The following is a 239,843-nucleotide window of genomic DNA, read 5'->3' as shown; positions in this document are numbered from 1 at the left end:
GGCAATCTTGGTAACATGATTAATGTGTGAATTAAAATTCAATTCAGAATCAATAATGACCCCCAGGTTCTTTACTGTACTGTTACTTTCTACAGTCAGCTAGGTTGCCAAGTCTGCTTATTATTGATTCTTTCTGCTCGTCTAGCTTCTCTTTACAGATTATGTTGCGCCTATATGGTCACGTCTTGTGACACGTCACGCCACATCACGCCTCATGACACACTCCATATATGGCTGTCTCCATATGTCGATCTGACATCAACAATATGTCGATCTGACATCTGTCACTCGTGCTTCTCAAACTGTGCCGCATTAAGAAGCTCTGTTGTTACAAGCCTGACAACGTCAATTAAAAAAAGGAAAAAAGAAGAAAAAAAGTCCATATATGGACTATGCCCTATCACAATCCCTGTTATGCCCATATATGGAGATCCCTGATGTCATCACTGTTAAAAGCTGTCAATATGGTCATATTGTGACAGTCTCATGATAACCAGTGTGGTTGCCACAACGTGAGTCACACTTGCAAGTGAAGGTACAACACATGGATCTCCATCTGTGGAGCTGACTATCATCATCTGGCCATACATGGTTGATGGTTTGACATACTAGGGCCAGGCAGCTCTAGGCCTCTGTGTTGGACAATACTATAAATTAGACACATTTGCATATATATACATTACAAATGTGCTATAAATAGGCACAGGCCTATAGGGTTTTGTACTACTGCTCTATGTTATTGCCATGAAATGAACCCTAACCCTCTCCCTGGAGAAAGTATAGGCTATAGCCTAATTGTTTCGTTGCACTGAAGAAATACACCTGCCGGCATATTGTAAACAAGTGTATGTAATGCTTTATGGTGTCGTCCCACAGTTTTTGTATGGAGTTGTGCTTGAAATGTATACGTAATCGTAATGTAATTCTGCAAGCTGTTAATAAATAGCCTACTTCAATGATCAATCGATCAATCAATCCTATAATAAAAAAGAAGAAAAAAACCTCACACCTCACATTGGGCAAAGTGTGACTGTGATATAAAAATCGCAGAGATCATGAAGTTTAAAGTTCGCTAAGGAGATAGGCTATAGCTATTTGACAGAGAATATAGGAGGTGGGGCAGGGAGGAGGCACTGGCACTTGTCCACAAGAGATGCTGATAAGACGCAGCAGGCTAGTTTGAAACTTTTAGCTTTAGTGTAACCATGGGTTCTGTGACTGGTCCCCGGTGGTTGCGTCTGTTGGTAGTCGCATCATGTCTGCTGCTGGTCCCTCCGTTCATCATCAACGCAAACAGGATTATTGTAGAAAAAGCGCACAACATGAAGCCACCTGCTAGCGGTAAGGAAATCAGGTTCGATAGCGGATTTGCGGATATCCTATCTGCAATGCGCTGTCTACTCTAGACTATAGTAAAATATCTGTAACAAACCCTAGACATTGATAGGATGATAGAATATTTCTGCTGTAGAATATTAATAAGTCTGACAAAGTTTAAGTAGCTACGAGCTATAGTGGGAATGATGACTCACTTTGTCATTGTCGAAAAATAAATCCTATAAAATTTGAGGTCTGTCCTGCAGGAGGACTGCAGGACAGACCTTGGCTCAAACTTTAATGGTGTTGACTGAAAACTTGAAAGTGCAATGATCATTGCACTTTCAAGTTTTCAGTCAACACCATTTGTTTAAAATGTACTCTGGAGATTTGTAGTCTTTATTAACACAGTGTCATTTTGTCCTTTTGGTATATAGGGGTTTAGATTAGATTATTGACAAATCAGATTTTTGTATAAAATTCAATTTATCATATGGCTAGGCTATGCACACTATAAGCTTGTGCTGAGGCTTCAGCCTAGACTCCCTTTTGGTAAAAAAAAACCCGACTGAAGACATTGTATAAGGTGTGTTTATTTAAATGACCAATAAACTTGAACTTGAATACATGCACATATAGCCTATATGCGCGTGTGCATGCACACACTAGCCCACATTTGCATTTTGTTGCCATGGGAATTGAAGTGGTCAAGTAATGAACGCCTTCTATTCTATTCTATTCTATTCTAGGGCTTGGGGTGAAGGAGCGCTCTCAAATTGTTGCTCAGCACAATAGACTCCGCAGCCGGGTTGAACCCATGGCAGGTAACATGCAAAAAATGGTTAGTAGCCTTTCTTCAACACGTGACGACGTGTGCGTGTGCTGCTGTGCATGTGTGTGTGTGTGTGTGTGTGTGTGTGTGTGTGTGTGCGTGTGTGTGCACATGTGTGTGCGTGTGTGCGCACTATTCTGAGATAAAATATCTTCTCCATATGAGGCTCTCAATCACTCCTTTCCAAATGGTGACAAGGAAAGCAGTGTTTTTGTCTGTCCTGGACATGCTATCTCGCTATCCCTGTTGACATGCAAGGTACTGTAGTCTGGCTGCTGAAACACACCACTGAGTTTACTGACCAAGGTCACCTGAAACAGCCCCACCAGAAACTGCCTTATCTCTTCTCTTCTTTCCCATGCCACAGTCCCCCTTTCTCTCTTTTGTGTTAATGATGTAAAGGAACTTAAGGACACATGGCAGATGGCTGGACAAAAGAACCTCCTGGCAATCATGACATTTACAAACCAAAGATGTCTCACTTCACTAAACTAAAGCCAGGCAGTGAAAGCGGGTCAATTGATTGTTCTAGACTAGTCATATAGAATTTCAGTACAGAAGGCTGTTTTAGAGGCAAATGCCTGAACGCAATCACACACATTTTAGGAAGAAAAGACACTTTGTCTCAAATAATTAGGCTAAAGTATGGCTGAAAGGTACAGGGTTCCTCTTGGGGTGAAATAAATGATGAAGAGTGTGAAACAGTATAGGCAACTGGTATTATGGACTGTTCGTTCTGCTGTAGCAGGCTGGCTGATAATGTGTCCTAATCACGCTGCCAGGTGCAAAAACACTGCTGTTTTGGGAAACAAACCACTTTCAATTATGTGATGCGATGAGAGCTTTTCTGTCTTGAATAATGGAGTCTGAATGAAAGTGGATTTACTCATGTTTCAAATGTACAAATTTAGCTCACTTTTCCAATGAGTAGAATAACTACTGAGTCATTCTTATATCACCATCAGGGCAAGAAATAGTCTCTATACTGTAGCCTACCTAGAGTCCTACACAATGTGCTACTATACGACAGGTGAAGCCTACTGTAATTATTTAGCCTATATAACGTACAGTATATTAAATATACTGTAAGAACCAGGTATCCTTTTACAAGAGAAGAACCACATAATTTGGGAGCACAATTTGCCTGTAGCGTATGTTGGGGAGTGCCCGTAATGCTGATTGAAATCACCCGTGCTGCGGGTGACAAATCACCCGTGCTGTGGGTTACAAATCACCCGTGCTGTGGGTTACAAATCACCCGTGCTGCGGGTTACAAATCACCCGTGCTGCGGGTTACAAATCACCCGTGCTGTGGGTTACAAATCACCCGTGCTGCGGGTTACAAATCACCCGTGCTGCGGGTTACAAATCACCCGTGCAAGACACTGAACCTCTAACTTCTCATTCCTCTGCCATTGGCATTGGTGTGTGAATGTAATGCACATTGTAAAGCGCTAATTTGGATGAAGGGGTTTGAGCAAAATACAAAACAAGTTGAACTAAACCAACTGCAGTTTTGATGTGCAACACAACAAGTGCTGAGCTGGATAAAAACCCAGGATGTAGCAGTATACCCTATTATGTGGTCAGCAGCACATACCAGTAAAGCTCGGACTCACTTATGGGTCTATGTAAAGAGAAAGTAACCCGCACACTCATATGCTCCAAAGGGTTATTGAACCCAGCACCTCCATGAAGTGATGTGCGTATTCTACCATAGTTTCTAAATAGGCCTATGAACCTTATTTTTAATGCATGAACTCATTAAAAAAGGAAATGAGAAAACAGGCACTGGAGACTCCTGATAATGTGGACCATTTTTATCGTTCTCCAAATCCCGCTGCCTATAAATAAAATCCAGGCAGAAAGCTGTCTGTATCTGATCACAACTTCTTTTTCTCTAGCTACTGTAGCACACTTATCTCTCTTACTTGCATTTGATTATTACCAGAGGTAACGGGATTATGGTACTCACAACACTGACTAATGTACTGTGTATCCTGTGGGCCTATAATTCAAACTGTGTGCCAGTGCCATGCAGAGCCATGCTGTCATTTCTCATAGATTATACATCCTGCATGGCCCTACAGGCTGGGCTCCTTTCTTCCACTGCTCCTTAGCTTTATCCCGTTCTGAACGGGAACCCCTTTTGGTGTTTTTAGCATTAGGTTATTCTTTAGCTATTGAAAAATAGCAGATCTACAAGCTCATAATGCGGCACCGCGCTACGAGCTTGCAGGTCTGCTATTTTCTGAAGAAAATGTGGTGCAAATCTTTGAATGTATATTCTTTCAGAGCGAACGTTTTTTTTATCTCAAATATTTGCTTCTGGAGGGTCCCTGGAACAAGAACAACACATTCTCAGATGGGGTTCGGCGGCCAAAATGTTTTGGGGTCCTTGACATGAAATAGTTTGAGAACGACAGACATAGAAACATGGGTTTTTCATGAAAACTATCAGCATTTAGAAGACTGCAGATTAGCAAGTTTTGCTAAATCTGGTATATTTACACTGCATTTCTTATGTAATGTTCATCAATCTACACTGTCCCGACCAAATAAACGAATAAAGTATAAAGTAAAGGCCTTTGTAGAATCGGCCTCAGTCCAAAATGGGTTAAAGAGCTGTTAAACCTGATAAGGTGGTAATGAGAAAAAGAGGACTAACGTTCTGCATTCAGAGCCGCGGTGTTAGAGGTAATTCTTCTGTGAAATCCCTCTGAGGACTTTTCAGATGTGCTGAAGAGGTATATTAAATAGCTTTGCTGATAAATGGTATAAAGGCTAAGGGCCTTATAGCATGCATTTGTGATTATCTAAAGTATTTCTTTTTTTCCATACAGTAAGTGGTGTGGCAGAAGATTGTGAAGTGATGATTGTGCAGCCTTTCAGGCGTATAGTTTCCTGGATAAAATGCCCAATCATAAGAAATCTCAGTAAAATCAATTCATCTATTTGTACACTCTCAGGGTGTGTTCACACCAAACTTTAATTCTAACTATGCGGTGGATTCTGACAATGCGTTTCAATGGGAACAGAGCGGTTTGTTGCGATTTGCGGATTTCTGAAAAAACAAACAAACAAACAAACAAGAATAAAGCTCCATTCACATTGAAAAGCATTGGCAGCCATTGAGGATTCTTTTCAGCAATATATAAAGCACTGTGCTTTACCAACAAAATATGTTGGTTTTGCTTGAGCCACTCAGCTGGTGACCTTATTCCCCTCTTGGTGGCATCCAAGTGTGTGCTGAATCTGCTGATGACTTTGTCTGGCTGATATCAGATTCAGAGAGCAAACTTGAACACTAGACATAAACCTTTAAGAGGCTTAACGTCTTGACTTTTGAGAAAGTATAGAACAAACATGGGAAAAATCTCATTCTTATTCTTCTATGCGAATTGAATGCACTGCAGGACCACAAAAAGTCCCCAGCACTTTTTTTGTGTTATCCTTTTAGCCTTAGTGTCTGACTGTACCTGGTGCTGTTTACATTCTTGACTAATAAAGTAGTCAATCAAAACAATTAGGTGAACCAATAGGATCCACCGCCTGATTTTCGACCGGCACCCGAGACCAGAAATCAATAAATCATGCAGGCTGGGCCAGGCTAGATATATCTTATTGCTTATATATTATGCTGCTTGTATATGTGGTAAAACTTGTATCTTCTTCTGAAGGAGTGGAATGAAAAACTGGCCCTGCTTGCGGAGGACAGGGCTGCATCCTGCCTCACCATCACCAAGTCTACCCTTCAGGCCTCCCCCTTCCATCACATTGGCTGGAATACACATCTCTCTACACATGGTGTCCCTTCATTCTCGGACGTGATTTCCTCTTGGTTTGAGGAGGGGCGAGACTATCTCTATCTGAGTGGGCAGTGCAGACGGAACGCCACCTGCCGACACTATACACAGGTACGGCAACAATGAACTTTATTCACAAGCTGCTTCAAAACGATGCACTGATGTTGACTGATTATATACACATGATGGTGATTTGAAATTTGGATGCTGAAATGTTTTGTCAGCCAGTCTCCAAATTCAAATTTCTTTTAAAACTCACCATTGGGCTGTGTTTCAATTCTTTCTCTCATCGTACAGCTGGTATGGGCCACTTCCAGTCATGTGGGCTGTGCCAAACAATTGTGTCCAAGAGAAGGGGGTCTCTGGGAGCTGTTTGCGTGTGCATATGGCCCTGGGTGAGGACTAAATCGCATAGGGCTGCCGTGCTGCCATGTCTCCCCAAAATGGAGTTTTGTTGTATTTACTTGCACGTCCCCTCATTGAAACATAACATAACAATCATCAAGAAGTCTTTAGCTGTATTGACACTAATGACAAGACAGATCCAAAATCAAACCACCTAAGAAGAATGTGCATGAGTTTATTTACAGTATATTCCGGTTTTAGGGAATTCTATCATGCATTTCTGACAATAACGATGCAGAGGAATAACAATGATGATGAATTAGGTTATAAATTATATATAGTTTTTACCATCAAATATATGTTTTGTAGAAACGTTTTGAGCTTCAAACTGTTCTGCCACTACACAGCAATACTCTGAGTATTAATTAACCTCCTGCTATATAAATGCACCATTTACCATTTCTTCTAGTAATTTATTGTACGTAGTAAAGTGTTTGTTCTCCCCATACTTTCTACAGTTCTTTAGTAAATGGAGAATTATGGTCAGGATGCCAATATTAGCCAATCAGGAGAGAGACCCCTACAACATTTATCATCATTTTATAGTGTTCTATGCTAATTGTTTGTTTCATCACTTAACCCATTTTGACCTGAGGACAATTCTACAAATATCTTCTAAATCCTACACAGTAGTCTGAAAAACCCTATGTTTCTAATGTCAGTGGTGCTCAATGTTTGTCATTTCAAGGACCCCCCAAATATCTGGATTTGGCCGCCGACCCCCATCTGAAAATATGTTGTTCCAGGGACCTCGCCAGAAGCAAAGATTTGAGTTAAAACGTTCGCTCTGAAAGAATATATATATTCAAACATTTGCGCCACATTTTCACGATTTTTCAAAAATAGAAGATCTACAATCTCGTAGCGCGGCGTCCCACTGATGAAGGCTGGATAGCCGAAACGTTTGTCTCCTGTTCAAAATGCAAGAATAAATGATTGAAATGCAGTCTTGGTGTGTGCGACCCATCATATTTGATATGATTTGAACGGGCAACGGGCAAGTCAGAGCGCAGTGGTCACATGAAGAGTAATTTATTGTTTTATCACTTCCAATTTCACTAGTATATCCGTTATCCTGCATCCTGAGTTCTCTCCTTTTAACGTTTACTAAAGAGCTGGAGAGACCCCTATAGTTACTGAACAAATGTATAGCTATTTAACCTTTACTAAAGAGCTGGAGAGACCCCTAGTTACTGAACAAATGTATAGCTATTTAACATGTATTCAAATCTTACGAATGATCATTCATAATGTAACAGTGTATGTACTGTATGTGTGTGATGTTTGTTGCAGGGGTAATTGGGAAGTGAATGGCCGGCTGGTGGTGCCCTACAAGTCCGGGCTGTCCTGCTCTTTTTGCACCTCTTCCATGTCTGGCTGCTTCAGACTGTGGGATCATGTTGGAGGACTGTGTGGTGAGATAAAAGATAAATACAATAAAAAGACGGAAAGTGCTTTATAACCACCAGAGCCCTTTTTAGTTTTTAGTTTTTACTTAATAAAGTAGGGACACCTGGTTTACTTGAAAGCTGGGTTAAACTTACAAAAAACAGAAACAAGTTCAAAGAACAGTGACCTTGTTGTTGTTGTCGTCGTCGTCGTTCTTGAAAAAAGAAGAAATTAATCAATTGAATTAACGATGCTTCAATGGCTCGCAGCTGTGCACCTCCTCAAGAATGTTCCCTAAAATTTGAAGTGATAGTCAGTGATAGTACAGTACGTGCCATGATTTTTAATGTTAGTACACTGTAGTGTAGATCATGAATTGCTTTACATTTCAGTAACACTATTCTATTGTCTATTATTGTCATTGCATTCTGAATAATATGGTTTTCTGTTTACATGTTTGTTCTTCAGTGTGAATAACGTGAATATAGTGAAATGCAATCTCTGCTGGAACATGTATACTGTAATTGGGAAATGTTGTGAAGATGAATTTTCATTCACGGTTCAACGTTGTACTTTATTGTTACATCTTGTGTACAGGTACATAAGAGTACAAAAAAAATGTTTGGCTTCCTTCAGACAATGCAATCAAAGCATAGATTATAATTAATTAATTAATAATTATGTATCACGAGACTTGTCAAATGTAGTAATGTGTGTGTGTGTGTGTGTGTGTGTGTGTGTGTGTGTGTGTGTGTGTGTGTGTGCGTGCGCGCACGTGCGTGCGTGTGTGCGTGCATGTGTGTGCGTGCGCGCGCGTGTGCTTGCTTCAGAGACTCCAAGGAACCCATGTCGTATGAGCTGTGGTCAGCATGGTCGTCTGAACATCTCATCCTGCAAGTGCCACTGTGAGCCAGGCTTCACTGGACGCTTCTGCCAGGGTACAGGGTACACTACTACAGTGATTATTCTTCTGCCAGGGTACAGGGTACACTACTACAGTGATTATTCTTCTGCCAGGGTACAGGGTACACTACTACAGTGATTATTCTTCTACCAGGGTACAGGGTACACTACTACAGTGATTATTCTTCTGCCAGGGTACAGGGTACACTACTACAGTGATTATTCTTCTGCCAGGGTACAGGGCACACTACTACAGTGATTATTCTTCTACCAGGGTACAGGGTACAGTACTACAGTGATTATTCTTCTGCCAGGATACAGGGTACACTACTACAGTGATTATTCTTCTACCAGGGTACAGGGCACACTACTACAGTGATTATTCTTCTGCCAGGGTACAGGGTACACTACTACAGTGATTATTCTTCTGCCAGGGTACAGGGTACACTACTACAGTGATTATTCTTCTGCCAGGGTACAGGGTACACTACTACAGTGATTATTCTTCTGCCAGGGTACAGGGTACAGTACTACAGTGATTATTCTTCTGCCAGGGTACAGGGTACACTACTACAGTGATTATTCTTCTACCAGGGTACAGGGTACACTACTACAGTGATTATTCTTCTGCCAGGGTACAGGGTACACTACTACAGTGATTATTCTTCTACCAGGGTACAGGGTACACTACTACAGTGATTATTCTTCTGCCAGGGTACAGGGTACACTACTACAGTGATTATTCTTCTACCAGGGTACAGGGTACACTACTACAGTGATTATTCTTCTACCAGGGTACAGGGTACACTACTACAGTGATTATTCTTCTGCCAGGGTACAGGGTACACTACTACAGTGATTATTCTTCTGCCAGGGCACAGGGTACACTACTACAGTGATTATTCTTCTGCCAGGGTACAGGGTACACTACTACAGTGATTATTCTTCTGCCAGGGTACAGGGTACACTACTACAGTGATTATTCTTCTACCAGGGTACAGGGGGCACTACTACAGTGATTATTCTTCTACCAGGGTACAGGGTACACTACTACAGTGATTATTCTTCTGCCAGGGTACAGGGTACACTACTACAGTGATTATTCTTCTACCAGGGTACAGGGGGCACTACTACAGTGATTATTCTTCTGCCAGGGTACAGGGTATACTACTACAGTGATTATTCTTCTACCAGGGTACAGGGTACACTACTACAGTGATTATTCTTCTACCAGGGTACAGGGTACACTACTACAGTGATTATTCTTCTACCAGGGTACAGGGTACACTACTACAGTGATTATTCTTCTGCCAGGGTACACTACTACAGTGATTATTCTTCTGCCAGGGTACAGGGTACACTACTACAGTGATTAGTCTTCTGCCAGGGTACAGGGCGCACTACTACAGTGATTATTCTTCTGCCAGTTTTGGGATTCTGTTGCAAGTGACTGTGGTTTCAGTTGGAACTTGTTGCGTTGTGAATCATTGATGTGGACTGACGGGTCCATTTGGTTCCATTTGTACACTTTGAGAGTGTTGATTGTTTTGTAGTCATCGGGCAGAAACCGTCGATCTGGAACTTCCTTTTCCCTCAAACCCTTAAACGCCAACATGTTTCGACGCAAACAAGTCTTCATCAGGGCAAGTATGAGTAAGACTTGTTGAGTTGAAACATGTTGGCGCTTTAAACTTTAATAAAGTACCCTGATTTTATTTCCGCCCTCTCCTCTTTTTTTTTTAAACCTTTTTGAGTGCTCGGATCGCAGCTCTTTCTTGTGTTATATAACACCTTTGATCCTTGAAGAGCAGCTCTTTCTTGTGTTATATAACACCTTTGATCCTTGATGAGCAGCTCTTTCTTGTGTTATATAACACCTTTGATCCTTGAAGAGCAGCTCTTTCTTGTGTTATATAACACCTTTGATCCTTGAAGAGCAGCTCTTTCTTGTGTTATATAACACCTTTGATCCTTGAAGAGCAGCTCTTTCTTGTGTTATATACCTTTGATCCTTGAAGAGCAGCTCTTTCTTGTGTTATATACCTTTGATCCTTGAATCGTTCTCTATGCACACAGTGGTCCTGATTCTTCAAAAACGAAATGCGCCAGAGTGTAACGGTGACGGAAACAGATATCGTATTTATCCGTCCGATCAAGCTACGTTGAGATGACGTGTTATTCAGAGAGTGGTGTGTACCACAGGTGCGCTGGCGTATCGCAGGTGTATGTCATACTGAAAGCAGCGGGTGCAAAGTGATCGGAAAAGCAACCGACAACCTCATCTGCATTGATCCACGCCCAATTTCATACCATAAAAGGCTTCAAGCATGACTCAGCAGACAGCAGTTTGTCTGAGATCACAGCCGCGGTCACTGCTATCCAAGCTTGCAACGTTGCGTGCTCCGCTGAAGCAATATAATTATAATTTATTTAATTAAGTTCGGGACCAAGGCGGGTGCTCACTCACACCTTTGCAGAGGTAAAACATATCCGATATTTAAAATATCGGATATGTCAATGCAAAAGTCGTCTTTTCAGAGAGAGCGAGAGAGAGAGAGAGAGACGAGAGAGGGAGGGGGGCTGCATGGGCCCTCGACACTGTTGCGCGATAAAGAACAGTAGCCCATACATTCATAAGTAAATATATTATAGGCCTGGGATCCTCTTGTCTGAAGAAATTATAATCCAGTGAGTTTATCCAGTGAGTTAAACTATTCTGTGTGTGGCATCCATGTGATCAATATCAATATACATTATTATAAATTCTGTCTGTCTGTCCGTCATGTTCACGAGTGGAGGTGAGCTGGTTTAAAACTGATATGACTGGCCGACTTTCAAACACGCTGCATTCATTAGGCTATAAATGTGGTCTTCTATTTTTTATATAGGGCTAATTAGCCCTATTCATTTTCCAATGTGAATCGGATCGGCAGCACGCTGCTGTCTGCCCCCCCCCCCCCCCCCCCCCACACACACACACACACACACACACACACACACCGAAACAACGTTAGATTCGTAGGCTACAGTGCAAAATGCAGATAAGTGTAGGCCTATGTTCTTATTATAATTGTGAGTTTGTTTTTTAACATGCAGTCCGCGAGAGCCGATCTACAAGCTCACAACGCGTTGCACTGCGAGTAGCCTAGAGAAGGCTGTCAAGTGAGCAGCGCAATCGCGCATGGCATGCTATAGAAATATCCTAATAAATAAATAAAAAGGTGTCGGGGCTTGCAGGGGCAGTTTCCTTATGGGACTCTATAGGCTAACTTGCCTCTAGAATGCATGCATTTAGGCATACAAGTGCACTCGGCTTTTATATATATAGGCCTATATATATATCGTTTTTTTATGTGCTGATCGACCAATATGTTGGGGGCACATGCCTACATATTTTATCTGAGATTTGGGGACTATTTATTGATTCAGCATGAAGACTAAAGCCTTCTGAATAAATCTATATGCAAGTGTAGCTTCCGCAAATTTCTCCGCCACCTAAAGAGGTGGCGGAGGATTTAGTGGAGTTTCCGACGAACCAAAGACAGCGTCAAGTTCACGGCCATTTTCATGAATTCCAAATTAATGTGGGAAATCCACGTAAATGCCTTTCCGCTAGCGTCACGTCAATATATAAGCGGAAGCGCGTTGAAGAATCAGGACCTGTGTCTTTTCCAGTGCGCTGCAGTGTCCAATGTGTACACGGTCACTACAAGGAAGAAGAGTGCTCCTGCCAGTGTGATGTTGGCTATGGAGGGGCAGAATGTGCAGGTGAGTACAAGAGTGTTGTTGTTCTTGTGTGTGTGTGTGTGTGTGTGTGTGTGTGTGTGTGTGTGTGTGTGTGTGTGTGTGTATGTGGGGCGGAGTTTTTGTATGTTAGCACAACTAACATACAAAACTTACCTATCTGTTTGCAAGTAAATTCTACTCTTGTGTTTATGGGGTCTATGTTTTCATCAATAACTGACTCTCAGTCAAAGTTCTTAGCTTTAATGTGTCTCTGAATGAATTTTGCCGTGGCCAAATGTGTCTTACGAAAAAGAGTCCTGTCTTCTCACTGTGTTCGTGCCAAGATGGATGGTCAGTGTCATTATGCTCAGAGCCCCAGCATGTGTTGCTTTTGGTGTCTACAGAGAAGCGGCAGTTTCCCTTCCACAGCTGTGATGTCAGAATAGATGGAGAGTGCTTCATGGTGTCTCCGGAAGCCGATACATACTATGGAGCCAAGAATCACTGCCAGGTGCGTGTTATCATTTGTCGGACTGGGACGCCATGCATTGTTACTACCTCCAGAAATGTGTGTGTGTGCGGAGACGTGCAGAGAGTGTTAGAGAGGCAGGGAGCTGAAATCCCGAAAAGAGGGCACTTTTTTGACAATAATAGCAGATCTACAAGCTCTCAACGTGTCGTGCTGCGACGCGTTGAGAGCTTGTAGATCAGCTTTTTTTGGGGCACAACCCAGATGATTGAAATTCTTTATTTTGGAATACCCCTTGAGATACAATATCTCGTTTCCGAGAGGGTCCTCACTCCTCACGTATACAGTCAATACAAGGTCATTAACAGAAAGAAAAGAAGGGAAAAACAAAACAAACAGTTACAAAACAACACAAAACAACACGAAAACAGGGTATTACGCTAGACAAGAAAAGTAGCAACAAGATGGATCATTTGTTCCGTCAAATATCATTGTCTACCAGCAGTCTTTATCTACTGGAGATGCAAGGGCAGTTGTTTTAGGGCAGGGGCTGAAGCCCCCTTTGATGTCTATGTGTGCACGTCCCTGTGTGTGTGTGTGTGTGTGTGTGTGTGTGTGTGTGTGTTTAGAAAGAGTGTTTCTGCGTTTCTTCTTTTTTTTTGTTGATTGTTTTTAAATCCCCAGGAACGAGGTGGTGTTCTTGCTCAGATCCACAACCAGAAGGTCCAGGACATTTTGGCGTTCTATCTTTTCCAGCTGGAGGGGAGCAACGAGGTCACCAACTCAGACTTTGAGACGCGCAACTTCTGGATCGGTACGACCGATTGTCTCTGTCACGCCACCGTTGTCCTCCGAATATACGCCATTTGGAATGTTCTTTTATAAAACTGCCTACTCTCCAGAGAATTATTCTACCATCATGATTAATATTATATATTTCTTTTCCTACCATTGCTGTCATGGCCGTACCTATAAAGCTACCTGATTTATGGCAAAATAAATGGTTATGGCAAAACTTAACTTAAATAATAATCACTATTATGGGTCCATAAAACATTTATTCAGCTCTTTTGAATGCATTCATTTCATACACTATTCGGTGATATATTTTCTGCCTATTCGGGCCGAAACCGAATAGGCCGAAAATGCATTTTTTTTAGCCATTTTCTGCTGAATATTTTCCTGCGGCCGAATATTCGGTGCATCACTACTTAAAATAACAAGCTTGTGCATTTCTTCCCCTCAGGTCTTACGTATAAACCTCTGAAAGACTCATTTCGGTGGGATACAGGAGAGATCGCTGGGTTCAGTAGCTTTCGGTGGGATACAGGAGAAATCACTGGGTTCAGTAGTTTTGCTTTTGGACAACCCGACAACCAAGGGTGAGAGACAAATTCACAAACTGACAGACTGCACTACACACTGTACTGATGCACAGAAAGAGCAGCGCCATGTATCTTATTCTCATAAAAAATGTATGTGGCAGACATCTCATTTTTCTCAGAGCAGGTATAGTGAAGAGAAGGTAAAGTAGGTATTAGGAAGTGAGCATTGATTGATGGAAAATGTTATTTCACAGTATGCAATATGGGTACATTTCAAACGAAAAGTACAGGTCCAATACAAAAACTGCTGCTTTGAGGATAGAACCAGAAAAAGCCCAAAGACTTGTTCACATAAGCATCCTGGTATGTATCGGACTTTGAAGCTTAATTATCGGCATCTGATGCACAGCACATTGTGTAGAAGATTATAGGCCCTTGCAAGAGACTGCAGTTGAGGTGGCAGACAGTGGCTCAGGAGGAATCAGTAACGTCTCTGGTACAACCTCGACTCCGGAGAGAGAGAGAGAAAGAGAATGAGGCAGAGAGTGAGAAAGAGAGTGAGAGACTTCCCGAATGCACTTATTTTATGAAACACGCACATTTCTGGTCAAAGAACATCATGAGTAGGCTAATACGATGGCAGGCATTATTTTATGTATAATGCAGTTTCTGTAGCGAGTTTTCTTTCTATAAAAGATTGATATATTTTAGGTGAAAAATATGCCCCATAGTGTAAAATGAGTTATAAATGTTCTGTACGTTCCATAGATTTATATTGAAGTCTGTTTCAGTCGATCGATAAAAGACGTCTTGTGTTAACATACCCTTACACTACCCTTTGTGGAATGATAAGGTCATCCATCACCATAGGTTGAGCTGCAATCATTAATTACACCACCAGATGTCTCTGTGTCTCTCTCTCTCTCCCTCTCTCTCTGCCTCTCCCTCTCTTTGTCTGTCTGTCTGTCGGTCGGTCGGTCGGTCGGTCGCACGCACGCACGCACGCACGCACGCACGCACGCACGCACGCACGCACGCACGCACGCACGCACACACACACACACACACACACACACACACACACACACACACACACACACACACACACACACACATACTTTCTTACACTCCTCTCTTTCTGTCTAGATTTGGGAACTGTGTAGAGCTGCAGGCATCAAGTGCCTTCAACTGGAACGACCAGCGTTGTAAAACACGAAACCGATACATCTGCCAATATGGTAAGGTCCTTCTTCTGGGAATTACTGTATGAAACTGTTGAGGAAGGACATCTATGTTTTGGAGAATGTTATGGCCAATTAAAGAGCAAAATGAAGTAACTAAAATCAGTGATGACCGCCAGCGATTATTAGCACATAATGGTCCGTCTCTGTGAAAATACATGAGGATGAATTGGCAAACAGCAGAGATTTCACAGAAGGTGCAAAGTTGACGCCATAGCACCGCAGGGTGCACATTGGAAAGTGGAAAGACTTCCCAATCCCAGCTGCCTCGGGCTGCACACACATGGTTTTATTGCCACTTTACTAATATGTTGTTGTTTGCTATGGGAATGCATTGGCTGGGGGGTAGGCCTACTGTATGTATTATGTTGCTTTGTGTTACGATATGTTTATGGCTAACACCATCGGCATTAGTAGAGGTAGGCCTATATATGCGCATGCATAAAGTGAGGGGCAAATCGAGTGGCAAAGTGTCCGTATCTGATGATGTCACTTCCGTGTATGATGATGAGGGTAAAATGGTAAATGGTGCATTTATATAGCGCCTTTCTCCAAGGCGCTTTACATAGATTGTGCATTACATTCACACACACGATGGCAGCAGAAACCATGCAAGGCACCAACCAGCACATCAGGAGCAATTAGGGGTTCAGTGTCTTGCTCAAGGACACTTCGACACTAACTCTGGGGGAGCCCGGGTTCGAACTGGCAACCTTGACGGTTGCCATCCAGCCACTCTACCCCTGAGCCACCGCCGCTGCCACCGTGGATATGCTCCCGTCGAAGACATGGTTGTGATAGTTACAAATAAATGAGGCCTACACTCAAGTCAGAAATCCATCTGTCAATTACAGTAATGCACTACACAGAGAATGAACACAATGTTCTATATTGATTAAGTTGTAAATTGCAAATTGCTGCTGATGCACTGCATGGCATGCATGGATTATATTATGTCCATTGCCAAATTAACTTTACCTACACATCCTTTTTAATTTGTCCTTCCTTTACCGTCACCCATCAATTAATCATTAACAACAAAAGGTTATTGCCACCATGTTTACTTCCCTTAATTGGACAACATCAACTGATGTGTCTGCATGTGTTAAAGAGGCTGCTGGCAACACAGTAGGTGTGTCTCATTACGCCACAGAGGCGCACCAAGTCCTGTCCCATTTCACAGGTTCTGCCTGTAGAACGTGGCCTATTCCTGTCCCATTTCACAGGTTCTGCCTGTATAGAACGTGGCCTATTCCTGTCCCATTTCACAGGTTCTGCCTGTATAGAACGTGGCCAAGTCCTGTCCCATTTCACAGGTTCTGCCTGTAGAACGTGGCCTAGTCCTGTCCCATTTCACAGGTTCTGCCTGTAGAGAACGTGGCCTAGTCCTGTCCCATTTCACATGGTTCTGCCTGTAGAACGTGGCCTATACTATACTAGTACCCACCCTGTGAATTGAGACGCAGGAACATGTGTTTTGGGGGATGGAGGCATGTGGTTATCAATAACCTCTCCGTCCAGACCAATATTCGGGGGGGTGGCCGTGACAGGGACCACAGTAATCATGGGGAATTGGCATTGACTGAATTTAATTGTTGGTTGTAAGGCCTTACACTACAGTACATGTCTTTCTGTTCTCCCGTTCTCTGTAATTTACTCACTGGTTTCTGCCTGTTTCAATGACAAATCTACAGTATTGGTCACAGCTGTGGCATCTTTTAGAGACCTATTAAATTACGTTGCACCCCTCGGTGTGCACCTCTGGGTTGTTTTAGATCTTCCTTTATATAGATAGATAGAATACTTATTGGCAGTTTAAGAAAATTACAGAAAATGTAAAAAAACGCCAAATGGACTTAGACACAAAAAAGCCTTTGCTTGTTTCCATTGTGGTCCACTTTGTAACATGAAACTATACACATACATACTGTACAGACAAAACAACCATGGAACATATAATAAATAATCCTTATATATAAGGCTGGGAGCTATATACATAGGACAAGAGGTACCCTGAGAGAATAGTCCTGAGCATGGGAGATGGGCTATCCAGGGTCGGAAGCTAACTATGACCAGTGAGTGTGTAGATGGAGCCATGATTTCAGGTCTTTCCTAAATATTGCAATAGAATGTAGGGATTTCAGGGCTGTAGGGAGTGCATTCCACAGAGTAGTGGCTGCGTAGAAAAAAGCATTTTTTTCCCTTGAGTGTCCTGAAACTGGGGGGGGAACTAGATCACAAGGACTTCCTCTGGTTGAGTACCTGTGAGCATCCCTCACTCTGGGCAGGTAGCCCAGCTGGTACTCTGGAACAGAGGCACCTAGGATCTTGAAGACCAGACACAATGAGAGCTGAGATACACTCTCTCATTTGTAACCTTTTTTATTTGTGTTTGGTTGTTAGAGAGGGTCTTGCAAGATCCCTTTCACAGATTGTTCAGACTTATTGTGGTCTGGACTCTGTAGTGAAGCTTGTCTCCGGTCCAAACAATGAGTGCATTTCAGTTTCTAACATCGACGACGTGTTAAATGTTGCTGGACTGGGAGCACACACAAAGCGACACATCCCACAGGAGATCTTAATACAGCGTTTATGTATGTGCATTTATATAAAGGAGAGACGCATGCCCACTTATTTAAATGAGGCACTCAGTCTGAATCAATGGCACTTTGTGCTTATGGCGAGGAGCCTTTTAGGGGTCGATACTACGTCAGCTCTGTAGTGGTTTTCCGTGTTCAAAACACACAAATCAATCACACATACCAATTAGATTGTTGGGTGTGATTGGGTTTGTGGGAGCTAGCTTTTGTTTGTTTTGGGAGTGTCTTCGCAGGTGGCAGGTCTGTAATATTGTATTGATTGTCCAGAGCAGTTTGAATGGGTTCAGTGTTATACTAAGATGACATCTACTATACTCTACCACACAGCTGGCATTTTGAAGAGCTTATATATTCTCTCTTCTACAAGTCAGCATTCAGTAAATGGCAACTTTTCATTTCCATTTTTTCCGGAGAGAGAGAGGGCCGAGCTCGTTTGTAGCCAAGAGATCATTAAAAGCATAGTCAAGAGGGCCGAGGCATTCCATTCTTTTGTCCAGGCAGGATGACCCGTATGGAGGTTATTGGACAAAGACATTCCGGCTATCTAAAACTGGACATACGGTCCACGTTAATCTTTTTTTTTTTTTTTTAACACAAAGCACTTCAAATAAAAGCAAAGTTTCATTGAGCAACAAAGGATGAGATGAAAGGACATATTAATGGCCCTCACAGGAGGCATTTCAAGCCTGCATCACTGGGTTCGCTTAATTGGCAATAAATTGATAAGTGGAAATCATCCAGCCTGAAGGAGGTACAGTACACACGTGTGTGTGTGTGTGTGTGTGTGTGTGTGTGTGTGTGTGTGTGTGTGTGTGTGTGTGTGTGTGTGTGTGTGTGTGTGTGTGTGTGTGTGTGTGTGTGTGTGTGTGTGTGTGTGTGTGTGTGTGTGTGTGTGTGTGTGTGTGTGTGTGTGTGTGTGTGTGTGTGTGTGTGTGCGTGTGTGTGTGTGTGTGTGTGTCAGTACATATATTCACATTGGTAAATTAAGGCAGACAATTGGCAGCTCAAACATGAGGCATCATGTTCAACTTCTGCTTATCCAACAAAAGCTCTGTTATAATGTCTATGTTATAATAATTATATTTGTCTCAAAAGCCATATCCAAATAGAGCTTATGATGACAAGGGATTTATGGACTCACTCTTCATATCTAGACCAACTGTGGTTAACCCATTCTGACCTGAGATCAGATTCATACGAGGTTTCCACTGGACACACACTGGTCTGATGAACCCATTCTGACCTGAGATCGGATTCTAGAAATGTCAGTCGCTCTTCGATTTTTCAAAAATAGCAGACCTACAAGCTCGTATCGCGCCACTCGGTGGCGCGATATGAGCTTGTAGATCTGCTATTGTGTGTGTGTGTGTGTGTGTGTGTGTGTGTGTGTGTGTGTGTGTGTGTGTGTGTGTGTGTGTGTGTGTGTGTGTAGCTCCAGAGCATATAGCCCAGTGGGAACTGGGTCGGTGATGGACCAGGAGCTAAGGACTACGGCACCAGATGGGTTTTATAATAGGGTCAAACATTATGTGATATATTGAAGTTTTCGCTGTATTGCTGTATATGTTGAATCAATGTATTTAAGTGTAAATATAGGTCTTAGTGTGACACATTCATTTTTTTTGTGTATTTTGGGCGACAGCTCTGGTCCACCTACTGTATAATGTATATGTCGTTGTGATATCCAGAATTCCAATTTGAAACAAAATCATGGAAGTACCACTCCAATAGAAAAGCTGCAGGGTCGTAGCGCTGCGTATGTTATGGAAAGCAGTATTCACCACGGAATTGGAAAGAATTACACGGTATGACTTAAACATGTAAATTGTCAAAAAGCAACTATTTGATACAACAAACGCTATTAAATTGCACCTCTATTTCTAATTCGCTCATGGGCCCCTTTTCAAGAAGATACCTAAACATTTTTTTTTAGTGCCTAAAATTTATATAAAGTATGATTCTGTTTAGTTTTTTCTCCGATTTCATTCTTGCCTGTACAAAAGGCCAACCTTTACATGAACACATTTGACTGTCAAGAGCAATAACTATACTACCACGATCTGTATTAATAGCAGTGACACACTATGTATCAGACATTATTAAAACAATTAATCTTTACCTTCTCCAGTTATAATTTCTTTCTTGCGTTGGTGTGATTTACATAGTTTACCTACTATAATTATGGGAATCTCTTCCAATAGAAATCAATTCAGAAAAGTAAAAATGACACTGCATGGAGGTGCTCACGGCTATTGTGGAATATGGGTCAGGTCATACATTAGCCTGAAAGAGAGCTATGCTTTTCTGGGCATAGAGGGGCAGAACCATCTCCCTTTTCTGGGCATAGAGGGCAGAACCATCTCCCTTTTCTGGGCATAGAGGGGCAGAACCATCTCCCTTTTCTGGGCATAGAGGGGAAGAACCATCTCCCTTTTCTGGGCATAGAGGGCAGAACCATCTCCCTTTTCTGGGCATAGAGGGGCAGAACCATCTCCCTTTTCTGGGCATAGAGGGGCAGAACCATCTCCCTTTTCTGGGCATAGAGGGGCAGAACCATCTCCCTTTTCTGGGCATAGAGGGGCAGAACCATCTCCCTTTTCTGGGCATAGAGGGGCAGAACCATCTCCCTTTTCTGGGCATAGAGGGGCAGAACCATCTCCCTTTTCTGGGCATAGAGGGGCAGAACCATCTCCCTTTTCTGGGCATAGAGGGGCAGAACCATCTCCCTTTTCTGGGCATAGGGGGGCAGAACCATCTCCCTTTTCTGGGCATAGAGGGCAGAACCATCTCCCTTTTCTGGGCATAGAGGGCAGAACCATCTCCCTTTTCTGGTCATAGAGGGCAGAACCATCTCCCTTTTCTGGGCATAGGGGGGCAGAACCATCTCCCTTTTCTGGGCATAGAGGGCAGAACCATCTCCCTTTTCTGGTCATAGAGGGGCAGAACCATCTCCCTTTTCTGGGCATAGAGGGCAGAACCATCTCCCTTTTCTGGTCATAGAGGGCAGAACCATCTCCCTTTTCTGGGCATAGAGGGGCAGAACCATCTCCCTTTTCTGGGCATAGAGGGGCATCTCCCTCCTGCATGAGACCGCCAGGCGACTTCCTATTGGATTCACCAAAATACAGTACTGTATGTGCCAGTGTTGTTTTTGACTAAACAGTCATAGTCTTTGGAATGAAACTGAATTTAGTTTTAGTCACATTTTAGTCACCTGGAATGTTTTAGTTTAGTTTTAGTCGACTAAATATCATAAGACTTTAGTCGACTAAATCACCAGTTGGATTTAGTCGACTAAAATGTATTTTGTCGGGCCTTGATGGCGTCGTAATGACTGATTTTATTATTTATTATTGTCAATATATTTAGTCTTAGTTTTAGTCATCATAGCTTAGTTTTCATTTAGTTTTCGTCAGTGAAAGAAGGTAGTCGACAAACGTTTTTCGTCTTAGTTTTAGTCGACGAAAACAACACTGGTGCGTTCCCTTCTCTCCCCATCTGCTCCCGACTGCACACAGCGGAGAATACCGGCGTCACCACCAGACTCACCACATGCATCTAGGTTAGCAGAAATACCACATATGCCAGTGTTCATGCATGTCTTCGCCCAGATGTTTTTATTTTCCTCTTTTGAAAACAAAACGCCTGTGGTCTCCGAGGCTATGGGTCAAAGTTTAAAGCTGCATGAAGAGATGTCTGTGTTCAGAAGGAACAGTGAGTTGAGGCGTCTGGCAGATCTTGGGGAAACGAGAAGAGACAGACAGACTGAAATAAAGATTACCCAGACCTCCGGTCAGTGTTGTTTTTGGCAGCGAATTTCTATTTGAGTTTAGTCATAGTCTTTGGACTGAAACTTAATTTAGTTTTAGTCATATTTTAGTCACCTGGAATGTTTTAGTATTTTAGTTTTAGACGACTAAATATCAAGATTTTAGTCGACTAAAATTACAGGTGATTTAGTCGACTATTTTGGCGGGCCTTGATGCCGTCGTAGTGACATTTTACATGCCCTACATACCTCCCTCCATCTTTCTTTCTGGAAGCTAAAGCTGGGCCCAGGGGCAGAGCATATGCTGCATTATGTTGCTAAATGACACATTACAATTCGATGTTACATCACATTACATTACAGATTATACAACAAACAAACAAACAAACGCATGCCCACAACTACATGTTGTACCACCCGACTCAATATAAAGTTCTTTATTTTATACATAAAGACTTTCTGACAAAATTTCACATTTGCAAACACTTCAGTGTTGATGTAGAGTCTAAACCAACAGTATAGAGTCTATACTGTTGATTTAGACTGTGGTCTATACTATAGTGCAACAGAGTCATAAACAATTTTAGCACAACACTCGCAACACAACCTAATAATTCAGCACCATGGACAGCGATCATGTCATTTTAGATTTTAGAATCCACTTCAACCAATTATGCTGGAAACCTGCTCGCCCACATGGCGTGCTCGTAGAACCACAAAGCTGGGTCTCAGGCAGGTCAGGTCAGTGACGTCAGTATCACGACCACAAAGCATAGGCGTAAACAGCACTTCCCGCATACTCCGCATACATCACGGTCTATGACTTGGCCACCTGAACTGCGCACGATGTTGTGTGCGCACAACAGGGGACATGGCTATCTCTCGCTCCTGCCATCTACCGCCAAAATGAAGTGTATCCTACGAGTGTATGAAGAAACCATGGAAATGAGGCTGAATTTGAATAGCACATCAAAATCTATCAGCACCATCAGGTTGTTGGATTCGTACCTCTTTTATCATGATATCCAGAGTGATTCTGGAGTAGACGTATAGACAATTATTGTGACTAGGCTTTACGGTTGCAGTTTGGACCAAATCTTTATTATTATTGGGGATGAAAGAGGCATGAATCCCTGTATCCACCAGTGAAAAAGGTATACGTTGATAATATCTTTTTTCTTTTGGAGTTATAAAGGTGTAAATGAATCCTGAGTGTCTATAGGATCTTGGATATTGAAAAAGAAGGTTTAGGCTGCATGCATTCAGTATGTGTCACCTACAGTACAATAGCACAGGGGTCATCGAATATAGATCAACAGAGGACATATAGAATGAATCTATTACTATCACTGTATGCATTGTGTACAGTTATATATGTTAACCCATTCTGAACGGGAACCCATTTTGATGTCAGCATCATGTTATGCTTTAGCTATTTAAAAATAGCAGATCTACAAGCTCATATCGCGCCACCGAGTGGCGCGATACGAGCTTGTAGGTCTGCTATTTTTGAAAAATCTAAGACACTTTTAGAATCTGATCTCAGGTCAGAATGGGTTAAAGTGCACAGTTGTGAGCACTCTGTGAGTTAGAGCCAGGCAACTGTGTACACACGCATGCACGCGTGTATGGATTTGGCAATAATGATGCGTAGAAATACCCTCAGACCTGGTGCTGTAGCATTGCTTCCTGCTGCTCTCTCATGGTGCCCTCTGATAAGCTGCTGCGGTTCAGAACGGAGCTTGTGCCAGTGGAATTAGCCTCCATTGTCATGGTAATGACAGTGATACTCCTGCCCCTGTCCAACTCAGACCAGCTATTGTATGGAAACAGGAATGCAATTTCTTCTGCAGCAGCAGCAGCAAGCGGAAGCCGGATGACAATCCTCTGTGAGAGTGAAAGGTCCCTAAATGACTCTCCATTCAGCTGAGTCTGAAGGGCCAGTAGCCAATTAAAGAGGGAGCTGTGGAACAGTGGCACCCCAAAGACCCCGGGCTTTCTCTGCACGCACATTAAGGACTGCACACACATACATTACACACACACACTTCCAAACACATTAAGGACTACACATGCACGCACGCACGCACACAAACACACACACGTTATGCCCCATCAGCCCTTTTCCCTTTCACTTAAAAACATATCTACAAAGCTTTTTTTTTCTGACAGAGCAGATTCTCTCAGCATTGTAGTTGCTGTATAACTTAGCAGCACAATGTGTCCTGCAGACTCATGATTTGAACAGGTCTAAACTGGTCTAAACATTGGGTTTGGGAACTAAATCCAAATATGAACAAAAGTTGGGGGATTATAGGCCCTCTTTTTTTAAAACATTCTCAAACATTTTGCTGACACTTCCATAAATCAAAGCAGGAACTGCACTAACAGCACTAACAAGTAACACCACGGTTGGAAAATAGGGGGTACATTTATTTCAAGCAGTGCCATTGATAATCACCTCCCACAATGATGCTGATTACTGAGTTTAGCTTCTGACTAAAATATTCTTGATTGCCTCAAGGCAGGTTTCCTTTCCAGCTGTCACATTTTCATCTGTATTCCCCTATACTATGCCCTTGATTGTGGCCCTGAGCTGCTGGCTAGACGCTTTCTGAATCTTGGTCCCCACAGGCTATATATATGACACACCTCTGCCAATCCGCATTCACAAACAGTCCCTTCCTGGAGAGTCTCCTGACTTAAATAATCTCTCCCCGGGCATCTGCCAAATGGCCTGCATTCATACAGTGCCTTTCTCCAAAGCGCTTTGCAATGAATTTCACATCCACCCATTCAGACACCAATGAAATTATGCAAGGCACTGTTTAAGGTTGGCCCAATGCATGGCAAAACAGCATAAGCAGCGAAATGTGCTGTGGTCCTTTTGGACCTGGATATTGGATAGGAGGGCCGACGGCCCAAAAAGGCTTGAGAAGAACCATTGCTCTATAGTCTCTTCAGTCAATTAAAAGCGATAAATATATGCGCAAAACATCCCGGGATAAGGACATACCGTAATTCATTGCTGCAGAGCATAATGCACCCGTAGCTATACAGTATAAAACACCCCCAGTGTAAAACATATATTAATCTCTTTAGACTACCCCCTCTTCTTAATGGAAATATGTCTCTTATCTCATCTGTTCAAGCAGCAGTTACCCAAGGCTGCAATCAGTAGCCAATTAGAGACCTTAAATTTTCACAGAGGGCTCAGAGATACTTATACTGTACAGGCACACTAGGGGTTGAATTCATTCGTCTGGGAGGTAGCCAGTGGTACTTACAGTATATTTGCACCAATCACGAAAGGACTAGCAGCACAGTATAGTCTCAACTTTCACACACTGTCATCTAGGGTATCATTTGAACATCACCTTGAAAAAGTATGACGATTTTCATTGGCATTTTCCTTTAGAATGGTGTTTGGTGGTACATACGTATACCTTTCAAAGACCCTCAACAGTAAGGTGGAGTTATCATTTTTGTTCAAGGCGGTAATTCATTTTCCAGTTATGTTTTGCTGCTCCCTAAAGCATTTGCATAAAACAAACTAAAGGTTTATGAGGAGGAAAGGGAGTCATCAGACACCACTGTCCAATAAGAACAGAGTCGGATGTTATCCTATATAAGCAACATTCTGTCTATTCAGAGAGAGGCATTCAGCTGAGCTCCACTCAGGATTATCTTAAGATCCTTTATCGGCACTATATGTTCCCCTGTCTCTCCTGAGTCTCCTCTCTCTCGGATTCTCCCTCTCCTCTCCTATCACCTGCTTTGTCTTTTCTTCTCATTTGCTCTTTTCAGCACACTCGGTGCTGAGCAGCGCAAAGCATTTGGATGCAAGATGAACTTTGATAAGAGTTAATGAGAAAGTGGCGGCATTGTGCTGGAACAGAATGGCCCTGGCTGCACTCCAGAGCCTCCCCACTGTAGGCAATGGACCAAAGAGAAGACGCCCCCTCTCTAGACTGATACAGGAGAAGGTAGGAAGTCAACTTTATAAATTGCCTTTTTTTAAACAAGAGTCGCTGTACAATAAAAGCACTACATACATTTAAATAAAGTCAAATAAAATAAATACATAGCGAAAGTTAACACACACACACACACACACACACACACACACACACACACACGCACGCACGCATGCACGCACGCACGCACAAACACACACACACACACACACACACACACACACACACACACACACACACACACACACACACACACTAGGGCTGTCCCCGACTAAGGATTTGTATAGTCGACTGATAGATGAATAAATTTGCTGTTAGTCGACTAATAGTCGACTGAGCAACCACCTCAGTCGACTAAGAGGTGGTCAGTCGACTGAGACCCGTTCCGATCGATTAGTCGACTATTCGACTAATCGAGGTCAGCCCTAACACACACACACACACACACACACATACACACACACACACACACACACACACACACACACACACACACACACACAAAAGAGAGAGAGAGAGAGAGTAGAGGAGAGTGTTTGTATGCATTTCAAATTCATTATCATAGCATCCACCACCATAGTTTTTTTCTACGAACAACCAAGGGAATACTCGATTAAATTACACTTGACAAAAGGGAAGAATCTTCAGCAATTCCACAAATTATGCTTATTTCCCTGACATGCATTTTGACCACCAAAACGAATCCTCCTCCTAGCTCCATGCGGTCATTATTAATGTGTCTTGTTCTAGTGAAAGAGTCTCATACAATACATGATGACGGGATAATTGATTTGTCGCGTATCAACATATCGCTGCCAACAGCAACCTGGTGGGAAATCACAGAGGGTTTGTTTTGTTTAAACTGACTGTCGATATGAAGATAGTGTCGGCATTCAGCTCATCTCAAAAACATGAGAGATATTTATGCTGCTCTTCAAACCTCTGATTAGAGGCATTTATCTACAAGGACATGCAGGAGGCGGGGAGGAGAGGACAGAGTAGAGCGGAATATGTTGTTTTACACATGAAGGAGAAAAGGGGATTCATCCACATGGAATTAAAAACAAAGTTGTCATCAAATGTTGGGGTCATGTGTCGTATCTGGGAATCCATAATTATAGGCAATAAGCCATGGTCTTGTGCAAATGTATGTTAGGGCCTATCCTGTCTGTCTTAAAGTCTGCAGGCACTCTGTCTATACAACGCCTGCCTTTGTCATTCAAAAGAAGGGTGTCGAGATGGTTTGTTTACGGTTTACTCTATGTTCCTGCTGCAATTTGTGTAACAATAGAATTGGTGTGGGCACATGGTTGATCAATGGGTCTTCAGAGGAACAGTGAACACGCCTACATTCTCACCTTAGTTTGAGAATCTGTACTTAATACCTGTACTCTGAGTGTAAAGTGGGGTAGTCAGTCGAGGCTGGTCAGTGGTCGCGACTTGTGGCCAGCTGGCTCTGGCTCCTGTGTGAGCTTATGCTATGCTATGCTGCTGCGCTGTGGACTCTGAATAAACAACATCTTGGAAACATCATCTCGTCTGTTTGCCGTTCACATTTCTCTCCTGTATAGTATGAAATATACGACAAGTTGGAGCCTGAATACACGGTGTCGTTGGGGTGGATCATTCCATTCCAGGCACAAAGAACCAGTGGACTTTTGGGGAGTTTTTGTGAACGGCGACGAAGAAGTTCCAGCGGATCCGACTGTGATCTTGTCCATACGCAGCGGGGATGATGACGACGACCACCGCGATGAGGAGTGTTGTGCAACGGGGACCGATACCAGCCGCCGGACGAGTGGGCAGCGGAGCGGTCGACGGGAGCGACAGCCACACGGAGGCCTTGGACATCACGTCGGCGCGGGGACAGCAATCGCGGGCGGAGACGCAGCAGTGGCTTGATTGACCGACACTAAGCGGAGGGCCTTCGCGGACCTGCTCGAGGGGTCTGTGATGAAGATGTTTGCTTTCCTTTTTCGTCCCATCTCTGTTGTGAACAGAGTTGGGAGGGGGGAGAGAAGAGATGATGACGAGGACAGCGGGAAAACAGCAGTGAACTTTTTCTCACCTTCTTGATCCGTGCAGCTGAACGAACATTTCGAGGTAAACTAGAAAGAAGCATACAGAAGAAGTTTCCTTTGTTCGTACAGAGAAAAGATGGACTTTCCTTCTCTCTGTTTGACAAATTGTACGTCGCGTTTGTTTTCAACATGAAATAATATAGGCCTCATGTTGGTATGTGTTTGTCGTATAATTAGATAAGTTGATTCATATAGCCTAATTATGAGTCAATGAGGTATTTTCCTATAGATATGAAGAGATATGTGTTATTATAGTTAAACTCTGGCGCGTCAATGCTTTCTTTTTGGGTATCACCGCACGGGTGATTTTAGTCAGGGTAAGTCCGGAGTGACTTAGCTGATATTGTGTATTTACTGTGTATTGGCATTGGGTAGCAGAGTTTAGTAGTAAAACATGTAGTTATTGCATATCAAAAAAGTGCTCTTGTAACAATAGGAGCGGAAAGCGGCATGTCTTGTTTAAAGGTCAGTTAACTGTAGCCTACTAATCATTTCCCATTATTCATCGTTTGAGATTACTTATTTGTCCAAATAGTGATTAAATTACGAGGCAATTGGCAGCCGAAAATTTACAGTGTTTAAAGAGAGTTTAATTTTACTCTTTGTGGTTTTCTAGGGCTTAAAATGCGAGTTTTCTTATTTTTCTTTGTTTGTGCGCATAGACGTACGAGCTGAGATATTGGTTTTCATGTGGATCTCGAGAAGAGAGGTCCCTGTGAGATGGTTCATTGTCCTGTAACATTTTTAGCCATAAGAGTTTGAAGTAACACAAAGAGAATTCTCCACTGATCCGAAATTGTATACCCACTGTAATGAAAATCATTTATGGCAAGTAATCTTGAATGTCTGTTTGAAAACCATTTTTTGGAAGTTCTGTACTGTAATGCTGTTATTTTTGGTTTCTTGAATGTATTGTCCAGCTGAGTGTCAAGGGGGGTCTAAGATAATTATTGTTCCACATTTTGTATTCAGCAGACGGTAAGTCTGCTGAAAGGGGGGATGTGTCGTATCTGGGAATCCATAATTATAGGCAATAAGCCATGGTCTTGTGCAAATGTATGTTAGGGCCTATCCTGTCTGTCTTAAAGTCTGCAGGCACTCTGTCTATACAACGCCTGCCTTTGTCATTCAAAAGAAGGGTGTCGAGATGGTTTGTTTACGGTTTACTCTATGTTCCTGCTGCAATTTGTGTAACAATAGAATTGGTGTGGGCACATGGTTGATCAATGGGTCTTCAGAGGAACAGTGAACACGCCTACATTCTCACCTTAGTTTGAGAATCTGTACTTAATACCTGTACTCTGAGTGTAAAGGGGGGTAGTCAGTCGAGGCTGGTCAGTGGTCGCGACTTGTGGCCAGCTGGCTCTGGCTCCTGTGTGAGCTTATGCTATGCTATGCTGCTGCGCTGTGGACTCTGAATAAACAACATCTTGGAAACATCATCTCGTCTGTTTGCCGTTCACATTTCTCTCCTGTATAGTATGAAATATACGACACTAGCAAATGAGAGGGTGAGAAAATGAGCAGAGGCCACTGGCGAAAGACAAAAACAGGAGAGATAATGTTGAGTATAGGAGTGCAATCACAGAATTATAGGACTGGGGAATCAGGACAGGAGAGACTAAAGACTGTAGTGTAAGGTCTCACTCACACCTCAGACACACGCAAGACACACTTGTGTCCTGTGTCTTATGTGTGTTATGGCCGCCTCAATGCATTTCCAATGGGAGTCACAACCTTGTTGCATGGGGGGGAGGGCAGAAGACAGCCATGCCAACAAGGTTGTATGTGTCTTCCAACCATGTGACTCCCATTGGAAATGCATTGAGGCGGCCATAACAGAAGACACAGGACACAAGTGAGCCCCAAGTGAGTGAGGCCTAAAGAGACAAGGAATACAATTAGCGATCTGTTCAGAAGCTGTTGACGGTGCAGGCACCGTCGCCCTCATCCACTGATGAGAGCGCCCCCAACACTGAGGGGACGAATAAAAAGAGGAATGAGGCAAAGGAGTGACAAAATATTGAGAAGGATGCTGATAAATGACTAAACACAGGCTTCTCAAGGATGTCATATCTTAATTGAAAATGACAGCTTCAATTAAAAATGTAATCATTCTGTCCGTTTTCCAATTAAAAGTGAAACGGCTGATAGTTTTGTCTCATTAACTTCAAAGAAGGGGTGCAGCGCATGACAGGGGAGGGGGCTTCGTCGTTTGCTGAAAGGAAGAGTATAACCAGAAGAAGAGAAATGGTGCAAAGAAGCAGAGGAATAATTTCCTGTGTGAGGAGGATATACCGTCCAAATCAGCTCCAATGGCATACTGTCAGAGAAGACTTGAAGAGAGAGAGAGAGAGAGAGAGAGAGAGAGAGAGAGAGAGAGCACTAAGTGGATTGCATTTGTTAATTAAGCAATAATAGCCAATAAGGCACAGCAGGAGATAACGTGCATTAGTGGATGGGTCTATAATGCAAAGTGTATAGGACTATAGTTTTACATGCGAGATCACTGCCTCCTGGTCATCGCTGCTTTTACAACCCAACTCCTTTTACAACCCAACTCCTTTTATCCCATTCTTAGACCTGAGAAAAGATTCTATACAAATGCCTTCTAAATCCATGACAGTTATCTGAAAAACCCATGTCGTTCTCAAATATTTTCCTGTCAAGGACCCCCAATATTATATATATGTACTTGGCTGTGGACCCCTATCTGAAAATATGTTGTTCCATTACCGTTTCCTTCTATGACACTGTGAAAAGTACCAGTAGCCAGTAGTGCTGAGCTCAGTGCACAGCTCTTAAAGTTAATGCAAAGTGATAATTCGATTAGTCATGATTGGGCATGACCTACTGATAGTATAGGCCTCCATTCAACCTATTCAACCCATCTCTCCAGTTCGGAAATGTGTACAGTATAATACTCCACCCTTCTCCAGTTTGGGTAAATACAAAATGCCTGTATACCATATCGGCTTGATTTCCTCCATTGATATAGTTGTGTTCAACGTATAGGTTCAGGAATAGAGACCACCTTCTGCTTATCACGGCCACACCCCGTTCTCAATCGCTTCCCCATTAGCCATGGTCACCATTTCATTTCGGTATATGATTCGGGCGGGAGCGGATGATATCGTTACGTCATGTTAGTATTGCTTTGTAGTCGACAGGCAGGAACAACAAAACCGATTTCTCTCAATAAAAGCTACAGGCTACGAGAGCTTTTATTGAGGAAAATCGGTTTGAGGGAAAACTGTACAGTATGTGCTCAAGGCAGAACATTCTGGCCAGCTGCGCCCTGCACTGTGCAATGAGTTCAGAAAAAAAAACACTAAATATAGGCTCAGAGAACAACATAGAAAAAAAGGCTCCATCAACCCATCTAATCTGGCAAGACTCACCTCATTCTCTTTCAGCCAGCTCTCTATAGTGAGAGACTGCTATTATTTGAGGACGAAAGAAGAACCCTGTGGCAAAATAAGCAGGAATGGAGCATAGTTACTGAATGGAGCATAGAGTTAGAACTGTATTAGACGGCATAGTACTGTATTGAACAGAGCATAAATGGTAAATGGTGCATTTATATAGCGCCTTTATCCAAGGCGCTTTACAGAGATTGTGCATTACATTCACCCATTCACACACCCATTCATACACCGATGGCAGCGGAAACCATGCAAGGCACCAACTAGCACATCGGGAGCAATTAGGGGTTCAGTGTCTTGCTCAAGGACACTTTTGACAGTAACTCTGGGGGAGCCCGGGTTCGAACTGGCAACCTTTCGGTTACCATCCAGGCACTCTACCCCTGAGCCACCGCCGCCCTGTGGCAAAATAAGCAGGAATGGAGCATAGTTACTGAATGGGGAGCATAGAGTTAGAACTATTAGACGGCATAGTACTGTATTGAACAGAGCATAGATTTACGGTGACTAAGAGGTCAAAATTAACTTCGAAATGTTGAACTCAATTAACTTTGAGGTGGAGCACTGCAAGGAAGCTCCTAGAGACGAGAGAGCTCCCCTTTGTTCATTTAAAATTCCCAAATATTTTTCTGGAAACAAAATATGACCATGGAAGCCTATTATTTGGGGTCAAATGACTGTGTCTCCCCCTGTGCCCCTATATGCCTGAGCTATTCACATGCCTTGTGAGATCGTGGCACATTTGCATCCATACAGTATATAGATCCTTTTCTAAAGACAGATAATCATTTAACCCATTCTGAACGGGCACACATTTTGGTGTCAGCATCATGTTATGCTTTAGCTATTTAAAAATAGCAGATCTACAAGCTCATATCGCGCCACCGAGTGGCGCGATACGAGCTTGTAGGTCTGCTATTTTTTGAAAAATCGAAGAACGACTGACATTTTTAGAATCTGATCTCAGGTCAGAATGGGTTCATCAGACCAGTGTGTGTCCGGCGGAAACCTCGTATGAATCTGATCTCAGGTCAGAATGGGTTAAGGTTTCCATATAGTTTTGTTTTGCCATTGGACCCATGCAGCCAGTCACTGTACAGAGCATATAGAGTTATACATTACAGTGTAAAACTGAGACATGCATCCCCCTCCCTCCCACTCTGGAGCCCTGCATACCTGCACGCTCTGCAAAAGAAAAACGGTAAAAACCACAAATTGACCTTTACAGTCACATGGGAACCCATGGTAATGCAGAGGTGGAATTAATCACAAACAACGGACAACCACAATCGTGTTTGTGTGTGTGTGTGTGTGTGTGTGTGTGTGTGTGTGTGTTTGTGTGTGTGTTTGGTGGGTGCATGCATGTGTGAGGTTGAACGCACGCACGCACGCACACACACACACACACACACACACACACACACACACACACACACACACACACACGTGTAGAATGTAGATATACTGTAGAAATGTCACGTACACTGCACGCCTGGTCCTAGACATAAATGTCACGATCCACACAATCATCATCATGCCATCTACCGGGACTGATCATAACAACAGAGAGAAAGGGTCACATTTGGTTGTGGAAATAAAGCTGCATTTGAATAATAGTATGTGCGTCTAAAGAAACGAATAATTAGCTCTTGCAGGCTCTTTTGACGCATGAATGTCATCATACAGTATGTGATAATGATAGGGGGGCGGGCACAGAGAGGAGACATGCATGTGATAGGTATTTTTCTTTTGTAGATCTGTTATTTTGGTGGATGACGGTTTTCATGTGATCTATGACTCAGTGTCCCCTATGGTCTTGCAGAATCATGGATTATGCCTAGTAAAGTTGAAATCATTGTGTTTTTTTATTTTCATTGTTCCTGGTGCCATTATGGTTCCATTTTGATCCTTAGTATAAAGTAAAAATGTTCCCCTGAGGATTTGATATTGTCAAAGATCACATGACCCTTCACCCACCAATGCGATGGAGTTGATAGGTATTTTTCTTTTGTAGATCTGTTATTTTGGTGGATGACGGTTTTCATGTGATCTATGACTCAGTGTCCCCTATATGGTCTTGCAGAATCATGGATTATGAATTGCCCTGTGACTGACATTTGATGTCACTCTGTCCCACTGACTTTAAAATAGTAACACGTCTCCCCTAGCCAGCGTTGGTAGATAAGAATTGTTTTGTTTCCGTTTGCCAGCCTCTGTGTTTTTGCCCTTGAAAGTTAGTATTCGCTCTAACAGACTGGTAAACTGCACTCAATGACGTTCTGCCCTGTCACCCGGTTCCACTAACTGATATTCATATCAGGACTATCTCTGCCCCGTGAGATATTTTCTGTATGCAATATTCAGTGACGTCTTGCATTATCTGTCCATTTGTAAACAAATATGTTTTTTGACCTTGTTGTTCAACACATTTTCCGGTGTATTGATTACGGTATGCTATATTAACCATGTTCAATCTGAACATGGTCAGAGATCTTTGTGAAACGCTGTCCGGATTGCATGCCTGTCTTCTCTCCCGAAATAATGGTGAATATATCTGATTGAACCTCCCTCTAAGTTCCGCTTGTCTGAGTTCTCTTACTTGTGTCCGTCAATTCATTCTAAGGTATTTTGGTTAACTCTGTTATACTCTGACTTTTACTCATTATAGCCTAAAAGGTTTTTATAACCCTTTCTGTAAAGTTACAAGCACTCTGCTTCTATTCTGGTAAAGAGTATTTTATGGTACTTAGATTACTACAGTTCCGGTGTTCCGGAGCTCTCCCTAGCTCTAGCTCTCAAGCTATCGATCCTATTATATAGTTATTAATTTATACAGTCCTTAGTCTTATCCAGTATATGGTGGAAAAATACCCATCAGCATGAATGTCATCATATGTGATAATGGGGACGGGCACAGAGAGGAGACATGCATGAATGTCATCATATGTGATAATGATAGGGGACGGGCACAGAAAGGAGACATGCATGAACATGAGGTCATGAAGATGGTCTAACTTCCTTCCAGTGCACTTCCCCACCACAAGCAAGAAAGCTTAGAGAAGGAAAAGACACTACCGTCGTGGTGTCACGTGACTGGACGCCAGGGCTGCGCCATGACACCCCACCACGCCCCCATGTGCAAGAACTCGCAGCGGAAGTTCGATGAATACATTGGAGTGGATGGGAGCCCGCTGGACATCTTGTAAAGAAACATTATTTATGAACGATAGCGACCTTTGTCATATAATCGGTCCAGGAATATAATAGAAGACATATCACAGATTGTTTTCCGACTGGGTGTTTTTCGACTTGCTAACTGTTTCATTTTATTCAGAAATTTAAAGAGCACAGGGTACGTTTCTGGGCTGCATAGGCTTAGCCTGACTCCGCCAGCTGGTGGCAGTATTGGGTTCACATCAAAATCCTGCCTTCAAAAGCCTATATTGTTTTTAATTCATCAACATTACAAACTAAATAACGCTTTAAAAATGTTGAGAATAAAGGATTTTGCAATATTACAAGTCAGTGGTGTTTGATGAAATACTTTTTTTCATATTAACAGTAGCCTTAGGACCAACCCGCCCACCTCCCCCTATTTTCACACCGTGTAAAGTACCGTGCCGAATTCAAATAGCCACTACTTTGCATAACAACAGCTTTAACTGTTTATATACCTGAGCTGACTGTGAGCGCACGTAGCCGGTAAGCATGCCATGCACACTTGACTTAAGTTACAGGAGTGTGACTGCTATGGCTCCAGTAGGCTACTGCTGCTGTGTGGTGTTCTCCTCCATCAAATAACAGTTACAGATATATTCGTCCAAAGCAAACCTTTTAGTTTCGCTAGTGTCCAGTAAGGATGTTTGTCTGACCATTTTAAGTCTACTTTTGTGTTTTAGGCTTAGGCTATAGCCTACAGCTGTTCTGTGTGCATGCCGCGATGCGTGCGTGCGTGCGTGCGCGTCACGTTCCGTGGTACCAGTACAATTTCATTTATCCAGTCATTCATTCATATTTAACTTGAAACAGAATAAGGCAATGTCTGGAGTTGATAGAGCAAGCATTAACTTCTTTAAGGTATGCCTATGCCTACTATATTTTGAGGGACACATGACTCTTAAATCGTTTAATTACCTCTACATTTCACATGCAAATATTATACTTTCACTACAATTATTAGTTATTACTGGACTACTATTAAGTTGTATTGTACTACTTAAAACTACTGTTGTATTATACTAGGTGGGTTGGTCCCAAGGCTACTGTTAATTTGCGTATTTATTCTGAAACTTAACCACTTGTAGAGCATATTACATTGTGATACTGCTAGGCAACTTTTACTTTAGTGAAAAAAAGTATTTCATCAAACACCACTGACTTGTAATATTGCAAAATCCTTTATTCTCAACATTTTTAAAGCGTTATTTAGTTTGTAATGTTGATGAATTAAAAACAATATAGGCTTTTGAAGGCAGGATTGTGATGTGAACCCAATACTGCCACCAGCAGGCTAAGCCCATGCAGCCCAGAAACGTACCCTGTGCTCTTTAAATTTCTGAATAAAATGAAACAGTTAGCAAGTCGAAAAACACCCAGTCGGAAAACAATCTGTGATATGTCTTCTATTATATTCCTGGACCGATTATATGACAAAGGTCGCTATCGTTCATAAATAATGTTTCTTTACAAGATGTCCAGCGGGCTCCCATCCACTCCAATGTATTCATCGAACTTCCGCTGCGAGTTCTTGCACATGGGGGCGTGGTGGGGTGTCATGGCGCAGCCCTGGCGTCCAGTCACGTGACACCATGACGGTGGTGTCTTTTCCTTCTCTAAGCTTTCTTGACCACAAGGAGGGGAAGTGCACCAAAGCATTATGGGCATTGTAGGAATTCAGCAATCCAGTCAAACACACAGACTTCATTATGTTTCTGTCCATAGGATGCACATTTCAAATTGTGCTGCTGTTATCTACTACAAATACTATTAACATTAAGTGACTGCAGTGTCTTCCAGCGGTGAAATGTCCCTTTAAGCCTGAATCTTACCTAACGCTATGACCGTTCCCTATAGTTTTAAGGGGTCTTATCACATATTTTCACAGGGCCTTAATTCTGCCTGAAGACAGTTTAAAGCTTACAATGCGTTACTAACTTGCTATGCAATGCATAGCAAGTCTGGACTGCAGGGAGAGAGAGAGATTGACAGACACGCAGAAAAAGAGTGAATTGGAAGTTAATTAAAAGAATGGCATTATTTTTCACTCACATTCATTGTATGGATCTGTGGAGCACAGCACAGCTGTGGTAGGCCACATCAATTATAGGAGCACAGTACAGGCCATGCATGCACAACATAATTGAACTCCAGTTGAAAAGCCTTGACATTCAAAAGACTAAAAAGGCACATGTTGAGATTTGCTAATTCATTTGATAAAGTTTCTGTATAAGAAACAGCAGGGTAAAAACATCACACAAAAAAGAAAGTCTACTTCACATGAGCAAACCACTGGTTATATTATTTTTTTATTTTTTTATTTAACCTTTATTTAACCAGTAAATACCACATTGAGACTAATGTCTCTTTTACAAGTGTGAACTGGCAACTTAAGACAATAACAGGACAGATATGCAACGTTCATAAATACAGTACCCACAACAGGAACATCTAATAACGCAACCAATAAAGGCTATTATATAAAAACTAAGGCATCGATGTGGTGTTTAACTTGTTGTCCAACCAAATCCCAAGATACCGTATGTATGTACTGTATACAACTCAACCCATTCAATGGGTACTCCATCCAGAGTGGTGATATTTGAGGGGACATTGACTGTAGGCTATATGGAGAAAATAGCATATGGCCGTGGTTTTGTGGCCATTTAGTAGCAGTTTGCTATTTCTTTCTTTACGAAATCTTTTTATTTTCGTTTTATAACAGTATGCGTGTCAAGTCACAGATTCATAGAAACATTAAAATTAAAACATTCGATTTTAGTATCAGTGACTGTGGGGTAAACAAACGTACTGTATAAATCACAGAGATCGTGGGCAGACATATTATTAAGAAGACTGTTATTGTGCAAAACACATGGCCCTTCAAGACAAAAGAAAAACGAAAAACATTTTCTCCCCAATTCAGTATAGCCAATTCCCAATTCCCCAGCCTCTCTACAAGTACTCCATCTCTGCTAACCCCCACAATCAGTCATTGGGAGGGTGAAGAAAGTCTCAGGTGTATAAGGTTCAAGGTAGATGTATTTTGTCTCCCGAGGAAGAAGTTTGTCTCAGACAAGGACCCACAAGCGAGCGTGATCCGTGCCCGTGTCGCCGCAGCAGAGCAGCGCCACTTACATCTGTCTTGCAACATCAAGATGCGACCGCGCCCTCTTCAGAAGCAAGACAAAGACACATACTGTACATGTACACATACATGTCTGCCGCATGTGCAAGTCAGGCAGACAACAGCTGTGCTTTTGAGAACAAGCCATGTTTCTATTAACATGTTTAGTGTGGAAAGGTTTACAGATCTCTAAGGTTTTAACTAAACAATCAGCCTCCTGGAACCTAACTATAGACAGACTGCGAGATTGCCAGCAAATTGATCTTACAAGACTTCATGTCTTCCACCCACTTAGGAAAACAATTTCCCTGATTATTAAATGAGCTTCAATACCCCCCCATCACTGTTCACCGTCCTTCTCTTGCAGAGATGAGAATGAGATAGAGTAAATTAATTGATTTGAGCGAGATGACCATGCAAATCTGACATTCTAGTAATGATGTGTCAGTAGAGTGTGTGCGTGTGCGTGCGTGCGTGCTTGTGTGTGAACGTGCACCCTATCAGTGTGTAAATTACTCGTAAGACTCTCTATACCAGGGGTTCTCAACCCGTGGGTCGTGACCCCTAGGGGGGGTCGCCAAATTATTTTGGGGGGGTCCCCAAATTATTTTCAAGTGAATGACTGGAAAATCGAAATTAAGTTTAAATATAGTACACAGAGTACATACATACACTTTCCTTAATGATTATATCTGGTTTCAGTATTTATTTATGATATATTTTCTCTTATTATTAAGGTTATTTTTGCAGTCAGTTTGTATTGTTGGTGGGGTGGGGTGGGGAGGGGGGGCGGGGGATCCCGAGACATGGCCAAAGCATTTCCGGGGGTCCCCAGCCAAAACCGTTGAGAACCCCTGCTCTATACCACACGCCCCTCATAATCATTCTACCCAGTTACAGTTTAATTATCTGTCCATGTTTCTTAAATGGTGTTGTATGATTGTCATGCCCCGACAATTGGTTTGGAATGTTTTGTTATGCAGGCCCCCTAGACCTCATGTCATTTCACCCACCTTGTACCTGTAAAACTGTGATGTGACAATAAAGATGATTTTTCTTTTTTGCCTTTGCCTTTGCCTTTTCCTTTTTCTGCCAAATGACAGGAAAGAGGGAGAGAGAGAGAAGGGGAGAGACATGCAGCAAAGGTCGTCATGGATGGGACTTGAACACGTGACACGCTGTTAGGCCAGAGCCTATATATGTGGCATGCGCCTGGACCACTAGGCCAGCAGCCACACCACAATAAAGTTGATTCTGATTGCTGTTACTCTTGTATAATGCCAACATCTTGTCATTGTCCAATACGTCGGTCTCACATCAAATTGTGGCTGTGAGACCCTCATCCTCATCACCCTCCCGTCTCAACTTGGAGTCATGTTCAATATAGCCTAAAGCGTGCAGACTCCAGTATGTGAAGATCACAGCTGAAAGGGTTCTCAACACCTCAAACCCTGGCAGGCAACAAAACACATCACCCTCATCCATCAGCTTCCAGTGAAATTCCACAACACATACAATTCAATTCAATTCAATTCAATTCAATTCAATTCAATTCAATTCAATTCAATTCAATTCAATTCAATTCAATTCAATTCAATTCAATTCAAAGGGCTTTATTGGCATGAGAAAACATACGTTTACATTGCCAAAGCAGAAAGAACAATACAACAATACAGCAATACAATCAAAACAAAAATGATGTACACATACAAACACCTCCTCCTCACCTATAACTCTCTCCATGCCCTTGCCCTTGAGCAGTACTTTATGCTCTCAACACCTTCACAGAATCTGGTCCTCAGATACAGGTATCCTATAGCTCCTTTCCACTCCTGCCTCCAGCTTGCACTGCAGTTGCAATCTTTTGGCGACAGAGCTTTCAGTCCCCACTCCCCCCACCCTCTGTTACTCTCTCCTGACAGAGATTCGGAAGGACAACCTTGTGACAACCAGAACCAATTCATGCATGTCCTACATACTGCCGTGAAGTGATTCTGAGTTATGAGTTCGGATCAGGTGAATGCGTAGCATGTGGTGGAATGTTTTCGTCTACTAAAGATTCTTGTATAGAGACAGCTGTGTGTCAAAGTCAAAGAGCGTTCATATTCATGGTGCAGAAAACACTAACACACTGTTTTAGACCTTTTTATAGTAACCACAAGGTGGTTAGTAAAAACAAGAGAGATGTGTTTGGGTGTGCCTGCGGTGAATCTACAACAATCTACTCGGTGGTCAGTGGTCACCTTATGACCTAGAACTGGAGTATGAATAGGCCTCAAGACCTCTTCCTAAAAGAAGTGACTGTTTGACCACCTCCTAAATGCTGTCACAGTCCCTGTGCCTCTGTCATTGTTGGGCAGAAACTAGCCTGGGTTCCAGCCTGACTCGCTGCGTTCCGCGGATCTGAAAATGTCACTGCGCTACTCAGTCTGGACAGTCTCCTATTCTCCACAGGTAGTCGGGACATAGGAAGGTTGAAATGGAACCGTGGCTTCTGATTGGTCTGTGGTGCGGGTTGAGGAAAAACACAGCTACTGCTGTTGTCCTGCAACGTCCCCTTAACATTCACTAAACTCACCCCACACAGCTACTGCTGTTGTCCTGCGACGTCCCCTTATCATTCACTGAACTCACCCCACACAGCTACTGCTGTTGTCCTGCAACGTCCCCTTATCGTTCACTAAACTCACCCCACACAGCTACTGCTGTTGTCCTGCGACGTCCCCCTATCATTCACTAAACTCACCCCACACAGCCGTCATTTTTTTTGTACTATACTGAATCTGACAGTGAGTGTGCTACTGAATCGTTTACTTTTTACAGTAGGTTTTTACTCTCACGTCTTGAAGGGCGCTATTTTTGTCAACAGTGAGAAGCATGGACAGAGTGGCGCTGGATGATGACGTATCAGCAACAACGTGGCTACGTAACAGTTGACGTTCTGAAATGCGAGTCAAGCAGCCTCTGTCCAGACCCAAGCCTGATGTGATGTCTAAGCAAATGTGACTCAATGCCTTGGAATGTGTTCTGAGGGCAGCATTACATTTCATTGGCCCTCGCGAGCGTCCAATCAGCAAGAGTTGGAGGCGGGGCTAATAGTGGGAGGGGGCGGGGCTAAGAGAAGGAGGTGGGAGAGTGGGAGGCGGGGCTAATAGTGGGAGGGGGCGGGGCTAAGAGAAGGAGGCGGTTCAATTCCATTTTGAATTTTGGGCTTGTACATCGGCTAAGATTCATAAAGCATTGAAATATGGAGATACGGTTTCAATGCCCTGCCAGCAACGATATTGGAGCCAGCAAAAAGATCATATATCTTTTTTGGCTGTGGCCTGGGGTTCTCATAAAGTACCTTGGGCTTCGGTCAAATGGGGTACTGGCTATGGATCACTTTTAATCAACCACGCCAAAACATGCTGCTGACACTTTTACCCAATACCCCAGTACCACTAGCAAGAGGAAAATATCAATACGTTTCGCACGCACGCACAGTCGCTGTCGCACACACACGCACACACACGCACACACACACAGAGCTCAGATCCAAAGTCAAACTCTTTGTCTCTGTCCAACTCAGTTTGCAAGCCCAGTACTGGAACATAATGAGGTTTTCACACTGAGACACTCAAGCTAGAGAGTGACACGCACGCACGCACGCACACACACATGAGGGTGGGGTTAGAGTGGTGATTGTGAAAGAAGGAAGGGGGTAAATGAGGAAAAAGCACTCAATGATAATGTATGAGCTGTCTTTGCTGCTCCGCGGTGGGAGGAAAGTGAGCACTGGTGCATTTAAAAAGAAGATTATCATGTCAAGATCCAGGAATGCCTCCTTTACCATTCATTTTCAGTCCGCTTGTTTGAGTATTAGCAAGGCTCTGTCTGTCTGTCTGTCTGTCTGTCTGTCTGTCTGTCTGTCTGTGTGTCTGTCTGTCTGTCTGTCTGTCTGTCTGTGTGTCTGTCTGTTTACTCAAGTAGAATTTGAGGTAGGCTACTTTTACTATGCTCGTGTATACGTCCATTTTGCAATACTTCTCCACATACATCTCAGAATACACATTAGAGGCAAATAACTACGTTTTACTCCAACATACCAATTGACTACTGCATGTTGTAAGTTACTGCAGACAAATACTAAAAGCTAAATGACTTCAGCTATTCCAAAATATACAAAGAACATTTTGCTTCCAAAGAACCAGAGCATTGGATCAGTGGGATCTGGCCTGGGACTATACACTTGTGGCACTAAATTAACGTTTGCATGGAGTATGTGGGATGCATAAGAACATGGAGTATGTGGGATGCATAAGAACATGGAGTATGTTCTGGGATGCATAAGAACATGGAGTATGTGGGATGCATAAGAACATGGAGTATGTGGAATGCATAAGAACATGGAGTATGTGGAATGCATAAGAACATGGAGTATGTGGGATGCATAAGAACATGGAGTATGTGGAATGCATAAGAACATGGAGTATGTGGAATGCATAAGAACATGGAGTATGTGGAATGCATAAGAACATGGAGTATGTGGAATGCATAAGAACATGGAGTATGTGGAATGCATAAGAACATGGAGTATGTTGTGGAATGCATAAGAACATGGGGTATGTGTAATGCATAAGAACATGGAGTATGTGGAATGCATAAGAACATGGAGTATGTTGTGGGATGCATAAGAACATGGAGTATGTTGTGGGATGCATAAGAACATGGAGTATGCTGTGGGATGCATAAGAACATGGAGTATGTGTAATGCATAAGAACATGGAGTATGTGGGATGCATAAGAACATGGAGTATGTTGTGGGATGCATAAGAACATGGAGTATGTTGTGGGATGCATAAGAACATGGAGTATGTGGGATGCATAAGAACATGGAGTATGTGGGATGCATAAGAACATGGAGTATGTGGGATGCATAAGAACATGGAGTATGTGGGATGCATAAGAACATGGAGTATGTTGTGGGATGCATAAGAACATGGAGTATGTGGGATGCATAAGAACTAGAGCTGGGACTCGATTAAAAAAATTAATCTAATTAATCAGAGGCTTTGCGATTAATTAATCTAGATTAATCGCATTTTAATCGCATATCAATATTCAACCCGAGAACAGCGAGAAACCTTTTTTTTAAATGTTTTTTGGTATCCCAGTGAATCAATGAATAGTGACTACAGGATACCACTCATTTTCAAGATTTTACTGTCATTAATATACCTGTTGTGGAAATAATAATAAAAGTCACCCCATTCTGTGTTGCCTAGAACTGGAGGTCTGAAAAAATTTTGTAACAGTAACAAGTACATCTAAGTGACATCACAAAGCTGTACTTACTTCATATTGTTACTGTTTTTTGTCAGACCTCCAGTTCTAGGCAACACAAAATGGGGTGACTTTTTATTATTTCCAGTTTTCAGTACTATAGAAAAGCGCCCAGTGAGAAACGTTCCGCGGTGAAAAAAAAGGTGCGATTAATTTATCTGTAGTTAATTGCGATTAATTTTTCTGTAGTTAATTAATCTAAATTAATCGCAATTAGTCCCGGCCCTAATAAGAACATGGAGTATGTGGGATGCATAAGAACATGGAGTATGTGGGATGCATAAGAACATGGAGTATGCTGTGGGATGCATAAGAACATGGAGTGTGTGGGATGCATAAGAACATGGAGTATGTGGGATGCATAAGAACATGGAGTATGCTGTATGATGCATAAGAACATGGAGTGTGTTGTGGGATGCATAAGAACATGGAGTGTGTGGGATGCATAAGAACATGGAGTATGTTGTGGGATGCATAAGAACATGGAGTATGTTGTGGAATGCATAAGAACATGGAGTATGTGGGATGCATAAGAACATGGAGTATGTTGTGGAATGCATAAGAACATGGAGTATGTGGGATGCATAAGAACATGGAGTATGTTGTGGGATGCATAAGAACATGGAGTATGTGGGATGCATAAGAACATGGAGTATGTTGTGGGATGCATAAGAACATGGAGTATGTGGAATGCATAAGAACATGGAGTATGTGGAATGCATAAGAACATGGAGTATGTTGTGGAATGCATAAGAACATGGAGTATGTTGTGGAATGCATAAGAACATGGAGTATGTTGTGGAATGCATAAGAACATGGAGTATGTGGAATGCATAAGAACATGGAGTATGTGGAATGCATAAGAACATGGAGTATGTTGTGGAATGCATAAGAACATGGAGTATGTTGTGGAATGCATAAGAACATGGAGTATGTGGAATGCATAAGAACATGGAGTATGTGGAATGCATAAGAACATGGAGTATGTGGGATGCATAAGAACATGGAGTATGTGGGATGCATAAGAACATGGAGTATGTGGGATGCATAAGAACATGGAGTATGTGGGATGCATAAGAACATGGAGTATGTGGGATGCATAAGAACATGGAGTATGTGGGATGCATAAGAACATGGAGTATGTGGAATGCATAAGAACATGGAGTATGTTGTGGGATGCATAAGAACATGGAGTATGTGGGATGCATAAGAACATGGAGTATGTTGTGGGATGCATAAGAACATGGAGTATGTGGAATGCATAAGAACATGGAGTATGTGGAATGCATAAGAACATGGAGTATGTGGAATGCATAAGAACATGGAGTATGTGGAATGCATAAGAACATGGAGTATGTTGTGGGATGCATAAGAACATGGAGTATGTTGTGGGATGCATAAGAACATGGAGTATGTGGGATGCATAAGAACATGGAGTATGTTGTGGGATGCATAAGAACATGGAGTATGTTGTGGAATGCATAAGAACATGGAGTATGTGGAATGCATAAGAACATGGAGTATGTGGAATGCATAAGAACATGGAGTATGTGGGATGCATAAGAACATGGAGTATGTGGAATGCATAAGAACATGGAGTATGTTGTGGGATGCATAAGAACATGGAGTATGTGGGATGCATAAGAACATGGAGTATGTTGTGGGATGCATAAGAACATGGAGTATGTTGTGGGATGCATAAGAACATGGAGTATGTTGTGGGATGCATAAGAACATGGAGTATGTTGTGGGATGCATAAGAACATGGAGTATGTTGTGGGATGCATAAGAACATGGAGTATGTTGTGGGATGCATAAGAACATGGAGTATGTGGAATGCATAAGAACATGGAGTATGTGGAATGCATAAGAACATGGAGTATGTTGTGGGATGCATAAGAACATGGAGTATGTTGTGGAATGCATAAGAACATGGAGTATGTGGGATGCATAAGACCACAGAGTATGTTGTGGAATGCATAAGAACATGGAGTATGTTGTGGAATGCATAAGAACATGTAGTATGTGGAATGCATATAAGACCATGGAGTATGTTGTGGAATGCATAAGAACATGGAGTATGTTGTGGAATGCATAAGACCATGGAGTATGTTGTGGGATGCATAAGAACATGGAGTATGTAGAATGCATATAAGAACAAGTAAATGTGTAGATATCACTCCAGCTTTGATCAGTGTGTTTACCTTTCAGTAGTAGCAGAATAATAATAGAAACAATTTTTTTTTTTTTAGCTAGTCATTCCCAGCAGCAAATAAAATATACAATTTTGACAGCAGTTGTAATCTCATCATTTTTTCCATGCAGTAACCATCATATTGCAGCCATCATGTTTTGCAGATCAAAAGCTCCTACTGTACATGTAACTACTAAATCCTCCTGCTGTGTACAGTACAGTACGTATTCCTCACTCTGACTAACCTTTGTTTGCCTGCTGTCTCACCTGGCAGGAGACTCCTGCTACCATGTCCTCACTCTGTCTCATCTCTGCCTCTTCTAGCTGTTTCTGTTTGGCTGTGTCGAATGTCGATCCACTAGACTGCATCAAGTGGAGTTCTGCTCCACTTCCACTGCCTCTGACGCTCTATGTCTGTCTGTCTGTCTGTCTGTCTGTCTGTCTGTCTGTCTGTCTGTCTGTCTGTCTGTCTGTCTGTCTGTCTGTCTGTCTGTCTGTCTGTCTGTCTGTCTGTCTGTCTGTCTGTCTGTCTGTCTATTAAAGTAACATACAATGATTCTTGATTCATGACATCAGACAGACAGACCTTAACAGTGAAAATGTGCTTATGTGGCACACATTTTGATCTATGCTTTAAAAAACAAAAAAAAGAACAAAAAACCTATGCATTACATGAACTAAACATTCATACCGGTATGCATTGTGGGGCTGAGATTCTAACCAGGGCTCATTGGTATGTAGGGTGTATAGGCCCTTATCCTAGAATGAAATTGTGCTGGATTGCAGTTGTCCCTTTGGTTAAGTATGCTGTTAAGAGGGAATGATCATTTTGGTGTGGAATGGTTAATGTCTCACTCTGTTAAAGAAGCTAATTAAACTTTCATGGAAGCCTCTTCTCAGTATAGTCAGGAAGAATAAACACCCTTCTCTAATCAAACCAGTTGCCAAATATCACACAGAAAAAAACAACAATTGGGAGGCACACACAGTTTCACTCGGCACACTCAGTTTCAGTTGGCTTTCAGGTGTAAATTATTTTTACTAACAATAATTGTAAACAAGATCCTAATAATGAAATCATTGTTTTGATACTTATCAGGGCTGTTATAAAAAACTGTTTTGTCTTGTCTGCTTTGTGTCTCGTTACAATTGAGTCCAGTCTTTAAGCTATTTAGGACGGGAACACATATGTGTCGCTTTAGCGTTTAACCTGCACTTTAACCATCCATTACAAGATCTACAAGCTCATAGTGTGGCACGCGCGGTGCCATGGTATGAGCTTGTAGATCTGCTATTTTTGGGAACATTTTGAAAATCCGGCGCAAATCTTTGAATATATGCTTTCACAGCGAACGTTTATAACTGAAATCTTTGCTTCTGTTTTCAGTTGGGGGTCCGGTGGCCAAATACATGTAATATTTGGGGTCCTTGACATAAAAAAGTTTGAGCACCACTGATATAGAAACATGTTTTTCAGAAAACTGTCATGATTTAGAAGACATTTTGTAGAATCTGCATGGTCTATAGGTCTTAATAGATTAATTAGTTTCTTTGTGAGTTTAGTGAGACAGCACCAGTACACCTGCCCCTAGTCTCTTTATCTACCAAGCTTAATTACACTGTTTGTTTGTATGTCTTTGTGCACATCCTCGTTTTTGTGTCTGTGAGTCTAATTACACTTTTATTGTGTGTGTATGTGTGTGCGTGCGTGCGTGCGTGAGAGAGAGTGAGAGAGAGAGAGAAAGTGTGTTGCATGCATTTGTGAATATTATTCTGTCTACAATAAGTGTTAATTCATGCATGCATTATGTTTCTTTCCCCCCTGTTTCAATAAACATAATAGGAGAAATCTTTGGGTCTAGGACTCTAGGTCGTCCTCAGATGAGCCCACCATAGGCACTTCCAGTCCCTTCATCCCAGTTCTCCATACATCTTGAGTACATAATGTACATATGTTAATGTTGGACGTCCTCGTGACCGGTGCCCGTGCACGGAAAATGTTTTTCCATGGCCTCTAGGGAGTGTGCATACATAAGTTGTATAGCAGTTATAGGTACAAACAGGAATTGGCCTGTTATAGCGCCACCGTGAGGCTGATTTGGGGAGGGGGGGGGAATTGTGGCATGTCGTCCTCGGCCTAGTGGAAATGTGTGTGTATAATTTCATGGAAATTGGACACTGTTTGTGATTTGTGGCATTTTGTTCGAAACGGACCAATCATGTGAGCTTTGGAAGCCAATCTTAGCCAATCAGGATGGAAGATGGGAAATTGTGCAGATCCGTGTTGATCACGTGACTATGGAGATAGTGTATAGCGAATTGTGTGATGTATGGATAAAATGTGTACGAGTAATCTACAGAAATGTTTTTTTCCTAAATCGGCCTCATGGTGGCCTATTTTAGGCTAAAATGTGATTACCGGTATATTATAATCACATGTTTACACATTATTATTCTTTAGCCATCTGCTAAATAATTGCTCACCAGCTTTCTTCACCAATGTGTCAGAAACAATGAATTGTCCCTTACCTTTTAATCAATCAAAAATTATATATAGACTATATAATAGCCTATTGTAATTAGCAAATGAAATCATCTGTCCTCCAAAGCACAAGAGCAGGTAGTTTGAAAACACAGCAGCATCAAGAAGTAATAAGCAATCTCTCCTATCGCAGCCAGTAAATCAAAAACGTCCTTGGCTGGACTTTCTCAACCTTGCTTCTTTTCCTTTCAACAGCAGTGCCTTTGTGAAGTTATTATAAAGTAAGATTGTCTTGACATTCTCTTACATTATGAAATTAGTGTTGACAGACAGCTTTGCAGCCTTAATGTCCTTGTTGAGGAAATAAGACTAGAATGCATGCGTTGATAAAATCACACAATCGGATTGGTTGATGGGTGTGATATATTAACCATGGCTATGATGTCGTAGCTATAGGTCACAAACTGAAGCCAACAAACAAAATGATAAGATTTAAGGTGACAATAAAATGACAAAGGGTAATGGAGGGTTTTTGGGGGTCTGTCTCGGGCGAGACTCAGTTAACATATATCTTTTTTGGATCGGCTAGATTGAACTAAAATAGACTAGTTGAGTCCAGATTCCACCTTAAAGGGATTGTGACATAAAAAAAAGTTTTAGTAATATTTTCTTTTTCTTTTTTTTTAGGTTTTCTGAGCTCAATTGCAACCTGAACCTTTTATCAGTATAGATTTTCTGTGGTGTGGGGTTTTCTGGCTCAAACAAGTGCTCTGATTTTCCTGCTGACTGTGATGTGGCAGCCTGCAAATCATATATACCGGTATGACGATGGGATTTGCCAGCAGATGTCACTGTTTTGTTACTGAAATCAGGTTAGCCGATAAGCTTGTTAGCTCAGTCTGTCTCCTTGGATATCACACAGGCGATTTGCAAGCTTCGCAAGAGCTTTGGAAGAGAGCTGAAGCAGCCCAAAATCTGCAACTTATAAAGACATATACGTACGCATTGTAGGTGGATAAGAGGTAAGATTCAGAGCAATGTTTCCTCTATTCAAGTACATGGCTCCATCAAATCATGTTGTATTACTTTATCAATCCAATCATATCCATAAGATAACATTAACTATACTCTTATGGATCACAGAACAAAGATTTAGTAACTCCTGAACAGTAGAAGTATTTATTCAATTCCAGGTAGAAGTGGTGGGCAGCGGTGGCCTAAGGGTTAGACGAGCGCCCTTGTTACCGAAAGGTTGCCGGTTCAATTCCCCGGATGGGCAGGATGAATCTGTGTGGGGAAGTGATCACTCACCCAACACCGCTGAAGTGCCCTTGAGCAAGGCACTGAACCCCCAACTGCTCCCCCTGGAGCTGCTTAGTGGCCAACAGTAAGATGAGTAATAAGAACAGTAATATCTTACAGTAATAACTAAGACTGTGGTTGTCTCCCAGGTCACCTCCCAGGTTTTAATGTGTGTGTGTGTGTGTGTGTGTTATGTGCAGGGCGTTGCTGAAAATGAGCACTTGTGCTCAGCAACTACCCTGGGTAAATAAAGGATAAAAACAAAAAAAATACTAAACTGAGTAACAGGTACAGTGGCCCTTTTCCATCTCGCCCCACTACTCTACCTAGCTGTAAATAACAAACATAATTCATGTTGGTGATTATATAAAAGGTATTATCATATTAATTTATCATTTTTAAGTTCACTCTGTATATCCACGGGCATATAATAGCATGATGATGCCATTACACAACATGGGCTACATATGGAATAAATGTGTTTAATAAAACTGCTAGAAGGTCCTAAATTAACTTAATTGAGCGGTCACCGTCTCTGTCTCATGTTATTCTTTCTTAAATTTTACAGTAGTATAGAGATCGACTACTTGAATCAATCTGTATACAAGATAATTTCAGATTTCAGAGAGGGAGGGAAATTAACTGTTAACTACATTAACACATTTCACGGGGGCGAGTTGGTAAAGGGTCGAGTCGTCTGGTATTCCTAAACTGTACAGTGTACGCAGCGTACTGTTTACATTCAGACTGCTAACTCAATAGCCACAATTATGGAATTCCACATGGCTCAGGCAGTCAATGGCAGAAGAAAGCCGGGCTGGACCAATACCGCATTATCCTTACTGTACAATATGTGATCAGCCCACCTGTGACCTGACAGGCCAGCCAGCAACAATTATAAATACTTATAAATCAGGCTTATTCCTATACTGTTGAAGTTCTTCTTCCTTACTTTTTGAGACTATAATGGTCTTCAATTTGGTTTAGGAGTAAATTATGATGTAATTCGTGGCAGCCAAGTCTATGGACCCAAACATCTGGGTGGCTGCAGGTGAGGCATAATTGACATAATTGAAAATAAAATGTATCGCCATTGCCCACGGCCACATAGTCAATCGGTGGCCAAATTTGTTCAATATTTGTTATGGTCCAATATGGGTACATTTTAATAATTAACAATATTCAGGCCAATCCGGGGCCCTCGCACACATTGGCTCCTATAGGCTGCAGCACGTGTATTCATCTGTGCTTCCTTGTTCTGCATGTCTGATTTGTGACCTTGACCCTTTGACCTTCAGGGGCAGCCTACTAATCATTCTTCCCCAAGTTTCATGAAAATGTGGCTATATCCGTCTTCTATTCATCCTTCACCTTGAATGTGACCTTGACCACTGAACTTTTCAACCCAAAACCCCTATCATCTCAGCCTATTTGATCATTCCTCCAAATTAAGTTTCATGGAAATGTGGCCATCCATTCTCAATCTCAAGTTATCTTGCTAACAAATAAACAAACAAACATACAGACAGACAGACATGACAGACAGACAGACAGACAGACAGACAGACAGACAGACAGACAGACAGACAGACAGGACTCAGGAGTGATTACAAATGCCCTGCCATGCATGTTTCAGTCCCCCAATCATTAGTTATGATCACACTTACACCCTGGTGTCCGTGTTAGTGAGATGCATGTGTGTGTCACTGTGTGTGTTTTTCAGTGCCAGACAGTGCCAGTGTGTGTGACGGTGCTTTTCCAGCCTAAACCTGGGTCTCACTGGGGCTGCTGCTCTGCTGTACGTGTCCTCAGGTTTCGGCTCCACTCAGGCTTAGCGGCACAGATTCAGCTCACTGCCCTGGCACCGCTCTGCTCTGGCACCGCTCTGCCTTCTAGGCCCTCAGCCCTTACATGTGCTTTAACTTATATACACACATCACATGACATCACATGTGTGCACGTGCATGCACACAATGTGCGGATACGCACGCACGCACGCACGCACACATACACAGTTACACACATACACACACACATATACACGTACACACATAATACACACACAGCTTCTCTCCATTGCCTGGGCAGAGATTTCAAGCCCTGAGCTGCAGCCAAGTTCCTGTTGCCGAGGGGAAGCCAGCTGCAGACTCATGCAATCCCCCTGCCAGCTCTAATGGAGCAGTCCAGTGCATCCCCTGTCCACCCCCCCCCCTGCCAGCTCTAATGGAGCAGTCCAGTGCATCCCCTGTCCCCCACCCCCCCCCCTGCCAGCTCTAATGGAGCAGTCCAGTGCATCCCCTGTCCACCCCCCCCCCCCTGCCAGCTCTAATGGAGCAGTCCAGTGCATCCCCTGTCCACCCCCCCCCCCCCTGCCAGCTCTAATGGAGCAGTCCAGTGCTTCCCCTGTCCACCCCCCCCCCCCCCCCGCCAGCTCTAATGGAGCAGTCCAGTGCTTCCCCTGTCTACCCCCCCCCCCCCTTGCCAGCTCTAATGGAGCAGTCCAGTGCATCCCCTGTCCACCCCCCCCCCCCCCCGCCAGCTCTAATGGAGCAGTCCAGTGCTTCCCCTGTCTACCACCACCCCCCCCTGCCAAAGAGAAGCACTTGGTACATCCCATTGGTGCTGCTCTGGCTCGGCTGTCACCTATTCAGTAGTAAGAAGAAGGCTGTTAGACTAACATCAGCCTGCAGTGCACACACACGCACACACACACACACAGAGCAGTAACAACAGTGAGCGCAGAGGAAGGAAGACAGAGAGTTAAGAGAGTAGCAAGGAATCCTTCAAACACCGTCCCTCCTCTAGCCTCAGCCTCCCTACCCGGTTTGGTTTGGTGTCCCTGAATGATATGACCCTCTTTAAGAGTGAACACCGCAGCCCAAGATGTGAGTATTGACGCCGTCTAGTAGTGTTGTGTGTGTGTGTGTGTGTGTGTGTGTGTGTGTGTGTGTGTGTGTGTGTGTGCGCGCGCGCTTGTGTGCGTGTGCGTGTTGCAAAGGCGTTATCCTTGTAGTGGATCCAAAATATGTAAATGATCTTATAGTCTCCCATTGTTGGGGGTTTTATCATGAGGCTTTTCTTTTTTCTAGCTGTTTGATACCCCTTCACTTCACATCTTGTTTTCTCGAATTAATTACTGCTTACTCTATCCTCCCCTTGGGTGCACTTCACAGTGTGTACTTTATAAATGGTCAGACAATGGGGTGGATTTGTTGTTGCACAAAGAGTGTGATTTGTTGTGTGATGAGGTCGAGGATGCTTTACGATGTGGCTTCATGAAAGCTTTAATTGTGACTAGTTTTTATTTATTTTACATTCAATGCTTACAAGTACAACTGCAAAGTAAAGTCTGCATTGTTAATTCTTAGCATGTGAAATTCAAAGTGTACAAAATGTAACCATACCCTTGTGGGTTAACACAATGGTTTTTTTTAATCCTTTATTTACCCAGCTGAGCAGTGAGCACAAGTGCTCATTTTCAGCAACCACTAAGCAGGTTCAGTGCCTTGCTCAAGGGCACTTCAGCGGTGTTTCGTGAGTGATGACAATCACTTCCCCACCCAGATTATTCCTGCCCGTCCGGGGAATCGAACCGGCAACCTTTCGGGCGCTCCTCTAACCCATAGGCCACCGCTGCCCCCAAAGGCTAACTGATATCTACAGTAGACTTTATATACCTCTCAGAGTAGAAGAATTAAGGTACAGATCAACAGTCTCATTAGCATCAGGCAAGTTGTGCTCACGTTCTCTCCCTCGAGTGGACAGCTGAAAAAGCCTGAGTGCTAATTTAACTGTGTGGAAAAATAATGGAACCGAATGGACAATTTTAGGATCCATTTGTGCCCTCTCAGACTCAGACCCATTCTGGACGGGAACCCCTTTTGGTGTTTTAAGCATTATGTTGTACTTAAGCTGTTGCTACGAGCTTGTAGATCTGCTATTTTCGAAACATCGTGAAAATGTGGCCCAAATCACCAAATGTTTGAATATATTCTTTCAGAGCGAACGTTTTTAACTCAAATCTTTGCTTCTGGGGGGGTCCCTGGAACAACATATTTTGAGATGGGGGTCGACGGCCAATTACATATAATTCTGGGGGTCCTTGACAAGACATGAAATAGTTGATATAATTTTAAAATAATAACTGATATAGAAAACTGAAAACTATCATGACATTTGTAGAATCTGGCAGGTCGAAACTGGTTAAATAAACACACTAGAATAAGATCATAGAGTGTGATGGTTTCTATCGAGGCGATGTCCTTCACTTTACAATCATATTAAAATGTCTATTAAATTTATTTCAGTCACAATTATTGGTGTGTGATATAGGCTACTACTACAAATTAGGAATGTGTCATTTTCATTGGTCATGGAAAATAAATAAACTGCTTTTAGGGCGGTAATAAGTGGTAATAATAGGTTTTTGTACATTTGGGTCGCAAGATTATAGCTTCCTAGAAATGTAGTGGAGTCAAAAGTAGTACAATAATTCTGTTTCAAATGTAGCAGAGTGAAAGTATTGTGCTAGCAAAAAGTAAACATACTCAAGTAAAACTCAACTAAATGTATAGTTACTGACTGTCCATCACATCGCATTTAATGTGGCAAAACAAAAAAGCAAAACCAAAGCTTTCCCTGCACTTTTGTATATCCCAGCTGCTCTGACCTATAGGAGCAGATGGGAAGCTTTCACTATGACAGCAGCATGACACAGCGTAGAGGCATGCCATGCAGGTGGGCTATCTACCGTTACAACAACCTTGGACTAACTAGCCTCTCGTGGCGACTGATTTATTGACCGTTCAGGACTAATGTACGAAGCTGTCGGCTGTATATAGGTACGCCTACTTGATGGTGGAATTAACTTGCTGCACATTTGTCTTTGTGACACCGTTACAACCTATAAGTTGATCATCGTGTGTCGGTTTGCTCTATATACGTGTCCAGAACGTACTTGGTGATAAGTGGTGAGCAGTGCGGCTCTCGGTTTGCGCCGACATGATTTTGGACTGACCTACAGACGTACTGACCGACAGACAGAATGTAAAATAGAATATTAACATGCGTGGTCGCAGCAAAAAAAAAAGAGAAAAAAAATACTACTGTATGATAATCAACATGCTTTAAAGACATGGTAATGTTGGAGCAATATCTTTCACATTGAGCACAGACCACTCTCCTCCTGTTTAGTTTCCTGCTCTGGACAGCAGACAGAGCTGGGAGAGACGTCAGGACTGATGCCGGGCGACTGCATTGCTAACTACAGCATCAGCTGACAGCCCTGGCTGGCACACTCACTCTGTTTCCCTAGCCAGCTCTCACAGGGTTTTTATTTCCTCTGTCACTTTGGCAACACTTTCTACTGTATATATGAAGTCCATGTCTATAGTCAGTGCATTATAAAGACTTTCTACTGTATAAAGCCCATTCTATAAAATCACTATAATTGGTCAATCAGTGCTTTAAGTATTTAATGACCACTATCAGTATCGTGATGACAATAGGTAAAGATTTTGTTTGTTGTTGCATAGATGTAACGCTATTGTTTTTTTTTTTAACTTAAAACTCCCCATGATCACTTGGTGGTAAAACGTTTTACTACTTTCCATTGGTTCAATATTTTCGAAACAACACTAAAGAGTGTTCCATAGCACTGATTCATGCCAAAACATAAAAAACCTAAAAAATGGAGTTATGAGGTTTCCTCCCGACAGCAACGATATATAATTACACTGTGATCTTGGCCAAAAGAAAATGTGATTGACCAGTAATTATTAAATATTATGATACTTGACATAAGTCACTATTATAAACTGCTTTATAAATTGTTATTAGTGCTTACGGAGTGTTATTAATATTATGCAGGGTTTAATGTGCTTATACAGTAGAGGCCAATTATATAAATGTAAAGGTTATAAGATGATTATTGTGACCGTATAGGTCGCAGATTACTATGAAAACCTGCAAAACCTGTCAGTCCGTCAGTCTGTCCATCACGCCACCATATATGGGTGTCAGTACGTCACGCCTAGTGACACGCTCCATATATGGCCGTCTCCATATATGAAGATCATGACACTGACCTCATCAAACCCTGGATAGCCATATATGGAGAAGACCTAGATCATATGGAGCCGGTCAACAACTCTACATCTGACCTCAAACCATTAGATCTCCATATATCGAGCTGACCAGTTCTGACATTCCATGTTGATCCTTCCCACCCGTCCTTCCTCTTCGATGTCTCCCTTTTGACTGATTCCTGTCCATTCAAACTCTAGACAGGCCTGCCCCAAAGTTATTAGTGCAGCCGTGCCCGGCAGCCGGCGAAAACTAGAGTTCTCAACAGGCCCGAAAATTTACGCCCGGCCCCACCTGGGCCCTCATCAAACCCTGTACACTCAAGACAGCATTTTTACATTTATTAGCTACAATCACGCAGCTAGTTTAACATTCCGGTCTGGAATGTAGTGTAAAATGACAGCTGGTCACATTTTATGGATCATTACTTGAGTTTGTTAAGCATATGCTCAATAAATGCCACATGTTGTATCGATTAAAAAAGAAAATACTGTATATATTTTTTTAATCCTACACATGCATACATGTGTATAATTTTGTCACCTGCAAACATCTATTTTTTTGTTGCAACCCATTTTTCCACCCAGTGTCAATTATCTAATGTAATCATTGGCACTACATTTCCTCAAGGATTATACCAGCGTCAATGCATGTCTATTCACAGCTCCAGCCATATTGTGCATATATAGAGCTGTCAAAATAACTGAGTTAATTCATTTATGAAATGAATTAGATAAGAAAGTTAATGCGATTAATGCATGATTAGATGACCCGTCCCATATTCCCATCCACTCTAGTGCACTAGTCATCGCTGGTATCTGATGGATCCAAACAAGACTGCATGGGACGCTGTGGGCGCTGGGGGCGTGTTCTCGCCTCCGCGTCATCAGTGCCCATACCTGAGGTGGGGGTTGGCGAAAGGGCCTTTCTGTTTGAGTTTGCATGTTCTCCCCGTGTCCCCCTTGGCCCTATAGGGACACGACATAAGGTCAGTCCGATGCCCTCCCAGGTTGGCAGAGGAAATGTAGTGCCAATGATTACATTAGATAATTGACACTGGGTGGAAAAATGGGTTGCAAAAAAAACAATACACCCCATGGCCCCTCCCACCAGACAGAACCACACCTATATACACGCCATGGCCCCTCCCACCAGACAGAACCACACCTATATACACGCCATGGCCCCTCCCACCAGACAGAACCACACCTATATACACGCCATGGCCCCTCCCACCAGACAGAACCACACCTATATACACGCCATGGCCCCTCCCACCAGACAGAACCACACCTATATACACCCCATGGCCCCTCCCACCAGACAGAACCACACCTATATACACGCCATGGCCCCTCCCACCAGACAGAACCACACCTATATACACCCCATGGCCCCTCCCACCAGACAGAACCACACCTATATACACGCCATGGCCCCTCCCACCAGACAGAACCACACCTATATACACGCCATGGCCCCTCCCACCAGACAGAACCACACCTATATACACCCCATGGCCCCTCCCACCAGACAGAACCACACCTATATACACGCCATGGCCCCTCCCACCAGACAGAACCAAAATAATATGTGATCTACATGATCTGCATGATCTGTCACTTGTTTAGAAAGTAAAAAACGTATTAGGGTATACCATTTCAATTAGTTTAGGCTTGTAGATCTTGCTTCTTCAAAGTCTTGTCAAAGTCCAGTGTCCCGCTGTGACACAAAAACCTTGTCGACAGACAAGGAGTTGGTTTGGCCCATAGAGTAATAAAAGGATAGAGACTGAACCGGAGCGACAGCCCCGCCCCCCCCGCTATTCATTTCAGTGGAAGTTACTCAGTGGCGTATTGAAGCACCCGGAAGAACGCTCTACGTGGACCCTGCCCATGCTCCCTCCATATAGGTGACCTCGTGGCCTCGTGGACCCTGCCCATGCTCCCTCCAGCTAGGTACCCTCGTGGCCGTCGTACAGTCTGAAGCTCTGACCATGAGCAAGCGACTAAGCGGAAGTGATGAAGTGGAAGTGAAGCTTTCCTCCCCACTTCCGTCTTGTCTTTACAGTCGCGCAAATTTATCCTAATAAAAATCTAAATCATCTAAGCATTATAGCTTGCTGCTTCAGCAGAAAATTATATTAAAAATTAAATAATTAATTGTAAGATATAACGGAAATGCTCGTATTTCGGGTGGTGTAGTTCCAGATTCTATATAGCATTTGGAGACTAATCCCTAAGCAGGGCTACGGTGAGAGAGAGCATGTAAAGCACAAAACATTGACAGCGACAGTGTTTGGTCACACTGTCACAATAATAATTGTGGGATGAAGCAAAAAAAAAGCTTATTTTATGTTGGGGTTTGACTTACAATTATAGAATTGACATGAATGGCTATGTATTGTGCGTGTGCACATGCGCGGCGTGTGCGTGCAGGATTTTATTTAACAGCAGCTAGATTACCTGAGGCTTTTCTCCTGTCATGCAAGACAACGGTGCACCGTGCACAGCAGTATGCTTCCCTCTCTCCCCTCTCGGTCTGTCTTTCTCTCTATCTCTCTTGCATTGTAATGGCTTATTGTAATGGCTTTATTGTGCAGTCAATTAGCTCAGCAAATGCATCATGGAATACAGTATTCCTGCTGCCTTGCAAGCTTGTCTGCCCTATGCTAGCAGTGTCAGTGTTGATTTCGTCGACTAAAACGAAGACGACATTTCTTTCGTCGACTACCTTTTTCCACTGACAAAAACTAAATGAAAACGAAGCTACGATGACTAAAACTAAGACTAAATATATTGTCAATTTCGTCAACAAATAAAAACTAGAGTAAAATGTTAGGAAGGGACTAGTCAAGTGGACAAGAGATTCAATATAAGTTAGTTAGCACTTGGTTGCATGCGGAAATTCTTTAGTTGGACATGTGGTGTGCTAGAACATGGCGACAATTACGGATAAACAGTGCGTGGCCTCTAAGGCAAATGTATAGATGGATAGATTGATGGATAGATGGATAGATAGATGGGTCTTCCAGGTGGTGGTTAGTTGAAAACTAGGGCCCAATAATCCCTTATAATGGACACACAAACTTTGTCACCGCAGTGCATTGGTTTGTGCCATGGGAGAGAAAGGTATGCATGCCACACACACACACACACACACACACACCAGATGCTCACATTGATGGCTGTCGTAAGAAAGAATATTTTGCACACTGTTGCTTGCACACATTCATACCCATATTTAATCAATTGTAGCTGCCAGCTATTCAACACTCACAAGTGTGTGTACAGCTGGCTTGGTCACACTCCATTCACCTCCATCTGTCCATGTCAGAATGTCCACCCTTCTCTTCTCTTCTCTTCTCTTCTCTTCTCTTCTCTTCTCTTCTCTTCTCTTCTCTTCTCGTAAATCCACAGTCTACAGTAATCCACAGCAGTGAGAGTTTGGCATGTCATCAAGATGATATGTGTGTGTGCGCGCGTGCTGCGTGCGTCTGGACTCCATGCATGCATGCGTGAGTGTGTGTGTAAGCCAGGGTGGCTACAGTATGTTGTCAGTTGAAATGTAGAAAAAGAGAAGTTGAATTAGTCTTAGTGGGCATGCATGGAACCGAATGTCAAGATTTTTAGCGTCTCTCTCTCTCCAATTTAAGCACAAACAGACTAAAGACAAAGCGCTGGCTCGGCCATTTATTATAAAAACTTAAATGTATAGTGTGATATGTTATGGGTGTTATATGCTGTGTTGTTTCCGAAATGAACAGTGCACAGTAAAAATCAATCAGTGTTAATTTAACTCCCAGTGTTAACTCTCAGTGTTAATTTAACTCCCAGTGTTAACTCTCAGTGTTAACTCAGTGTTAATTTACCTCTCAGTGTTAATTTACCTCTCAGTGACACTTGCAAAAAGATATATGTTAATGATGTTTAGAAGCTTTAGAACACTTTCCTGGAGATCTTTATGTGTAATATGTGGTTTTAGATATTTTAGATTGTAGCAGTGAGCCTGATGTCATGGACACTGGGCTCACTTCCTTCCTGGACTACATGTTGTCTCAGTAAGACAGCTCTCCCCCTATCCACAAGGAGGAGCAGTGCACCAAATAATTATGGGAATTGTAGTCCAGGAAGGTAGTGAGACCAGTGTCCATGACATCAGAGACAACAGGCTCACTGCTACAATCTAAAATACCCCCAGGAAAGTGATCTAAAGCTTCTAAACGTCATTAACATATATATTTTTGCAAAAAGGGTGAAGTGTCCTTTTAACTCAGTGTTAATTTAACTCTCAGTGTTAACTCAGTGTTAATTTACCTCTCAGTGTTAACTCAGTGTTAATTTACCTCTCAGTGTTAACTCAGTGTTAATTTACCTCTCAGTGTTAACTCAGTGTTAATTTAACTCTCAGTGTTAACTCAGTGTTAATTTACCTCTCAGTGTTAACTCAGTGTTAATTTAACTCTCAGTGTTAACTCAGTGTTAATTTACCTCTCAGTGTTAACTCAGTGTTAATTTACCTCTCAGTGTTAACTCAGTGTTAATTTAACTCTCAGTGTTAACGCAGTGTTAATTTACCTCTCAGTGTTAACTCAGTGTTAATTTACCTCTCAGTGTTAACTCAGTGTTAATTTAACTCTTACAGGTCGATTTTGAAGGTGCGGTTTACCAGGTCGTGATACATAAATCGGCCTCGCTCTGCGCACATTCGTATTATGAAAGGCATATCGGCCCGTGTTGAACGCACTCGGCCCGTGTTGAACGCACACACATTTGGCATACCGCGTCCCTGAATATTTTAGCATTGTGGGAGTGTCCATATGTTAATTATTCTCGCTTTGCGCAATTTGCTATTAAGCCCCTTGACCTAAAGACACTCAGCGCATAACGATTAGACGTGGGTCTGACCACCTCATAAACGCAAAAAGCACTGTTTGATTTGACACTTGAGCGGCTCTGGGAGACTGGTAGAGTGTTGCCATGTCTGTTTATTAAAAGCGGCTTATTTTTCTGTAAAGTTGCTTTCTGTGTGATTGCTTTTCTTGTTTCTAAAGTGGTTATTTGGGCTTTTCTCCTAATGTTGTTTAAACCAGTGCAAAACAAGCACATTCCCATGTCAAGGATCCCCAGATGAATGCATTTGCCCAACTAAGGACAGCTAATCCAAAAATTAAATAAAAAGATTACTTTTGAAAATAGCAGATCTATACCAGCTCACAATGCATCACATTCATTCATTAAAACTATGAACTCTGACTGCAGGGGGATATATAATGATCATTATAACAATGTGCAAGAACATATTTAAAAAGAAGGAAGAACTTTATATTTGTGGACAATCAAAATATGTTTTTTTTAATTTATTTTAATGTGGTGTCATTCAAATTAATCTGGATATGGCAGACTCACTATTTAGAAAATAAAAACATGGCACTTCATTTAAAATAGGTTACAGACCCCTGTTATATGCGCTTATTTTTATAGACCCATTTACTTGTTTCTATGAGACATGGCAGTTTTGCGTCTATTTTTAAAAAATGTTGAGATTAGAAACGGCCATAATTCTTTCATTTCTCAACCTTAAAAATAAATAAAAACATCTCCATAATCCGTGGGAGATGTGCTTTCATATGCTGTATCACACCCGATTCAAGTCTTCTTCAATAAAATGCTACGAGCGAACTCAGCGAAGACCATACCATCGGGGCCACAGCATTACAGCACGCATTCAACTCATTCCTTGACTTGAATGAAATAAAATATAATAAACGTTATTTTACTGGTGTTTTTCAATAGAAACAAATAAAGAGCGTGTGTAGGCTACTGTGTGCAAGTGCAACAGTGCATATACATGCATGCACTAGGCTATATTTCTTCCGTGTCGGGATGGTGATTGAGCTCTTCAAGTTCACAGCCCGTTTGGTCTTTCATAAAAAAACGTTGATATTAGCCTATAAACACTCATGGTTCTCTCATTTCTCAACCGTTTTATTAAATGTAAAAATCTCCATATTCCTTATGAATCTTGCTTTCATTCGCTGTATGGTACATGGTTCTATCGTTATCGAATTAATTAATTACGCATGGATTGGCAATTTGCCAATATGCTGCTATCTACTCGCAATTCCATTCCGATCTGAAAGGTGGGTCTGTTCTTTTGAGGCATAAAGGTGACAGCATGCAGTGCAATAGGAATAATTAACCCAAATGTGACAAAGGCATGTCATGTCTTCTATGGTGCCAGCCTGAAGAAATGTCATACCACGACCCCCAAAGTGCGCATTCCGTATGTGACATCAGCTGACTGGTAAAGAGAATAGTACGGACATGTTGATTGGGTACGTCTCAAACACGCCTTAAACACACCCATGACTAATTCAAGGCCGTTTTGCGCACTCCGCGGGGTGTCAAAAGCGCTTCTTAACATGCCCAAAATTGCAATATGACATACTACACGCCCCCAGATCATAATACTGTAATTAGATTAGTAATATAGAAGTAAGTAACATAGAAGTCCTAAATCGACCCCTTAGTGTTAACGCAGTGTTAATTTACCTCTCAGTGTTAACTCAGTGTTAATTTACCTCTCAGTGTTAACTCAGTGTTAATTTAACTCTCAGTGTTAACGCAGTGTTAATTTACCTCTCAGTGTTAACTCAGTGTTAATTTAACTCTTAGTGTTAACGCAGTGTTAATTTAACTCTCAGTGTTAACTCAGTGTTAATTTACCTCTCAGTGTTAACTCAGTGTTAATTTAACTCTCAGTGTTAACGCAGTGTTAATTTACCTCTCAGTGTTAACTCAGTGTTAATTTAACTCTTAGTGTTAACTCAGTGTTAATTTACCTCTCAGTGTTAACTCAGTGTTAATTTAACTCTCAGTGTTAACTCAGTGTTAATTTAACTCTCAGTGTTAACGCAGTGTTAATTTACCTCTCAGTGTTAACTCAGTGTTAATTTAACTCTCAGTGTTAACTTACCTCTCAGTGTTAACTCAGTGTTAATTTACCTCTCAGTGTTAACTCAGTGTTAATTTAACTCTCAGTGTTAACGCAGTGTTAATTTACCTCTCAGTGTTAACTCAGTGTTAATTTAACTCTCAGTGTTAACTCAGTGTTAACTTACCTCTCAGTGTTAACGCAGTGTTAATTTAACTCTCAGTGTTAACTCAGTGTTAATTTAACTCTCAGTGTTAACTCAGTGTTAATTTAACTCTCAGTGTTAACTCAGTGTTAATTTAACTCTCAGTGTTAACTCAGTGTTAACTTACCTCTCAGTGTTAACGCAGTGTTAATTTAACTCTCAGTGTTAACTCAGTGTTAATTTAACTCTCAGTGTTAACGCAGTGTTAATTTAACTCTCAGTGTTAACTCAGTGTTAATTTAACTCTTAGTGTTAACTCAGTGTTAATTTACCTCTCAGTGTTAACTCAGTGTTAATTTAACTCTCAGTGTTAACTCAGTGTTAACTCAGTGTTAATTTAACTCTCAGTGTTAACTCAGTGTTAATTTACCTCTCAGTGTTAACTCAGTGTTAATTTACCTCTCAGTGTTAACTCAGTGTTAATTTACCTCTCAGTGTTAACTCAGTGTTAATTTAACTCTCAGTGTTAACTCAGTGTTAATTTAACTCTCAGTGTTAACTCAGTGTTAATTTACCTGTCAGTGTTAATTTAAAGGACCTATAACATAAAATTCAACTTTTTCAATTTCTTTTGTGTTTTTGAGGCTCCCATATGTGTTTTCTATCCCCACAAATAACCAATTTTTAACAATCAGGCTTTCATATCATATTGGTGCTTTAATGGAAATTGCTCTCAGGAACAGCTCAACTGATTTTGTCCTCATCATGATGTCATCAATGTCACCCTACTTTGTATAATTCCGCCTCCTCTTCGGTCTTCAGTTACATTTATTTGCATTTCCACTTTGTTTACAATGTCCACCATTGTTGATTTTCCAAGCTGGCATGGAATGGAAACAAGCCTGGTTTTATCTAGCATCAGTATTATAATGACTCAAATATTAAATAACCTGCATATCAGCACCCCCACCACCTCAGGACATTGTGGTACTGCAGCTAAAACCGCTTTCAAAGTCCAGAAAGAAATGACAAGGCCTGGTTATCAGAGTGGTGATTGAGGCTCAAACCATTAGAAATAACTTTGAGGGACATGGACAATATGATATTAAATATTAAAAACGGTTTTAAAATGCATGTTATTTGCACTTTAACTCTCAGAGTACACATACCAAAAGGACCCTTTAGGACTCAACATTCTGCTGTTCCTTCCAGACCTGAGCATGAGTGGAGAGTTGAAGCCCAGCCGGTCCAGGACAGCAAGCAAGAGAGCCAGCAGCACCTCCTATGGGTGAGTAGACACACACACACACACACACACACACACACACACACACACACACACACACACACACACACACAAATCCAGTACACTACACATGTACACACGTGGAAGCACAGACATAGGTACATATTGCATCCCCCCAGTCAGAGATTATCGTGTTCAGTGTGCTCCATTATTCACGCTAACTCAGTATTTCAATCAGTGCAGCATTATTTGAGGTTAGCTTTGTCCCTGCTGTGTGTGTGTGTGTGTGTGTGTGTGTGTGTGTGTGTGTGTGTGTGTGTGTGTGTGTGTGTGAACTACTATTGCATTTTGCCAAGAATAACTGTCACTATCGGCCAATGTTTTAATCTGTCTGTGGGTGTAGTAATGTATATGATTGTATATTATTTGATTGGTTGAAATACTAGGTTCTCTCTACAGAATCACGTGGTTTCTGTGCGTACAGTAGTTCACAAGAAAGGTTCCAAGAAATGCAAAGAAAGGGAAGAAGAGAGAGAGAGGGGGGGGGGGGGTATAAGTGGATCAAGGCAGGAAAATATATTAAGTTTGAGTGCTTTTACTACAAAAAGTACAGGTAAAGGGTTTTCTTCTGTGTAGTGCTCAGATATTTACAAGCTTTTGCCACAAACGGTACAACCAAACTGTACAACTGAATCTCTTAACTTTTTCCACAAAATATATTTACACATACGTAGTACCTATATAGCCTACAGGGCGACTGTGGCTCAGGAGGTAGAGCAGGTCGTCCAATGATCCATGGGTCGGCGGTTCGAATCCCGGCTCCTCCTGTCCACATGTGGAAGTGTCCTTGGGCAAGACACTGAACCCTACATTGCCTCCAGTGAGTCGGTGTGAGCTTGCCACCGTCGGTGTGTGAATGTGGGAAGTGAGGACGGTGTGGCGTCGACTGTTCGCCGCCTCACCTCCCAATGTATGAATGAATGAACCTTTGTAAAGCGCTTTGAGCACTTGGAAAAGAGCTATAGAAATGCAATTCATTATTTTTTATTATTATATAAGGTGTGTGAGCATATATAGCAGCCGCTGTGTGTACTACATTATACATATGCTTAAAGGACATTATTATTCAGGTGCAGGGCATTATTCAAGATGATTCTGATGATGCTTCAGCAATCTGACGGCTGTTGGAGGGAAAGTGTTTCTTACCCGTGTTCAAACGAGCATGACAGCACGCCCTAATCAAAATGATCAGACAGAGTCTCGTAGAGCGGCTAGGCTAGCAGTTTGCATGTTTTACATCAATGAGTTGGTAGCTAAATCTGTCAAAGTAAAGATCAAATATCTTAATTATTATACAGTGAGATCGAGCTACTGTAACAGTTATGTTTCACTGCAGTGTGTACAGTTTGGGAAAAGTCGTCTAGTGCTTCAGTGATACTTCTTGCCGATAGTCAAAATAACGCACACCCTCTCTGGTGTAATATTGCTGAATTATTGTATTTTATATACAGAGACATACTTCTACACTGATGTCAGTTAGTTGTGTCCAGCAGGGGTTCTCAATGTTTTTGGCTGGGGACCCCCGGAAATGCTTTGGCCGTGTCTCACAAATGTATAAGTGGAAATCCACTGGATCCACCCTTGTAGCCACAGTTGAAATGTTCTTCTCTCTTTCTCTTTCTCTTTCATATAGCCAGTTATAGGCCTGTATGCACGCACGTGCGCACACGCACACTCACACACAATCAACTCTGCTATCAACTGGCATACCGGTACACGGGGTACAGACATGGATAAAACACTAAATCCTACCGGCACCTCAAACACTTATATTAGCCTTTTAGGCCTTTTTGATCTTCTTATTGTGCATTGATCCAACCCATACGGATACATCTGGTCAGTTATGACATAGAAAACAACACCTTTCTTTCTTTCTTTCTCTCTACTCTCATTCCGTCATTACGTGAAGAAAGAATTGAATGCACTCACTCATGTTGATGTCAAAACAGCGTGTCTCCCCCCGGGGTGTTTTGTTCCAGCGTGACCCTGACAACATAAGGGTTTTAACACAGACTGTGTCACATGAGGTCCCCTTGTAGCCCTGTGAGGCCCAGCTGTGGCATTATAGGGACGGGGAAGTGCTCACGGTCCAGATGCTGCCATCGCTGAGGCCTTGCTCTCCCTGTGCTCCAGTGCACCGATACAAACACTCACTGCACTCTGTGGCCTGATTTAAAGAAGCTCAGGTGGCCCACACTGTGTGTGTGTGTGTGTGTGTGTGTGTGTGTGTGAAAATTAGAAACTATTTGTGTGTGTGCACCCATACATACATGTGTGTGTGCACATGTATGTATCGGTGCACTCGTGTGTGTGTGTGTCATCATGGCTCGCTGTACAGTAGGAGCTAATCAGGAGAACACTGTGTTCATTTAACTGCAAGTGTAAACAATTGACCCGCAAAGCATAATGAATATTAATTGTTTTGTGCAGTAGAGCACCCTCTTTTTCATTATCCTACAGAACCTCATTTCGGCTCACTTTTAATGAAGAGGAAAGGGAATGTTGGCTGCGTGCACGGTGTAATGTTTACTTTCATTCTGGCAAAACTCCATCTGTTGCCTATAGCTCGCTGCAATGTCTTCGTGGCCAGAGGTCTGGGAAAGCTGTGCACACCTGCAAGTACTCATTCTCTGTCTCTGGTCTGTGGTTGTGTTCATTCTCTGTCTCTGGTCTGTGGTTGTGTTCATTCTCTGCCTCTGGTCTGTGGTTGTTTTTCATTCTCTTGTCTGTGGTTGTGTAAAAACAAATGTCCAGCTTGTGTTCTGGTCATTACCTTGACCATTATGTTCTGCTCCATTTAACCCATTCTGAACGGGAACCCATTTTGGTGTTGGCATCATGTTATGCTTTAGCTATTGAAAAATAGCAGATCTACAAGCTCATCGGTGGCGCGCGCTACCAGTGTGTGTTTGCTTCCGTATCGACTCGATCATTTCCACACAAGTGGAAATGATCAGATACAGTATAGGTGAGCAGGTTACTAGTGAGAAGTAACTAAGTGAGAAATTAGATTCAAACATTTGCACAGCTGATGCAGCGGCCAGTGCTGGTCAGTCACTAACGGTTCACATGTCGTTGACTCCTTCCTTTGTATCAATCATTCTGACTGACTGGAAGAGAGATTGGCTACTAAAGACTGATGTTATGCCCCCTGGCGTAGGAGTGCCAGGGGACATGGCAAAAAACAGGGGAGACGCATGTGTTATACTTTAGCTATTTAAAAATAGCAGATCTACAAGCTCGTAGCGCGGCACTACGAGCTTGTAGATCCGCTATTTTTTGAAAAATCAGGAAAATGTGGCACAGATCTTCGAATATATATTCTTTCAGAGCGACGTTTTTAAAGGACAACTTTAGTTTTTTTCAACCGAGGTTCATATTATAGGTTGTCATTAGATCAAGTAAAAGTTGGGTGGTGTTTTTTCTTCATGTACTGCTTTCTTTAGTTTTAGCGATTTCCGCGATTTTTGGACAGGGGGGTGGGGGCATTCGAACAGGGGGCTAAATATGTATTTGTTGACAAAATTTTACGGCGATTTCTTTATTATTATTTACGATAACCCTCCTACACCCTATGAAATTATATCTGACAAATATCACAGGCCTTTTCTTGTGAAAGGGGAGGTGACAAACTGACGCGTTGAGCTGCGACAAGACAACATGGCAGCCTCCAGCAGCGCAGCATTGAATAACAAGACAGAGCTACACCACACGTAAACAGTTTTTGTATATAATATTACCATCGACATGGCATTCGCTCCTAAAGACAATATCGATACTAGTTCGGATGACGAATTCACTTATGACGGTCGTCTGTATTTGTTCGAGCCGCAGCTGTTCAAGTGTATCGGCAACAACAACAGCCTAGGCTTCTGTTCAAGAAGAAAGTAACTTTGGAAAGGAGACAATGAAAGAACGTTCAAAGAAAGAACGTTCAAAGAACACCAGGGGTTATCAGTGGAGGGAACTCCTCACTGTATACATTATTTATCGCACAGCAACCACAGGTACACCAGTCCAAATGTTCCAGTAGAGTTGGAAAGTTACTTTCTTCTTGAACAGAAGCCTAGGCTGTTGTTGTTGTTGTTGCCGATACACTTGAACAGCTGCGGCTCGAACAAATACAGACGACCGTCATAAGTGAATTCGTATTCGTCATCCGAACTAGTATCGATATTGTCTTTAGGAGCGAATGCCATGTCGATGGTAATATTATATACAAAAACTGTTTACGTGTGGTGTAGCTCTGTCTTGTTATTCAATGCTGCGCTGCTGGAGGCTGCCATGTTGTCTTGTCGCAGCTCAACGCGTCAGTTTGTCACCTCCCCTTTCACAAGAAAAGGCCCGTGATATTTGTCAGATATAATTTCATAGGGTGTAGGAGGGTTATCGTAAATAATAATTAAGAAATCACCGTAAAATTTTGTCAACAAATACATATTTAGCCCCCTGTTCGAATGCCCCCGCCCCCCTGTCCAAAAATCGCGGAAATCGCTAAAACTAAAGAAAGCAGTACATGAAGAAAAAACACCACCCAACTTTTACTTGATCTAATAACAACCTAAAAACTAAAGTTGTTCTTTAAGTCAAATCTTTGCTTCTGGGGGTCCCTTGAACTACATATTTTCAGATGGGGGTCGGTGGCCAATTACATATAATTCTGGGGGTCCTTGAAATGAAAAAGGTTGAGCACCACTGACATAGAAACACAGGGTTTTCAGAAAACTGTTAGAAGACATAATATATTTTTTAGAATCGTCCTCAGGTCTAAATGGGTTAAAAAGTAATTTAGATGTTTATTAAATTATCAGAACCAAATAAACAAGCTATGAATCAGTAAAGTCAGTAGTGTAATGCGTGTATGCATAAGTGGATTGTGTAGTGAAGGTCTGTGTCGGGTATTGACAGTTTTAACACAAAATGTTGGAAGGAGTGCATGATGTGGGTGAGATGCAAAAATCAAGGATCTACCTTTCAGCAGGCTTTTTAAAGGGGCGTGAGCACACCTTTAGAAGACCAAAGCAATTACACGACTGAACTCATAACCACATAACCTAAAGTGAAACATCAAGGTGAAATAAATAGAAACTACACATAATGCAGGCAGCCAGTCACAGAGATTATGGGGTTTTCAGGGTTAGCGCAATAATAAATGAATGAAAGATGTTCAAGGTGGCCTATTGATTTGGATTAAATTAACTGGATCATTCTCCACTGCTAACTTTATTCCCCCACATTAAGCCACTATAGCCATGATCTGCAGTGCATGCCCGCTTGGCCAAGACTGATGCTTTACCAAGCAGTGATTTCCTCCAGAGTTGTTCCGATACCGATACTGGTAACGGGTACTCGGGGCCGATACCACCCTCAAGTACTCGTACCCGGTACCACCCTCAAGTACTCGTACCCGGTACCACCCTCAAGTACTCGTACCCGGTACCACCCTCAAGTACTCGTACCCACTACCCAGTACCAAAACAACACTGCAGCAAATCGCCAAAAACAGCCAATCTACAAGTGTAAATGACAACTGTGTAGGCATGACAATTGCAATTAAATGACATGGCAATTAAATTGGAGAAAAAGGGGGTAAAATAAGTGGTAACTCAACAAAAATAAAAAGTACTCCTATCATGAAGGAAGGAGCAGGAGGACATCGGGGATATATCAGCACATCTCTGCTTTACCAGGAAGCACCTCAAACTGTCCCATTAGAATGTATTTTAAATGCAAAGCTGAGCGGTTGGCTTTAATTAATCCTCCCAGTCCTCTCTCGGCTCTGTTAATAAACTGTGCTATTGGCCTGATATCTTTCTAAAAGTATTTGAAGTTATATAGTGAGTCATTTAGTCACTTATTACTGTAGCCTATGCGGTGAAATAACAGAGGGCTGGCTATAATGGGGTCAGATTAAAAGAGAAGTGTAAAAAAAAAACAGGAAAGCGTGCGTGCGTGCGTGTCTATTACATTAATATGAAGAAGGGTTGTCTGCTGCCACGTTAATGCATCGTCCATCACTCATCCACGGTGGACTATTTGAAGAAGACGGCTCCTTCCACGGACCGAAAGAACAAAGGGATTAACATATTATGTAGATAAAGCAAGTACTGCATGTGGTTTAGCTGTGATGGACAGCGCTGACATTTTGCTGAGTCAATCTCGGACTGCGTGGCCGAAGCTGTGAACTGCACACAGTGGCAACATGTGGCTCCTTTCATCCATCTCTGTCTTCAAGTATAATCTGTGTGTGTCCATCTGACCACAGGAACCTTAGTTTCCCCCAATCTGCATGTCATCATAATATCAGTGTTGTTTTAGGCAGCACATTTTGATTTTAGTTTTAGTCGTGGTCTCTTCAATAGTTTTCATTTAGTTTCAGTCACATTTTAGTCACCTGGAATGTTTGTGTGTTGGTCTAGTTTTAGTCGACTAAATATCATAAGGTTTTAGTCGACTGAATCTACAGTTGATTTAGTCGACTAAAATGTGTTTTTGGCGGGCGTTGATGCTGTCGTAATGACTGTTTTTACACTTGCTGAAGAGCTCACAACGCGTTTTGCATGCAATGGTCCGCGTTCAAATGCCAGTATCTCCAAATCGGCGCAATGAATGTCGATTTCTGGTGAAAACTAGGTTTTTCAACGGTCGACAGCAGGCGCTGTGAGTCTCGCGGTCTGGTTTTTTCTGCTGAGCATGTTCAACACAAATTACCTTCATGGCAGAGGCAGCAGAACTTAATGTACAGATGACGTTCACTCCCCAAGGTCACTGCTGCCTAGAATGGAAATTAAAATAACTCCCATAGGAGACGTACTTTAATGTGATCATATGATGCGTGTGCACATGCGTATGTGCGTGCGTGTGTCTTAGTTACTGTATGTGAAGGACATTCGTCAGTATCCAGCTCAGTCTACAGATGTGGACTAGATGGAGTGAAGCTGGATGCGATGCTGTAGAGGTGCTTCAAAATGGTTTTTTTTTGTTGTTGTCCTAAAATATTTTTTATTTAGAACTAACAATAATGCTTACAAATAGGGTTGTCCCGATCAGATCGGGTGATCGGAAATCGGGGCATCCCTGGTATCAAAATTATCCATATGATATTAGACTGGATATGTCTGTGATTTGAGATATTGTACTATTGTGATATGGCATGAATGTGTTCTATAAAATATAAATATCGGATCAGGAAAAATCGGTATCGGCAGGTGCTCAAAATCAAATGACCAGAATCGGATCGGGAGCAAAGCAAGCTGATCAAAAATACACCCAGCAGCATGTCCGAATAAGCCAGACTCAAATCGCGTCTGGCTTTAGCCAGGCTAGCATGTCTGGATTGTAAGATGCCTAAATGGAAACGATTGAAAGGCCTCAGGGGAACCCATGCCTTGGCTGGAGTATGCCAAATCCAGGCATCCTGCATATAGTGGCCTGCTCTTGGACTCTCTTGCTTGTTGTTTTGGTCTCGCTTGTTGCTTTGAGTACGGTGCGTGTTTGGATGTTCTCTGTGGATAGGTACATTATGGAGTATCAAACATATGCATAATTGATAATTCATAGGTTATTTTAAATGAGCGCAAAGAGAGCAAAATATGGACCTATGGACATAGGACCTATGGTCACATATGACCTATGGACATAGGTCCTATGGACATAGGACCTATGGACAGATGTTAAATGAGCCGGAACAAGCGTGCATCTCATATCATATTGCACATACAGTCAGTGCCTCCGATACAGTAGTGCACAATCATTGTGTCATGGTTATCAATATGCTTGTGCAGATAAATGTTGTGTCACTGAGTCAGCTGAGGTCATGAATCATAACGGTTTGTTAAAGAGATCATTTATTCTGTTATTTATTATTGGGTTTTTTTTCTTTTGTAAAGCTGTCCAATTCTGCCTTACATGTTAAACATGGAGAAATAAACTGTGGTGTTTAAAGCCATAAAAGTACAGAACGGATGTCTTACTTGAAATGTGTTTTTTACTCCAGTAAATGTTAAGGTGACCCATAACAGTAGTTAGTTAGTTAGTTAGTTAGTTAACTAAACTAAGACCGGCCCAGGCCGTAGCGTAACGGTCTGGGCACCGGACTGGTGATCCAGTCGCGGTGTGCCGCGGGTTCGACTCCCGAACCCGACACGGCCTTTACCGCATGTCATCCCCCCATCTCTCTCCCGTTTCCTGTCAGCCTACTATCTGTCCCTTAAAAAATCAATAAAAGGCGTAAGCCGCAAAAAAAAAATCTAAAAAAAAAAAAAAAAACTAAACTAAGACCCATAACAAAATCAGTTGGTGTTAAAGTAGTTCAGGTAGCAAAAGTAAAGACCTTTTTCACAGTAGCCTACAAAGAAACAAAACAGCTAGAAATGTTGTCTTCTGCGTCCGGGTGGTGCAGGTTAAAGTTCTTGCCCACTGACGTATATTTCCTAGCAACTTAAGAGAGAAGAGAACCGACGACGGACAGGCCAATGAAAGTTTCCAAGTCCATTTTATTGCAGAGAGTACAAAGACAGCAGATCACAGCCATGGGGCCAGGCCCCATGGATCCTCCTTCAGCCTGCCGGCTTTCCAGAGACTAACACACATTTAGACATTTCAGTAGAGTCTTATACAGGTCAGAACAAAGAGATCAAAGGGAAATGGCAAAAGGTGGTTCCCAAACCCCTACTGTCCCAAATTGTTCCCTTATATGGTAGTGGTCACCAGGAAGGACAACAGGAGCACAGTATAGGTGTAGCTGCTTGCAGCTGCTATCAGCAAGCCATCTTTTAGGGCCCCTAAAAATCCCTCCTGCCCATGGATCCTGTCCAAACATGTTTGTTCTCTCATTTGAACAGAGACAACCTAAAACAGTTATTGTCTCCACCAGCCGAAGGCTAGGGGGAGAGTATGTTTTGCACTCCGTCCGTCCGTCCGTCCGTCCGTCCGTGTGTCCGTGTGTCCGTGACCAGCTAATCTCGGCCACCGTTAACCCGGTCGATGCCAAATCTTGCACACACACTCCCTGGATGCCAACGATGAACCTCTGCCCCAAACTTTCCAGAACGGCCTGTTATAGCGCCACCAGGAGGCCGCTTTGTGCAAAACAAGTTTTTGCACAGTACACCTACAGATTTTGTCCAAACATCACGCAAATTGGTACACAGTCTCTCTAGAGCCATTCGACGAAACCAGTCTTTCAGATTTCCAGAACGGCCTGTTATAGCGCCACCAGGAGGCCGCTTTGTGCAAAACAAACAAAATGCTGCAAATCATGAACACATCGCGTGATTTCCGTGAAATTGTGCACCCACATTCCCACTAGGCCCAGGACAAAATGCCACATGAACAATTTCAACTCAGCCTCAAGGTGGCGCTATAACTGGCAGAAAAGTGTTTTTACCTCTAACTGCACGGATCTGTGGATAACTTTGTATGCCAACTCCCTAGAGGCCAAGGAAAAACCTTTGTCTGGAATTTTTCACATCTGCTCTTTATAGCGCCACCAGGAGCCCGACATATGTAAAACACATTTTCTATTATTACTCCTTCAGATTTTATCCTAATTTCACACAAATCGGTACACATGATCTCCATAGTCATGTGATCAAGACACGTTTGTTTGATTTCTCATATTCCATCCTGATTGACCACGATTGCCTAGCAAATGTAGCAAATGGCCACACCTCCTCAATGCAGCGTCCCATTCATTGCGATGAAACTGTGCACGCATATTCCCACTAGCCTGAGGAAGAATCCTGGTGGAGACCTGTGCCGATTGGCACTTTATCTAGTTTAAGTTATATTATTGTGAATTGTGATTTCCATATACATCACCACCACCATGGAGCTTAAGGCTCATACATAGTCTGGATTTTGGGTGGTGAGGTGACCACCGAACTACAACATGACGTCACTGAGCCACGGTGAAGAGCAAACCACCGCCACCGCTCCAGCCCTTCTCTCTGTTTTTACTCACCACCGCTCAACGTTATTTCAGCTCCGGTGGTCAGCTCACCACCGGATCGGTGGTCACCTCACCACCGAAAATCCAGACTATGAATAGGCCTTTAGTCTTCATGGGGCATACGGCTTGGCCGAGCACTCCAACGAACACAATTGGCCGTGTTCGTGGGTGGGGAAGCTGAATGGGGAGGGCTCATCTTTGTCGCTGCATTGATGATCCCCACAAGTGGTTAGGGCGCCTGTTCAGGGGAGGGAGGAGGTGGGGGGGGGATAGCGTGTACCTCCACATGCGTTACGCCCCCCTAGTGAAACCTTTCACTGTCGGGTGGAAAGAAGATGTTGGCTTGACGGCCCGGGTACCGGAGGAGACCTGAGGCTTTCTTCACCCTCCCAGTGACTGATTGTGGGGGTTAGCAGAGATGGAGTACTGGTAGAGAGGCTGGGGAATTGGGAATTGGCTATACTAAAGTGTTTTTAGTTTTTCTTTTGTCTTGAAGGGCCATGTTTTGCATAATAACAGTCTTTTCATTATGTCTACCCACGATCATACAGTACGTTTGTTTACCCCAGTCACTGATACTAAAATCTGATATATATATATATAATTTTTTTCTATGAATCTGTGACTTGACACCCATACTGTTACAAAACGAAAATAAAAAGATTTTGAAAAGAATGAAATGTTAATTTAGCTTTCAAACACCATTTAGCTGCAGCACATCAACATTAAAGAGCACATGAGTTTGGAGTGCTTTCTAGCCTCACATGCCATCTCTTCTCCATCCATTTGTAGCTGTTTAGTTTTCAGTGGATGTTGCCCAGACCATTACACCAAAGAAATAATTCTACTCCTGCATCCATTAGCTCTTACATTTTTAGTGATGTCCGTCTGTCTGTCTGTCTGCCTGTCAAGGCTACTCCGTGGTGGGAAATAATACAAGTACAAGAGAATGGCAACACGCGACAGTAACTTGTAACTTTAATTTTTGTAGAAGAGGCAAACTAATATTGTTTGTGCCGTTTGCTTTGATTGAATAATTGATTTAACACGTATGTACTATGATTTGATTTGGTTGTGTTCTAAATGAAAGTGTTGGTGTTGATTATCGTGTATTAATGTAATTATAGTACTAACTAATACTAATAAAGATCAAGGGAAAAGAGACCTTTTTACAGTACAATAATGTTTCAAGTTTACACAGGCCAACGGCATAAACAATATTAGTTTGCCTCTTCTACAAAAATTAAAGTTACTGTCGCGCGTGCTAAGCTGTCATTCTCTTGTATATCGTACTTGTATTATTTTTGTATTCCCCACCACAGACTAGTGACCTCGTGGCAGACTATCCAGCTAACTATCTTCCACCTCAGAGGGAACTCTGGTAAGGCCGGCAGTGTCGGTGTAGGCCAATCAGAGGCAGGCGGGGCGTCACCATGTCTATGCTCGGACGTATGTCAGCCCATGGTCGCCCTTGAAACGGGGGGGGGGGGGCGTTCTGGTTGAGTACAGAGTGACACACACACACGCGCGTTGTTTCCCCCCCATTATCCTCCTGTAGTCCTGAGCATGCACAGTTTGCACACCGCTCCGATGGGGTCACAGATACTATATAGCGGGCCCTGGGGCGTGTTGGTGGTTGCACAGAGACACAAATACAACACACACACACACACACACACACACACACACACACACACACACACACACACACAAAATACACAAGTCCCAACTCCCACTCTTCCCACTGCTCAACCCCATTACCCAGCTGTGCTGACGGACAGTTTTTTTTCAAGCTAGGCCAGAGAATAGGGTCTCCCGCTGCCTCCCAAACGCTGACATGCTCAAACACAGACATACCCCCCCCCCCCCCCCACAAACACACACACACACACACACACACACACACACAGTACCCCCTCCACCTCTCACTGTCGGTGTTGCTTTTCCCTCTATCTCCGCGTTGTTATTTGTCTCTCTCTCTCTCTTTCACCAGAATGAACTCGGCATAGTTTTTTTCTCGGTGTTGCAGTGGTCGGCCACGCTCCATTAAAGGTCGCTGTTGGCTTCAATCTGGTGAACCTGCACGGCTGCACGAGGGGAGAGAAAGCTCCACAAAATCCACAATCCCTGCTCAGGCCCACAGACTAGGAGACTGTAATCACAGACTGTGATGAACTGAGGGGCAAAACGAGCAAGGTGTAAAGTAAATGAAGTACAAGTGTTTTGTAACACTGTACAATGCTGTACATTAAGTTGTTCTTGGGACGATCTATACTTTTCTTTAGTTTTTTATATTTCTAAAAGATTGACCTTGACAAAAACAAGAAAAGCTCAAATCACTAAAACAGGCAAAGACGTATTCAGTATTTTAGCCGTGACGTGAGCGCCCCCTCCAGAGATACTTCCGGGTCCTACTTTTGTGTCGCTTTTGTGTCCCCATAGAGTTATACTGTGACGCTCCGTCAGACTAAATCTGAGACGAAAACAACCACGAAAGTCTAATCTTACCGCCTTCCTCGCAACAACAAAGCTGCTGCTCTCCCAAATCTGGCGACAGGCCGTCTGCCCCACACTGGATACTATCGCTATTTTATTTCATTGTGTCAACTAAATCCTCATTAATTGCACACATTCTAAATATGCCCCCGAAATATTGTACTGAGCAAATGGACTGTTACCACCTTCAATAATAATGATAATAATAGTCTATATTGTCTCCACATCATATATTTTCTTTGTCATGCAGGACACTTGTACAAAACATTAATAATTCTACTTGAGTTGGAAGCATTAAAACCCATTTTAACCCTCAATGGCTTCCTTTCTGAAAAATAACGTCATTGTAAAAAGATTCACGCGTTTAGATATTCTATTTACAATGAGATGCGGACGGGAGCTGGTGCCACTTGGACCCGGACGTAACGTAGCACTACAAAATGACGTCGGACTTAAATACAGAATAGCCGAGACTATGTTTTGCACCCTGTCTGTTTGTCTGTCCGCGTGCGTGCGTGCGCCCTTCCCAGGGGGGCAGTCAGACAGATATTTCGTGAAGCCACTAAGGAAATTGGACTTCCTGAAAGTTCATATAATGGCCTGTTGTGGCGCTGTCATAGCTCCATAGAGGCCCATGTATTTGGGCCCAACTTCACCTAAACTGTATTACCTTAATAAACATGGTCATGAATACTTTCTCCAGTCACTAGTTTAAAGTCTCATTTCTCATGTCATAATATTCCTTTTAGAAAATTATGGTCCCATTTATTACAAAAATGACCATAAAGTCGCGTATGTTCTGAGGGGCGTGGCTACCGTTACAGTCTATGAACGGGAGCCACCCCCCCGTTCAGTCAAAATAAAAACCAACGAAGAGTAAGGGGGGGGAAGTCCCGCCTCGTTGTCTGGGCCAGCCAATGGCCAGCTGGGCCCAAACGGAGCCAGCCAATGGCCAGCTGGGCCCAAACGGAACTAGAAATATGGCGACTTACAGTGCAAGGAATTACAGGCTTCATTTTACGTCCACGTTAGACCCGGCTAACGCTTTGTCCATATTTTTTACAGTCTATGGTCCTTCCGTGTATGATCAGCTAATCTCCGGCCCTGTTGGCTTGATGGCAGCAAAACTGTGCACACACACTCCCTGGATGCCAGAGCTGAATCTCTGCCCCACATTTTCCACATGGGCCTGTTGTCGTGTTACCAGGTTTTTATTTTTTTACAGTACTCCTAAAGACTTTGTCAAAACATCAAGCAAATCGGTACACAGTATCTCTATAGTCCTTAAACAAAACCTGACCGGGCGGAGACCTGTGCCCTGAGGAGCATTCTTTCTAGTTGCATAAAACAGTAGAAGGAGTTGTCAGTGCCGGCTCACTGGCTTCTGTGAAGCAGGAGCTGCACTTTTAACCACTTAAAGGGACACTTCACCCTTTTTGCAAAAAAATATATGTTAATGACGTTTAGAAGCTTTAGATCACTTTCCTGGGGGTCTTTATGTGTGTAATATGTGGTTTTAGATATTTTAGATTGTAGCAGTGAGCCTGTTGTCTCTGATGTCATGGACACTGGTCTCACTACCTTTCTGGACTACAATTCCCATAATTATTTGGTGCACTGCTCCTCCTTGTGGATAGGGGGAGAGCTGTCTTACTGAGACAACATGTAGTCCAGGAAGGAAGTGAGCCCAGTGTCCATGACATCAGAGCCAACAGGCTCACTGCTACAATCTAAAATATCTAAAACCACATATTACACACATAAAGACCCCCAGGAAAGTGTTCTAAAGCTTCTAAACGTCATTAACATATATTTTTTTGCAAAAAGGGTGAAGTGTCCCTTTAACCCATTCTGACCGGGCACCCATTTTGGTGTCAGCGTCATGTTATGCTTTAGCTATTGAAAAATAGCAGATCTACAAGCTCGTATCGCGCCACCGAGTGGCGCGATACGAGCTTGTAGGTCTGCTATTTTTGAAAAATCAAAGAACGACTGACATTTTTAGAATCTGATCTCAGGTCAGAATGGGTTCATCAGACCAGTGTGTGTCCGGCGGAAACCTCGTATGAATCTGATCTCAGGTCAGAATGGGCTAAAGCACAGAGTATACAGTATTATGGTATATGGTGGGTGGGAGTATTGATCATCCGTCCTGGGGCCTTTCACAGAGCAATGCGCAGGGAGAGATTAAATGTGTTGTTATGAGTCATTAAGACCTCCATGGCATCGAGTCACACCTGTCCAAACTCGGAGCACGTCGATACACACGTACAGTACCACTCTCGCTAACTTCTTTGAGTTAGTCTCTAGGTGTGAACCAACGCCGGGGCGGTGTATATACGCTAACCTCAATGGACGCTAACCTCAATGTGAGCACTGCACATGCGTGATTGCGTAGTAGGTGATGTGTGTGTGTGGGCGTTACTGCGCATTTTGTATGCCCTTGAAGCCTTACCTCGCCTTCATGCGTGTTCACTGAATATTGCGGGCACGTGTCTGTGTGTTGTCAGTGCAGGGCACATGCATGCCGAGACATTTGAGAAAGTGTGTCTGGACGTGTTTCCGCGTTTGGCGCGCGCCAACGCACGTGATGTGAAGTGGGGTAGGGCGCAGGCTCGTCCTCGTGCTGCCCCGAGGCCTCGGAGCCCATTTCCCGTTGTGCAGTGTGATAAGTTTCCCTGTCAGATCCCCCCCCCCCCCCCAGCACCACTATATTTCTGATAAGCTCCACTGCTAGTTTTCCCGACCTCTGGCACAGAGATCAATTTGAGATTGATTCAAAAATGCCCTGCTGGGGCAAGCTGGAAGATCAATTTGAGATGGATTGTTCACGCCGGGGGGGCGACAGCACCCCCCCCCCCCCCCCCCCAACCCGTCCTCCGTTCTCTCTCCTCAGCTTCCCTTACCTCCCCCTCACGCTACGCTGTTGTTGTCATTTCTCTCTCTTTACGCCTTTTATTATTTCTCTCATATTGTCCCCCCTCTTCTTGTTGTTACTCACTATCCAGTGTTCCCTGTTTCTCTCTCTCTCTCTCTCTCTCTCTCTCTCTCCTCTCTGCATTCATCCCCCGTCGCTGCTTCTCTCCTCTGTTCTTTACTGCGTGCGTCTGCCAGAGATGCAAGCGGTGGGGCTAGTAGGGACGGCTCCATTAGCAGAGGGGCCACAGCCCCTGCAGAGCGATAGGCCTGCAGGAGAGGTGAGATAATTCTTCTGCTTTGGTAATGCACACAGACCACAGAGAATATGGACAGATACCCCCCTAGCCTCTGTCATCGCCATACCCTGTTCCTGTTGCGCGTGCGCACACACGCACGCGCGCGCGCGCGCGCACACACACACACACACACACACACACACACACACACACACACACACACACACACACACACACACACACCCCAAATGGAAATGTATATATATTTTTCTATCAAGTTATGTGATCGTGGTCATCCTGGCTGTCCTGCCCGGAGCTAATGGTGTCACCATCGCCAGCTCACGACCTTATCTCTCCAGTACGAATCATCCTGCCTGCGGTCACCTCATCACTCCTTCCCTCCCTCCATCCCTCTCCCATGTGACTCTCCCTCCCTTCCACACCTCCCCCCCCCCCCCCCAGCAGCCTCTGTTGTTCTCCTATTTTCTGATGGTATCGAACATAGATGCACTGTGAATGCTCTGGGCTGGCCTTCTCCCTGGCGGTGCGTCCACCTAGCATTACCTATACAGTACACTGACCTATGTCTGCAGTACAGCATCCCATCAGCGCTCAGAGTAACTGCCCCTGGACAGCAAAACGTCTGCATCCTCTATGGAGAGGATGCAGACGAGAATGCAGACGGAATATGAAAAATCTTAACAGATCCGTCTTGATCACATGAGAGCTCATGTGTACACATTTGTGTGAAATTTGGATAAAAGTATATATAAAATATAAAAATAAATGTTTTTCATAAGTCCTCAGTGTGCATACAAAATGTACGCAGATCGGTGCAGTTGGAGGTAAAAACATGAATCGGCCTGTTTTAGCGCCACCATGAGGCATCAAGTGGCATTTCTTGCTCTGTCTAGTGGCAATGTGGTGCAAGATTTCACGGCAATCGCACGCTGCGTTCATGATTTAAGGCATCGTTTAAAACCGAGCGCTCCTGCAAACTTTGGAAGCCGATCTTAGGCAATCAGAGAGAATGCAGGCTGAAAAGAAGCTGGGCTGAAACGACACTCTGTTACACATGATAACTGATACAGGGAACAATGTATTCCAGGATTAAGACAAGGCTAATTAGTCATTAGTGGTTATAAGAAGTTATTTTCCATAGAAAAATAGATGTCATTGTCTCACAGTCTGCACTACATTTGCACTATTGGTGGAATTTGGCGGAATTTCTTTATAATAAGCAAAGGTGTGTTGATTAACAGTTTGGACAGCATTTCTGACACCGTCGCTTTGAATTGAAGCCCTTTGAATTCCCTTTGTGTGTGAAACGCAACACACTTTTTACATTGCCTTTCCACCGCATGAGCACCATCGTTAGCGTTCTTTAACATTTTCCATTTCTATCCTGATGAGTTTCTATTAATATGCCTCTCTCTGATTGTGAGCGCTGGCCCCTGATAAGCCTGTAGCTTGCCCCACGCTGTTTATTAGACAGAACATCATCACCCATTGCTCTTGGCAGCTGTGAATTCGTAGCCCATGCTGTGCCCTATCCCTCCATCCCCCTTTTGCCCTTTTGAGCCTATGACAGATGGGTATGCTGTATTATTACCCCGATTCACCCCCCCCCCCCCCCTCCATGGCCTGTACCCCTGTAATTAAAACAGATGACAGAATATTAGAAGAATGGAGTGCAGGCTAAAATTCCTGGGACCAGATGCTCACTCTCCTCTCCTCTCCTCTCCTCTCCTCTCCTCTCCTCTCCTCTCCTCTTATTCACAGTCTGCGTCCCCACTGTGTTTTCAACGGGTTTCTTCAGCACACCCACACATGATCAAAGCTCTTCTCCAAGATGTTTCACAAAGGAATAATGGCTATATGTTCACAATATAATGTACAGTACCCTGCCTCGCGTATATAGGAGAACATTCTCGTGTTGCTAGTTTAACTGAGTCAAGGTGACGTGCCCCATGAAGCAACAAGCAACACTCTTCCCTTGTATTAGTCATGGAACATGACATTCAGCCTGTGTGGACAAAAGTGCATTCCTTTATTTTCACCTCCAGCATTCTCTGGCTAGCTGGCTAATCAAACAGAAGCCAATACCATACTGTTATTATTATGCCACGCCTGGCCCCAGTTGGGCCGAGCTTAGCTGATGGAGACGAGGCTATTGTATCTTGTCTGGAATGTCCACACCCTGACAGCTGTGGGAGACTCTGACTCATTCCTTTTCGTCTGTCTCTGTCCCTACCCCTCTTTTTATTTTGTATTATTCTGTCTGTTCCTGTCCTCACCTCACTTCACACGCCCATGTCTCCAGAAAAGCGACTTGGCAAAGGAGCCAGCAGTGCCACAGTCGCCATGCCATTCAATGTCAAGTGCACCCCTGAGAATTAACCCATTCTGACCTGAGATCAGATTCATACGAGGTTTCCGCCGGACACACACTGGTCTGATGAACCCATTCTGACCTGAGATCAGATTCTAAAAATGTCAGTCGTTCTTCGATTTTTCAAAAAATAGCAGACCTACAAGCTCGTATCGCGCCACTCGGTGGCGCGATATGAGCTTGTAGATCTGCTATTTTTCAATAGCTAAAGCATAACATGATGCCAACACCGAAATGGGTGCCCGGTCAGAATGGGTTAATGATTTGCCCCAGTGAGCAAACGGGCTTGTAATGAACAACTGATCAGGAAAAATGTCTCGTGCGTGTGATGTTCTAGACGAGCTGTATAGTCCTATATATACAGTAGTACACACATGTTTTAATATATTCAAATTAATATATTGTTTCATATTTTAATCACATCAGTAGTTTAAACATAATGTATGTTGTCGGAAAATAAAGTTACGGAGCTTTTATGACTATAGTGGCTCCGATCTCTTAGCTTCCACACAGTACAGCAGCTCCGGCAGACATTATATTAACCATGTGGAAGTATTTGCTCACTCATTGAATCATTGAAGTAATTCGTTGAATCGTCACTGATTAAATCGGATGTGTGTCTTTCTGTAGCCCTTTCTATATGGGCTCACTCTGACCCCATATATAGGTCACTCTGTGTCCAGGGTTGGCATTATAATGAATGTTGTTGCTTAAAGGACCTATAACATAAAATTCAACTTTTTCAATTTCTTTTGTGTTTTTGGGGCTCCCATGTGTGTTTTCTATCCCCACAAATAACCAATTTTGAACAATAAGGCCTTCATGTCATATGGGTGTCTTAATTGAAATTGCTCTCAGGAACAGCTCGGCTGATTTTGTCCTCATCGTGATGTCATCAATGTCACCCTACTTTGTATAATTCCTCCTCTTCTTCAGTATTCAGTTCCAAATTTGCATTTCCACTTTGTTTACAATGTCCACCATTGTTGATTTTCCAAGCTGGCATGGAATGGAAACAAGCCTGGTTTTATCTAGCATGAGTATTATAATGACTCAAATACTAAATAATCTGCATATCAGCACCCCCACCACCTCAGGACAGTGTGGTACTGCAGCTAAAACTGCTTTCAAAGTCCAGAAAGAAATGACAAGGCATGGTTATATCAGAGTGGTGATTGAGGCTCAAACCATTAGAAATAACTTTATAACCATATGATTATTAAATATTAAAAGCAGTTTTAAAATACATGTTATTTGCGCTTTAAGTACTGTATTCTTGCATCCAAGGGAGCGTTGATGACGTGTGCTCCCTCTGTGGATGAAGAAAGAGAGAGACGGAATGAAAAGACAGTGTGAGCCAGACTGAGTTAAGAGGTTCACTGATTAAATCAAACCAAAGAGAGAGAGAGAGAGATTAGCTCAGAGGCTCTCACTGGAGAGGGAGAGCAAGCTGCTCTGAAGATGAAACTGCCGAGTGCCAAACACTCTTCTTGATTCGCCAGCAATGCCTCTCACTTCGCATCTCTCTCTCTCTCTCTCTCTCTCTCTCTCTCTCTCTCTCTCTCTCTCTCTCTCTCCTGTTGGACCGATCAGTTTTTTCGCTGGCTTTTGTTAAGCTTGGCCTCCTATTTACATTAATTCATGAAATATTGGACTATTGGATCAGAAATGAACAATGCAAAAATCTCCATGAATTCATCAAGGCTTCATGGGGTGGGTAATTGAAGAAGGAAAGAAATCACACTCGTGTGAAGTGAGGGGCGCTCTTATCATACATCATCCAAAAAACCACGTCAAATAACCACGTCAAATAACCACATCAATCCACCACGCCAAACCACGTCATACCACCACCGCGTCAAACCACCACGTCAAATAACCACATCAAATAACCAATCAAATACCGGTAATCACATTCTGTGCTACAAACACACAAAGCTGTGCATAGGTGGGCTAGCTCCCCTCAAAAAAGTAATTTTGGGGTGAACTACCCCTTTAAGAGATTGAGAACTTCCTCTGACAGGCAGTTAAATGCAAACAAAAAAAATCTCATCTTTAAGTGGTTAAGAGATCCTTATAAATCTTGTGAACATGTTTTAGAGTGCTCCTTAAAAAGGACAAGATCTGCAACCAGATCTTATTTTAATGATGTTTGGGAGACAAACACTGAGCTTTTTATGTGTTTGTATTAGAAGGTGAAGTTCTGCCCGCACCTTCCTTGGCTACTAGTGGGGCGGGACGAACTACTAGTAGCCGGCGTGGTAAAATGAGCGCTCCTTTCCTGAGCTATCCTAGGAATAAAAAACCTGCGCCCGGCAGCACTGTTTAATGCAATTTATTTGTGCTTGGACATGTTGCAATACTACACTAAACACGTATTAGCCACATAAAAACCCCCAGGAAAGTGTTTCTTGTCTCCCAAACATCATTAAAATAAGATCTGGTTGCAAAAGGGGTGAAGTGTCCCTTTACGGATGACATAGTAACCATTGTGGATATGTACAATTTAATATTGGTGGTTATCTTATCCCTAAAAGACATGGTCAACTCAGTACATTTGGATGAGGATAATGATGATCTGACCTGAGATCAGATTCATACGAGTTTTCCACTGGACACACACTGGTCTGATTAACCCATTCTGACCTGAGATCAGATTCTAAAAATGTCAGTCGTTCTTCGATTTAAAAAAAATTAGCAGATCTACAAGCTCATATCACGCCACTTGGTGGCGTGATATGAGCTTGTAGATCTGCTATTTTTCAATAGCTAAAGCATAACATGATGCCGACACCAAAATGGGTGCCCGGTCAGAATGGGTTAACAGGGCAATAGTGATAGATTACTACCGTATCTATCTGGAAAAATCTATTTAGAAATAATATGCTTGACTGACTGCTTTGACCCTATCAACTTTTCCTTAAAAATATAATACAAGAACTCGCAATGCCTTATGGCAGTTTCTCTTGAGCTGTGCTGTCTCGTCTGCACTTCTCGACTTAACTCTGGGCTTATTTATGACCTCCTTTACCAAGTGGGGTCACAATAGAGTCAATAGATGTCCTCATTTTTGCTGAGGAATTCTCCACCAGATCATCGCGCGAATGGGATAGACGTGGCAGATTCAAAAGAATTTAGCTTTTGTCAATCAAAGCAGCACTGCGGTGGCGGCAGGCCCGGGAGAACGAATAACGGGACACGAGACGGTATCCCGCTACAAAGTTTATTACACAACAGGGAACATGTATAGTGCTGGTCACCAGTGGCGGCCTTATATATGTTTCAATCGTTTCAATTGAAACGGGCCTCGAGTCTGCAGGGGCCTCCCCAAAAAAAAATAAAAAAAAAATAGTAGTAGTAGTAATACGTATAGTGTGTTGTTTGGTTGTAATTGTTCCCACTTCCCAGTGTGTGCACTCACTGCACAAGCAGCGCTGAGAGTTGCGATTGCATCATTGTATAGCCAATGCTGCCTTCCAGTTATGCCTTAAAGTAAAAAAATGTTTAATCAAGTAAGCTGCTTTTGTGTATTTTCTACTTGGCTGTGTATGCTGTTCATGCTTTGAAGTCCGATAATACACACTATTTATTTTTATTATTATTAATTATTAAAATTATGACGTCATGAACGGGGCCTCCCGATCCTTAAGGCCGCCCCTGCTGGTCACAATGACGTGACAATAAGATATGAGACAAAATAACGTGCCTATACTGCAGCAAGGCTGACCTTGCTGCCGCCGAGATGTCTCTCGTAGCCTATGTATAAAGTATGCTACAGTTCAGGCAGTACACAATACATATCGAGTATCTCAAGTTCAAGTACACAGACATGGGCAACTCATGATTAGAACATTATAACGGCCTACATTAACCATTAAAACCAGGGGTGCCCAAAAGGTCGATCACGATCCAGTAGATAAAGGGCCTAAGGCTGTGCAGGTACAGTATAGATCATGGCATGGTCCTAAAAATATATTTCATTTAAATGGCATCTGACACTTGATTTACAAGTTATTATAAAAGTAAATAAACCCTATACCAATTCCATTTTCCCTTCATTTCCCTTTCTAAGTGTTTGTCTAATGTAACGCTAGTGCCGCTATGCCAAAGCCCCAGAGCCCCCATAGGTAAATGTTTAAACACATTTCAGCAATGGGACCCTTTCTTTGGTGGGTAGATCTTGTTGAGCTGGTCATTTTGAAAGTGGCCCTCGTGTCAAAAAAGTGTTGGCACCTCCGATTTAAACCCTATATAAACTGTACTTAGTTGCCCGGGGTCCCCCAGAGGTCTTTACGTCCCCTATCTTTCCCCTCAGTCTATCCCAGATCACTTTGCTGAACATAGCTACAAGCTACATAAGCTGCAACCATATACAGTTATAATATACTGTATCTAGAGAGGGAGGACTGCCCCCCCCCCCCCCCCCCAGCTATTCATTTCAATGGAAGTTGCTCAGTGCCGTAAATCCATTTTGACCTGAGATCAGATTCTAAAAATGTCTTCTAAATCCTGACAGTTTTCTGAAAAAAGCTATGTTTCTATGTCAGTCGTTCTTCTGTTTTTCAAAAATAGCAGACCTACAAGCTCGTAGCGCGCCACTCGGTGGCGCGCTATGAGCTTGTAGATCTGCTATTTTTCAATAGCTAAAGCATGACATAATGCTAACACCAAAAGGGGTTCCCGCCCCATAATGGGTTAAAAGCACCAGGAAGACCGCCGGAAGCACCATTAGAACTCTAGAACTATACCGGTATTACCGGTACGTCTCGAGCGAGTGGAAGTTGAACGCGGTCATTTTTTTAGAGATTCAAATATCTTTTCAGAGATTCAAAACGAATTTTCAGCCTTGCAAAAATATTTTCAGAGATTCAGAACGGATTTTTAGTGTTGCAAAACTATTTTCAGAGATTCAGAACTTGAATTCAGATTCAAGTATTATGGCACTAATCTAATTCTATACATGGTGGCAGTGAACACCCCTCAAACCTGCATGAACCTCCATTGTTGGTCAGCTTCATTAAGATTATGATCATGCAGCTAGAAAATAGAAAATACATTGATTGTTGGGAATTGCAATAAAGCATCTTTTGGGTGGCTTGCACACACACACAACACACAGAAGGTTGATATTTCAACACGATAGCATGGTAATATGAAAAGTTCGATCGAGTCACAAAATGAAAGGCTCTCAGAGTATTACAGAGACTGCAATCAAAAATATTGCCTGTGCTTATACTCCCCCCTCAGCAGGGACGCGCGCACATAGACATCAAAGGGGATTTCAGCCCCTGTCCCTTTTACTCGACTGTAAAACAACTGCCCCTCTCCAGACCACGAATGCAGCGTTTACTACATGGTGAAAGAAATGCAAAATGCCCTCCTCTCCTTTCCATGCTATACCGGAAGTCTCCTGAACTTGAACGCAGCATTTTGCGTTGAACATTTGTTTCCAAATACATGTCGTTACACACCACATCTCCACTATAGTGCTGGGTTGCGCCACGAAAATAGCTGATCTACAAGCTCTCTTGTGAGCTTTTACAACTGCTATTTTCGCTATTTTTCTCAAAAAGTGCCCTCATACCAACAGCAATGATTCCTGTAATGGTTTGGGATGACCTCGTTTAGTCCAGCTTGACCGTCGGCACTACTTTAACCAGGTTTCAGTTAAGATGAGACGATAAGGAAGTTGAGCTCGTAATGGCAAGGCTGAGAGAAGATTGGGAGAACGAAAACACGGCAGAAACGGTAGCAGCAGGAGGTCTGTGTGAAATAACTGGAACTCATTGATTTCCGATACCTTGAGCGCGCTCTGTGCTACGCATGACAGATTACATACAGATCAAATGTACGTGGCTCGGTATCATTATATACCAGTGAGACGCCCTAGAGGGCGAGGTCTGGGAATGCCCATATATATGGACCTTTTTTTCTCTCTCTTTTCTTTTTTAATTGACGTTTTCTGGCCGGGTAGGGCGTAAAATGTGTGCTAATTTGTAATGCCAGACGGGGCCTGTTGAGAACGCTGGTTTTCACCAGCTGCCGGGCACATCTGCGTGCGTCTAGAGTTTAACCCATTCTGACCTGAGATCAGATTCTAAAAATGTCTATTACATCCTGACAGTTTCATTATTAACCCATTCTGACCTGAGATCAGATTCTAAAAGTGTCTTCGATTTTTCAAAAATAGCAGACCTACAAGCTCGTATCGCGCCACTCGGTGGCGCGATATGAGCTTGTAGATCTGCTATTTTTCAATAGCTAAAGCATAACATGATGCGAACACCAAAATGGGTCCCCTGTTCAGAATGGGTTAAATGGACAGGTATCAGTCAAAAGGGAGACATCGAAGAGGAAGGATGGATGGGGAAGGATCAACATGGAATGTCAGAACAGGTCTGCTCCATATATGGAGATCTTAAGGGTTTGAGAGGTCAGATGTAGAGTTGCTGGCCGGCTCCATATTATGCAGATCTAGGTGATGATCCAGTCTTCTCCATGCATGTATGGCTATCCAGGGTTTGATGAGGTCAGTGTCGTGATCTTCATAATATAGAGACGGCCATATATGGTGGAGCGTGTCGCGAGGCGTGACGGACTGACGGACGGACGGACGGTTTTGCAGGTTTTCATACTAATCAATAACAGAGATTTTATGTGTGTGTGTGTGTGATCAGTATATGCATGCCCATATATGAGCATATGGGGGAGATCAGCAGTTCTGGAAAGTCCTTGTGCAGTCAGCGGTAAACGTGGCTGCACTCACACATTCTGTGTGTGTGTGTGTGTGTGTGTGTGTGTGTGTGTGTGTGTGTGTGTGTGTGTGTGTGTGTGTGTGTGTGTGTGTGTGTGTGTGTGTGTGTGTGTGTGTGTGTGTGTGTGTGTGTGTGTGTGTGTGTGTGTGTGTGTGTGTGTGTGTGTGTGTGTGTGTGTGTGTGTGTGTGTGTGTGTGTGTGTGTGTGTGTGTGTGTGTGTGTGAATCCAAGCTGTGGAGAATGTGTGGAGAACTGACTGACTGCGAAGTAGACTGACTTTAATCAAAATGGCAGGTGTGGGAAATTTGCCAATTCAGGCTCAGGCTGGGGTTGTCATGGTCAGTGCCGCCGTCAGCCACACGCATAGTACACACTGCATAGGGGCAGCGCCCCGAGGGGGGCAACAAGACACTGTGCATAGGGGCAACGCCCCGAGGGGGGCAACAAGACACTGTGCATAGGGGCAACACCCAGAGGGGGGCAACAAGACACTGTGCATAGGGGCAACACCCAGAGGGGGGCAACAAGACACTGTGCATAGGGGCAACACCCAGAGGGGGGCAACAAGACACTGTGCATAGGGGCAACACCCAGAGGGGGGCAACAAGACACTGTGCATAGGGGCAACGCCCCGAGGGGGGCAACAAGACACATAGGGGCAACACCCAGAGGGGGGCAACAAGACACATAGGGGCAACACCCTTAGGGGGGCAACAAGACACATAGGGGCAACACCCTTAGGGGGGCAACAAGACACATAGGGGCAACACCCAGAGGGGGGCAACAAGACACATAGGGGCAACACCCTTAGGGGGGCAACAAGACACATAGGGGCAACACCCTTAGGGGGGCAACAAGACACATAGGGGCAACACCCTTAGGGGGGCAACAAGACACATAGGGGCAACACCCTTAGGGGGGCAACAAGACACATAGGGGCAACACCCCGAGGGGGGCAACAAGACACATAGGGGCAACACCCTTAGGGGGGCAACAAGACACATAGGGGCAACACCCCGAGGGGGGCAACAAGACACATAGGGGCAACACCCTTAGGGGGGCAACAAGACACATAGGGGCAACACCCTGAGGGGGGCAACAAGACACATAGGGGCAACACCCTGAGGGGGGCAACAAGACACATAGGGGCAACACCCTTAGGGGGGCAACAAGACACATAGGGGCAACACCCTGAGGGGGGCAACAAGACACATAGGGGCAACACCCTGAGGGGGGCAACAAGACACATAGGGGCAACACCCTTAGGGGGGCAACAAGACACATAGGGGCAACACCCCGAGGGGGGCAACAAGACACATAGGGGCAACACCCAGAGGGGGGCAACAAGACACATAGGGGCAACACCCTGAGGGGGGCAACAAGACACATAGGGGCAACACCCTGAGGGGGGCAACAAGACACATAGGGGCAACACCCTGAGGGGGGCAACAAGACACATAGGGGCAACACCCTGAGGGGGGCAACAAGACACATAGGGGCAACACCCCGAGGGGGGCAACAAGACACATAGGGGCAACACCCCGAGGGGGGCAACAAGACACATAGGGGCAACACCCTGAGGGGGGCAACAAGACACATAGGGGCAACGCCCTGAGGGGGGCAACAAGACACATAGGGGCAACACCCTGAGGGGGGCAACAAGACACATAGGGGCAACGCCCTGAGGGGGGCAACAAGACACATAGGGGCAACACCCTGAGGGGGGGCAACAAGACACATAGGGGCAACACCCTTAGGGGGGCAACAAGACACATAGGGGCAACACCCTTAGGGGGGCAACAAGACACATAGGGGCAACACCCTGAGGGGGGCAACAAGACACATAGGGGCAACACCCTGAGGGGGGCAACAAGACACATAGGGGCAACACACTGAGGGGGGCAACAAGACACATAGGGGCAACACCCTGAGGGGGGCAACAAGACACATAGGGGCAACACCCTGAGGGGGGCAACAAGACACATAGGGGCAACACCCTGAGGGGGGCAACAAGACACATAGGGGCAACACCCTTAGGGGGGCAACAAGACACATAGGGGCAACACACCAAGGGGGGCAACAAGACACATAGGGGCAACACCCTGAGGGGGGCAACAAGACACATAGGGGCAACACCCTGAGGGGGGCAACAAGACACATAGGGGCAACACCCTGAGGGGGGCAACAAGACACATAGGGGCAACACCCTGAGGGGGGCAACAAGACACATAGGGGCAACACCCTGAGGGGGGCAACAAGACACATAGGGGCAACACCCTGAGGGGGGCAACAAGACACATAGGGGCAACACCCTGAGGGGGGCAACAAGACACATAGGGGCAACACCCTGAGGGGGGCAACAAGACACATAGGGGCAACACACTGAGGGGGGCAACAAGACACATAGGGGCAACACACTGAGGGGGGCAACAAGACACATAGGGGCAACACCCTGAGGGGGGCAACAAGACACATAGGGGCAACACCCTGAGGGGGGCAACAAGACACATAGGGGCAACACCCTGAGGGGGGCAACAAGACACATAGGGGCAACACCCTGAGGGGGGCAACAAGACACATAGGGGCAACACCCTGAGGGGGGCAACAAGACACATAGGGGCAACACCCTGAGGGGGGCAACAAGACACATAGGGGCAACACCCTGAGGGGGGCAACAAGACACATAGGGGCAACACACCAAGGGGGGCAACAAGACACATAGGGGCAACACCCTGAGGGGGGCAACAAGACACATAGGGGCAACACCCTGAGGGGGGCAACAAGACACATAGGGGCAACACCCTGAGGGGGGCAACAAGACACTGTGCATAGGGGCAACACACCAAGGGGGGCAACAAGACACTGTGCATAGGGGCAACACCCAGAGGGGGGCAACAAGACACTGTGCATAGGGGCAACACCCAGAGGGGGGCAACAAGACACTGTGCATAGGGGCAACGCCCCGAGGGGGGCAACAAGACACATAGGGGCAACACCCCGAGGGGGGCAACAAGACTATCCTCATAATAATACTTTCACGCTTAACCCATTCTGGGCGGGCACCCATTTTGGTGTCAGCATCATGTCATGCTTTAGCTATTTAAAAAATAGCAGATCTACAAGCTCATATCGCGCCACCGAGTGGCTTGTAGGTCTGCTATTTTTGAAAAATCGAAGAACGACTGACTTTTTCAGAAAACTGTCATTTTCAAACAGACATTTTTAGAATCTGATCTCAGGTCAGAATGGGTTAATAATGAGATTTCAATACCGTGCAGTATAAAGACTATAAAGGGGTCGGCATGCGGTGATACGAATTCAGGAATGGCCAATTTAGGAATAAAACAATTACAGAAACAGAAACGCACAAGAGCATCAAAAGGCTATATTAGGAGCCAAAGCAGAAACGCAGTGACAACATGCTCTACAAACTGGCCAAGAATGAGCATGAGCTAAAGTCCAGTCAAGTGCCAAGCTGACAAGGGAAGTGATAACATGTGAGTAGCTGAAGTAGGCAGGGAATTGCATGGCTAATGACAGAGACAAGACAGGTTAGATTGGCATTTTTATTTTATTTTGAAGTTAATTGCAATATGGCATTAGTTGGACGGGACGGGGGGGGACGGGGAGAAAGCACTTTGACAAGTTAAGAAAGGAATGAATTTACATTTGTAAAATTCCACTTTCGAGCTCAGGAATCACCCTCAAGGAGTTTGTTTAAACACCATTTTTGCTGCTTTAAATACCCAGATAATTATTATTCTAAAATACACTTTACAATCAAATGTATTGTTAATTTGATTTAATTTCCATCTGGATAGATTCTTAGCCACCTAACAAAATAATTGATCTGCATTCATTCATTCGCTCACTCATTCACTCACTCATCGTTACGTTCTAAGGAATGCCACCTGTTTTAGCAGGACTGCATGTTGGAGGAAACCTTTGGCCTGACACACGCGTGTGTGCACGCACACACACACACACACACACACACACACACACAAACACAGACTCTCTCTCTCTCTCTTTCTCCCTCCCTCACTTGCGGTGAGATGATTTATAGCTAGATTCAATTGCTCTGGCATCTGAACAAATTATGAAAAGAAATTAATTAGCCTTTAGTGACCCTGCTGTCCATCTGCCTCTGGCTGTACACTATAGGCTGCCATACACACAAATGTACACCCACTATATCACAGAAATACACGTACAATAGAACTGCACTGGTATACTCACCTTGAAAGTAATTCATATCTAAACAACTTTGCTTACCTGTCAACTGTTCACTAAATAGATTCCACTCCTACAGACATGATCTAACCTTTGACACAGATGTATGAATATACTGTACTATTTCTCAGCTGTGTATCTGGTGCTATGTTAAGAAGACCTTTGTAACACAGCTGGGGTTAGAACACATTAAAGTGAAGGATATTGTTTGTTAAAAGAAACTGCAAACTTCGGCTAAATTACTGCAGCAATTTAACTTGTAGTTAAAGAGGTCCAGGTGTTATTTTGTGCAAAAGCGCATTATTGGCTATTTCCCCTACCATAAGCCCTCAATGAATTGAATTGCATTGAATTGAATGGGGCTATGGGGTGTCGCTCAAAAATATATTTTTTAATACATCCTCTCTTCATAATGTAAATATTTTCCTGGGCTTGACTGTGGCCGACGAGGAGGACCAACATCACCTCTGCCGTGGGGGAAGGCACAGCAACGCCTTTTCTTGTTAAAGGAGAATTCCATACTAAAAGGCTTTCTTACCTTTCTTTGTAGTTGTTACGTCCCCACCAAAGAGGTCCAGGTGTTATTTTGTGCAAAAGCTCCTTATTGGCTATTTCCCCTACCATAAGCCCTCAATGAATTGCATTGAATTGAATGGGAATTGAATGGGGCTATGGGGTGTTGTGCTACTTTGCTTATTTCCATCGCTCAAATTATAATTTCTTTGTATATATCCTCTCTTCATGTAAATAATATCCCAAGCGGCACACTTTACTACTTCTTTCGATGGAAATAAGTTAATTAGCATAACACCCCATAGCCCCATTCAATTCCCATTCAATGCAATGCAATTCATTGAGGGCTTATGGTAGGGAAAATAGCCAATAAGAAGTTTTTGCACAAAAAAACACCTGGACCTCTTTGGTGGGGACGTAACAACTACAAAGAAAGGTAAGAAAGATAAGAAAGCATTCTAGCATGGAATTCTCCTTTAAGGAAACTTAAATGGGCATGGACTTCCACAAGCTCTGTTGATCAACTTCTACCACTGTGCAGTATAGAGAGTGTGCTCACCTATGGGCTACTGGTGTGGTTTACCAGCTGCAACAGGGCAGACAAGGAGGCCATCCACACAACCAACGGACTGTCCAACAGCCTTTACCCACAGGCTGTCAGGCTGCTGAATGAACAACCTGCCCCCCGCCCCCCCCCATCCCCGAGAAATTTACATTGCACCAGCACTATTGCACTTTGGGTTATTGTACAGTATGGTTATTTATTTGTATGCCAGTGGTGAAGCTCTAAACTGAATTATGTTGTTTCATGCAAGCAATGTAGCAATCTATCTATCTATCGTATCCCAAGCGGCACACTTTACTACTTACAGTATTCTGATGGAAATAAGCGAATTGGCACAAAAAACAACCCCCATTGAGGGCTTATATTAGGGGAAATAGCCAACAATGCACTTTTGCACAAAATAATACCTGCAGACCTCTTTGGTGGGGACGTAACAACTACAAATAAAGGTAAGAAAGCCTTAGTCCTAGTATGGAATTCTCCTTTAAGGAATACTTCACCTCCAAAATGACTTGTTTCAGTCAGTCAGTTATACAGTCAGTACAGTTAAATGGTGAATTGCGCATTCCCAAAACGTAACGAAGAAGAAGAAAATAGGGTTCCAGGATTAGAAACACTCAAAGTTATTCACTGTTGTGTTGTGTTGAGTTGAGTTCCTTTGGTGGATATTGGATGATTGCACTCTCCCACAGTAATGCCACAGTAAGGAAAATACAACACACATTGGCCATTTTACATTTGATTAATTTTAAGGGACCTCGGTAGCGTGTGGAGGATCCAATCGCAACCACAACATCTTGGCACCTCCTCCTCATGCCGTTCACCAACCTAGCTAGCCCAAACATTTAGATTCTCGTAGAGGTTTTTTCCGATTCTGACGAATCTCTCTACGAGAGTCTAAAAGATAACCCCGCCCCTAACGTCGAAAAGGAACGTTTGTGCCTCAAAATCACTCTTACCTTGTACAAATGCAAAATCTAAGCTGCTTTAAATGTTGCCCCACTTGTTTGTGAGGTGTTCGCAATCAGATTAACACCGCACATGCTTATTTTTCAATATTTTTTTTATTTTAATCCACTCTGTTTCTGAATCCTCCATTGTAAATGCGGTAAACGGCGCAACAGAATATTGCCCGCGCCCCTAGCGGCCAGGGTTCTCTTGCGCATTTACAATGGAGAGAAAAGCAAGATGGCCGCCAGATTCCGAGACAGAGTTGATTAAAATACCTTTTTTATTGAAAAATAAGCATGTTCCGTGTTTAATCTGATTCCGTACACCTCACAAACAAGTGGGGCAACATTTAAAGCAGCTTAGATTTTGCATTTGTACAAGGTAAGAGTGATTTTGAGGCACAAACGTTCCTTTTCGACGTTAGGGGCGGGGTTATCTTTTAGACTCTCGTAGAGAGATTCGCCAGAATCGAAAAAAAACCTCTACGAGAATCTAAATGTTTGGGCTACAACCTAGCCACATTTAGCTGTGGGATGACATCCCGTTCCTCAACCAGGATGTGGTTCTGCTGTTGGCAAAGAGATTCTGAGAAACACTAATGCCTTTAATTCCAGCAATGAAAACCTATCTTGTTTAGTTCCCCTGCTGTATATTCTGAGATGTTAAACCTATGTTGTATAGTTCCCCTGCTGTATATTCTGAGATGTTAAACCTATGTTGTATAGTTTGTATATTGTATATTCTGATATGTTTATAGAAAAACAAACCACAAGAATCCAATGCTCCCACTGAGAGAGCTGCACTCGTGCACTGGTGTGTCTGAAATCTGGATCCGTGCTCGCACACGCGTGTGCACGCACACGCGTGCGTGCACACGCGTGCGTGCATGCGACACCACTGGCATTAGGGAGAAATGCTGAATGTGATTTCTTTATGCTTTAGCTTCATTAGTTTCCAGTCATTGACTTTATTTCTAGGTATTATAGGTACTGTACATGCATGGCCCAATCGCTCCAGTGACCATATTCACACGCCTGACAATTTGGCATAGTTGATTGGTTGGGTTTCCCATGTTCTGAACATATTGTGACATTTCTTACAGTAAAGTCAGAATATCAATGTTCATTGCATTCCAAATTTCCATCACTCACTCACTCACTCACCCTCTCTAATCTCAGATCCATCTAACACACATTCACTCAAATTTGTCTGTATCTCTCTCTCTCTCTCAGATCTGAGTTTGACCTGGACTATGACAGCTATCAGGAAGACTACTATGACAGGTACTGTATATCTGTTGGAACTCATGCATGCTTTTGGAGTCTTTGTGTGACAGAGAAGGCATATAGCCTACAGTACATTAACAACATGAAAACAGCCAACTGCAATTTGTTCTTGTTCGCTGATGACTCCGCAGTCCCTGGTCTCGGGTGAGGACAAAATGCAACACATTTGGACACATGCATGCTCAAACACACCTACGGTAGGATATACTAAACACATGCTTCCGTTTGTGCTGTGTGGTCATCTTTGAGGATTCAGGCGAGAACTAAGTCTCCAATCATCAGAACCACTTTTAATAACATAAATCTGAGCTACTAAAGCCATCCCAGGTCCTTGGATTTAGAGAGAGAGAGAGAGAGAGAGATGCAACATCTCATTTTAGAGGGGGTCCTCAACAGAGACAAACAGTACATCATACTGTACATACAGTTCATCCATACAGACAAACGGAACAAAAGCTCAAAGATAGCCGCTCCCATGTGGTGCTTATGATGTAGTGTTCAGTGTCAATTTCTGGCTGAACAATCGAGTCAGAGGCTGTTGACAAAAATAATGAATGTCCCACGTCACTGCAAAACAGAGTTGACTCTCATCCATTTATAAAGTCTGATTCTATATTGAAATTGCTGCGGGACCTTTCTATCTCCCCAGGTACTGTGAGGCTTGGAAGCTTCACGCATAAATACAGTGCTCAGCACATCTGAATAAAAGACCGTTTGTCACAGCACACGCTCTCACACAACTTATACACAAACGTAGACACACATACACACCCCAGGCCTTATTTTGTCGCTTTCTGCCTTCTCGCGTACAAATACTGTACCTCTGTGGTTCGTTGCTGTGAGTTTACGCTGTCATTTTTTAATCGCTTTTCTAGTTTTGCCTCCCTCTGCATTTTTCATTCTTTCCTCAAGAGAAAACACTCGCCAATGATTTTCAATTTGCTTTGAGCACGGTGCATGATTATGCCCTGTGTAGCTGGCTAACTCTACTGACAGCTGTGTGTGTGTGTGTGTGTGTGTGTGTGTGTGTGTGTGTGTGTGTGTGTGTGTGTGTGTGTGTGTGTGTGTGTGTGTGTGTGTGTGTGTGTGTGTGTGTGTGTGTGTGTGTGTGTGTGTGTGTGTGTGTGTGTGCGCGTGTATTAGACCACACAGAAATAAGCTGTGTCTCTGCCTGAGCTGTTATACATGTGTGTATGGAGAGAATGTCTCCCAAGTTCACACATAAGGAGCAGAAAAATATACAGTTTGCATAAGCACAAACTCACTGAGAACCCCCTCCACGCTCGCACGCACGCAAAAACACACACACACACACACACACACACACCTCTAATCCTCATAGTCTCTCATTGTCTGAGCCTGAGCTTCCATTCTCCGAAATGACTCTGTCTGCCTCCAACTCCCTCAGCTCTTTGGTCTTGCTGTGTCTCCCCACACAGGCAATACGCAAAGCCTCTCTTATGGTCTCATGGGATTAGATGAATACACCTTGGTGGTGGGTGGCGGGTGCGTGCGTGCGTGCGTGCGTTCGTGCGTGCGTGCGTGCAGCCATCTGTCTGTCCGTCTGCATTCAGATGAAGCGCTCTATGAATCTATGAGCCGAATAGAAGATAAATATTCAAATGGAATCAAATCGGATTTAATTGGATCACAATTCTATTGGATTTATTTTTAATTGGATTGGTTTGTGCAAACATTTGGGCATCCATTCCTAACAGAGATGAGCTGTGGTTAGTGAACACCTCTGTGGGTAAATCCACTTCATATACCCACACTGAGACTAAGAGTGCAGTGTTTACATGGAACATCGGGTGCTTTTCTCTCTCCTCAGCAGTTCGCACTGAGGCTTACTGCTCCATGCGTGGCTATCTCCGTATTGCACATGATGCTGTACCCATTCACCTGCTCGTCAACACAGTCAAATCCTCAGGGTTCATGTAACCCCCGACAGTGTACAATTGTAACCATTTGGTTACATTTGCACACTTTCAGAGTTACAAATAATGGATATATTAGGATTTTTCTGTGAACTACTGTAAGACACAGTATGCTAATGTCTTGCTAATGAGAAAATACAGTAACACTTATACGCTTAAATATTCATAATGCTTTATAACAATAATCATATAATGAATACATCATAAGGCATTTCACAATGCCTTATGTGTCTAGTCTTCCTGTTTTTTTCATAGTTTCCAAACACTCATGGATATTTACTTAAAGCACCCAATGACCTGCACTCCACTGCTCACACTTGGCTTATAATCACGCTACAATGTGAAACCTAATATTCATGATCATTGTCACAAACACAAGCACACACTCACAAAGGCAAGAATGGCACGCACGGTCCACACACACACACACACACACACACACACACACACACACACACACACACACACACACACACACACACAATGTTTTCTTATCTATACCAGATAGGAAGGGCACACTCGCACACTGCCCAGACAAATGTAACGTCGGCATCCAAACACACCAAACACACAATGCTGTCATTTTTGTAACTCCTATCCACCGCATCCAGTGTGAGTGTCATACACCCTTCTGTCACCGTCCCTTCAAGCCTGACTGAGAGTTTTTGATTTGCCACGACAGAAGCAATTAGATTCAGTGGAAGATAGGGATATGAGCTGTCCAGAGCAAGCAAGGGAGAGAGAATGAGGGATGAGAACTGAGGAATTGAATTAGATGAAGAACAAAGATAGAGGAGCATGTTATATGGGTTTATAGCCTACTGTATTTTATCCTTCAAATAACTGAACTTTCCTTAACTCATTTCCTGCGTTGTCAGGTCTTTCCCTCCCTTCCCCTAATTTCGGTTCTATATGTTAACGCTTTTTGTTATGTACTACACTTTACCCTGTTTAAATATTCCATTCGGATCTATAGGTTAATAGTGGTCACGCATCTCAACTTCCTGTGTGTGTGTGTGTGTGTGTGTGTGTGTGTGTGTGTGTGTGTGTGTGTGTGTGTGTGTGTGTGTGTGTGTGTGTGTGTGTGTGTGTGTGTGTGTGTGTGTGTGTGTGTGTGTGTGTGTGTGTGTTGCTGTATACAGTTGGTTGGACAATACTACATAAAAGCGCACATTCATAAACAAATGGAATCATGTAGATCTATGAATCCATATTCATATATGGTAACCGCATGGCTCAATGTGGACCACGTGCTTCACGTTGCCACCTGACCTTGTGACATTTAGTCTATATTATAGTAGTATGACTCAAAGATTTGGCAAGGTTTCAGCCCGATCCAAGACCGATTCCATTATGAACTTCAAAAAACTACAAACAACAAAACATTAGTGGAGGTACTTCTGTCGCCTATACTGGCAGCAGTGTTGTTTTCGTCGACTAAAACTAAGACGAAAAATGTTCGTCGACTACCTATTTTCACTGACAAAAACAAATGGAAACTAAATGAAAACTAAGCTACGATGACTAAAACTAAGACTAAATATACTGACAATTTCGTCGTCAAATAAAAACTAGACTAAAATGTTAGGAAGGGACTAGTGGACAAGAGATCCAGTATTAGTCATTTTACACTTGGTTGCATGTTGAAAATAGCTGATCTACAAGCTGTGTTGTGAGCTTGTAGATCGGCTATTTTCAGCAAGTGTAAAAACACTCATTACGACGGCATCAAGACCCGCCAAAATACATTTTAGTCGACTAAATCAACTGTAGATTTAGTCAACTAAAATCTTATGACATTTAGTCGACTAAAACTAGACTAACACTAAGACATTCCAGGTGACTAAAATGTGACTAAAACGTAATGAAGTTTCAGTCCAAAGACTATGACTAAACTAAAATAGAAATTTGCTGCCAAAAACAACACTGACTGGCAGTCTGCACAAGACACTGGCAAGACACAAGACACTGCATGGTACAGACCAGCGGTTTGCAAGATTATAGCAGACAGACGAGGTAGCCTCTTGCATTGCCAATTGCCGTGCCATACATTTTAAGTCATTACAAACACCCTGTAGTGTATGTCGAAGACTTTCAGTATAGGATACTTGTTTAACCCATTTTGGGACGGGAGCCCCTTTTGGTGTTTTAAACATTAAGGTATAATTTAGCTATTGAAAAATAGCAGATCTACAAGCTCATAGCGCGCCACCGAGTGGCGCGCTGCGAGCTTGTAGGTCTGCTATTTTAGAAAAATCGTAAAAATGTGTCGCAAATCCAGTTTGAATATATATTCTTTCAAAGTGATTGTTTTTGACTCGGGGTCTAACACATGTCATATATGTCTTGCCATTCTAGGGTGTATGACTACCAGCGGGTGCCTGCGTCCCTGCCCGCTCTTTCCCATGAAGGACCCAGCCTGGCCAAGCGCTCGCGCTCCTCCTCTTCCTTCCCCTCTGGTCACAGACGCAGCCGAGACAGAGCTCACGCCAAGAGCTCCAGAGCCCACTCCACCGGCACGACCACGGCCAAGTGTACGTGAGCTAGCCGACAGAGAGGCTCTGATTTATAGATGCGTTTGCCTCTAAGGTCACATTCACACGCCAGAGAGCTTTGCTGCGATTGAAACGAATCCTGCTGCGCATTTTCAGAAAGTGCACTTCGTTTGGCAGTGCTCATTCGAATCCTAACGCGCATCAAAGAACCGCATTCTACTCCGAGCAAAAACGGGGGTTTCGCTTCGCTTCCAATCGCACTTAAGATTCGGTGCAGGTGTGAATGCAATCCGCAGTAAATAAAGGAAATGAAGCAAACAATGTTGTATATGCGTATAGTGAGAGAGCAAGAGAGAGAGAGAGAGCAGTCCTAGACGGCACGACACATGCACGTTATGAGTATAATTTTATCACCATAGATTTCACTGTGTAGTCTAGTTTATGAATGGAACACATTGATAAAGGTCCCCCCTGCTGCGTTTCCAATTGCTGCGGATGACAGTGTGAAGGCAAACCGCAGCAAATTAAATATGCAAGAATCCCAATTTCTCCGCCCATACACATCGAGTCTACTGAAGAATTAGGTGGGAATGTGACCTTAGATGACGTTCTCACGTCACACCTATACAGTACACACGCACTTCAGGTCAAGTTACTATATATAATAATAATATTATTATACGCTGTTGCACATTTTAATTGATACCAGGTATATACTAATACTGGAAAAGCTTCACATTGAGAACAAATAAGTATCCATGGTATATGGATACAGTTGTATTTAGGAGCTAAACCATTTCAAACCTTGTAAATGGTAAAAAAAAAAAAAATCAATTCATGTGTCCCGTAAAAAGGGAATTGCAGTAATCTAAACAGACAAATGCAATGTAACCACATGGATTCAAACCAACCCTGGTCTCATGAGAAACCAAACATCTCGAATTGATTGCATAGGTCCTAAATGGAAACAAGACCTCAAGGACCTTATTTGGTGCTATCCCTTTTGGACTGAGTGTTTGACTGTACTTATGCATTCTGTCTAATAAACCAACCAATCAATCAATCAATCAATACATCCAATTAAGAAGAAAGCCTACTAGGATCCTGGGGTACATGCAGGGCTACTCAGCTACACTACATTTTTTTTATTGCCCGCTAGAAGTGTGCGTGTGTTGACACTTTAAAACAAAATATGAGTGGAAGGTTGCAGGCTTATTCATATCGAGTGATTGCCCACAATCATCGAATTGTGTAGAATGTCATTTAAAGCTCTCCCTGAGATGTTTTCTGTTGCTGTAATTCTCTGCTCTCTGCCTTTTCAGTGCGTATGGAGGAGTTGCAGGTGATTAAGAAGGAACTGACTTTGATAAAGACACAGATCGATGGCCTGCTCGACAGTCTGGATAGGATGGACACAAAGGCAGGGAATGACCACAGAGGTGAGTCCACACGGCTGCCTGGCAAGAGTCAATAATTAATTATTTATGAGAATAAGGAGCATTGTGAAGGCTAGTGGAGAGGTCACTGTTTATTTCTTATTCGTTTGGGCGGCTGTGTGTGGAGCATGCTGAACAGACTGAGATTTGATAGACAATGTCTTATCAGCGACGTCCTTGAAAGAGCTGCTGCTGCTGCCCTCATGTGGCCATTTGCGTGCAATACTGCTTTAATGGAGTCTGCCATTAAAGGTCCACTCAGTCATTCAGCCTGCCAGTAGCTCTAGTCTATTCTATTGTATCTGTTAACCATGGAGCAATTTATTGGTGCCTTGTTTTTACGTCAGTATGCCGAATATAGGCCTATAGCCGTCTAAAACAGGAGGGTTGTCTCTGTTCGTCTCTGTCTGTAGCCTACATGTCTCTGTATCTCTGTCTCCACACAAGTAGACCAATCACAGTTCAACTCATGCTACGTGCATACTAGCCTCGGTCCCAGCCTCCAGTAGACTGTGGATTTGGGATCGTTGGAGATACCGTGTGCGTTGGTTGGTATCTCCAACGATCCCAAATCCACAGTCTACTGGACCCAAGCAAGATCCACGCAGCATGCAGAACATAGGACACAAGGCTCAAGGCTCAAGACACAAGATTCAAGATCAAGAACACCTCAACACATTATGAACCGAGGTGTCTGGCGGCTGGTCTTACAACCCAGACCCCTTCATACCATATACGACTCCTACGCGCCAAGGTATCAGGCTTTACAACCCAGATACCTTGCATAGCTTCACCAAGACCACCATTCCTCATCTGAGAAGAAGCCTGATAACAACCCAACAACCCAGCCTGATAACCACACCAGCTGCAACTCCTTGCAACTACTCGCAACTCCTTGCAACAAAACAAACCGCACCAATGCAACTCCTTGCAACAAAACAAACCGCACCAATGCAACTCCTTGCAACAAAACAAACCGCACCAATGCAACTCCTTGCAACAACACAAACCGCAACAATGCAACTCCTTGCAACAAAACAAAACACACCAATGCAACTCCTTGCAACAAAACAAACCGCACCAATGCAACTCCTTGCAACAAAACAAACCGCACCAATGCAACTCCTTGCAACAAAACAAACCGCACCAATGCAACTCCTTGCAACAAAACAAACCGCACCAGTGCAACTCCTTGCAACAAAACAAACCGCACCAATGCAACTCCTTGCAACAAAACAAACCGCACCAATGCAACTCCTTGCAACAAAACAAACCGCACCAATGCAACTCCTTGCAACAAAACAAACCGCACCAATGCAACTCCTTGCAACAAAACAAACCGCACCAGTGCAACTCCTTGCAACAAAACAAACCGCACCAATGCAACTCCTTGCAACATGCCATTGGAAATAATGGTTGCAAGGAGTTGCATGGCGACCCTCTGGTGTGGTTGGGGCTTTTAAGGCAGAGAGTGGAAGTGTCGGGCCAGAACATCCGTCAGATGTATTTCCCCAGGATACCATATTCTTCGACCAATCCCAACACTTTCACAGAGAATGTAAACTAATTTGTGTCAAAGTGTCAACGTCATTTCCTCGAGCGGTACTTCCACCAAAATCCCTGTGTGTGTGTGTGTGTGTGTGTGTCACAGGGTCTCCTTTGAGGGAGGACAGTCCAGGCGGTTCACCATATCCTGACAGCAGCCCCGAACACTTACTCCCCCCTCTCTCTCCACCCAGTCCTCGCCATCGCATCCAGAGAGAGAGCCCCGAGCTAGGCGAGGCCACGGATGATGACCACCACACGGTAAATTAGCCTGAGCTAATGTGTTAGCCTAGCCCGTTCTGACCTGAGATCAGATTCTAAAAATGTCTCCTACATCCTGACAGTTTTCTGAAAAAGCTGTGTTTCTACGTCAGTCGTTCTTTGATTTTTCAAAAATAGCAGACCTACAAGCTCGTAGATCGAGCTTGTAGATCTGCTATTTTTAAATAGCTAAAGCATAACATAATGCTAACCCCAAAAGGGGTTCCCGCCCCAAATGGGCTAGAGAGGGGCGGGTCGCGGCAGATTTGCGCACGCCTCGATTGGATCTCACCGATATGTCTGTCACCCCCGGTCCCTGAATAATTATGAAACATGACATGTCATTGTTTGCTATAACATCAGATAAAAACATAACTGTAAGAAGAACATTATGTGCACTATGATCTAAAATACTTATTTATTGCAATGTATAAATGAAAACATGTCTGTCTGTCTGTCTTTCACAGATGAGTAACCACAGCTCTGACCTTGAGGATGAAATGTGAGGATGAAATGAGAGAAGAGATGAATTGAGTGCCACTCATGGAGGAAGAGAGAAACAGTCCCTGCACTGATCCAACATACATCCGTATCCGCAGCTCTACTCCCTGCCACACTGTTTATATACCACAATGTCGTAGCCTAGGCTGTTAGCACAATATTTTACACATTTTACAGCTTTTATTTATCTTATTCTTGACATATTGTTTCCTCTACCCTTGCTCTTTGCAATCTATTGGATGGATTATCTATCCGATAAAGGTTCAGCCCAGTGGGGAAGACAATTGCACACTCATTCGCAATACTAGACAGACAGCAATTATATCTGACGGCTAAAACAGATTCAAATATATAATATTGCGTCGTTATGGCATTGCCTGTCATTTTCACGACAGAACACTTGCTACTAGTGGTTGTGGTTATGCTATTTCCCTGGAAAGAGATGTGTGAGCTATGCAAGGTCTATTTAATCTGATTGGAAATCATAAGGAAACTGGAAAAGTATTAACATAATATGGGCTTTGACTGACTCAGAATATTGCCATTTTGAAACAAAGGTCAATGATGGGAATCTTGTGTAGAGAGATGGTGAATACAAAATGACTGGTGTTCATAAAAAGCTATTGTAATTAAATACCTGTTACTTTTTAAGAGAGTTTTCCAATGATGACAGGGTATTTCAGAATCTACTAGTTTTCTTTTCAAATGTATTTGGGACCCGTCTCACAGATGTGACAGTCATGTCCTCGTCATTCAGTAGTGAAGTAACTTATTTTACGTGTGCGTGTGAGTGTGTATAGCGGCCTATTCTTATGTTGTGTCCCTGACCTTGGACAGCTCAGAAAGATATTACACACTTTATCATCTTCTGCTTTGATATGAAGTCTTCTTTTTGCCAATGCGCTTTCCTTGTCTCTTCCACTATGTTCTGGTACTTTAAGCAGGGGAAATGTCGAGGTCAAAGTGTTATATTGTGTATTATTGTAAACTTTCCTGTAACTGGTCAGCTGTATGGTTTTTACCTTGCATTTTGTTTTGGTGTTTTCTTTTTTTTAAGATACTGTTTTTTTTATTACAATTGTATTGGTGTACTTTTGGTTTGCATTAACAACAAAAGTTAAATGGAAGCACTGAATGTCAATGTAGTAAAAGTATTTTCATAATGACTACAAATGCCTGTGGAGTGTTCTTTGCAGTATATCGACAGAGAGAGATATGTAGTGTTCAGTGTCAATTCCTGGCTGAACAATGAGGTCAGAGGCTGTCGACAGAATGTCCCACGTACGTCACTGCAAAACAGAGTTGACTCTCATCCATGAAGAGATAGAATATACTGTGTGGCCGACAATCGCCTGCAATGTTTGCAGTGTCCCGTGCTGACAGTCGAGCATAGTTTCGCAGTAGTCAGCCATAATGTGGACCATTTACCCGAAAGAGAGAAAGAGAGCTGGGTTCTCCATTCACATTATCATCCATACTGGTGCAAATGACCTGAGAACACAAAGTGGCCATGCAAGTTTGTCAAGGAGTGATGTAATATGTGGAGCCTCCTCCACATTACTACCCAGCCAGAGAGTATGCAATCGATGAAGTCAAATGTTTACTTGCCACTAGGCACCCGATCTCACCCTGCACCAGCACAGCCTGTATAACCATGTTGTGTCCTGAATGCAACAGTCCGCACCATTGCAAAGAATCTGAAGGACTCCAAACATGACCACGGCGGACACACCAAGCAATGCCAGGGAGCACATCCTACTGGAGAAACGGAGAGATGCCAGACCCACCCAGACCAACATCAACCTGCTAAAACCATGAGAACACCCTGCTACACCCAGAAGACACACCCGGCTGCAGCCATGGCAGCCGTTTGTGACACATAGACCAACCATGGGTATTAGGATTTTTTTATCGGCCATGCACCTGGAAGGCAGGAGACTTCAATAGACCACTTTGCAAACAGTTATATGCTACAGTACTCAGGATGAGCTACTGTACTTTCAGACTCAAAAAGATAATTAATTACTTAGGGCTGAATGGAAAGTAACTGACATTTGTGAAGTTACTATGCATCCGACCATAAGCTTAACATAACATAATGCATGTTAATTATTTCATATTCAATTCCCCATTGGTTGAATTTGTATTTGAGGCTAGTATGTACAGTATGGCCTTTTATTATACAGTTATATTGTATGGGAAAACAGTTGCAATGTAAATGTGCCATAATAATTAGAAACAACTGCTGAAACCTTGTGCTTCTCTCACTGACAGATTATGTCCCAGAGGTTACAGAATGTTATAGCCTGTAGAGGTCATTGCCACAGCAGTCAAATGTGCTGTACTAAATAAGTCAACAACATAATGAAAGAAAAGTAGCTGCTAAATTACTTTGGTATATATTACATTATCAGCTGAAAGAATCTCTGTCTCAATACAGTTTCGAGTTATTTTGTTAATTCATTGAGTATTGCCTATATTAAAAAATGGAATGGTTGATAAAGGGGTGACTTGCACAACTATACTGTTTGCACAACAACAAAACAGATAAGCAAAGTCCCTTCCATTTCATGTGGCACAGCAGATGACCCAAGACCCTGTGAAAGGACAGTGAGGAAAATCTGAAACTAGTTTGAGTTTTAATCATTTGTGCACATGAGTGTTCAAAGGCTGCAACGTTTAAAGAGTCACATTCTGGCAGAGAATAAGGTAAGCATGGAAAAATGTAACCATATATGCTGGGCAGATATCTAGTCTAGGCCGATATAATTAATTGCTGTTATGGCCGATAACCGATATTACCGATATGATAGCATTCTGTAAAAATGTATAATAATTTTGTCCATTCTGATAAATACATGTAACAGCATATCTGCATTGGAGGCTTAGGCAATAAGTCAGATTTAACTGTAATTCCTTTTTATTTAATATTGTGAGCTTGTAGATCTGTTGAAGAGCTGTTACTTTGGGCTTGTTTATCTGTAAAGACAGACCGATTAATCAGCCCGATTAATTAATCGGTCTGATTGATTAATCGAACCGATGCCGATTAATCTAAAAACAACTAGAATCGGATTAAACTCCCATCACTAATACAGTCCTTCTGCTACATAATCTTTGTGTAGTGTGTAGGCAAATTGACCCATTCTGACCGGGCACCCATTTTGGTGTTGGCATCATGTTATGCTTTACCTATTGAAAAATAGCAGATCTACAAGCTCATATCGCGCCACCGAGTGGCGCGATACGAGCTTGTAGGTCTGCTATTTTTGAAAAATCGAAGAGCGACTGACATTTCTAGAATCTGATCTCAGGTCAGAATGGGTTAATCAGACCAGTGTGTGTCCAGTGGAAACCTCGTATGAATCTGATCTCAGGTCAGAATGGGTTAAGGCTGCTTGCTTGTGTGAAAGCAGAGTAAAGCAGAGAGAGGAATGTTGAGTGGTATTAGATTCAAATGTAGCCTACATCAATATAATATAACCTTAAGTGATATACAGTACTTAATTGTATGAGGAATAGCAAAAATAGCGGATCTACAGTGTGTGTGTGTGTGTGTGTGTGTGTGTGTGCGTGTGTGTGTGTGTGTGTGTCCGTGCATGTGTGTGCGTGCGTGCGTGGCCTACTGTGGTCTTGGTTCCTTATAATTAATTGCATGATAATAAAGCAGATCATTTTACAGTTTCAGCCTAGCTGTGGCATTTTTGTAGAAGATAACAAGTTCCGGTACCCTCTAGGTCAGTGGTTCCCAAACTTATTCATGTCAAGGACCCCCAAATTGACACTAATTAGCCTGCGGAACCTCTTTTTGAAAAGATATGCCAGGGACCCCAATAAGAGAAGATCTTGACGGCTCTTCAGTGATTCTCAACCCGTTTATAATTCAAGGACCCCCAGTTTGACATGTATTAGTCTACAGACCCCCATTTAATGGCATTTGCCGCACTCGTGGGACCCCCAATTTATATTGTAAAATCTATGTTATTTTAACTCTGACAGTGTATACAAATGGAACCAAATGGACCCGTTCCATTTGTACACTCTCTGAGTTACAGACCCATAACCATTTGGTTCCAAACTATCATTTAGCTGGGGACCCCCTGGAACTCCCCCATGCAGGTACCCCACTTTGGGAACCACTGCTCTAGGTTATCTTTTATATTACTTTAATGCATGCTCTGGTGGCTCCCATTAATTGTTGATTTCTAGACTATGGAAATAGCAGTGCCAGGTAGTCCTCTCACCACCCATGTCTTGAACACTGGAATGGGGATCCCAGGGTCCAACATGGGCCTGAGCCTTCATCAACTAGACCCAACCAATGCAGTCTGGAATCTGATCACAAAAGGGTAACACATGAGAAGAACACCACATGTGTATGTGTAATATATATATTATCATGCTCAGAGTTAATTTGTACTTGAAAATTGACACGTTTACCACTCTTTATTGTTATTATAATTATTATCATAGGGCAACTAATGCTGATGGACGTTGCCCAGGAATTATCACGAGAGAAAGGTTCACGACTGGTGTGTACAAGATGCGCTTTGAGACTGGTCAGTACTGGGAGAGTCTCGGAGAGACCGGTTTCTATCCCTACGTGGAGGTGAGCAAATTATGGTTCAGCTTGTTATTTTGACACATAAACATTTTTTTCATTGACTTATATAATTCTTCAGTCCTCCGAGATTTGATTTCAAACTGAATTCATGATGGTGCAGCTTCTGTTGGTTGTGCAAAAGATTGTACCGTACTCTTCTGTGTGCACAAAGGACATCAAATCCATGTATATTTGCTCACAGGTTTTCTCCTCCTGTTGCAGGTTGTCTTCACCATAACTGACCCCAGTCAGAAGTTCCATGTTCCTCTGCTGCTCAGTCGTTTCTCATACAGTACATATAGAGGGAGCTAATGACCTTACAGCAGTGGTTCCCGAACTTTTTCATGCCAAGGACCCCCAAATTGACACTAATTAAATGGGACCCCCATTTGAAAAGATATGCCAGAGGCCCCCATAAGAGAAGATGTTTACGGCTCTAGCAGTGATTCTCAACCCGTTTAATTTCAAGGATCCCCCAGTTTGACATGCATTAGTCTACGGACCCCCATTTAATGGCATTTCTATCTCTGGGACCTCCAATTTATATTGTAAAATCAATGTTATTTTAACCTATCTCTGAGTTACAGACCCATAAGGGTCTAGTTGGTTCCTAAATATCATTTAGCTCATGGGGACCCCCTGGAACTCCCTCAAGTACCCATGGGGGTCCCCGGACCACACTTTGGGAACCACTGGTATAGACTACAGATTAAGTTAAAGATCAAGTGTGATGTCATGTTATAGCCTAATTAATACATTGAATATCAGAGTGCAATTAGTACAATTAGTACAATTTATACTTACTTTACTTAATTATCTTCATGCTAGCTGGCACATAAGGTATTCAGTACAATTAATTTATAGTTATGTCATAAGGAATTATGAACATTGCTTCTGTTCTGAGTAGTCCAACCACAAAGAAGAAGAAATGACAACAATGATACATGAACAGCATAATAATATTTGCATGAACATTGACGATAATCCAGGCCCAGCAGGACATAAATCTGCTGGAAAAGGCCCTTAATTGTCCTTGGGTGTTCTTGTTATGTTTATGTATTAATTTGTAATAAATAACATGATTCACCTTTTGTAGTGATTTATTATTATTTATTCTAATCTGTAGAATAGTCTAGATTCAGAATATTTCCATATAGTAAGCTTTTGACTTGAAGTCACTTTTAACAAAGGTCCCCTTTGCATCTTGACTTGAATTTAAACTTAAAAGTGTAACCACTAATAATGAGAACAATGCATGTGATCTAAGCTCTGTGCTCGACTGCTTTAAACTAGACATTTTCTCTGACGTTGATTGCACTTCCTGGCTGCCTGAACAGAGACACTGGGGCCTGTAGACTAGAGCAGAAACGTGACACAACAAAGTGACAGTTCAGTTTTGGAGCATTCTCTACAGTCATGGCAGACGACGAATTGGCCGCAATTAGACAGCAAAGAATGGCTGAACTGCAGGCAAAACACGGGGTAAGAACGAGCACGTATAGCAGCACCACGACATGATCTATTTAGCTCATATTCCCTGTAGCGTTAGCCTAGTTAGCTAAAGTGTTAGCCAACCCAACAACATGCATCTGACTAGCCTCTGTCTAGACTTGTCTACACATTTAACATGATGCTGTGCCCTTATATGTAGCGTTTATTTATGTTTCATGTGGGTTATTATTATCATTATCCAAACAAACTGATCGGACTCCAGATGTTGCGAGATTTGCGACCTTTTCACATGCCTTTTTGAACGAACGTGATTTGTGCAAAGTGATATACAGACTTTGAATCCTCCGTGTCTTTGTTTTGACGGTTTCCAAGTGCTTGAGTTGTCATGAATGAAAGAAGGGAGAAAACTTAAGGGACAGCCAGGGTCTGGTCTCTGGTGTCTAAGAGCAACGTAGCTCTGGTCCATAGCCTTCTACTGCTTCTACGATTCTGCCCTGCGCAGTAAATGCAAAATTACTAATTAGAGCTATGGATCAGAGCTAAGAGCAACGCTCAGTCACCACTAAACATAGCCATGGTTCATGACTCTCGTATTCATACGAGAGTCATGAAGTAACTGCATCCTGTTTTTGGCGCTCGCTGCATTTACAAAATTTCCGTATATATAAACACTCGGAATTCAAATATAAAGTACTCACAATTTGTCCCACGGGTGTTAGTTAGTTGCTGCTCCAGCGATTATAATTTCTGCATCCCGCGTTGTTTAAAGGTATATTCAGTGATTTCACTTAATTCAAATATCACTTATTTTTTTGTTTTGTTGTGATAATCCTCTCTACTAGAGTGTGCTGACCATATAAGGAGTTCCTCCCTGTCCCCAGTTAACCCCTGGGGGTTTCGTTTTTGGCTCTGTATCCTGATTGGATGAAAGGCTTAGGTCCCAGCCAAAATCGTTTTTGGCTGTGGGACCCAGCCTTTCGTCCAATCAGGATAGAGAGTCAAAAACGAAACCTAAGGTTTTTGGCCCCCAGGGGTTAACTGGGGACAGGGAGGAACTCCTTATATGGTCAGCACACTCTATAGTAGAGAGGATTATCACAACAAAACAAAAAAATAAGTGATATTTGAATTAAGTGAAATCACTGAATATACCTTTAATAAAAAGCATTTTTATCCGAGCTGTTATTTTGCCATTGGCTTTCAACTACGCGCCCCTATCGGTCGGGAGGAGGGTGGCACTCGGTGTGTTCGATATAGGTACGCTGACCGCCCTGCCAATACAGACTAATAGGTGAGTGCGCTCCCGGTGTGCAACTGTGGATTTCCCAAACGAACCCCGTTTGAAAAAAGTAGCCGGGGCGCTCAGTTAAAAAAGCTTTTTATTAAACAACGCAGGATTCTTGGGGTGACGATTCGATTCAAAAACGATCTTTTCGATTTTTCCGATTCTCTATTCAAAAAAGTTTTTTTTCCGATTCTAAAGCAGTTTATTTTTATTAAAAACAATTAAATAGAATTTTAGCATGATCTACTCCAGTCTTCTGGCATGAAAGCAGAGTACATTTAGTAAAAAGCTTGTATAATTGTAAAGGTTTTATCAACTGAATGATTTAAACACACAAAGGTTAAATCCAAGAGTAAGAATTTGAACCAGTACAAAAGTTACAAAATCTCTTCTCACTCAATACCAGAACAATACATTAGTATTAAAACAGGTGTAAAATAAATACAATTGGCAGGCTTAGCTTAGCTGGTAGTAAATGCACTATGCAGAAACCCAGGCCATAATGCATTGCATGCACAGGTAGTACCTGTGCATGTTTTTATTTTTTTTATTTTGCACAAATGTACCTGTCAGGTACAGGTACATTTGTGCAAAAAAAAAAAATAGATTTTTGGAAAATGAGAATCGATTCTGAATCGGACGGCATTAGAATCGCGATTCTAACTCGAATCGATTTTTTTTACAGCCCTAATTACTTTAGACAATATATACTACAGTGCTTATAGCCAATATCATCAACCATTTAAAACACAATGGCCAGTCTTTAAATATGTTATACCTTCATTTGCTGCCCGTACAAGTGACATGAAAGTTGATAAATACATATGTTTTGCTGAATATGAGTTTGTATTTACAACTTTTAAACCTGTTAAACTATATGAATTGTCTTTCAAGCAAACAAACTTAAACGTTGATTTAGACTTTTTGTTTTGGTACTGTTGAGTTTGTAAAATTCTGTGGAAGTCTGGTGACAATCAAATTCAGCTCAAGACTGTGTATTGTTTGATAATTGCTCAACAGATTTAATTTGGCCTTTGTGCGATTGCCAGAGCATCACTGTATGGTCTGCTGGTTTATCCCTTCATTGTTAGGCTATATGTACCATGTTTAGTGGTTCTGAAAAATGTGAAGAACCAAGATTTGTGTTACAAATGTTCACACCTTTTCTAGGTTGTAAATGGTGCATTTATATAGCACTTTCCATAGATTGTGTGTCTCTCACACACACACACACACACACACACACACACACACACACACACACACACACACAGTTCATACACCGATGGCAGAGGAAACAATGCAAGGCACCAACCTGCCCATCAAATTCGGAAGCAATCAGAGGTTCAGTGTCTTGCTCAAGCACACTTCGACACTAACTCTGGGGGAGCCCAGTTTTAAACTGGGAACCTCACTGTTCCCATCCTGTCGCTCTACCGGCCACTCTACCCCCGAGTCTCTGCCACACTGTGGTTGTACTGATTTGGATACTATATTGAGGGACCCCTGGAACCCCCTCAAGGTCCCCTGGGGGTCCCCGGACCTCACTTTGAGAACCACTGTAATAGATGAATACAAGATTATAATAGAGGCCTGACATTCCCTATCCTTTCAGGATCCCGGAATAAATGACCAACAAGGACAACAAGAGAATAAACAGAGGTAATCCTATGCATTTGTGCTCCACTAAGTTTTCATTTTGCCCACTACAATTGTTCTCAAACCAAGGTCATTGAATGTTGTGATTTATTTCTTGATTTAATTATTTTCTTTTTCACAGAGAATCAGAGATGAGAAACTCTATATTGGCTCAAGTTCTCGACCAGTTTGCCCGTGCCAGATGTAAGTGCCTCTCGTTATTTTTGACAGGGTGCAAAGATTTACCTGTACCCGTTATACACTCCACTGGTTAAAATAAAAATCACACCCGTGTGAAGTGAGGGGCGCTTTATCATAATACATCATCTCATTCTGGCCAATCACAATTTGCGTCCTCACTTTTGTCTTCTGGACTGATATATAGATATCTAATCACTGGCGCCGCTACACATAAATCCTCACTGTTCATTTAACTCAGTGGGTCCATTTGGCGTTCAGGGTTAAACCGGACGTGATGATATATAATCCGCTTCTATTTTCAGTGAACAACCTTGCTTTGGTGAAGCCAGATAAAGCCAAAGCAGTGGAGAACTATCTTATACAAATGGCTCGTTATGGACAGCTGGGAGGGAAGGTGAGAGTATGGCCTGTTACTGTCATTTTATATTTCATTGCATGTTTTAACTATATTTTATTGTAAATGTTATGTCAATTTCTGCATTCACTCCCATGTCAGATTTCAGAGACAGGCCTGATTGAGATCCTTGAAAAAGTCAGTCAGCAAACAGACAAACAGACAACTGTCAAAGTAAGTCATCTATCTAGAAATGCACCAAGTCTCTGTGTGTACGTCTGTAAGCCATGTAACTCCAGAACCGCTCGCCCCACCGACTTCAAATGTCTCTGGGCATGCCTGACAAAGAACTCCATATATGGGCATAAAAGGGACACAGACATAACTGGGTGGGGCATTCATTTGCAACTTGCATCGTTCCATTTAGGCCGCTCTGGTATTATTAAAGCATACTACTTCATACAGAAGCTGACTATTCAGTTTGTTTGTCTTTTCTTGTTAATTATATCATTTTATTTGACAAAATGTACTTTTCAGTTCAACAGACGGAAGGTGATGGATTCGGATGAAGAAGAAGATGATTACTGACACTCTAAAGCCAGTCCTGGAGTGAGCCAAGCTGTTTTAACAGCGTGATTTGAGGATGAGGATATGTTTTACTGGGACTCTGTTCATAGAGAGAATTGTTTGACTGGTGGATTTCTCGTAGTTGAGTCCTGGGGTGCCACATCAGGTTTTGTGTGGTTCTGGAATCTACATCATTCTGGTAGTCAGAATTGATGTGCATGACATAGTGCAGTCTTTGACATTTGCAGTCTCATACAATAAAGGACCCATAACCATGCCTTTCACTTGCACTTGCCGCAATTTGCAACTCTAGATTTGTTTTATAATGGGATGAATCTAGAGTTGCAATACCCTCCATTGACTCTCCATTCATCCAATTTGCTTTTGTGATCTGCTTGTATTAAACAACGTTAAACTCGCCAACATTGCAGCTGTAGGCCAAGCTTGAATTACCCTCTTTCAATCTGCCAAGCTTTTGTTTCATAAAAATCCACCGTAGACATGTTATGACCTACTTACTGTCAAGAAATTCTGTGCAGGTGATTATTTTTCTAAGTGTTGGAGTTTAGAAGCGCTCGTCAGAAGTCACTGAACGGCCCTGTGTACCACCTGTTTCCAATTTGCACATAATGCAGGAGGCAGCAGTGCCATCCGTTAATAAAAACGAGTGCTTCCAACCTCCAACACACAAAGAATCACCTGCACAGAATTTCTTGTCAGAAAGTAGGTCATAACATGTCTACGGTGGACTTTTATGAAACAAACGCTTTGCAGAATGTAAGGACAATTCAAGCTTTCCCTATAGCTGCACTATTGGTTTAATGCGGGGTATTGCAACTCTAGATTCATCCCATTTTAAAAACATCTAGAGTTGCAAATTGAGGCTACACTTGCACATGTGTTGCACCTCAATGCTGATGGACCATTCATCATTTTCCTTTTAAAGTTTGATCCTTATAAGCGGTTGTTGAGTTCTCTTCATTTTCCACCATGTTTGACTCAAACACAAGAAGCTGGAGAAATTGCAAAGCAGAGTGCTGTGGATGCATTTTTTATCTAGGCTCTTTTGTGAATGCTGTATAATACATGATGTGCTATTCAGTGTTTGAATAACGTTAACTTTGGTTATAGCACTTTGATATTTACTTTTTTTTTTTTTCACTGGCATGTTACTTACAAGTTTACAGAAAAATAAAAAGCCTTAAATTAAAATGCTTATTTTTTACACTGAAGTAGGCCTATCTGTTACTTTAACCACACAAACCCTAGTGTCCCTATTCTGGGGCAAATGTTCTGTGAATACTGTATAGGGTTTAAGTGGTTTAAGTATTTTAAGAGTGAGTGATCCCTCTTCAAATGTGTTTGTTTTCCTTTATTCATGTTTTTATAGGTAGACTATGAAGGTAAGAAAATAGTCAATCTTGCTCTAAGTGCAGGAGGTTGTTGCTTATTTCTAATTTGATATCACGACTTGAGTTAGAATTAGTCTACTGGATAAATATCTTGCACTTAACTGTCCAAAAAAGTAATAAAGGTTGAGTTGCCAAAGATGTTGTCTACACCAAATTACAAAAATAAATGAATGGCATAAATCACAGAGGAGACCTAATTTATCATCTACTAGACAGCGTGGGGCTGTCATGTGGATTGATTGACATTCGTTACTTCACAGTATGCAAAATGGGTACATTTTAAACAGGTTGATTTCGTCGACTAAAACTACGACGAAAAATGTTCGACTACCTTTTTCCACTGAGGAAAACTAAATAAAAACTAAGCTATGATGACAAACTAAGACTAAATATACTGACAATTTCGTCAACAAATAAAAACTAGACTAAAATGTTAGGGACTATTAGTGGATAAGAGATCCAGCATAAGTCATTTTACACTTTGTTGCATGCTGAAAATAGCTGATCTACAAGCTCACATTGTGCCGCACGTGAGCTTGTAGATCAGCTATTTTATAAGTGTAAAATTACGACATCGAGGCCCGCAAAAATACATTTTAGTCGACTAAATCAACTAGATTTACTCTACTAAAATGTAATGATATTTAGTCGACTAAAACTAGACTAAAACCAAGTGACTAAAATGTGACTACAACTAAATGAAAACTACAGTATTTAAAAGACTGACTAAAACTAAAATCTAAATTTTCTGCCAAAAATAATTTCAGACGAAAGTACAGGTCAAGATAGCTCTGGTCCATAGCTCTAATGCGTTGCATTATGAACCAGGGCTGTCATGGGAGTTTTTTTTCCCGTTTTTTTTCAGATGTACAAGCTCACAAGTTGGATGTGTGAGCTTGTAGATCGGCTGTTTTCGGACCGTCCCCCTACGCCCCACTGTGGTCTGATGGGCACTCATTCGCTATCGAGATTCTACGACGAAGAATGCATAGTTGTGATTGGTGGTGAGCTTAGTCATATGTTGTAACGTCAACCAATAGGATGAGGGGTTAAAAGCGCTACCACTGACTGTGGGAAACATTACTGTAGTTAGCTACAGCAGGAGATTTCATGGCATATGCCTGTACTTCTTGACAAAAACATAAAAAAACCATTTTCTTTTAAGCTGTCATAAGTTATTTTCTATTGGGCTGAAAGAGGCAGTAGTCAACGATGCCAGAGGACAGCCCACACATGGTGACATGCACCGCTCCAGTGAATATAGCTGTCGTCAAATACTGTGAGTAGTAGCCTACACATTGTAGTGTTGTGTTGAACTTTGAATGAATGGATGTGAGGTGATGATGGTCTGAGATATCTTGGATATATTCCTCCCCACTCAACTGTGAGCACATTTACTGTAGGTAACAGAACATCGGAGTAGATTAACTTTGTTTAGACAAAAATGACAATTATGTGCTACCCCATATGGCAACTCATAACTCAGCCATGTAGTTACACTTGCAAGTCCGCAATCAAAGTAAATGGAATGTAAACAATGTAGTATTGGTATTGGTTACATGAAATGCCCTACAAATATAATCAATTAATCATTATGCTGTTGGCCACTGAGCAGCTCCACTGGAGCAGTTCGGTCATCAGTGCCTTGCTCAAGGGCCCTTCAATTGTGTTGAGGCCAGGGCATATTATAGGGCAGATTATATATGTGTATGTGTGTGTGGGTGTGTGTGTTATAAAGTCGAGGGAGGGCTGATAGTTGGTCTTTCACTTCCCGAACCAGATTTGTTCTGCAGGTCTGGGGAATTAAACTGCATGGGAAACCTTTGCTCACCAGTGTTGGGCAGTATTACTCAGGATTTGTTACTTATTATTACTCCTTAAAAAAAGAATACCGGTATTATATTCATTATTACTTGGAATATATAGTATATATTACATTATATATTACTTTTTACTCCCCGTAAAAAAGATGTACAAGAATACAATCTGTTTAGCCAGTTCCTTTTAGAACTGAATCAAAACATGTGAAATAATAAGAATCACCAATCAGCAAAACAAAATCTCTCTTGAACTTTTTTAATGAAATGTTTTCAAAAGGCAGCCAACAATATGTAATATGTACTATTTTTTTAATAATATGACACTACTCGTTATTGGGGAAAAATGATAATATTACAATAAAATATTAAAAGTAACTTGTTACTACATTGCTCACAAGCACACTCCTCTAATCTTTTGACCATCACTGCTTCTCTTATTATCTAAACAAACAACTTAAACTATATATTAAGAACAGATCATTATGTATAGTGTTTGATGTTTATGAATGTATATTTTTAGGGGGGAAGAGAAATGAGGAATTGATCCTGCCAATCAACTCCTCTTTGAGCGTCACACTCCATCAAGACCAGGTACAGAATATTCCACCACTCAGATATTTGTCTCTATTATTAACTTTCAAATTAAGTGCTTCTAATTGGGTCATATTGTTGGAAACATTTTAAATTAAGTTTTTTGTAGAAATTCAGTCAGTCTAAGTTCAGCTCAAAACATACTGTCGGCCCAGGCCGTAGCGTAACGGTCTGGGCACCGGACTGGTGATCCAGTCGCGGTGTGCCGCGGGTTCGACTCCCGGACCCGACACGGCCTTTACCGCATGTCATCCCCCCATCTCTCTCCCGTTTCCTGTCAGCCTACTGTCTGTCCCTTAAAAAAAATCAATAAAAGGCGTAAGCCGCAAAAAAAAAATCTTAAAAAAAAAAAAAAAAAAAAAAAACACTGTCGGCTGGCTAGTGAGGTTTGCATGCTGGTAAAGTTTGTTCCACTCTAGTATTGTATTATTGACAGTCGACTCCTCATGTCGGAGATGCTACAGCGTTGATAAATGATTAAGAAATCATAATAATTTACAATCATAATAATAATCCCCTTTAGTTATTTGGGGGGTATTTGCCCCTGTACATTAAATTGCCCATGTGTGAAATTTGTCCTCTGCATTCACCCATCCTAATTATAAAGCAGTGGGCGCAATACAGTGCCCAGGGAGCAGACAGGGTGTCAGAAAGTGTGTCTTGCTCAAGGACACTTTGCTGAATAGGTAAAGAGGCTGTCTTGGAATCGGAAGTTCTCCAGTGTATAAAGTTTCTCACTGTATTGATCTGTAGTACTACATTCTATATGTTGTCGTGTATTGTTGTGTTGTATATATTATTATATTGTATGTGAGCAAGCAACCAACCCAGTAAAATGTCTTCTAAATGTAGTTAAAAATGTCGATTCTGAAATAGGTGTGTGTTTCCCTCTCTCCATCCATCCAGCTGAAAACGACCACAACAGTTGCTTCCAGCAGATCATTCCAGGAGGATCGCATATGGCTCAACGGTAAAGAGGAGGACATAAACCACCCCAGACTGCAGTCATGTCTGAGAGAGAGTGAGTGTTTTATTTCTATTTCTTCTTAAATAGCAAAAAAAGGTTGATTTGATTAGCCAATATAAATACATATGTATTGACGTATTGTTTTGTGTTGTGCTACCTCAGTTCGCAGACTAGCGAGGAAGAGACGCAGTGATGGGGAGTCCGGTGTGGATGGTATGGGTTTGTCTCATAAAGTCCACATCTGCTCTGTGAACAACTTCCCCACGGCTGCTGGACTTGCCTCCTCTGCAGCTGGCTTTGCTTGTTTAGGTGAAGCCTAATTTATACTCTGTTGTGCAACATCGTTGATCACCTAATATAGCAGATTAGTACAGTTTAAGTGTGTAATGTGTCATGCATATGTGAGATTTATTTACTGTATCATTTCACACCATCAATTTATTGTATCTGCTGAAAACTTAACTTAACCAGTGCATAAGTGAAACAGCGCAGATCACACCATTGGGTAATCACATATCAATGGTTGATTTTAAATACTAGAACAATAATAACATGAAGAGACTCTCAATTCCTTGCTACTAACCTCAGCACAATGTTTTAAGTCTAACCTCAGTCTTAATCGGCCATGTAGGTCGCTAAGTCTAACCTCAGTCTTAACCGGCCACGTAGGTCACTAAGTCTAACCTGTCTTAACCGGCCACCTAAGTCGGACTAACGGGATGTCAGACTTATTTTTCCCCTTTTAGGATAGTCTTTAAACCAAACGTCAACAAAAATGTTTCCTAGGCTCCCCATCTCATTGTTGTACATGTTCCTGTCCCTGTCCCCCCTCCCCTTCCGATTCCGTTTTAGTGTACACACTGGCTCGGGTATTCGGCGTTGAAGGAGAATTGTCTGTGATTGCAAGGCAAGGCTCAGGCAGTGCCTGTAGGAGTATGTATGGTGGATTTGTCCAGTGGATCATGGGATGCAGTGATGATGGCAAGGACAGTTTAGCCCAGCAGGTGGAGCCAGAGAGCCACTGGCCTGAGCTCAGAGTCCTTGTACTTGTGGTAGGTCTTTCTTGTGTTAATAATTTCATTTATATACATTCTAAGATTTGCGCCACATTTTCACGATTAATTTTTTTTAGCAGATCTACAAGCTCTTCATGTTGTTCATCAGATCATCCAACACACTCAAAAATATTTAGTTTAATAAAGGGATATTTCATTTTCAAAAAAAGTTGGGGTCATTTTATCATCTACTGAGGCTTTTGCGAACACCTCGGACAGTTTTTTAAGTTGCTTGATTCAGTATTTAAATATTTGATATTCATTTTAGCAGCCCCTTCCTATTTAAAAAACTCAATTGTTAATCTAATGTTAGATTAATCGATCTTTATGTTTTAAAACTTTATTTATTTATTATCACTTCCAATTTCATCTGTTTAATTTGTATCCTGACTGAGTTCTCTATCCTGATTGGATCAAATTGGTATCCCGGGCGTAAAAATGCATTTTCTGTTTTAATAAAACGTTATATGGAAACTCTTACTGAACAAACATAGCAATGAGTACTATCAGAATATAGAGCTATTTAACACTTATTTTAACAAAAACTAAAATCACTTACCCTACCTTTTTAATCAGAATAATGGGATGTCTGATAGTATCGCCCGATATTTGTCCGATAGTTGGACAATATCGGGATATCGGCAAAAAAGTCAACATCGGACATTCCTAAGAATAATCTTTATTGTCACAGGTTTACAGGTGTAAAGAATTGGGTAAAATATCTTCTTCTCGTTTAGGCTACACATTCTCATTTAATTTCACCTTCATAATGTTTATAATTCCATCACGTGTGGTAATAAAAACACCAGATATATCATATAAGGAAGCTGACGGGGCATTGCAGTGCGTTTGTCAGCTTGTAGAGTAGACCTTCTCTTGACAAGTGACACTGTCGTACTATGGATGTACGGATTTCTTTCCAATGATTCACACATGAACATACATTTACATTCAATCTCATATGTGGGGCAGCGGTGGCCGAACGGTTTGCGGAGCGGTCTTGATACCGGAAGGTCGCCAGTTCGAATCCCCGGACCGGCACGTTAAAATTACCACCGCTGAAGTGCCCTTGAGCAAGGCATTGAACCCCTACCATGAAATGGCAAAGCCAAATGTCTTTGCCAACATAGTTTAAAATGATTTCCTTTGTTTACTAGGCAAGTGCTGAACGGAAGCCTGTGGGCAGCACCCCTGGCATGCAAACCAGTGTAAAAACAAGCCATCTCCTTAAGGTATTTACCATCCAGTATGCATGCATACATTCCTACAACTCACTCTGTCAGATTTCTGTCAATACTGACACTATAAGATAAGATAAACGTTCATTGATCAATGCCATGGCATTAGTCCGACCGTCCATTGTTCCGAAGTACTGTTGATTTGACTATAAACAGTGTATATGATAATTACAGTTTGGCATTACAATTGATCAAAATGCATTTGAATGTGACTTGAGTGTTCTTACTCCGTGAACTCCCTTGTCTATCCAGCACCGGGCTGAGTCTGTGGTCCCTCAAAGAATGGAGGAGATGATCAAAGCAGTACACAGGAAGGACTTTGCCACATTTGCTGAACTAACCATGAAAGACAGCAACCAGTTTCACGCCACCTGCCTGGACACCTACCCTCCGATATTTTACCTTAACACCGTGTCTCGTCAAGTCATCAGTTTGGTCCACCAGTATAACCGGCACCATGGGGAGATAAGGGTGAGATAATGAAACAAGCGTTTCTTGCCCTGACAAAGGGCAAGGTTTTATTTATTTATTCAGGCCTTGTGGTATGACTGGACCATCAAAAATAATCTTCGCTTGGTTTGATAATAAAGCCTACCGGTATATGTATTGTACTTATCAGAGTGAAAACTGTCCATTTCACGAAATGGTTTGCCTGCAAAAGCCCAGACTTGCTTCAAATCCTAAAAAGTACACATTTATGTCAATGATCACTGTCACTGCCATAACGAGGATAAGTCCAAATGTTTAGCAATGTTGTCAATATAGCAGTGTACTGTAAGTATTTACAGTGTACTGTAAGTATTTACAGTACACTACTACTTACAGTGTACTGTCTGTAAGTATTTTTTGACGTAAATTAAAATATGGCTAAGGTTCCGACGACAAAGCACAAATGCACTTTTTCCAGTACAAAGTTACACTACTGTATGTGAGAGATTGATTGCAAGATTTGAGCATTCGACTAATGACATAATGATTAATATTTACACCTTTAATGTTTGTACTGTTGACAAATAATGTCATTGCGATGCATAGCTCAAAGGAAGGTATATATATTTTGTAAAGCTGTAGGTAACTCCCACGGCAAAAGTGTACATGCAGCACTTTATCAAATCAAATCAATTTTATTTGTATAGCACATTTAAAAACGACTCATCGTACCAAAGTGCTTCACAGGTCAAAGAAAACAATATGATACAGTGCAATACAATACATCAGTGAAACAATTAAAAATAATAATAATAATAATAAAAGAAAATGCATAGTTATGGTACAGTAGACAAGAGAGCAGTTAAAAGGGAGTACGGAGAACGTATCCTATAAAGTTCAAGAGTATTAGGGGGACTGGAAGGCTTGGGAGTAGAGGAACGTTTTGAGCCTAGACTTAAAACTCAGTGGAGGGGGCAGATCTAACAGCGAGTGGGATGCTGTTCTAAATTTTAGGGGCTGCGACAGCAAAGGCTTGGTCGCCCCTGAGCCTCTTCCTTGTCGCTGGGACTTCTAGGAGTGGGGAATTACAATGCCGTCTTTCCACACCTGACGTTCCTGTCTGTCCAGATTCAGATTCCCATTCAGATCACAATGTCTAACTGAATAAGTGTACAGTACTGTATATGCAACTGGTTCAACTAGTTCAGTAGGTTTGGATGTGCATGACTGACCAAAATCAAAGATTGTTATTATCGTGCTATTAATTAATAATGATAATTAAATTACGCCGTAGTTAAATGTAGTTACTATCTTTGGATGACAGCCTTAAAAAAGTTAAAGATGGAGTGCCACAATTTTTGTATTTTTCCAGTTTTTCATGTGTCTATGAAGTGACAGTACTTCATTAGACACCCTGGAGTTGTTTTTATGTGCAATTGTGTATTGACTTTGTATTTAGGGTTTCTTCCTGGAGGCTGAACCCTTGACATTCAAACGGGCCAATGAAGTAAACAGTAATATAGTGACACCACACTATCAGCCCCTCCCCTAACCCCTCCCTCTTTATCATACAACTACAGCTGTGGGTGCGGCTTCAGTTCAGGTGGATCACCACCCATCACCACCCACCAGCCAAACCAGGCATACTTAATGAACTGGTGGGCGTGTCCACATAAAAGCATGATTTTCACTGTACACTTTTTGGAAAAAGTTCTTCCCCCTTATATTGTAATAATACCTGATGATCATGTTTTAGGGTGAAAAAAAATGGTGGCACTCCATCTTTAAATTAAAAAAGAATCCTCAAGTGATTACTCAAATATTAAATTATTCCCTCCCATTATGTATGCATTCAGCATTTAATTTGCTGCTGAAAAATGACGACCACTGCCATACAATGGACGGCTCCAGTAAATGGCAGGCAATTGTAACATAATCATTTGCATGACTGTGCATTTTGAAATGTGTTCAGAGATGTGCACAAGTGACTAGATGTTGTAGAAACTTAACAAAGTGTTAATTGCCACAGGAGGAGAGAGAGTGTTATTTCTAGTACAGATGATGTTCCTGATGAGTGGTGTGCATGCACATTCAAAAACCATCATTTCTATATGCAAATGATGATTGATTTCTGAATGAATGGGACAATGGGTTTATGCCAAATGAATGCCCCCTGGTGGGGGTGCTTTTGGCCAGGCCTTTGTAGAACTCTGAAACATATAATTGTAGAACTCTGAAACATATAGATGACATGTGGTGTCATGTCAGGTCAGCAGCCCCTTTCAAAGTGTCACAGTTTACTTTTCACCTCTTCCTTCTTTATCACATGAGTGCAAGCATCCCTATTCTGGGCATGTCACAATAACACAAACATTCTGTGGAAATAGCAGCTCTGCGGGCTCACACAACGCATTGTAACTCATCAATGAAGTATATTGTTTTTACGTTTCTATTTGTCCTGGTGAATGTGTGTGTGTGTGTTTTTTTTAATGTTTCTTTCTTTTTGCATCGTCTTACAATTGGCTGTGGTTTGTGAATAGTTTGACTGACAAAGTCTCTGGCCAAAGCCCGCTAGCATCCTGTAGTGTAGAATAAAGAAATCTAGCTAAAGTCTTGCATATTTACCGTACACTTAAAAACAAATACTATTGAGTGTATTGAATGTAGCTGAGCGCGCACGGGCCAAGGAGGCAGTCGGAGGAAGCGCACCTGCTCTACATTTCAACGTAATTTCCGTTATGGTGTAATGAAGATGTGAAACTTGGTGGGTGTGTTATGAAACTATGATGCAAAGGGAACGTGTGAAACATTTATAATATATGCACTCTTAACCTCCGTATGTTGATTTCCCTCTAGGTGGCCTACACGTTTGATGCCGGGCCAAATGCTGTGATCTACATTCTACAAGAGCATGTTGCCGAGTTTGTACAAGTGGTCCGCCATTTCTTTCCCCCAGAGACCAATGGAGCACCGTGAGTGTTAACTCTCAGTGGACCTTCTGAGCTTTAATAATGTATCTTTCACCCAACTATGGTACTGTAGGACAGTGGTCCTCAAAGTGGGGTTCAGGGACTCCCAGGGGTCATTGATGGGGTTCTAGAGGGACCCCAGCAGAATTTGTTAATATCCCATCAAAATCAATTTAACTACTGTAAACCATATACAACAGCTATTTAATTTGAAAACGGCTCACAACTCATCGCTTTATGAGCTTGTAGATCTGCTATGGGGTCCCATTAAAAGAATACTGTATATTGTACCAATTGTATAACAATTTATAACCTCTTTTTAATTAAAAGAAATATTCATAATATAAATTGGTACATATGTATAATCTACATATTATACATAGGCATACTGTATGTAACATACATACATACATACTGTACATACATACATAACCACACGTTTAACTCAGCATTACAGTTATTTAGCTTGAGCTTTCTTATCTTAACTGCCTCAGTGTTATGTTCATCTCTACAGGTTTCTAAAGGGTCTCCCAGTGGACCCTGTAGTCCTTTCTGAAGAGCTGAAGCAAGCTATTGGTCTAGAGCCCATGTCGAAAGGGATCGGCTACATTATTAGTACCAAGGTACCAACGTTCTGTTCACACATATAATTGTACTTGGATTCTAATCTAATCTTTGGTAGTATTGAGTGAACAGACCTGTATTTAATGTGTTTCAGGTTGGGCCAGGCCCTTGTGTTTTGGAGGATCGCAGTCAGCATTTGCTCGGAGCTGAAGGGTTGCCTAAGAAGAATGAGTGATGCCCTATAAACCACACATCTACATTGAGAATTGGCAGATGGATCAGTCTAAACAAGGTCTTATTAAATGATAGTTCATCTGTAGAGTTAGAGGTTGTTGGTTCCAAATCCAGCCATAATTATGTAACTGACTGAAAGGTGGCATATTGTGTCTACAAGTAGTACCAATTGAGGTCCTTGAAACCCAACCAAACTGCTGCAGGGTTGCAGTTACGGCCTACAGTGAACCGCCATCCAGACCTCTCTGAAGAAATGCATTGATTAAACGTCACAGATATAATCAATTTGATAGTAGCCTAGTAGTGTAGGACTGTACGTTTTAATCGCCACCTTCAAAAGCACATCTGTATATTGTACCTGTATATTTTTTAATAAAGTATGTTTTACTCTATGTAATGGGTGTCATATTTCGTTCTGCAGGGAGACATTTGGTGATACTAAAACACTACTCAGCCTAAAGCCCATGGCAGATGATGGCACACCCAATTCCGACACACTTTGCTGAGCTAGTCTGGGATGGATCAGGGTAGATAAGATAAGAAGACCAGGTTGATGAAATGAAAATGGGATTGGTGTTTAAGATAGTCAAAGGGGAAGTGCCCTTAATACTGTACCATAACTTCTCCGAAGTGACGCCCACAATCTGGTAGGCTACTACCTAAATCTAGAACAAACCAGGAAAATCATTCTACTAGTAGGCCTACTCTGAAATTATGAAATTATAAAAAATCTATCAGGAGACCACAAGGGGAGATGTATTTAATGTGTATGCAATTATGGTGAATATTATGAATCGTTTAGCTGAATGAGAACCCATTCGTGGACCGCTGGGTGTCCCTGCATGGACCTCACACTGAAAAATGAAAAGGAACATTGTTATGTCTCAGGGCAGGTGCACCATGGGTGGGAGGGGGGGGGGTTGCACTGCACTGGCAGAGGGAAATGACGATAGGAATGAGGATTGGCCAACTAAGGCCTGCCTGTTTTGCCCTACCTTTGTGATGAAAAGTAGAAGTATAAGTATGTTAACTTCCTCATTACAGTATAGGCTATAATCACCACCTGCTTTCAGTCGCGTTTGGAGGGTCTTGTCTGCTGTTGGAGACGCGATGGGGCAAATAGAATGGGCCATGTGGGCCAATGAACAGGCTCTGGCGTCGGGATTGAGTGAGTCTGTCCTTATACACAATTTATAAATATGAATTTAGTAATGCTATGTTAAAGTCGGAATTTGAACAGAACAAAATCTTTTAAAGACTTTACTGATTATGAATGATTTAAGTTAAACCGTGTCTCTATGTTTGTCTTACCACTTCCCTTTTCAGTTCTCGTTGCATGTGGAATCGCAGCGGTAGCTGGACAATTCCGTGGCTGGGAATTTGCTGCTTATGCAATGTATCTTTTTCATCTCTGATGTAATTAGGTTTTCTGTCAAATTGTAAACCATACGATAATTTATAAATTAGTTTAATGTCATCATCACTCCAGAGAAGTACAGACAAGACAATTCATCCAACGCATTAATAAACACATTTACAAAGTAGCCTACATGAATAGGCCTATCCTACAAATACACATAGGTCTACACATAGGAATTTAAATACCGGTAATTACAATATGCAGAATAATAATGAAACAAAACACCTCAACAAAGGGTTGACTTTGTGCAGTTACAGAAAACAATAAAATCCTATCTTGAGAGTTTGTCCTTGACAGAAGCTCAGAGCTGCAGGTGCGTTTGTGTGTCTACTGGAGTACCCACGAAGCAAGAGAGTTAGGGGAACTAGTGTGGAGAGAACGTAAGTGATCATCTATGATGAATTGAACATGGTGGAATTGGACCCTCTTGTAAACAAGTGTAATGCTTTATTGGGTCGTCCACTCACAGTTGGCAGTTTTTGTATTGAGTTGTGCTTGAAATGTACTGTAATTCTGCAAACTGTTAATAAATACTTCAATCAATCAATCAATCCATTTAACCCACTGAGTTCTGGCGGTCACCAGGATGTTTAAGTCTAAATGGAATTACTACTGTACTTACTATAACAACCTTTCTATTGTCATCTTAGGGGTCAGCACTGCTTCACTATTGTGGTAAAAGGCTTTGGACCGCTGACCAGGAACTACTATGTCAGAGCATTTTTACATGCAGCGTGAGTAGGCCTAGTATCTTTTTCCTGCTGTGAGTGTTTTCCTTGCCAGGCAGCATTCTTTTCATTCATTCTCTCTCCAAAAAAAGACACAGTTGTGTTATTGTCTCTCGCTTTTTTTTGCTGACATTCCTATTAATCATTACCATTGTGTAAATGTCAATTGATCAATTGATCACTTATTGGTTATTCTAATTGATCAACTTTTCTTTCTTCTTCCACAGACTCTCTGTCCCTTGTGGTTTTATACTCGCTACTGTACTTGGATGTGTCTGCCTCGGCATCGCCAGCCTCATCTACCTACTGGTAAGTTTAAAAGCCAGCACCAGTTCAGAAATCAGACAGCATGTTACTCAACATCAGTGTAAAACAAAGATGTAAACATGCTGAGGTTAGCGCGAATATATTCATTTGCATCCATATATAGTTCATAGGCAGCTATTGGAACGTTACAAAACAGAAAATGCATAAGTAGAAAAAACAAGGAACACAACAAGGGTGGGATATATTCCTCAGCTTAGTAGGAAAGTCTGTGAAAGCTTTCACGTAAATTGCACGCTGCGTTCATGATTTGAGGGTTTTTGTTCAAAACGGGGCAATCCTGCAAACTTTGAAAGCCAATGTTAGCCAATTCGAATGGAATATGAAATATCGGACAGATCCGTCTTGAACACATGACTATAGAGATAGTGTGTAACGATTTGCGGGAACTTTGGACAGAATCTGGAGGAGTAATATCAACAAATGTGTTTTTCAAAAGTCGGCCTCCTGGTGGCGCTATAACAGGCCGTTCTGGAGAATTTGGGGCAGAGGTTCATCGTTGGCATTCAGGGAGTGTGTGTGCAAAATTTGGCATTGACCGGGTTAACAGTGCCGGAGATTAGCTGTACACAGACGGACGGAGGGACACACACACACACGGACGGACGGACCCACCCACACACACACACACACACACACACACACACACACACACACACACACACACACACACACACATGGACGGAGTGCAAAATATACTCTCTCCATGCCTTCGGCCTGGTGGAGACAAAATTATGTATCGTTCAAAAGGATCACAGTTCAATCAAGCATTCTTTCCCGTTGGGAGCACATTTTTACAAAGTTCACCTTATGAATAAGGCAAGTTACTAAAGGTTAATTTGAAACAAGGAAATAGGAACAAGGAAGGGTTCCTGTACTTGTTGGAAGCTCTATTGAGTCATGTATCTTTACGAAACCTTGCCTTTAAGAATGTGACTGGTTAAACTCACAAACATTATTACAAGTGGGTGGCATAATACCAGCTACACAATTTGTATGATTAAGACAAAGTTCAGCTGGATGACATCCATTGTATTACTTAAAATGACTCAGTTAAAACGTAACCATAAGTTTAAGTAACACCTATTCCTCTGTCTGTATTTTTACACTTTGTATTTTTTTAGTTTTTGTTTATTATATTAAATATTATTAATACATAGTAATGCATTTCATTTGTATAGTTCCTTTACGGAGTTCAATGATACTTAAGATAACACATTTATGATTCTTTAAGACCATGTATGCTGTGAGGGGAAAGGGAGCTAGAGGGAAAGTACTAAGTGGTTGGGCCACAGGGTGCAGCAGTCATTCTGTGAACTGAAGGATATGTTTGTGTAGCAGTTAGTGACTTCCTGGTCGTCTTGCTTTATAGGCAGCAATTCGAGGTGAACACTGGGAGCCCATACTTCCAAAGAAGGACACCCGAAAGCCGGAGCGAGACGGTATCAAAAGCCCTCCTCAGAACCCTCCCCCAAGGCCACCCCAAGACATGCGCAGGAAACCGGCGAAAGACCTCGAGGCAGCGGCCTACGACAACCCCATCCCTGTGACTGATGACGAGTACTATAAGAAGTAATGTTATCCCGGCCTGTACTGCACTATCAAGTTCCACGGAACCATAATAGGGATATGTTATGTTACAGTATGTTTATGTTATCCTTCTGTTATTATCCTAATTTGATCCTTCAGTGCCACCTAGTGGTCACCAGTTTAGGCTCTGAGTGCCAGATCTCCCATTATAAAAAAAAGGGCGTTTTAAAAAAAATGTAAAAAAAAAGAAAAAAATTGTAAAAAAAATAAAATAAAAACCTTTTTTTTTTTCTTTTTTTTTAATACGTCTTTACGGGCATGGCACTCAGTGCATAGTTGATTTAGATACGGGATGACGTCCCTGGCACTTAAACAGATAGATTCACAAGGGTTTTGTGAACCGGGCAGGGGTTCCCAAACCTTTTCAGCTCAAGACCCTAAAGGGAAATATGGTGTCTCACCGAGACCCAAACTTATATATACTGCATGTGAATATAAGTTTACCTAAGCCAAAAATAGTAGTCAATCTACCTATGCTCACAACGTGTCGTCAAAATGTATCTTTTTATGTTTCTAAAAGTCTTTCTGAATTGTTTTACATTTTGTTTCCCAAAAAACCTTTTGTTTTTTATGAAAGGTTGTATGAATTGGTTGTGACTATGAGAAACACTGCATATAGAGAGAGGACAAGGGAGAGTAGACTCTTTTAGATATGGCCTCAGACGAATGCATTTGATTTTTTTATTTTTTATTTATATGAACTGAAATATAAAAATGTACAGTAGCCTATGTATTAGTATTTTCATATAAGGCTTAGGATGTAATATCTTCAATTCCATTTTATTTGTTTTAAATAAATACCCTGCATTCCATGCAAAGTATCTGTAATAGTTACTTTTAGACATAGATCTGTGTAATGCTTCTGGTTTTGCAAGTTCTCTCTTATTCACAACTTCCTTCTCTTGTGGTGACTTCTGAGACATTGGACGTGCCCGCTCTCTCACATACACACTAGGCATGTGGATAGAAAAAACTAAAGGCTATAACTTAATACCTCAGATTCAAGTTGTTAGTACATGGTAAATGGTGCATTTATATAGCACCTTTATCCAAGGCGCTTTACATAGATTGTGCATTACATTCACCCACATTCACACACCGACTGTGGCTCAGGAGGTAGAGCAGGTCGTCCAATGATCCATGTGTCGGCGGTTCGAATCCCGGCTCCTCCTGTCTACATGTCGAAGTGTCCTTGGGCAAGACACTGAACCCCAAATGCTGGTTGGTACGTTGCATGGCTTCCGCCGCAATCATATGAATGGGTGAATGTAATGCACAATCTATGTAAAACGCCTTGGATAAAGGCGCTATATAAATGCACCATTTACCATTTTACACACCGATGGCGGCGGAAACCATGCAAGGCACCAACCTGCACATCAGGAGCAATTTGGAGTTCAGAGTCTTCGAACTGGCAACCTTGCAGTTACCATCCAGCCACTACCCCTGAGCCACCGCCGTGTCTTAACTACTTTTTTGTACAAGAATTCCCCAGAATAAGAAATATAATTATATTACAGCTAGTAATTAAGTTACAATGAATTATTCATATTATAAAATTATTTTAGCCACGCCATTGCCATGCCCATGATGAGTACCTTCTCCGCGTTCGTCTTGAGGGTTCTCAACATGGGTTCCAGGGACACCCAAGGGAGGGGGTTCCGGCCTTCAGGGGGTCCTCGGCAAAATTAGGAACAGTTTAAGCACTTACGCACTATTTTATACTTTGTCAAATATGGCTAAAACAGCTGTTCTAAAAGCTCTCAACGTGTGAGCTTGTAGATGGGCCATTGACATAAAAACGACGGTTCACCACACATCAACACAATACTAAATATTATTTTGGATGTAGATTCATTCATTGTTCACATTCATAATACACACATAAAATGACACTAGGTTTGTTTCATTTCACTTCATCTTTATTCATGTCTTGGCAATACATTAACCCTGAGTGTGCCATGCCAAGGGTGAACTGAGGGAGTGGACAACTAAATAAGACGACTTTTCATCTATTATGTTAACAGTAAAATACCTGTAATTTAACTTCCCCATTTTAAAACAAATTTCCTCCATTATATTTGCGACATCTCCATCTTCCCTGTCTGGGCTAGCATTAGCATAATAATATGTGACTAGTTCAGATCCAATCTGTTCCATTCAGTTGTGTTTTGAATGGTTCAGTTGAATAGTTGTTTATGATTGGCCTAACCTCATGACTAAGGCTTCGTCCACACATATACACAGGTATTTTTTATAAACTGAGCTTTTTCGTTTTAGTTTCTGAAAATCTTTGCGTCTACACGGCCCAGTTTACAAAAATCTCTTCATCCACATGACAACCGTAGCTAAAGTGACGTAGCCAGCCAAAAACTAAACAGTTTTTTTTTTTAAATGTACAGTGGCCTGATTTCTTTTAAAGATTATTTTATTTGGCCAAAAATGCATTTGCGTGTGGACAACCCTGCAAACGCATATAAAAAGCTCTGTTTAAAAAAATGTAACTGGCTACGTGTGATGACTAAGTGACTTTTATTCTTAGAGGTCTGACCTCAGAGAATTGGCAATTACAAATTGGGAGGATTTCCAGCTACTTGTGCATTTCTTGCCCAGTCACTTGCATACTAAGCTACTGATTGGCTCCCGACTACAAGTAGAAAGTAAAATGTGACTTAACAATGAGTTATGTAGCAACGCTACTCTGGTCTTTTCCCCCCCGATTATTCAGTCGGATGGAAAAACAAAGAAAAAAACTGCATCAAATACTTTCATAGTGTTGGTGTGTTTCATAATAAAATGTTATACCAGGAAACAAAGATATCACAAATGCACCATTCTTTGTCACATGAGAGCAGATTACCTCTAATACTGCTAACTTGAACAGACATGTTGAATTTGTTCAATGTGAAAACAATTGTACAAAGACTAACAAAGTCATGGAAGTAGAAAAACTAATCTAATGCAACAATTACGTTTGACAATTGTTAACAATTGTTGCTCACAGTGCATTATATTGAATTTAAAGTGCATTTCTCTCTCTAAACAAGAGTTTCATGTATTTCCACACAATCAAATAACGCAGAATTTGTCTCTAGACTACATTGTAGCCTGACAGCCCGTTGCAGGTTTTAGTCCCGATCCCGGGACAATAATTTGTCTCAAATGTATAAAAGGAGTGAAATAAGAGCAAATAAGTCAATACAATAACGAATGAAAAATAATTATAAAGCAGTACCATTCACAAAATTGTCTCAGATCAGTGTTTTTAATCTTCCTCTGATTGTTCATCCTCAGAACATATTATTTGCCAAAGCAAAGTCCCTAACTTCCTGAGGAGTGCGGAGATATGTATCAATCTCACTGTCTGAAATATCCTCATCACCAGTTACCTCCTTCATCACTGGCCTCTCAACTCTCCTGACCTTACAATTCTTCACACAGGGAGGAGCAAACAATGCTCTCTTCCCCCAATGCGATGCCGAGGCCTGCTTTTCCTGACTGGCTGCGACATCGTGCTGCTCAACACTAGTGCAGGGATCTTTTTCCACACAAGATGTGTTCTGCTCCACCTGCAAAGAGATTTGGGAGGGTGGTGCCTCCTCCTCCACATGTATATGGTTTCCAGATGAAGAATCTTCTAAAGTGGGTGGGAGTGTGTTCTCATGTGATCGTAGCGCACTCCTTAACAGAGCATTCCGGTTCTCTAGGATGTCACCCACCAGTCTCATCACATTATTTGGCGTCACATCCTCCACTACCCAAGGAATCTCTCTGCCTAGCTTACAAAGAACATCCTTGATTTCAGTTATTCTTTTCATCGCCGTCACGTTCTTTTTCACCTTGGCCAGCCGACAGAACTTATCCAGTGTATACTTGAGGCGAATTTGAGTGGGCCTCAGGGACTGCCAGGCCAGGAAGATGGCTGCCATCAAGATGGGGAGGGGCTTGCGGCCTGTCACTATCCAGGAATCTCCTGCCAGCTCCGCCAGGGCCACAGCACGCTTTGTCAAGTCCTTGCTGTTCTCAGCAAATTCCTCTGGAACGTCAGAAGGACCAATTTTGAAACTGAAATGAAGAGAACAATTACATGTTTTCAAAACGCACTAACCTCCTTAAAAGGATAGTTCAGGAATATTACCATTTTCAAAAACCACTAGCCTCATTAACAGGATAGTTCAGGAATATTACTATTTATCATATATCATACCCAGAGTTAGGATTTAGAAGATTTATTTTTCGAGGTCATCCGAAATTGATTAAATACCACCTGTTAGTTGATGGTGTTTCTTTTGAGTGTGGTGTCTTTTACCCTGATGTATCTACAATACTTTTCTTGCCATATAACTGTTAAATGTTAAGCTGCTAACTTTTGTGACTGAATTTCCCTTGCAGGATCAATAAAGGTCTTATATAAATGGTTCTCAGTGGGGCCTGGAGACCTTCAGGCCAGGGCTCTCTGTGGGGGTTCCAGTGGGTCCTCGTCATCAACATGAGTTTTGAATTTCACTATCACTTCACCATCTAGGTTAGCGCAATGAGAATGTATTTGGATCAAATACATTAGGTCTAGCATAGCCTGCCCCAGCCTGTGTGATTTCTGGTCTAGAGGGGTGGGTGCCGTGGAAAACAGCCGGTGGATGCTATTGTTTCACTGATCTGCCTTGGTCTTGCATGTTTTTTTTTTTGTTTTTTTTCGGCTTACGCCTTTTATTGGTTTTTTAAGGGACAGATAGTAGGCTGACAGGAAACGGGAGAGAGATGGGGGGATGACATGCGGTAAAGGCCGTGTCGGGTTCGGGAGTCGAACCCGCGGCACACCGCGACTGGATCACCAGTCCGGTGCCCAGACCGTTACGCTATGGCCTGGGCCTTGGTCTTGCATGTTGCATGCTTCTCCTTGCTCTGCTCTTGATTAACTGTCTCACTTTACTCACCTATCAAAGAAATAATGTAAATAATCACACACACACACACACACACACACACACACACACACACACACACACACACACACACACACACACACACACACACACACACACACACACACACACACACACACACACACACACACACACACACACACACACACACACACACACACACACACACACACACTTGTTTTTTATAACAGCCTTGCATTATACTTACTCCTGGACGAAGGTTGCCAGTATGTCAGTGAGACCAGCCGCTGGAGCTTCAATGTGTAGTAACTTGACCATCTCCTGGTACACCACTGACATCACCAAGGGGTCGGCCTCCAGCAGGCCAGCGATGCTTCCCATGGCAATGGGCCAGTTGTACAGTCTGCAGCTGACCAGCACACAGCAGCCAACCAGAGCCTCTTTCTTCAGCAAACTGACTTTGATGAAATGCTGATGTTGATAAGCTTGCTTGTAATACTTCTGTGAGAGATCCTCCGTGTCCTTGTTGAGCCGGAGGACCCGGCATAACGCAGTCACTCGCTGCAGGCCTTAATGAAGCATACAGACATATAAACCCATTCTGACCTGAGATCAGATTCATACGAGGTTTCCGCCGGACACACACTGGTCTGATGAACCCATTCTGACCCTGAGATCAGATTCTAGAAATGTCAGTCGCTCTTCGATTTTTCAAAAATAGCAGACCTACAAGCTCGTATCGCGCCACTCGGTGGCGCGATATGAGCTTGTAGATCTGCTATTTTTAAATAGCTAAAGCATAACATGATGCTGACACCAAAATGGGTGCCCGGTCAGAATGGGTTAGTAGTGCATGAAAATAAGGCGCAAATTCTTGACAGCATCGATTAGATCTTAGATTGATTGGTAAATCTTACCTTTAATCAGATTTTCACAGGGACGTTTCCCAGCTGTACTGTGACTGTATCCGACATCTATGGGTAAAAAAAACAAAACAAAAAACAAGTATGATAATTTTTAAAACATAAATTTACAGACACCTCGACTCAAAGACCATCAGAGAGTAAAGACATCTAGTCTTGTACACATAACTATGTCAAATATCCCATTATTTTATGAAACATGGAACCATGGGGACAACACTAAGATATGGCAGGTTATGGTGAACTGAAAGAGCCTCCACCCTCCGTGTTAATTTATCTATTTGTAATTATGGAGTCAGTGTATACAAACACTGTCACCTTCCTTTATATCTCGGAGTGAGGAGTTTACTGTGTGCAGCACTAGAAAACGTAGTTGTCACTATTGGACTGATTTAGCCCCTTTCGGGACCCTACGTAAAACTTTTCTGATATGTTGTTGAGTTTTACGTTGGGTCCCTGCTCACTACTGTATTTTCGTATGGAAATTCCTATATGCGGAAGTGGAGATTCTCTCTAAAATAGGACCCGCGGCATGTGACGCCATTATTTTCCTTGAGTTATTCTGAATTCGGTAACTTTAAGTAGCTATACATCCAGCTGCGAATATCTCCTGTGGCGCGGAAGCCGTTAAGTATTTTTAATCTTTGTTTGACCGATTTGGTCGCTTTATTTCTTCTTGTTTGTTTACCGTTTATTGTACCGCCTCCCGGTGTGCGGTTGGCTTGTGAGGCTACGTCCCTGCCTCTGATCTGCTGTGTCATAGCTATAGCGCCACTAGCTAGCCAGATAGGCGGTACAATGAGGTGTCAATAAACAAGGAAGGAAAAGAAGAATCCAAGCTTCCAAATCGGGCAAACATATATTAAAAATACTTAACGGCTTCCGCGCCACAGGAGATATTCGCAGCGGCATGTATGGGTACTTATACTTTACATATTCAGAAAGCCTCATACTGAAGAATATCGTCAAAGAGCGCGGGGAGGCGGTAAACATGTAAACATGAGCCAGTAAATGTTTTAATCAGGTGGCATGGACGACGTGGAACAGGACCCAATGCACTGGGTCGAACAAATGTCAGAAACTTCAGTAGCATTTGGGTTCTGCTTGGAGGGCTAGGACTGATTGAGAATTGTATTAACAATTTGTAGAATGGGGGTTGGGTACTATAACTGCTCCTAAACCATCTTTATCCGTGGCAGAAATAAGACACCGTTCCAACTGATCTCACTGAGGGCTTTTTATTTTCCCAAGTGGCAACCGTGAAAAACTGCAACAAAAACATAATATACTTTTAAATACAATGAAACAATGCAATATGAATGTCCTTGTTGAGTGAAGAAACACAATATGTACACAAACACAATGAAATGTAAACAAACAATACAATAGCAATAAAAGCGAGCCTAATTCAACCTGCCCATGAACCAGACAGACCACAAAACCAGAGCACAGTAGATGGCACTATATCACCATGCATTTATTATGTACCCCAAATAAACCTTCATAATGTTCACATATACATTTTCCGAAAGGTAAGCAATAAAATAGAATAGAAAATAGAATAGAAAATAGAAATAGAAAATAGAAATAGAAAATAGAAATAGAAAAGTACAAAATACCCATTGCTGGGACAGTTACAGGTACAGTTCAAGTAAAGTACAGGTCTGGTCAATACAAAATCTGCTTATAAGAGGATAAAACCAGAAAAAGCACAAAGACTTGTTTACATAAGGGTCCTCCTCGTCTCATTTTCAATTCATCAAAACATTTTAAGACATGCATGTCTCAGAAATGCCATACCTGTGCCCTCATTGAAGTCAATTGTGAGAAGTCCTTCATGTAAAACAGAGCCGCAGTCAACGCAGACCTTATGATGCTCGGAATAGAAGCCATCGTCACTGATGTTGGAGGAGCCACAATCCGGACAAGTCGTCATTTTACACTGGCCGATTATTTTATTGCGTGAATATAAAAACTAACTGCTGAAGTTAAGTGACTGACTGAGTACAACCATAGAGTGCAACAAGAAAACAATATCAAATGTTTCAGGAAATGAAGCAAAGCCGAACGACCAATAAACGTTGCCTTAGTGGCGGGCGGGCAAATCGCTCCGTGTAAACACAATTGGCACATTATAGTTCCGTATCGGTCAAACGTTCCGTTATTTCCCCACAGTCTACTCTACGGACGGACGGTCGGTTTTTTCTTTTTAAATGTATTATATGTGTTTTTTATTTTATTTTATGTGATTCTATTCTTGGTCTACGACTACAAGCCAGTAGAGTATAGTACACAAGTCCACAACAGACACACCAAGTCACCAACTACTTTAAGGAAGTGGGGGAGGGAGGGTTGAACATTGAACATACCTTTTGTTATGTAACGTTTTGTGTTTTACAGCTGTAGACATGTGGCAATAATAATAAAACAAAGTGAAGGTGATATTATTAATATATTCGGTATTCTACCATAATACTGATATATCACTGATATTTATATCACTGATATATCTGAATAAATTGAGTATTCCTTGCCTATGGAGGGCAGCACCCACACACCTGCCTGTCCAGGTCCCAACCAATCAATGTTGGGCAGAAGAACTTTTCCACCAATGACCATCCGTCCACCAAGAGTGTAGAGTAGGAGAGTAGCGACACGCTTTGATCTCGCTGTAGTTCCAAACAGTGCTCCTGGAACTATCCCATTGAGATCGAATGAGCACTTCCGCATTCCATTGTTACAATGGGAGTCAACGCTAGTGTCGCCACTCTCTTACTATATCACTCTGTGTCCCCCCCCCCCTAGCTCTGACGGACCGGTGTAAACAGTGTAAATATAGCATTAGCTGTCATGTAGCTAGTGCGCTACTAGACCCTAGCCTCGATCTTGTCATTAAAGTTCTCTGTTAATTCATCTGTGAATAATAACAATCATGTCCAGCCGGGCCCTGCGCAGGCTGCGGGGGAAGCAACGGGGACAAGAAGCTCTGGACCTCGGGGAGGCTGGAGGAGATGAGCCGCAGCAGCAGGAGGAGCAGGGTGCTGCGGAGGGTGTGGAGGACTTCGAGGAGGAATCCGTTCTACATCAGGCTAAGAATAACAGTAGCAGAAAGGCTAAGAAAAACAAGAATCAGAAGAACCTCAGCAATATCTATGAACTGGTAAAGTATGGATGGAATGTATAACATGTTTGGGCCAAAAGTTCGACACGTTACTAATGTCCATAAACTGATAAACAAGGCGAGCTAATTGTTAGCTTAGCCCTTTTGCTTTTGGGTCTACTCTACAATGTTCCATATGTAACTAGTAGTTCCACAAACCATGTGCAACCCAATTCATTTCGCTCCGATGCCACCAAAATGTGTAACGCCCTACCAACGGTCATTAAGACATGTGAATCCCTTGACTCCTTCAAAACTGCTCTCAAAGGGCACCTACGAACGGATGCAATTCGAAACTGGCCCAGGTCAAATCTGAATCCCCCACCCACACACCCCTTTTCCCCCTCATTATGTTTCTTACTTTCTTTTCCCCTTTTACCTCCTTTATGATGATGATTTCCTGTTTTTTGGCTATATAGAAGTGTATATAATTTGTATGTCTCTAAATGTTATAATGAGACATACAAATGACCCTCTTGTAAACAAGTGTAATGCTTTATTGGGTCTCCACTCACAGTTGACAGTTTTTGTATTGAGTTGTGCTTGAAATGTACTGTAATTCTGCAAACTGTTGATAAATACTTCAATCAATCAATCAATCAACCAATCAACACATGTTTAGTGCTAGTGAGAACAGGAAGACATAAGCAAGTAATTCACTGGATACGTTAGACATGGGGTAAAATCAAATGTGCAGCTTTTTATCTGGGTTGCTTGCATAGGTATATTATGCAATATTGCAAACACACGGACTGTGTGTGTGTGTGTGTGCGTTTGCAATCCAACAATATATTTACATGAACCTCAATTATGCCCAATATGCTTGTAGCTTTTCTAATTGAGGATGGGTATTTATCATAAGGTAATATAGAGCATGCACCTCCACTCTAGCCCAGGTGCTGGACAAAAAGGCAGTACAAGAGGAAGAAATAGAGTCCGCAACACTGGTATCAATTTGAATCAATAAACCAGTGGAGCTGACTCTTTCTTCCTATTTATCATAACATCCCATCCCATTATTATTGAGTGGAGCTCAACTCACAACGTTTTGTATATAAGTGACAGGTGTAGCTTATAATGCTACAGTGAGCGCTAGTAGGAATTTAAAACCGTTAACATAATGTCCATCCCCAGGTTGGCTCTAGTATTCAGTGTGCACACTGCAGTAATAATCAGCTAATATATTTGTAAAGTGAAAGCAGAGTGACTGTGACACTTTGGTAGTTGTTTGGGTTATGTAGTTGACTTGCAATGATGTACATCGAAATATTGGAATTGCCTTAAAATAATAGTCCACACTGCATGGCGTATAAGCCAAAAATGAGCCTAGAAAGCTTCGGCGGTCTGCACCATTGGGCATAGCATTTATTATTTCTACAAATTTTCACTAATAATTTCATATAATTTGCTGCATCAGAAGGCAAGCATTATTACCGAAGGATGAGTTCAAGTCCGTTGCTCTCCCCTTGTCCCCCATATATGGGGACTAGGTTGGTGGAGGGTGTGTAGAGCCCAGGATCACATTAGATGATTGACACAGGGGTGAAAAATGGGTTACAAAATCGTGGGATAAAAAATATTAAGAGAAAAAAAGAAGGCAAGCATTATGTAAGCTAGATGGCATCTCACAATCAAACGGCTCATTACAACGGATGTTTTTGTTTTTACGTCCGGACTCCATGTCCAGGACAGGCTTCAGACACGCCTCCTCAGGATTACAACAACAATATAACTAAAACATGACATGGCCCTACGCAAACTAACACCTAATCCTTCATTTCAGAGCTGCAGTTTATTGTCTCCACCAGGCCGAAGGCATGGGGGGAGAGTATGTTTTGCACTCCGTCTGTCCATCCGTCCGTCCGTCCGTGTGTGTGTGTCCGTGAGCAGCTAATCTCGGCCACCGTTAACCTGGTCGATGCCAAATTTTGCACACACACTCCCTGGATGCCAACGATGAACCTCTGCCCCAAACTTTCCAGAACGGCCTGTTATAGCGCCACCAGGAGGCCACTTTGTGCAAAACAAGTTTTTGCACAGTACACCTACAGATTTTGTCCAAACATCACGCAAATTGGTACACAGTCTCTCTAGAGCCATTCAACGAAACCGGTCTTTCAGATTTCTCAGACTCCATCCTGATTGGTTAAGATTGGCTTCCAAAGTTCATTTACTTTTGTTGCCCTTTTATCCAACCACCAGATGAAGGCAAGCTGCAATGTCCTACATTCCTATCCTGGTGGAGACCTGTGCCCAGAAGGGCACTTTTTCTAGTAATAATAATAATAATAGCTCAGCCTCAAATTTATATAGCGCTTTTCTAAATACCCAAAGCGCTTTACAAGAAGACTAGGAACATACTTTATTCAGAAAGAAAACCAAAAAAAAACAAAGCAAAACAGATGCAACATCAGTGCAAGGTTAAAAGGATAAACGAGGGAAGGGGGTTAGGGGGACATCTTGGGAGGCATACTATGATCCGACGGAGCATTGGTCCGAGATGCGCTGGGGGTCGGGAGAGGGTTGGGGTTAGGTTTAGGTGTGCTGCCCCGGAGGAGGTTCAGGTTAGGGTGAGGGTTTGAGGTAGGTTGTCGTTCAAACCAATGCTCCGTCGGACCAAACATATGAACCCGGACATCTTAACCAGACCTCGGCTGGGGAAAGCTATCCTGAAGAGGTGGGTTTTGAGTGAGAGGAGAGAGGGAGCAACTCTGACATGTTTGGGGAGTTCATTCCAGAGGTTTAGATCTGCTTAGGTATGCTTTTCAATTCTCATCATGCACAGCATGTAATTGTTTGAGGGTGACTGTGAAGCGAGCAGTGCACTGATGTAACCTTACTGTATTTTCGTGCTAACAGCTGAAGCTCCTTTTGACAGATCTGTGATGCAGAGAATGAAGCGGAGAAATTGTCAGCCGATGACGACACGGAGAAGGTTGTTGGGAGTGATGAGCCTGGCAATGAAAAGAAGGATAATAGAAACACAGAGAAAATATGTCTAAAGCAAGAAGAGAAGTCTGCAAAGGTGAAATCAAACAAACAAACAAACAAACAAACAAATAAAGTCAATTTGAGTAGGAATAGTCTGTGCTCCATTTTTCTTTAGCATACTTTTTTGCTAATCTATACTTGAATATAATTTAATCTCTTCTTTCTCTCAGTCTGGAGAAGGAAAAAAGAAGAAGAAAAAGAAGAAGAAAAAGATTTCTCCAGGAGACACGCAGGTAAATAAAAACGTCTGGGTTTCCGAGGCTACAGGTAAAGTTACCAGGAAATATTTGCTGTGTGTCAGCTAATAATGAATGTTACTGTAGGTGGACTACTAGTACAGTAAAGGCCTATTCATAGTCTGAATTTCTGGTGGTGAGGTGACCACCGGAGCTGTAATAACGTGGAGCGGTGGTGAGTAAAAACAGAGAGAAGGGCTGGGGAGAGGGGTGGTTTGCTCTTCACAGAGGCTCCGTGTTGTAGTTGCGGTGGTGACCTCACCACCGATAAATCAGACTATGAATAACGCTTAACTTAGTAGTGGGACCACCATGTTTATACAGTACTAGTGTCATTTTACACTTGGTGTCAATTGACTTACTTGGTTTCAGGAGGATGTGGCGGAGGATGATATTGATGCATTGCTGGAGACCATAGAGCGATCCAACGGTCTCACCCTGCAGAATGAGGAGCATCTTGGGGGCTCAGACAGCAAGCCTGTATTATACGTGGAGCACAAGTGAGGAGGCCCTCTGTTGTTCATCTTAGCCATTAAAACACCAGCATCCGTACCACACATCTGCAAGTCACAATACACTGTGAGCTTGTAGTAGGGCTATTTTCTGCAAAGATATTGAATGTAGAGCATAAACATAAAAGACAGACACTAGTATTGAGTCCTATATATAAATATATCTTATTTTTGACACTTTTGCATTTTCACCTTTTACGTTGCAGACAAACTTTTGTTAGTTAAATCTCATTTAGGCCACGTGACGTGCGTGGATGGAGGGAAACTGACAGAATGGTCCAGAATTTGAACTGTCATCCTCTGAAATTGATAGTTAATTTCCTGCATTCAGTAAAATATGTCATACATTTTATAATCTGTTGACGCGTGGAAAACGTGATAATACAAGCAAAGAAAGAGTCTGCACACCAACGTCTGCTCTGATATGCATTATGCTTTATAGTTGACATAGCTAACAGGGCGGGGGGAAAAAAGTTTGACTATGTAAATATAAGTGGCTTGGTAGGAAGCAGAGATTATTTCTGGCCACCACATACAGTATATCAGTAACGGTTAAAGATCAGTGGGTGTTACGATCTTAATATTGACTAGAGGCTAAAAAGAATACAATATCTAAAGTATCGCAAACAAAGATAACTAATAAAGGGTTAATTTATTACCGTAACCGTAACAGGCGGTTGATCAAATTACAATTTTGAACCAAACTGTGCGGTATCACACAATTTGAGATTGATTGGTAATATTATAATGTGCAGCTGTTGTATTGGGCTTTCTATTATTTTCTAGATGTCAGTGATTTGTGTTTGTTTAAGGAATCTGAATCCAGACACGGAGCTCAAGCGGTACTTTGGGGCTCGTGCAGTACTTGGAGATCAAAGGTAAAATGCATTCTTGGAAGTCTGTTTGGGTTTAAACTAAGGGTTCAAGGCCTTCGTACGGTGTGTTTTCATTTATTTCTTTGACTTTGACAGACCTCGCCAGCGACAGCGGCAGTTCCATCGAAGCACCTGGATGACCATTCCTAAAGACACCTGGCCTCGCTTTAGCCGTCCAGGTAGTTGTTATTTACAGTTTTACATTTATAATTTAGCAGACGCTCTTATCCAGAGCGACTTAAAACACGCAAGTATACATCCAATAAATGTAGAGATTGTAGTACATCTACTTCTGTAACTAACGGGTAAACCAAGAACATGCCAGCAGTCTAAACAATATACTATCAAAATAATAATCGCTACATTGAAACTATAGGATACCAGGTAAACAATGAACCTGTGTTGATTTCGTCGACTAAAACTACGATGGAAAAATGTTCGTCGACTACCTTTTTTCACTGACAAACTAAATGGAAACTAAATGAAAACTAAGCTATGATGACTAAAACTAAGACTAAATATATTGACAACTTCGTCAACAAATAAAAACTAGACTAAAATGTTAGGAAGGGACTATTGGAGAAGAGACCCAGTATAAGTCATTTTCCAATTGGTTGCAAGCTTGTAGATCGGCTATAGTGTAACATCAGCCATTACGATCACATCAAGGCCCACCAAAATACATTTTAGTCGACTAAATCAACTGTATATTTAGTCTACTAAAATCGCATGACATTTAGTCGACAAAAACTAAACTAACACTAAAGCATTCCAGGTGACTAAAATAGCACTAAAACAAAATGAAGTTTCATTCCAAAGACTATGACTAAACAAAAATAGAAATTTGCTGCCCAAAACAACACTACAATGAACCTGGCAGCTGTCTAAATAACATTTCCACCTTTGTGTAATTCATGGTTGTCAAGACTAGGTTAATCCGGGCTATGGTGCAGTAGTCTCTGCAGTCTAAGGTTGCCTTCACACCAGGATGCTATACTGCACTTAAAATTAATTGTCGTAAGGTGAGCTTCGTTTGGCAGGTGTGAAGGCTCATTCGAACTGTAGATCTTTAGCTCCTTCTATATACTACTGTACCTGTAGGTGTACACTAGGTCAGGGGTTCTCAACCCGTGGGTCGCGAACCCTCGGGGGGTCCCCAAATTATTTTTGGGGGGGGTCCCCAATTATTTATTTCTTTTAAAGAAGAAAATAAATATAACTTGTTTTTTTTTCAACTGAATGGCTGGAAAATGAAAATAAAGAGTTTACATATAGTACACGTAGTACATGCATATCCTAATCTGCTTTCAGTATTTATTTATGGTGTATTCGCTCTATTATTAAGGTTATTGTAGTAGCAGTCAATTTATATTGGGGGTCGGGAGGGGGTGAGGCGGGGGTCCCGAGACATTTCCAAAGCATTTCCGGGGGTCCCCGGGCCAAAAACGTTGAGAGCCCCTGTTGTAGTGCACTGTGGTCTCTACTGTAGTGTACTCTGTGCCACTTTACTCTGTGCTGTACTCTACTGGCCACTTTAGGTGGTGCAGCTTTCCGTGCTTGGACATAAATGTATACAGACACACATAGCTCCGTAATGGAGCGGAGGCACCGCTAAAGAAATAATGATTGGGTTTTATAAGCTAAATGGTGCATTTCACACACACATTCATGCACCTTTACATAGATTGTGCATTACATTCACCCATTCACACACACATTCACACACTGATGGCGGCGGAAACCATGCAAGGCACCAACCGGCACATCAGGAGCAATTGGGGGTTCAGAGTCTTGCTCAAGGACACTTTGACACTAACTCTGGGGAAGCCCCACAGGGTTCGAACTGGCTAACCTTGCCATCCAGCTACTCTACCCCTGTAAAGCTTTAGCAAAATACATCAACTCTGGAGTATGTCCTGTAGATCTTTAGCTCCTTCCGGGGACCCCCCGGGGACCCCCACGCGGTAACTCTATCATTGTCCGTTTCGGACACGGGGCGGCCTGTTGGAACCCGGGCCGGCACCCTAAGGGTCTGAAATTTAAAGATTTAATTATTATTCGTATTATAGAAATCACCCTAAGGCCTGCAGAAGTGCTTTTTTTTTATAGTGCTGGAAATATGATACATCCTGCATAACATGAATACACACAGAAATGCATTGATTTAGTCTCCCCCCCCCATTAGAAACATGGCAATACAGAAATAGCCTTGGCACTGCGCTGTCTGCTAGCTGTTCTTTATACTGAGAGGGGGCAGTACAACCAATAATTTGTTGGTACTAGCGGAGTGTCGGTATAGCCGCAAGCTGCTTTAACCCATTCTGACCGGGCACCCATTTTGGTGTCAGCATCATGTTATGCTTTAGCTATTTAAAAATAGCAGATCTACAAGCTCATATCGCGCCACCGAGTGGCGCGATACGAGCTTGTAGGTCTGCTATTTTTGAAAATAATCGAAGAACGACTGACATTTTTAGAATCTGATCTCAGGCTAGAATGGGTTCATCAGACCAGTGTGTGTCCGGCGGAAACCTCGTATGAATCTGATCTCAGGTCAGAATGGGTTAATCAGAGATGCATTTATGTCACAACAGAGGCCACATTGATATTACACAGTGTGGGCGTGATGTCATGATGAAGACCAAACCATACTGTTCGATGAAACAAATGTGGTAGCGCTTTCTTCTAGCTGTGTGTGTGTGTGGACTCAAGACTACAATTGCTCTTATCCAGAGTGAAGTGCAAAACCGAAATAAACTGAAATGAACCGCCTTAACCCATTCTGACCTGAGATCAGATTCATACGAGGTTTCCGCCGGACACACACTGGTCCTGATGAACCCATTCTGACCTGAGATCAGATTCTAAAAATGTCAGTTGCTCTTCGATTTTTCAAAAATAGCAGACCTACAAGCTCGTATCGCGCCACTCGGTGGCGCGATATGAGCTTGTAGATCTGCTATTTTTAAATAGCTAAAGCATAACATGATGCTGACACCAAAATGGGTGCCCGGTCAGAATGGTACAACATGCAATCACATTCTTAACCTCTGTGTTCAAAACAACACGAAGCTACAACTTAAACCATGATTAGAGGGTATGCCCATGCATAAAGTGAGTGGCAAATCAAGTGGCAAAGTGTGTTTGAACTTAAAGTTGTTTAATCCGATCAGATCTTCTGTTGAGATGTATGGCAAGGCCATATAAAATCAAATGCACCATTTAAGGCCAGAAAGTAGTTTTTTGCCACTCTGTAGTCGTTCCTATATAATGATATAGATGATGATGTCAAGCACATCACAGCTCTATTAGAAGAAGAAGCGACCAGAATCTACCCGTATTGTAAACTATCATGAAGATAGTTTAAGATAGTTTAGAATCGTGCTCCATGGACAGTGAAGTGCTATAGGGGATTGAGGTGGCGAACGGAAAGATGAGTCTTCACACTACGGCAGTGTGATCCAGCTTTAATGATGCATTGGTTTGTTTGGGAATTAAAAGCCTCATTGGTTTGGGATGTATAGCTCATCAGCCTGACCCATTGTCTCCCTGCAGGCATCTCAATGACACTCCTGCAGTCTCAGGACGGCCTGCAGTACTTCACGTTTGAGCACAGTCGTGACTACCAGCAAGTACAGTTTAAGTTCCTAGATGCAGTGGAGTCCATGGATCCCAACAACATTGTGGTGAGAACATCCATGCTCTTGTTGGTTATGTTGAAAACGCCTAGAGCAGGCGTCTTTTCCCGGGTTTTTAACCCATTCTAGGCGGGAACCCCTTTTGTTTTTTCAAGCATTATGTTATACTTTAGCTATTGAAAAATCAGCAGATCTACAAGCTCATAGCTTGTAGATCTGCTATTTATTCATGTTTATCGTGAAAATGTGGCGCAGAGTTTTGAATATATTCTTTCACAGTGAACGTTTTTAACTCAAATCTTTGCTTCTGGGGGGGTCGCTGGAACTGCATATTTTCAGATGGGGGTCGGCGGCCAAATACATATAATTCTGGGGGTCCTTGACATGAAAAAGGTTGAGCACCACTGGCATAGAAACATAGGGTTTTTCAGAAAACTGACAGGATTTAGAAGACATTTGTAGAATCGTTCCCAGGTCTAAATGGGTTAAATCACAATCCTGCTACTGATTGTGGGATGTTCTCCTTGTGTTCAATGCATTTCTGTGTTTGTCGTGTGGACAGAGGTTTAGATCTCTCCTCCCTCCCTCTCCTTCCTTCCAGGTGCTGCTACAGATGAATCCCTATCACATAGACTCCCTGCTCCAGCTGTCTGATGTCTGCCGTATACAGGAGGATCAGGAGATGGCCCGAGACCTAGTTGGTGAGAATTATGAATAAAATGTCATTGTCATGAAAGGAGCACTGCAAATTTCTTAATGACAAAGTCGTAAACACTTAATTTACCAAGTACAAGAAGCAGTAATGTATGTCAACATGTTTACTCGAATGTATTTGAGCAGTTCTGTGTCCATCTTTCTACATGGTAGGCTGTGGTAAGGCTATTATTCACAGATCTTTTTGACTGGGGATAACCAGTCCAGTCCTGCATTAATTTTAGCGGGTTGAATCAGAATCAGAAGCCTTTATTGCCATACATGTAAAACATGTTAGGAATTTGTTACGGTGAACAGCATAATATTGTGCAGGCACGGAACTTGGGAGCGGGGTGGGGGGTTGGATTTTTGATCTGCAACAAAGTAAAAAAACTCTGATCCTCACACAACACCTCGATAAGAGCGGCTGTCTGACGGCAGGAAAAAAAATTGTTACACTCGGGCAGCAGGTGGTGTCCTTGAAAAGGCGTTTCTTCAAAATGTGAGTGTTTCGTGGGACTTTTGATAATTGGTTCTCTATCGCTTCCCTAGTTCCCATGCTCTGGAGTAGGGCTGAACGATATGTCGTTATCTCGATGTGAACATGCAGGATATCAATATCGCAATGTAATTATATGGGTGATATAAATTGCTTGTCCACTGCTACTGCCAGCAACATCACAGACGATGCAAGGACACGTGAGTTGAGGAGACGTTGTGAGTTGATTTGGAGCGGCTACATGCATCATTCCGCCTTTGCAACATCATGTCGCTGGCTTACAATTACAATGAATGGTAGACTGCATCGTTTAAGCTGCCCGTGTGAATTTGCCAGGCAGCTAAGACGACAGCGTAGCTTGCTCGTTATAGCTGTCACTCGTTAATTTGTTCCACCTGTGTATTCTCAGAAGCGCATTGAAGTGGGCACAGGGCAAAAGCAGAACCTCCGTCACCGTGACCGTTTTGCTTACAATGATCAGACTCATCAGAGTTCACTGCTTTTTGGCAATAGGCTATGTGATGCTAGAGAGCATTATGCTAATGTAATGCGGTTCCCCCTATCAGTGTTCATGCATGTGTGTGTGTGTGTGTGTGTGTGTGTGTGAGAGAGAGAGAGAGAGAGAGAGAGACGTCAGTATACACTGTGTGTGTGTGTGTGCTGTGCGATGATCATGCATGTTCTGTCACTCCCTGGCCGGCGCAAGTTTAAAAAAAACGCGTCTCGCTGAGCTCGAGGTGACCGCCCTGTTTCAGTTTCTGTTTTCAGACTGTTATTACAGTCATAATTGACATTTATGATAATTTGTTTTTGGTTTGATTGATTGAATTCTTTATTGACACGTTTGAATACAGTACGGATAGAGATGCACCCTAATTTGGAAGTTGGATGAATGTCAATGTGCACAGTATGGTTGTGTTTACTTTTCATAGATCACGGTCATGTCAGTTTTGGATCTATATGGTGACTGGTCACAATTAGGTTACATGGAGTTCACAGTTTGTCCTGGCCTGTCTGTCCCAGATTTGTCTCAAATCATGATTTTATACTGCTAAAGCTCTTACAGGGGGGAATGCAGCCCAAACTGCGTTTCTTTTTGTCTGTAAACAGCGTACAGTAGTTGTGAACGTACCTGCTGTGATTGGGAAGAGAGCAGTAGCCGGCCTGCACCCTCGTTCTTTTCTGTCTTCTCCACGTTATTATTATCCCATTCTGAACGGGAATTGGTGTTTTAAGCATTATGTTATACTTGAGCTCTTGAAAAATAGCAGATCTACAAGCTCATAGCATGGCACCGAGTGCATCTTGGAGAGCGTGCGTTTTTAAACTCAAATCTTTGCTTCTGGGGGGGGGGGGGGGGGGGGAGGGTCCCTGGAACATATTTTGAGATGGGGGTTAAATACATATAATTATATAGGGGTCCTTGACATGACATGGGTTGAGCATCAGTGATATAGGCACATAGGTATTTCAGAAAACTTTCAGGATTTAGAAGATTTTTAGATTTTTTTAAATTTCGATGTCTGGCCTAAATGGGTTAACCTACTCTCCACCACACCACCCTCGTCCTCTTCTGTCTTCTCCATGTTGTTATTAACCTACTCTCCACCACACCAGAGCTGTTTGGGGGTAGCAAGGCACTTGTGTGCAAGCAGCAGCCACCAGACATTGGTCAACTCAACTGTCACGGGACGGGTGGGCGAGCCCGGTGGCAACCGTGTTGTCTACAGTGTAGACAACATGATTGCCGCCGGGACCAATGTCAATGTGGTGGAAATATCTCAAGGATACCAATGACTGACGAGGAGTGGAGAGGACTAATCAGAAGCAGGAGGAGGAGAGGAGTGGCAAATAATTCATTAATTCATTCAAGTTGTATTTATTCAGGGATCAGGAAAAGGATGTGAATTACACAAGTTACAAATCGTTATCAAAACGATCTATATACGATCTATATCACATATATGCCTATAGATATAAGCAGTCGCGTTGCATCTCTAATTCGCCAGTGAGTTAATGACCTTAACTCTTCAACGTATCAATTTATTTTATCCTAAAATACTAGAAGGGGAGACTACTTCCAAAGGGCTAAAAGACACCTACATGAACTTTGAGAGTGATGGTGAATGGTGATTCCAGACATAACAGAAAAATATTGCAACTATGGTTTCTTTCTTCTGCTGTTCGTGATTCTATTATCACTAACAACCCTGCCAAACATGTGATTTCACATTCAGCAGCTCCAATTAACTAATTGAACAATTTGATGTTGGGCTTTTGGAATAATTTATCTCGACTGTCTTGTTTCCTGTAACTAAATTTACTTACGTGATGCAAGGAATGGTTTGACTAGGTGTTTCTGCTGAGATTTTGCGACCTGCACTGATCTGATGCTCCCTCTTTACCTAGGTGGTCTTTATACGAGAACGGTGTTCATAGGAAACGGTAAAATAAAGTATCGTTTGCTGGTGTCACTTTAGACGAGAACGGTGTTTTCAGGAGGTGAAAACGCGACAAAGTGAAACCACCTCCCAGAGTGGAAATCTTTGAGAACGCCGTTTCCTATGGTCTCCATATAAACAGGCGAATCCGCAAAACTTATGACATCATGGCTCACGTTGGCTCACAGCGCATATGTTTATTACATTGATGCAGAGCCATATATGATATAATGGAGTTCCTGAACAAGCCTCCCTCCTCGCCTACAAAGCGCTGCTCATCAGCGATGGTGAATGTAAAGCCATGATGTAAATAAAATGCCTTGTGATAGGCGGCGCAGCAACGTTTATGTAGCCTAATGTATTATAAAATATATAACCATCCTGTGGCGCACTCTGCCTGCAGTCTCTGTGCTGCCTGTCAGCCTGTCTGTCACCTCGATGGATGCGTTAGTAGAAAGCAGGCAGCGAGAGACGTCCACAACCACGTTGTGTTCTGGAAGCGTCACCCCGATAGGGTTGCGTGAAGGGGGAGCTACCATAGAGTATAAAGAAGGATAGAGACTGAACCGGAGCGATAGCCCCGCTCCCCCGCTATTCATGTCGGTGGAAGTTGCTCAGTGGCGTTTTGAAGCACCCGGAAGAACCGTCTACTTCCGCCTTTTTTTCATAGAGTATAGAGTATATATGAATAGAGAAGACACCCGAGTTCTCCTCCCATCCACTTGCATTAAGTTGCTCAAAGGCCACTATGTCCATTTCGCCTCAGGGTTTTCTCTGGGTGCCTTCTCTATTCATATTAAGTTGCAGAGGTGCAATCGCACTCAACGTTAAAGCCCAGCTGCATGGGGTTTCCTCGTCATACTTCCACGGGTCCGCCTGCAGTCCCTCCTCTTACCACTAGGGCGCAGTGCTTCAACTGGGCGGGTGTGTATGTATATATATATATATATATATATATATATAGTAAAACGTCTTTGATACCAAACACATTATACTTTTGACAGAGTAAAACTTCTTTGAACCCAATATACTTTTAAAAACACATGACAGCACTCATCAAATAACATTAAATTTGTCAATGCAAAGTAATACTTCTAAATAAAAAAAAGGAGTTGTAAAAACAAGAACAAAAATATTTGCCACAATACAATGGTCTTAAACTTGAGCACTTTTGTACAAAAAATAAATCGTAAAAAAATTGATAAAAAAAGAAAGAAGAAAATATGTTTTGCAAGTTCTGTCTAGTGTGAACCTTGAGCTTGTTTTCCTGAACAAAGAGTTTTTATCCTGGCTGAGACGCTGGACAAACTGACACGGAGCTCCTCATCAACTGCTCTCAGTATCTCTCTGCGTTTGTTTTCTATGCAAGTCAGGCTTGAAAAACTAAACTCACAAAAAAAAAGGGAGCAGCACTGCCATTGCGTCTGTGATGGCTGGATATTCTTTGCCGATAGCCAACCAAAACCTGTCCAGGCTTAGCTCCTTGAATTTCTTTTTCCATTCATAGTCCTCCCGTATGTCCAATAACTGCTCTCGCTCCAGCATTGGGCTGTTCATGTTTGCCACGTTCAATGGGTCACGGACCCAGTCAAAGTCTTTTCGGCGTTAACTGGGGGGAAATAAATTGCAAATTTGTCCTCCTGTTTCCAGGCAGTTGTTTGCAAAACAGGTAATTCTCTCTGATGAAGTCACCATCCGCGTCACAATCAATGAATCTCATGTTTGCCAACAGCTGTGCGTGTCCACTTATATCTGTTGATTCATCCACTTGCAGTGCAAATTTCCCATTTTGCTTATGACAAAACTCTCGATGTCTGCAGACATGTCTTCAATGCGTCGGCCAATTGTGTTATTTGAGAGCGGCACATTTGCTAATTCCTTTGCAAGATCTGGTGGCACCAAGCCCACACCCCCCGCAAATTTGAATGAACTGGCTATTACTGTTTCTGCCAATGTATGTGGCAATTTTAACTTTGCCAACATCTCTGCGATTTGGTAGCTTAATTCCAGTCCTTTTTCAGATGTCTTTGTGGTATTGCGTATCAAGAGACTTGCCTGCTTCGCTGTGTCTTTCTCCTTTTTTTACAGATTTAACTCACAAACACCAAAAATGTCTGGACTAGGAGAACAAACTGTGGTGGTGGATTTACAGTCAAAGCCCTTTTCGAGAAGGAAGGACCCAGTTAGTACCCAGGCCGGCTGGTCGCTGGCTATGCGCTATGGTTGTTGTGAACTTGTGGCTGTTGCTCACTGGCCAAGTCTCTCTCAAACTCAGTCTCAAACTCAGTGCGGCAGTGCCCACTTGGTTGTAATGTGTGGGCTGCGGAGCTCTCTCTCTCTCTCTCTCTCTCTCTCTCTCTCTCTGTCTCTGTGCTTTCGTTGTTCCAGACGTCCAGTATCATAACGTTGATGTGCATTGTTACGCCGTTGTGTGTGTGTGTGTGTGTGAGTGTGTGTGTGTGTGTGTGTGCGCGGGGGGGGGGGGGGGGGGTGTTCGTGCACGCGCGCCCAGGGCTCCAGACTAACTTTTTTCACCAACGTCCCGGAACTGTCCCAAAATACAATTTGAACCGTCCCGAAGTAAATGTATACAGTCCCGGGAAAAAAAAGTACAAAAAAAGCACCACTCAAATTGTGAAATGAATAACTGTATTCCTATTGTAATAGAAATACAATTAAGCCAAACAAATAATGTACTGCATGTATTGAATACATGCAGTACATTATTTGTTTGGCTTCATGTTTCTTCTGTAGATCCACTGATTTAGTCAAAATGCTCCCACATGAAAAATTGGGCTTGGTTAAAAATGTTAATCGAATTAATCAGGCTTTGTAATTAATTAATCTAAATCACATTTTAATCGCATATCAATATTCGACCTGAGAACAGTGATATTTATTTTCAAATGGATTTTGTTTATCAGTGCATCAGTGAATCAATGAATAGTGACTACAGTAGCTTATAAAACTTTGGTGGTAGGCTACTTGATCAAGACCAACAGATAACGTGCAGCAATGCAGGTAGTCTATGAATACTCAAATGTCTATTACATGGGTGGCATGAGAAAACAAATAAAAACAACTTTATTAGGGGGAATCCTAAGATGAAGGAATAAAATTTGTGGAATGAGAGCGTTTTGGGGTGTGCATTCCACAGTGTTGGGGCAGCAATTCCAGAACAATCTGAGCATTAGAAAACATCTGTTGCTTCAGAGGTTACATACCAACATATTATTATGTCGATGCCAGCTAGCAAGCCTAGCATGGAAGTGTGCGTTGTTGTTGTCTGACTGACGGCACTGCAAAAAGTCTTTGCGGCGCTGCTAGTCTCATGCTGCTCATCGCTGCACACGAAATGCGCATTTTCAGTGTAAAAACCTCCTCTCGTCCCGGAACCGTCCCGTATGAGATACATTTAAAGGTATATTCAGTGATTTCACTCAAAAAAACCTTAGGTTTCGTTTTTGGCTGTGGGACCCAGCCTTTCGTCCAATCAGGATAGAGAGTCAAAAACGAAACCTAAGGTTTTTTGATCCCCAGGGGTTAACTGGGGACAGGGAGGAACTCCTTATATGGCCAGCACACTCTATAGTAGGGAGGATTATCACAACAAAACAAAAAAATAAGTGATATTTGAATTAAGTGAAATCACTGAATATACCTTTAAGTCCCAAATAGATATTTTACAGTCCCCGGGACGTCGGGACGCCGTTAATCTCGAGCCCTCGCCGCGGCCGTTCCGCGACCGATTGTAGAAGGCCTAGTTCATTTCAGCACGGACCGCCACTGATGCCAAATAGCACTGAAACCAGTCTTACTGCAATAGGGTGCCAGGGGGGCGCTATAGCAACTTTTTGAAAATGAAACCTTTGAACAGACATAACTCATGCTTTAATTGGCCGAAATTCATGGCACTTGTTTCCACATGTTCCTTGACTCACTGGGAACACATCTTTCACTTTGGCAAGTAAGCGCCACCCTCAAATTTACCGCCATTTTGAGCAGTTTGAAAGATGCTTATATTGCGCAATTTGCGTGAAACATCGTACACACAATCTTTGGACCATTATCTGAAATCCCGGTTGAAGAGAAGTTTGTACGTGAAGACCTGAACATCGAACACACTGTAGAAATAGACAATGACATGCCCAAAATGAGGAAACGCATACATATACTCTTGCCTTCAGACCACAAGGTTGTGTGTTCAAATCCGGGTACTGACAACTCAGCTCGTCAGTCTTATTCGTGCATATTGTTCTTATTGCGTATTGTCGTCTTTCTTGGTCCCGCCTTATCGCTGTTTGCAGCTATATTTATTATTATTATTATTACATCCGGACAGATCCGTGTTGATCACATGACTTCAGAGATGTGTGTGTACTGATTTGCGTGTGTTTTGCAAAAATGTTCCACATGCATGACCCCAAGGCAGGTTCATCTGTAGAATTAGGGGCAGAGGGAGTGGCATCCAGGGAGTGTGTGCACAGTTTGGCAGCAACCGTTCCCACGGTGGGCTGTGGCAGAGATTAGCTGGTTGCAGATGGACACAGGCTGCATGATATTTAGTACTAGTGCACATGCACTTGATGCGTCATGTTATTAGTTGAGCCGTGAAGCACATTAAAGTAATGAGGTGGCTACTGTACATGTATGTTCTTTATTTTACTATATTTCCAATGACTCTACACTTTAACCCACCACACTTTATTATGATGCTATTCTGATATTGGTGTTTTCATATAACACAGTTCCATTCATATAACATGCTAAGCTATGTGTTACGGCTCGATGGACCTAAATTACAAAATCTAAGTGAGTACAGAATAAAGAGTATGCACGTGACATCATCATCATACCCGGAAGTTATGCGGGAATGCCTACTGAGTGGCAAAAAAACGACTTTAATTCCAAACTGATTCCAAACTGATTGCATTAGATTAGACGACTTTGCCACTCGATTTCCCATTCACTTTATGCATGCGCCAGAGGGGGACAATGGGATAACAGACGGTATAACTGTCGCATCAAAGATTTTGGAGGTGAAGAAATGATAGCCTCTGTTCCGTCCACAGAGAGGGCCTTGTACAGCTTCGAGTGCGCCTTCCACCCGCTCTTCAGTCTGACCTCGGGAAGCTGCAGACTGGACTATCTCCGACCGGAGAACAGGTAGGTCTTTTATCCCGCCACAAGAGCTGCACTGTGTGAGGTTATTCTTTCACTTAAGAATCATGTCACTAGTTTGTCTGTCAAAGTGCTGTGATGATGTTGTGATTTCCTATCCGCGCAGGGCATTTTATTTGGCTCTGTATAAGCACATGATGTTCTTGGAGAAGAGGGGATGCCCACGCACGGCCTTGGAGTACTGCAAATTGATCCTGAGGTAAGCAAAGTCCTTTGAGGAAATGTTATCCAAATTAATTAACCCATTCTGACCTGAGATCAGATTCATACGAGGTTTCCACTGGACAACACACACTGGTCTGATGAACCCATTCTGACCTGAGATCAGATTCTAAAAAAATGTCAGTCGTTCTTCGATTTTTCAAAAAATAGCAGACCTACAAGCTCGTATCGCGCCACTCGGTGGCGCGATATGAGCTTGTAGATCTGCTATTTTTCAATAGCTAAAGCATGACATGATGCTGACACCAAAATGGGTGCCCGGTCAGAATGGGTTAATGTTATCTAAACGTAATTTATCATGCTTGGTAACAACCGCAACACTGGAGAACATGCCATGGGATTTAATGTCATGCTTTGTCCTACTGTATGATGCAATCTAATGGAAACCCACAACGGTGTCCTCAATGTTGTAGTGCAGACCTCCCATTCACTTACAACGACCCCTCCCTTTATACTGGCGTCTTCACGTTTGCGGTCTCTACTAAAATGATTAGTTATATATGATTTCCGACCCCGAGCAGTACCAAGCGATCGCGGACCATAACCGTACAAAACCTTTGCACTTTGGGTATTTCCGGGACTCTGTTTTACCCGAAGACCTCATTTTTAGTTTGACCTTTTTCAGCTTGTTGTGCACGAAACAAGTATTAACGGCCGCAAGATGGTTGATTATGTAACCTCAAAATGCACGGTAAGATTGGTTGATTATTTGATCGCGAAAAGCATTGCAGTAGCATTGCACCTCTTAACTCCTTGGATGCTGACGAGATAACAAGATTGATTTAATAATGCACTGAGGTAGCCATAGACGAGAAGACAAGATTTGATAAAAGAGCATTCATCCAGCCTGCTTTTATACCCAAGGGGATAATTGGGACCAGGTGTGACACACCTCAGCAGGCTGGCACTCTCCTCCTACACAGGGACAGAGAACAACAATTAGTATCCAACCAAACCAACCCCACACACACCCCCATGGGAAGGGTCATCACCCCCCCCCCCCCTTCCCCCCATAAGAGAGGAGACCAAACAGTATAATATTAACTTTAATAAATATGACCCATACCAATACCTGACCCATCCCACCAAACACCACCTCACCCCCCCCCCTGCAACCTTGGTACCTGTAGTATAGGAGCATATTTAAGAGGAGAGAGAGACCGCAAGGTGAGACTGATGCGGGCACAAACATAAGGTACTTAAATAAGGCAGACTAGAATGCATGTAATAGGGCCTCAGCCACTACATTTCTAGGGCCTTTGTCATGTTGCCCAAGTCTCAGAGATGGTTTACCAATTCGTACTGAACGAGCGTTGCATGTTTTAATGAAAACAAAACAAACATCCCTTTTCAACCGGGGCCAAAAGTAATTTTGCCGGATGTGCTTGTACACGTCCCTACAACCCATATGCCCAGCTACCTCCTCATATGAGGCCTTCAACACCATGTCCCTGAACTTAGCTGGCACTACAATCTGCTAAATGGGTTTCTCCAGCCCATTCTCGCCCTGTACACCCCACTTACACACAAGAAGACACAGAGTCAAACGGAGACTTAAGAGGCACTTAAGAGGCACAGTTATTGAAAAGGTTTTGGCATCAGCTTTTACTTGTTGACCACACGCTTTCCTTGGACTCATCGTGCACTTTATAGTCTCAGACACCCCTATTTTCAACCTTTCTGAACGTAAAGGCTGCGATTCAGGACCCTGTGTGCCCACAGGTGATTGAGCCTCAGCCCACTTTATCGCCTGCAAGGTCATTGCCAAGGATTATATCAACCCCCTCCACAGGCAACTCATGTTGCTACGTCCACAACCAAGCTTCTTAAGGGGATGGGAGTGCGAGGACAGGCGTTCCGCAAAGCCGTCAAGGCGCTGTCAGAGGCTGCCGGAAGAAGCAGCAGATGGCTATGGATCAAGAGAAAGGACCCCAACTGGGCTGCAAAATGATCATGGAGGGGTAAAAGCTGAGGGGGGCACACCTGGGATGCCAGGTGTCGCCGTTGAGCCCTTTGGAGGTGTCGTGGGCCTATCAATGAAACACCTATGAAGGAGGGTGCCCACCTGATGACCTTAGTGAAGCTTTTACCCCTCCACCCCCCCCACTCGATGCCAAGTTCTGATTATCTAAGGGATTGTACTATCTAGTCCTATAAGCTCAACCAATGACGCACTCCTACCACCACCTCCCCAGAAACCAAACCACAGACTAATCTCAGTCTATGTAAGGGGACGGGGCTGATTTTCATCACCATACCTCGCATTAACATGAAATCACCCGTGTCTGAAACTGAGGAGAATGGAATTACGGCTTGACGGATGTATGTTCGTATAGTGCACCTGTATCTCTCAAGATCTTCACTGCAACTGCCTTTCCACCAGGCAGAGAGACATAACCCTCTGAAATAAATGCAGAATAAACGGCTTCATTTTAAAGGAATGACGTGGGCAGCCAAAGCGACAGGTTTTATCTGTGCACCACCTGACCACTTCTCTTTAGTTTTAATAGCAGGGCAATGCTTTTTCCAATGCCCCTTACTGTGGCAATAATGACAAGTGTCAAGGCTCCCTGAGCCACAACAGGTTTTTCAGTAGGCCTACATCCTGGACCACTGGTCTGGTGCATATACCCCAGTCCTCACCAAATGATTTGTGAGTTAAACAATACTCATCAGCCTACACGGCTGCTTCCTGAGGTGTTTGAACTTTTCTCTCATTTATGTAGGTAGCAATAGTAGCCGGAACACACTATTTAAACTGTTCCAGAGTTATCAAGTCAGACAGCTCTTTAAAGATTTTAACCTCTGACGTCAAACCCCATCGGTTAAACTGGACCAACATCTCTCTCACAAATTCAACATGCGTTTGATCTTCATTTTTACTCACAAAAAAACTGGTCTCTAAACTGCCTCCCCCTGGCCAGCCGGGGCGCCTGATGGAGGGGAAAGGAACTGGTTGGAATAACGTGTTCCTTCCACGCACTACGTCCAACCAGGGAAACTTCCCCCCCTGTCAGGTGTAAAGGAGCAACTTGGACACTCAGGCATGAAAGAAGCATGAGTTCAAGTCCGTTGCTCTCCCCATGTCCCCCATATATGGGGACTAGATTGGCGGAGGGTGTGTAGAGCCCAGGATCACATTTGATAATTGACGCAGGGGTGAAAAATGGGTTACAAAATCGTGGGATAAAAAGATATTAAAAAATAAATAAAGGAGTTAATTGACCTATAGCTAAGCCCCTCCCCAAACTGCAATGGTCCAATCTCAGCTAAGCATAACATGGTTTAGACAAACCTCTCCACCAATAGTTTTCCTATATGATAAAATAAATATGTCACACATATTTTTCCAGTGGCAGCAGGCCTTGTTGACGGATTTGGAAGAGATTTTAAAGGTCTGGTTCCAACAATGAACCAGTATTTTCGTCTTGTTTTTCTGTTCCGCATTTACTATGCTCGTTGACCATATTCTCACGCTTACCATTTTGTCATACTTGAGGGCTGGGAGACGTCAGTCATGGGCAACAATTGTTTCCTCTTGTCTTGTCATGCATTTATCATACATTAATCTCTCGTTCAACCCTCTCTCCCATCTCACTATCAGTTTGGACCCAGATGCTGATCCACTATGCATGCTGCTGCTCGTTGATTTCCTGACACTGCGTTCCAGAGAGTACCACTTGCTTCTCCGCTTGTACCAAGACTGGGAGGTGTGTGTGTGTGTGTGTGTACTGCATGCATCCTTTTAGTGTACAGAAACATTGCTCCTCAGTCAGAACAGTAGGGCTGCAACAGTGCAACTATCGACTATCAACAGTAGGGCTGCAACAGTGCAACTATCGACTATCAACAGTAGGGCTGCAACTATCGACTATCTTGACTATTATTATTACTTTTTCAATAAATTAAGAGATGTTTTCTTATCAGATTAAAATCAGCAAATCTATTAGGTATCCGGAGAACGCGCCAGTTTACCAACTCGCCGCAGTGGAAATTCTTCATCAATGTCTTCATCGTTATGCTAACATGCTGTCTTCATCAGTGTAGTATGTCAAACCCACAGATGTTATAGTTTCATTTCCAAATCAAATTATTTTGTGCAATTAAATGGTCCGCTAGATGATGATAAAACCTACCATTTCAGGATATTGTTTACTAATGAATTACATTACTATATATTATCGGTACTTTGGTGTTTAAACTTTTAGCATTCCTACTTCATCTAGTGTAAACTCTAAACAACTATCCCCTCTCTCTCTCTCTCTCTCTCTCTCTCTCTCTCTCTCTCTCTCAAGTAAAACAAAAATCCACTAAACCGCGGCGAGTCTGTAAACTGGCGAGTTCTCCGGTATCAGTGTTGTTTTTGTCGACTAAAACTAAGACGAAAAATGTTCGTCGACTACCTTTTTCCACTGAAGAAAACTAAATGGAAACTAAATGAAAACTGTGCTATGATGACTAAAACTAAGACTAAATATACTGACAATTTTCGTCAACAAATGAAAACTAGACTAAAAGGGACTAGTGGACAAGAGATCCAGTATAAGTCATTTTACACTTGGTTGCATGCTGAAAATAGCCGATCTACAAGCTCACAACGCGTCGCGCTGCGACACGTTGTGAGCTTTTAGATCGTCCTTACGACGGCATCAATGCCCACCAAAATACATTTTAGTCCACTAAATCAACTGTAGATTTAGTCGACTAAAATCTCATGACATTTAGTCGACTAAAACTAGACTAACACCAACACATTCCAGGTGACTAAAACTAAATGAAAACTATTCAAAAGACTATGACTAAAACTAAAATCAAAATTTGCTACCAAAAACATCTATTAAACTCATCCGTGCAAATCAATCCATGGCCTCGCTTGTTGTTGTTTATTTTCTGCCTCAGGAGCATAGAAATCTGTCCCAGCTGCCAAACTTTGCATTCTCCGTGGCAATGAGCCATTTCCACCTCAGCCAGCAAGAAGACCTGTCGGCAGAGGAGAGAGACAGACAACGACACAAGGCTGACCTTCTCCTACAGAAGGCCCTAATCATGTTCCCTGGAGGTTAGACACACACACACACACACACACACACACACACACACACACTCTTCTACAAACATGCATACCTATCAGTGTTGTTTTTGGCAGCAAATTTCTATTTTAGTTTTAGTCATAGTCTCTTGAATAGTTTTCACTTACGGTAGTTTTAGTCACATTTTAGTCACCTGGAATGTATTAGTGTTAGTCTAGTTTTAGTCGACTAAATGTCATGCAATTTTAGTCGACTAAATCTACAGGTGATTTAGTCGACTAAAATGTGTTTTGGCGGGCCTTGATGCCATCGTAATGGCAGATTTTATACTTGCTGAAAAAAGCCGATCTACAAGCTCACAACGCGTCGCAGCGTGACGCGCTGTGAGCTTGTAGATCGGCTATTCTCAGCATGCAACCATGTGTAAAATGACATATCCTGGATCTCTTGTCCACTAGTATAGTCCCTTTATAACATTTTAGTCTCGTTTTTATTTCATGACGAAATTGTCGATATATTTAGTCTTAGTTGTAGTCGTCATAGCTTAGTTTTCATTTAGTTTCCATTTAGTTTTCGTCAGTGAAAAAAAGGTAGTCGGCGAACATTTGATACCTATACATAAACTGAAATCTTCACCTGTTTTGTATGTTCTGTATTTTTTGTTTATTCTTTGCAGTATTGATGCCTCTATTGGACCGGTGTGCCGTGCAGCCCGATACGACAGTATCGTCACATGAGTTCTTTGGGCCAAAGAGTCAGCTGGGGTAAAATATCACATCCAGCCATTATTTCAGTCAGCCTAATGAAAGCTTCTATTTCCATGAAATCATCCTAGCTTGTTAGCTAGTATAGAATATTTAATTGGAATCAGTCGCTAATCACAATGAATACATTAATTACATTGTTTCGGTACTTTGGTGTTTAAACTTTTAGCATTCCTACTTTCTCTAGTGTAAACTCTAAACAACTATCCCCTCTCTCTCTCTAAAAATCCACAAAAATCCACGAAACCGCGGCGAGTCTGTAAACCGGCGAGTTATCCGGTATCCATTTGAGCATTTGTGCCTGTCATGGACAAGTTCAGTCAGGGAACTTCAGCGCAGTTACTGCTGGCCGTTAATTGGGCCGCCTCCGTCCGCATCACGCTCTCATTCACATGATTCACTCAGCCAATCACACACTCACTCCATCTTCATACCGGCTACTTTAACCGGAGGTTTGCATTCCTCCTCTGCTTCCCTGCTTGCTTGCTGCTGCTGTATCGGCGCGCTGCTGTATACAAACCTGCTGCTCACCCACCTCCACCCCATCTACCACCTGTCGTTTTGGATCTACTGTTTAGGTACGGGGCATTCGGAGTCCCTATGGACGGGACTGATGCGCTTGATCTGAGTACCTAAAAAGCAGATCCAATACATCGCCAAACCATAATAAATATATTGCTCATCTTATATTCAATAAATATATATTCCATCCATTCTTGAGTTGTCCTGACTGAACTATTAAACTCATCCGCGCAAATCAATCCATGGCCTTGCTTGTTGTGAAGGGACTAAAGACCTTCCTCTTTAGCAAGGCATTTTCCTAGTTGGACTTTTAAGCTGCCCCGTGTGCTTCTTTGAACCTTTTAGCTGCTTAGGTGTCCACTAACTAACTGTTTTTATTCTTTTTCTTTTAAATATTTCTGCCTGTAGCACTTTGAGATTTGCTTCAAATGTAAAGTGCGTTATAAATAAAAAGTATTATTATTATGTAGTTAATAGTTAATTCAATGTTTTACTTTTGTTCTCTCCCACCCGCTGCCCCCTTGCCCCTTCCCCAACTATACTGCTTTTTTATCCCTTCCTTATGTCTCTCTCCAGGCAGTCCCCAGCCCTGTCAGAGTTGATTGGTCTTTATGTAGGGAGGACTCATGACTTGTGGCGAGAGGGTGGGGTCCTACTCTGGCTGGAGGAGTGTGTCAAGGAGGTGTTGCGTCGAGTCGATACCAAAGACCCCCTGGTGGAGGACTGCCAAAACAAGTACGAAAATAAGATGTGATCTTCCTCTGGCTCCAAAGTCTCTGTGTAGTTCAGCTGTTTCAGCTTTCATTAAACGTCGAATACACTAGTGGGTAAGCGAGTAAGTCAATGCCATGGTTTTATACGAATCCATGAACCTCTACGCTTAGACAGTATTGCATGCTCCATGTTAGTTATGTCCAAAATAGATCGTAATCTAACCATTTTATTAAATGTCAATTATTGCCGTTGAGATTTGTCCGAATTCAGGATATATAATATTAATCACGTTAACCCTCACTTCACTTTAACCCTTTAAACCCTTCCTATGTCATACTAGGAAAACATTTGAGCAAGATCTACAATGAGTTGTGAGCTTGTAGATCAGCAATTTTCAATGAAGCGAGTTTGGTGTAGAGGGGGGAAAAAAGGAGTTGGCCAAGGATGGACCCATGATGAGAGACCGCAGTATATTGTCCTTTAATTTGATCTGTGTGTGGTTTAAGGTTCTGCATTTATCCATGTCTGTCTTCCTCTCAGCCTTCAAGAGTTGAGTGGATCACCCCTTCTCGATGTCGGCCTTATAGCATGTTTTGTTCCCCCCCCCCCTGTTATTGTCGTAGGAGAAAGCAGAGGTACCAGAGTGCCCCACGGAACATACATCGCCATGTTCTCCTCTCTGAGATCAAAGAAGCAACATCCGCTCTGCCTCTGGTGGGTGACACTAGCCTCTTTGTCTCTAAATGGAATGACATTAACACTAGTGTGCTTTGGATTGAGTAAATGCACCATTAGCTATGTGGTGCGGTGACACTACCGTCTTTGTCTCTAAATGGTGGAAAGACATTAACACTAGTGTGCTTTGGATCGAGTAAATGCACCATGTACTATTTTTAGTCAACACTGGGTCAGTAATAGGAGTCACTAGGACTTTGATTCCAATTACATTTCTTCATCCCTCTGCTATAATATATCATTGTTGATAACAAGTGTTTGTGTGACTGTGTACGATGTACGTACGTATGTACATAAACACAGACACCTCCACAAAACAAAACATAAAAAAAAAAAAAAATCAAGAATTATGATCCCCACCAAGTATTGTATATTATGTTTCAGGGGGAGGTAATGCCAACCACTGATTTTTGGAATGTTTTAATTTAATTTGTTCTACGTGAGAAGTCGGCCACGGACTGCATTTTGTTTCTAAACATTCTATGTCAGGCTTACGGACGGTACACTTGTGTTGAGGACATTATTTAAAACATTAATTTGCAACATTTCCTGACGATAATTTCTAGGCTATTTTGTGTTCGTGGCACAGTAGAACGTTGCATAACGTGTGAGTCCAAATCTTTGGCATTACTTTGGTTTCTGGTATGATGATGACAGGGAGGATGGTGTGAGGACCAATGAAAATGTCTGACTTTGAGGCCTTTCCCACTTGTAGTTTGATGAAGAGGTAGTGAGGTACACATTAAAATTCTATTATGGGGCAGAGCATGGTTTCATTCAACGTGACCTTCACACATTTATATGGGAAATGCCATGGCCCCATAACATTTTGAATACAGTTTATTCAAAGAGTAAACATGACAATGTATTCAAATTTCACAGAGATACATTTTCTCTGTAACAACTTCCTTCCACTCCTCCCCAACCTCCCCATCCACCCACAATCCTTCGCCACGAGGCCAGCTATACAAACAACAATATATATATATATGCATGTATAAAACCAATAAGTTGGCTGCATAATTTAAGACACTAAATTATGTTAAGGGTATAAGTTTCTTAGAAGCATACCCAGCAAGCCAAATGACGTCATGATAACGTAATGACGACGTCCTCCGGTGACTCCGGTGACGTTCAGGACTAGGCCAGATCACAGCCCATATGGGGGATGATCTTTACGTCATTTCCAGGACGTCCTTCAGCTGATTAAATAATATATCTTATTCTGGGCCAGATCTGACTATAGTTATGATATGACTTAAGTTGATCTGGCCATCGATTGGACTCTCTGATTCATCCAGGGACGTCCGTCTTAGTGGGCAGAATTTATGTTGGTTGAAATCAGGGCCAGATGTGACTAGCCCATTCTGACCGGGCACCCATTTTGGTGTCGGCATCATGTTATGCTTTAGCTATTTAAAAATAGCAGATCTACAAGCTCATATCGCGCCACCGAGTGGCGCGATACGAGCTTGTAGGTCTGCTATTTTTGAAAAATCGAAGAGCGACTGACATTTTTAGAATCTGATCTCAGGTCAGAATGGGTTCATCAGACCAGTGTGTGTCCGGCGGAAACCTCGTATGAATCTGATCTCAGGTCAGAATGGGCTAGTCTTGGTTTGACTTGATCTGGCCCCAATGGAGACGTCACTGATTCGTCCAGGTCCTGACCCTGCTTTGCTGGGTAAACCACCATAACCGTGACCATTCGCTCTGGTTCTCAAAGTTTAAAAGATAAGACTAGATTTGTTTTCAAGCTGAGCCTGTTTTTCTAGAATAAATGGAAGTCTGCACACTGTAACTTCTTAAAGGAGAATTCCATGATACTAAAAGGCTTTCTTACTTTTCTTTGTAGTTGTTAGGTCCCCACCAAAGAGGTCCAGGTGTTATTTTGTGCAAAAGCTCCTTATTGGCTATTTCCCCTACCATAAGCCCTAAATGAATTGCATTGAATTGAATGGGAATTGAATGGGGCTATGGGGTGTTAATTCGCTTATTTCCATTGCTCAAAATTATTATTATTTTTGTATATTATATCCTCCCATTCAATTCCCATTCAATGCAATTCATTGAGGGCTTATGGTAGGGGAAATAGCCAATAAGCCAATGGTGGGGACGTAACGACTACAAAGAAAGGTAAAAAAGCCTTCTAGCATGGAATTCTCCTTTAAGAAGCTCCCAGGCATTTATTTGTAGATTAATGTTTCGACACACTGTAACTTCTTAAGAAGCTCCCAGGCAAGCCTTCATTTGTAGATGAACGTTTGTACACAAGGTCTTCTTTGAAGACTTTGTGGACTTCTATTTAGTCTTTCTTATTCCACTGTTGGTCCTGCACCTGCCGTCCAGCTGGATGTGCCAGGGTTTTTTTTCCCTTTTGTTAATTGTTAATTTGAATAATTACCTTTTGATCCAAAATCTTTATATGGCAAATAACCAACATACACTTCGAACCTTTAACCCATTTAGGCCTGACCTCAAAATTTAAAAAGAAATCTTCTAAATACTCCAGTTTTCTGAAATAAATATTTTCAAACGATTCTTTAAAAAGAAAATAGCAGACCTACAAGCTTGTAGCTTGTAGGTCGTAGCTATGAGCTTGTAGATCTGCTCTTTTTCAATAGCTAAATTATAATATAATGTTTAAAACACCAAAAGGGGTTCCCGCCTAGCATGGTAATACAGAGTTCAGTATAACATTGACAGCTGTGTGAACATGATTTTAATGTAACTATTTCCTATTATGGTCAGAATTCACCAAAGATTCATGGTCGGCCCGGACCGCTGGCGTAGCCTGACAACGTTTTCAGGGGTTCGAGCCTTTGCTGTGTGTCACTCCCCATCTCTCTCTCCACATTTCCTGTCAGCCTACTGATAATAAAGGCATAAAAAGCCCCAAATAAATCTTAAAAATATATAATAATTGTGATCAATAAAGAATATATTTCATCTTGTGTCATTAAGTATCTCATAAATTAAACTCGCTCCACCTCTCTCTTTTTCCCAATTTTAATATCAATTTGAACTCATAGCTACAATCCGGGATTCATTTAATTAAGTTTTATTTTTTAGAGACAGTAGGCTGACAGGTAAGGCTGTACCCTAGCCCTTTTTTAGGACTCTAACTTCGGCAGGAATTTTCGAGCGAACATCCGGACCATTTGTTTCTAATTCATTTAAAAAATAACCTTTGAGATATCCGTCTCAATCAGAGCGCAGCGCGTCTCCCCCGCTCTTTATCAATCTCTCTCGTCTCTCCCAACAAACACACAAACACACACACACACACCGTCAAGTGGCTCCGCGAAAACAGCTGATCTGCAAGCTCATGTGAGTTTGCTGGCAGACGACAGCGTAGCTTGCTCGTTAGTTGTCACTCGTTAATTTGTTCCACCTGTGTATTCTCAGAAGCGCATTGAAGTGGGCACAGGGCAAAAGAAGAACCTCCATCACCGTGACCGTTTTGCTTAACAATGATCAGACTCATCAGAGTTCACTGCTTTTTGGCAATAGGCTATGTGATGCTAGAGAGCATATGCTAATATATCATGGCTGCGGTTCCCCCTATCAGCGATCGTGTGTGTGTGTGTGTGTGTGCGTGTGCGTGCGTGTGTGTGTGCGTGCGCATTCTCGCCGAGATATATTTTCGAGTTAATAAAAAAGGGAAAAAATAATAATATAAAAACGAATGGTTCAAGCCCATTAATTAAGATTCAGGTCCCAACCCTAACGAGCGAACATTCGAACCTTGAATGTTTGGGGACAGCCTTACTGACAGGAAATGGGGAGAGAGATGGGGGGGGCATGCAGTAAAGGCCGTCAGGATCGGACTGCCAGACTGGACTGCCAGACAGGATTACCAGACAAGGTGCCTCGACCTCTGCGATGGTTGAAGGAGGTCTTCTTAATTCTTCCACTGACAATTTAAGACCCTGGTGTCGGTTAAGACAACTGCTGGTTAAAGCAGATGGTGCACCAGATTGGACTCTAGATGTAAAAATTTAATTTGATATTTCTCTTCTAAAATATAACATGCAGGTCAGGTAAACGTGTATGAAGTCACATCATTCCGGCGAGCCGCCCCACGTCCGAAACGGTTGAGAAATGACAGTTACCGTGTGGGGGTCCCTCTACTGTACTGGCACACCCGAAATCATCATATATACAGTTAATATGTGCGTGTGTGTTTGTGCGTGTGTTGTTAGGTTGCGCACAGGTGGTGAAAAACAACCATGCTATTTTCGTGCTCATACCCAGCCAGCCAGGCACCCACACACATAGCTCCGTAAGGGAGTGGTTGCACCACTCAAAACAACACGCCAATCTATAGCTATAGGCTATATAGATTGCGTGTGCCAGCCCCACGGATCTACACCGGGAGAAGGCTCCACTGCTCTGCCTCCTATTCTAACGTTGAGAGGACAGACACATTTTAAACACTTAACGAGGTTGGTGGGTTAAATTAGATTAGTTTGGCCCAGTCTACCCTCTGCGACAGCCGCAGAGGGCAGACTGGTCTGGGACACATCTCACAGCTAGGCGGTCTCTTAACCCCTTAAAGTTCAATTCAACCAAATAGTCTTTCACTCCACCGGAATGTGTTTTTGACAACTTCTCTAAACACCCTCCTACTAAATATTAAGGAAACCTCTGTCCGTCAGTCAGTCTGATCATGGGTGGAGCAATCGATCTGCACGTCTTGCACACGGCCACTGACCATTAGCAGACGGTGATGTGGCCTGTTTTTTTCCACTTTTAAGCCGTTTCCTACTGTTTTTGTCAACCCTGTGTACACAGTGACAGCGGTGTCACTGCGCATTCGCAGGCAAACGGACTTTGGCCTTTGTTGCCACTGTTACGGTCCACGTCCATGGCATGCAGCCAATGGGATCGTCATAGCAGTATCGGAGTTAACCCATTCTGACCGGGCACCCATTTTGGTGTTAGCATCATGTTATGCTTTAGCTATTGAAAAATAGCAGATCTACAAGCTCATATCGCGCCACCGAGTGGCGCGATACGAGCTTGTAGGTCTGCTATTTTTGATAAAAATCGAAGAACGACTGACATTTTTTTAATCTCTTCTCAGGTCAGAATGGGTTCATCAGACCAGTGTGTGTCCGGCGGAAACCTCGTATGAATCTGATCTCAGGTCAGAATGGGTTAAAGCAGACATACTGTAGAGTCTACAGTATGTCTGATGTAACTCCGATACTGCTATGGCGATCCCACTGTAGACAGCTGGCCAGTGGCCATATACAGGACCTTGATTGGAGCTGTAGGCATTTATGTCATGTCCATAGCGCGCACATTGATCGTTTATTCCTTCAGGAAGGACGTTGTGTTATTAACCCATTCTGACCTGAGATCAGATTCATACGAGGTTTCCGCTGGACAAACACTGGGTCTGATAAACCCATTCTGACCTGAGATCAGATTCTAAAAATGTCAGTCGTTCTTCAAATTTTCAAAAATAGCAGACCTACAAGCTCGTAGCGCGCCACTCGGTGGCGCGCTATGAGCTTGTAGATCTGCTATTTTTCAATAGCTAAAGCATAACATGATGCTAACACCAAAATGGGATCCCGTTCAGAATGGGTTAACGCAAACATGGACTTCTCGCATTAGGTAAATGACACACGGCCATACTCAAATGAGCAGCCTAAACTAAGCTTGATGTACACATAGGTCTGTCTGTCCGTGTGTCTGTGTTTCATCATGTGCCCCCCTCTGTTATGACTGCCTCTGCATTGGGAAGTTGCGACTACATTGTCTAACTGGGTAACACCTTGGTCTATACACAGTCAATGGCGGTTTTTAAACCAAGCCATCAACACTGAGTGTGAACAACATGAGACACATGTGTTCGTCCCATTCATTTCAAAGGAGCGTGTGCCTAAAGCGTGTGACTAAATGTGCACCTACTGTGACCTTGAACAGCACTGTTCTTGCAAATCTTCCCAATTGCCTTGATGATATTTACGGGCTCTGTTTGTGGTTAAAACCCAAAATATTTCCACAGACGCAGAGTTAACAAGCTAACAATCTCTGAATTTGCTGCTGAATCTGTCTTGAGAGATAACAAGCTAATGAAATGAGCTGAGCTGGCCTTAAAGGGGAAAACCCTTTGAGTGGAAAACCACTCAAGTAAACATTGAAGATGCTTTGCTACAAGCAGAATCTGCTAGAGCTACTTACAGGTGTTGCAAGTTCCTCCTCTTGCTGGTAATCCTAAATATACCCTATAGTCTAGAACTGAAGGTCTAGACTCTAGAACATGGGGTCATGTGATCAGTGACATCACAAAGATGTACTTTTTGGCTTGGAGAGTACTTTGTGATGTCACTGATCACATGAGCCCAAGTAGACCTCCAGTTCTAGGCTACACTGACTTGTTTATTATTTCCACCCAACAGGGTGTATATTAATGACATGTTCAATGTTGAAAATGAGTGGTTTTCCCCTTTAAGGTGGACTGACTTAAGGTAGATCAGTAATTGTAGACAGAGCTAATGTGACACATCGGTACGGTGGTGCAGTTGGTAGCGCTGTCGCCTAACAGCTAGAAGGTCCTGGGTTCGATTCCCACTGGGGACGTGTTCTCTCCTCCGCGTCATCAGTGCCCATACTCTAGGTGGGGTTGGCAAAAGGGCATTTCTGTGTGGAGTTTGCATGTTCTCCCCGTGTCCCCTAGGGAAGTTACCCTCACAAAAAAACATGCAGTAATCCTGGTCTCTAAACTGCCTCCCGCTGGCCAGCCGGTGTGCCTTGTGGAGGGGAAAGGAACTGGTTGGAATAACGTGTTCCTTCCAAGTGCAACTTCCAGCCGGGGAAACTCCCCCCTGTCAGGTGATCCCAGGAGGATTACACTACTAGACCATTCACACTGGGTGAAAATAATGGGTTGCAAAAATGGTGGGATAAAAAAGAAAAGGTTCCCAAATCTTTCAGTCCGCAACCCCTTAAAATAACCATATTTGTTGTAGTAACCCATCCTGACAAGCTCTTGGAATTGTAGGCATTACATTTACATTTAGTTTGACTCAGTTCCACAAATGTTTGCGTCTTTCTTACGTAATATTTGACAATTTGGCCAATTTGGTATTAAAAAGGTCTTAAAAATACTTAAATTGTAACTTTAGAAATGTGCATATACTAGTGTATACACTTACTGTATATACTGTATGTTAGTTTGTTTACTGTGTTGAGTGAGAGAAAACAATGTTGCACATTAAGCTATTAAGCTAACCATCTGGGTATGCTCCAGTTTGGGAACCACTGCACTAAATCATAGTGTCAATCATCTCCTCAAAGTCTCAATGAGGTGCAGTCACATTACTCATACCAATATTAAATGTCTCCATTATTACGCAACAAAGAAGTAAAATCGTATAGAATTTATATTCATTGTTGATTCATAATGGATGCATGTTTCAACGTTACCAGAAACGTATACTCCTGCTGTATAGCGGCATGACCCCAAAGTTTAACAATTAATAAATACAAATGTGTTATTGCTGCGGTTCTCCCAGTCTGTCGCAATGCATATTTTTACAGAATGTTCGCCTATTATGAGAAAATGCCCAGAGTAGGGGAGCCTAGGGTTCTGATGATAAGAGCTTGCTTATTCATTCTCCCCCTAGGAGGTGAGAGCTCAGCCTGTGATGGGCTTCGACCCTCTTCCCCCACTGGACTCCATGACGTCTTATTCCCGGCCAGAGAGGTATGGTGGTGTAAAGTAACTAAGTGCATTTACTTAAGTACTGTGCTGAATTACAATTACAAGACATTATTCTTTCCATATCAACGTAGCCGCAACGGTCCGCTATCCGCATAGCATATTATGTCTGCGCGGACATCGTGTGCCTCCCAGATTTTGGTACTGCGCTTACTTTATGGTGGAATTAGCCTGACACTCGGTCTGAATTTCGCGTTTCACTTCATTATTCAGACTGAAAGCCCTCCCCCACGGCAGCAGTTTCTGGGATGGGCGTTGTCAAAGCGGCAGTCTTCGGGCTGATTGGTTCATACCAACCAATCAGAATAGTAGGAAAGCAGATGACGTTGTTGTCAATCATGTGGCTAACCAAACAATTACAGAGTCAACGAGCACTACTAGCATGTGAACAAAAGCGGTACCGTAAAATATGTTGGATGATGATGTTTATCATGTTTATCATTTACCACTCTTTACCATCCCGTAAAGAGTGTTGTGGTGTTCTAAACATTATGTTATCATTTTAGCTATTGAAAAATAGTGAAAATTTTTATTTCAGAAAACTGGAGGATTTAGATTAGAAGAATTGTTTTAAATTTCGAGGTCAAGCCTAAATGGGTTAAGCATGCGTGCATCTGTGTGTGTATGTATCACGTCTGCTGTCCTGAGATGCGCAAATCTTAGTGTGTGTGTTTGTGTGTGTGTGTGCTTTTTCTGCGTGTGAGCAGGCAGCATGTTGGAGCCTCCAATGAGAGCACGCTGTCGCTGTTTTTTCGCTCTTTGCTGCCAAACTTCAGCCTGCAGGTAAGAGCAAGTATTACACAAGAACCTATTTATTCACTTATTTTGATGAAAGAAGCATAAAGGGGATAGTATGCAGACGCGCGCACACACTCTCTCTCTCTCTCTCTCTCTCTCTCTCTCTCTCTCTCTCTCTCTCTCTCTCTCTCTCTCTCTCTCTCTCTCTCTCTCTCTCTCTCTCTCTCTCTCTCTCTCTCTGCTGCTGTTATAGAAATATAATATGCATGTCAGAGATTAAGGACCCAATAAAACAACGACCTCTGCATCCACAGGATGTACTACTGTACTGTTTTTTTTATTCTAGTTTATTTTGCTAGCTTTAGTTATAATAATAATTTCTTCTTATTTTTTCTACATGAATATAGCCACATTATAACCATATAAAATGGAATGGAAGTGAAATGCTGCAATTTGTAAAAATGGCAAAATATGACTATGACCTATTTACATCACTGCATATACTGTACTTTGTGGTTTGCGCTGCGTTTGTCAGCACAAACCATGGCAGTGCCAACGTATGGCAAAATATTACCACTATCAATTCAATTCAACTCAAAGGGCTTTATTGGCATGAGAAAACATACGTTTACATTGCCAAAGCAGAAAGAGCAATACAACAATACAGCAATACAATCAAAACGATAATTATGTACATTGAAGGTCAGGATCTTCAATAGATCAACTTCTATGTACCAAGATCACTCGATGCAGGTATAGTGCAGGAATATACACAATGATTAGTCTTTAGGGTGGTTGTGTTCCATTTGATATCCTTTCTCGATCGCGAGACTGTGCTCACTGAGTCTGTACCTAGTTAAGATTTTTCTTTGTTTTGGGTCGGTCACGGTGCTCAGGTATTCTGCCACTGTGTATTCTCTGTTTAGGGCCAGATAGCATTCTAGTTTACTCTGCTTTTGTGTTGCTTCTTTCCAATGTGTCAGATAGTTTTCCTTTTGCTGTTTTATAATTTGGTTTAGTCCAATGGGTTTTCTATCTCGTGGCTCTGTTTGTGTTTGTGCCCGGAGTTCCAGGGCCAGCTGGCTGAGGGGGCATCTCTCTAGAGTTTCACTGTGTGTGAGTGCCTTGTTATGGAGTGCATCTAGGTCACTTTCTTTTAGGTGGTTGTAGAACTTAAGTGCTCTCTTTTTTATTTTGATTATGAGTGGGTATCGTCCTAATTCTGCCCTGCATGCATTATTTGGTGTTTTTCGCTGGGTACGGAGAATGGATTTGCAGAATTCTGTGTGTAGGGTCTCGGTTTGGTGTTTATCCCATTTTTCAAGGTCATGGTTTGCTAATGGTCCCCAGATCTCGCAACCATAGAGGGAAATTGGTTCTATCACGGAGTCCAGTATTTTAAGCCAGGTTTTAATTGGGATGTCTATTTTGATGTTTCTTTTGATGGCATAGAATGCCCTTCTTGCCTTGTCTCTCAGGTCCTTTACAGCTTGGTTGTAGTTCCCTGTGCTGCTGATGTTTAGGCCAAGGTAGGTATAGTTTTTTGTTTGTTCTAGTGGGATTGTATTTAGGAAGAATTGGTGGTTTTGGCGGCTGGGCCTTTTTTGAAATATCATGATTTTAGTCTTGGTTAGGTTCACTGTCAGGGCCCATGTCTGGGAGAATTTGTGTAGGAGATCAAGTTGCTGCTGTAGTCCTTCCTTGGTTGGGGACAGCAGCAGCAGGTCATCTGCGTAAAGTAAGCATTTGATTTCTGTGTTTGCCAAGGGGATGCCTGGAGCTGTAGACTGTTCTAACGTTTTTGCTAATTCGTTGATATATATGTTGAAGAGTGTTGGACTCAGGCTGCATCCCTGTCTAACTCCACGGCTTTGGGGGAAAAAGTCTGTGTGCTTTTTGCCTATTTTGACTGCGCATTTGTTGTTAGTGTACATTGATTTTATGATGTCATAGGTTTTCCCCCCAATGCCACTTTCCAACAGTTTGTACATCAGACCCTCATGCCAAATTGAATCGAATGCTTTTTTGAAGTCGACAAAGCAGGAGAATAATTAGCTTTTGTTTATTTGGTTGTCAATTAGGGTGTTGAGAGTGTAAATGTGGTCTGTTGTGCGATATTTTGGTAGAAAGCCAATTTGTGATTTGCTCAGGACATTGCTTTCTGTGAGGAAATTTAGAATTCTTTGGTTGAGGATCATGCAGAGGATCTTTCCGAGGTTGCTGTTTACACAAATCCCGCTGTAGTTATTTGGGTCATATTTGTCTCCACTTTTGTGGAGTGGCGTTGTCAGCCCTTGATTCCATGTGCTGGGGAAAATCCCAGAGCTGAGCACGATATTTAGGAGTTTTAATATGGCCAGTTGGAATTTGAGGTCTGTGAATTTTATCATTTCATTTAGAATTCCGTCTGCCCCACAGGCCTTCTTTGTTTTAAGTGTTTTTATTTTGTCTTGTAGTTCTTTTAGGTTGATTTGGGAATCTAGTGGGTTCACTAAAGGCAGATGTTAGCCTTGATGTTGCATGGCATGTTAAGCAAATCCTTTACATTTGCATAGACTGTCTAGCTCCGGCTGATTTGTGGTTGAAATCTAATAATATAACGCATGAACACAGCCTCTCCAATGACTATAGGCCCTCATAGCCACAGATCACCCCATCCAAAAGCCTGGTTGTGACAGATCAGAGTAAATTAGAAAAAAAACAGGAAACAATCTGAACACACATTCAATTGACAGAGAATTTTTCCCACCAATGGTCTCCCCTAGGGGGGTGACTGACATGCGGAATATCAAAGCTGTTAACCCATTCTGACCTGAGATCAGATTCATACGAGGTTTCCACTGGACACACACTGGGTCTGATTAACCCATTCTGACCTGAGATCAGATTCTAAAAATGTCAGTCGTTCTTCGATTTTTCAAAAAATAGCAGACCTACAAGCTCGTATCGCGCCACTCGGTGGCGCGATATGAGCTTGTAGATCTGCTATTTTTCAATAGATAAAGCATAACATGATGCTGACACCAAAATGGGTGCCCGGTCAGAATGGGTTAAAGCATATGACCTTACAGTTGGCTTGTTTACCATCCTCCACTAATTCATAGCGCAATCTAACAATGGCAGCATTCATGAAATGTGCCATCTCCTTCTCAGACCCTGTGCGTCTGACTCATGGATTTGATGTAATGTCTGTTTTAAAAATGTTAATATTATAAAGAACGCCCGACCATGAACAGAATCCAGAGACATCACAACTGAAATTCTGTTCGAGTTCTGTTGGCCTGTTCCCTTTGTAGTGAAATAGTTGGTGTAGCCTCTTGTATGCCTGGTATGACATTTGTGGAACTATACTATTTGTTTTGCCATTCGGGGTGTTTTGAGTGTAATCAAACCGTTCCAATGGGGTTTTGAGTCGACGGCTCTTCGTGTTTGAGGCTGCGTCCTGGTCCCAACCGTGGATGGTCATGATGAGTATGTCTTGTCAATAAACTCATCCTTATTTCTAGAAATTAGCCTCGCACCATAAGTTGGGATGTATGGCCGTCGCTCCTAATCAGACCCAAGTTTCCCCTCAAGAGTCTGCCTATGGTTTGTGAAGCCCACACTACCTCGACAACCACTGGTTGAAGGATGACATACGGCTGCACATCACATCATTAATCGTTTTTGGACCAGAGAAAAGTCAGCAGAGCCTTGTCGGCTCGAAACGTTGGCGCCTAAGTAACGATACGTTTGGGGCCAGTAAACGTTAGCGCCTAAGTAACGATACGTTTGGGGCCAGTAATTTGTGTGCAGACTCTTTCTATTCTTGTACTGAAAAGTCGGACCATATTTCTGCATTATGTACACACCAACTCAACGTGAATCTTGGTGACCTCCAATTTGAGCAAACTAAACTAAATCTAAATTATCTAGTTTCCCCATAAAATTGAGGCCGGTGTACTGGCACACTGGAACAATACCTGTGCTGTTTTCTCTACGCACCGAGCAGATATTAACAAAATAATGCTGTCAGTGTCAAGATTTCCAAGCAGAGGTTAGTGAAGTGATGTACCCAAACACTAATGGCCTGTGAAATTCCTTATAAGATCAAATTGGTTCAGACATTTGTGTTTATGACAGGCTCGAACCCTAATTTGACTTACATAACCAACCCTGTGCATGTCTGAGAGGGGAGAGAGCTGGGATCCTAGACCAGGGGTCCTCAACCACCCCTCGGGGGGGGGGGGGGGGGGGGGTCCCAAATTATTATAATAAAGAAAAAGAGAGATTATTATTTTTAGTTTTGTTTTTTGCAACTGAATGGTTGGAAAATAGAAATGTAGAGTTTAGGGTTAGTACACATAGTGCATGCATACACTTTCCTTAATGATTCTATCTGGTTTCGGTATTTATTTATGATGTATTTTCTCTATTATTAAGGATATTGTAGCGGCCTATTTGAATTGGAGGGGGGGGGGAGAACCCCTGTATTAGAGCAAAGTTAACTCCATAGATGCATACAAAACAGGAAAAGTACAAAAGTCACGGCACAACCTTTGGTCACGGATTGAACTGTTAAATGCACATTTGTTCTGAAAAGGACCTTTTTTTTTTCCTTCTCCAAAACAAAGGCGTATATCATCAGTATAGATCCATCTTCACCATGCACCTTTCCCCCCCACTCTCTCTGGCAGAACTCTCTGGCGTGCAGCTGTTGTAGATTAAATAATCTTCCAAAGATGGAAGGAATGACGAAGTGTTGAGAATTTATTAAGAAGATTCTTAGAAAATTGCTTATTCCTTCAGACCCTCCGGGGCGCAAGCCTCCTCAACCCCATTCTCAGACAGTCCTTATAGTCTTGTCTTAACAGAGCTGCTATACTGAATGTCCATATACGGATCTGCGCTAAACGTAAGTAAATAATGCATATATTTGGCACTGTAGTTGGCATTCTAAAATTCCCATTACACAGCTCAACCTTTTCCTCCCTTATTCTGCGCTGGTACAGTATGATCTGATTCCAAGTTATCCTTATCATTACGCAAGTTGCACAGCGCTTATCATGCATTTCTCTGATCACATGGCTTCTCAGTCAAATCCACATGGGTATTACACACAATGATGAATAGACCCACCATAAATTCACTCCATGATGGTTGCTATAGCATTGCATTTGCTACTGTAGTGTAGGAGGGATGTGATTTCACAAACCACAACCCTGTGGTTAGAAAATTAGGGAAAAGTATTCAGGAAGTCAAATTCTTTAAAGCCAGGAGTCTCCCTTAGCTAGAAGCAGAGTGGTTGAAATAGTAAACGGCAGACAATTTCACAAATTGCTTATTTTTCTAATAATCTGCTCATGTATCAGTACGGATACTGTCTTTCTTGTTGAATCTTGTGTCCTTACACTGCTGCTACTGCAGTGTTAGGAAAGTTCACTTTCTACATGAACTAGTTCAAAGTTCAGTTCACAAATTAAAAAATTAACTAGTTCAGTTCATAATTTGAAATGTTGGACTAAAGTTCATGTTTCCAAAAATGAACTAGTTTAGTTTTTTTTCTTTTTTAATACGTTGCTGCGAGCTATAGCCTATTCACATCCTGCATATTTCAGTGCGCTGGAAATAGCCTATCTACAAGCTCAAGTGTTGACGCGATGCCCATGTAACACATCATAAGACAAAGTATATTAAGGCACGTGGCCCAACCCCTTGCATCCAACAGCCAAAAGCGCAGCAAAATGCAGTCTGCCTTGGGTAGTTGGGAGATGTGTTTTGTTGGATCACACAGTGCTCAAGGCAAAAAATAATAAGCTATGGGAAGCTATTTTTGGTGGCATGTTATGCTTAACCCATTTAGACCTGAGGCTGATTCTAAAAACGCCTCCTAAAACCTAACCTAAGGTTTTCTGAGAACCTCCAAATTCTTATTAAAATATATGAGACACAGATGTATGTGACACAGAGGGCCGGCATTTAAGGTATGCCAACGTATACAATTACAATTTAGGCATTTAGCAGACGCTCTTAATCCAGAGCGATTTACAATAAGCAAGAACAAAAGCATGGGAATACATCACAAAAAAGCATTTATCATAAAACATGCGTAAGCTAAGAAAGTAACAGTGGAATATCTATATTATGAGACTATACATATAAACTATATATATACTAGTACTACTATGCTATACATATGTACTATGGCGTGCTATGACTATATACAATGCAATTATAGTGCTGTCTACATAACATGCTATAAGTCTGTATCAGATGGTATCTAAGTCTACAGAAATGCTATCTAAGGGGGTAGGGTAAGTGCTATGGGCCATGATGGAGTCTAAAAAGGTGGGTTTTCAGACTACGGCGGAAGATTGGGAGTGATGCTGCAGTTCTGACTGCAATGGGAAGTGCATTCCACAGTTTTGGAGCCAGAAGGGAGAAGAGTTTGGGACGTGTGGAGCGTTGTCCCGGCGTTTTTAGTGAGGGTACTTCCAGCTTCCGTGTAGGTTACACCAGGTGGGTGTACACTAAATGGGTTAATGAAACAAGTTTACCTCAGTGTTTTGGGGTGAAGAATTGTTGTGTGTCTGCTGCATAGATCGGCGTGAGTGAGAGATTACGTTAATTTGGTGTTGGGACAGATTGGTGTATTTTCCACTACATATTAAGGCCTGTTTACGGTGTGTTTTAGCTGGGTTAACTTTTGGCCTGGGAAGGCTCTATGGAAATCTGGCACACTCTTGAACTGTGAGAGTGACGTTAACACGAATGAGTTTACAATAACGTTCATCAAGCAGAAATAGATTACGTTCAGTGCCGTTTTTGAAATGGCCAGGTGTGCCGTTTGATTTGAACAGAAGTAGCCTCGGTACCCAGGCTTTTATTTTCGTTGAAAACGAGTAACTCCGACCCTCCACTGCAGGGCTCAGTGGGCTGCCATGTGCATGCGGTCAGGTTTTGCAATTTGCATCATTGTTGCCCATCCCCACCAGTCTACCGACCCTCGTCCATAGAAATGCTAATGTATGGCTTTGTTTACATGAAGAGATCACCTACTCGTCTGGCATGTACTTTATCAAAAAACACCGCTTGTCTCTGTGCATTCCTAACCTCGCGTCACCAGGCTTTCAGTGCGTTCCTGCTGGTGCGTTCAGGCGTGCAGTTGAAATGATGCAAAACACGTTGTGAGTTGATCACGTGGAGCCTGCTTTTTGCTGGTGTCAATATTTTAAGCTGACCTACAAGCCCACACTGTTGTAAAAGCGGCTGTGGTGGGCTTACAAATCGCCTGGGCAGAGCTACTGCATAACGGCAACGGCAGACAAGACGACATTCACGACAGAGAAGCAGATTAGCCGCGCTGCGTCCTTCATGTTTCAAGTTTGCTGTTGTCATACCGTGAATTCATAATTATATAAGTTTCTCAAACTTAACTTTCAAGTGAACTTTAGGGAGAGGTTTTTCTTGCCTGGCTGCGGTGAACAAACATGTGTGATTCAGCGTGTCACAGACACTAGCAGTGAAGACGTTCTTAACTTTCTGTGTGTGCACTGACTGTGCACAGCATTCACTCAAAATGTGTTGATCATGCGTGTGGAAGGAAGCATTTGTTAAATATATAAAACTAGCCATCTTGTGTATATGAGAGCAAATATTTTGTTCCGGTTACAAATACATTGTAGCAGCTGTGTGTGTGTGTGTCTGTGGAAAAGAATATATATATATATATATATATATATATATATATACTACATATGTACACTGGCAGAAAAATAGGTTGGGAAACACTGCTCTAAGCCATTCATTTATGCTTGAGTTTTTATCAGTGCAACCTCTGTCTGGTGGCTTGTGTGGGACAACCAAGGCCTGGATGTGTGTTGTTTAATGACAACTAGTAATAACACATTGATGCAAGAACAAACAAAAACAAAACCACTGTTGCTATGAGGGCTGCTGGGGAAACTGGACGACAGGGGCATTGACTGCTAAATAGACCCCATGGCTTTTTATTTCTCCATTTACTTCTATATTTGTAAAAAACAAAAAATGAATAAACAGAACATAAAATAAAAAAAATTGACCCAGGGCAAGTCATCTGGGATCAATAGAAGTAGGAAAATGAGCCTATTCTGTTATTTAGTCTGGAGTTGTTCTTTAATATTGTAAGCGCGAGGCTGTGACGCTTTAGTAATGAGCCCCCAACATTCGACGTTCTGTTCAAACACTTTCAGAGCATACCTATTTACACCTTAGAGTATATATGAATAGAGAAGACACCCGAGTTCTCCTCCCATCCACTTGCATTAAGTTGCTCAAAAGCGCATGAGGCGATTTCACTCCTCCTTCCGTGTAGGAACAGAGTGCATTCTGGGATCGATTGGCCCCAAACACATGAACGCGCTGCCGTTGACTATCATTGTGCCGTTTGTGCGCGTTCACGTATGAAACATTCGTTCACGTGTCATGGCCCCAAACACATGAACGTGCGCAATGATAGTCAACGGACCAGCGCTGGCTCGAGCTGCAATACCAAATTCGGCCACTATGTCCATTTCGCCTCAGGGTTTCCTCCGGGTGCTGTCTCTATTCATATATACTCTAAGATTTACACGCACCTCGACAGTGGGTGCAGGGCCAATAAGGCAATTATGGAAGGAGGTAGGTCCCGCACACCATTCTTTTGGTAAAGAATTACTTTATTCAATAAAGTAATTCAAACACCTCAATCTCTGAGCCTCAATTCCGACAAAGAAAGCGTCTTAAGATCAAGCTTGTAATGGCAGCGTACGGCGGGGAATCATTTAATTGACGGACCAGAGACGAGCCGAGCGTTGCCTCGCGACGGGCACGCTGCTGGACGGATATCGGCGAGGCCATTAAACATATAAGCCATGAACAGCTAATGTTAGTATATTGTTATTAGTGGTGGGGATAGTAGTAGTATCTTATTACTTTTCCTGTCTATAATGCCTGAAACATGAAACAAATGCAACAATTATTGAAGAACATTTCAGAGATCCAACCTTGATGCCAACATTTTCAGTGCCACCAGCTTTTAGCACTCAGTCAGGGGCAGGTACAGCTACAGATGATCTCAATTATTGTATATGATTATGTGCGCTCTACGCACTTGTATCTAAACCAGATGGACCACAGTCATCTTTCATAATCTTCCACATATTATGTGGAACACTCCCCGTCGGTCCCTGTTATCCAATTATGGAGAGGAAGAGATAGAATTAGGTTAACAAAGATGTAGTTAAACCTAGGATATTATGTACCCTTTGGTTTCACTTTCAAGATTACCTCCCCAAGATTACCTCAAACAATAACTTTTATGTTTTATGGCAGAATTAACACCAAGTGACATTATTTCCTCAATGTTGCTTTTTGTAGTGAGTTATGAGTAACCACTACAAAAAGCAACAAAAAAAAGAAATAGAGTAAAAAAATAAATTTTATTTTTGTTGTGAGTGGTAGGAATTATGGTAATTTTGTCGTAAGTAGTATAGCGGTATTGCATCTCTAGCCCTGCTGAATATCAATGAACTGAAGTTCAAATTAACTTGCTTATGAATCAACCATGCCTTTCCCACATCTAAAAGGTTTCATTGGATCTACGTTTTTCAACCTAGCAACAAAACAATTTTACAGGCATATTCATGATTTTAGGGTTTAGAGTCTAAACCCTAAAATCATGAATATGCCTGTAAAATTGTTAACGTATCCAAATGTACACACAAATGATTGTGTAGTCTAAACTTTAGACTACACAATCATTTGTGTGTACATTTGGATACGTTATAACACAGCCGTTATAGTCCCTTATACATGCAGAAATACAGTCATGGCAATTGACTGACTAGTGGATTTCACACATCGTAGCTTATCTTCAAGGCTGAGCTTCTCTTCCTCCCTGGAGTCTTTTCCCTTGCAAGATATTTCCATTTTTCATTGACGGCACACTGGTGGCTTCTGTTCCAACTGAACAGAATGTGGGAGTGGTCCCGTATTATCCGTATATCAAGCTTTGCTTCAAGGCAAACTTGCAGGACACATTGCTGTGATCACTTGAGCCTTTAGGTCCGCACTGTACAATTGAACATCCCGACGATCATCAGACCATTCATCGCTAATGAGTCTAGCCCATTCTGACCTGAGATCAGATTCTAAAAATGTCTATTACATCCTGACAGTTTCATTATTAACCCATTCTGACCTGAGATCAGATTCTAAAAGTGTCTTCGATTTTTCAAAAATAGCAGACCTACAAGCTCGTATCGCGCCACTCGGTGGCGCGATATGAGCTTGTAGATCTGCTATTTTTCAATAGCTAAAGCATAACATGATGCCAACACCAAAATGGGTGCCCGGTCAGAATGGGCTAGACTCTAGCCCATTTAGACCTGAGGACGATTAAAAAAAAAAAAAAAAAATGCTTCTAATTCCTACTGTACCTACTGTATGTATGTCAGTGGTGCTCAACGTTTTTCATATCAAGGACCCCAAAACATTATATGTAATTGGCCGCCGACCCTTATCTGAAAATATGTTGTTCCAGGGACCCCCCCCAGAAGCAATGATTTGAGTTAAAAAACGTGAAAGAATATATATTCAAAGATTTGCGCCACATTTTCGTGATTTTTCAAAAATAGCAGACCTACAAGCTCATAGCTCGGTGCCCCTATGAGCTTGTAGATCTGCTATTTTTCAATAGCTAAAGTATAACAATGCTTAAAACACCAAAAGGGGTTCCCGTACTGAATTGCCCATTTGCAGACCGCGGCCATGTTTCCATCAGAGTTTTTTTTAAATATATTTTTTATCCCACGATTTTGTAACCCATTTTTCACCCCTGTGTCAATCATCTACACACCCTCCACCAACCTAGTCCCCATATATGGGGGACAAGGGGAGAGCAACGGACTTGAACTCATGCTTCCTTCATGCCTGAGTGTCCAAGTTGCTCCTTTACACCTGACAGGGGGGAGTCTCCCTGGTTGGACGTAGCTTGTGTAAGGAACACGTTATTCCAACCAGTTCCTTTCCCCTCCATCGGGTGCCCGGCTGGCCAGGGGGAGGCAGTTTTCCATCAGAGTTTGGAAGTACTCTTTTCAGTAAAGCAATGTCCTGCTGCCTCTAGCATTATAGTCCAGGGGCCAATACTGATATTTTCAGAAAAAGGTACCACCTAAGGTGACCGTACATTTCTGGTATCTTTGTCTTCCTACATGTCTCTAGTTTATATTTTGGTATGATAACCCTTCCAATTCCAAATAGTCCATGATCTTCCTCTACATATGCGAATGTTTTGGTTTTTGTTTCCATTTCAATTGTATTTGAACCTGTACAGCACTTTGGGTGACCTGGTCATTTTGTGTTGAGTTGAGTTGAAATACAGTACAGTGGTCTATAGACACAGTACAGTGGCCAATGTATAGGGTCTATAGATGCATTAAGTATAGGTTGTCTAGAATCAAATGGTATCTCTACCTTTGGTCTATCTCTAAATTTGAGCGTACCACAGTCTCCGAAAGACAGTCTCACAGGTGTTCCAGACAGCAATTCTGCAGGTTTCATATGGGTAATAAAACATAAAAAAACACTCTTTTGACAATTTTCTTTCTTAGGATCATCAAAATCTGAGCAGTTGAGACGAATAACAGTCTAGGTCCATACTTATTATCCATATAAATTATTGATAAGGGGTCAGAACAGCTTGGCCTTTTCGGGGAGGGGTCAGAATAAATGATTTAGACCTAGACCAGGGGTAGGCAACCTGCGGCTCTAGTCACATGTGGCTCTTATAGGCCATCTCCCGTGGCTCCCAGTTGCTACGGCAAAGAAGTTTCTAATCATTATTATTGAATTTGTAGTAGGCATAAAGTTATTCTTTCATTTTGATATTGCAAAACAATGCACCAGATAAAAATAAGAATCAAATGTAATGAAGGAAAATAGAATAATAGAAGAATGTATTCATGATAAGACATCTACGTCTTGTTTTCACCACCAATGCTGCTGGCTTACTGGTACAGTATACTTGACATGCTTTGAGAAATTGGCAAACAATAAAATGTAATTTTAAAAGACCAGAAAAATCTTAAATAATTAAAGTTTGCTTTATCAAAGCAAACATATTTTGCGGCTCCAGATAGAATTGTAATACGTTTTTGGGCCAAAAATGGCTCTTCTGATAATAAAGGTTGCCTACCTAGACCTAGACCTAACCTAGACCTAATTATTATTAGGTCTAGGTCTAGGTATTATTAGGTCTATCTGCCTCGACACGATCGAGGCAGATGGCCGCCCACCCTAGAGTCGGGTTCTGCCTGACGTTTCTTCCTAAAGGGGAGTTTTTCGTTACCATTGTCGCAATATTGCTTGCTCTGGGTGGATCTTTGTTGGTTGTAAAGTGTCTTGAGACAACATGTTGTGATTTGACACTAATAAAATTGAATTGAATTGAAATATTATTAGAGGTCCTATGGAATATTGGATGACAAAATTCCAAACTAGAATAAATAGGGAAAATGTTCAATCAAAGAAATGTTGGGGTAGGGGGGTAGATAAGCGCATCTACATGCTGTTGAAATGCATGCTGTTGAAATGCCTTTAATTTTTTCCCACAGTCAACTGATAAGTGGGTCAAAGCAAGAATGCAGAATTTTCCTTATCTCGCCCCACCAGGCATGCCAGTTCTGTGGGGTGGCCCCACCCTGTACACTATAAATGTTATGCTACTAGGCTCTGGCACTTAATGCAGAAAAATGTCCTTTAATTACTACATGGGCCCGTTTGTGCTACCAACTTATGAAAATGGTGTAATTACTACAAGTGTTATATCCGGAACAGAAACGCTCAGTGACACAGACAGTGACTCCTAATTAGGCCTAGCTGTCGGCGCCCACCAAGCCTGGAGTCCTTGGGTTATTCTATGAAACAAACACTTTGAGGACTAAAAGAGAATAATTCAAGCTTTCCGTACAGCTGCAATATTGGTGAGTTTGACGTTGTTTAATACAATCAGACAGGACTTTTCTGTTTGGATGAATGGGCTGTCATTGGAAATTGCACCTAGGTAGCACCTTGCCATTAACTTATTATGGTAAGATGGCCGCGGTCTGCATATGGAGAATGGGCTAGTTCTTTAGCCAAGCCCCAGTCATCTCCAAGCTTGACTATTGCAACTCCCTGATTGCTAGTCTGCAGAGATGATGACTAAACCCTCTTAAGACCATGTTGGACACACGTGCACGTGCTCGCAAGCGATCACCGGTTGAAATAACCTCTTAAATGTAGAAGAATTTATTAACCCACAATAATTCTGCATATAAAGTTTTATTCCATTTACATGGGAAACTTCTTTAGTGTTGTCATAATTGCTGTACTTGATGTTGTAGTTAACCAACTCTTTGGACTACCTCTGAAGGAACCTCTGACACCTACCAAAGTAGGCTACTTAGCAGGTCCACATAATGGATTAATATTCATCCAAGGTTGGTCATTCCTGTTAATTCAAGCTGTGACACTCGGCGTCGATCAGTAGGTTTTCTTAGCGATGTTAGCGAAGTACGAAAACTGCGACTGGCTGTGCGGGCTTGCGTGCATTTTCTTTTTTTTTCCCAGCCCGACCGACGGCTTACCCCGCCCTGCCTAAAACGGATCCAGAATGCAGCAGGATGCCACAGTCTTCAACCACCCTAAACCTCTCATCTCCCTTTTCCCTTCACTGGCTTTCTGCTTGCTGCTTTAATGCTGTCCAATTTACAACACTAGTGACGACCTAGAAGGCGATCAAGGGCACGACAGCCTTTTACCTTCATGACATGGTCCACCCCTACCGTCCTTTGCACCCTTTTCCTGCTCACTAAGGCCTCCCTCCATCAGCTAACGCAGGATGTATGCCCCTCCCTTCCCTCTCAGTCAGGACTGCAGACTCCTTCTTTCGGCTAGTTCAGTTTCCTTCCATCTGGTTATGTTTTCTGCATCTTCCTCTGGCCAGGGCTCCAGACTAACTTTTTCACAGGTAGCACTGGTGCCACCTACCTTTTCATCTGGTAGCGTCACCAGAAATTAGGTAGCACCATTTCTTTCTTTGTATAGCGTGGTATTAATACATGATCTTATCATGCCCCCACATACGGCGCCATTTATTTTTGTAGTGGTTTCCACCATTAAAGGTTTGAATCATAAAACCCCCTACAAAAGTCACTGTGTAAAAACCAGAAACCTACCTGGTTATACTTCAAAACACTGTAGATGGTTTGAACCCAACACAAAGTCACTCAGTCTATAAAGGCAATATTTATATTCCACACAGCACACACAGAAAGTCAGTTTAAGGTTTTGTGTTGAAAATTAAATGCAGTCCAAATCTTTGGGATTAATAAAGTGACAATTTGTACAATATTCCATTACCATTATCCAAATTAATTCCTTATTATAATATTTTTACATTTTGGAAAAAATATTTTGCAATGTGAAATGCCACCGAATTCTTAATCCTTTTCCTTGTCTTCATGGGCCAAGTTGGCCAATTTGTGAAAGCTGCATACTTTTATTGTGAAGGCAAAAGTTTCTGAATGCTCAGAGCCTGCATATCTCCGCGTGCTGAAAATAGCTGATCTACAAGCTCACAACATGTCACGGACGCGACGCGTTGTGAGCTAGTAGATCAGCCATTTTCAGCACACACTTTGTACGACGAAGAATAAATCAGGCATCAGTGCTCTTCACTCACTGGGAAGGAGATTAATGTATTTTGTTGGCCGATCATCATGTATGGACACAGGCTACCTCCTCGATGCAAACATAACAAGCTTTGGAAGCTATTTTTCGTGGCACATTATATTTTTAATCAAACAACAAGTTTACCTCCTCACTCATTGTTTGGGTCGGGAGCTTAGGGTCGGGAGCTTAGGGTCGGGTCGGGAGTAGCCCTGGAACATGACTGCCATGATAATTATCATGACAGTCATGCAGTAACTTTGCCCTGTTTTTTGCAGTCGCTGCATTTACAAGATTTCCGTATTACATTCAGATTTCAAATATAAAGTACTCACAAAGTGTCCCACGGGTGTTAGTTAGTAGCAGCGCGAGCGATTAGAATTGCTGCGTCCCGCGTTCTTTAATAAAAAGCATTTTTATCCGAGCTCTCCGGCTACTTTTTTCAAACGGGGTTCGTTTGGGAAATCCACAGTTGCACACCGGGAGCGCACTCGCCTATTAGTCTGTATTGGCAGGGCGGTCAGCGTACATATATCGAACACACCGAGTGCCACCCTCCTCCCGACCGATAGGGGCGCGTAGTTGAAAGCCAATGGCAAAATAACACCTCGGATAAAAATGCTTTTTATTAAACAACGCGGGATGCAGAAATTCTAATCGCTGGCGCTGCTACTAACTAACACCCGTGGGACACTTTGTGAGTACTTTATATTTGAAATGCGAATGTTTATATATTTTAATTATTTGTAAATGTAGCGTCTGCAAAAACCAGGGTGAAGTTGCGTCATGACTCGTATGAATACGAGAGTCATGTTTACAGGGCTAGGTCGGGAGTCGGCTGTCTGTGTAGATCATGACTGATCATCATGCAGTTAGATATTGGCGCTGCGCTCCAGTGAAATTGTACAGCTGAGAAAGATTAGTTAATTTGTCTCGGATATCATAAACTGCGTTCAGACCTGAATATATATTCGCCTCGGTTCGTCCAGTTTGTACCGTGGCAGGTCGCGCTGCGCCCGTTTGCACAATTCTCATATTTGCATTGACTTTGTATGTAATCGCGCCGCTCTGACCACGATCGTTCTTTGAACACTGGGCGTCAGGCAACGTCCAATGTTTTTATCAATGGAACGGGCAAGCACTGCGGGATGTTTTTTTCTCCTCCACTCCTCCTTCCAGCAAGTCGCACCTGTGCGACCTCGTTAAATTTTAATTCACACGTTAAGAAATTAAGTATCATATGCAACCTATTATGTCGCACGCTGGAGCCCTGCCTCTGGCTCATGTCACCTGCATGTCGTCAGGACTAGTGCAGACTCACCCCCCATTTCTGTTGTCTGAGAATTCACCAGTTTAGACTCTACTACTTAAATTCCTAGCACTCGTTATTTTATTCGTATCACTTAGTTTTGCCTAGCAAATGCTAGTTGTACTATGCAGATGAACTGTATGTTAGTTACTTCTTCAAAGTTGTGTGTGTTATTTAGATAGACACATACTTATTTAGATTTGGACACTGTTTGTTTATCCTATGTTTCATGTTTACCTGATATCCAAGTGATTTTGTAGCACTCTATTTACAGTCCATTTCAGTCATTCTGATTCCATATGAAGCCAGCATGTTTTCTATGGAAGCACTATCGCAGATAGTTATTTTTCAGTTATTATTTTAAGATTAGAGAGTTTGAAGTGGTCAAACTAGCATTGTATTCAGAAGCATCTTCCATACAATCTATAATGACTAGGTTGGACATGATCTTTGACACAATCTTGTTTCTGCTTTGACACAATGTTTGACCTAAAGGTCCAAATTCAGTTTCAGGTGGCAGTTTCAGGTGGTCAGTAGCGCTGTCACCTCACAGCTAGAAGGTCCTGGGTTCGATTCCCGCTGGGGACGCTGGAGGCATGTTCTCTCCTCCACGTCATCAGTGCCCATACCCTAGGTGGGGTTGTTGATGTAACTCTGAGAGTGTACAAATGGAACCAAATAAAGACCCATAAGGATCCATTTGGTTACAAACTATAATTTAGCTGGGGACCCCCTCGAACTCCCTCAAGGACCCCTGAGGGTCCCCGAACCCCACTTTGGGAACCACTGCTCTAGAATCTATAGCTGTATTGATGTCTATTGATTTTTCGGTTTAGGATGGACCGAATCGAGAGGACGACATGGAAGTGGCGCGTGCAGGGCGGGAGCTGAATCAGGAAGTTAACCGTCTGATGGAGGCAATGAGGGACATGCTGGCCAACATCCGCATCCCCGAGCCGCCGAGAGACGACAACCCTGACGTGGACGTGGACGTGGACGATCCGGATCGGGAATGGGACTGAGACCGCGGCAAGGCGCCCGGAAGTGGTGGAATGAGGGGGAGTGGGCTGGGCACCACGGATTGAAGAGGAATAGAATCTACAGCAGTGGTTCTCAAAGTGTCCCTCGAGACCCCGGTGTTCATTTCGAGGGGGCTCTGAATGTACTCTCGCAGGTCTGTAACTCTGAGAGTGTACAAATGGAACAAGGGTCCACGACGTCCATTCGGTTCCATTTGTACACGCTCATGAGTTATGGGGTCCTTGAAATTTACCCATTTAGGCCTGACGTCGAAATCTTAAAAATGTCTTGTCTAAAATCCTCCAGTTTTCTGCTCAACAATTCATATCAAGGACCCCAAAATTATATGTATTTGGCCTCCGACCTCCATCTGAAAATATGTTGTTCCAGGGACCCGCCCCAGAAGCAAAGATTTTAGTTAAAAACGTTGGCTCTGAAAAAATATATATTCCAAATTTGCGCCACATATTCACGATTTTTCTAAAATAGCAGACCTACAAGCTCGTAGCGCTATGAGCTTGTAGATCTGCTATTTTTCAATGGCTAAATTATAATGTTTAAAACACCAAAAGGGGTTCCCGCCCAAAATGGGTTAAAACAATATTTGAGAACCACTACAGTAAAATGAGATGGCAGGAAATATGTGAGAGCATTACGCAAATGTAATAAAGGGGTTTGTTTCCATAACCTGTGGGAATTTATAATCACTTGGCATTATTGGCAGTAGCCTTGTTTAGTTTTTTGCAAAAGCATTTTTATGATTGAGATTAAGTTTTATGATTGAGGCAAAATGACAGTTATATTTAGTCCACAACTCCACATTGTAATTTCAATGCATAAGGGACGCAGTCAATGTTTGTTTCCGCAAAGAACCTTATTCCAAAGTTAACAACCCGACTAACTTTAATATTTAATTATTTACTACCGGTAATTGAAAGTTCATCTGAAGACATAATTATATTATATACTGTCATAAACAACACAAGTAGGATTTCCCATTCAAGGGAAATTGTTAATCACAAACGTAATACTTGGCTTGTTGACAATTTTACACATGATCACAAAATTAACACCCGTTATAAAGGAAGGATTTGTTCTGATTGCCGATGTCCGTTCTCCCTTGAAACACACAAGCAACAATTCAAAAACATTGTCTCGTTGATTGTTGTTATCAGGCTATTATCCACAGCTGTGAACTGAAATAAGTTGGGATACATTTTCAGGCGGTTAATTAAGCCATGGTAATTGAAAGTTTCCCAGCAATTATTGATACTGTATGATTATGGCAAAGAGGCTTTCCTTAGTTTAAGCTTCCACCAAAAGATGGAAGATCTGTTTAATCAGTAAATATTGGTACACCATGTGGTTCGCAAATGCCTCCATTTTGTAGACAATGGTATGGTTTGTGAAATATTGGCATAACTGAACCACTCGAAACAGCCATGGTTCACACCAGCAACAGTACAGTAAGTATGTCTACAATGTAATACTCATGTAATTAATTCTTCCAAAGATATGTTCTCATATGTGCAGAAATAAATGTTAAAGGATGAATTTTCCCTGTATCAGGCTAAAATCTTGGTTCTTTGGCAGTCAATTGAATTTCAAATGTATTCAATCAACGTGGTTCTGTTCCAAATAGAAACATATTTTAACTCCCACTTTGGCTTTACGGCAATGGTTTTCTTATTTAAGTTTCAGTTAGATTAACATTCTATACATATTTATTTACTCCAGTTTGCTGGAAAAGGGTGAACTAGTCTGTGTGGCTTGATGGTATCCGGAGAACTCGCCAGTTTTCCAACTCACTGCGATTTAGTGCATAGTACATGCATACACTTTCCTTGATGATTATATCCGGTTTCAGTATTCATTTATGAATAAGGTTATTTTGCAGTCAGTTTGTATTGGGGAGTCTGCAATTCTAGCCAATCGCTTAACCCACAAAGTAGTAAAGCCCCGACATAAAACATTTCATCATATGATTATGATTATTTACTCGCATTTATTAAGAAATCTCTGGGCAGTTTGACAGTATCGCTGCAGGGTTTTCATCTGGCACAATGTAGAAGATGTCCCATGATACTGATCTAAATTATCAATAGAGCTGACAAACCACAATATATCTAAAGCTGTTCCCGATCCCACAAACTACATGAAGTCAGGAGACATGGAGCAAAATATCTCCATGCATAACCCCACACTTCACCCTTCCGCCATTACTTAAGATGCCACATGATGGTGCACTGTTCTACAACTGTTGTCGATGATCAAATGAGGTCCTTGTTCGAAGTTTACCTGGAGCTATGGTTCATATCAACATCAATATCACAGACTGAGCTCTGTTTGTGGATAAGAGGTTCTTTGAGCTTGTGCTTGCCCTGGCAGTGGCCTTCCACTGCTTGGAAGTTGCCCTCATGCAGTTCTTGGGAAATATTGGCCTATACATGTACAGAGAATCCAAGATCTAGGATACTAAAGGACAGGTCATTGTGCACTTAGTAACCCTGAGTCAAATTATTATTTTAAAAAAACGAAAATTGAACCACACCCACTCCCAGGGGAAACATTCTGAGAATAGATAGCATCCTCTTCATCCTGGATTTATCTTGAATTCATTGTCTCCCACCAGGTCGAAGGCATGGCCCGTCTGCCCGTTAGTGTACATAATAATAGCTCAGATTTATATAGCGCTTTTCTAAGTACCCAAAGCGCTTTACATAAAACAGTAGGAACAACTTTAATTCAAGAAACAAAATGCAAACAAAAAGGCAAGAAAAATGTCAGTGCTAGGTTAAAAACATGAAAGGCTAAGCAAGGGACATCTTAACCAGACCTCAGCTGGGGAAGGCTATCTTGAAAAGGTGGGTTTTGATTGAGGTTTTGAAGGAGAGTCGGGAGGGGACAACTCTGATCTCCGGCAGCGTTGGCCCAGTCGCTGCATGCCAAACTGTGCACACACTCCATGCATGCCATTTCCGAACCTCTGCCCCAAATTTTCCAGAACGGCCTGTTATAGAGCCTACATAATGCAAATCGGTAGCCTACACACTATCTCTATAGTCATGTTATCAACACGGACCTGTCCGATTTTCAATATTCCATGGCTAAGGCTATTATAGTGCCACCAGGACATTTTGTCCAAACGTCACAAACGTTCCTGACCTGGTGGAGACCTGTGCTCCAAGGAGCACCTTCTAGTTTGTTTCTGTTCAGATAAACATTTCGAGTGCAGGTTATTTTGTGTTTTAAGGAGCTATTGTATATGTTTCTGTCCCTGGCTGTGTCCCTGGGTCCCTGGCTGTGTCCCTGGGTCCCTGGCTGTGTCCCTGGGTCCCTGGTTGTGTCCTTGGGTCCCTGGCTGTGTCCCTGGGTCCCTGGTTTTGTCCTTGGGTCCCTGGCTGTGTCCCTGGGTCCCTGGTTGTGTCCTTGGGTCCCTGGCTGTGTCCCTGGGTCCCTGGTTGTGTCCCTGGCGCACGCGCGCACACACACACACACACACACACACACACACACACACACACACACAGGTACATGGGCGAGTGCAATAGAGGACACTCTTGTACGAACTGGGTTACATGACAGTTTTCTAAATAACAGGGTTGTAATTGTAAACATCTCCACGGTTAAAGACACACTTTATAGTTTATTTCAGAACAAATGGTCACAGGACATACAAACCAAAGCTGAGAACATGTGTTACGATAAAAAGCTGTTATGCTAGTGAAAAGTACGTTTGTGCCCCATTATCTAAAAGACAAAGATCCCTATGTGCCCAACTTCGTTCTGGGATCTTGCCCTTGCACCTTGAGACTGGGAGGTATAGAGGAGTTCCAGAAGAAGAACGTATTTGCACCTATTGTGATATAAATGATATTGAGAATGAGTTCCATTTTCTTTTCTATTGCCCGTTGTAGCCTATCATGAGCTACGTCAAAAGTTATTTAACAGATGTAAAAATATAGATCTGATGTGATGTGGTTATATAAGTGATGCAGAGCGACTGAGATGGATTTTCGAACAAAAGATATTTGCATTAGCAGAATATATAGAGAAAGCTTGGGACATACGGACAAAGAAAACTTATAGGTTTGACGTAGGCCTATTTTATTTTATTTTTATGATGATGCTTATTTCTGTTTTTGTTTTGATCAAATACTGTGTAACTTCTGTGTGGGAAGTGAACTTGTGATATTGTTTATTTATGTTGTTGGTGTCTTATAATCCCGTAAGGGATGGGTCTTAACGACAAGACACGAAAATAAAAATTCATTCATTCATTCACACACATGTGTTTAATCATTAGGTTAAGTGCATGGGGCCGGGTGTGCAGTACGTGTGCCGCATACGTGGACAACTGCATCCGCGCAGGTAAAGAACTTATAAAACTAATAAAAAGATGATTCTGACGCAATAGGCATTTTGTAATTCAGATTTAGGATTTCAGAACGTTGGCCATTTAGCTACAGACTACAAAGCATTACAAATAAATGAGCAGATCTGTCCCATGCGGCATGGTGCATGAGAGATAGATCTGCGTCAAGTGCAGCCTATATTTGTCTTTGAAAAGCGATGATGATGATGATGATTATTAGTAGGCTATTATATATTTTTATTGTATTTTATGTAGGATTTGATATAGGGCATGGCTATTCATGTCTAAACGTTTCCACGTTGTTATAGTATAGCCTACGATGCAGTTGAGTCTGCGAATCATGCGCTTGGAGAGGAGGAGTCCATTTGGATCATAAGCGACACTGTCTTTGTTGGAAAGTGGAAATGCTGTTTTATTAAGTTTCCACTTTCCAGTGGATTAATAACCACTGAGCAGCAGACAGCCTTCCATTCTTCTTCTTGCAGATTTACGGATGGATGGAATAAACTATGGTATTTGCCTTTCAAGATTCGAAAACATATCAGACCATTTATTCTCCAAGGAATTATCTGATGAGGACGAAAAACGAGATGATCCGTTTACCCAGATCGGGAGCTTCCCTCTGTCCAGATAGACACTGAAGGACACTCGGCCAGGTAAACAGGTGGGCTAAACTTTACAGACTGCTGCGTAGCGTTATCATTTAGGATGCCTTGATAATAGACTTAGAAATTTTTGCCAGGGGATAAAGTTATTTTAATATTAGCCTAATTATATTTAGGGTTGCACTTGCATGGCTATGTTTTTGGATTAACAATGACAATGAACTGAGCAGTCAAAGCTCATTATTGAAGGCCTATATATAGCTGCACATGAAGGTTAAACAAGTTAATTTTAGCACAGAATCCAAATGTTTCACTCAGTCTATACAGAAACCCTGGTGGAAAACATGTTTTCTTTCCTCTCATTCAACTATAGTGTACCGCGCTGTGCAAGGGGGTCCAGTCAGGCCATTGTTTCATATGCTCAAGGAAACAGGGGGAGTCATGGGTAACAGAACCAAGCACAACAACTTCATGTACCACATGGAGCTAAATCCAGTTCCCATGCTCATGTACATGGTGGAGAATGGGACGAACAGCAGCGGCGGCGCCGGCGGGGAGCAGAACATCACAGACTGCATGCAGATCCGCATCCCACAGGAGCTCTTCCTGACCCTGGGCCTCATCAGCCTGGTGGGGAACATCATGGTGGTGCTGGCCATCATCAAGAACCGCAACCTGCACTCGCCCATGTACTACTTCATCTGCTGCCTGGCCGTCTCCGACATGCTGGTGAGCGTCAGCAACGTGGTGGAGACCATATGCATGCTCCTGAACGACCACGGCCTGCTGTACGAGCACCCGGGCATGCTCCAGCACCTGGACAACGTCATCGACGTCATGATCTGCAGCTCCGTGGTGTCCTCGCTCTCCTTCCTGGGCACCATCGCCGCCGACCGCTACATCACCATCTTCTACGCCCTGCGCTACCACAGCATCATGACCACGCAGCGCGCCGTGGTCATCATCGTGCTGGTGTGGTCGGCCAGCGTCACCTCCAGCACCCTGTTCGTCGTCTACCACACGGAGAACGCCGTCATCGTGTGCCTCGTCACGTTCTTCTGCATCACGCTGGTGTTCACCGCCGTCCTCTACATGCACATGTTCATCCTGGCGCACCTGCACTCTCGGCGCATCGTGGCCTTCCACAAGAGCCGCCGGCAGGCCACGAGCATGAAGGGCGCCATCACGCTCACCATCCTGCTCGGCGTGTTCGTCATATGCTGGGGTCCTTTCTTCCTGCACCTCATCCTCATAATCAGTTGCCCGACGAATCCGTTCTGCCTGTGTTTCTTCAGCAACTTCGAGCTTTTCCTTATTCTCATCATCTGTAATTCACTGATTGACCCCATCATTTATGCCTATCGGAGTCGGGAGCTGCGTAAGACCTTGAAGGAGTTGGTTCTCTGCTCTTGGTGCTTTGGACATATGTGACATTATCGTGCACATTCAGGAAGAACACAGCAAGTAGCCCAATAGGACTGTTTTAAAGAATGTAGCCTATAAGCAACATTGTGTCACATACTGGAGTGTTAAAATGTGATACGTGACAGCGTACAGTATGGTGCGTGACGGCGTACAGTATGGTGCGTGACAGCGTACAGTATGGTGCGTGACGGTGTACAGTATGGTGCGTGACGGCGCACAGTATATGGTTAATCCGTGACATTCATTCAATGGATGAATCAAGAAACCTGATGGTTTGACAAGAGGCAGCCTTTAATGCATCATTTTTCTTTTCTTTTTTGAGAGAGAGAGAGACCTGTTCCTGAATCTTGTCTTAGTTTTTCAAAGAAAACTGTGCAATATTTGGGGAGAACTGGGCACATTTCATTTAACTTTTTACAATCCATGTCTAATCTCTAATGATTGGTGCATTGGACATTCAATGGACAGCATTTACTGCAGATGCATTTGGGCCAAATTCCTAAAACAAAAGATGCTACATCAAGAAACATTATACATAATAGATAGACGGACAGACAACATCTATCAGCATTACATCTTTTGAAGAATCATTTGGGGAAATAATGTATGATTGGTGTGATATATTTAGATAATACTTAACTAACTAAACTTGCCTTCCCTGTTGTGTTAGAACAGTCATCCAAAACGTGTCCATATTTAACACCAACTCATTCACACATGCAACACTTAATTACCTACAGACTGGCATGAGGGATAGTTATCCAAATGTATATGAGTGAGCTGAGGTATTTATACCAAACAGAATTGCACCCATTGTTTAGGGCTTAAACAACATATGCACTGTTGTTTGGTAAAACAGGCCTACATTTTTTACCTAAACTTTAGGCAAATTGCTGTAAAAACGTGCTTTAGGACATTACAAGATTCAGAATCAAGATTGAAACACTTTGTCACATGCTCATACCTGTGGTTGCAGTGACATTGCTTAATATTTTCTTTCTCTGTGGATGTTTGATTTGATTTGGATTTTATTTTGCACAGTATAAAAACAACACAAAAATGGGAAATACGTAGAAAATAAAAAAGGAAAGTGAGAGATGAGATGAGATATACTTGATTAATCCCCGAAGGGAAATTGAGTAGTGCTAGGAGGCAAGAAGCCCAAAGGCCTTATACGAGGCCTTAACCTGTGCACAATAACCAAACATTTAAAAACATGATTTTAGTACAATATACATAATAATAATAACATGATTGCATAGTATACAGAAGAAGTCTAGAATAAAACACCAGACATGATTATCGAAAATGGATTGTCAATATGCTTATATTATGTAATAATAATAATAATAATAATAATAAATACAAACAGAAAAGATAATTAGAATAAGAATAATTTAAGTATTCTGGTTAATCAGAACATACTTCAATTTGTTCTTAAATAAATTAAGAGAAGACAGTTGCTGACCAGTAGAGTATTTGTGTATTGGCCCAGACAATATTATAAATTAATTGCATTTTTATAGCACGTTTTCAAGTGCTCAAAGCGCTTAAGAGTTTATACAACACAGAGTGACCTAGAAACCTTTTCTCATCTACTAAAACGCCTAAGAATTTAGCAGAGGAAACTTGTGATATCTCATTGTCGTTAATGATAATGTTACAAATGTCTTTAAACAGTCTTTACAGTATTTCTAGTTTTTTCCACTAAATACAATGAAATTAGATTTTGTTATATTTAAGGATAACTTATTTGCTTGGAACCATGTGGATATTTGTTCCAACCCTTCATTGGCCTCAGCTATGAGGGAATGAAGGTCGGCGTGTGTTATACATTATAGGCATTAATCATGTCATCAGCGAAAAGTATGTTAAACAGCCTGGAGCAAACAGAAGGTAAATCATTAATATATATATATAATATATATAACATATCTTACCAGCTGTGTGCACACACACGTGCACACGCACGCACACACACACACACACACACACACACACACACACACACACACACACACAGTTTGCATAGTCGTAATAAAAGTGCCCAATCATAAACGTGCCCAGTTGTCCTCAGTAATGTGTCCTGTTCTCTCCGACGTCCACTTGGTAAAAGTTCCCATCACCAGTGGCCAATTTCAATGCCTTGATTCCAGCCTTGGATAATAATAATATACATTGTGGATTCTCTTTTTTTTTTTTAATCTTTACATGCTTTATAATATAAAGACATGGATTCGTTTTTAGTTAAATTTTTTCACATGGTGTTTTTGTTTTGTTTTGTTTGTTTTTGTATTATTATTCCTGTATTGTGTAGAATGTGAATTTTGTAAAACTAGAATGAATGAGAATGGTTATAACTGGGGTAAAAATGAAAGTTTCTTTTAGCCGTCTAGGCTTAGATAGACGTTGAAACAGCATCGTTTCAACAGATATAGAGTATATAGAAAAATGCAGACGGTCTACAAAATAACAGCTAATCAACGTCTTAAGTTGATAAGCCTAGACTGCTGCCTAAAACCTATTACTTTTAGACATTAATAGACCCACTGTTGCTCAGTGGGAGAGTTTATCCAAAATTTGAAGCTGTATACTTTGTCTGGTGCTGGAAAACTGGGATGTGCTCCATTAGTTTCACATGGTTCTAAACCACTCAGCATGCAGTACCCACAGCACTCAGGCCAAAACATAAATACAGATTAATCTGTCAGTGAAATAAGATTAGCTTCAATTTACTGACAGACGACTTTTGTATACTGTAGGATTGTGCACAAAAATAACTTGTCTTCTGATGTTACTGCTGAATCTGATACACTGTCTGCTATGCACTGTCTGTCACGCTAGGGCTACTGTACACTGTCTGCTATGCACTGTCTGTCCACTAGGCAACTGAACGCTAGGATGTCTGCTATGCACTGCCTGTCCACTAGGCTACTGAACGCTAGGATGTCTGCTATACACTGTCACACTAGGCTACTGAACGCTAGGATGTCTGCTATACACTGTCTGTCCACTAGGCTACTGAACGCTAGGATGTCTGCTATACACTGTCTGTCCACTAGGCTACTGAACGCTAGGATGTCTGCTATGCACTGCCTGTCCACTAGGCTACTGAACGCTAGGATGTCTGCTATACACTGTCTGTCCACTAGGCTACTGAACGCTATGATGTCTGCTATGCACTGTCTGTCCACTAGGCTACTGAACGCTAGGATGTCTGCTATACACTGTCTGTCCACTAGGCTACTGAATGCTAGGATGTCTGCTATACACTGTCTGTCCACTAGGCTACTGAACGCTAGGATGTCTGCTATGCACTGTCACACTAGGCTACTGAACGCTAGGATGTCTGCTATACACTGTCTGTCCACTAGGCTACTGAACGCTAGGATGTCTGCTATGCACTGTCACACTAGGCTACTGAACGCTAGGATGTCTGCTATACACTGTCTGTCCACTAGGCTACTGAACGCTAGGATGTCTGCTATGTACTGTCTGTCCACTAGGCTACTGAACGCTAGGATGTCTGCTATACACTGTCTGTCCACTAGGCTACTGAACGCTAGGATGTCTGCTATGCACTGTCTGTCCACTAGGCTACTGCACGCTAGGATGTCTGCTATACACTGTCTGTCCACTAGGCTACTGAACGCTAGGATGTCTGCTGCTATGCACTGTCTGTCCACTAGGCTACCAAACGCTAGGATGTCTGCTATGCACTGTCTGTCCACTAGGCTACCAAACGCTAGGATGTCTGCTATGCACTGTCACACTAGGCTACTGAACGCTAGGATGTCTGCTATGCACTGTCTGTCCACTAGGCTACTGAACGCTAGGATGTCTGCTATACACTGTGTCCACTAGGCTACTGAACGCTAGGATGTCTGCTATGCACTGTCTGTCACACTAGGCTACTGAACGCTAGGATGTCTGCTATACACTGTCTGTCCACTAGGCTACTGAACGCTAGGATGTCTGCTATACACTGTCACACTAGGCTACTGAACGCTAGGATGTCTGCTATGTCTGTCGCACTAACGCTAGGATTATAATTTAATTTCAAGGATTCTAACCTGTACTAGCCTACAAGTAAAATATACACTAACATTGGTATTTAAAAACAATACAGGTTAGTGATATGTAAATACGGGGAGGAAAATGTTCAACAAACTTTTTGTCACTTTTTGGGCTGTCATGATAGGGTTGTTAGTCGATTGCTTGTTTCTTCAAATATTTTTGCACTTATTATGAATTTTTGTTACTCATACTGTACAGTAGTAAGTAACCTTTTATAAGCAGTAAAGATGTGTCTCTGTGTCTACATAGAGTTTCAGTCTTCCGGTGTTTAAAAAATAAAATAAATTGAACCGCTATTTCTGTGCTATGTTAATCAGCCTTATTCATATCCTGGCCCGCTCACAAAAATCTGTTAGATGCCACTGACTGAAGGCACATTTTCAGTTTTGTAAAGGGGGGATTGTTAGGTTTCTAACAACTATTAATTGGAGACACATGATTAAACCGATGTCTGTGGTTCTTGCATGTTTTGAAATTATACTTGTATAAGTAAGTTAGAAGAACTAAATTAATTATTTTCATTTAGTAGACGATCTTATCCAGAGCGAATTACAAAGTCCAAGATTAGAATAAATGGCATGCGCATCTGTCTAAACAGCATGCTATCTAAATATCATGGCATTTGTGGACAAGCAATCTGTAATATCTATATGTTTCAATGAGTGGCCCCCAAACCCACACCAAAACCGAAACTACTTAATATTCACCAAAACCAGAACGCCCACCACGGGACTCCCACCACACTATTAATGTCAAGTATTTCCTACAGCCTTAAGTCCAAAAATCTGAACTAACCCTTTAAAATCATATAATGAATAGTCAGCTTCGTGACGAAGATAGCTCTCAACAGACACAAGGGTCATTCATATCCTAACAAACTAGCTTTTTGAAATAAAATCTGCTCAAAAGGTATGTTAGAATCCTTTCATAATCTGTTAATCATGCCTTTAAGCACAGGGGATTTTCTACCCGGAACCAATACATAATTATCATCCTACCCCATGGGAGAAATACAGAACATTTTATCCACCAAAATTGAAATCAATCAAGAGAAAGATCCTTCCCCCATACTCTCCTGTCATCTTTACAAAATGTCCAACGCATCTTCACATAATGACCAATGCAGGCCCCCCGAGGAGCTTATTGGTGGCTATGTGAGTGTGAACTCGGTGCGGCAAGGTTTAGGGCAAATTGTAACATGTCATATGACTGTTGCTCTCTGAAAAGACCTATGGTTTTCAATAGAAAAACTCATCACATCACGTTTTTCTGTTGAAAAGGTCTCTTCAATAACTGGCACGTACAGTATAGCACTTAAGTAAATTAGGCTTAAGATTTATTTTGAGACACCACCATAACTTCATGAATCACACTTTAGGCTACCTGTTGCACACTACCAGGGGTTACACAAGGAACAATATGTTGCCATCCAAAACAAAACACATGATCATAAGACACTACTGTATGACCAGACAAAACCACTTCAACATAGTATTATCAAATATGGGTCCATTTGGTTACATTTGTCCATTTGTACTGTATTGTAATATTGTTTGTCTTTTTTTGTACTTTATTGTGTTTTTAAACTAAAAGTGTTACCGTATTATTTTCTGACATTAAAAAACATGGGGCTGTGACCCACAAATTCCGGTCCCAAAACAGTATTTGGGAATCACTGGGATAAACAACTTTAGCATAGTTGGACAACAGCCTTTATACAGTAATATAATACTAGTATGTCTGATCAAATGAATATCAGACATCGCAACTTAAACATCGTCTGGGGTGACAAGTGTGAAAGTGAGCCTAGAAGTGTGAGACAGTCAGACTAAACCTTAAATTGTATAAACCACATACAAATCCTTGACATAATCTGAATTTTTTATTTTATAAAAATTATTCCAGAGAAGATTTCCCCTTACTGGCACCAGGCATTAGATTGGAACGTAGCTTGTACATGCAGTTGAGGGAGTCGAGGAGAAAGCTGCGCGTCGTGTTAATCTCCATCAGCGTCAGGTTGTCCAGCTAGAAAGGGAAACACATTACGGGTAGGTGTGAAACATGCTCATACAACGGCGGTGAGAACACATTTATTTCAGTTTGAAGAGGAAGCATTTTAAAATTTAAACTCACGTGGAATGATCTGATGTTTAAAGTTCTGATTTGGGACTTCCATTATGTGGTCCTAACTCTACTACTTCTATATTTGAATCTGAATGGAATTAATGTGTAAATCACTCCATGTTCATGGTACTTCACACTCACTCATGTTAGTTGCAGTTATACAAAATTGAAATATGCGAGCATTTACACACAGTGTCCTACTAGATAAGAAAACACAGCCTACTTATTACTACGCAATAATAAATGAATCCATTCAGAGTGAATGCATGAATTACATTCAGGAGGAGTGGCTATAATGCCAACTGTCCATCAAATGTAAAACAAGCTTTTTGCAACGGTTGTTTTATAAAACACTGAAGAATGACAGCCATGAAAGCAAGGGCATGTCATGCTACACACATTGTCGCCAGTGGCTCAGGGGTAGAGTGGACGCCTGGGAACAGGAAGGTTCCCCTTTGGACCGATGTGCAGGTTGGTGTCTTGCATGGTGTCCTCCGCCATCAGTGTATGAATGTAATGCACAATCTATGTAAAGCGCGGTTTACGCTGAACTATCGCCCCCTGGCGCTGGCCAGGGTTGCGTTAATAGATGATTACCTTGGCATGAGCCTCCTGCTGGTTGATGAAGCTGTCCGCGGAGAGCCGGAGTTTAGCGATACGCGTGTCCCAGATGTCCTTGACCAGCGTGCGGATCTCATCTGCTTTAGGGATGTTGTCGGACGCACTGCATAAACACACATAAGCCACATCATGGACGTTACAGCATAGTAATGGCTCAGGTGGGAGCCATTACATTCGTAAATGAATTCCCTAGTAGATTTTTCAACATACAGGAGTATCGGTCAAAAGGTGCAAACATAGCAGTGACACATTGTGAGCTTGTAGATCCGTTAGTGGTTGGTTCTGATTGTGTGAATAAAGGGTTCCCACACATTTTTTACCAACGAATTTCCAAAACTTTCCAGAATATTTAACCCAATTTCCAGGCCTATAACATTTAACAATCATTCAATCAGTCATAGGATCACATAGCAGCATGTTGTTGTGAGCTTGTAGATTTTCTGTAAGTGTTAATTTCATGACCGTGGGAATCCTGCAAATAACTGCCTTGGACCGGTTTCCACCCGACAGTGACGGTATCATCATGACTATCATTTATTTTTAATATTATATATTTTTGTGGCTTTCGCCTTTATTTTATATTTTTTATGGAGACACAGACAGTAGGCTGACAGGAAATGGTGAGAGAGATGGGGGGAGGACATGTAGTAAAGGCCGTCGGGATCGAACCCGCGGCACACTGCCAGACTGGATTACCAGCCAAGGTGCATGGACCGCTGAGCCATGGCCCAGGCCTATATCATTGTCTGTAATGTTATGTTTTGTCCAGTTGTTTGCGTGTTGAATGTTTATATGGATTATATGGTTTATATTAATGGACCACAATCGTAACAAACAAGCCTTTGGCTTAATTGTGTCTCATTCCATTTGCTGTCTGTAAAGCGACTACATGAGAACTAAACTTGTTGTCAGACGTGCTCCACCACAAACAAAATGAATTCGCTGGATCCAAACGATGCATTTGAATGGTTTTATTAAAGCAATGTAAATGACTTATAACGGTGCTCAAACATGTCGTATATTGGACAATAATTTGTATACTATATCATGCTTGTTCATGACCAAGTGGTACTCTGTGATAAAGTCAATGTTGGAGTCGGTCTGTCTAGCTGAAGCCATCATGCATAGTGAAGTAGCCTGGCTCGGCTGGGTGTGATAGGAATTAGCATTCTATTGTTTAAACCAAGAGGCCAGTTGATTAAATCTCAGACGTCACTCTGTATGCATTTCTATGCCACTGCCCACTGTTGGTATGTAAAATCAACCAACACCCAGAAACCACTGTTTGATGTTAGACTGCATATAATGTCTGTGAAATACAATGTTAGGGAGTCTTGTTTGGGCAGGCTGACCCAGTCAGTCTGCTCTGTGCTCCGCGGCACACAGCTCATGGGCCGCGGGAAGCTCTCTGCTGTTCTTGGTCTTGGTCTGACTCTGCAATAAATACAACTCTACACTTCAGCTCATCTCTGCCTGCGTGTTTTTCCATCCGATCGTCTGATGCCATTGCCTGGTACTTTTCCTGGAGTTTGCTATTTAGTATAAAGAATCTCATTCAGCCTTTTTGTCCATTTTGTCTAAGTTTTAGTTAGTGTGGTGGGTTAAAATTTACCACAAACATAAAGCAAAAATGACCACAGCTTCAACTTAAATAAAGTAAATAAAATAAAGCAAATTAAAGCGGTGTAAAGCGGTCAACAAAAGTACGGCGTCCCACACACCCTCTCTCTCTCACTGTGTGCTCAGCAGGTGAACAGGTGATGTTAAAGATAACCAGGTGCGCCCCTATGCCCGTCAATCAATCATCTAGACACCAGTGACAGCCCATTAATTTCATTGACCATGACCAACATATAAATAATAACAAACATAACCATTTCATGGCTCCGCCTCCTACACTGTCTTTTTAACTCACTGTACTGCTGTACTGTAAAAACATTGTCAATTTAATATTCATCCAACCATGATAGATAAAAAAGGTTAAATAGTGTGGCGTAATTACTGGTTCAGGAGCAGTTTGGTCAGCTCCATGTAATACGGACTGGGAACGGGAGTAAAGGCATCCTCCCTCCGCTCCAGCTCACGAATCTCCTCCAATTTATCTGCACACAAGAGAGCATTAGCACCGACAGACTTGTCTTAAAGCAATAAAAATGTCAACATTTTAATGACCTTTGGCTTTAATTATTTTTTGTATTCAGACAGCCAGCAATGGTTAAAACGCTCCCAAACAAAATATTTAAAAAATGTGTTCTCTTATGAGGGAGTCCGTGGGCTAATTAGTGTCAATTTGGGGGTCCTTGACGTGAAAAGTTTGGAACCACCTACTAACTAGACCTTACCTTACCTACATCCATCCACTCAGGAGGCACAATTCTGCATTTCTGTCTCTGCTTTAAATTGAGAGCCAGCCACAGAGGAACGCCAACAGACAGCCCAGGGTTGAAGGGACCCAGGTCTCCCTAGTGAGAGAAAGACACGATAAACAAATACCCGGTATTAAGTTTCTTTCTACGTCGCATAGTTCAGGATTTGTCGTGTGAAATTGTGAATAAGTAAAGTGGCTAAAGTCATCACCACGGTAACGTAACAATGTTTACACTCTCATGTCTGATGCTTTGCTGTTTGTTTATTAAATGAAACACTCACCCCGATCAAATAGATTTTGTCGAGACTGAAATTTGGTATTATCTTCACCATCTCCTTCTCGGCCAGGAATTCTACCTCGGAAGGATCCATGTTGTTGTTTCACTGACTGAACTGTTTGTTTTGATCAACTTTAATGTTCCGCGCCGAAAAAACAGCCGAACCGGAAACACGCAACTATTTGCTTTTGCGTCACTCGACGCCTGCGCACGAGAGACACAAAAGTATATTATTATTGATTCAGATTTGAGAACAAAGAATAAAACAACCCCTTTCAGTCAGAAACCTTTTTTCTTCTTTGAGTGTTGGAGGAAATAGCACAATAATAACTGATTATCAGTTATTATGATACTTTTATCTATTTTACTATTATGAAGTGATAATTATGAGCGGCCCGGGACGAATATTCATGAAACAATTCCACTCATTCGCCACTTGGTGTCAGTATTTAACACCACTAATGAATTAGCAATTGCTGCAATTTGGACCTTTACAGGGCTAATAACAGCGACTAATTATGCAATAGTCAGAATTGGACAAACCAAATTAATCTGAATAATTAGTAATAATACAAATAGAAGCTACATTTGAAAAACAAACCAACATGGAAAAACGTGTATTTCTATGGCCTTTTCGCAATTGCCTTGTAGTTCTTGAAAACGAAATAAAAATATAAAAACATGTCTGATCCAAGATTGATCTCAAAAAGTTGTTTTTAATCGTACATTCAATTCATACATTTTTTGTAAAAAACAATTCTCACAATAATTTACAGTAATTAGCTCTGATTAAATTAAATCTCAAATATAAAGTTATTTCAGTACCTTTAAATAAACTGTATTTATTATCTATCAACTCTTTAGAAGTGGTCAATTTTAGTATAAATATTATGGCCTTAGCTAAAGCAAACATCTGATGTAAAACAGCACATAATCTTGAACAGCGTAGTCTACATTTGTGCATGTGAACAAGTGAGAGCAACAATAAATTCCTCCACCAGGCTGCAGCACTCAAAAGTGACAATAGTATGGTTACAGTAAACTAATCAAAATGAAAAAATATCGTTAGTTTTACAACTCAATGCATTGATATAGGGCTGTATGCCTAGGATTTTGGGTGCGTATGCATTTTTATTTCAAATATTTAGCTGTCAGTTTGAACAGTTTATTTCATTTTTGTAATCACACAATTGTTTTTCTGACCTTTTAGAATCTCACCCAGTGATACACCAAATAACAAAAGGGGGAAAAAAACTACACTGCTAAAACTATCTAAATTGAAAACAGTCAAAAGATAAAAGGGGGGGGGGGGGGGGGAAACCTATATTCATAGACCTCCAAAAACAGACCAGTGATGGGGCAAAAATAATGCGCTCTCTCTAAACAGGACTGATTATACTGAACAAGATTATAAGACTGATGCTTTTCAGTTCTGTTGCCTTTGAGAAGGGAAATCTGAATCATAAATTAGTAGTGTGATTATCTTAAGACATTTAAATAATTTATAATACCTCTGTATGTTAGTAACGATGAAATAAGACAGTTGTGGAAATATATTTAAACATTTCTCAAATCAATTTTATGCACATAACTATAAGCAAAACACAAACTATTGCTGAAAACATCAAAATTGCAATTGAAAAGTTGCACTCTGAAACAAAATAGCCTTAATCACTCCAGTATCCCCTATACAGAGGGATAACACTTGCACAGTATGCAACAGTGCATCTTGCTTGCCCTTATGAGATTTTGGCTTAACAGGTCAATACTCCACAAGTTCTTGTCAATGTGAGAAACTTTCTAACTGGAGCAAAGACTTTGTATTCAGCACTTCCACTTGTAATCCTGTGCTACACGTCCTGCAGCACCATGCATGCTGAATGGCAGCAATATACTGTATGACTTTATCCATCTTAACACGTCACCATTTTTTTTTAGCACAGATCCAACACAGCCTTGTTGATAACAGGGTTGGTCCAGTCGTTCCTCAGGTCATCCAAGTGATTGTCAAAGTCAACCAGGTCATCAGAGGACCTGCTTTCTAGCAGAGCAGATGTGATCTTCCTGGCTTCATGCCAGTCCTCAAAACATTCCCTGGAACACAGGCAAACATCACTCGACTACAACATCTCCAAACATTCACTGGAACACAGGCAAACATCACTCGACTACAACATCTCCAAACATTCACTGGAACACAGGCAAACATCACTCGACTACAACATCTACAATACAATAAACCAGTGGTTCCTGCACTTTTTCATGTCAAGGACCCCCAAATTGACACTAATCAGCCTGTGGACCCCCATTTGAAGTGATATGCCAGGGACAGTGATTCTCAACTCGTTTAATTTCAATGACCCTCGGTTTGACATGCATTAGGCCTCGGACCCCCCATTTAATGACATTTCTTAATTTCTATCTCTGGGACCCCCAATTTATATTGTAAAATGAATGTTAATTTATTTAATTGTGAGTGTACACAAATGGAACCATTTGGTTCCATTTGTGCACTATGAGTTACAGACCCATTTGGTTCCAAACTATCGTTTAGCTGGGGACCTCCTGGAACTCCCTCAAGGACCCCTGGGGGTCCCCGGACCCCACTTTGGGAACCACTGCAATAAACTTAAATTGCTAATTATTGGAGATGACCAGCATGGCCACATTCTATCCATAACGTTATTGAATAATCAAGAAGTCGTTTTTTCGAATTATATAAACAAATCTGGGGAAAAAAAGTATATATATATTTTTTATCAATACCTATTAGTCTGATTATCTACTGACTGAAGGCCAATGTTCTTTTAGTGAAAGTGTGTAGAGAAAGAGAAACTTACGGATTGACATCTCTATTCTTCCACTTGTTTTCATGGTGGTCATAGATAAGTAAAATGGGTTCAAAACAGCTCATTGTCAATCTACTGCTGTCCACCTAAGAACAAAATGGAGACAAAATAACGATTGGTTTTGTGTGGTCGTGTGTTTGATGGTACAACATGTCTATATCCGTTTGTCCTACCATCACGATTGCTGCATCACTGAAGTTCTCTGAAATCCTGGCAGCAACCTTTTCAGCAAACTGGTTGGGTCTGTAGGACAGGTGAAAATAAACACACAATAAATGTTGTTGTGGGGTGGAAGCTTTGTATTATTCAAAACAGTCACACCCTTCCAATGGATCAAGTTATTTACTACATTGGATCTGTCAAACAGTGCAAATGAATGAAAAGTAAATACGCCAGATTTAGCCAAATCTGAGAAAATACTAGCTAGCTAATGTATACACCCACGCACACTTTTACACGTTATACTAGCTAATTATGATCTTTACCCCTTTTTTCCCCAATTTAGTCCCCAATTAATTCCTCCCCACACACTTCTGTGTGTTGTCACTGCTATTGTACCCTACTGGCTCACCTGCCAGTGAGGAGCCCCCACCATGAGGACGTCCGACATATAGCACCTCCGTCCGCACAACACTCACTGCTGACCGGTGCCACCCCAGTCAGCACGAGTAGCCTATAACCAAATTCTTGGCCACTCGCTCACTCACACTTGGTCACTCCAGCATGGTGGTGTTACTGAGAAATTGGTGACCTGCTGAAATATGTGACAATCGTGTAGACAATCACCTAATCTCAGTCTCTGAATGTAAATCGTTGCAGTTTGTTTATTAGCAGAGTTCAACCGAACGTTTTTTAGGCCACGTGTTTAAAGACTTCCATGTAAGTTGTGTGAAGTCCACATTATGGTTACATATTTCACCATAACACCGCCATGCTTGAGTGTGAGTGAGTGGTCGAGATTTTGGGTATTGGAATTTGGCTTATGTGTTGATTGACCCTGCCTGGCTTCCCTCCACTGAACTGTTCTTCTGTGTGCATATAGCCAATGGGCTATAGAGCGTCGCAATCCCTTTCATGACGACGAGAGCCCCGGAAGAGAATTCCCCATTCATTTTCCCCATAGAGTATTCAAAAAGTATTTATTTATAGACGTTTACGCCGGACAAAGCCAACTCTTGTACAAATGTTGGTCCATTTGTACACTCAGAGTTACATACCCGTACGGGGCCATTTGTACACTCAAGAGTTACACAACCGTACAGGACCATTTGTACACTCAAGGACACTTTGAGACACACTGGTGTAGCCAGCGTGTTTCCAGTGAGCACACAATAGCAGCACCCTGACTCTGACCAGAATGGAACAGAGCCTTCATCGAAATGGTGTGTGGATAGAGGCCATTGTGTTTGTATAGATAGACTGTGTCTGTCTGACTGTCTGACAGTTGTGATAACAGGACGAAGCATCTCTGTAGTTAAACAGCATTTTGTCTTGTCTTGCAATAATACATACGATTGGTGGAACCATGTAGTTGAGTTACCTGAAGTCCTTTGTCCGTTCATTCGCTTGGTAATATCCAGCTATGACGTAGTTGTTCTCTTTACACCAAGTATCAATCTGAAGGAAGAGCAGCAGTCATGTGAGTTAGCAAAAAGCCCTGGTTCAACATCAGGCCGGTGACACCCCAGGGGTTATTCCTGGGAGTTGATCATTAAGAACCGGCCCCTTACTAACTCCAAGAGTCCCAGACTCTTCATTCTCTTTGAAGTTAAAAATAAAATAACAGGGTTTTTTGTAGATTGAGATCATCCTATAGAAAAGATAATGTATGAATATAAATATGGGTGTACGTTGCCTAATGCACATCATGAAGACTGGGGGGGGGGGGGGGAGAGGGTCCTTGATCACTGATGATCTACCAGATGATCATGCCAACTCACCAGTGTCAGAGCCACCTCTAGCATCGGAGCCAGAGCCAGAGTACCGTGGAACAAAGGGACACAGTCCACACAGAGAACCGGGCTGGATGGACTACTGTCTTTCTTCTTCTCCTTTACTTTCTCTGCCACCAGCAACCCATTCACGGCGCAGTGGGGGTATTTTGCAGCATGTAAAAGCATTTTACAATAAGCCTGGGTTGTCAATATAACAGGCATGGTTACAGTGACAATCTTTCGGATAGATCCTATAATCCCAAACTGTCGACTATGTGTGGGGGGTCTTCTTCTTCTTGCTTGCTGCTAACGTTAGCTTAGCTCTTACCGGAGGAAACGTGTTGAAGTTGTACCCTCTAAAAGGTACATCTAACACGTCATGTTTATTACGATCCAAAAAGGGGATTTTAACAACAAACAAACAAACAGAAAGATCACGAAAAGCTCGAAATCCGTTCAATATACCTAATCTTTCTTTCCACTCGTTTCTTTTCTGCCGCACCGGTGGTAACGTAAACCACCACGAACGAAGGAAGTCAAGAAGAAGGTATCGTAAAGTGAATTAGATGCCGTAAAAATAAACCGGCAGTGGTGGGAAAAGTACTCACACGTTTTACTTCTGTAAAAGTATCAATATATGCAATATAGAAATACTGTTACAAATAAAAGTCCGGAATTCAACATTTACTTGAGTAAAAGTGAATGAAGTTGTACATTTATGAGCTACCGGTCCGGTATATAAATATGTGTGTGTGTGTGTGTGTGTGGTGGGGGGAGGTTACGCATTTCCGCTCGTGAGCGGTGCGCGCCGCAAACTTCCTTTACGACGCACGCAAAGTACGAGGCGCGTCGGCGACACGAAACGGCAGAAAGACACAGAGTAGGTCAATATGTTTTTACTGTATTTCTGAACTGTATACGACAGTTTGTACTCTATGGTTGGTGTTGTAACGGCATGTTGTTGTCACTGTGGTAACAGTGGAGTTAAATGGTGGTCGTCGCTGTGAAAGACGCCATGGAACACCTCTGTGACATTGACAGCGGAACTGCGGCGTTAGCTTCTAGCTAACTTTAGTTAGCATGGGTGCTGCTATCGTGTTAGCCTTTTTATAGTTCGTAATCGTTCAACCTGGCCGATCTCATGAATGTATGTGACATTTTCTGGATGCAGTTATACTTGATGTGTAAGATGGCTGCAGCGTTGTTGTTGCGATAGAACGTGACCTAATCGTGCGCTTTTGTTGTGCCGGTGGTGGGTGACCAATGACCTTGTGCTAAAGAGTTAACAACAGTAGCTCAGCTCAGCAGCAGAGACGATGCTGGAGAACTAACTTGAAGTAATACATCAAATGCATAGAAAGTCTTCTAGGATCATAAGTAAACTATGAGAACCTATCACCCGTCTAACAGTAGGATATCTGTACATTGAAACTACAAACACTATAGATAGAATGTCCTGACATCTGTCTATATAACATGCCATCTAAATTACATATTTTACTTTTAGTATTTGCATAAGCCCTTTTTTGTATTTGGGATAACCATCATCCCAACAAAGGTATACAGGGTTCTAGCTAGCCCCTTTCGGGACCCTACGTAAAACTTTTTTGATATTTTGTTGAGTTTTACGTTGGGTCCCTGCTCACTACTGTATTTTCGTATGGAAATTCCTAAATGCGGATGTGGAGATTCTCTCTAAAATAGGACCCGCGGCATGTGACGCCATTATTTTCCTTGAGTTATTCTGAAATCGGTAACTTTAAGTAGCTATACATCCAGCTGCGAATATCTCCTGTGGCGCGGAAGCCGTTTTAAGTATTTTTAATCTTTGTTTGACCGATTTGGTCGCTTTATTTCTTCTTGTTTGTTTACCGTTTATTGTACCGCCTCCCGGTGTGCGGTTGGCTTGTGAGGCTACGTCCCTGCCTCTGATCTGCTGTGTCATAGCTATAGCGCCACTAGCTAGCCAGATAGGCGGTACAATGAGGTGTCAATAAACAAGGAAGGAAAAGAAGAATCCAAGCTTCCAAATCGGGCAAACATATATTAAAAATACTTAACGGCTTCCGCGCCACAGGAGATATTCGCAAAGGTATGTATGTGTACTTATACTTTACATATTCAGAAAGCCTCATACTGAAGAATATCGTCAAAGAGCGCGGGGAGGCGTTTTAACATGTAAACATGAGCCAGTAAATGTTTTAATCAGGTGGCATGGACGACGTGGAACAGGACCCAATGCACTGGGTCGAACAAATGTCAGAAACTTCAGTAGCATTTGGGTTCTGCTTGGAGGGCTAGGTTCTAGCCATGGTTCACATGACGCTCTAGCCCTCCAAGCAGAACCCAAATGCTACTGAAGTTTCTGACATTTTGACGACCCAGATAGCATTGGGTCCTGTTGCACTACTACCATGCCACCTGGGACGCACCCATTCTTAAACATAAACAACATGTTTAGCGCCTCTCCGCGCTCTGTGACGACATATTTCAGTGTGAGGCTTTCTGAATATGTAAAGTATAAGTACCCATACATCCCGCTGCGAATATCTCCTGTGGCGCGGAAGCCGTTGAGTATTTTTAATATATGTTTGCCCGATTTGGAAGCTTGGATTCTTCTCTTCCTTCCTTGTTTATTGACACCTCATTGTACCGCCTATCTGGCTAGCTAGTGGCGCTATAGCTATGACACAGCAGATCAGAGGCAGGGACATAGCCGCACAAGCCAACCGCACACCGGGAGGCGGTACAATAAACGGTAAACAAACAAGAAGAAATAAAGCGACCAAATCGGTCAAACAAAGATTAAAAATACTTAACGGCTTCCGCGCCACAGGAGATATTCGCAGCGGGATGTATAGGTACTTTAAGTTACCGAATTCAGAATAACAAAGGCAAAAAAATGCCGTCACATGGCGCAGCTTCTATTTTAGAGAGAATGATTACTTCCACGTTCTGGAATTTCCATACGAAAATATAGTTCTGACCAGGGACCCAACATAAAACTCATCAAAATTTCAGAAAAGCTTTATGTAGGGTCCCGAGAGGGGCTAATGACGCTCGTACTCATGACAGTCATGTTTCAGGGCTAACAGGGTTCCAGAAAGAAACACTTACTTTTTGACCAATATTCGAGCATTTGTTTCACACCCCTGTGCAAATTTTGAATCCCTGCTGAATTAAATTATGGATCTTCAAATTTATGTTGAGATAATATATATATTTATTATTTACACACACACACACACACACAGTATAGGGATTTTTGATAATTTTGCAATTTTTTTGTTTTTTCACAGAATGTTGGCTATCCGAGCACTTCGTCATATTGGCAACCGCGCCATTTCCACATCTGTCTGCGTACGTGGGGGACATGGTAAGTGTAAATTGATATTAAAGATTACGTTATTTATTATCAAAGAAACATGGGTTTCTGGAAATGTCTTTCTCTCTGAAAACGCATGCCAAAAGACATCAGCAGAAATGTTTTATGTGTTGTATTTGCAGTGTGTCTCGTATGTGTTTTCTGTTCTATGAATACGTGTTGTATGTATACAGTATGTTTGCAGTCTTAAAATCAGTGCAATTTGTGGTCATTGACTGTTAAGGCCGTGACACACTGACTGAACATGCATGTGCCCGTGCCGGTGAGCAATCAAGCAGCCCCATACATGTTTCATGTCCTTATAGAACAATTATCATCACACTAGCTGGTGATTGATTGGTGTGCGACTCGTGCATTTTATATTATGTTTATTTTTTATGACTGAACTGACAAGTCAATTTGTGCTTTCTCTTGTAGGTGTGGCTAAGGTAGAAGAGTATACCCTCCCAGCCTACTTTGACAGACGGGAGAACCCCCTCCCTGATATTCGCTATGTCAAGGAACTAAGTGCAGAGCAGAGTTCCCTGAAGGAGAAGGAGAAAGGATCATGGGCAGAGCTCTCTAATGAGGAGAAAATTGCATGTAGGATATTTCTATCCTGGTACTACTCATACATTTTCATACTGTTCATTAACCCATTCTGACCTGAGATCAGATTCATACGAGGTTTCCGCCGGACACACACTGGTCTGATGAACCCATTCTGACCTGAGATCAGATTCTAAAAATGTCAGTCGTTCTTCGATTTTTACAAAAATAGCAGACCTACAAGCTCGTATCGCGCCACTCGGTGGCGCGATATGAGCTTGTAGATCTGCTATTTTTCAATAGCTAAAGCATAACATGATGCCGACACCAAAATGGGTGCCCGGTCAGAATGGGTTAAGGCTGATTTATACATAGTTGTGCAGTGCACAGCACACCAAAAATAGCCCATCAATCTCACAATGTGTCTAATGCTGCACATTGTGAGCTTGTAAATCAGCTATTTTCGGTGTGACACAATGCGCAACTTAGTATGAATCAGGCTTCTCTTTTCTTCAAACGGATTTCATTAAGATTCTTGCCATACTTATGTACACATCCTATGTTGAGCTTGTGTTCATCTTATGTTGAGCTTTAATTATCTTCAAATTTCAAATAATTCGTCATCTTTTAATTGTGTGTATGCATTCCCAATGTTGACAGTGTACCGCATCAGCTTCCATAAAAGCTTTCCTGAAATGACCCAGAATTCCGGGGAGTGGAAGTCGGTGATTGCAGGAATGCTGTTCTTTATTGGCATGACTGGTTTTGTTGTACTATGGCAGAGAATGAACGGTACGTCTTTCTGTTTTTTTATTTTTACATTGCACACAGTCCTTTTTATTTAGTTATTTATTTACGTTGCCAAAAGGAGAGGAATACACATTTTAAATATCAGTTTATCCTTTAGTTAAGCAATAACATTGAGCACTATAATACACAGACTGTCAAATGTACATGTTGTTTGAAAAATAATTTAAGTGAAAGTGAAGTATTTTTGTGGGTTTTATTAATAATATTGAACCAATGAAAAGTATTAACGAGAGCATGTGAAATGGGATCCATTGGAATACAGGTTCTTTTTTTCCATATCTTGAAAAGTAACCATTTGGGACATGCAAAAGTGTACCCAACAGCAACCGATATTATCTCCTCACATCAGAACAGTGGGATTTAGTTTTAATTTACTGTTGAATGAAACACTATGACATTTTTGTTACTGTCCTTATACAGTGTACGGGCCTGTCCCTCACACCTTTGAGGCAGAGTGGAAAGAAAAGGAGTACCAGAGAATGCTGGACATGAGGATCAACAATGTCGAGGGCTTCTCAGCCCACTGGGACTATGAGAACAAGCAGTGGAAAAAGTAAATCAACTAGAGGACCATGACAGAAACTTGAACATTTAAAAAGCAGACCAATACAATAAGGGTACAAACAGACCAATCTCTCTGTATTTATCAATTATTCACTTTACCTCATTTCATTGCGTTTTTGGAAGACCTCTTCCTCTTAAGGTCATTGTGTATAGAGAATAAAGTTCCTATGTTTACCCAATTGACGTCGTGATTTTGTCATCGTACTACATGCTCAATAAGCTAAGTTCATAATACTCAGACACATAGAGAATTGCGTCACACTTGGGTGTCGCCGCAAAGCAGGTGATATTGGCTGTACTTCCATTTGCCTCACCAACCTTATGTCTAACCAATGCTATGTCTAACCAAAGGTTGCCTCCCATTTGGGGTAACCGTCATCCCAACAAAGGTGTTTAGACAGTATTTTGTTTAGACTAGTCATTGGTTAGACCAGTCATTAGTCCTATCTCAAACCCTCACCTCCCACGGGGCAGCACACCAAAACCTAACCTTAACCCATGTCTAACCAATGACTAGTCTAAACTAAGTATGCACCCCATTGTGAAACAAATGCCCCCCCCCCTTTCCCCTCACCCTATGTTTTTACCTATGATTTCCTGTTTTTCCGCAAATCTCTTCCACTCTAGCATGGCGATTTACGGTGAAATATGTGACCATCTTGTGGACCTCACACAATTTACAGAGATCTTCTCTTATGGAGGTCCCTGGCATCTATTTTCAAATGGGGGGGGTCTGCAGGCTAATGAGTACCATTTTGGGGGTCCTTGACATGAACAAGTTTGGGAACCACTGTTGTAAATAATTAGGTTCGTCCATTGGATGAGAGAGAGAGAGAGAGAGAGATGAAGCAGGTGAACTACATTATGGTTTGAAGTCATGTGTCATGCTGCACAGACCTGGAAAACGACGTTTTTGCCGCCATCTAGCGTTCACCAGCAGACACTGCATGTGTTTGAAGATTACTCTGGGTGCTGTAAATCAATTCTTCTCAAACCTTTTCATGTCAAGGAGTTCAAGGACCCCCGAATTAATGTCAGGGACCCCCATCTGAATATGTTGTACCAGGGACCCCCATATGATCATTATGTTGTACCAGGGTCCCCCATCTGAATATGTTGTACCAGGGACCCCCATCTGATCATTATGTTGTACCAGGGTCCCCCATCTGAATATGTTGTACCAGGGACCCCCATCTGATCATTATGTTGTACCAGGGACCCCCATCTGATCATGTTGTACCAGGGTCCCCCATCTGAATATGTTGTACCAGGGACCCCCATATGATCATTATGTTGTACCAGGGACCCCCATCTGAACATTATGTTGTACCAGGGACACCCATCTGAACATTATGTTGTACCAGGGACCCCCATCTGAAAACTATGTTGTACCAGGTACCCCTGTCTGAACACTGTTGTACCAAGGACCATCACCTGAACACTATGTTGTACCAGGGACCCCCATCTGAACACTTGTACCAGGGACCCCCATCTGAAAACTGTTGTACCAGGGACCTATCTGAACACTATGTTGTACCAGGGACCCCCATCTGAACATTATGTTGTACCAGGGACCCCCATCTGAACACTATGTTGTACCAGGGACCCCCATCTGAATACTGGAGGTTTATGTTGTACCAGGGACCCCCATCTGAACATATGTTGTACCAGGGACCACCATTTGAACATCTGTTGTACCCGTTGTATCAGGGACCCCCATCTGAACATATATGTTGTACCAGGGACCCCCATCTGAACACTGTTGTACTAGGGACCCCCAGATCAGAGAATAATTATTTTTTAGAAATTCAATATAATTCAAACTATTCCAAACATTTTTCGACATTTTTCAAACCAAGTATAACATTCGGATGAAGTGGTTTCATAATTTGTGATGCTGTATTCAATCATTTTACTGGGGACCCCCTGGAACCTCCCCAATGACCCCTGCTTCATATTGACTCCATGTGTCCATTGATACTTGATTGATTGAAATATTTATTAACAGTTTGTAGAATTTACAGTACATTTTAAGCACAAACTCAATACAAAGACTGTCAACTGTGAGTGGACGACCCAATTAAGCATTACACTTGTTTACAACAGGGTCCACATTGTTCAATTCATCAAAACATTTAAAGACATACAAACATTTAGAGACATACAAATAGACATTTCTATGTAGCTAAATTCATCATATGGGAAGCAAAAAAGGGAAAAGATACAATATACAGTGAGGGAAAGGGGGGTGGGGGGGATTTAGATTTTACAGAGGCCAGTTTCGAATTGCAGCCATCCGTAGGTGCCCTTTGAGAGCGGTTTTGAAGGAGTCAAGGGATTCACATGTCTTAATGACTGTTGGTAGGGCGTTCCACATTTTGGTGGCATAGGAGCGAAAAGAATTTAGTCCCTTGTTTGTGCCGAATCTGGGTTGTACATGGTTTGTTGCACTCCCTCTGGTGTTGTGGGTGTGGACTTCGTTTACATTAAGGAAGTATTTAGACAGGTACATGGGTATCTTGGTGGTGTATCGAATCTTGTGGACCAGACCCATTGCAAGATGCTGTACTCTGTCGACGACCCTAAGCCATCCCAGCCTGTCAAAGTGGGCAGGGGTGAGGTGGGTTCGGGGGGTGAGGCCAAGTAGGAGCCTGACCAGTTTGTTTTGGGAGGTCTGGAGCCTTGTTTTAAGGGCCTTTGAGGTGCTGTGGTACCAAGAGGTGGATGCATAGTCAAAGAAACCTTGTACGAGGGCTCCTGTTAAGGTCTTCAAGGTGTTTTTGCTGACCAGTGAGGAGATCCTGTAAAGGAATCTTGTTCTTTGATTGACTTTTTTGATTACGTTGGTGGCCATCTTATCGCCGGAAAGATTGGCCTCCAGGATGGAACCTAGGTAGGTAATTTGATCTTTTCGTGTGATAATATTGTCACCCACTCTAACCAAGAAGCCATCTGCCTTGCTGAGATTACTATTTGATCCGAAGAGGATGGATTCAGTTTTTCCCAGGTGTAAGGATAGTTTGTTATCAGCGAGCCAGGTGCAGATTCTACCGAGTTCAGAGCTGAGGGTCTTTTCAACCTGCAGTTTGTTCCTGTCCGAGACCAGCAGTGCTGAGTCATCTGCGAACAGGAACAAGTTGCAGTCACAAGCTGAAGTCATGTCGTTAACATATATTAGGAACAGTAAAGGCCCTAGTATGCTTCCTTGTGGGACGCCACAGCTCACTGGGAGGGGAGGGGACAGTGTTCCGTTCACCTCCACCATCTGTTCTCTCCCCTCCAGGTAGGATTGCATCCAGCTCACTGATGTGCTATCAAAACCAATAGCTTTAAGCTTGTTAACCAGTATGGAGTGGTTCACGGTGTCAAAAGCCTTTTGGAGGTCCAGCATGACCATGCCGCAGTATTTTCCAGCGTCCACCTCGTGTTTGATGTGGTCGCTCAAATAGAGGAGGCATGTGTCAGTGGAGTGGGATGTTCTGAAACCAGATTGGAACTCGTACAGCAATTTATTAGTGGCAAGATACTTTTCAACCTGTTCATAGACTATTTTTTCCATCACTTTCGAGATGGAGCTTAGAATAGAAATAGGGCGGTAGTTGCCGGGTTCTAATTTACTCCCTTTTTTGTACAAGGGGGTTACTTTGGCCAGTTTAAAATCTTGGGGGACCTGTCCCTGTTTGATGGAGAGGTTAACTATGTGGGTGATGACTGGAGCTATGGATACTGGTTCTATCCATCTATCTATGCAGCTCAAAGTGCTTTACAGAGCAAAGGAGAAAAAAAGAAAAGCAAGACATACAATATTAAAATATTAGCAGTAATGATTATAGGCCGCCCTACAGTGAGGACATGAATAACAAGGAATTTAAAAGATCTCGAATTGTGAAAGAATCAGAAGTGGATGGACACAACGGGTGTTGTACTGTTGTTTATTTTTCTTCAGACATGGATGAAGGTCATTTGAACACCGTGACGACTATAAGATGGAGAATAAATACTGTTTACTTTCAACCATATCAAATATTCAATTAAACAAAATCTGTGCATTTAAACTTCTCACTTTCAATAGTAGGCCTACAATCAACAATAAAATGGTTAATTTATGTCAATAATGCAGTGATACAATACATCAATTCATTTTAAGACCAATAAAATACCATATAGGAAAAGGTACCGCAACCAAAACGAAATACCAAACCAAAATACAATTAATACATACATCCTTTTAGAAAACCATGAATGAAACCCCAAACAAGAAACAAACAAGCAAGCAATAATAATAATAATGGGGTAATAATAATAATAATACAATTAAATCTGGAGTCGCATAATTCGACTGGTTAACAATATCGATGTGACAGTCCAGTCCAGCCCCATATGAGTCCAGCCAGCGCAGCCATAGACCGACCGTGTGTCGCTATAGAAACCGGGGAAAGCGGGGGCGGGGCACGACGATGCGAGGCGACTCGCGACAGCGTCTGGTAAACTTTAATGAACATGAACAACCTGACAACAAACTTCAGTCTGCTGGTTGAAGTTTAGGTCGTTGAAACAAACACTGCGAATGTCTGTAAAATGTCCTCGAAAATCATCGACCCTTTATCCCTTGACCTTGACGAGTCGCCGGCAGGAGACTCGGAGAACACTGTGTCAGTGTGGGAGCATGGAGCTCGCTCTCAGCCCCAGGTAAAGTGAACCTGAACCAACCTGTGAAAGAAAGTTGTTGGAAGTTGGGAGTGAAAACAAACTACTGCTTTAGGATTAGAATGTCTGACTTAACTTGCAGTGGTGGAAAAAATACTACAATGTAGAAGAATAATCTTGACTGGTAAAAGTCCAGAATTCAATATGTATACTTGAGTAAAAGTAAACTAAAGTATTGGTATCAAAATGTATACTTAAAGTAGTCCTACAGAAAGTACTCTTATCTCGAATGTCTTCGTACATTTCATGTTTTCAAATGTATAAAAATCTTCAAATGGCTGAAATGTATATAGAACCATAGGGTGAAGATAAGTTTGTAATGTATGTTTTGTAATAATAATCCAAATCTATGAAGTAATTAGTAACTGTCTAAAGTTTTAAAATAAATGTAGTGGAGGAAAAGACAAGTAGACTACAATATTTTCCTCTGAGATAGTGGAGTAGAAGTATTTATTATTTATTTATTTATTTGACAGGGTCAAAGCTCATTAATCAACATGTCAGTTTTCACATCAATGTAAATGGGCCAGAGTTAGCCAAAGCTAAATTTCATCTGTAGTCCCTGGGCAGGCAAGTAAATGTAGGCTATTGTAAACTGGTCTGATTCGTCTGAAAATAGTAAAGTAAAGTATAAATACCTAAAAATTGTACTTAATTACAGTACTTAATTACTTAAGTAAATGTACTTACCGTAGTTACTTTACACCATGCTTACAGCCTTCATAGTCTGCAGATTGTAGTATTATTACAACAGATTGTAGTATTATTACAACAGAATGTAGTATAGCCTACAACAGACTGCACTTAATTTGTACTATAGCCTACAACAGATTGTACTATGGCCTACAACAGTGCCTCCCACGTTTTCATGTTAATTCCCCCATGCAGTTTACTATGCATTAGCATGAATGAATGGACAATTGTAAAGCGTTTTGAGCACTTGGAAAAGCGCTATAAAATGCAATCCATTATTATTAGATCATATTTTTGATTAATAATTGAATACGGTACATACTTGGTACAGTGGTACGATTTTGCAATGATGGGCTTGTTTTCATTGTGGTACTGTGTAGAGTGGTAACTCCTGAGTTACCAATACTTTTTGAGCTGTATAAGAATGCAAATGAAAGCCTGGGTATAGAGCGTCGCAGTCCCGCCCCTCGAGAGAGAAAATAATTCCCCGTTCATTTTCCTCATAGACTTTTCAAAAAGTATTTATTTAAAGACGTTTACGCTGCGGACAAAGCCAACTTGACTTGCGACAAATCATGACATTATAAACACAATGTTTTGGGCTGATCAAATTATTAGAAAGAAGAAAAAAGACGGCATGTTACAACACTTTTCTTGTTGTTTTTCTTCTTTGTAATTATTTGTTTGGTCCAAAATATTGTATTTGTTGTCATGATTTGTCACAACTGTTGGCTTTGTACGACGCTTAAAAGGTCTTTAAATAAATACTTTTTGAAATGTCTATGGGAAAAATGCATTGGGAATCATTTCCTGGGCCTGGCGTCGTCATGAAAGGGGGCGGGACTGCGACGCTCTATAGGCTACCAATCATTATCTGGGTGGGAACCTCCTGGAACCCCCCTAAGGAGTACACATGGGGGTCCCTGCTGCTCACCACTTTGAGAACCCACCGGCCTACAATATTATGCGATCTTTCAATGTGTGCAGATCCCGTTGAAGGTGTTGAAAGGACATGCAGGCGGTCTGACCAGCTGTCATTTCTGTTTTAATGACACAAAGATGCTGACCAGCTCTCAGGACAAGACCGCTATTATATGGGTAATAGTAATACTAACAATGTATAGACGTTGAGACTGCCAAAGTCTGACATCATGTGGAACCATGTAGATTAGTGTAATGGGCTCTATATGCACACACGCCATTTTGGAAAGAACTTGGGCCCCTTGCGAGGAGGGGATCTTCAGCGGATTCTGTCGTTCTTCCAGGTTCTTTGAAACGCCCCCAGCCACTGCGTTTGGTTTTACTAAGGTTAGGTTTAGGTATAGTTTACTGAGGTTAGGTTGTTGGTATAGTTTTACTGAGGTTAAGGTTAGGGTTTGGTTTAGGTACAGTTTTACTGAGGTTAAGGTTAGGGTTAGGTTTAGGTGTAGGCTGTCAATTACTGCGACTGGCCAGTCACAGCGCACCCTCTACGTCACTCTGTACTCAACCCGCAGAGAGAACCATGCTCGCGGGCCCCTTCCCTACGTCGTTCACAGGTGTTACCGATGATACTAACTAATGAAGGCTCTGTTCCATTCTGGTCAAACAGAGTCAGGGTGCTGCTTTTGTGCGTGTTGGCTCACTCACTGGAAACACTCTGCTACACCAGACACAGTGGGTCTCAAAGTGTTCTTTAGTGGGTGTTTAACTCTGAGAGTGGACCAAATGGACCCTTACAGGTCCATTTGGTTCCATTTGCACACTCCCAGAGTTTTGGGGGACCTTGACATTACAAAGTTTGAGAACCACTGTACACTAAATGGAACAGAGCCTAAATTAGTATCGTCGGTAACCTAGTAGTGAAGCGGCCCGGAAGTAGGAAGAGTTATTCTGTGTGCATACTAGAGCCCATTGTGCTTATGAGCTTCGGGTAGTACTTCTTCTCACCCACCCAGCCAACCAGCCTACCTGACACACCAGGGTCTAAATGTATATCAATTGAACAGTGAGAATACCTCCAAACAGTGCATATGTACAAGTTATTGTATTACTATATTCTACCATACAGATTGGATGAAATAACGTTATATTAATTAAAATAAGGTTGCTGCTTTAATGTGTATTGTTAATTCATACAGTATGTTGACATGTAGGATACTGACAGCTGCTCCAAACAGCGTGTGTTTGAGGGAGGTCATCAGAGCGCCATCAGTGAGTGTGCCCTGGTCCCAGGAAAGAACAGGTAGGTCCAGATGTTTTAAAAGCTGTGGTTCTCAAACCTTTTCGTGTCAAGGAACCCCACATTGATGTATCTGGCCGGGATAAAACCCTAACCCTAACCCTAAGACAGTAGGAAAGCTGAAAGGAGGCATTGCAAAAACGGTTTATTGTGGAACTGACACAGTGACACTAGTTGAGGGTTTTATTACAGCGCCCCATTGTCTAAGACCTGCTCACTGGAACGCACGCACGCACACACGCACACACACACACGATATCCGGTTACGAGAAAACTACTGGAACACAGCCAGTTAACCACATGAACCCTAGCATTCCAATTGTGAGGGTGAACATTCGGTGAAAGTATAGACAGTCTATTACGTAGCTCACAGAAATGAGAAAAATGACATCAAAAGGATGATATGTGTTTCCTTTCAGGGCGACAGGTGTTTCCTGTCCATACTAGGGTTAGGATTAGGCTGTTTTCAGGCCTGTTGCCTGAGGTTTTTTTAAATAATTTCTTCTGCACTGTAATTTAATTTTCTCATCTTCTTTCTTTGAATGTCCTTTAATCACATTAATTTTGCACTGTCATAATGACATGTGTCTCAATGCTTATAAAGCTCTCTTGTTGAAATGAGCTGTACTGCTAAACGTGTCTTGTCTTGCTCCTCATTCAGTATAATAACAGTATCATGGGATAAGACTATGATTTGTTGGGACGTGGAGACAGGACAGAGATTGGTGAGTTCACCCCCTCTATCATCCCATCACCTGTGTGTGTGTGTGTGTGTGTGTGTGTGTGTGTGTGTGTGTGTGTGTGTGTGTGTGTGTGTGTATGTATGTGTGTGCTCGCACGCGTGTCCGTGTGAGTGCATGTGCATGTGTCCTTGTGCGTGTGTGTGTGCACGCGTGTGCGTGTGCGTGTGCGTGTGCCTGTGTATGTGTGTGTGTATGTGTGTGCGGGCGCGCGAGTCCGTGTCCGTGTGCGTGTGTGTGTGCGTGTGCATGCTTAGCTTATGTTTCAGAAAAATACAATATAGCACACACATCCACTAACTTATCGGCAGGTGCCGGGCAGAGGCCAAAAGCAGAACAAAAAAGATAGCTCCAAAACGGCTTACAGTTTAAAGATAGGGTCCGCACACTGAGGTAAGCTCCAAATCTTACAGTTTAAAGATAGGGTCCGCACACTGAGGTAAGCTCCAACCCTTACAGTTTAAAGATAGGGTCCGCACACTGAGGTAAGCTCCAACCCTTACAGTTTAAAGATAGGGTCCGCACACTGAGGTAAGCTCCAAATCTTACAGTTTAAAGATAGGGTCCGCACACTGAGGTAAGCTCCAACCCTTACAGTTTAAAGATAGGGTCCGCACACTGAGGTAAGCTCCAACCCTTACAGTTTAAAGATAGGGTCCGCACACTGAGGTAAGCTCCAACCCTTACAGTTTAAGAAGGTAAAGATAGGGTCCGCACACTGAGGTAAGCTCCAACCCTTACAGTTTAAGAAGGTAAAGATAGGGTCCGCACACTGAGGTAAGCTCCAACCCTTACAGTTTAAGAAGGTAAAGATAGGGTCCGCACACTGAGGTAAGCTCCAACCCTTACAGTTTAAGAAGGTAAAGATAGGGTCCGCACACTGAGGTAAGCTCCAAATCTTACAGTTTCCATATCACAGCATAGTGGACAAGACGTTTGGAGCCTCACGGCTCGTCATCAGACCGTCTGCCTGTCAGGAACACGTGTTGTATAAGCTTGTGAAAATGGACGTTTTACAACATGGAAAACGATCTGGCGATGATGTAATGCGGTAATTGTGATAGGCCTAGGTCAGAAACAAACCTACTGTGACTGTCAAATGTGTCAAATGTGTCTTCAGTGTTTGGGTGATTAACTGAAATGGATTATTATTTTGAGACTTATTTTGAGTCCTGCTTAGTACAAGTAAAAAACACTTTTGTTAAAATACTTAGTTTTTTTTTGTCCAGCTCATGAATGTAGCCTGTGATAGTGTGATTAGTGAGTAACAAGTAAGAAGAAAACAAAAACAATCTTAACCCATGGTGCATAAATGCCCCACCACTGTTGTGTCGGGTGGGTCCATCGTAGATCTACGATGAACCCACCCGACACAACAGTGGTGGTCCCCAGGCTGCTGCTAGTCAGAATGGTGGTCCCTGGGTCAAAACCAGTTGAAAACCCCTGTACTATGTGATTTGTTTCTATGTCATCCTGTATACTATGGCGTGTTCACGTGCGTGCGTTTGTGTATACAGTCTATGGGCTAAATCTTGCGCCACCCCTTAACCCTTATTTTTGCCATTTTTTACTATTTTAAAAAACCTTTTAAAATAGTTCAAATAGCCGATCTACAAGCTCACAACACGTAGATGTAGATCGCCTAGTGCTAGTTGAACTATTTTTAAATGATTTTCAAAATAGTAAAAAATGGCAAATACGTTTGGGGATAAGGGATAAGGGCCGATTCATACTCCTATTTTACCGCTGTTTCGGCGCTGTAGTGCCGAAATGATTTCGGCTCGTCAGAACATTTCAGTAGCACCGAAGAGCCGACTTTAGGACGGTACCCCCCCCCCCCCCCCCCCCCCCCCCCCGAACCTCAAATGACGTCACATTGTAGGCTCTACAGCGCCAAACCGACTTTTATTCGGCTCTAAAATAGGAGTATGAATCGGCCCTTAGGGATAAGGGAGCCCTATGTCTTTGTCTCTGTGTTGTGCTGTGCAGTGGCAGTCGAGCCACGCTGGTCTGCTGACGTCCTGCAGTGTGTCCGCTGATGAGAAGCTGGTCGTGTGTGCTGCAGAGAACGCCCTCTACATTTCTGATGCTAACACGGGACAGAGAATACATCATATCACAGGTAACCATTAACCCATTTGGACCTGACCTGAAATTAGACATTAAAATGTCTTCTAATGTCTAATGTCTTCAGTTTTCTGAAAAATACTATGTTTCCATGTCAGTGGTTACTTACTTACTTACGCCTTCTGCCCCTTCTGGGGCATAGGCCGTCAACAAGCGATCTCCAAGCATCTCTGTCTTGAGCTGTTCTCTCCAGCTGGTTCCAGGTCGTCTTCATGGTCTTGATGTCTGCTTCCAGGTCTCTGCGCCAGGTGTTTCTAGGGCGACCCCTTTTCCGCTTGCCCTGTGGGTTCCATGTTAGGGCTTGTCTTATGATGGTGGTGGCCTATCCATCACCATCTGCGTTTCCTCATTTCTTTTTCCGCCGGAAGCTGGTTGGTTCTCTGCCAGAGTTCGTCGTTACTGATGGTGTCTGGCCATCGGATGTGGAGGATCCTCCGCAGGCAGCTGTTGATGAAGACCTGCACCTTCTTGATGGTGGCAGCTGTAGTTCTCCATGTTTCTGCTCCGTATAGGAGGACCGCTTTGATGTTGGAGTTGAAGAACCTAACTTTGGTGTTGGAAGTCAGTTCTTTGGAACTCCAGATGTTCCGTAATAGGATGAAAGATCCACGGGCTTTACCGATTCTGGCTCTAACGTCAGCATCTGTGCCCCCCTGCGTGTCGATCACACTGCCTAGGTAAGTGAAGGCTTCAACTTCATCCAATGCCTCGCCGTCCAGTTTTATTGTGTTGGTGTTAGCTGTGTTGATTTTGAGGACCTTGGTCTTGCCTTTGTGGATGTTGAGTCCGAGTTGTGCCGAAACGGCTGCCACGTTGTTGGTCTTCTCCTGCATCTGTTGTTGTGTGTGTGACAGTAGTGCCAAATCATCTGCGTAGTCCAAGTCGTCGAGTTGCTTCCAAGGTAGGGCTGCAAATCTTTAGGTGTCCCACGATTCGATTCGATTCCGATTCTTGGGGTGACGATTCGATTCAAAAACGATCTTTTCGATTTTTCCTGATTCTCGATTCAAAAAAGATTTCGATTCTAAAGCAGTTTTTTTATTTTTATTAAAAACAATTAAATAGAATTTTAGCATGATCTACTCCAGTCTTCTGGCATGAAAGCAGAGTACATTTAGTAAAAAGCTTGTATAATTGTAAAGGTTTTATCAACTGAATGATTTAAACACACAAAGGTTAAATCCAAGAGTAAGAACATGTGTCATTTATTTAGCTTGCACAAATTTGAACCAGTACAAAAGTTACAAAATCTCTTCTCACTCAATACCAGAACAATACATTAGTATTAAAACAGGTGTAAAATAAATACAATTGACAATCGATTTTTGGAAAATGAGAATCGATTCTGAATCGGACGGCATTAGAATCGCGATTCTAACTCAAATCGATTTTTTTTTACAGGCCTATTCCAAGGTGTCCACTGGATTCCGTACGTTCTCTGTGCCGTGGAGGTCTTCATTATCCAGTCAATGGCTAACAGGAAGAGAAAGGGTGAGAGCAGACAACCTTGTCTGACCCCAGTCCTCATTTGGAATGCCTCTGTGAGCTGCCCTCCGTGGACCACCTTGCATGTCAGTCCCTCATAGGAGTTCCTGATGATGGAAACGATCTTGGTTGGCACCCCGTAATGTCGGAGAAGATTCCAGAGGGACTCTCTGTGCAGGCTGTCAAAGGCTTTCTCATAGTCCACAAAATTTATATAGAGGGAGGAGTTCCACTCTATTGACTGCTCCATGATGATGCGCAGCGCTGCAATCTGATCTGTGCAGGATCGATCCTTGCGGAAACCAGCTTGCTCATCACGGAGTTGTGCATCGATGAGGTCCTTCATCCTGTTCAAGATGACTCTGTTGAAGACCTTCCCTGGCACTGATAGCAGTGTGATCCCTCTATAATTTGCGCAATTGCTAAGGTCTCCTTTCTTCGGGATCTTGATGAGGTAGCACTCTTTCCAATCTCCTGGCACTTGTTCTTCCTCCCAAATCTTCCTGAAGAGTGGATGAAGCAGCATCACAGTGGTTTCTAGGTCTGACTTCAATGCCTCCGCTGGAATGTTGTCCGGTCCTGCAGCTTTTCCATGTCTCAGCTGCTTGATGGCCTTCCTGATTTCTTCCATGGTTGGTGCGTTGCAGTCTATGGGTAGGTCTGTGTCAGCCTGTGCGATGTCTGGTGGGTTATGTGGTGCTGGCCGGTTTAGAAGTTCCTCAAAATACTCCATCCATCTGTTCTTCTGTTGCTCGTCTCCCGTTGTTATCGGTCTTCCCTCTTTGTCCTTCACAGGTCGTTCTGGTTTGCTGTACTTTCCTGCCAGCTTCTTGGTGATGTTGTAGAGTTCTCTCATGTTTCCCTCTCTTGCTGCTTGTTCTGCCTCTGTTGCCAGGTTGTTCATGTACTTTCGCTTATCTGCTCTGATGCTCTTCTTTACTAGTTTGTTTCCCTCTGTATACCTTTCTTGTGCCTTCTCCGCTCTTGTCCGGCTGTTGTTCACTGCTGCCTTCTTTTCCCTCCTGCCCAGAATCTTTCGCAGACTTTCCTCTGAGATCCATTCCTTATGCTGGTGCTTCTTGGGGCCAAGCACTTCCTTGCAGGTAGATGTTACTGCCTCTTTTATCTCCTTCCACGTGCTCTCCAGAGTGCTCTCGTCCTCTTCCAGCAGCTCCTGTAGAACTTGGAATTTGTTCTGTAATGTTAGTCTGAACTCTTCCAGCTTGCTGGGTTCTCTCAGTGAAGCTGTGTTGTACCTGTGTTGTGTTGTGTGTGCCTGCATCCAGTTCTTTCTCAGCTTCAGCTTCAGGCTGGCTACAACAAGGTGGTGGTCTGACCCCACATCTGCTCCTCTCTTTACTTTTACATCCTGCATGGACCTTCTGAATTTCTTACAGATACAGATATGGTCAATCTGGTTCTCTGTTATGTGGTCTGGTGATACCCAAGTGGCCTTGTGAATGTTCTTATGGGGAAAAACACTGCCGCCAATGACCAGGTTGTTCATAGCGCACAGGTCCGCAAGCCTCTCCCCATTTTCATTCATGACCCCCAGTCCATGTCTTCCCATTATGTCTTCGTACCCTGTGTTGTCCCTTCCAATCTTGGCATTAAGGTCTCCCATCAGGATTGTGATGTCTCTCTCTGGGTGTTTTTCTATAATGGATTGGAGCCTGTTGTAGAACTGATCCTTGTCTGCTTCCTCGCCGTCATTGGTAGGAGCGTAGCACTGTATGATGTTCATATTGATCCTCTTATTCTTAGTTCGGAAGGATGCAGTGATGATCCTTTGTCCCTGGGCTTCCCATCCTATGAGTGCTTTCTGTGCTGCTTTAGATAGCATCAGTGCTACTCCTTGCGTATGGGGGGCGTTGTCCTCTTCATGACCGGAGTACAGGAGCATCTCTCCTGAGGACAGACGTTTCTGTCCGGACTGTGTCCATCTTGTCTCGCTTATTCCGAGCAGCGTGAGATTGCTGTTCCTCATCATTGCTGCTACTTGGAATGTCTTCCCTGTCTCATACATGGTCCTCACATTCCATGTACCGATGTGAGTGGCCCTGGTTGAAAGAAGGGTGGTCGGCCATGTCGCTTCCAGAGACTTCTGGCTTTCACCACATGGCGTCATAGACCTTCCTACTGAAGACCCCTCTCTTCCCTGGGCCAAGGTGTTGTTGATCTCTTGTTGGCGTTTCTGTAACATGGAAGTGTTTTATGGGATGGGGTTGTTGGCCCCACGCCCAACCCCAACCTGGAGGGCCAGGTGCTGCTTTTCGTCCGGCCTCTCCTCTAGCAACCTGCCCGGCATGGTTAAACCTGCTGAGGGTATGAACCCCCTCCGGTAAAGCTTTCTGAGTCACGGAGGCACGCAAGCCTCTCCACCACGACAAGGTAGCAGCACATGGAGTGTCAGTGGTGTTCAACCTTTTTCACGTCAAGGACCCCCAGAATTATCTGTATTTGGCTGCGGACCCCCATCTGAAAATATGTTGTTCCAACTTCCAGGGACCCCCCCCCCCCCCTCCCACAATGAAAGATGTGGGTGAATGAAATTAGTTAAAAATGTTCGCTGTGAAAGCATTATATTCAAAGTTTTTCGCCACATATTCACGATTTTTCAAAAATAGCAGACCTACAAGCTTGTAGCGCGGCACTCGGTGCCGCGCTATGAGCTTGTAGATCTGCTATTTTTCAATAGCTAAAGTATAAAAGAATGCTTAAAACATCAAAAGGGTTTCTCGCCCTGAATGGATAAAACAATCAGTGAATCACACCTGTGTGAAGTGAGGGGCGCTCTTATCATCTCCCAATGTATGAATGAATGGACCATTGTAAAGCCCTTTGAGTAGGCACGTAGTGCATAGAAAAGCGCTATAAAAATGCAATCCATTATTCATTATTACATCATCATACATCAACACTGTCCGGCCAATCACAATTCACCTATAGCTAAGACCCGCCCTCTCCCACTTAGACACTCCCACTTGGACCACTCTCCAGCCGGGCTCATACATTCCTATGTAAATATCATGGACTTTACACATTAAATACTGGTTCATTTTTGGAACCAGACCTTCAACCTTCAACCTTCGACCTTGGGACGTCATCGAAAATGTTCCCCCACTGTTTTGCCGACGAGACCGAAAATCTTAAAACGTTAATAACTCTTGATCTAAATCATTCCGTCCAATTCTAAGCAAAGATCATGTCATATATCATAATATCATCATATCATCATAGACGGCCCACCGCGGTCCCGTCGCTAGTCGCGGTAGATTTAACCCATTCTGACCTGAGATCAGATTCATACGAGGTTTCCACCGGACACACACTGGTCTGATTAACCCATTCTGACCTGAGATCAGATTCTAGAAATGTCAGTCGTTCTTCGATTTTTCAAAAATGGCAGACCTACAAGCTCGTATCGCGCCACTCGGTGGCGCGATATGAGCTGCTATTTTTAAATAGCTAAAGCATAACATGATGCCGACACCAAAATGGATGCCCGGTCAGAATGGGTTAATCATACCTCCCGCTGTCGATTGCCTCTAGAGGGAGTTTTGGCTACATCTAGCTGCTTCAGCCACATCCGGGATATGTCATCCGGTCCGTCGGTAAAAGTGCTCCGCTACTATAAATCGGCGGGCGCTATGATTGAATGGATTCAATAACCCTGGGCAATCGGAGTGTTAACATGCATGCGTTCTATATAAGTCTGTATACTGGTATTAAAATAAGTCTATTGTTCTGTTACTCTTCTGCACCTACTGCACTTCCATGCCCTGTATCTGTAACTTTTACTGTTGTACTGTCTCTGGTGCCTGAATTTCCGTCTGTCTGTCTGTCTGTCTGTCTGTCTGTCTGTCTGTCTGTCTGTCTGTCTGTCTGTCTGTCTGTCTGTCTGTCTGTGTCTTGTCTTGTCTTGTCTTGTCTTGTCTTGTCTTGTCTTGTCTTGCCTTGTCTTGTCTTGTCTTGTCTGTGCGTGCGTGCGTGCGTATATATAGTTGATGTATGTTCCTGTTTCCATTCCAGACCATCACGGGTCCATCGTAACGCGGTGCCGGTTGGACTCTCGGGGCCAGCATGTGGCCTCGGTGTCTGCAGACAGGACGGTCAGGCTGTGGGACCTGCTGGCGCAGAAAACCACCATCAGCATCAACAGGTGTTTGATCTGCCACTGAGAACCCCATTTGGGGGGCGGGAACCCCTTTTGGTGTTTTAAACATTATGTTATAATTTAGCTATTGAAAGATAGCAGACCTACAAGCTCGTACGAGCTAGGATGCAACCAGTGCTCCCTGAGGTGGTTCCATTTGGTCCCCAGCTGAATGACGGAGATCAGATTCATAACCAAATGGACCCTTATTAGATCTTTAACTCTTGAGTGTATCATTTCACACTCTCAAGAGTTACATTACAGTTAAACGTCTGCATTACTTAATTGAAGAATTGTTATTCTGATCAACGTCTGCCTGTTGTCTCTCCTACACATTGGTACCACATCAGTACAGTGTGGAATTGTGGACACCATCTTAACCCAACGACAACAAAATATTCTATGTCTTGAGAGGCTTACAGGGTTCCCCAATAGGCGGCCCGCGGGCCATTTGCGGCCCACAGAGCGCCCCCTTGTGGCCCATGAAAGAATTTCCAAAAAAAAAAATATATGTTTTTTTTCTTGTTTTTTTTTAAGGGTCCCAGATATAAATGGCATTAAATGGGGGTCAGTAGCCTATGCATGTCAAACTGGGCATCCTTTTCAAATGGGGTCTTGCCCTGAAAATGAATTTTCAGGGCAAGACCTCGACCTCGCGCGTGCAGACTCGGCCCCCAGCCTGGTACGCTAGTCAAAATATGGCCCTTGAGGAAAATTAATTGGGGAACCCCGCTACATCTATAATAGAATCTATAATCTACAATAAATAATGGACCTTGACATGAAAAGGGTTGAAAACCTGCACTGATGTTAAGATAATGGACATTACATCATGGACACATTGGGCCTCTCCTTGCAGTAACCACAGCAACGTTGTGTCCAACTGTTGCTTCACGTCTGACGGTGGCCTCCTGTGCACCGCCTCGTGGGACAAGACTCTACGCCTCTGGGACGTCCGGACGGGGGGGTTTCGCTCTGGCGGGGGGCTGACACTAAGTAAAGGTCACGCTGGCAGTGTCAGCTCCTGTTGCTTCTCATCTGACGGTAAGAACTGGAAACAGCCCTTTAATTTTTTTTTTTTTAATCTTCTAAATCCTCCAGTTTTCTGAGATAAATATTTTCACGATTTTTCAAAAATAGCAGACCTACAAGCTCGTAGCGCGCCACTCGGTGGCGCGCTATGAGCTTGTAGATCTGCTATTTTTCAAAAGCTAAATTATAACACCAAAAGGGGTTCCCGGCCCAAAATGGGTTAAGCACCTCCCTAAACTAATTAGCCATGTTTTACTATTAAAAAAAAAACCTTTTAAAATAGTTCAACTATAGCCGATCTACAAGCTCACAATGTCTCGATGCAGATCGGCTATAGTTGAACTATTTTAAAAGTTTTTTTTTTAAATAGTACAGAATGGCAAATTAGTTTTGGGATAAGGGATAAGGGTGACACGAGATGGAGCCCTGTACACTACGATCTAAATATTTCTCAAAAAATATTTTAAATAGAGATCGACTAACTAACCCTAACTAATAATAAGGAATGCAAGGCCAAATAGGAGTAAAATACTGACTGAGATACAATTAAATAGTTTCACTATCAAGGACCACACCACCAAATGAGGACGTAAAAACAGATTTATTTATATATACTATATATAAATATAAATATATAATATATATTATACATATTTATTAACGAAAGATACATGAAACGATGAAGGAGACGAATAATGAACAGAGCGAAGATGACCCGCGACGGGTCGTCTGGCCATCCAGCTGGACATCGGGTAATTTAACCCATTTTTGGGGCGGGAACCCCTTTTTGTTCTGCTATTGAAAAATAGCAGATCTACAAGCTCGAGCTTGTATAGGTCTGCTACTTTTGAAAAATCGTGAAAATGTGGTGCACATCTTTGAATATATATTCTTTCAGAGCGTTTTAACTGGTATATTTGCTTCGGGGGGGGGGGGGGGGTCCCTGGAACAACATATTCTCAGGTGGGGGTCGGCGGCATATTACATATAATTTTTGGGGTCCCTGACATGAAATAGTTTGAGAACCACTGACATCGGAAAACTGTCAGGATGTAGAAGACATTTGTAGAATCTGGTTTCAGCAGGTCGAAATGGGTTAAGCTGAGTTGGGGAGGCTTCGGGGGTCCACCGTGGTCCCGGGCACAACGAACCCCCTTAGGGACCTGTTAAAGGAGATGTTAGAGGGAGTATAGGATGAGAATTAGGGTGGGTGAGCTTTTATATACAGGTGGAGGTGACCCGATTTGGAGGTGCCTTATTGATAGGAATGCCGCGTGGCATTCCCGCGGGGCAAGCAGGGAATTCATTACCATCCACCAGCTGTCTAAAAACCCGTAAGAGATGCCTGCCGCGGCCCAGGCCGTAGCGTAACGGTCTGGGCACCGGACTGGTGATCCAGTCGCGGTGTGCCGCGGGTTCGACTCCCGGACCCGACACGGCCTTTACCGCATGTCATCCCCCCATCTCTCTCCCGTTTCCTGTCAGCCTACTTTCTATCCCTTAAAAAATCAATAAAGGCGTAAGCCGCAAAAAAATATCTTAAAAAAAATAAAAAAATAAAAAATAAAAAGAGATGCCTGCCGCTCGCGGATTTTGGCATCTTGGTGACGCTAAAGTGTGCCTGCGCTGACCGTCATTGTCTCCAAAGCTGACTACTTCTGCTGATTTATCAGCAAATATCGGGCACATTTTTAAGTCATGACATGAACGGAAATGTACTTTCAGCAAATGTAGGTAAAATAACAATTTGATTACAACTTAACTGCATACAAAATGATAAAACTAGAATACAAACACATCTCAGCATCTCAGCCTAACGGTTTCAATATTGAATTATTAGGTTTAGCTATGTGCTACGTACCTAGTTTTTGGAGGTAAAAAAAAGCATTTTGAAGTATGGTAAAAGTTTCTATCCATAAAAGAAATACAGTCTCATCGATTTAGAAGTGTCCAGGATCCACTCCTCTCAAAGAAAAACAAAACATGGATATCAGATGAAAAAGAACAGTATATTAGTTGAATTGTTATCACGTATATAGTATAATATTATTTATTTTAAACTTTCAATAACATTGCTTTAATTTTCTGAGTAATAGGTGTCTCTAACTTCAATGTTTGTAATGGCTCTTGAATGAACCGTGAACCTTTTGAACCTTGTAAATGATTTGATTTGAAGCGTATGTCCCGTAGCAGCATATTATGATGTGATGAAGATATGTACCAATGCCAGGGTATAACTGGCCCTCGATGGTGACGTAATGATGATATGTTTCAGTGTCGGGTGGATTAAAGGTAATGCCCCGGCCTATGTATACATGTATGTAATCTGACACCAATGCCATATCAAGCACAAATTAATCATTACGTCATACGCAGCCACGGACATACGCATCAGAGCACCGGACAAAAAACATCACTTGCACGCTCTGCTTGCGCAAGTAACAACTACAATAGGGTGAATAGGATGAACAGCATAATGATGTACTATATACTGTAAAAACGCATGAATAATACATTATATATTATTGTTTGTTGTTACATTTCCAGCTTAATGAAAATGGTGTTTTTCCTTTCAGTTCCTGTCATATAATTACTACTATATGTTTGAGTGATCCTGATCTTTCATGCTCTCCTTCCCTGTTGTCTGTCTAGGTAGACTACTGGTGTCTGGATCCTATGACAGGACTGCCATTCTCTGGGATATGAACACACACTGTCATACACTCACTCTGAAGGTACAGTATGTCACTATAACAGTATTTCCAAAATATTAGGCATTTTGTGTCACAGACCCATTTGAATTTGGTTGCGACTAAAATCCTAAACAATCTTTATTATTATTTTTTTTAAGTACATTTTATTCAAAGAGTTTGACATCATATGCAGTTTTCACAGAAAGAGAATACGACTCTTCGATTTTTACATTTTCTCCCACAACTCCTTTCCCAGTCCTCCCCACCCACCCACCATCTTTCCCCACGAGGCCAGACATACAAACAACATACAAACACAGGTATAAAAAAACAATAATTTGAGTACAAAGCAATACACACAACATACAGTATACACAGGTATAAAAGGTAGATAAAATACTAAGACACAAAGAAAGGGATCACATGGTTATGGTTAATAAACAACTTCAATGGGGGGTATCCTAAACAATCTTCACAAATAATAAAAACGAGGTTATCAGCTATTTTCCACTATCGTTGAAATAGGGCACAAGTGATACATTTTTTTTTTCTTTTTTTTTTTTTATCCCATGATTTTGTAACCCATTTTTCACTCATGTGTCAATTATCTAATGTGATCCAGGGCTCTACAAACCCTCCGCCAACCTGGGGAGAGCAACGGACTTGAACTCATGCTTCTTTCATGCATGAGTGTCTAAGTTGCTCCTTTACACCTGACATGGAGTTTCCCTGGTTGGACGTAGCGCGTGGAAGGAACACGTTATTCCAACCAGTTCCTTTCCCCTCCATCAGGCGCCCTGGCTGGCCAGGGGGAGGCAGTTTAGAGACCAGGAGTACTGCATGTTTTTTGTGAGGGTACCTACCCTATAGGGGACACGGGGAGAACATGCAAACAAGTGATTAATTTAATAACTTGTAATATATTTTTGTGTGTTTGGATCCAGGGCGGATACCAAATGCCTCCTTTGGGTTTTTGGGAACCCCGACATGCACTACTGCAGTTAAACACACTCATGTCTTGAGTCGTGCACGAACGTGCATGGCATGAACGGGGCGGCGGCAACAAATCCAACGGAACAATCCGACCGAAGCGACCTTTGCGTCCGCCCGACTCCACGCATCGCGTCCTGACAGCCAATCAGCGTTGATGTTGTCCGGAACCCTGGAATCGTTTTGGCTATTTGCTGCTCATAAATGATATGTAGTAGCAGGAATTATCAATTATGTTAAATATAATGAAACTGACCCGTCTTGGGTGAAGGAGCGGGTCTATTTGGTTACACTCCAAAAGTTTAATTCCTGTGTCTCCATACAGCCGATCTGGGCCATGCGAGCGAAGGGATCTTTTCTTTTTCTTTTACCAACGCTGACCTGCCAAAGTGAAGCGATTGAAGCGACTGGAAACAAATATATATATTCACGCAAGTTTAGTATAAAAAATTTAATGCAGTATTATTATATGAACACACTACTCACTCACTTTCATTCCTACTTGCAAATCACAGGTGTTACAGAATAACATTGAATCAGCAAGTATCGATTTATTATTATTATTTTTTTTTTCAAATTAAAATGTTCAATTGTCTTCATATTTTGCTTCCTTGACATTTCCCCAGGGCCATGGTGATTGGGTGACAGATGTGTCAATCAGCACTGACAGAAAATGGGTGGCCTCAGCCTCCAAGGTCCGGTACCGTACACTTCACTACGTCTTCAACTAACCTTTACTCACAGTCACAGCAATGAATGAAGTTCTCTCTCTCTCCCTGTCTCTCTGACTAATAAAGTATTCTGTCTGTCTGCCTGTCTGGCTGCCTGTCTGCCTGCCTGTCTGCCTGCCTGCCTGCCTGTAGGACTGTACAGTGAGGCTGTGGAACATAGAGCGCAGTGAAGAAATCCCAGAGATAATAGAGAAGAGAAGAGATCAGGGGATGGGATTTCACGTCATCAAGGTTGGACTTTTTACATCGTTTTTCTTAACGACTGAACCCCCTACACAGTATATACTTCATTGACATATATTGACTATATACTTGGTCGGTGGAAAAGATTGAGTCTGCAACACTGGTAAAGAAACTCAGCTCCACTGGTTTATTATTTATTCAACGTTTGGATCACTAGGATCTTCTCAGGAATACTAATACTACTCATAGTTATTTAGTTAGTTAACTAACTTAATACTAGTAGTAATACTACTCATAGTATTTCGTGTTGTGTTTTGAGTTTGTGGATCTGCTGTTTTTGGTGGCTGCTATCCCCTTTTCACCAAATTTTCGCCTGTTATGAGGGATGTGGTTGTCAGAGCTTCTACTCTTTCTCCTGCAATATACATGTATCTGCATACATTACATATAACATTGTTGGGTATGTGATTCCCGAGCGCGGCACGGCTGCAGCTCACCGCTCCTTGGCTGCGGCTCACCGCTCCAAGAGATGGGTCAAATGCGGAGCACACATTTCACTGCGGTAACGTGTGTGACAAATCGTACGACTTTGACTTTGACTTTGATGTGTGTGTTTCAGTGTGAGGAGTGTGGGAAGCCGTTCTCTGTGTCCAGACTGGAGACAACGGACCTGATCACCAAGTGTGTGTTCTGTCGCCTCAAATCTCCCAACTCTTACAGAGCACAGCCCCCGATCTGCTGATTGACTCGTGTTATTGGCAATGCACTGTGCATGTGTATGTCTTATGAGATGGAACAGAATATGAACATGTATGCTCTAGGCTAGACCATAGAGTCATAGACTAGTTCACAATGTCACAAATGCTGTGTTGGCCACGAATGCAGAGCCCATTTATTGGAATAACTCAATATGTATACTAAGAGTATTTCAAATAATGGTAATTATATAGCTGGGCAAATTACACCTGGGCATGCATATTAAGAGTTTATAAAACTGTAAATATCATTACAAACAACCTGAAAACCATTATCTGCTGCAGTCAGCAGCGGATGCAGAATGTGTCTAATGGGTGCACCTGGATAAATCTAGGTGGGACAATTTTGTTTTATTTTGTAGCATTGTTACGAAGGAACGTAGTGCCTCTCTGACATCACAACCAGGACGTCAGGAGTGACATCACTATCGACTATAAATATATGCCTACCGCAGGACCTAACTGGAAGATACCATTACAGCAACAGCAGCAGACTTAGACGCACCATACCTAACTCTGCCAATACTGCGGCTCAAGAAGACAAGTAAACCAGCCTAGCCTTGTCTCCTCGGCATCTCTCCCCCAGAATCTAGATCATACTAGATCTCGGCCACATTAGTGGTCCTTTAAAACGCCGGCTCAGAGAAGCCAGGCCGAAACACCGAAACATCAGAATTTCGACCTGACCCCTCACCTTCAGCGAAAACCTAAGGAGACGACCAGACGTCTATTATACAGTCCCACCCACCCACCCACCGGGAAATTTCAACCATGAGTGAGGGAGAAAATGCCCTACGTACCCTCAGGGAGGCTACCGAACGAATGGCAGCCCAAGACGGACGCCCACGACCGCTACAACGGCCGCGCCCAGGACAATAGCCCCGTTCCCCGTCCCGAGGACGCCCACGACCGCTACAACGGCCGCGCCCAGGACAATAGCCCCGTTCCCCGTCCCGAGGACGCCCACGACCGCTACAACGGCCGCGCCCAGGACCGGACGAGCACTTGCACTACCAACGGTCAAGGACCCGACAACGGGTACCGACACCCGCGCCCTTCTAACCCCCCACCACAACAGCACCAGCCACCCCGCGATCATGGTCAGTCGTCTCAGCGACATGACAGGGGGAGGGACGATCGTGGTGGATGGGGGAGGAGGGACGATCAAGGTAGCAGGGGGAGGGACCGCGGCCAGCCGCGAGCGCCCGACAAACCTGCGACCGCGACCGTGACTCACCTCAGCACGGCCAAAGACAAAAACAAGTTCTGTCCGATCTGTGACACAGACCGACACTACACCGGCGCATGCCCCACCCTCCGTAACATGACCAAAGCGGAGAAGGTAAAGTGGCTAGAGGCGAACAAAGGCTGCTACAAGTGCGGCAGGAGCCACCAGGAGAACGATTGCAGCCTCACCTTTGACTCCAAACCCTGCAGCGCGTGTCCCGGCGACCACCTTACGCTCTTCCACGAACTCAACAAGGACACCAGATACTCAGAGTGACCGGCAGTCGACGGGGGGAGAAAGATCGACCCCGTCACCCCGTCAACAAGTCCCTACAGTTCAAGGGAAGGCCAGATCCGCCTCCCACTCCACCGAGCCAGCCTCACTGATGTCATCATGCACCAACCATGAGCCACGCCAAGCGGGCAGCCAAGTGTCGAGGACGTTCGGCTTTACGACCCGAACGCCAAGACGGCAACCGCCTCTGCCTCATGCCTCCCTAGCAAGATCAGGACTTCGACCACGTCCGGAATCATGCATGCTAGCAAGCCAAATCTGTCCGACGTTCGGCTTTACGACCCGAACGCCAGGTCCGCTTGTCGTCCGGATTTACAACCCGAACGCCAAACGGTCGAACGGTCCCTCAGGTCCGCCTGACCAACAGGCCTGCCCTCAGGTCCGCCTGACCAACAGGCCTGCCCTCAGGTCCGCCTGACCAACAGGCCTGCCCTCAGGTCCGCCTGACCAACAGGCCTGCCCTCAGGTCCGCCTGACCAACAGGCCTGCCCTCAGGTCCGCCTGACCAACAGGCCTGCCCTCAGGTCCGCCTGACCAACAGGTCCGCCCTCAGGTCCGCCTGACCAACAGGTCCGGCCGACCAACAGGCCCGCCTGACCAACAGGCCCGCCTGACCAACAGGTCCCGCTGACTGCAAGTCAGCAGCGAAGTCGGCGTTCCGCAGCCTAGCACCGTCCGACACCCCAGCCCCGCCCCGCAAAGGACGCACCAAGGCCACTGCGTTGAAATAACGCAGGGGGGGAGAGGAACAAACGGAACAAACAACAGCGGCAGCGCACGCCGACAAGATGAATACGCTACAACGGTCCAAGCATCGTTGTGCAGCTCACCTCCAGCACTGATGCATCGCCACCACTCAGTCTGGACGACAAGCCCGAAGAACAGGTCAACGCTCGAGCAGAGTCCGCGAGAGCACCCCAACACACCTCCGAAGGAAGCCTCACCGCACACGAGGCCAAGGCCCGGAGCGGCGACGGCCGCCACGGGTGTGAGGGGGGGAGCTCGAGGGAGGATTCCCCATCCGCACCACAGC

At 42.5% G+C, this 239,843-nt stretch overlaps 13 protein-coding genes across 15 annotated transcripts; 10 read left to right on the top strand and 3 right to left on the bottom strand.

Annotated features, from left to right (window-relative positions):
* Positions 1-1,231: 1,231 nt before the first annotated feature.
* LOC310854866 (C-type lectin domain family 18 member A-like) lies at positions 1,232-19,851 on the top strand. The gene is made up of 12 exons (XM_083759592.1): positions 1,232-1,341; positions 2,067-2,158; positions 5,830-6,066; positions 6,253-6,350; positions 7,654-7,775; positions 8,580-8,687; positions 12,328-12,420; positions 12,783-12,889; positions 13,532-13,661; positions 14,094-14,229; positions 15,319-15,410; positions 19,446-19,851. The coding sequence occupies exons 1-12, from the start codon at positions 1,323-1,325 to the stop codon at positions 19,481-19,483; spliced, it is 1,272 nt and encodes a 423-aa protein (XP_083615718.1). The 5' UTR covers positions 1,232-1,322; the 3' UTR covers positions 19,484-19,851.
* A 31,738-nt stretch (positions 19,852-51,589) lies between these two features.
* Positions 51,590-105,022, top strand: LOC310878728 (heterogeneous nuclear ribonucleoprotein C-like). Its single transcript, XM_083793105.1, has 7 exons — positions 51,590-51,796; positions 63,289-63,364; positions 95,627-95,677; positions 99,976-100,151; positions 101,435-101,551; positions 103,200-103,354; positions 103,822-105,022. The coding sequence occupies exons 1-7, from the start codon at positions 51,760-51,762 to the stop codon at positions 103,858-103,860; spliced, it is 651 nt and encodes a 216-aa protein (XP_083649231.1). The 5' UTR covers positions 51,590-51,759; the 3' UTR covers positions 103,861-105,022.
* A 1,488-nt stretch (positions 105,023-106,510) lies between these two features.
* Positions 106,511-108,770, top strand: uraha (urate (5-hydroxyiso-) hydrolase a; the record flags this gene model as incomplete). The annotated part of the gene is made up of 4 exons (XM_083759382.1): positions 106,511-106,564; positions 108,065-108,204; positions 108,329-108,464; positions 108,681-108,770. The coding sequence occupies 4 exons, from the start codon at positions 106,511-106,513 to the stop codon at positions 108,768-108,770; spliced, it is 420 nt and encodes a 139-aa protein (XP_083615508.1).
* Positions 108,771-109,792: 1,022 nt separating this feature from the next.
* On the top strand, positions 109,793-115,793 carry pdcd5 (programmed cell death 5). Its single transcript, XM_083759999.1, has 6 exons — positions 109,793-109,940; positions 112,811-112,857; positions 112,976-113,037; positions 113,337-113,428; positions 113,531-113,602; positions 113,906-115,793. The coding sequence occupies exons 1-6, from the start codon at positions 109,875-109,877 to the stop codon at positions 113,954-113,956; spliced, it is 390 nt and encodes a 129-aa protein (XP_083616125.1). The 5' UTR covers positions 109,793-109,874; the 3' UTR covers positions 113,957-115,793.
* A 471-nt stretch (positions 115,794-116,264) lies between these two features.
* On the top strand, positions 116,265-125,390 carry mvda (mevalonate (diphospho) decarboxylase a). Its single transcript, XM_083760003.1, has 10 exons — positions 116,265-116,626; positions 117,688-117,758; positions 118,665-118,779; positions 118,888-119,034; positions 119,578-119,777; positions 120,938-121,012; positions 121,271-121,489; positions 124,304-124,419; positions 124,931-125,039; positions 125,135-125,390. The coding sequence occupies exons 1-10, from the start codon at positions 116,560-116,562 to the stop codon at positions 125,213-125,215; spliced, it is 1,200 nt and encodes a 399-aa protein (XP_083616129.1). The 5' UTR covers positions 116,265-116,559; the 3' UTR covers positions 125,216-125,390.
* Positions 125,391-126,260: 870 nt separating this feature from the next.
* Positions 126,261-130,088, top strand: cyba (cytochrome b-245, alpha polypeptide). The gene is made up of 7 exons (XM_083759117.1): positions 126,261-126,382; positions 126,541-126,610; positions 126,940-127,014; positions 127,285-127,368; positions 127,590-127,671; positions 129,059-129,374; positions 129,597-130,088. Exons 1-6 carry the CDS (start codon positions 126,325-126,327, stop codon positions 129,260-129,262), a joined length of 573 nt encoding a protein of 190 aa, XP_083615243.1. The 5' UTR covers positions 126,261-126,324; the 3' UTR covers positions 129,263-129,374; positions 129,597-130,088.
* Positions 130,089-131,788: 1,700 nt separating this feature from the next.
* Positions 131,789-137,267, bottom strand: brf2 (BRF2 general transcription factor IIIB subunit). 2 transcript variants are annotated; one of them, XR_014568916.1, is made up of 5 exons: positions 136,904-137,267; positions 135,098-135,154; positions 134,428-134,749; positions 132,479-133,341; positions 131,789-132,433 (listed from the first exon to the last, which is right to left on the bottom strand). XR_014568916.1 is itself a non-coding variant. In XM_083759122.1 (4 exons), the coding sequence occupies exons 1-4, from the start codon at positions 137,037-137,039 to the stop codon at positions 132,567-132,569; spliced, it is 1,290 nt and encodes a 429-aa protein (XP_083615248.1). In that variant the 5' UTR covers positions 137,040-137,267; the 3' UTR covers positions 131,789-132,566. The 2 variants fall into 2 exon arrangements, 1 of the variants encoding a protein (XP_083615248.1); XM_083759122.1 differs by having other exon boundaries at positions 131,789-133,341.
* Positions 137,268-137,914: 647 nt separating this feature from the next.
* On the top strand, positions 137,915-189,522 carry tcf25 (TCF25 ribosome quality control complex subunit). The gene is made up of 18 exons (XM_083759574.1): positions 137,915-138,263; positions 141,142-141,288; positions 141,425-141,487; positions 141,863-141,990; positions 142,815-142,880; positions 142,974-143,056; positions 146,433-146,563; positions 147,117-147,216; positions 155,221-155,314; positions 155,436-155,528; positions 159,156-159,261; positions 160,451-160,610; positions 161,258-161,345; positions 162,444-162,602; positions 163,205-163,295; positions 170,960-171,039; positions 171,762-171,837; positions 188,650-189,522. Exons 1-18 carry the CDS (start codon positions 138,036-138,038, stop codon positions 188,833-188,835), a joined length of 2,079 nt encoding a protein of 692 aa, XP_083615700.1. The 5' UTR covers positions 137,915-138,035; the 3' UTR covers positions 188,836-189,522.
* A 3,622-nt stretch (positions 189,523-193,144) lies between these two features.
* Positions 193,145-196,530, top strand: mc1r (melanocortin 1 receptor). Of its 2 annotated transcripts, none has more exons than XM_083791952.1 (2): positions 193,145-193,864; positions 194,187-196,530. In XM_083791952.1, exon 2 carries the CDS (start codon positions 194,231-194,233, stop codon positions 195,242-195,244), a length of 1,014 nt encoding a protein of 337 aa, XP_083648078.1. In that variant the 5' UTR covers positions 193,145-193,864; positions 194,187-194,230; the 3' UTR covers positions 195,245-196,530. The 2 variants fall into 2 exon arrangements, with proteins under 2 accessions (XP_083648078.1, XP_083648079.1); XM_083791953.1 differs by having other exon boundaries at positions 193,145-193,872.
* Positions 196,531-201,211: 4,681 nt separating this feature from the next.
* gins2 (GINS complex subunit 2) lies at positions 201,212-204,837 on the bottom strand (the record flags this gene model as incomplete). Its single annotated transcript, XM_083759381.1, has 5 exons — positions 204,710-204,837; positions 204,408-204,522; positions 204,063-204,162; positions 202,037-202,163; positions 201,212-201,340 (listed from the first exon to the last, which is right to left on the bottom strand). The coding sequence occupies exons 1-5, from the start codon at positions 204,797-204,799 to the stop codon at positions 201,212-201,214; spliced, it is 561 nt and encodes a 186-aa protein (XP_083615507.1). The 5' UTR covers positions 204,800-204,837.
* Positions 204,838-205,407: 570 nt separating this feature from the next.
* emc8 (ER membrane protein complex subunit 8) lies at positions 205,408-210,241 on the bottom strand. Its single transcript, XM_083759115.1, has 5 exons — positions 209,495-210,241; positions 209,095-209,171; positions 207,728-207,797; positions 207,546-207,640; positions 205,408-206,799 (listed from the first exon to the last, which is right to left on the bottom strand). The coding sequence occupies exons 1-5, from the start codon at positions 209,708-209,710 to the stop codon at positions 206,640-206,642; spliced, it is 618 nt and encodes a 205-aa protein (XP_083615241.1). The 5' UTR covers positions 209,711-210,241; the 3' UTR covers positions 205,408-206,639.
* Positions 210,242-210,290: 49 nt separating this feature from the next.
* On the top strand, positions 210,291-214,949 carry cox4i1 (cytochrome c oxidase subunit 4I1). Its single transcript, XM_083758157.1, has 5 exons — positions 210,291-210,368; positions 212,788-212,864; positions 213,291-213,455; positions 214,062-214,193; positions 214,632-214,949. The coding sequence occupies exons 2-5, from the start codon at positions 212,789-212,791 to the stop codon at positions 214,766-214,768; spliced, it is 510 nt and encodes a 169-aa protein (XP_083614283.1). The 5' UTR covers positions 210,291-210,368; position 212,788; the 3' UTR covers positions 214,769-214,949.
* Positions 214,950-219,353: 4,404 nt separating this feature from the next.
* On the top strand, positions 219,354-237,299 carry LOC310854707 (uncharacterized protein; the record flags this gene model as incomplete). The annotated part of the gene is made up of 10 exons (XM_083759380.1): positions 219,354-219,464; positions 221,163-221,273; positions 222,311-222,399; positions 223,058-223,121; positions 225,126-225,258; positions 230,781-230,910; positions 231,764-231,948; positions 234,589-234,671; positions 236,246-236,314; positions 237,153-237,299. 10 exons carry the CDS (start codon positions 219,354-219,356, stop codon positions 237,273-237,275), a joined length of 1,098 nt encoding a protein of 365 aa, XP_083615506.1. The 3' UTR covers positions 237,276-237,299.
* Between the last annotated feature and the right edge of the window lie 2,544 nt (positions 237,300-239,843).

The sequence above is a fragment of the Protomyctophum parallelum genome (genome assembly GCF_964188405.1).
Source record: "Protomyctophum parallelum genome assembly, chromosome: 2".
In the NCBI taxonomy this organism is placed as follows: Eukaryota; Metazoa; Chordata; class Actinopteri; order Myctophiformes; family Myctophidae; genus Protomyctophum; species Protomyctophum parallelum.
This window is presented reverse-complemented; position numbering and strand designations above follow the sequence as displayed.

Coding starts and splice junctions, on each gene's coding strand:
- LOC310854866 (XM_083759592.1), top strand. Junction 6,351..7,653: donor GCGTGTGCATATGGCCCTGG/GTGAGGACTAAA, acceptor TGTTTGTTGCAG/GGGTAATTGGGAAGTGAATG. Junction 13,662..14,093: donor GACGCGCAACTTCTGGATCG/GTACGACCGATT, acceptor TCTTCCCCTCAG/GTCTTACGTATAAACCTCTG.
- LOC310878728 (XM_083793105.1), top strand. CDS start 51,760: ATGACCCTCTTTAAGAGTGAACACCGCAGCCCAAGAT. Junction 51,797..63,288: donor TGAACACCGCAGCCCAAGAT/GTGAGTATTGAC, acceptor TGTTCCTTCCAG/ACCTGAGCATGAGTGGAGAG. Junction 63,365..95,626: donor GCCAGCAGCACCTCCTATGG/GTGAGTAGACAC, acceptor TCTCTCTCTCAG/ATCTGAGTTTGACCTGGACT.
- pdcd5 (XM_083759999.1), top strand. CDS start 109,875: ATGGCAGACGACGAATTGGCCGCAATTAGACAGCAAAGAATGGCTGAA. Junction 112,858..112,975: donor CAACAAGAGAATAAACAGAG/GTAATCCTATGC, acceptor TCTTTTTCACAG/AGAATCAGAGATGAGAAACT. Junction 113,038..113,336: donor CCAGTTTGCCCGTGCCAGAT/GTAAGTGCCTCT, acceptor TTCTATTTTCAG/TGAACAACCTTGCTTTGGTG.
- mvda (XM_083760003.1), top strand. CDS start 116,560: ATGCCAGAGGACAGCCCACACATGGTGACATGCACCGCTCCAGTGAAT. Junction 124,420..124,930: donor CCAGAGACCAATGGAGCACC/GTGAGTGTTAAC, acceptor TCATCTCTACAG/GTTTCTAAAGGGTCTCCCAG. Junction 125,040..125,134: donor GCTACATTATTAGTACCAAG/GTACCAACGTTC, acceptor AATGTGTTTCAG/GTTGGGCCAGGCCCTTGTGT.
- cyba (XM_083759117.1), top strand. CDS start 126,325: ATGGGGCAAATAGAATGGGCCATGTGGGCCAATGAACAGGCTCTGGCG. Junction 127,369..127,589: donor AGAGCATTTTTACATGCAGC/GTGAGTAGGCCT, acceptor CTTCTTCCACAG/ACTCTCTGTCCCTTGTGGTT. Junction 127,672..129,058: donor CCAGCCTCATCTACCTACTG/GTAAGTTTAAAA, acceptor CTTGCTTTATAG/GCAGCAATTCGAGGTGAACA.
- brf2 (XM_083759122.1), bottom strand. CDS start 137,039: ATGACGACTTGTCCGGATTGTGGCTCCTCCAACATCAGTGACGATGGC. Junction 134,750..135,097: donor CTGTGAAAATCTGATTAAAG/GTAAGATTTACC, acceptor TGCTTCATTAAG/GCCTGCAGCGAGTGACTGCG. Junction 133,342..134,427: donor CTGGCAACCTTCGTCCAGGA/GTAAGTATAATG, acceptor TCTTCATTTCAG/TTTCAAAATTGGTCCTTCTG.
- tcf25 (XM_083759574.1), top strand. CDS start 138,036: ATGTCCAGCCGGGCCCTGCGCAGGCTGCGGGGGAAGCAACGGGGACAA. Junction 138,264..141,141: donor TCAGCAATATCTATGAACTG/GTAAAGTATGGA, acceptor TCCTTTTGACAG/ATCTGTGATGCAGAGAATGA. Junction 171,040..171,761: donor TCTTATTCCCGGCCAGAGAG/GTATGGTGGTGT, acceptor GCGTGTGAGCAG/GCAGCATGTTGGAGCCTCCA.
- mc1r (XM_083791952.1), top strand. CDS start 194,231: ATGCTCAAGGAAACAGGGGGAGTCATGGGTAACAGAACCAAGCACAAC.
- emc8 (XM_083759115.1), bottom strand. CDS start 209,710: ATGCCTGTTATATTGACAACCCAGGCTTATTGTAAAATGCTTTTACAT. Junction 207,641..207,727: donor GTGATGCAGCAATCGTGATG/GTAGGACAAACG, acceptor TTTTGTTCTTAG/GTGGACAGCAGTAGATTGAC. Junction 206,800..207,545: donor AAGAATAGAGATGTCAATCC/GTAAGTTTCTCT, acceptor CCTGTGTTCCAG/GGAATGTTTTGAGGACTGGC.
- cox4i1 (XM_083758157.1), top strand. CDS start 212,789: ATGTTGGCTATCCGAGCACTTCGTCATATTGGCAACCGCGCCATTTCC. Junction 213,456..214,061: donor TAATGAGGAGAAAATTGCAT/GTAGGATATTTC, acceptor CAATGTTGACAG/TGTACCGCATCAGCTTCCAT. Junction 214,194..214,631: donor ACTATGGCAGAGAATGAACG/GTACGTCTTTCT, acceptor GTCCTTATACAG/TGTACGGGCCTGTCCCTCAC.